General features: G+C 36.4%; 3 long non-coding RNA genes and 1 pseudogene across 31 annotated transcripts; 2 read left to right on the top strand and 2 right to left on the bottom strand.

Annotated features, from left to right (window-relative positions):
• The first annotated feature begins 82,796 nt into the window (after nt 1-82,796).
• Nucleotides 82,797-229,116, top strand: LOC102156547. Of its 29 annotated transcripts, none has more exons than XR_005363173.1 (11): nt 82,797-82,928; nt 83,481-83,596; nt 85,973-86,102; nt 87,211-87,260; nt 102,889-102,997; nt 104,529-104,574; nt 113,922-114,040; nt 117,199-117,268; nt 127,425-127,518; nt 134,514-134,661; nt 148,867-149,092. It is a non-coding gene; the product is annotated as an uncharacterized LOC102156547 (long non-coding RNA). The 29 variants fall into 29 exon arrangements; XR_005363177.1 differs by lacking the exon at nt 104,529-104,574 and adding an exon at nt 90,328-90,489; XR_005363198.1 differs by lacking the exon at nt 87,211-87,260 and having other exon boundaries at nt 85,973-86,076.
• Nucleotides 202,606-235,164, bottom strand: LOC111097009. Its single transcript, XR_005363201.1, has 4 exons — nt 234,148-235,164; nt 225,488-225,621; nt 224,228-224,307; nt 202,606-203,058 (listed from the first exon to the last, which is right to left on the bottom strand). It is a non-coding gene; the product is annotated as an uncharacterized LOC111097009 (long non-coding RNA).
• Nucleotides 235,165-241,011: 5,847 nt separating this feature from the next.
• Nucleotides 241,012-259,817, bottom strand: LOC111097008. The gene is made up of 3 exons (XR_005363200.1): nt 259,786-259,817; nt 254,418-254,526; nt 241,012-242,319 (listed from the first exon to the last, which is right to left on the bottom strand). It is a non-coding gene; the product is annotated as an uncharacterized LOC111097008 (long non-coding RNA).
• LOC100688509 lies at nt 256,772-257,775 on the top strand (annotated as a pseudogene).
• Nucleotides 259,818-288,358: the final 28,541 nt, after the last annotated feature.

The raw sequence follows: 288,358 nt of genomic DNA, 5'->3' as shown, positions 1-288,358 counted from the left end.
GGCAGGCGCTAAACCGCTGCGCCACCCAGGGATCCCGGTACATAGATTTTAAAACAGGATACCTGCTCTTGCAAAGTTCACACTCTAGTAAGAGATATATTAATAAGTAATTATAATATCATGTGATTAATTTATCATAGGAATTAAAAACAAGTTTTGCAAAAGAGCCAAGGCAGGTTTGCAAGCACACACAATGAGACTTATTAATTCTTCCTTTTATTAAATCTCCAAATATCTCTGCTTATAAACAACTTCAATTACTCCTAAGAAAATAGGAAAACATAAGTTAAAAAGTGAAAGCTCAGTGGCCAAGACAAATAAAGGACAAAAATGAAATATCTCAATTGTAGAGTTAGAGGAGTCTAATTTCAAAACAATATAAAAGTACTGAAACGTTAACAGGGATTTTTTTCAAACATCAGGGGAAGTTGTTCTCAAAACTGAATATTTTGCATGACTATTTCATTTGAAGCAGAAGGGCACTAATGAAATTGCCTTTTCAGAAAGTCATAAATAAAAGCAAAATACCCCTATATCCTTAGGTATCAATTTTTCACCTCAATCATCTCTGTTTTGCTAGAAAACTAGCATTGCCCTATAGTGCTTCCCATTCTCCAGTAATCTTGATTTTGCATAATATGACTTCAGAAACAACTGTCAAAAGTACAACTGATTTGATTACATCTAGATTTCTAAGTCCAACTAAGCAAGAATTTTATAGAAAAGGTACATTTTATAAAGCTTCAATGTTTTCTTCTATTTTTGTTTTTACTAATAATATGAAAAATATTGACTATGGGAAAGAAATAATAGACTGTATTTGGCTTTCAGATGTAGGTGCTCTTTGTTACAATTTTAGATCCTAATACATGAATCCCAAAATCCTCTTGTCAGTTCATGAAAATATTTGATCAGACAATTGAGCCTGAGCAATAAAATGGCTTACGTATTTTAACAGCAGTTTATATCCCAATATCCTGCTCAATTTTATAGTTTTATATGTTTTAAAAAAATAGTATCTTGAGTACGAATATATTTTGTTACTTTAACCTCAAAAAATAATAATTTTAACTTAAATTGATTGGTTGCCATTTCAAAAATTATGTTGTATTTGCAAAACATATATTTTGCCTGAGTATGTGTCCTAGAGTAAATTTGATTATTTAATGTTATCTGATATTCATCCAGGGGAAAAAAAATGGTTAGAGAATTTGATTCTCTAACTACAAATTCTTTTACTAACTACAAATTCTTTTACTGAACCTTTAGAAAGACCAAAGAGGATTTATAACTTGGGCCTGATAAGAATGATTTGCCAATTATCCCAGCCAATCTTCTGAGTACCTGGATTGATATGCAGGTCTTGAGGAATCTAGCAAGGCTACAAGCTAGACTATTGAAGTTGTCCTAAATTTCTTTTATCTGGAAGATTCAATTAGGTTTATGACAAATCCATTAAATGCAGGAAATAAACTCCATTCTGAGACTGTCAAAAAAGGAACAGAGGATAAGCTAGTTCAGGGAGCCTTGGGCATGCCTGACACTAGTCTGATTTCATTGTCAGGTGACGGTCCCAGGAGTTGTATGGACTCAACCACTGATTGACAGCTCATTGGTAGATGGATCTTGCCGTGTGGGAATAGTAGAATACTGGAGCTCCAGGGATGATAGGTAGAACTCTAACATCAATTCACTACTTATTTTACATAGTTATGTGTATTTTCAACTCTACAAACTAAGGATTACCTAGTAGCTTCCTTTATACTGCACAGAGACTATGTGTGCTATTAACTTTCATGACAGACAATAGGACTTGCTCTGTATTTGCCTTAAAGACACTTGATGTCAACTAATTCATGATTTAAAAGCTTTTGACATTCAATTTTTAATAAATATTTTCCCATGAAACTAATGTTTTGATATATTTCATGTTGTTTTTAAAAATTCTATTTAGTAGCCCGTGCAACTTTATCTTTGGTAAATAAACCATCTTATATCCAGAACTAATTTTTGAAGTACTAAAAACAGCTCAAACTTTACCTTTCCAAAGACACACCCCCACACACACACCATTCTGTTGTCTGTTGTCAAGAAGTCCCAAGAGTTCAAAATAAGAATCTTCAAATATTCACTGAAACTGGCCAAAGAGTACTTTTTCCCTTTATATTGTTTATGTATTCATAGCTGTATAGAAAATTTATGCCAAAAAATCAAAGTAGTTTTATACTTTATTACATCTCTTTCTAGTATCTTATGAATTGGTAGAACTACTTTCCAGTAAAGAATTATGTTGAAAACATAGTCTTAAAGCTTAGATTTTTCAGGAAGTACTCTCCTCCACCCCAACCCCCTCTCATAACCCAAGCAGAGAGGAGATTCCTAGTAATTTTTAGTACATTTCACTGCTGGGATCTTAGTCCCACTCTCTCTTCAGCCCCAGGCCTTGTGTCCTGTCCCCACACAATAATTTCTCCAGTCCTCCCCACCAGAGCAGCATAGCCCTAGCTCATGCATTCTGCTCTGGGTTTCATTTCCCTCTTCATTTCTGACAGCTTAGGATTTTTCTCTCTTTCTTGCATGCCCAGCTATGAATTTTAGGACATTTTTTAGAATATTTTATTCAGCATTTCTAGGCCACAAATTTGGAAGATCTTTGCATTATTTTTGTTATCTTGATTTCAAACAAGAAAAGCCCTTGATATTTTACCATGTTTGTACATCACTTCCACAATCAAAAAAATGATGTTTTAAAAGGAACATGCTTCAATGTATTGCCTAATAGTTTCCCATTTAAACTTGAACTTAAAAAAAAAAAAAAACTTGAACTTAGCTTTTTTTGAAAAAACAGAAAAGCCAAATATTTCATTATTTAATATTAAAAAGCATCGATATTTTTCAAACCTACATAATAACCCAGAAACAATGTAAAAATCCAAAAAAAAAAAAAACACATTTATCAATGGACTGATTTCTCAGTTCTAATAGTCCATCTAACTCCCTGATGCTATAATTCTGATTCTACTGCTAAGGTCACATAGCTCTCACTTGTCCTACCAAACCTCTTCCCATTCTTGGGGATTTGTTTCTCAAGTGAAGATCTTGGCTCTGGCAAATTTCAACACTGGTCCCTCTGGCCTTCTCCCCTAAATTCCCATATCTCACTGCATAGTCTAATTCCTATGGCCATGAGCTTGGTAAGAGTCCAAGATATGCTTCCGGATTATGGTCTCTATGATTAGGTCATACATCTGCCATCAGATGTCCCAGATACAATGCTCCACCCCAATCTCTGTGTCCACTGATGGCTCTTTTTAACCTACTCATGCTGGACTGTTATTTCTTTTTTTCTCTCCAAAGTTTTATTTAAATTCCAGCTACTTAACACTTAGTGTAATATTGGTTTCAGGCATACAATGTATTGATTCATCACTTACATACAACACCCAATGTTTATCATAACAAGTGCCCTCCTTAATACCCATCACACATTTAGTCCATCTCCCACCCACCTACTTCCATTAACCCTACTTGTTCAATATCATTAAGAGCATCTTTATGATTCACTTTCCACTCTTTTTTCCTCTTCCCCTATGTTAATGTTTTGTTTCCTAAATTTCACATAGTCATGCTCGGATCAGCAGCACATATACTAAATTCCACATAGGAGTGAAATAATATGGTATGCGACTTTCTCTGACTTATTTTGCTTAGCATAACACACTCTAGCTCCATCCACATAGTTGCTAATAGCAACAATTCCTTCTTTTTGATGGCTGAGTAATATTACTACATATCTCCTATATATACCATCTTATTTATTTATTTATTTATTTATTTATTTATTTTTGTGCATTTTTTATTGGAGTTCAATTTGCTAACATATAGCATAACACCCAGTGCTCATCCTGTCAACTGCCCCCCTCCAGGCCCTTCACCCAGTTACCCCAATCCCCTGCCCACCTCCCTTTCCACTACCCCTTGTTTGTTTCCCAGAGTTAGGAATTTCTCAAGTTCTGTCACCCTCACTGATATTTCCCACTCATTTTCTCTCCTTTCCCCTTTATTCCCTTTCACTATTTTTTATATTCCCCAAATGAATGAGAACATATAATGTTTGTCCTTCTCTGATTGACTTCCTTCACTCAGCATAATACCCTCCAATTCCACCCACTTTGAAGCAAATGGTGGGTATTTGTCGTTTCTAATGGCTGAGTTCATTTCCCTCTTCATTGTATACATAAACCACATCTTCTTTATCCACTCATCTTTTGATGTACAATGAGCCTCCTTCCACAGTTTGGCTATTGTGGACACTGCTGCTATAAACATTGGGGTGCAGGTGTCCCAGCGTCCCATTGCATCTGTATCTTTGGGGTAAATCCCCAGCAGTGCAATTGCTGGGTCCTGGGCAGTTCTATTTTTAACTCTTTGAGGAACCTCCACATAGTTTTCCAGAGTGGCTGCACCAGTTCACATTCCCACCAACATTGCAAGAGGGTTCCCCTTTCTCCACATCCTCTCCAACATTTGTTGTTTCCTGCCTTGTTAATTTTTCCCATTCTCACTGGTGTGAGGTGGTATCTTATTGTGGTTTTGATTTGTATTTCCCTGATGACAAGGGATGCGGAGCATTTTCTCATATGCTTGTTGGCCATGTCTATGTCTTCCTCTGTGAGATTTCTGTTCATGTCTTTTGCCCATTTCATGATTGGATTGTTTGTTTCTTTGCAGGTGAGTTTAATAAGTTCTTATATATCCTGGATACTAGCCCTTTATCTGATATGTCATTTGCAAATATCTTCTCCCATTCTGTAGGTTGTCTTTTAGTTTTGTTGACTGTATCCTTTGCTGTGCAGAAGCTTCTTATCTTGATGAAGTCCCCATAGTTCATTTTTGCTTTTGTCTCTTTTGCCTTCGTGGATGTATCTTGCAAGAAGTTATTGTGGCCGAGTTCAAAAAGGGTGTTGCCTGTGTTCTCCTCTAGGATTTTGATGGAATCTTGTCTCACATTTAGATCTTTCATCCATTTTGAGTTTATCTTTGTGTATGGTGAAAGAGAGTGGTCTAGTTTCATTCTTCTGCATGTGGATGTCCAATTTTCCCAGCACCATTTATTGAAGAGACTGTCTTTCTTCCAGTGGATAGTCTTTCCTCCTTTGTCGAATATTAGTTGACCATAAAGTTGAGGGTCCACTTCTGGATTCTCTATTCTGTTCCATTGATCTGTGTGTCTGTTTTTTGTGCCAGTACCACACTGCCTTGATGACCACAGCTTTGTAATACAACCTGAAATCTGGCATTGTGATGCCCCCAGATATGGTTTTCTTTTTTAAAATTCCCCTGGCTATTTGGGGTCTTTTCTGATTCCATAAAAATCTTAAGATGATTTGTTCCAACTCTCTGAAGAAAGTCCATGGTATTTTGATAGGGATTGCATTGAATGTGTGAATTGCCCTGGTTAATATAGACATTTTCACAATGTTAGTTCTTCCAATCCATGACCATGGGATATTTTTCCATCTCTTTGTGTCTTCCTCAATTTCTTTCAGAAGTGTTCTGTAGTTTTTAGGGTATAGATCCTTTACCTCTTTGGTTAGGTTTATTCCTAGGTATCTTATGCTTTTGAGTACAACTGTAAATGGGATTGACTCCTTAATTTCTCTTTTTTCAGTCTCATTGTTAGTGTATGGAAATGCCACTGATTTCTGGGCATTGATTTTGTATCCTGCCACACTGCTGAATTGCTCTATGAGTTCTAGCAATCTTGGGGTGGAGTCTTTTGGGTTTTCTTTGTACAGTATCATGTCCTCTGAGAAGAGGGAGAGTTTGACTTCTTCTTTGCCAATTTGAATGCCTTTTATTTCTTTTTGTTGCCTGATTGCTGAGGCTGGGACTTCTAATACTATGTTGAATAGCAGTGGTGAGAGTGGACATCCCTGTCTTGTTCCTGATCTTAGGGGAAAGGCTCCCAATGTTTCCCCACTGAGAATGATATTTGCTGTGGGCTTTCGTAGATGGCTTTTAAGATGCTGAGGAATGTTCCCTCTATCCCTACACTCTGAAGAGTTTTGATCAGGAATGGATGCTGTATTTTGTCAAATGCTTTCTCTGCATCTATTGAGAGGATCATTAGGTCCTTGTTATTTCTCTTGTTGATATGATCTATCATGTTGATTGCTTTAGGAGTGTTGAACCAGCCTTGCATCCCAGGGATAAATCCTACTTGGTCTTGGTGAGTAATCTTAATGTACTGTGGATCCTATTGGCTAGTATCTTGTTGAGAATTTTTGCATCCATGTTCATCAGGGATACTGGTCTATAATTCTCCTTTTCGGTGGGGTCTTTGTCTGGTTTTGGAATTAAGGTGATGCTGGCCTCATATAATGAGTTTGGAAGTATTCCATCCCTTTCTATTTCATAACAGCTTTAGTAGAATAGTAGTGTTATTAGTAGAATAGAATCTTTAGTAGAATAGAATTTTTCTTCTTTAAACATTCGATAGAATTCCCCTGGGAAGCCATCTGGCCCTGGACTTTTGTGTCTTGGGAGGTTTTTAATGACTGCTTCCATTTCCTCCCTAGTTATTGGCCTGTTCAGGTTTTCTATTTCTTCCTGTTCCAGTTTTGGTAGTTTGTGGTTTTCTAGAAATGTGTCCATTTCTTCTAGATTGCCTAATTTATTGGCGTATAGCTGCTCATAATATGTTTTTTAAATCGTTTGTATTTCCTTGGTATTGGTTTGATCTCTCCTTTTTCATTCGTGATTTTATTAATTTGAGTCTTTTCTGTTTTGTTTATAATAAGGCTGGCTAATGGTTTATCTATCTTTATTAATTCTTTCAGAGAATCAAAACCTGGTTTTGTTGATCTGTTCTACAGTTCTTCTGGTCTCTCTTTCATTGAGTTCTGCTCGAATCTTTATTAACTCTTTTCTTCTGCTTGGTGTAGGTTTTATTCACTGTTCTTTCTCCAGTTCCTTTAAGTGCAAGGTTAGCTTGTGTATTTGGGTTTTTTCCAGTTTTTTGAGGGATGCTTGTATTGGGGTGTATTTCCCTCTCAGGACTGCTTTTGCTGTATCCCAAAGATTTTGAACGGTTGTATCTTCATTCTCATTAGTTTCCATGAATCTTTTTAATTCTTCCTTAATTTCCTGGTTGACCCTTTCATCTTTTAGCAAGATGGTCTTTAACCTCCACATGTTTGAATTTCTTCCAAATTTCTTCTTGTGATTGAGTTCTAGTTTCAAAGCATTATGGTCTGAAAATATGCAAGGGACAATCCCAGTCTTTTGGTATGAGTTAAGACCTGATTTGTGACCCAGTATGTGGTCTATTCTGGAGAAGGCTCCATGTGCACTTGAGAAGAATGTGTATTCAGTTGCGTTCAGATGTAAAGTTCTGTAAATATCTGTGAAATCCATCTTGTCCTGTGTATCATTTAAAGCTCTTGTTTCTTTGGAGATGTTGGTGCTTAGAAGATGTCATTTGTAGAAAGCACCGTATTGATGTCTCCCACTATAAGTGTATTATTATCTAAGTATGTCTTAACTTTGGTTATTAATTGATTGATATACTTGGCAGCTCCCACATTCGGGGCATAAATATTCATGATTGTTAGGTTCTCTTGTTGGATAGATCCTTTAAGTATGATATAGTGTCCTTCTTCATCTCTCACTACGGTCTTTGGGATAAACTTTAATTTATCTGATATGAGGATTGCTACCCTGCTTTCTTTTGAGGACCATTTGATTGGTAAATGGTTCTCCAACTTTTTATTTTCAGGCTGTTGGTGTCCTTATGTCTAAAATGAGTCTCTTGTAGACAGCAAAGAGATGGGTCTTGCTTTTTTATCCAGTCTGAAACCCTGCGTCTTTTGATGGGATCATTTAGACCATTCACGTTCAGAGTTACTATTAAAAGATATGAATTTAGTGTCATCATAATACCTATTCAGTCCCTGTTTTTGTGGATCATTTCTTTGGACTTCCTCTTTCTTTTACAGAGTCCCCCTTAATATTTCTTGCAGAGCTGGTTTGGTGGTCACATATTCTTTCAGTTTCTGCCTATTTTGGAAGCTCTTTATCTCTCCTATTCTGAATGAGAGCCTTGCTGGATAAAGTATTCTTGGCTGCAGGTTCTTCTCATTTAGAACTCTGAATATATCCTGCCAGCCCTTTCTGGCCTGCCACGTCTCTATGGAGAGGTCTGCTGTTAATCTAATATTCTCCCCGCCCCCCCATAAGTTAGGGATCTCTTGTCTCTCGCTGCTTTAAGGATTTTCTCTTTATCTTTGGAATTTGCAAGTTTCACCATTAAATGTCAAGGTATTGAACAGTTTTTATTTATTTTAGGGGGAGGAATCTCTCTCTCTCTGGATCTGAATGCCTGTTTCCCTCCCCAAGTTAGGGAAATTCTCAGCTATGATTTTTTCAAATACACTTTCTTCTCCTCTGTCCCTTTCGGTGTCCTCTGGAACCCCAATTAAATGTAGATTTTTCCTTCTGAGGCTGCCATTTATTTCCCTAACCTTTCCTCATGGTCTTTTAATTGTTTTTCTCTTTTTTCCTCAGCTTCCTTCCTTGCCATAACTTGTCTTCTATGTCACTCACTCTTTCTTCTATCTCATTAACCCTCATTGTTAGGATCTCCAGTTTGGATTGCATCTCATTTAATTGATTTTTAATTTCAGCCTGATTAGATCTAAATTCTGCAGTCATGAAGTCTTTTGAATCCTTTATGCTTTGTTCCAGAGCCACCGTAGCTTTATAATTGTGCTTCTGAATTGGCTTTCTGACATCAAATTGTAATCCAAATTCTGTAACTCTGTGGGAGAGAGGACTGTTTCTGATTCTTTCTTTTTTGGTGAATTCTTCTTTCTAGTAATTTCGCTCAGTGCAGAGTGGCTAAAAATGAGTTGTACTGGAAAAAGGAAGAAAAAAAGAAAAAAGAAACAAACCAACAAACAAAAAAACAAGGCAGGGTATCCTCTTCTGGGGGAGAGGTCTGCTGTGCTGATTCTCAGGTGTGTGGACCTGGGGACCTGCCCCGCCCCCTGCCAGGTGCACGGCTCAGTGGGAACTGTTTACCCCATGAGGCCTCTTCTCTCTGGTGGCCCTGCTCCATCTCAGGCATAGGGTTACACCAAGAGGAACAGCCCCACTGGCAGCGGCCAGCTCTCTAGGACTGGAGTCAGCTCCCGCAGTAACTACCACAGCTCACAGTCTGCACTGGCCTGGATGCTCCCAGGGTTGGAGGGTACTGATCTGTAGAGCTTGGGGGCGCCTGGCAGCAGAAGTGTCCTCGCTGTCCTGTACCCTCCCCGCCTCCACTTGTCCTGGGGGGAGCGCAGAATCCTGGGCTGTGTCCCCGAGCACCCTGGGATCTGGAGCCTGCACCACTGGAATCGCGTTCCCGGGGCCCGCAGCCCCCTCCATGGGGAGCTGCCACCTGAGCTGCTCCCAAGGCCCCGCTGGGCTCCCGCTCCAGCCCTTTACCAGGCTCGGCCTGCGGTGTGGGTGCACTCCTCCCGGGGTGCACTTTCTCTGTTAGTGACCCCGGGAACCTGGAGGCTCCATTGCCCCTCCTGGGATCCTGCCCGAGTTCCCTACCAGTGCCTTTCCCTCCGGGAAGAATCCGGTGCAGATTTTTAAAGTTCCTGCTTCTCTGGGACTGGACTTTCCTGTCCTGGAGGCTTTTGCCGCCTGGCCTTAGCCCAGATCCTCGCCAGGGTCCCCTCCCCCACTGGATTCTTTTTTATTTTATTTTATTTTTTTCCATCTTCCTACCTTGTTAGAAGCGCAAACTCTTCTCTCTGTAGTGTTCCGGCGGTTCTCTCTTTAAATCTCTGGCTGAATTCTTAGGTTTTCAGGATGATTTGAAAGTTATCTAGGTAAATTCATGGGGACAGGTGACTTGGGGACCCTACCTTGCGCCATCTTGCCCCACTCCCTCTATGCCACCTCTTCTTTATCCATTCACCATCAGTGGACATTCAGGCTCTCTCCATAGTTTGGCTCTTGTTGATAATGCTGCTATAAACATCAGGGTGCATGTATCCCTTTGATTCTAAAGTTTTGTATCCTTTGGGTAAATTCCTAGTAATGCAATTGCTGGATTATAGAGGAGTTCTATTTTCAACTTTTTGAGGAACCTCCATAATGTTATTTCTGAAGTGATTCTTAGGTATAGGCTATCAAGGTCTCATCCCTAGAGAGTCTGGCATGCCTCACATAGAAGACCAGCCTATATACATAGACTATTTGGTCTGTCTCAGCTGATGAGTTACACAGCCCAAGCAATGACATCTACTTCCTCAAGCAAACATCATCATATCACATCATGCAAGGCACAACTTCTGAATCTGAAATAAACTGACATTTCAAAGCTGGCATGGCTCTACAAATACATTTCATAATAAAGCAAAAGGACACTGCAAAAGGGAAAGGCAATTTTCTCTAACCAAAGGGAAGAATTCCATCTCACTGATACAACTGCTGATGTCTTAAACTATTAACACAAAGAAAAATGAGAGAATGATGATTTTGATCAAGACTCTGCCCTTTGCTGGCCATAAAATATCAAAATTTAACTTCACAGAGTCTCAGTTTCATTACCTACCTAAGATTCAGCTGGGAAAATTGTTAAATAAGATAATGCATGTGAAAATATATATATAAAAGTTAATGTATCAAATTAAAGTATGATATCATTGACACAATTATTACTAGACCTCTTGGTCAGGGAAGAAAATTGATGAAAGATATGCAATATTTGCTTCAAGAATTTAAAAAGTTTACAAGAGTCAACAAAGAATAATCTTACCTCTTTAATTATGGACAGAAAAATTCTATGTATTTTTTAAAATTAGATAAAATAGGAAAGAGTTCATAAACCAGAGATTTTTGTATCTAATGTTCACCCAAAATCAGATTAACTTTAGCCCAAAATGTACATTTCTTCTCTATATATTTTCAAACTATCCTCAGCATAAGGTGTGAAATGTTGGATGGTTAAAATGGGTGATACTCTACGATTAGTTCACATTGTAGAATGAATGATTGGATGAAGTCTTATAGATGATTTGACCCACCGACCCAAATTAACCTTAAAATCTTTCCGCAGTTTCAAAGGGGTCTTTAGTCTGAACTTGAGCATAGTAAGAGGAAACTCATCCCTGTGACAAAGCCAGTCCATGTATTCATTAGTTTGAAATGGATTGCATCATCCCAAAACTTCTACCATAAAAAATTAATCTAATGGAGGGGAGGGAATGGGGAAACAATTGGATAACAAAACAAGTAATAACATACACTTTTAAACTATACACAAATGTTCATGAAAACAACCCATCTAAGTGTTGCAGAAGCTCAGGAAAGTGATATCATGATGGGATTACATAAACAATGAATATCTTCATTTGAAGACTCAAAGTGCTACAAATGTGTTACTTTAAAGCAGAACTGAATGTACAGGAAATTTAAAAAAAAACAATTTTCATTGAATCAAAAAATTAGCAGTTTAAAGACAAAACAAATCTAAGCCTATTGGTTTGTTTCCCCATGTCTCCTTGTCTCCAAGATAAATATCCTATAATTTCAAATATTCTCTTCGTGGTATGGTTTTGATTTCTTATACTATTTCGGTCATTATTCTTTGAATTCTTTGAAGACAATCCAAATTATCTCTGTCATTTAAAGTGTGGTGCTCAACAACAAAACAAAAACAGTTCAAAAGTGGTGTAACTAGTAACCTTTGTATTTTCAATCCTAGGTGGCAACATACTTTTGTTCATGAAGTCCAGGGTTGTATTATTGCTATTTGTGACTACATATTCCTAACTCATGTTGAGCTTTCTGATAATTAAAACTCCTTAATCTTTTTCATATATACATACAGCACCTGTTCATTTGAGTTTGGGGATATGTACACAGGTCCTTAAACATATTCTTCATAATCCTTTACTTTGACAAATGTCCTGTCTTAAAATAACATGGATACTAGGATTGAAGGAGTGGGGGGGGGGGGGGGGGGGGAGGTATGTGTTGCTATCTGCCATCAGTCAAGATCCTGTCATACAATATCTATTTTCTATCACCTAGCTTATTCCATTAGCAAGTTTGAGGATTTAGATTCCTATATCCATATCCAACTAGTTAACAACAATTGTTAACATTTTGAGCTTTAACCATGTTTCAGTAGCTTGATAACTGCTTTACATCATCTATCAACTTAATCTTCACAAGCACCCAGTGAGGCAGATACTATTATTATTGCCATTTTAAAGATGAAGAAACTGTGGCTTATTCAGTTACTTTCCCAAGGTCATACTCCAAAAGTAGCAGAGACAGGATGTGAGTTTAGTCTAAGCCCTAATCATTGTTAACTATATTATACCACAGTGCCTCTGTCATTAAAAAATGAATATAATAGACTCAAGGACAGAATCCTAAGACATGCCTTTATGAAAACTGCCTAGTGACACTGATGCACTAAATAATCCTCTCTGGAGCTAGTCTTTCAAATATTCACCTAGTATCATTAGCACTTAGCTAATCATTTGCCATCTCTACACGAAGATATCTTGTAAGACTTGACCAATGTCTTACTTTAGCCCAAATATACTATTTTGTGCATTCCTCTGATTTACTAATCTAATAACACCCTCAAAGAAGAGAGTTGGATTAATTTAATAAGATTTCTTCTTAATAAACATACTTGCCTCTAGAGATCATGGCTTCCTCTGCCAGCTATTCACCAACTGTTTCTTTAAGTATATATTCTAAAATCTCACCTACGATCATTTACTTGCTCAGACTACAGTTTATAGGAAATTTCTTGTCCCTTAAGAAGCCTTGCAATGAAAAATTTTGAAGAGAGCAGAAAACCTTACCAGTCTGTTTCAAATTTGTTGTGCTTTATAGCACAAGGTGACTGGAAGTGTAGCTAATCTTCTGTCAGCAGTACATAAAATATGTGTTTTGAAGTAATAAAAAGATGGCAATGAAAACTATAAAGTTCATGTTTGTAAAATAAAGTAATGAAAAGTAAATTATTCCTCCATCTGAAGTAAATTCATGTAATTCTTTTCTATAAAACCTATGCTTGAAAGTAAGTGCTTATGGCACACTCAAGCTATTGATTTCTGCAAGTTGATAATTTCTACTAGTGGTATACAATTCCGAGATGGCTGGTAAAACATCTGTCAGCCTGTGTCATGTTCCAGAAAGTCAGTCAGTGGGTCAATAAAATTTGTGAGTGTCTTTAGTGTGGAGACCATTCTAGAAGAAGCAGTAGGGAAATCTAAAGTAAAGAAATGTATAAATTGATTAAGGGACCAATGAATCTCAATGACAGTTCTCTGGATAAGAAAATAGAAAGTACAATTTAGAGCAATTTAATGTTCCTCTTGGAACAGACACCAACTTTTCCCAAAATCACAAGTTAGCTTAAATCTATATAGTCTCACTTACATTTTTCCTGGTAATGGAAAAACATGTTTTAAAAGATGTCATATTTTACTGTAGTGATATATCCCATACTTTTTGGGTTTTAAGCTCTTTCTGCAGGTATAAGGATGTTTACTGAATTACTGAGGGAGTGGCAAGATGTCTGCAAAATCACCCTTTGTGTCATTCTAGCAGAGAAGAGAGTGTGGGAGGTATACCCAGGGGAATACACCAGGCACTCATCTCAAAAGCCAACATAGAAAGATTAAGGAAGGCCACTCTTAAGTAAAAGTTTGGTAGCAGGATTCTGAGAGCCCAAGGGATCATAATCATATTTGAAGGTAACTCTCAGCAAACACAGAAACAAAGATTAAGAACATCATGGGCTGGTATAAAACAAAAAATATGAAATTAACAGTATCTGGACAAAGGAGGAAAGAAATCCAGATCTTAATAAGACTGGTCATTTCCTAAGCCATATCTGGATAAGTGGTCTGAATCAGATTGTTCTGAATGCAATAGATTAGTCTCTGAACAGCCTTGAGAAGGAAAAACTTGATGTGAGTAATCAAAACCTTATTGGTAAAGTTATTTCAACACAGCTTTTAGTTTTCTTCATTTAAAAAAAATCTTCCAGATATAACATAAGATATGAATCAGGCAGCTACTAAATGATATCACTATTAATACTCTGGGTCCTAACATAATGTTGCTGGCTTAAGGTTACTTTTTTTTCTCACTGTGGGAATTACAGGCCCCAAAACAAGATAAGATCATTGAAATATCAAGAGTATTTTAACTCTTGCACCCCATATGCTTATTACATAGAACCTTGATAATATCTAATTGATTAATCAGCAGATAATCATATATTTTCATATTCTAACTCTGTTTTATCGGACCATTTCAAGATCTCCCAGAATGTACTCAAATGCACTTGATCCTAGACCAAGAACTATGGATACAGAATCTCCAACAATAGAGCCTAGGAATCTAAGTTTGAAACTCTCTGTTGTCAGACTAGGCTCTGCTATTTACTTGCCCTGTGACCTTGGGCAAGTCTCATTACTTCTCTAAGCCTCAGCTCCCTCAGTCACACAGCAGTGTGTAGAGTAGTGCCTCCCCCTAAGGTTGCTGGGAAGATTGCATGAGATCATGCTCAAAAAGCACACAGCATGATGCCTGAATCTCCTTAATGCAAAGGAAATGAGAGAGTTATAATTAGCAAATGCCACATGGAATTAATGGCAAAAGACAGATCACTTCAATTCTCCCCCCTCCTCCACAAATAATCACTAATAACAATCATTAACAGTTACACATTTTTATTAAATATTAACCATGTGCTAAACAGAGTCCAGAATAGTAACATTACATATGCCACATATTCACAATAAACTCAGCATTGGACCTATTGTACAGAAGAAAGCCTCTCAAGTCTTCATAGTTAGAGAATGTCAGAGCTGTTCTTTTCACCCAGACATGAGGTTCAAAGCCAATGGCCTGCCTCTGAATCCCAAAGATGTGTTTGTATCCCAAACATTTCCTATGTAATAAATATCCTATGTATTTAAAATAAAGAACATTTTCCTTCTGAAGCAGAAAAAGATTTCCTTACAACTCTCAAAAGGGTAAGATTTTTGAGTGTGTGACAACCAATATTAAAATTTTGATTATTTTTTCACACTCTTATTTAAAGTCCATGAGAACATCCTGAATAAGAAGTTCACTGGCAAGGCTGTCTTGATTAAGATCTCATAGATAGATCTTACCCTCAAATTTGTTGTGCTTTAGAGCATGAAGCAACTGGGAGTGTAGCTAATTTTGTGTCAGCAGTACGTAAATGTGTGTTTTGAAGTAATAAAAAGATGGCAAAAACACTTTCTCCAGATAAAAATACTTGTTAACAACTGAAATTCATTATCTGAGAATTTTCCTCTCTGGCTATTTTTACAAACAAGATCATTTTAGGACAATAAGTAGGTCAATAGTATTTATTGAGCACCTATTAAATGGATATGTCTGGAAGGGCATACTTGTTCAGTACTTTGTAATTAGATTGCAGTCCTGGTGATCCAGAAAAAAAGGAAAAGGAAGCTTTCCCACCCAAAAACTTTTGTTTTCTTCTTCTTTTTTTTTAATTTAAATTTTAGGTAGTTAACATATAGTGCAATATTGGTTTCTGGAGTAGAATTAGGGGATTCCTTGCTTACATACAACCCCAGTGCTCATCATAACAAGTGCCCTCCTTAATAACCATCATCCATCTATCCCAACCCCTACCCACTTTCCACCATTAACACTCAGTTTGTTCTCTATTGTTAAGAGCCTGTTATGATTTTCTTCCCTCTCTATTTTTACATCCTTCATCTGTTTTGTTTCTTAAGTTCCACATAGGTGTGAAATCATATATTTATCTTTTTCTGACTTATTTCACTTAGCATAATACACACTAATTTCCACCCATGTTGTTGTGGCAAGATTCCATTATTCTTTATGGCTGAGTAATATTCCATTGTATACATATAACATCTCTTCTTTATCCATTCATCAGTAGATGGACATTTGGACTCTCTCCATAGTTTGGCTAAGTTGATAATGCTACTATAAATATCAGGTGCACATATCCCTTCAAAACTGTATTTATATATCCTTTGGGTAAATACCTAGGAATACAATTACTGGACATTAAGGTAGTTCTATTTTTAACATTCTGAGGAACCTTCATACTGTTCTCCAGACTGGCTGCACCAGTTTGCATTCCCACCAATAGTGTCAGAGGGTTCCCCTTTCTCTGCATTTGTCAACACCTATTGTTGCCTGTGTTAATTTTAGCAGTATCTTATTGTGATTTTGATTTGTATTTCCCTGATGATGAGTGATGTTAAGCATCATTTCATGTGTCTGTTAGCCATATGGTGTCTTTTTCGGAAAAGTGTCTTCATGTCTTCTGCCAATTTCTTAATTGGGTTGTTTGTTTTTTGAGTGTTGAGTTTGTAAGTTCTTTGTAGATTTGGGTTACTAAACCTTTATCAGATATGTTGCTTACAAATATCTTCTCCCATTCCTTTTAGTTTTGCTGATTGCTTCCTTTGCTGTGCAGAATCTTTTATCTTGGTGAAGTTCTAATGGTTCATTTTTGCTTTTGTTTCCCTTGCCTCCAGAGACATGTCTAGCAAGAAGATGCTATGGCTGAGGTCAAAGAGTCGCTACCTGGATTCTCCTCTAGGATTTTGATGGATTCCTGCCTCACATGTAGGTCTTTCATCCACTTTGAATTTATTTTTGTGTATGATGTAAGAAAGTAGTCCAGTTTCATTCTTCTGCATGTTGCTCTCCAGTTTTCCCAACACCATTTGTTGAATGACTATCTTCTTTCCATTGGATATTCTTTCCTGCTTAATTAGTGGAAGATTAGTGGATCATGTAATTGCGAGTTAATTTCTGGGTTCTCTACTCCGTTCCATTGATCTATGTGTCAGTTTTTGTGCCAGTACTATACTGTCCCAATGCCTACAGTTTTGTAATATAGCTTGAAATCTGAAATTGTAATCCTCCAGTTTTGTTTTTCTTTTTCATAATTGCTTTGGCTATTCAAGGTCTTTTGTGGTTCCATACAAATTTTAGCATTGTTTGTTCTAGTTCTCTGAAAAATGCTGGTGGTATTTTGATGGAGATTGCATTAAATGGGTAAAATGCTTTGGTAGTATAGACATTTTAAGAAAGTTTGTTCTTTTAATCCATGAGCATGGAATGCTTATCCATTTCTTTGTGTCCTCTTCAATTTCTTTCATAAGTGTTCTTGAGATTTCAGAGTACAGATCTCTTATCTCTTTAGTTAGATTTATTCCTAGGTATCTTATTGTTTTGGGTGTAATTGCAAATGGGATTGTTTCCTTGATTTCTTTTTCTACTGCTTTATTATTGGTGTATATAACAGATTTCTGCACATAGACTTTATATCCTACAACTTTGCTGAATTCATGTATGGATTCCAGTAATTATTTGGTGGAGTGTTTGGGGGTTTTCTATATAGAGTTATGTCATCTGCAAATAGTGAAAGTAAGGTAATGCTGGCTTCATAGAATGAGTTTGGAAGTTTTCTTTCCATTTCTATTTTTTGGAACAGTTTAAGAAGAATAGCTATCAACTCTTCTTTAAATGTCGATAGAACTCCCCTGGGAAGCCATCTGGCCCTGCATTTTTGTTTGCTGATAGTTTTTTGATCACTGATTCAATTTCTTTGTTGGTTATGGGTCTGTCCAAATTTTCCATTTCTTCCTGTTTCAGTCTTAGGAGTTTTAAGGTTCTAGGAATTTGTCCATTTCTTCCAGGTTACCCAATTTGTGGGCATATAATTTTTCATGGTATTCTCTTATAATTGTTTTCCTGTGGTGTTGTGATTTCTCCTCTATCAGTTGTGATTTTATTTATTTGGCTCCTTTCTTGTTTCTTTTTGATAAGTCTGGCTAGGGGTCTATCAATTTTATTAATTCTTTCGAAGAACCAGCTCTTAGTTTCATTAATGTGTTCTATTTTTTGCTTGTTTATTTCTATATCATTTACTTCTGCTCTAATCTTTATTATTTCACTCTTGCTGGCTTTAGGATTATTTGTTATTCCTTTTCTAGCTCTTCTAGGTGCAAGGTTAGGTTGTATATTTGAGATTATTTCTCAAATATTGATTGATTGATTGATTGATTGATTGATGATAGACACACACACAGAGAGAGAGAGAGGCAGAGACACAGGAGGAGGGAGAAGCAGACTCCATGCCAGGAGCCCAACGGGACTCGATCTCAGGACTCTGGGATCGTGCCCTGGGCCAAAGGCAGGCGCCAAACTGCTGAGCCACCCAGGGATCCCGGTTTCTTGTTGCTTGAGATAGGCCTGCACTGCAATATACTTCCCTCTTTAGGACTGCTTTTTCTACATCCCAAAGGTTTTAGACTGTTGTGTTTTCATTTTCATTTGCTTTCATGTGTTTTATTATTCTTTAATTTCCTGCTTAACTCATTCATTCTTTAGTAGGATGTTCCTTAACCTCCATGTATTTGAGGTCTTTCCAAATTCTTCCTTGTGGTTGACTTCCAGTTTCATAACATTGTGGTCTGAAAATCTTGATCATCTTGTACTTGTTGAGGGATGATTTCCGACCCAGTATGTGATCTATTCTGGAAAATGTTTTATGTGCACTTGAAAAGAATGTGTATTCTGTTGCTTTAGGATGAAATGTTCTGACTATATCTGTTTAGTCTATCTGGTCCAGTGTGTCATTAAAAGCCATTGTTTTCTTGTTGATTTTCTGCTTGGAGGATATGTCTATTGCTGTAAGTGGGGTTTTAAAGTCCCCTACTATAATTGTACTATCATCAATGAGTTTATGTTTGTTATTAATTGATTTATATATTTGGGGTCTCCCAAGTTGGGGTATAAATATTTACAATTGTTAGATCTTCTTGATAGATCTCATTATGATATAATTCCCTTCTTCATCTTTTGTTACAGTCATTGTTTTAAAATCTTAGTTTGTCTACTATAAGTATGGCTACTCTGGTTTTCTTTTGATGTCAATTAGCATGACATATGGTTCTCCATTCCTTCACTTTCAATCTGCAGCTGTCTTTAGGTCTAAAGTGAGTCTCCTGTAGGAAGCATATAGACAGATCTTGTTTTTTTTAATCCATTCTGATATCCTATGTCTTTTGATTAATGCATTTAATCTATTTACATTCAGAGTGATTGAGAGTTATGAATTTAGTGCCATTGTGTTACTTGTAGAGTTGGTGTTTCTGGTGATGTTCTTTGGTCCTTTCTAGTTTTTGTTGCTTTGGTCTTTACTCAGAATCCCTCTTAAAATCTCTTGCAGTGCTAATTTAGTGGTCATGAATTGATTGAGTTTTTGTTTGTCCTTCTATTCTGCAACCACTTTCTAGCCTTGCTATATAAAGAATTCCTGGCTGCATATTTTTCCCATTCATCATGTTGAACATTTTCTTCCTCTCCTTTCTGGTCTACCAAGTCTCTGTGGACAGATCTGCTGTGAACCTGATCTGTCTTCTCTTATAGGTTAAGGACCCCAGTTTCCATCTGAATCCTGCATTGATCCTGCCCATGTCTGAGCCTTTTTATCTCAGGGACATGACCCAGTTTCAAACCAAATTTCTGGGATGAGATACCCATAGTAGGGACCCGCACTGTTACTCTGGGGAGGGTGTCAGCAACTCTCCAGGCTCATCCCAGGAAAGCAGTCACATGACCATCATGGCATAGTTTGCAGTTTATAGCAGAAAGCCAGCACAAAGACCCACTCACTGTTCCTTGCCGGTTTCCCAGCTCCTGTGCCTGGGAGCAGCACTGCACCTTGGTATCACCCATTTCTCTGTGACCCAGGGGATCCTCAGACCACCTTCTTACCCCTAGGATTCTTAGCCTCTTTGCCACCTGAGCACCTCTAATCCAGGCACACCCCCCAAAGTAGCAAATTTAAACATTCAGATTTTGCACTCTGAGGTTTCTGATACTTTATGGTGGCCTCCATAAGCAGGCTCCCTCCCTGCCACCTCATCCACAGCTATGTCACTCAAGTGAACTTCAGCGCCTCCTACTTTCCAAAAAGTGATCACTTTTCTACTTGCAGACTTACAGTTTTTATTCTCACAGAACTCTGGATTGATTTCTTGGGTGTTCAGAATAATTTGATAACTATCTAGCTGTGTTCAAGGGACAAGGCAAGTTCTGGGTCCTCCTACTTCTCTGCCATCTTAATTCCTCCTCTTCAACTTAACATTTCTTGATATAACTTTATATTGAGTCCAATAGTCTATATTTTTGTGATTTGTTGACATTTTCTCCCTTTTCATCCAAGAGGTAGTAAGAAATTCCCACTTCACAATTTTCTGGTGTTTTGTAGCATTTAGGCTCAGTCAATACCTTTTTTATTACTACTTTTAATAAGCTTTTTAAAATTTATTTTTGCTTTAAGATTCAAGATATCTGAAAAACAATACAGAGAAATGCCTTTGCTGGGCAAATGGAGGCTACTAATCTAAACAAGTGACTTCATATGTCAGTCTTCTCTAAGATAAGGTGAATCATTTCCTGTCATTTCAGATTTGAATCACCTCTATATGCATTTAAAAGGTTCTAGATATTTTACCCAGCTTCTAATCCTTTTTTGGTCATAAAAATTCTGGTTGAATAATTCTGTGGGTAAAGTGAAGTTCCACATTGTTTTTTCCATTAGCTTCACTGGTTCCAAAAAAATACTGAATACTTAATAGGGTTGGAATTAGCTAGAATGTATGAAATGACTTCAAGGACATTACTCAGCGATGGGCCTCCAGGTGGGAATATCAGTAGGCAGCATAACTTTGCAGGGACATAAGTTGACTGAAGATGGCACAGAAAAATTCAGAATGAAAGTTGATACCACTTCCCTTTGCTACATCTCCTTTATCCAGCTTTCGTCACTGGGCACAATGCAGTAGTCAGAACCTTTTCTCAATGAAGACACAGCTTAAAAACAGGGCTGAGAGTGCTGCCTGATAGACCTGCTGTTCTGGAAGCCTGAGGTTTCCTTTTTAGCTTTCAATTTCTTTCATATCCGATAGGAACACTGAAGCAACATTCTTTTTTTTTTTTTTTTTTTTTTTTTTCTGAAGCAACATTCTAATGAGAGCTGTAGCACCTAAGAGTAGTGGTTTAAAAGAAAAAGAAAAAGAAAAAAAAGGAGCTTGCATTTCAACTCCTGACCTGACAAATCTCATTTGCAAAACAAGTGAAACTAAGAGGACACAGAGAGCCTCACGGGTCAGAGACAGCATTCCACTGTGACATTATTCTAGTTTACAGCCTGACAGTCCATGAAAGGCTTAACAAGTCAACAAACTAACCCTTAGTAATCAGTTAATGTTCTGAAGGTACTTCTGCTAATGAGGCTTGCTGTGAAAAACACAAGGTATTTTACTAACTCAAATTTTAATTATTCATGCTATAAATATTCATTGAGGCACCCTAAACAGTATGAGAGAGTGAACTGTGTGAAGCACTGCAGGGCAAGACAACCTCATAGTGAAAGATAGTCATAAACCTGGCCTCACAGAACTTCCAGTTTTATATGAAAGACAAATAATCACTACAAGTTACAAGAATAATATATGAGTTTTATTATAGGGAAGTAAGAACATATTAGAAGGATCTAATTTTTGTCTTAGGATCAGGGAAAGCTCCCCCAAGGGTATGAATGAGCTAATCCCTGTGGGATAAGTAGAGATTACCCAATGTGTCAGATATTCTTATGCACAATTTCAGATTCTCTCAATCTTACCCAGCTCTTATTTCAGCTACCATAGAGTTGACCAGCTTTTGGCAATCTCTGACCAATTTCATGTAGTCGCAACCCAAACTGCTTCACCTCAACCCTGAATGTCTCAACTCCCACACCAGGGCTTCCTTGCTGATCCCTCAGAATTTACTCTGTGACTATATACGTGCAGCCTGAAGTGCAGGGGATTTAACAGCACATAAGGTGAAACTTTGACCAGTGAAAAAGGAAGGATCATGGATAAAGCCTTCCCTATTCCCCAAACTAATGGACTATCCAGGGAGAATTAGGCTTCTCTGAGTGCTGTCTAGTCTTAGCACTACTTAGCAACAAATTCGCTGAAGAGAAATGGAGAGAAACTTTATTTCACTTCTTTGTTTGGCTCTCCCTCCTTCCTTCTCTGTTTTACCCTGGTCCTCCCTCACTTCTGTTCCCTGGGAGGAGGCTCTCTAGTAAAAGTGTAGCTCAAGAGTCTGTTTTAGACTCATTTTCAGGGGAACTTAGGCAAAAAAAAAAAAAAAAATCCCTGATAGAGGAATTACATTCTAGACAGGGAACTACAAGCATAAAACCCAGAGTTCTAAGAGCCTCTAATTAAAAATTGTTGGAACAAAGAGTAGGGGATGAAAAAGGTGAATAAGGAACTGAGGAGCCAGATAAAGGAAGAGTTGTTATGTTGGTTTAAAGATGATAGGCATACACTATCCAATATGGTACTACTCTTTAGTGGCTATTGAGTACTTGAAATTTTGGTTAGTCCAATCTGACATGAGTTGCATGTGTAAAATACACACTGGATTTTAAAGACTTAGCATAATTTTTTAATATCTTAATTTTTGAAAAATTACAATTTTTATCAAAGTGGTAACAGATTTTATTTAATCCATTATATCTAAAATATTAAAATTTTATGTGGATTTTGGGGTTTGTTTTTGTTTTGATGTTTTTTTTAAATGTAGCCACTATGAACTTTAAGTTACATATATGGCTCTCATTTCTACTGGACAGTGCTGGTTTCAACTTTATCTTAGGGACAATGGGATACCACAGATAGTATTAAGCAGGGTAGTAACATAATGAGATTTGTCTTTGTGGAATATTACTCTGGCTGTAGCACAGGGAATGGATTTGGGAAAAATCTAGATTCAGAAACTAGTGAGAAGAATGCAAAGTAATTCAGAAGAGGGAGGGAGGGAAGAAGAGAGAGAGGGAAGGAAGGAAAGAAAGATGGAAGGAAAGAAAATAAATTTTGTTCTGAATTTGATGTGGTGGCAGTGAGATTAAATTGATTCAGGAAACAGATTTAACAGGGCTTGATGAAAGACTGGATACAGAGGTAAAAGAAATGTCAAGGATTTCACTGTGGGTTTGTGCAATTGGATTGATGGTATGACATTTATAGAATTATGGAATGGTGAAAGAGAGAAAAGCTAGGAATGAGTTCATATTTGGAAATTTATTTTGAGATGACTAGGGGACACCAAATGAAGATGTTCAGTAAGCAGATTATACATGTCTGGAGGGAGCTCCAAAGACTATCCTAAACTAGAGATCTCATCTTGGGAATTATTTATATTGTAATTGAAACCATGGGAGTAGATAGATTATAGGGGATGGGGGGAGACATGCCACTTTCTCATAAGAACTGAAACCTGACTGACCGTGAAGATAATATTTTTCCTTTGTAGTGACTCCAAGGGGAGGCTGTTTATTCTCATACATCTCTTATTCCTTGAGGTCCAACAGTGATTCAGAATCATCCATGTGCCTTATAGTCACTTCTAGATGAATACTTTTATTAAAATTTCTGCTCCTTTGAAACTCACATTTTTTTTTTTATTATAACATGCTCCAGCCTTCCTCTTTGCTGTCATCTAACTCACCCCCTAGACCTTCTCCTCACTTACTGAAGAGTATTCATTTAGGCCTTATCTAGCAATCTTCACTTCCATCCCAACTCTTATCCTGGAAGATTTTAAAGGACAGCACCATGATCACTTGGTTTCTTGACCACCTCATCTTTAATGGCATCTCAGCAGCTCATTCTCATAAATTAACCATGAATCTGGTTATCACCTGCAAAATCATGAATTCAAGTATTTTACTTTCCAACTATAGTTTTTTACATTTCTCTTTGCACAGCTACCTCTCCCCTTGCTCATATTAGTACTTCTTTCTTGATCTGCTTACTTCATTTTTCACTCCTTCCTTATCTTGCTTAAATGCCATCATTTCAATACCCTAGCCTCAACTTCTTATTCTTTCCTCAAACCTGTCTAGTGAAACTCCACACCTGCATGAACCTAAATATGTGTCTCTTCCTCCCTGCCCCCAGAGACCTGTGTACTACTGGCAAAAACCACTGAACTGATGACAAGGCAGACTGATGGCCTTTAATAGGACTACCTTCCTTAGGTAACATTTTCCCCATTGTCCTAGAGATATTTCAACTCTCTCCAGTGTCTCAAAATCCCAAGTTTCTCTACGTCTTTCAGATGATCTCTTGTTCTTCCTCACAGAGAAAATACAGCCATATAGACACTCTGTCAACTTCACATCATAAAACAAAATCCAAGAGCATTCACACACAGTGACCTGGAGAGGGAGAGGATCTGTTCCTCCCAGAAAGGACCCACCACCGACCCTGCTCCGGCAAATTATATATCCTTGCTCCTCCAACCTTTTTCAGAACTTATAAATACTTGCTTTGATATTTTCTATCTGCCATGTGTATCTCTCTAATGAACCCATTAGGAGCCTTTAAGCATCCTTAAGCTCCTTGTATCTAAAAACAAAACAAAAACCTTCCTATTAATTCTCAAATAATCATCTTAAATTTCTTCATTTTTAATTTGAAAAAGCATCTTAACTGTTCAGAGCTCCTGTATCCATGTCTTCTATTAATTTTTAACCCACAATCTGGCTTATGTCCTGAATACTCTAAAACCGAGTATGAACACTTGCTGCCCTCCACATGGGTATGTTATTTTCAAACTTGAGATCCTTTGATCTGATTGCTTTTGACATTATGTTCATTTTAATCATATTGTGCTTTTCACTAAATGTATGACTAATTTTTTATCACCTCTTTAATTTTTACTTATTTAATGATTAGCAGGCAGTACAGGGTTATCCATGTCCAAAGGAAACAAGGTTAAATGCATTTTTCCCAGTGATGCAATTTCCCCCACCAGTCTCCTGTACTTCATCTCCAGGTGAAACCCTGAATGATGTCAGCCAATTAAAGAGATGCCAGTTAAATTAAAAACCACTGAGCTGAGTAACTTGGAAGAACCAGAAAATAAATCCATCTTTCCCAGAATAGTAGTAACCCTCCTAGCCTATGGGCAAATCAAGCCTTTATTTTCTCTGGTTTCAACAGCTCTTTATGATGACAGTTATCTTTTACTAGTCTTTAATTTGCCAGCCATTTAACATTAACCCATGACCTAAGAGAAAGAAGCAGTAGGAAATTTTCCTAAGTAGAAGATCTCCCCGGAAAAAAAAACCCTTTGTTAAATAGCTCTAAAATTCTCATTGTTAAGTTGAAGTATAATAGAGTCACTTTTTCTAGATTTCCTTTGTCAACAGCCCTCTACAGTGTAATACCATATGCTATGAATTGATCTCTCATTCTGCTCTAATGAACTGCCCTACTGAAGACACTAATCCATCTTAAAATACTACCGCCATTCCTCTTTGGTGACTCTTAAATTAAGGTTATGTTGAGAATCAAATAAGTTCTGTGGGTTTTTTTTTCTTTTTAATAAATGCAAGCATTTTTTTTAAGTTTTTGTTTTGTTTTGTTATCTCTACATCCAATGTGTGGCTCAAACTCACTACCCCAAAATCAAGAGTTGCATGCTTTTCTGACTGAGCCAGCCAGGCACCCTTCCTAAGGAACTTTCTAAACTGTTCATAAGTAGTCCCCACATCTAAATATTTTATTTCATTGAGTCTTGAAGTCTGAGTTATATGTATTCTGCACAGCTTCCCAAGGGATTTTGTTATAAATGCTAGAAATTTTCATTTGAATGCTTCAGGTATGCAAGGTACAGTGAAAAATCTTTATATATATTGTCTTATTTATTCTTCACAGAAACTTTGTGGCTGATGATGTTGATTTATTATGCAAGATGCATTTTCCACCCTTCTTTTCAAGCAAAGCTCATTTTGTACAGGTATTCACCCACCTCCAGAGCCATCTAGTAGGGTTCTTACTAATCTTACTGATAGTATGGGATTTCCTTTCCCTAAATAGTGATTGAGGCTATAAACCGATGGGAGATGTAGTTCTAATCCATGGGGGTGAGAGAAAATCAGCTAAGAGTCTTGAGGTGAATGGGTCTCCACCCTTAAGAAAGAAACAAATATGGGTGGTTTATTCTTTGTTGGGAGGTTATCATGTCTACCTATAATTCCTATAACAGCTATAGCTATAGTGAGGTAAAGAGAAAAGCTTGCCTAAAGGCAAAACTGACAAAAATAAGGATGGCAGAATGGGAAAAAAAATGTGTTATTAACTAGGTTTTTAGTTTCAAGCAACATAAACCAATGAACCAACTCTGGCTGATTTAAAGACCAAGATAATTTGCCAAAATCATTCAGAGTCTGGAAAATTAGGCTCAAAGCTATACAACTAGCAACAAAATGCCACATCCTACAGCACAACTGGTGCAGTTAATAAACTGCTGTTGCTGTCACCAAGAACCTCTTGCAGTTACCACCACTGCCAGCCTGAGCCCTCCCTTTGCAACTGCTACCATCTGCTTCTGTTACTGATTCTAAAGAATGGCATAGTGCATCTACTTGGCAAAGTCTAGGGTTTGGGCCTGAAGCCCAGCAAAAGAAATGTTTAGAAGGAAAGTAACTGTAACTTTCACTTTGATATGACGAGGTAGGTTCTGCCTCCATTAAGAACACATAAGGTGCTACATTCCTCAAAACACAGCAAAGAGGTTCAGATGCTAGGAAGCTAAAAAAGATTGCCTGCTACAAGTGAAAGAAGCTGGCTCCTACTAGATGTTTTTAAATTACAACAGAAGAGGTCATTATACCATTCTATTCTTATGTACATTCAAAAGTTTGTAAAAATGGAAATACATAAATCCGTGGAAACTAACCAACTGTTGATCCTATTATCTTATGTGTTGGATTCTCATCACTGCTATACCAAATTACCACAAATTTAGTCATTTAGAACAACACAAACTTATTATCTTATAGTTCTGGAGGTCAGAAGTTCTAAAATCAAGGTGTCAGCATTCCTTCTGCAGCCTCTAGGGAAGAATCCATTTCCAGTTTGTAGAGACTGCCTTGTATTCTCTGGCTCATATTCCAATTCCTGCCATGGCATGGCTCTGTCCTTCAATCCCACTGTCATATCTTCTTCTTAAATGCCAACCTTCCTGATGCCCTGTTCTGAGAACTTTGTGATTACATTGGGCCCACATGGATAATTCAGGCTAATCTTACCGTCTCAAGATTATTAACCTAATCACATCTGCAAAGTCTCTTTTACTATATAACAAATTCACAGATTCTGAAGATTAGTACTGGACATCTTTAGGGTCCATTATTCAGCCTACTGTATGTGGTAATACTACTTACTGTATCATTCTTACCTAAATCAACATCTCATTTGAGAATCTGGATCCTCTAACAGTCCTGCTTTTTCAATTTCACTTGGTCCCATAACATTACCAGTTAAGAACAGACAACACACTCAAATTGGAAAATTTGAGCAAAGTTTAACAAAGGGACTGTTTATGAAGGTATGTCAAGGGGTAGATAACTATAAGACTGAACATAATGCCCAAAGGACTAGTACAGCAAGTTGTTGCTGACTCTTAGACTCAAAGGTGATCAGTTATCAGATCCAGAGCAAAGACACGCAATGGGAGAGCTATTGGCAGGAGGTATCCTGATGGTGAGTGATGTCACTAGTGCCTTAATCTAATTAGCCAAGGGAAAGACTTTGGGGCCCTTAGCCCCCCAGGAGACCTAGATACTAGAAAACATCACAGACTTAGGTTCTCTTTCTCATTGGCCATTTGTCTTATTTAGTGTTGACTTTTGGATCTTCCTCTCTTAGGTGACCTGAGGTGTGACCAGAGGGGTGTCAGCAGCCTAATACCACATTTCATCTTTCTAAGTTCCACATCATTCTACCTTATCTTCTATGGGAAAAACACTAATGAAATCCTTAAAAGAGACAGAGAGTACAACAGGTAGATAGTAGGTCTTGTAGTTTGAATATAGTGAATGTGTATTACATAATATTATTCAAAACCCATCACTGATAACCTCATTCTGGCTTATCGAGAAATTGAAGAAATTTGGAGCAAGAAGAAAGCAAATACATCATGCTGTCAATGCACTAGTTTAGACCTAGATAACCAGTGACCAAGAGTGCACAGTTATTTGGTGCAGGACCATGCTTCCTAACCCTCTGCCCTTCCCATTATACTGAAACAAGGTCAGCCTTGTCTTACCCCTGTGAACACCTTTGTATTTTATCACTGGGTTACACTGAAGGCCAAGAAAGATATTGAATATAAGGCCCTGAGAAAAATCACTGACAAATACAGCTCTTGACAAATATAGAAAACAAGCAGCAGACCACATTTTACTTACTACAAATCCATGAACATCACTCAAGAGTGATCTTCCATGTTTATTACTGAATTCCTCAACTGCTGTTTGACATTTTATTTGCACCTTACTGAACTACTCTCAAGAGACATGCAGGATGCAGTTTCAGCCCTCTTGAATTGTTCTTTTAAAACACTGAATATCTTTTGTTCAAAAGCCTTATTGATTAAATACAAGAACACTTTTAGAAGTGATTTCTAAACCCCTTTCCCCCTAGAATGGCTTCTTCAAGTGAAATATTAAGCAAATCAAGATAAAGAGCTCTAGATTGAAGTAACAGAGCTGTAGCTAAACATTGCCTTTCTCCAGCGCATCATGTTCTGACCACTGACTCAGAGTCAGATTTTCAAGTATAGACTTATTTGCTTTCCAGAAATCTCCCATCGTAAGCTGTGAACACCTTAAAATTTAAAAAGCAAATTATAATCACATGGCTTTGTTTAGACTACTTTGCTATTTGCTTATTGCTGCCTTTCTAATTTGTTTATTGAATCAATATGAGCTAGGAGCAAACAGACTTTTCTCTAGGTAAAAATAAACTACTTTTGTGGTATAATAAAGAAGCTAAGCATGACTTGTTTTCCTCAATGCAGTCTATAATTTGCTCAGATTAATGAGGGAACACTTAGAAATTGATTATAAAAAACACATAATTAGCAACATGTGAAAAAGGACATCAATTTATTCACAATATATAACAATATGTTCTTCTAAATAAATAATCTGAATACATTATATCATGGAATAAATATATTTAATAAATAAGTAATTTCTTAAACTATAAAACAGAAAACATCACAATTACATACAATAAGAAGATGCACAAACCTGACATAACTAAAATGGTTTCACAATTTGTTAATCTCCTGTATTTTTGATAGGTGTGTTGAATCTCAACACTTATTTTTCTTCCCTCTTTCAGAATTTTGAGGGGAACATAGAGGGCCTTTATTCCTACTTCCTCATATATATATATGCTCCTACATTCACTCTATGGTTACAGAAATACAAATTATTTTTTTACAAAGAAGGAAGAGCTTTCATTTAACAAATATTTATTTTGTAAAATATCGTTAGCCAGACATTAATAGTCCTGAAGATTAAAAAACTAATAAGACATGATTCCTGCTCTACTATTACAAAAACTCAATTAAAGAGATCAGGTTATGAAGGCACTTCAGCAACAGCTTTGGGTATAGATGGACTTAAACCCACATATCTTAAGTTGGGAAATTATAAAAGATCTTCCCTTATTTCCATAACATTCCTATTAGATTTACTTCATAAGAGACCTATATATCATACATATAGATTCTACTAATGTTAAGAATTTTTCTTCCTCTAGGGAATATCAAGGAAATTTTTTTCATTAATCCTCATAACTAGTATGTGAATTAGTTTCACATTTGGAAGTAAACAAATGGAGTAAAAACACCTAAGGGATCTAAACTCACACAGCTAATAGCATAGCTAGGTCTCCAAAGAAATGTTATGAGTCCCATGGTGCCCATGCATCTCACCAACACACTGGTTCAAAATAGGCCTGCATGTGGACTTCCAGAGGAGCCATGGAAGTCCGTCAAGAAGTCTTAAATTTAAAACTAGGTGATGTTTACTTTATGGTTTAGACTTCCTACGTTTACTCTGTTCTTGAGATATGAATAAGCAGATTTCTTTTCAATGGTCTATTTAAGAGGCTTTCATGATATACAAATTCTGGTAGTTTCAGGACAGTTATAAGATATGACTTTCCAGAAAGTGTTTTGATTTTGGTTTTAAAGAAAGCCATTTACTTTAATGGGAGTTTTATGGGAGACTAGACCTTTCTGTAGCATGTATTTGTTAAGTCTAGTGCCTAGAACACCGGTATTCACTGAATGAGTAGATAAAACTCCAAATAATGATTCAAAGATGGAGAAACAAAGGTAATTACAAAAAGAAGGAGAGTAGTTAAATGAATATAAACTACTAGATGTTTACTGAGGCAGATGATAATCTAGCAATCCATAAACTTCCTGTATGCGTAGAGCAAATCAAACATTTTTGCACTGCAGAAAATAAAATTGTCAATCCAAAATAAGTAGCTATTGATAAAAATATATGCTTCTTGAATGGCATCAAGTTATGATAGTTCTGGAGATAAAAATATACATTTAAAATAGGGCTCCTTGAAGAAATAGTTGAAACCAGGGCAGGGGCAAGGAAAAATAAAAAATGAGCCTAGAGAACCTTGTGATACTTGAACATAAAGAAATGATTAAAGGCGAGGGAGGGGATGGAGGGAGTGAGAAAACCTCAGAAGGCTATGAGAGCTGATCTGAAAGATCACAATGGCTGAAGTTGGAAAAATTTGAGCAAAACCTTAAATAATGATAATACTGAATTTTTTTTATGATGGCCAATTTAATAATGAGATATCAATACATTTGTCAAATTCTAAGCACATGTTACACCTCTCTGATGATAGATAATAACTGACAGTTGTGGAAATTTAATTTCTCTGGAAATCAAAGGTTCTGCGTTCAAATTTTGAACACATACTAGCTCTGTGTGACTGTGGGCCAACAGCATGTTTCTAAGTTTCTTCACAAAATTGCAATAATTATACAAACTGTATATTCCTCTCAAGGTTGTTTTGAGAAATAAATGATAAAATGATATCTGAAGTTACTTGGCAAAACTAAAAACATCTTTTGGTATGGAATTCTTAGAGAGAGTGATATTGTATAGCACATGTGATATGTAACAATTAGGAAATATTACACTATGCTTTAGGATCAAATCCATGTATTTTATTTAGCTTCATTAATAAAATTTGTGCATTTTTATAAAGTGAAAAGTATCTGCCAATAAAAAATGGTGAAAAAATCCCATGGAATTTGAAATAGACAGTTCTAGAATTTACATTTTTTTCCTTATCAGTAATTTAATAGCTAAGCTTGCATTTTCTTATATGTGAAATATGAGGGGGAGGAGCAACTGAAACTCATGATGGATAGCGTTAAAATGCATAAAGTAGCAGAACTTCTAGCCCATTGGATGGATTCAACAGATTTCAGTTATTATTATTTGCCTAGTGAATAAAATTTGATAATACTGAATTCTAACCCAAAGAATGAGTAGTCACAAGTCCAAATTGATATAAATGAATAAATAAATGGACAACTATCACTTAACTATTCCAATTAATAAATGTAGAAGAAACAAGAATTAAAAACCCACCATTACAATACCACAGAAAAAACTGCTGCAGGCAAGATCCACTGATGAATGCTGAAATTAGATGGTGAAAGATTAAGGAGAAGCATGATATTTGCATAGCCTTAAAGTATCTCACTACAAATACTTATCAAAAAGTAAAATATACTAACTTTATAGTGGAGAAACCTAGTAGACACCACCTTAATCAAGTGATCAAGGTTAACTCCCCAATAATAAGACATATAAATATCATGTATCCCCTGATATGATGCCCTGATAAGGGCATTTTATTTTTGTGCCATTCTTCCCAATATCCATAACCTCCACCTAACCAGAGAATACATCTGAGAAATCCAATTGAGGCATACCCTACAAAGGACCCAACCAGTATTCTTCTAAAGTGCCAAGGTTATGAAAAAATAAGGAAAGACAGAAACTGTCACAGATCAAAAGCAACGAAAAGGTTATGACAACTAAATGCAATATAGGATCCTGGACAATACTGACACAGAATAAATACATAAGTGGAAAAACAGGAAATCCAAATATAGCCTATAATTTACTTAGTAGTATATCAATTTGTTATTTTGATTAACATACCATGGTTATATTCAACATTAATATTAGGAGAAACTTGTCAAAGGGCAAGTGGAAAATCTGTTTTATCTGTGAAACTGTTAAGTCTAGAATTGTTCAAAATAAAAAGTTCTAAAAAAAATAATGGCATGAAGGACCTAATTTAGATAGAATGGTTAAAGAAGGAAAGACCTCCCCTAGAAAATTATATTTACACAGACATGAAGCATGAGAAAGTATGACCTTCTCTAAGCTAAACTACCCATAATGGAATATTTCTTTTGTAATCCCAAAAAAATAATTTGTATTCATATTTGACATTAACATTTTAAGTTTCAGAGAATTATTCCAATAATTGTATTAAGACTTGTAGTGACAATTTGATTAGAAATAATACATTTAGAAAGCTAAAATTATTATGTGTGTGAAGAAGATAAATGCTTAAGAAATGTAAAAACTTTGGGAACTGTTTTCTTAGCTATATATTCAATCATATATTTGAAAACCATGTATTACTTTATCTTAAACTCTGGTAAGAAGTAGCAGGCATATCACAGTAATTTCAAAACTTAGGAAATACAAGAAAAGGAGACAAACTCCTCTCTACTGTTCTCTTATCACAGCCTATTCCAAGTCATTTCCTCATTATTCTCTTGGTTCTTTCCATAATACTATCTTTAAAAAACAAACAAACAAACAAACATTTTTTTCCTAGTACAATAGGACAAACAAATTCAGACAGCTATTGATTAGAAAGCACATGCTATAGTCAGATTATCTAGGGATAAAGGTTGATAACAGTGGAAGTGATTTGGAAGATAAACCAGTCCAGTGGTTCTTAACCCCATGGATCTAACACTTCATTTTATATCAACTATTTAGTAATGGCCCCTTTATTATCTTGAAATGGAAATTCAAAAATAATATAACCAACCTACATAGTTTTAAATGGGTGAGTATTATTCCATACTGTAATGAAATTGAGAATGACAAGGAAATTTAAAATGAATTATGCATTCCAAAGTGTAGATGCTTGAGTACAACTGTACTAGGAAACCCAGCAAAAGTAGTCAGATGCAAACTCTGCATTAATCACTGGGACTGCCACTGCTACAAATGCAAACTGACATAACAATTATCAGCAACTCAGACTCCATGAGGAGTATTCTGTAGGAACATCATTTCCTTGATGTCATGAACAACTCTCTGAAAATCCCAAAAAAAACAAATGAAAATTCTATCCCAATATACACATAATGAATCCAGTAAAACATAACACCTGTTAGCTTTTGTATTTATATTTCTTAAAACCAAACAAAAAATAATTCGTTATAAATATACAATAATTTTATAGGCTCAGGAAATTATAAACAGGTTTTATTTACCTATATGAACGTAATGAGACATTGTGAAGTCATACTGGATACAGGACAATTTTTTGTTGTGCAGGATCCCTTTATGCATTTCAGAATATTAGGTATTTTGGTTTTCCATACAATAAATGTGAGATGAGTTCCCTCAATCATTCTGACAATTAACAACATCCCCACGGATTTCCAAAATATCCCTAGGACATTAAAACCACTGATACAGACCAGCATTCATTTAACACACAAGGAAATAGAGGCTTAGAGCTTGTACTTTCTCATTATTACAAAGCTAAAGCTCAAACTAATGCTGGAATGACATAAGTCTCTTCTTACTGTGCTGTGCTGCATCTCTTCTACTCATTTGGTTCTTGGTATTCAAAATATGCAAATTAGAACTTCCCATGCTCTATCAACACTAAATAACAAAACTGCTGCCTCTCTTGAAAACACTGGTTACCTTCTCCTTTGAGATCTTTTAGCTGCAAGAGCCAAGGCATCTTTTCTAGCATTCCCTGTGAATCAGGCCCACTCTCCTATTCTTTCCTTCCTATACATCAACCCCATGCCAAGCCTGCTAAAATACTCAGGGATCCTCAACTCAACCCAGGAAGAAGTTAGGATTATTTTATATCAAATATCTTTAAACACTGTATGTGGCCTTTTCTCTACTACAAGACAAACAGGTCAAGAACTCAGGGTTTCTGATAGCATTCCCTGAGCCCTGTGGTCTTGCACTCCTTCATTCAACACAATGCAGTTTAGGAAAGTTAAAAAGAGGAGGATGTAGGAGGAGCTGTGCAGATTTCCTCATAGCTAATAATGCAAGTTGAAATATCACTTCTGCCACTAATTTGAATTTGGTTTTAATGTTCAACTATCTCAAGCACTCTGTACACACTGCATTTTTGATAATTGGTAAGACCATAATGAATGAAGTAATTAGTTCTCCAACTAACCTCATATTGATAGAAATATTTCCCAAAGAACAGGCTTTTGTTATACCAAACCTTTTAAAAATGGACTATTGCTGGACAAGAAAAGCTATTATGCATATCAGTTTCTTTCTACCACTTTTTGGTATTAAGTCACAGTCCTTTATGCATAAAGGAATAGATTCTAGGAAAATGGTTTTAATGTTAGCGTTTATTAGCATTCTTTGTATTCTAGCATTCTGTCAATGCTAATAACGCTAAACAACCTGTCAAAATGAAAAGGGCCTTCATCCCAAATGATTCTGTAGACTACTCAGATAAATTAGAAACAAATCCTATTCCACACAAGATAATTAAAAATATCTAATCTAAGGTTCATGAGGTTATTTCTGAAATAATGTCTCATGTGAAATGTGATATGTTACCCAGAAATATTTTTGCTATATTTAAAACCCATCAAAGTTATAACTTGTTAGGGATTCCAGTTAAATGACTCTTAAAATTGGAATTCACTTTTTGTTAAGAATATTCAGTGAAAATATTCAAAAAGGTATTTTGTTCAAAGAATGAATGCTCCAGAAGGTATTACAGAGTAAGAAATGAGAAAATTAATTCCCTTTGAAATATAGACTTTGAACAAAACAATGAACAGAAGATCAGATTCTAGCTTTTGGGCTATCTGTATTTGTACATTTACTAATCTGAAAATTAGGAGAAAATGCTTTTTAAATATTTATTTTTATTTATTATATCTATATCAATATCTATATCGATATCTATACCTATATGAGAGAGAGAGAGAGAGAGAGAGAGCACCCGCACGCACAAGCAGGGGGTGGAGAAGAAGCAGCAAACTCCCCGCTGACCAAAAGCCTGATATGGAACTGGACCTAGGACTCTGGGATTATGACCTGAGCCAAATGCAGACGCTTAACTGACTAAGCCACCCATGTGCCCTGAGAAAATGCTTTTTACACATAATACATTCTTTTTTCCTTCATTTTTTTGTAAGCATCCACTCTACACATAAATATACACATACACACACAGACACCCCCAAAACAAGCTTAGTATGAGCCAGATCCATTTCTTTATCTCTAAAACAAAGATTCATTACATGATTTTCCTACTGGATAGAAGTATCATCTAGGAATTTAAGAAAGCTACACTTGGCTACATTCAGCTCTATTCCAGAATTAGGTGAGCAAGGCACAGCAATCTGAGCTCCACCTCCACTAAGGACTTGAGCTTTCTTCTGTATTCTCATCTACATCCACCACAGCAGTAGCCCTCCAGTCATCAACTGGGATTCGTTTTATAGCCTCTGAATGCAAGCTTCTTCTACCATGCCTCCCTCCCAAGGAACTGGAAAGACAAATGAGACAGATCTCCTGCCCACATGAAATCCTAACAGCATAGGGCAGACTTCCATCTGTTTAGTGGAGTTTATTATTTAATTAGTATGGGGGGCTTTGAGGAAAAATAAGTAGGGTTAGCAAAACAACAATAACTTTCAGCTAACAGAAACTTATATCCTTGTTTATGTCCAGCTTTTACTCTTTAATATATTTTTTCAAACTGACATGTAAATCAGCCAAATTTTATTATAATCATCTGAAATGAATGTTTTCTTATGGTTTACCATGAACACATTATGATGCCACCGCTACAACTGTTTATCTGATATCACCTTGGGTGAAACCCCAGAAACAGCTTTCATCCTATAGTCCAGCCTATCCGTGTTGCTCAACAGAAGGAATGTCTACCTTTCCTCTACTGAAACTATCTCACCATCCCAATGTGCTTGCCACCCAGTGTGTCTTTGCACTACTGATGAACTCCAGGAAGCATCATAATATGATGCTCTCGTCCAAAGGTTGATCTGTTACCTAATACTTGATTCTCTAAAGCATCATTTGGCAGAGTTCTTTACATACCATGCTTGCAGATATTCTGCTAATGAAACTCACCCTCATGTAAAATATCAGAATTAGAAAGCCCAACCACTAATTTTATTAGTTATGAATACAAAATTGTGCTGAGGCGCATACAGACTATGAAATTCCCAACTCAGCTGATTAGAAAGATGTTATCCTTTAAAACAAGAAAAAGAAATACCCATAAAGCCGCACTTAGAACAGAAAGCATAATTGGCTTGCTAACTAGAAAATAGATGTCACTTAAAAAAAAAAAAAAAGAAAGAAAATAGATGTCACTGTAATCAGGAAAATACATGGTTTTTTTTTAAGACAAATAAAGTATAACATGTATTTCCTGAAAAGTGATTTTTTTTCAAACTATACTGCTGAACTGTATTCTGTTGTTATATAAGCCTTTGTATATCAACTCTGTGTCAAGTAACTATAACAATGCAAATCAGTTAATGAAGCTTCAAAAAAATCGATCTGGGAATATCATAGGGAAAAAACTGTTTTTCATCTACTTAAGCAACTCAGTAACTGTATCTTGATTACCAAGTCAATGTTAGTACAGTATTTCCCCCAGAATCTGATTAGCCTGGAGGTCTTTAGGTAAACACATGAAACTTTTCATTGTTGCGATCAAAATTTTATAGAGGAGCTAATAACAGAAATTTCAACTCTGCGTTTTAATGAAAAAGATGCCCTAGTTTACCAAAATAAAACACAAATTAGAAGAAAGAGATGCCAATCTGATGTCTTTTGGTGAAAACCAGCAGGTTGCAATAGTAGTACTTCACATACCTACTGTTCTACAGATTTAAGGTGAGAAATCATGGCAACATATTCTTCTAAAGTTTGTGTGTTTGGTTGGTTGCTTTTTTGACCTGCCCACCTCATCACTCTAAGGTAAGAGATCATGTAGTCATAGCCACTTTTAATCTTTGGTTTGTGTATTTTCTGTTTTATAACATTCCCATCACATACTCTAAGTCTTTACGTCTTTGGTTCTCTAAATTCTGCCAGTGTTCCTTTCCTAGGAGTTGAGGAATTAAAGACAATAGCCAATAATAGGTTTGAGCAGTTTCCCATAAGACACTCATTTAAAAAAAAAAAAAAGTTTCATAGGTTCTTAAAAATCTCAGGAATGAAATGAAATTTAAGCTTATTCAACCCAGGCACTCTAATAATCCTCACTAAGCAGTTAACCTCAAAACATCTGCAGTGGCATAGCTCATGACTTTTTAATCACAGCCCATCCAATTTTCAGCTGATTCTGACTACCAAAGCAAAATTTGATTCCCAAATCTCCTACCCAGTGAACTTAACACTACACTTGAGAACTCCCCCTAAAGGGGTAGGGGAGGTCAGCCTTTTCTTTCTCATCAGGTTTGAATTTTAAGTATTCAAAGACAGCAAATATTATGTATATTTAATCTTATCATTATGCTAAGTGTCCATTTCCTTTAGTTTTTTCTGTTATGATTTCAAGTGCCTACATCTGAACACCCACTTCTTTGGGGACCAAGAGAGACTTAGAGTCTGGACTGGACCAGGGGATGGTAACAACCCTAAATGGCTATATGTAGGACAGCTCTAAGCCAAATCCTTTCAGGAGAACTAAGAAGCTAAGTCTGTGATAACCAATATCAATGACAACTCTCAAATCACAGGAGGATTAATAAGAACAGGCAAACATAAGAATAGATTGGAGATACCCAAGAGGAGGATGTGGAATGCATTCACGTGTTGGTGGTTCATCTTTATCAAGCAGTTGTGTGGGCATGTGAAGGACTACATCAAAACCTGCACACAACAATAAAAGGTACACATCCCGGGGCATGCTCATAAGGTAATAAAAGTCCCTTTCACTGTCAATGGCCTAATATCATAAGGGTAACAAATATATAACTGTTTAGACTGCAAGAAGATATAAAGCATGATAGCACATGAACACAATATTAATCATTTAAATGGCTTATTAAGTTATAATTTATCTTCTGAGACAATGTAAAAATTGCAAAATTTTAAACAAAAACTTAGAATAAACTAGAACACACTCCATAGAGAAAAGCAGCTCTCCCTCAGACTGTGCCATTAGCAACTTTGTAATAGCCCAAACTGGAAACAACCCAGAAGGCCATAAACAGGAATGGATCAACCAACTGGTAAAACTGTACAATATAATACTACACAGGAGGGGGAAAATAAACTAATGTGGCTGAATCTCAAAAATGTGTCTAGTTAAAAAAAAAAAAGAAGAGTATATACTGTATGATTCTAATTATAGGAAATTGCAGAAAAGGCAGAATTCTAGTATGAAAAGGTGGATCACTTGTTGTCAAGTTCAGGGTTAGGAAGGTGTGAATTAACGTCACCAGGGCATGAGGGGACTTTTGGGGGTGACAGAAGTATTCTATATATTGATTATGATGGAGGTCATAAGTGAGTCTATGTGTCAAAATTCACTGAACTGTACACTTAAAATAAGTGCATTTTATCATCTAAATTGTATATCATTAAAATTGATTTTTTAAAAAAAGCTATCAGAAAACCAGCTAGATAACTCTTAAACTCCTTGCCCATTCAGGGTATAAAAGGCCAAGGGTGAAGATAGCTCTATCTATCAAAAAAAGTAGTAAAAAACGTTGAATGCTGTGAACCCTAATCATCCTTAAAAAAAAAAATCTAGGGAAGTTATGTCTTTCCTTGCCTTATATCTGGTGAAAAAGCTTCAAAAGGACTACTCAGAAAACCTAATAACTGCTTTTTCAGAATGGAAGAGAAATGGACTTGATGTCAGACTCACACTTGAGAAATCTAAGGCCGAAAACTTTTGATGGCAGAGCAAAGGTAAGGTAGCAAATTAGTGATTTATCCTACCTAAAATGCCATTAGGACAAACTATTCTGTGGCATTTTCTGGGAGCTAAGAGAGCACTAGAGTGGGGACATTTTAGGTCTTGTCTAAGAGAGTAGACCAAAAAGATAAAGGGTCCTCAGCAGAAATGCAGCTAGATGTGAAGGGTTGAATTCTCAGGAGCTGAAGAAGTGGTTCAGAGACAAGATGCACCTTCCCTTGTCAAGGTTACCCTAGATAAGAGGTCTCCACAAAATGGAGAGTCTCTAAAGAACTTTAAGTCCCACAGCAGAGATCATCATACTTAAACACACACCAAGTTCAGAGAGCATGAGGGCAGTTTTTGTAGTACCAGTGAAGGGAAAATGTTACTGCCCTTCTTTCTTACATCATCATTCACCCTCCATTCCACTCCAATCCCAGAGGAATCCAAAATCATGGTTAATAGGCAGAGAGGGAACAGTAAAACACAAAGACATAAAAAAAGAAAAGAAGCTGTCCAGACAGTCCCTTAATAACTACATGCCTCCAACAAATAGAAAGTTTGAGCTCAGGGGCATTTCTGACTGTAAGTCAAGTGTGCACTTTTGACAACTGTATAGAATTAGGTAATTAATTTCTGAACCAGTACTATTCATGTTAGATATGAATAACCAGAAAAGTTGAGCACCTTCCTGACTTCCTTAAGAGTTGCAGGAAAATAAATATTCCCACCAAGTGAAATTCAAAAGAGAAAGGAAGACAAAAGTAAAATTGGTACTATAGGGGCACATCTGGGTGGCCCAGCCGATTGATAATCCAACTTAGTCTCCTACAGAGACTAAGCACTAAGTCTCTCTCTTCTCACTGAAGTATTCTGTCAAATTAGTTTAACCTGACCATCTCTACACTCAAAGTCAAAGGCTTTTTGTCTTCTGCACACAATATTCAGTAATTAGTTGTTGAATAAAGCATTAAGTGAATAAGTATAATCAAACATACCTATTTCTAATGCCACCATTGATATAAGGTTTTATAGTTCTTTTTACTTACTACTAAATTTGAGTATAGGATTAGATAAAACATCATATTTGCCATTCATTAAGCATCAATTCTCTATGGTTGTCATTTAAAAAAAAAGTCTATCCTCATTTTGCTAAGCAAAAAGAAATGAACAGAAATAGAAATGCAGATTTATTCACTTATCATTTATCAAATACTCAACTTTATACTGATCTGTCAGGGCTCAATTCTGTCTATCCAACACACAGTGGCTTAGGCCCAAAGTGAAGATATCGACTTAAATGACTGAAAAGGCCCTGACAAAATAGCTTTGAGTTATGGTTCATTAAAACCACCAGGACCAAGTTACTCTTTCCCTTTTGCCAAATTTTGTTTCTTTTGGCATAGATCCATCCTCAGAGGCCTCTTCTCTTATAGCAGAAACATGGCTACAAAGTGTCCTGTGATACATCCTTTCAAGTTAAAGTCTAGAGGCAAGATAGAGCCTACTTCCTTGGTACCATTTGTTTTTAAAGTCCCAGAATTTAGTGCCTTTGGATAAAGGGTTAATAAAATAATTTCCCTCACCACATGAGATTCTGACAATTGGTCAGATATCTAGCTCTCCTAGCCAATTGATGACAGTCAAGGGTCGACTATTTTGTTAGGCGTTTCTACAATAAAAGTGATCCTTGATTACTTAGAGGAACTCTAAATCAACAAAATAGCTGATGAGATTGCCATGCTTTGGGCTTCCCTGAGTTTAGTGACTCTTATAACTGGTACTTCCTTTGCAGAGACCCTGGAAGCTAAGCTTATGCATTCATTCCAAAGATACTGGCTTGTATAGGGCATTACTTCATCACTTGTACAGTGTAAATCTTGTTTTCTTGCACCTGAGCCATACTGCTATTCTAGACTGCTGCAAGTACTCTTGCAGAGAAAGAATGTCTACTGCCACAGGCAAGCTGTGCTTCCTTTCCTATAACCTTCTGAGTAGTCTAGTAGTTAGGGGTGACATAAGCAAGTGAGTTTAAATGTTTAGCTCAAAAGACCCTGATAGGTATTACAGTGCCCATCTCTGAAACAATAACTGTAACAAGGGGAATAGAAATGACTGATTGGAATAACCTCAGATTACATGTTCCAACCCTGGAACAAAGAGATGTTGAGCTTCTTCATCCAATGTACAGGGGCTGCAAGTGAAGTAGGACTGGTTCCCCTGAAGCCCAGATTTCTTTACCAAAAGAAGAATGAAATGCCCAGCAACCAACCCAGTAAATATTTGCTATGTAATTGACTCCTTCCTCCATACCATATCAAAGCCCATGGGATTCAAATTCTTGCTTCAACCAAATGACCAATAAGTACATGTCAGGAACCTATGATTCAAGTAATCAAAAAAAAGTTGCATGTTTAAAATAGCAAATGCTAAAAATCTACAATAAGCCATTGTTGTACCTCTTTTAAATGATAATCTACAACTGAATTTTGGCCTACTATTAATAGGGGGTCCCAAAGGATTCAGCAATTATCAAAATCCCCTGATGTCTTTGTTAGATATTTTTTTACTGTTTTCCTTCCAAATTGTTTAAAGTGAAAAAATTGAAATTAATTCCCATCCAAGAGACAGTTAAACACAGTTAAAAGCACAAACTCTAAATGAAGAATATACAGGCTTGAAGCCTGCTCCCTCTAACTTGCTGATTTTGTGCAAAGTTTAGTTCAATCTATGTTTCTCCTAGGACACCTGGGTGGTTCGGCGGTTGGGCATCTGCCTTCATCTCAGGGCGTGATCTCGGGATTCGGGACTGAGTCCTACATTGGGCTGCCAGGGGCCTGCTTCTCCCTCTGCCTGTGTCTCTACCTGACTCTCTTCTCTCTCTTTCTGTGTCTCTCATGAATATATAAAATATTTTTTTAAAAATCTATGTTTCTCAGTTTGTCAATTTGGAAAATGGAGAGGATATCCACCTCAATGGGTAATTTTGAGGAGTAAATAAGTAAAAATATATGTAAAACACAATGACACCTAACACGAAGAAGAAGCAAGTATTACTCAATATTATTATCCTCATCCCTGAATTTTGATATATGTAATCCACATCTCAACAGGACATTTTTTTCCTACTTTAAGAGAATGACTACATGTAATAAAAAAAAATTGTGACTTTGGGAGAAATAGGCACCAGGAAAGAAAGCTTTATTTAATCATATTTAAAAAGATGGTTAACTTGTAACACCAGATATACAGATATATGAATCTAGAGAAAGTCAGTTACTTGTACAAATATTCTATGCTCTGAAATTTAAGGACTTGGTCAGAGGGAGGGTCTCAGGTATCTATCCCTGATAAATAGGTGAGGGATTCAGAAAAACTGGGTCTGCAGATCTGGCCCAGGTCCAATAATGAACCTGAGTTACACAGGATAGGTTCCATGTCATTTCAGGTAACACTACAGACTTGTTCTATATGCTAGGCAGTGTCCTTGAAATGCTCACAGCCTAGTGTGAGAGAAAGACTCAAAAATTAATGTATGCAATGCAATGTACTAAGTGCTATGTGGGAGCATGCATTGGGTGTTCTTTCCGCAGAGGAAGGAGTTAAAACCTGAGATGCCTTTTAGATTAAATTCACTCCATTCCACTTCAGTAGTTTCTCTGTGCCTGTCTGTAAGAACACATAATGGTGAAATACCAGCCCTTCCCACTTTTCAGACAGGCCCATGTGAGCATCAGTGAGTTAATATACATTAAATCATTGAGCTTTTCTGAAATAAGTTACTGTAGAAAAACCCAAGAGACTTCACTGAGATGATCACAGCTTCCTGCAATCTGCTTTTATCTTTATCAAAGGAAACTATTTGAGCACAAACATGGCACTGCCATTATTTCAGAAGCATAAAGAAGGTGAATACCACCCAAATACATAATAGCCCACAAAATGAGAACCTACAATCTATTCTGATAAAAGAGAGACTTTCTAACTTTTTTTTCCTAATGCCAACACGAAGACAAAAGAATTGCCTCTGAAGAATTCTGTAAGATCTTCATGTTTTGGAAATGGGAGGAAAATAGGTAATAGGGACAGGAATACAAAAGAATTTTAGAACTGGAAGTGAATTTTAAAGATTATCAAATCCACCCTCTTCATTTCAAGAATACCAACAGAGATTAAGCAGCTCACCTAAATTAATGGAAGAGCCAGGAATAGCAATCAAGTCTAAAACTCTTCCGTACTATGGCAAGAAACACCCACAATTATTTTAAGATCTCTCATTATATTGGTAGTCCTGTAGTTTCAGTGGCTCAGATTCATAGCAAGTAAAATAACTCTGTTTTCAAGGCTAGGAATCTACCATTTTTAATGTGGCTTCTGTTAAAAAAATATTCTAAATTTCAAGAATGTTTACTAACAAAACCTCTTTAACACACTCTCTTTTTAAGTTTCATTTGTTGTGTGTTAATCATACAGATTTTCTTATGTTCCTTCTGGCTAGTAACTTCTTTATTTTTTTGCCCCAGTTTGACACAGTGTCTATCTTATTACCTTTTACTTTTTTGCTCATTATCCTCAATGTAAATACTGGAAGCCTATTAAATAGTGTCAGCACAAATTCGACATTAAGAACTGTCCTGAGGGAGAGTCGTCATTAAAAATGTCAACATGCTATTCATTGTACAATTCCAGATCTACTTTCTAAAACCCATTATACTCTAGAATTTCACCGACTGACATAAAACTTGACTCTTTTTCTCTTAGAAACAAAAGCACCTATGTTTTCTAAGTTACATGATGGTTCACCCCACTAAAAATGCTGAAGGATTTAACTGTTAGAGATGTACAGCTTGAAATGCATCATAAACTAAAACCATCAGAGTATTCACTGCCATATTTTCTTCACCTGCTTCAATGGCAAAAGCTTTTGACATTCGGCAATGTGTTTAGCTGTCTAACGGAAAACAAAAAAATGAAAAACAGAAAAATTCACAAGTCACCTTGCAAAGTTACTTCCCTGAACTTGGACTGAAATTCAGTGAAGGTAACCACAATATAGATCAAATATGTTATTTGGAGGCTATATTTAATTTACCTTCGAGAAAGGATTAATTGTTTTCACTTTAGTAACTTCAAATACTTTTGGTCCATTACCCAGACAGAAAAGTGCTTCTTATATTTACTGCTAGCATTATAATAAATATTTTATTGTGCCCATTATCTGAGGCCTATTCCAGTTTTCATTGCTGTGGTGCTTACCATCTCTCCAAAATATTTTACAAGAAGTCTGAACTAAAAAAAAAAAAAAAAAAAAAAAAGTCTGAACTAGAGAGGTGGACTGAAGCTGGTGAAATTGGAAACCATCGTTTTTAATGCTTTCATCAAAAAAGGTCATTCCATTTTCTCCACATTTGTTTGAAAGTTTGGCACCAGAAACAGAGAAAGCAAGTAGTAGATAATCCAGAGCTGTAAAGTATCAGCAGAAGAATAACTGAAGTTGGGAAGCCTGGGTGGCTCAGCGGTTTAGCGCTGCCTTCAGCCCAGGGCATGATCCTGGAGACCCAAGATCAAGTCCCACGTCGGGCTCCCTGCATGGAGCCTGCTTCTCCCTCTGCCTGTGTCTCTGCCTCTCTCTCTCTCTAAAAAATAAATAAAATCTTAAAAAAAAAAAAAAAAGAATAACTGAAGCAATAGGGGCAAAGGCATTTGGGGACACTGGGTAGAGAGAGTAGCTGGGGTGTAGCCAAGAAGGAAAGGTGGTAAAATGCCAGGAAGGAAAACTAAGTGAGGAAAATGTGAGGTGATTGAAGGGTGGCAAAGCCTGATAAAATTTCAGAATATTTAGTCCCAGTAAGGAAGAGAAGTGGAGAAATTTTGGTCAGAGTTCGACATTTCAGAGTTTTAAGGTCTTAAAGAAAGAGCACTTCCAGAGGAAGGTAAAGTGGAGAGTTGTAAGAAAGGGGAAGTGACTCAAAAAGGTCAAAGGTCACAGAACTGTGACGCCATGTGTAAGATGATTCCTACTAGAAGCATTCTCATGGATCTCCCACATTTCTGCATATGTAGTGAACTGTGTACTAACTAGTTTTTATTCTGGATTATCTTTTTGAGAACCTTTAGAATATGAACAACCATGGAAGACAGAGATAGTATCTCCCTCTGGAGTAGAGGGCAAGCTTGGTAACTGCCCATATTAACAGATTCAGGCACCTTAAAGCTCAGAGTTTCTTCCTAAATGCAACCTATGGCATATTCAGGCATCATCTGGTTCTCTTTACTATGTAAATTGGGGAAAATACTGATATTCTGGCTATTACTATTACTGTAATAAACAGTCCTTATTTCTGACTCAGTGGTGTCATGTCTTCTACCAGCAACCATGAAACTGTGCTATGTTAACTTGCTAGCTCGCAAGTGGCATAGTATCTCAAACTCTTCCATTCTTGATAGTTTGACAATGAGGATGGAGTGCTGACAAACACAATTTTTGCAAGACGAAAGATGAGGGCACTTAACAAAATATGAGGGAAATCTATGGGAATTGGTAGCAAGCATGTTCATCAAATTGCATGCTCTGTGGGACAGTCTTTCAATACATTGCTTATGAAGAGGGAGAAATCTGAAAGTAGGTTCAAAGACAGCTGCCTGAATGGTGTCTTGAGTGTTGATGATTCTCCTTTGGGTAGGAGGACTTCCTTGCCAATCAATCAGCAATAGTTCGGGGGCACCTGAGTGGCTCAGGTCATTAAGCAACTGACTCTTCCTTTCAGTCCAGGTCATGATCTCAGGGTCCTGGTATTGAGCCCCATGACATGCTCCTCGCTCAGCAGGGAGTCTGCCTCAGGATTCTCTCTCTCTCTCTCCCCCTCTGCCCCTCTCCCAACTCATTCTCACATGATCTCTCTCTCTCTCTCTCTCCCCCCCACACTCTCTAAAATAAATAAATAAATTTAAAAATCAGCCTTAGTTCTGCCCCCCTGTAACAGCTAGTTTCAAAATTTATACTGGTTCCTTACAAATCCTGAATCTCTTAGGGGCAGTAAGAGTGTTGAAAAGATAATTTGGAACAACAGGAACTTGGTGCTTCACTCTTCTTATGTGCCCCAGAGACACATGGAGAGTTCTCTTACAACAATCTCCACTTATTTCCATACTACATTGGCTTCTGTCCCATTACTACACCACTCTGTCGATCACTAGTGGCTGAAACCAAATCCATTCAGTTTAATATAACATTTAATTAAGTCTACTATCAATAGAACTTTAAGCAATATCAATCTTGACCATGGCTCCCCCTCAGGGTCCCAGACTCAGTTAGCTTTAAAAAAGAAGAAAAAAAGAAAAGAAAAGATCTGATAAAACACCAGAATCTGCCTTAGGTAGCTTCCTCCTTAAACCTCTGTCTGCATTGACCTTTCTGCTTGCCCCAAGGCACTAATCCATGTACAGCAGATGTACTCCTACTTACCCAGACTCACCTTTGCCCATAGGAAAAGGTCAAGGGTAATTTTATCCTCTAAAACTACCAAGACTTGTGAGTTCAAGTTGGCCTGAATGCCTTCCAGGGATGTGGTGGTACCATTGGTATCAGCCGAAGGGATCAGAGATACATTTTTTTCTTTATTTCAAGTTTTTATCTAAATTCTAGTTAGTTAACATATATGGTAAAATTGGTTTTGGGTACAGAACTTAGTGATTCAGGGGATCAGGAATAAATTTTTTATCAGCTTTATTAACTGGATAACTCAAGTTACAGAGGAAATTTCCCACAACATGGACATAAACAGTTAAGGCAGTTATTCCTCCACAAAGCTCCCCAGAGTAACTAAGTGTACTTTCATTTAAGAGAGACTTCTATGGGGGCGCCTGGGTGGCTCAGTTGTTGAGCGTCTCCCTCTGGCTCAGAGCATAGTCCTGGAGTCCCAGGATGGAATCCCAGGATCAAGCTCCCTGTGAAGAGCCTGCTTCTCCCTCTGCCTGTGTCTCTGTCTCTCTCTGTGTCTCTTATGAATAAATAAATAAAATCTTTAAAAAAATAAACAAAAATAAAAGAGAGACTTCTACAGTTGTCTGAGGGCTACATACATGATCCACAAGTGTTTCTTTAAACACACCTGAGAAGCAGGCCAGTATTTGCTTGTGGAGGAAAGCACCATTATTAATTAATTTTACTTATTCTAGAACATCACAGTGTAATCAAAGAATATGTACTCCTTTGTGCAAAGGTTCTTTCACTCAACATGTTTTTGAGATTCATCCATATATCATGTATAAGTATAGCTCGTTACTTTTTATGGATAATTAGTATTCCATTATAGGATTATATTTCGGTTTATCTAATCTCTTTTCATGGACACTTAGGCTTTTTCCAGTTTCTGGCCATTATAAACACCAATATGTTCATAGTAGCTTTAAAGTCTTTTTGTGAAAGTAAGTTTTGATTTCTCCTGGGTAACCTACGAGTAGAATTTCCAGGTCATAGGTAGATATCTATATTTTTTTGAAAGAAATCATCAGACCTTTTCCCAAAGTACTTATATCATTTGTCTCCTACGAATAGTGGTAAGAGAATTTGGGTACTCCACACATCTTTACCAACATTTGGTATTGTCAGTCTTTCTATTTTGTAGCCATTCTGGTAATTGTGTAACAATACCTCATTAATATTTGTGCTTATCATAAAGCTTGTTTCTTTCAATCTTCACTAGAATGTTTAGTGAATGTAGATAACAATAGCAAAACTAATGGTAAAAAAGTACTGCTCAAATACATAAGCCCTTCCTCCAAACACCATAATCACACAGGGTATTCAGAGAAGCAAGGTGAGATAAACATCTGGAATCTGGGCAGAATAATGCTCACATCCCAATTTTATGAGTTGGTAACTTGGAGATCTCTTAATATATAAAAACTCCGATTCTCAGTTTTCTGATAAAGTCACAGGGGAAAAATTCATCTAAAAACTATGTAAAACAATAAATAAAGAATTATAGTTAATACATATTATAGTATGAGGCAGGAGCCCACTAGCTGTGACCTTGCAAATTTTACTTCACTTTTCAAAGAAGGTTTATCATTTACAAAATTGGAAAATAAGCTCATTCATAGAATTATGTTTGGCATGGTGTCAAGAATATAATAGTATCCAACATTTCTAGAAAACTTACTATGTACTAGGTTAGTAATTATACATGGATCATTTCATTCAAACCTCACCACAAGTTCCATAAGCTTATGAGTCAGGTACATTATTGTCTCCATTTTGAAAGGGCTTTGAAAGACTTTGTAACTTGTCTCAGCTTTAAAGTAGCCAGACTCTGGAGACTGAATGTATTGCCTCCACAAAAAAAGAAAAATAAATAAACAAAAGTAAACTTTGTTCATTATTATACTGCCAGTTGCTATCTCCATTACCCTTTTTTTTTTTTTTCTCTAATACTTCTAAAAAGCTAAAAAGAGTTTTGAATTCAAAGACTGGCTCTTTGGAAAAAATCTAATTGTATCTATATAAATTATATATAATTTTAATTTTCTATATATATATCTATATATATCATCCTTATGTATGAAAAAGATTATCCTTTCTGAAAACGAGGTTGTAAATTGTTTTCCACGGCCCCTTAGTAACCAATAGCACATATTTTTGAGATAATGGACTCAAATAATATCAATCCTTGTGTTAAATGTCTAACAACAGTACCTTTACCCTAATAGCTCTGCCAAACACAAAGAAAAAAAAAACACTGTCAGTAAGATGGATAGTTGAAACAAAAAGTGCACATTGCTGAGAGGTTGACATAACTTGGCTGGTGGGCATTATGGCAACTTGGGAATCACTGTAATTTCATGAACTGCAAATGGGACAGTTTGGGGCCAGAAGGCCCTGGAGCTACTCCATCCTTAACTGAGCTCCTCAGCCTTCCTTTTGGAAATTCATATAAACAGACCATCAGTTCCTTTCCCGTGCCCATTATAACTGGATGAGAATGTCATTTTTACCAGAAGGTACCATCCACCATGTGCACTCATCTATGGAATTTCTCATTATATACCATAAAATTGATCACCAAACAGCACCTAAGAAAGTGAAACAAGGGGGGAACTGTACAATCCATTACAGTGCAAAGTCACCTAATCCCTCAAAAAAGAATTGCCAGTTCACTGCTTGTTCTGTAATCCATCAGCAAGGTCTGCAAACTATTTAAGCTCAGTCATGCACAAATGATTACAGAAAGAGCTATACACAAAATAGGATTTCATATTAAAAAGGCTATTGGGAAGTTATGTCCCAGCTATCTTCCTGCTTTTTGATGAGGAAAACACTCACATGAAACATCAGTCAACAGCTTGAGCCAAATGAAAGAAAACATGAAATAACCATTTATAAATGAATGAATCCAAGTGGTTGGAGATGAACAAGTAACTTATTTAAAGTTCCAAGGTCTTTACATATGAGAGTCTGATCATGCTGTGAGCAATGATATGAAAGGATTCACCAAGTGTATATTATCATAGAAATGAAGATGTCACTCCAAGGCTAACCCCATTTGGATTTATTGACAATAGTCTTTAATATCCAAGGCTAAAGCACTTGAATGCTTTAATTGAGTTAGACCCCTGAAAGCAAAAAAGCACGTGATGAAATACTGAATAGGGGAAACTAATAAAATGAGAAAAGGAGAGCAGCTGCTAACAAATTGTGATCTTTGCCTTGTCTTTTGGGGAAAAAAAAAATCATACTACTCAACATCAGAAACATCTCTCACTGAACTGAAGCAGGAGTTTGGAAAACATTCACTCATCTATGAGTGGAGTTTCAAGTCAAGGCATATATGGAAAGACACTTGGGAAATATCTTCCAACTCAGCCTCCCTGGCATGAATCACAGGTGGTATCCTCTAGGATGCCTTGCCTTCAAAGGTTCAACAGACTCATGCTCTAAGGTGTACAGATAACACCTGCTTTGTTTCATTCACAATGTTCCTTCTATTTCCCATCAAACTCCTTTTTTTTTTTTTTTTTTTTTTTTTTATGATAGTCAGAGAGAGGGGCGGGGGCAGAGACACAGGCAGAGGGAGAAGCAGGCTCCATGCACAGGGAGCCCGACGTGGCATTCGATCCCGGGTCTCCAGGATCGCGCCCTGGGCCAAAGGCAGGCGCTAAACCGCTGCGCCACCCAGGGATCCCTCCCATCAAACTCTTAACACACTTCTCCCAGAAGCCTCTGCCAGTGGTCCAGGTCAGTGCTGCCATAGTTCAGATGGTCCAAACTATATCAAAGGAATGAAAAAGTAGTACCTTCTAATGTTGAAACAAAGTGTCAGTGTCTGGGATTAAGTGTAAAAGTCATTTTTAAAAATATATTCTGACACAGATCTACATATATGCTGAGCAACTACCAGTTGTTTATCAATGAAACATTTTCTTAAGTTTCATTGTAGGAATTCTTGTATTGCTCAGAAGCTTTAGGCAACTCTACATGCTACTCCCAGTTTATTAGGCTCTCTGCATTTTTCCTTTTTAATGGGAAGATCAGATAAGAATTTAAGTTATTACAGGATAAGTAGAATACGTTTCATTAGCTGAAAGACCATTCAGGCTACAAATGATGCCACTTGACTCTGGATTCGGGTTTGGATTCTGCTATCTGTAGGAGTTTGGACAAGTTACCTAAACTTTCTGTGCCTCAGTTCCTCACCTAAAGTAAAAACACCAACTTCGCTCTTCTTCATAAAGCAGGACAGTGGTTGGCACATAGAATTCACTCAATAAATCTTAGCTACTATTATTATCACTGTTAGTAGTGTTACTTGGGAAAGAAGGGAAGAAATTTTCAAGAAAATCAGATATGCCACCCAAAAAAATTCTTAAAGAGACATGAGAAAAATAGGCCAAAAGGTTTTTGAGGCCATTTCTTGTCCTTCAAGACAGAAGAATACAATTTTCAGGTTTCTGCTCTATTACAAAACTTTAATGTGTAATACAATCACCCCATGATCTTGTTAAAAATGCAGGTTCTGATTTAGTTAGTAGGTCTGGGTGGGGCCTGAGATGCTGTATATCTAATGAGCTCCTTGGTGATGCCAATACAGCTGGTCTACATTTAGAGTAACAAGGTAGAACAAGGCAAGCTCTCTTCTCTCTCCTTTGCACACCATCATACAACTGTCTTGATCCATTCAAGCTGCTATCACAAAATGCCAGTCAGTGGCTTATAAGCAAGAAGAGTGTATTTCTCACAATTCTGAAGTCTAAAAGTCCATGGTCAGGGCACCAGCATGGTCTGGTGAGAGCCCTCGTCCAGGATACCAACTTCTCCTTATATCCTCACATGACAAAAAGGGTGATGGAGTTTTGTGGAGTCTTTTATAAAATAAGCACTGCTCTCAGTAATGAAGCCTCCACCCTCATTACTTAACCACCTCCCAAAGGCCCCACCACCTAAAACCATCACTTTTGGGAGTAGGATTTCAACATATGACTTTGGAGGAGAGAAGGGAAGGTGGAGGGGGGGGAGAGTAGGGGGGCATAAACTTTCAAACCATACATAGCAATTACCCATCATATATATGACAATGACAAAGCTATCTCATCTGTGCCTCAGTTTCCCCAACTATAAACTAAGACCGTAATAGTACCTAACTCTTAGAGCTATAAGGATTAAGTCAGTTTATCAGTTAATATCAAGTGCACAATACCCTTCCTAATAGTAAGTGCTAAATGTGTTAAGTAATTTTTTTAATTGTGATAGTTTTTAGTAAATAACACACACTTAGTAAAGTTTATGGAACACAACCCTACACCAGTTAATATCTTACTCATTGCAAACACTATAGTTTTCCACCCAAAGACTTTTCTTTTAGCTTTTCCAGTATCTTAGCAACTTACTTTCTAGTATTTTGCTTTAGCTTCCAGATTTCCAAGTCAAAATGCTTTTGAATTTAAAACCTCGGCTCATACAGTCTCATTAGGACAAAGATTTCGGTAAACAGAAGACAGAGAAATCATCCACTATTCCAGGTTCCTAATAATACTGAATATAGTCATGGGCTTTAACTGTGTTCATGACCAAACATTTAAGAGTTCAAGGTAGAGGGGAACCAGGGTGACCGAGTCGGTTAAGTGTCTGCTTTCAGCTCAGGTCATGGAGCCCCATGTTCAGCTCTCTGCTCAGTGGGAGCCTGCTTTCTGCTTCTGCTTCTCTCTCTCCCTCTCCCCATGCTTGTGTGCATGCTTGCTTTATCAAATAAACAACTTCTTTAAAAAGTTCAAAGTAGAATGAGTCATTTTATAAATGTACAGGACTTCTTCAAAGGTTCTGGTGTATCATCAGGAAAGTCTCCATAGTGGAGCTCCACAGAGAGAGTTATCAAGTTAATCAAATGTGATTGTTTATTTTTCTCTTCCCAAAGCTCATGAAAGATTATTGCTCTTCAACATGTCACTGTATAGTTACCTCCATTTTTAGGCAGAAACCTTTGGGGATTCTAGAGAACACAGTAAAGACAATACCATTCTGCTTTGCCTACATTTATGAGACTGTACTAATATGTATGCTGTATACTCACCCCTATGCAAAATTCTGGAAGACTCTGTATACCTATAAAAGCTGAACATCTTGGCTACATTAAGGGAAGAAAGTCTCCCATTAAGAAGTTTCACAATCCTCTTCATGTTTTAATCCTACAATCTCATCTACCACAAAACCCACACTATGACAAAAGGGACACTATCATGATAATAGCAAAAAGCCATCCTCTTCTCCCATGCCATTTAGGCTTTGGAAGACCAGTTTGCCTTCTTGCTCTGAGTATTTTGTAGCATATATCACTCTTGCATGAATAAAGAACAGTGTCTGGGTTGAGGAAAGCTTTGACATCTTGAATACAATATTATTTCTCCCATTTCTGCCAAAAAGACAACATGTCAGAATATGAGAAAGATAAAGATTAAATATTCTAAAACAGCAGAAAACAGTTTCTCTCTTCTTAGCCCTATTTAACATGGAAATAAAGGATGAGAAAGAATAGTCTAATCTGTAAAAACAAAAAACAAAATTCTACTCCAGGCATATTTGACTTCAGACACCTTGATATTTAAGAAATCAGCTCTGGGGGCGCCTGAGTGGTACAGTCAATTAAGCATCTGACTCTTCATTTTGGCTTAGGTCATGATGTCAGGGCTAAGGTTGAACCCCTCAATGGGCTCCTCACTTAGAGTGGAGTCTACTTGGGATTCTCTTTCCGTCTCCCTCTCTTCCTCCCCCTGCTCTTTTGCACATGTGCTCTCTCAAATAAATCTTAAAAAAAAAAAAAAAAAATCAGACAGTCAACTAAATTTAGTATTTTTAAATAAGCTGACTTAAGCCCCACTATATAGTAACCCAGTTTTTGTTCAACTGTTAGAAGTTCTTACTTTTTCTTATGTGCTTTCAGTTTCCTTTATATTGAAACCAACAAAATTACTCTAAGAAATTAAAGCTTCTTTATTTTGTGTGTTTTGCTCAGGGATAAATGAATCTCAAGTACATAGAGCACTGCCTGGCTATAACAAAAAATGAATCCCATTTCTGTGTGTGGAAGTAATTGATGGGCTTATAAATATTCAAGAGTCTGAAGATAAAGCACATGGCATATTATGAACACAGAGATGCAACAGTATTCTAACTTGGGCAAAATTGTCCTACAAGTGGCTCCAGGACACATAGGTGCAGGTGATTTCTTACTGGTAAGAGGTATTACATTCAATGGCTCACCTCACCTTTCCTCCTAAGATGCTGGTTAATATCATGTCATAGCATAAGAGTTCTGGAATCACAAGAGGTTTGAGTTCTGGCTTTACCACTCACTAACTATGCAATCTTAAGCAAAATAATTACTCTTTGAGACCCAATTTTCTTATTTGCGGTATAGAGATAATGGTAGTTCCTATCGTATAGGATTATCAATGAGGATTATACAAGATGATACAGACAGAACTTTTAGTGCCTACACATACAAACACTGAATATACATTTGTTATAACTAATATTAGCTCCTCAGGAGCTAGATTAGATGGACCCAAATATTTAATGAGGGTCTTTCTATATTTGGACATAAAAATAGGGAAAAGAAAAAGATAGCATCTTCTGAGGTATCATTGAATTATAATTACCTTTTAAATAAGGTTGCTTTTTTTTCAACATGCACAACTAAACATAACAAAATAGAACCCATAAACTCAACTATTCCCTGGTGAGAAGCATAAAGATTTTACAGGTGAAGGGCACCTGAGTGGGGCACCTGAGTGGCTCAGTGGTTGAGCATCTGCCTTTGGCTCAGGTCGTGATCCTGGGGTTCTGGGATTGAGTTCTGCATCACGCTCCCTATAGAGAGCCTGCTTCTCCGTCTGCCTATGTCTCTGCCTCTCTCTCATGAAAAAAAAAATTATCTTAAAAAAAAAAAAAAAAGACTTTACAGGTGAAATTTTTCCACATGTAAAATAACAGTCATTTTAGACACAGTACAGTCAATACAACATCGGTTACACAACACTGACAACTTTGAATCGTCTCACAAAATTTGTGTCTATGTGGATTATTAACTGTATCATCTTCAGGGTTTTCTACTTGGCATATTTCACAGTCTTATTTCTAGGAGGTTCCCTGTCATACCTTGTCTTTAACTTAAATTCAAAAATCGACTGCAACCATTTTTGTTATTTCAGTATTTCATCCTACATTCTTTATTCAGGCCTATCAAGATATCAAATATGGAAACAAATTTTGATATAATTATCTTTAAACAGGAATGATTCTTGGGATAGTGTCTGCTAGTTTACTAACCTAAATAAAGCCTGAACCGTACCTCTGCATGGCTAACCCTCTTCAGCTTTTTTCTAAGCTCCCTCACAAACTTCCCAGTGGACACAGTAAATCTGTGCTCCCCCAGGAAGGACCACTACTGCTACTACTACTTGTCTGGAGGCATTTTCATTTACCAGGAACAACAAAGACCTTGAGGGCAATGCCTCATTTTTGTTGAAAGAGAATACGTTATTTGGCTAAGGGCTACATTGTCAGTAAATACTGAAGCTGGAATTTGAAAGTAGATTGAACGATTCAAAGACCATACTTTTAACCAGCATTATATTAAGACAATATTCCAAAATTTTGACTCAAAAAGTCAAATTCAGAGGAAGCTTATGGATACTCCCTTTAAAAACACATTGAAACAAACACATACATATGAATACATACTGTGTGTTTCATTTAATTTTAGGGATGTCTATCTGAATTCCTTTTGTAACTTTTCAATGAAAAAGTGGCAGTATCTAAATTTACTCTAGATATATTCCAGTTGTCCATGTAGAAAACAAATGACACCTGGCTGTGGAACTTAAGATAAAATTGTTATGTGAGAAATACCTGACTTGAAGGCATGAAGTACAAGAATAAAGCCTTATCAATAAGATTACTTCAGCAAAGCCAAGGTCAAATAAGAGAAACCACCATGTTAGCCCTTGGAAAGTATAGCTTCATTACCTAAGTCCAAAGAGTTGTTTTCCAACTATGACTCCAGAACTGGACATCTAGAAGATAATTTCAAACAAAAATTTTCTCATTCTCCTTGGGGAAGAAAATGAAACTGGAAAAATTCTCCTGTATACCTTTTTCAATGACTAAATCTACATATCTCCAAGAAACTCTCCATCCCAAAACATTGATTCTCAGGGTGGTAAGAGAGGTACATACTCAACCCTAGGCTGACACTCATTTTGTTTATGGAGAAACCAATACTCAAAGGTTCAAGCCCAAGGTCACAACTATATTTCAAAGAAGTCCAATGTTCCTCCCACGTTTCATATTTTCTCAGTGGCTCACAGCTTTAACAGTTGCTTATACCAAAGCTGTTACAATTCCAGAAAGTATTTAGAAGGGCCACCAGAACAGGTGCGTTTAATCTTTTTGCCTCTCATGCCTAAATTCACCTCGTTTTCCATTCTCTAAGTTATTTTCTATTAGCTTAATTTACTGAAAGGTGATTTGGGACAAAGAGATAATTAAATCACCTTCTTTCAACCTGGATTAGTTTAATCATGAGCCATAGAGCCTCATTCTCACAAAAACAAAATCCTGAAAGTCAGTGAACATCTAGATAATTTAAAAATAATTATATACTTAAAGTATATAAAGTTGATTATCTGACTCCTGACCATCAATAATGAGCAAGCTATTAGATTATGCATATGCCAACATTTCTTTTTCTAACCTGAAGTTCTGTTTAACTATTTCCATTGATTAATATTATTTCATCAGTGGGATATTTAAAAACCTAGCCATTATCTACAGAGAAAGCAGGAAAGAGGAAGGAAGCAGTCAAATGGAAACTAAATACAAGAGTGATTTCTCATGCAGGCAAAGTATTCTAATGTACTAACAGAACTAAGAGCAGTAACCATTGGCTAAATAAACAATTAGACTTAAAATCTAACTCGCAGGACAGGTAAAAATTTTCCTCAAATTTTGACAGATCTTGGCTTACAGGGGTTTCTAATCCGTATTTATCAGCTCCACAAATAACACTATTTATTATGATCATTACTTATGTATATAGATAGATTAAAAATTCATAGTCCTATATTTTCATCAACATTTGCAAAATAATGTTGTTCGTGAAACTGTATTGTGCCTGAGGCAACGTGGGTCACACCATTCCTGACTACCACCGAATGTCAGCTGTTCACCTACCTGAAACTGGTTTCTAGATAGTCTTTATCACATTGTTTAAAGCTTCAGTTTTTCCAAACTACCTCAGCTGATCCTCATTCCTCCTAATTTTAGGCCTTCCACTTTCTCCACTTCATCCTGCTCCTTCTAATCTATCTTACCTTTTGCTCAAATCTTTCATTGGCTTCCTATTCCCCAGTTAACTCTTGACATACATGTGGTAGTTCTAATAATTAGTTTTTTCAAAAGTATTGTGGTATGGGTACTCCCTTTGTATTTCAAATACTGCCAGAGGTCTTTGTGAGAAAAAGGAACCTATCCATGTTCCATGAAAATTATATGGATATGAGGGAGAGTTAATAAAATTTTGCAAGTTTAGATGCACTTAATTTGGGGGCAATTGCACATGGTGACTTTGACATAAGATGTATATAGAATAGATTCTACTGGCCTCAAATGAAATTGAGATTGGGGCCAGATGTATACAACCAAGTCTTTTGCCAGTTACATCAGTTTACCTGGAGAGTGATGAGAAACATACCTCTAGAACTGGTAGTTTACCTCTGACCCTGGGCACCAAAAATACATTGTTAACATCTCATAAGGGATTAATTCTTCTGCAATGCCCAAACCTCACTCTTATATGCTGCCACCATATCAAGGGTATTGTGGGAATGTTATCTTTAGTTTATATATTCCATGCCTGAGTCTACTTTGTTCAAGGTGAACTTTTGAAAGGGGGTTGCACAAGTTCATACAGAATGACACTGCACATTTCTACTCCACCCCATCACTTGGGCATCCTTTTTTTTTTTTTTTTTAAGATTTTATTTATTCATGAGAGACACACACACAGAGAGAGGCAGAGTCACAGGCAGAGAGAGAAGCAGGCTCCTTGCAGGGAGCCCATTGTAGGACTCAACCCCAACACTCCAGGATCACGCCCTGCACTGAAGGCAGATGCTTAACTGCTGAGCCACTCAGGTGTCCCTCACTTGGCCATCCTTATCTACACTTCAGCCATGCTGTGAAATATGCCAAAAACATGAGTCCAGTTCAAAAGACAAATGGACCCAGACATGTTTCTTGCTGAATGCCTATCATACCACCACAAACAGGATTACAAGATTCACTTCACATTTATTGCTGATTGGATGAGATGACACTCTTTGGAATGCCAGAACCTTCCGAAAATGTAGAGAGCCAGAAAGCAGTGTCACCTGGCTGAAAGAACTATGAGAAACTCCCCCAGGTAAGAATTCAGAGAAGCTGGAACTTCAGACTAGAGCTTAGCACTCCAAAGCAGAGGAATTTCCTTGCCAGAAAAGGCTGATTATAAAGCTAGAGTAATTACCAAAAGTGAAAAAATAGAAATTTTGGGGGCACCTGGGTGGTTTAGTTGGTTAAGCATCTGCTTTTGGCTCAAGTCATGGTCTCAGGATCGAGCCCCATATCAGGCTCCCAGTTCTGGCAGGTGTCTGCTTCTCTCTCTGCCCCTTACCCTGCTTGTGCTCTTGTTCTCCCTCTCTTGCTGTCTTGCTCCCAAATAAAATATTTAAAAACAGAAATTCTTACCATCGCAGGTGAAAACAAAGCTAGAAATTCTGAAAATATACAGAATAAAATGAGGAAGTATGAAACAAAATCAGAAAATTTACAGTAAAAACCTGTTGCCCTAGGGCAGTGAATTGGGCCTTCAACTGTCTGTAAGGGTAAGAGCATCAGACCTCAAAAGATCTGGAACTTCAACCTGTGAGTGGTGACCTCAAGAGGACTAGTAAGAAACATTACTCTTCTAGAAAAGATGGAGGTATAAAACACAACCAACATAGGGATGGGTACGAAGCTTGGCAGTGAAGAGCCTTAAATGAGTTAAGTGCTCATGGGGGCCAATTGACACAAGGCAGCACATCCAGGCAAAAGAAGGCACAAATAGGATAATGAGAATAGAAAATGGGAAGTGAAGGTCACAAGCTGATCTGCATATGCCCTAATGCATCTGAAGTTGCATGAACATAAAAATTTCTATTCTTTCACGGGATTCCAATTCTAAGTGATTCCATCCACCCAATTATGATTACATACCACATGCTGAAGATTCCCAAAATCTACATGTCAAGCCTGTTTTATGTTTTCTAATTTGTTTATTCAACTGTTATCCAACATCTCCAGCCATATCAGTCATTTCTCTCTGTCATATCAAACTTAGTATTTCTGCAACTAATCTCAACACTTTCACATTGCCCATGTCTAAATGCTCCTTAATATTAGTTTGGGTCCTCCAAGAAGCAGATGCCACATAAGGATTGGAGATGTAACAGCCTATTGGAGACACCTGTGAAGAAGGGCTAGGTCTGGAGTAGGCAGGGAGACCCTTTAGACCACAGTGTAGTTCTGACATGTGAAAGGAGGGACTGGAGAAAGAATTGAACAGAAAAAAGCCTCATTCTGCAGTGTAGTGCTCATAGTCTTAGCCAGACAAATGGCAATTCTTTGAGCAAAAATTACTGGTAGAAGAGTCCCACACTAGACATGAATGGCCCAGTAACAATCCTACCATAGTGACAAGGGATTAGATGCTAGGGGTTTAGGAATCACTTGCTGCAGCCAATCCAAAGGTGTTATGGTTGAAGCTATCAGTCACTACAAACCCTGTAACAAGTTCTCTCACTCCTTATTTTCTCTCTTAGCACATGCTCCTGCCATCCTTCTAATTTAATAACACTAGGAACCAGTAATCATCTCCTCTCCTACCTCCTAAATTCATTAAATTTGCTTTTAAGCATTTTCCAAATCCATCTTCTCTTCTCCATCACCCACTCCAATTGTCCCTGCTCAAATTCTCATCCTCTACTGCCTGCACTACTGCAACAAATTCTAATTCCTTTACTCATTTTATGTCCCCTCAAATCCACCCAATACATAGGTCTGCCAGATAAATCTATATACTTAAAAAACATAATCCTTCTATAGCTCCCCATTTCCAAGAAAAACAAATATTCATGCACACTTTTACCAGGATATATAAGATCCCCACAGTACAGGATTTCTACCTTCACTCCAGCATGGTCTCCAGTCTTCATGATCCAGAGACATTAAATGTTTTGTACCTCCATGTCTTTGCTCTAATTTTTCCTTCTGCCTAGTATTCCTCTCATTTGGCTCACTTCTAAGAACGTTAGCTCTTCAAGATTCAGCTCAAGTATAACTTAATCTAATAAACTTTCCTTGACCACACTGGGTTATATGCATACTTTCTAGGCTCACATAGAAACCATGCATTTTCTACATTACATTATAAATATTTGCATCTCAAGCCTCCAAAAGACCAAGTTTCTAAAGGTCACTCACTCACTTTGAAACAAAAGCTTCCAGGTTTCTTATTCATCCATATGTTTCCCACACTTAACTATATATATATATCTATACATCTATATCTACATATATATATAATATATTATATATATATTTAAATAAGAGAAATAGAAGGAAAGTAAAGCCCCCAAAAACTATTGAAATATTCAATATTTCCAAATTTCTCTGTCATATCAAACCAAATCTGTTGAGTACTATAAATTTTTATCTCCTTTAATTATTTCAACACCTCTATAAAGTTAGATGCTATATTTCCACTAGAAAATTGAAGCTCAGTGAGGTCAAATAAGGTTCTGAGATTTAACCCAGTCATTTGATTCCAAGGGCTCTTTGCTATTTGCCCCCTTCATAGTCCAATTTAATTCCAATGACTAAATTCAAGAGTATAGTCAATTCCATGGTATAGTCAAGTCTAATTACACTCAAAGACACTATGTACCATACTGGGAAAAGTAAGGGCTTTAGAATTAATCAGATTTGGATTTGCTACTTACTAGCTATGAATATTGGAAAAAAACTATATAGACTTCATAATATTCAGTTGTCTGGGTTATACTTTCAAGGTTGTTTTCTTATAGTATGGATTTTGAAAAAGGGATCTTCTTAGAAATTTGGTATTTGGAGGTTTCAGAAATACTGCAAAATGGAAGAATCCTATTGAGTGCATTTGATTCACATAATAAATTAATTATTCCAACCGGGTTATCTACATATTTCTTGAGAGTATAAGGCTTGGAAAACATCTTGGTTCTTGGTGCCCTCTTACGTCTTACAGCAGCCTGTTGCACAGTGAAAATGTACAGTCTTTTAGCAATTCACGAAGATGGCTAATGAAATCAGAATCCTTGCTGCCCCGTTTGTTCATTACTCTATTCATTGGTTCTGTTGGACAAAGAATTTGAAGCCAACTTATACCTCATTTTAATCCAAATCTTGAAACCTCCAAAATATTAACAGATATTCTAAAGCAATTTAAAAATCAATTTGATGGCAAGTCTACAGTGAAAGAGCAGGCCAGACATGCCCAATTATTCAGTGACTGTTCAACAGTGGAGAAGTAGGCTGAGGATACAGACAATTTGTACAGGTGCAGGAGTATTTGTAATGCTCTATTCTGTGGCAGTGGCAGAAATAAAGTGAAGATCTTGATCTTTCTGTGAACATTTCTATCTTAATCTTTTCTGTCCTTTGGTTAAGTAAAAATAAATTATTTACATCTTTTTTAAAGCTTCAGAAGAAAGATAAGTAAAGATTCCTTGAGGATGGTTCATTTACTGTGGTTTTCCTGTTTATAAGATTTGGAAGATTATTTATCCTGAACCCTTACTGGAAGCACTAAACACAAAATTACCCTAAAAGTTTGTGCCTATTTATATATTTAAAAAATTGTCCTTTTAAATATTTCATGTAAAAAATGTTAACTATTTGCTAAAGTGCTTGAGATGTGGTGATAGAGTGTTCTCTGTGTCTCATTATGGACCCATTTGTGCTATACAGAAAGGTTGTCTTTGGTAAAGAATGGTCGAAATGACAGGACTAAAGTGCTGCTAATGATGAAGAGTGGAGCAATTTTATTTATGTATTTTGGTCAGTATCAATTGTTTTAGCTTGACTTGCTACCTTGCAACTGAGTATTACATATTATTTCTAAGTAGAACATTTTGTTCAAGAGAAAAGCCTGTCTTATAATTGAAGTTGATAGATATTCCTGAATGCTAAAAGGATTCCAGAATTGACTGCCCAGTGGGCATCAAAAGCTTGAGAACTAGCCATCTGTTCATTGATTAAATCACTTTCCTGCCATAGGTTGATTTATGGACACTGATGTCCAGCTATCCTACAGAGCTATATCTGAATCAGGTGACCATACTCTAATTGGCCCTGAACAAATGCTATATTTCTGATCAGCTCATTCATCTCATTAGTTTCAGATTAAAGTGGTTTTCAGACTGAGGAATCACGCTGCCAATAAATGTCACAGTAGCTTGACAAGAGAAAAATTTAATTTGCTGGAATGTATTTCCCTTATTAATATAAAAGAGAGTTACACTTTCAAGATAAATTATTTTCTTATAAGATATCTTTCAGTGAAAATTTGGGACAGTAGTGCATTTCCCAAGAAAACAATCACAGGCCAATAGATGTAAGCAAGGACAACAAGATAGTTACCACTAAATGAAATCTGTATTTATGTGACCTAATTATGGAAGTCATTTAGAGTAATAAAACACTCTACTGATCATCATCACTAGTTTACTAAGCACCAGGATTACAGGTATATTTTTCTGCTGAAAACATCAATTTTTTTTAAAAAACATCAATTTTAAAATTCCACAGTGACAATTTAAAAAATATGGCCCTCTTATGATAGAGTTATGTAAAGTCAAAAACACAATTTATTGAAGCACATAAGTCCAAGATACCTCAACATAAGCAAGACTTTCAAATCATTCACTGAGACAAAATTATCTACTTCTATAAATCAGCTTTATTATATTTAGGCAGTAGCATAATATTTTAGTACTTCTAAGAGGATATTTTATGCAAATAAGAATTGACATTTTTAATTAAACCAAAATTAAAGTAGCATTTGGGCCTAAAATAATAAGCATATTTTGGTGGTTTTTAAAATCTGTTGTCTTTTTATGTTATGGATGGCCAACATTTGCAAATGTATGCTTTCTGGGTACTCAATAAAAAAAGGCTGATTTCAATTTGTTATATATTATGTTCCTTTTAAGAGTGATAGTCACTGAGTCATTGTCATAAATTCAGATGATCATAAATTTCTTCCAGGAATTCTATTTCTTCTATACTGTGGTTTACTTGGAAACTATTTTATAATACATTACTAATCAATATATCCCATTGTATAAAGAATTAACTACAGAACCCCAATTCCCAAGATCTAATTATTAAGTGCATAAAACAAATTTACCAATAAATATACTTGGAAAGCTGCTTGAGAAAAGTACTTTTAATACCGTAAAAAGGACTTAAATTACTATGGGGCACAGAGAAGTATAATGTGGCCTGTGTATAGACTTCTGTGAGTCCATTTGAGATGTACATAGTTTTTACAACTGCTTTCAAAGTGTTATCTGCAACAAGGATCCCTTTTAATCTAAGAGAAATGTAAAATCAGACAACAGCAATATTCTTACACCATGTACAATGCAAACAGCATGTACAGACAGAGGTGCTATGCACAGCACATTCTATTAGTTTGGTGAATATGAAGTCAGAAATTTGAGTAAGCATTCTTAGCCAAACAATTGCCAAGGGCAAAAATGCCATTCCATCTATTATGCCCCCTCTTTCCTTGGCTTTGGGGATACCTAACTCTGATTTGCTTTTTATCTAATTCAAGCTCACCTGAAAGGTATAACAACAAAATCCACCTATATAAAGCACTATGTTAGCCTCCTAGGAAAACTCAAAGAAATATCAAATGTAAAGGTGCCTGGGTAGCTCAGTAGATTGAGATGCTGACTCTTGATTTTGGCTCATGATCTCAGGATCCTGGGATCAAGCTCCACCTTGGTGTCAGGCTCCTTGCTCAGTGGGGAATCTGCTTCAGGATTATCTCTACCTCTGCCCCTTCCCCCACTCTTTCTCAAATAAATAAATAATCTTTAAAAATAATAATAAAAGAAATATCCATTGTAGTCCCTGAATTCATAATAGAGACAACTTTAGACAAGTTGTCTAAAGTTTTAAAGTTCAGACAACTTTAAAAACAATTGCTCTATGTCCTTCGTTTATTTCAGTGGTTCTCAACCACGGATGATTTTGTTTCCCCCTTGGGGTACATTAGGCAATGCCTGGAGACATTTTTGATTGTCACAACTGGGAGAGTGCTACTTGCATCCAATGAGAGACCAGGAATGCTGACAAACACCCTATAATGCACAAGAGAGCCCCCACAAAGAAGTATCAAATCAAAAATATCTAGTGCCATGGCTGAGAAATCCAATTCATTCATTCAAGAAATATGACCCAAAGAACCAAACTCTATGCCAGACAGGGCTAGGATCTAAGAACTAAGAAATGAAGGACTCAGCCTATGTCCTTCAGAATTATCATTCCAAGCAAGGTCAATGAGCCAAACCTAAAACAACAGTACAATGTGAGAACTGGGCTAGAGTTAACTACAAGGGAATATATGTAAAACAGTAGAAGTAACACCTATGCTGCCAGGAGGCAGGAAGGAGGCTTCCATAAAAAGAGGGCATTCTCCACCACCATCAGCTGCTGTCAGTGGCTGATAGTGGCTAGACTCAAATATTCTGGGTTCAAATTCAGACTTCATCACACAAACTAGCTGTATCTTTGGATAAGTTACAGAATCCTGCTATGCCTCAGTTTTCTTATCCATAAAATCCAAAAAAATAGTACTTATATCAAAATGGGAATTGAATGAGTTACTTACTATACATAAAGAACTTAGAACAATGCCCAATATATAGTGGGTACTTAATACTTTATCATGGTTGTGGTTATTTTTGTTGAAGTTTAGAAGTCAGTCAAGTACAGAAGGTAACTCCAGGCAAAGAGAATATTGGGTGCACAATCAAAGGAAACAATGACATACCATTTTTGGAAAACTATGCAAAGTTCACTACTGCCAGGCATAATGATTAAGTTGGGGCTTACCTAAGTACTGAAGATGGAGAGGTAGGCAAGTGTAGTGAACTAGAGGCAAAAACTCCAGTTTTTGTCCCTTCCTATATCCATACACTTTGCTATATGAATTTGTAGTTCCTTCCACTGGAAATCTATTCCTCTACTTCTTGTATCTGGGCTAACTTTATAACTTACCTTGGCCAAAGTAAGCCAAGAGAAATAGCACCTGGGACCAAGCCTAGGATGCAAAAAGACTGTGAATTTCTACTCCTTCTTCTGGAATTTTGCTCAACAGCCAAAAAAAAGTTTAAAAAAATAGCTCTAGCAAAATAGCTCTAGCTAGCTTTCCAGGTAAGCAAACTCATAGTCTAAGCACTCACACCACCCAAGAGCCACCCACTGGATGCCTGTCACCTAACCACAGATGCATGACATCTAGGTAAAGTAAGCTAAGTCTGAGCAAGTTCAGCAAAACACCTCCACTGACCTGTAGACTAGTAGAGAATACATACTTGTTGTTTTAAGTCACTGAATTTTGGGGTTGTATTTGCCACATTCTTATAGCAACAGATAAATGAAATATCCAGACACAGAAATATCTAGATTATAGGATATTGTTAGATGCCACGGCATGGAGTTTGAATTTTTATTTTGAAGTCAATGAGGAATTACTGACTGACAGAAGGAGACATTTAGTTTAAAGAAAAACTATTCTGGCAGCAATGTGACAGAGGGATCAGAGTAGGGCACACCTGGAGTTGCAACTGGAGATAAAAAGGGTTTGATGTAAGAGTTGACATTGCTTAGTCATTGCTAAATCATAGAATTAAGGGCTATGAAGAAGCTTAGTATTTAATGGAAAAAGTAGATTTTAAAAATTATGATCTATTAAATGTATTACTAGTATCCCCCCCAAAAAAAAATTCTAGAAAGCTATTACATTCTCTAAGACCATTTCATGCCCAATTAACCTTGCTTTCATTTTGATAGGATAACTAAAACGGTAAAAGAGTTGATAACATAGACCTAATATATTTTAATTCTAGAAGTCAGATGGGCTATCTTTTGGAGATGGTATGGAAACACTTCTTCAGTGAATGGGATGATAACTTCTAACTTCCATTTCAACTTTCCTTTTCTAGGGTTCTATTGGGAAGAAGTAAAGTATTTGGAACTGCAGTGGACTTATTTGTTTATCATAGCTTACCATCACGGCTGCCATCAAATTTAGAAGATAACCTTTGGTCTCTGGAACAAGCAGGACATGAATTTACATGAAACCAATGTAAAGCTTTATGTATCTCCATATAGAACAACTCTAAGATTTACAGATAAAATATCATTGACCACAGTTTACAGGAAAGTCAGATTATGTGATTCCCAAGGTTCTTAGTGAACAAATCAGAAAAGAAAACAGAACTAAGGTCTTCAGTGATTTTTCTCCCCATAAATACCCATGCCTACTTCTTGCTCCAATACTCTATACTTGGCCATGAGATTCTTTTAGTTTTAGAAAATAGCCACTTAGCCTTTACCTAAATTGTAATGAATGTTTTGTGAGCTCTTTCTATTCTTCAGACAGGTCTTTTTCCATTCCATCTCTATTTTACTGTGCTACCCAGGCCACTTCTCACTTTAATCTTAGATTTTCTCCCTTCTGTTTATAAGTTTCTTCTGCCACTCATTCTTGCTCAAAATGGGAATCTCCTCCTTTCCTATCAAATCCCCAAACCTAGCATTCAAAGTCAGTTTTTACATGGAACACAAACCTTAGCCATCTGAATACCTTTAAAATTTCAGTATGCAATCAGAAATAATTTCTCCACACATTTGGTCTGTTTCAATGCTTCCAAAATGACTACAATAAATCTGTGAATCATGTCTAGAACATTTTTTTTTTCCAGATCATGATTTCTCTTATTGCTTTCAAAGTCTTGGATAATTTACCACCCATCCCCTTCAAAGTACCTGTATCTCTCACGGTAGCAAGCAATACAGTTGATACAAGCAATACAGCACTCATTTTTTTCCCATGAGGAATGGGTTCCCTTTATGTAGCTCCTCATGGATTAATCTTTTTTAAAGGGTGGAGGTCTTTTAATTTCTTTCTCAAAAGGAATAAAAATTTTAAAATTCAGATTTCACTGTCCTCAAAGTGTTCACCACTGTGAATTATTATTCTCATTTTATAGCCTACAGAGTAGTTAAAAATAAAATATAATTTTTGCAAGACCCAGAAATAGTCCTTAAGTTAGAATTATAGTAATCAACCTTATTCACAATTACTTGAGATCATGAAAAAGATAGGGATCTATAATATAAAGAAGATAGCTTAGTGCCTGCCTTTTTTCTTAAGTTTAATTTTTGTTATGAAAGTAACAAATATTCTACATTCACAATACAGAGAAAAGGTAGGAAGGAGAATAAAGATCAAAAAGGCTAATGAAGGAATAACAAGATGGCAGCAGAGTCAGAGGACACTAGGCTTGTGTCTTCCCACAAATACATATTTGATAGATAACAATCAAATCATCCTTAAATGCCCTAGAAATAAAATTGGAGACTGACATTACAAACTCCACAACTAAAGAGAGAGAAAAGGCCATATTAAGGAAGGTAGGAATTGTAGAGACATACTTTAGGGAAGAAATGGATCATGGGTACTGCAGAAGCAAGGGAGCTGTGGTCATGGAAAAGGGAGAGACAGAGACAGAGAGAGAAAGAGAAGCACATTGAGAGGTTTCCCCAAAGTCATTTGTTTGGAAAACAAGAGGGGCTGAATTTCATTAATTCTTGCAACCAGCAGAGTTTCAAGCCTGGTGTTTTAAAGGTCAGTGGACTTGGCTGGAATGGAGCCTAGAGGGCACTTCCTGGCTCCAGGAAAGACAACAAGCAAACAACCCTGGGGAAGACAACATGGAAACAGCAATTAAAGAATGCCTGGAAAACTGTGTGGAGGTTCCTCAAAGAGTTAAAAAGACCTGCCCTACGACCCAGCAATTGCACTGCTGGGGATTTACCCCAAAGATGCAGATGCAATGAAACGCCGGGACACCTGCACCCCGATGTTTCTAGCAGCAATGTCCACAAAGCCAAACTGTGGAAGGAGCCTCGGTGTCCATCAAAAGATGAATGGATAAAGAAGATGTGGTTTATGTATACAATGGAATATTACTCAGCCATTAGAAATGACAAATACCTAACATTTGCTTCAACGTGGATGGAACTGGAGGGTATTATGCTGAGTAAAATAAGTCAATCGGAGAAGGACAAACATTACATGGTCTCATTCATTTGGGGAATATAAATAATAGTGAAAGGGAATAGAAGGGAAGGGAGAAGAAATGGGTAGGAAATATCAGAAAGGGAGACAGAACATGAAGACTCCTAACTCTAGGAAACGAACTAGGGGTGGTGGGAGGGGAGAAGGGCGGGGGGTGGGGGTGAATGGGTGACGGGCACTGAGGGGGGCACTTGACAGGATAAGCACTGGGTGTTATTCTGTAAGTTGGCAAATTGAACACCAATAAAAAATAAATTTATTATTAAAAAAAAAAAAAAAAAAGAATGCCTGGGACACACAATGGAAGATCCCTGGGAGGCAAAACAGGATAAAAACTGGCTTCATGGAATAATTTTGAATGTTCCCTCTATTCCATTATTGTAAGATTTTGATAAAGATGGTCATTGGTTTTTTTTGTTTGTTTTTTGTTTTTTGTTTTTTTTTGTCTGTTTGTTTTTGTTGTTGTTGTTTTAATGGTAGAATTCACCAATGAAACCATATGGTCTTGGGTTTTTCTGTGCTGGGCAGTTTTTGATTCCTAATTCAAATTTCATTCTTATTGGTCTAAGAATATTTCCTACTTCTTGGATTCAATATCCATGAGTCAATCTTGATAATTTTCCTAATCTACCTGATTTTTTAATAGATGATTGTTTATGGTAATCTGTCATCATACTATGGATTTCTGTGCTTATCTGCTGTATTATTTTCTCTCCCATTTCTCATTGTGCTTTTTGAGTCTTTTTTTCTTAATGTGGTTAAAACATTGCCAATTTTATTTTTGGAAAAATAGGTCATTACTTCCAATGTTATTTTATTATGTATTCTGGTCTCTATTTCTGATTTTTCTTTTGTTATATCTTTACTAAATTTCAGCTAATCATTTTTTCTTTTTCTAGTTCCTTATGCTGTAATGTTAAGAAAAAAGTTCAGGGATGCCTGGGTGGCTGAGCTGTTGAGCGCCTGCCTTTGGCCCTGCGTGTGATCCTGGCATCCCATCGGACTCCCTACATGGAACCTGCTTCTCCCTCTGCTTATGTCTCTGCCTCTCTCTCTGTGTCTCCCATGAAAATAAATAAAATATTTTTTTTTAAAGTTCAAATAAACAACTTAATACAAGCATTCATGTCACAAATTCTACTCTAACATTAGCTTTTGCTGTATTCCACAGATTTGGAATATTGTTTTCTTTTTGTTTTGAGACATATTTTGATTTCCCTTTTGATTTCTAATTTGGCCCACTGCTTATACAGTAGTGTGTTTAATATTTACATATTTAATATATAATATTTACATTGTAGATTTTCCAGCTTTTTTATTGTTGTCTTTAGTTTTGTACCATTGTGGCTGGAAAATCTACTTGGTAGCATTTCAGTCTTCTTAAATTTGCAATATTTGTTATGTCTCTTTTTATGTATTTGTGAACTAACCAGGGATTCTTCCATGTATACTTGAACAAAATGTGTATTCTATTTCTCTTGGAATATATTTATATATGTCTTTTAGAAAACTATGTATTCTGAAGTATGAGTCAACTAAAAAAAAAAATGTTCTTGTTAAAAAACTACTTTAGGGATGCCTGGGTGGCTCAGTGAGTTAAGTGTCTGCCTTTGGGTCAGGTCATGATCTTGGGGTCCTAGGATTGAGCCCCATATCGGGCTTCCTATTCAGCAGAGTCTGAGAGTCAGAGTCTCCCTCTTCCTCTACCTTCTCCCCCCTGCCCCTCCACTCTTGTTCTCTCAAAATCTAAAAGATAAACAATTTAAACTGAAGTTACTTGTTTAAAATAAAACATCAGAGGGGAGGTTGGTAGGGGGATAGGGAAAAAGGTGAAGGGGATTAAAACTACACTCATAATGAGCACTGAGTAATGAAATATAGAATTGTTTGATTACTATATGTACACCTGAAACCAATGTAACACTGGGTTTACTGGAATTAAAGTAAAAACTTAATTTAAAAAATGGCTAATGACAACTACTAACATATTACTACTACAGTTGATCCTAGGATTTAGGGGTGCCAATCCCTGTGCCAAAAATCTGGATACAACTTTTGACTCCCCAAAAAACTTAAATACTCCTAGCCTACTGTGAACCAGAAGCCTTATTGATAACAGTTAACCCACATTTTGTATGTTTATTATATTCTGTATTCTTACAATAAAGCAACCTAGAGAAAAAACATGAAGAAAATTGTTAAAGAAAATACATTAACAGTATTGTTAAAAAAAAAAATCTATTTGTAGGTGGTATACCTGGCTATCCCCCAGATCTAGCTCTTTCTTCAACTGTGTGGAGATACAGCAGACCCAGGGATACCCCTTCCTCTAGCCTCCAGTCACCCTCCAACCTCTTTTCTAGTCACAACTCTAGGAACCATCTTCCAGTCATCCTTTGTCTCTGGGACCAGCCAGCACCACTTTTTCAGCTCAGCTTCTTATTGCCAAATTAACCATGAGTTCCCAAATTAGTTAGAATTATTCTAGCTAGGTGGAGGCTGTTAACCACCTAGTCACAACTTGCATCTATGGGCCTCCTACACCTACCTCTCTGGCTTCTATTTCAACTGCAATGATGTGGCTCTTAAGGACACAGGCCACTTCTTCCAAGACTTGGCCAAGGAGTGGCTGAGGGTACCAGGCATCTATAAGATACAAAAACAATGCTGTGGCCATGCCCTCTTCCAGGGCTTACAGCTATCCCAAGATGAATGGTGGAAAACTGTGGACCCCATGGAAGCCACCATGGTCCTGGAGAAGAACCTAAACCAGGCCCTCTTTTGATTTGTATACCCTGGGTTTGCCCATAAAGACCCCCATCTCTGATTTTCTCAGTAATGACTTCTTGGGTAAGGAGGTAAAATTTAACAAGAAGGCAACTACCTGAGTAACCTCCCCAGGCTAACTGACCACCTCCCTCCCTCTGCCAGGCTAGCTGACCAGGACCCCACCACCCCCACCCCCACTCCCGGCTAGCTAACCACAATGTGACTTCCCCAGCACCCCCAACCCTCCTTCCACCCAGGTTGGGCTGAACAAGTATCTCTTCGAAAGGCATATCCTCAAGCACAACTAGGTGCCTCCAGAGCCCAGCAATCACTAAGGGGCTCCCTCTAGCATCCCCCTGGTGCCAGGGCTTCTCTGCCTGAGTGCCTACAGCTGCTAGGAAGTTGTTGTTGTTGTTGTTGTTAACTACCTTGGAGCCCTTTCCCAAATGGAAACAATAAAGCTTTCTTTTTTGGGGGTGGGGTGGGGAAGGTATGTGTAGGTGAACCTGTGCAGTTCAAATCTGTGGATCAACTGTAATCATTTTTCTATCAATACATTTGCATAATTGATTGTACTTTATATCTAGAACCTTTTACTAGAACCTTTTACTAAGAATTATAGAATAAGTATTACACCATTTTGAGTATGACTTTATTATAATATGATATTTACAGTGTTCTAGATTTTATACTAAGGGATTCACAAAGTGGTCATTTTGATCATATCCACATTTTAAGGTAATCATCCTAATTTTTAAAAATGTAAGGTAATTGTCCTAATTTTATAAGTAGAGAAACTGGCATCCTGCTGTTTTTAAAATATTTTGTAGAAGTATTAATTAGTGTGCTTACTAGAAATACAAATTAACATACCTCTAGTCAGAGCTTCTGAATCAAAATCTCAAAATATACAAATTCAGTCAGCACCCCAAGTGATTTTTCTGCTCTACTGAAAAGTGAGCACTATTGCCTCTTTGTAATACTGCTAGATTTGCCTCATCTGGCTATAACCAATAACATATTTACATCATTCATTTTCTGAGTCACTTACATTGAACCATGCATAGGGGTATTAGAGCAAGTCTAATGCAGGATTAGGTTAGGGAGATCTTCTAAAGGCAGCCATGGGGGAGAAAATGAATTCATTTACTGCTTCCACCTGAGGTATTTATAAGGCAGTGAAACCCTACAGCATTCTTCCTATTATAGCCTCTATTATAATGTCTTTTTTTTTTAAGATTTTATTAATTTATTCATGAGAGACACAGAGAGAGGCAGAGACACAGGCAGAGGGAGAAACAGGCTCCATACAGGGAGCCTGATATGGAACTCAATCCCGGGACTCCGGGATCATGCCCTGAGCCAAAGGCAGATGCTCAACTGCTGAGACACCCAGGCATCCCTATTATAATGCCTTTTATCTCAGCTTCCAAAACAATTTCAAGTTCAGTTGGCTTCCACCTAAGTGCTTTAATTTTTTCTTGTTGGTACAGCTGCCTGTTTTATTTTCATCTTCAGACTTCTCACCAGTCTTTTCACTCACATCTGAATTTCTCAGAAAAGAGGTTATTTCTTTTAGAGATTTAGTAGTTCATGTTTCTGTCCATGACAACATGTTCCTTCTGGAGGTCACCCAGACATACCCCATACTCCAGTATATGCTACACTGTCCATATATTGTACAGGTGGAGTCTGTATGTCTGAAATTGATTCTATTTTGTAATACATACCGTCTGAAAGGAGATGGCACACTTAGTTTAGCACACAAAGTAAGTTAGAGGTTTTAATAGATCAAATTCAGACTAATGCCCAATAAATCTCATGATAAGATTGAGGCACTGATTTCAGCTCAGTTTGGAGGTTATTGCCGATTTAATTTACCAAAACACAGCAGGCTTTATTTCAACTCTTTACACTTCCCTTTTTTCTGTTAGGTTAAGCATGTAATTTCTAAGGACACAACCGAAGGTTTATGATACAGTGCATCAACACTGACAATCAAAGTAATTTATTTTCTGAACCCTCAAATGGGTATAAAAGTCCATTATCTATCTGTACTATCAAGAAGCCTGAGGACAACATGATTCTCATTTCTTGGTATGGATGTATGGATTTATTAACAGTTATAAGATATCCTCACAGTCTTGTAACTCAAATATTTTGCTGTAGTATTAATAGGTCTCACTTAGATTTCACCTAAGATATAATGAGCGTTTCCAACATGGAAGATAAATTTGTTTTATTCATCTACTTTTTGGCTGAGAAAGATTTTCTTCCATTATGTTTTTAATCCATGCTTCTATCATATTATTCCTAAAACAGGAATATTATTTAATTCTAGAAAGATTTTTTCTCTGCCATACATATATATCATATTTTAGCTGTACTATAGCTGACAAATATACTTGCAAAAACACTGCTCCTTTTATACCTCTAATGTTAAAATTTAGAAGTGCTATAATACAAGCATTACAATTTCAAAATAGTTATCAAGTAATTGAGAAGCTTGGACTTGGAAGCAAGTCTACTAGGAGTTCATTTAAGTAATGCTAGATAAATATAAGATTTACTATTACTTTTCAGTATGTTAAAGTTTCTAAATTAAATGGCTTAATGGCCACTTGTTTATCAAACACAACAATTTGACATTTTCATCAAAATCTGTAATTTATGATCTAGCTAAGTTTGATAAAATAATTTATTCTATAATACATAGTTATCAATTCAAAAGGAGGTAATTTACTATAAGGTGAATTTTTAATTCCTGCTGAGAAAATCTAAGTAATAAATACCCTTACAAATATTGTCAGACTTGATATATATAGTTATGAGCTTGGCAGTAAAACAAATTAGCAGTCTCTCAGTTCACATCTGCTAACAAGGAGTTTATAGTTCTCAATTTATTTTGCTTTCAAAAAGGAATAACTTATGAGAGACTATATTTACATCCCTATAATTCTTACTTGTGATCATTTTCTCTGGCACATAGAGTTATGTAATAGAATGTAGTTCTTTCGAGCTAAAGACAAAACTAGACAACCAATTCAGTATCCAAAGAGTAATTTAAGGTCCTAAATTTTTACTAGAATAAAACAAATATTCTTCACAACAAATAGGAAAAGTGATGATAATAAGCTTAAGTTGACGTTTTGTAATAGTCTGTCCTAGGTAAGCTAAGGCAGCATTTTTGGAACTTCAATTTGCAAAAAAAAATAAACACACCTAGTTTTGTGAGGCATTAATGGCAATGCTAAATAACAGAATAAGATAACCACAGCATACTTTACAGTGGTAAAATATTTAGAGAACACTATATGCTATATCCCACACTCAGAATATTAGATTACTAGGGCTCTGAAAGTACTGTAATACTAAATAAAACTTATTGAACTCAATATTTTCTAAACTCATAAGTAGAGCTACTTGTTTTGTCACATATTCAGTAATAACCTGAGTAAAGTTATTCCATGAAGCAATCTTTTAAAAAATCTGACTTAGGGGTGCCTGTATGACTCAGTTGGTTAAGTATCTGCTTTCGGCTTGGGTCATAATCCCAGGATCCTGGGATCAAGTCCTGCATCAGGCTCCCTGCTCAGCAGAGTCTGCTTCTCCCTCTTCCTGCCACTCTGCTTACTTGTGCACATGCTCCCTCTATCAAATAAATAACTTTAAAATAAATTTTAAAAATATGACCTAAAGGTTACACTAGTTGGCACACTCAAACTGGACAATTGAGGAGAGTGAGTTTAACAAAGGGACTAATTACAAAGGTGTGGATAAGATTAAGGAAATAAGAGATGCTGAATTTTCCAGGGTCTAGCAATATCATAGGACCATTACCACCCATAGGCCTGAAGGGACACAGGGAAGGAGCAGAGACTAGAACCTAGGGCAGGTTGCTATCATGTGGAGCTGTGGCCTTTGGTAGAAGGATCTAACCAATACAATATGACATAGCAAAAGGGAAGCTAGGGGAATAGATACCCTTTTCTCTTTCTGTGATCACCTATCCTTAGTCCCCTTGGCCAAACTCAACCAAAGCCAGAGAGTAAGAGACCACATTAATTCTGTCTATAAAGTTCAACTTCCTAAGACACAGAGCAGGATATAAAAGGATAAATAACAGATCTGGATGGGCAAATATCCAGCACAATAATACTATATCTGAGATCTATTTAGCATATTTTTCCTCCTAAATATAATATATTAGTTTATTTTTTTCCCAAAGATTATGTTGTTGAAATATTTGCCTATCAATATTTACCAGTCTTCTACTACAACAGTAAACAAAGACAAGCTCCCAAAGGAGCTGACAGCCAAGAAGGCATGAGAGAAACTATGTAAACTGAAATGCAATTTGATTAGGGCTATGATGTATGATTAAATTGCTGTAAGTTTACAGGGGGAAAAAAGTAACTAACTCTGGTTAAGAAAGCCAAAAAGTCACTAGAGAGGAAGTGATATTTGTTTGAACAGAGTCATGAAGCATGAATAGAAGATTTTCCAGGCAGGGTGGCTGGGAAAGTCAGGGAATGCATTTCTAATGGAAGGGACAATAGCAGGGATTTGTGAAAAGGAAGGAATATTTTGTGCAGGGCTTGGTAAGAGGTTCTGAATTGTTGATTATGCAGGGCATACTATGGAGCTGTGGTTTGTAAAAATAGAAGGACTGATTAGGTGCTCGTCATAATTCTAGGACTCTGGGATTTGTTCTATACTTAAGAATTGTTTTCAGTGTCATTATAAGTAAGAAATTAGAGATTGGTAACCATAAGGGCTACAGATGGGGTGATAATGGCTCTGAACCCCAATTCAATTCTATATATACTTATTCCATCCTTCTGAGGCTATGATACTACTTTGATACTATAAAGAACAACTTTTTTGTTTTTGACTATGATTGCAACATGATCAATTCAATGTAATTTTAGTATGTGCTATCTGAAATTGTGGTTGTTCCAACAGTGTAAGAGAACCTACTAGAAAAGAACAGCCCAAATAGTTGTTAGCAGGCTCACTTTCTGATAAATATCACTGTGGTTGTGCTAGATAATAACTGGCAAGAGCAAACTATACAAATTTTGCCTATATGGTTCACATAAGTCCTGAGTGCCAATTTTCATAGAAACTTAAATTAATCCTTCCTCCACTGCCTTGTCCAATTAACTGTTCTCCAATTAACTTCAAAACAAAATAAGATTTCCAATAAAAGACTTCAGGGCACAACCTAACTTTGGGTGGCATTTACAAATTACTTCCCCTTCCCTGCTTGATTATGATCAGATCAAACCGTAAATGAACCATTCTGAATTATTGAATGTAATGAACCAAAGAAATAGAAATGTGCCTGTGGGGATAAAAGTTCATTCTCCTGAGGTCTTTCTATATTACTGTCCTGTGTGATGTTTCTCAGATCAATACCTAAAAGAAAATCTGAAAAAATAGTAGCAAATGCTTTAGTTCTTTGTCTGAAATATGTTTTTTTTCCTTAGGCTCCTGTTCATCTCTGTCTTGGCCATCAAACAGACTGAAATGCTTTTTGATAATCAATATTAAGAAATGTATACGAGGAGTATCTGGGTGGCTCAATGGTTGAGCATCAGCCTTCAGCTCAGGTTAGGATCTCCAGGTCTTGGGATCAAGTCCCTCATCTGGCTCCCTGCAGGGAGCCTGCTTCTCCCTCTGCCTATTTCTCTCTCTTTCTCTGTCTCTGTCTCTGTCTCTCTCTCTCTCTCTGTGTCTGTCTCTCATGAGTAAATAAATAAAATCTTAAAAAAAAAAAGAGAGAGAAAGAAATGTATACCAGAGCACCTTTGACACTTAAAGGTTATTTGCGTTATAGCTTTGTTTGCTTAGAAGAGATGATTTTTGCCTAAAAAGCCCTTTTCCAATCCCCATTTCTACCTCGATTCCCCATAGTAAAATCATTTTCTTCATTCTTGGTTTAGGTATTACCTATTCTCCTAGCCCTGTCACCCTCTCCCAACCTGTGTATCTTTGTATTTACCTCAGAGCACTTAACATATCAATACAACAATTATTTACCCATATTTCTCACTCCCTTCCAAGACTGTGACTCCTTAATCTCAGGAACTATTTCTAATATAGCTCGGTAATCCCAGAAAGCAGTAAATGAGTATATGATAAATTGAAGGGACCTTTATCATAAATAGCAACTATTGAAATAATAAGCAACTTATTTTTCTAGTCCTAATCATACTGCCAAATTCTTACCCCAAGAAATCAATCAAGAGTAGCACCACTGAAAGAGAACTAGAGTATGAAGCTGAGTTGCCCTAAATCATAATGTTTCATATTGGAATAAATTTCACCTCAACTCAAAACAAGTATCTACATATTGGACCCCAAATTCTCCTCCAGATAGACTTTTAGCTTGCCATCCATTTCAACTGTGGTTCTCATTTTGGCTGCCACATCTCCTTGAACCTTAGAAGTACCTGTACAACCCTAAAGCTCAAAGATCTTTACTTATTTTTAAAACTTAGAACTACCAGTTGGAAGTAAACCAGCTATAGTAAAAACATCTGGACAAAATACAGAAAGGCAATTACCTAAAAACTAAAAGGCCGTAAACAGACTGGAAAAAGATAGTCAAAACTTGAAGTGACCAATAGCTTCCTGGAGTTCTGCCCCCTTCCTAGCTTCACCTGTTACAGATTGAATTGTGTCCCTCCAAAAAATATGTTGGGACCCTAACCTCTAGTACTTAAATGTGACCTTATTTGGATATAGTGTCCTTCCAGGGATAATCAAGTTATAATGGGGTCATTAGGGTGGTCCCTAATCCAATAGGCCAATATCCTCATAAAAGGAGAAAATTTGATCACAGAGACATGCACACAGGAAGAATGCCATGTGAAGATTGGAATTTTACTGCCACAACCAAGGAGCTACCAGAGGCTAGGAGAGAGACCTAGAACAGATCCCTCCCTAGTGCCAGGAGGAGTATGGCCCTGACAACACCTTGATCTCAGAGGTCTAGCCTTCAGACAAATTTCTATTGTTTAGATCACTCACTTTATGGCAATTTGTTATGGCAGCCCTACAAACTAATATACCATCTTTTCTCTCCTGGCTTTGACCTGAGGATGGCCTCAGTTATGGAACTGTTCAGTGAGCACAGACAATAAAAATCCCAAAGAGAATTCTGTCTTCCTGGACAAGGAAAAGTGAATCCTAGAAGCCAAAGAGTATGTGTGAGTGGTGGGAGAGGATCCTGTGAAGTAGACAGATGGAGATGGGAATGCTCTAATTCTATGATCCAGCACAAGTTCTAGGCTCACCCCTGCAGTTACATGCACAATACAAACCCAGAGGACAGCAAAGGTTATAAGAGCTGAATAATACAAAACATGATCCACTTGCTAAAATTAGCCATGAGTGGCATGCATTGAATTTAATCAAAGCAACATAGTAAGGGCTCTGAAAATAAAGCTGATACTGGAAATCAAACCCACAGAAAGGGAGATAAAATGAATGCTCTAAACTTACTCTGATTGTAGGTTGATTACCTCAAAATTTAAGATGGTTGAGGTAGGGAGGTAGGATTCAACATTATCTGGAGGACCAAGTAACACATGATGTGACATTCAAAACATAATAAAAAGTGGGATCCCTGGGTGGCGCAGCAGTTTAGCGCCTGCCTTTGGCCCAGGGCACGATCCTGGAGACCCGGGATCGAATCACACGTCGGGCTCCCGGTGCATGGAGCCTGCTTCTCCCTCTGCCTATGTTTCTGCCTCTCTCTCTCTCTCTCTCTCTCTCTCTCTCTCTGTATGACTATCATAAATAAATAAAAGTTAAAAAAATAAAAAAAATAAAAAATAACATAATAAAAAGTTACTCAATACATAAATATAACACAACAATTTGATCAACCCTTATTGGAAAAGACAATCAACTAATTACAATCCCAAAATGACCTAGATGTTGAAATCTTCAATCCAATACTTTAAAAGCAGCCATAACTGTGTTTATGAAATGTTACCAGGGAGAAATTTAGAACTTGATAAATGCATGAAAAGTAATGGAAATGCTAAACATTTGGACAATATTCTTCTTTTCTTAAGCTCTTTAAAAGATGAATTTTTGATGAAAACAAAATAAACATTTTCTGGTGGTTTCTCAATGTATATAGCTATAATATGTGTGACAACTCTAAAATACAGGGAGAAGGATAAAGGGACCTATGTGATAACAAGCTTCTATGTTTTATTTAAATAAAATATTAATTCTGTATAGACTTTAAAAGGTTAGTTGTGTGTTTTTGTTTCCTAGTATAACTGATTAAAAATATGGAGCAATATAGCCAAAAGCATATAAATTAAAATGCTATACTGGAAATATGGAAATAATCCAAAAGGAGGGGAGAAAGGAAGAACAGGAGAATCTGAGAGGGAAGAAATATTAAAATGATGCTTCTAAAGTCCAGCCATATCAATAATTACATTAAATGGAAATGGTCTAAACATTCTAATTAAAAGATAGTGTTGGATGGATTAAAAACATTATATCCACTCCACAAAAAACTCACTTCAAATATGACATTAATAGACTAAAAGTAAAAGAAGGGAAATTGCTACACTAACAGATAAAACCTGGAATGATTATAGCAATAAAAATAGAGTTCAAAATAAAGGAATAAAAAGACTAGATGAAAAAAAGTCCATTCATAAAGATATGATAGGATAAAACAAAAGACATAATTAGCTTAAATGTGTATTACCTTAAAAATGGGCTTCAAGATACATTTATAAAAAATGGATAGAAAAAAAATGGATAGAAGTGACTGAAGAAATAAATTCATAAATACATGTAGAGAATCCAACAATTCTCTCAATAATGAATATAGCAAAAAGAAAAAAGGATATAGGAGATTTTAGCAATGCTATTCACTAACTTTGCTATAATTAACATTAACATTTTATAGAATGCTTCACCAAACAAGAGCTGAATATATATTTTTTCCAAGGGCACAAGAAACATTCATCAAGATAGATTATATAGCATAGGCTATAAAAACAAATCTTAACAAATTTGAAGAATTAAAATCCTAGAAAAGGATGTTCTGTAATATAATTAATTATTAATCTGAAAATCTTCAAAATAACACAACATTTAATAAAATCCAAACAAAAATCTCAGGTAAATTTTTTTTCTTTTTTTTTTTTTAGAAATTGACAAATCAAAAACTTACATAAAAAGGCAAAAACATTAGAATAGCCTAAAACCTCTGTAAGAGAACAAAGTTAGAGAATACATACTAATTCAATTCAAAATAACACAAGTCAAGAGAAAGTCTCAATTAAAAGCTATTTTGAACTAAATGAAAGTATGACATACTAAAATTCATGGGATATAGCCAAATCAGTGCTTAGAAGAATATTTATAACATAAATTTTTAATTTAAAAACTTACTGTAGGGATGCTTGGGTGGCTCAGTGGTTGAGCATCTGTTTTTGGCTCAGGGCGTGATCCCAGAGTCTGGAATCAAATTCCGCATCCGGCTCTCCATGAGGAGCCTGCTTCTCCCTCTGCCTCTCTCTCTTTCTCTCTCTCTTTCTCTGTCTCTCATGAATAAATAAATGATTAAAAAATGAAAACTTATTGTAAAGCTACAATAATCAACACTGTCATATTGGCAAAAAGATAGAAGTTTCAGTGTAACAGAATAGTATAGATATTCACCCACAAAAGGAAGAAAAATTGAATTATAACAGAAGCACAGAGTAATTCAATAGGAAAAATAACCTTTTCCAAAAACAGAGTGAGAATAAGTCTATAAATGCAAAAACCAAAAAAACGAAAACTTAAACCCATCCCTCATATCACATACAAAACAACTCGAAATGCATCATAAACCAAAATTTAAAACTGACAACTATGAAACTTCCAGAAAAACATAGCAGAAATTCTTTGTGATCTCATATTAGGTAAAGTGTTTTTAAATACATTAAAATGATTCATAAAATAAAAGATAAATTTAACTTCATCAAAACCACAAGGTTTGCTCTATCTAAGACACTATCAAGAGAATGAACAGATAAGCCATGAAAGTGGGAGAAAATATTTGCAAATCACATCTGACAAAAGATGTAGAATGTAAGAACCTTCTAAACTCAATTACAAACAAAAAACTGGGCAAAATATTTGAATAGATACTTCCATCAAAAAAATACAGATGGCAAATAAGTACATGAAAGAAGCTCAACATCATTAGTCATTAAGTAAATGCAAATTAAAACAAGATAAGACTACATACCGACTAGAAAGCTGAAAATTAAAACAACAGCAACAAAATGTTGGTGAGAATGCAGAGTAACTAGAATACTCCTACATTTCCAGTGAAAATGAAGTGGTACATTCACTTTAGAAAACAGTTTGTCAATTTCCTATAAAGTTAAAATATAGTTATATATAACTTAATGACATGGTGATCACACTTCCAGGTATTTATCCAGGAGAAATTAAAACAGTAGTCACATCAAAACTTGCATGCAGAAGTGCATCACAAATTTTTAGAACTTCATGTTTTCCTGATGCCTCAACATCCCCCAAAAGGGCTTGTGAGTACTCTACCCAGGCAACCAGGTACACCAAGATGATAAGGCTGGTCCTTGCTGTTATAAGTTCCCCTTCTTGCCCTCCCCTGGCTATGACCTAGTGGCATTCAGGTGTACCAATGAATTCTCTCATACCTTTGCTGGAAACCTCACCCTGACCCCTAAATAAAGGCACTTGCCCCCAGGTCCTCAACTCTCTCAGGTCCCTACTTGCTTGGCTGAACCCATTCCCTAGAAGTTCCTCCTGTATAACCCCCTGTCTCTCTCTCCTAGGGCCTAGAAGTATAATAAGTCTTTCAATTGGTGAATGTAAATAGCAAAGACGAAAATTGACACAACACCATAGATAAATCTGAAGTATACTAAGCGAGAGAAGCCAGAATCAAAAAAACTTATGCTCTACAATTTCATTTATAGGACATTCTAGACAAGGTAAAACTACACAGACAGAACATATCCCTGCTACTGGGAGCTGAGTTAGGAGGAAGTTTTGACTAAATTGGAGCAGCATGAGGAAATAATTTGGGGTAACAAGACTCCTGTATCTTGATGGTAGTTGTTAAGGACTCAGTCTATTTATTATAATTCGTAGAACTATACACCAAAAAGAATTAAGTTTATTGTGTGTTTAGTTTAAAAAATATAAATTTTAAAAAGTATTTTAAAGTTCAGATTTCCAGAGTTTTCTGTTGCTCTTAGAAATTGAGAAAAGTATGAAACTATTAGGATACCAACAATTGATTTCTATAAATATTTATGACCTAAGAGGACAAAAATATATTAAGACCCTTAAAAAGGTTTTTATATATTACATTTTAATAGCAAGTAGTCTTTTGTGTGTATGTGTGTGTGTGTTTCTACTGTGTGTGTGTTTCTATTGTTCTACCCTAACTTAACACCATTTGGTAAGATAAGTGGAAAATTCTAGACCTCCAAAACTCTTGTGTTCTTATCCAAAGACAATAACATAAAAAGGAACTACTGAGATATTATGATCTGTAAAAATATTTATGTTTGATCCCTGAAATGACAAAAATATAATTCTTATATATATATATATATATAGTCCCTGTCCACAGCTCCTGGTTCACAGCTCCCAAAACCATTGGAATTTCCTGTGATAAGAGCAGTTACTGAGGTGACCTTTGGACCCCACTCAAAGGCAGAAACCGGTTGCCAGGAGAACACACAATGGGTTTACAGGGTTGGAACTTTCAGCCCTAGCCCCACCCCTAGAGAGGAGAGATGTCTTGGACTTGATCCATCATGAGTGTGTATGGAAGCCTCCATAAAAAAACAAAAGGAGGGGGTTCAGAGGGTTCCAGGTCGGTGCTCAGAGAGGTGCTGGGAGAGTGGTATGCCTAGAAAGGGCATGGAAGCTCCATATCCTTTCCCCATATCTTGCCTCATGTATTCCTTCATCTGGCTGTTGATTCTTATCTTACTATGTCCTTTAATAATCTGGTAAAGCAAAGTGTTTCCCCCAATTCTGTGAGCTGTTCTAGCAAATTAATCAAATCTGAGGAAGAGAATGTTGGAACCTCCAGTTTGTAACCAGTTGGTCAAAAGCACATGTAACAACCTGTGGCTTGCAATTTCTGAGGCTGGAGGTAGAGGGAAGTCTTGTAGGACTGAGCACTTAGCCTGCAATCTAATGCTATCTCCTGATAGTGTCAGAATGTAGTTGAACTATCAGACCCCCAGCTGGTGTTTGAGAATTATTTTGTGTTGAGGAGGGAAACCCTACCCACATTCAGGCTGGAATTAGGAGGAAGAATTTATAGAAGTCCTACTTCATTTCTGAAAGTTCTTTCTGCTTATCCCCATTCATTCAAAAGAATTTCCCAACTGTTAACTTTCTCTTTTCTCCTAATTAGTAATGTTTTAGCAAAAGCACTAAAAAGAGGAATGATGAGTTCTAATTACTTTAGGAAAGAGTCCATTTTCTCTCTTCTACCCTCCTTGACATGAGAAGGACAAAGTAGACAAACAGGTATGTAGACTCCTTATACAAACAAAAACAAACTTATCTTAAGTCTTATTTTAAAGGTTAAAGGAAAACAACCAATGTTAATTTAAGGTATTAAGTTGTTTGCATTCAACTAAATAGGTTAGGTAAATAGTTGCAAAGTGTTTTTTGTTTTTTTTTTTAAGATTTTTAAAATTTATTTATTCATGAGAGACACAGAGAGAGAAAGAGAGGCAGAGACACAGGCAGAGGGAGAAGCAGGCTCCATGCAGGGAGCCTGACTTGGAAACTTGATCCCAGGTCTCCAGGATCAGGCCCTGGGCTGAAGGTGGTGCTAAACTGCTGAGCCACCCATGCTGCCCACTAAGTGTTTACTACAATAATTGTTTACTATTATGTATTATAATGATCTTATTTGAATAAAAGTATCTCTATTGAGATAGCAAAATTAGGATAATAAATTCAGTTGTGATTCTGGCTCTGATGTTTCCTGGGTCTCTGGTACTTTGATATTGATCTGAAGAGCCTTAAATGTGTTGAGTGAATGTAAATAAGAGAATCACTTGCACTACCTGGGAGTTGAAATAAAAAAGTGTGTTCTATCACATACAGATGAAAAGAAGTTAGCAAATATCTATTTGTTCATGCAGCAATAAGAATACTGTTATATGCAGAGCTTACAGTTTTTGACTTACTATAAAATTTCTCCATAATGGTAATAGTCCACATAATTCAACAGAAAATAGTCTATATGGTTGATATTTATTAAAAACTTTTTCCATCATTTGTATACAATGATAGTGGTTGATATATAAAATGAGGCTACTCGTACTCAGTAAAACCCTGACATATAGCTATAAATGGTGTCCAACAACAAAAACAAAAAAACCTTAAAAGATAGGCCTCCATCATCATCATCACAAAGTTAATGAAATGAGAGACTTATATAAATCCATCTGTTCTGGCTGCAGTTTGGTACCTCTGATAATTTTCTGTTACAATTTAAGTATTAAAGGGGCTTCAAAGATGGAAACAGGGATTCCAAGAATATGGTAGTTTAGGGACCAAGGGAGTAAAGAGTGAATTACAACCTGAGCCAAAAAGAATGGGCCCAGAGAATACTAGGAGATGAACATAGGACCTTAACTTTTTTGCTACTTTTGAGGAAGAGGATTGCTGAATGCCTGAAGTCTCCCCACAGGATTTTATCCTCCTGTCCATGTTTCCCCAACAACCTCCCCACTTCCCACAACCTCCACATAACTTTAGCCTACTGCCTTTGCTGAGATTAGGAGCTAGACAAAGGATTGGTGCCAACTGCCGCCAACTGTTGGTGATACTCAAATTCACATCATTACTGTTTTTCACATATTGCTCTAGTTGGAAGACTAAAAGAATGCAAGTTTTTGGAGACACAAATCTGATAATACATAATGCATAGAAGCTATTGTGGAGGTCTTAGACTTCCATGTAAGAATGCCAAATTTTAATCTAAGGAAAATCTACTGTGCTGTACTAAGCCCTAGAGAGTTCAAAATCTAGCAGAAGAAAAGATCCTCAAATAAGTACATATATATTTTATTGAATTACAATTGTGACAGTGCTAAAACAGGGTGTAATGCTTGGTTTTCATCCCCTGTCACAAAGTGGATCTTTCTCATGTACAGTCAATCTAAACCTATAAAGCACAAGCAAGGAGGAGAAAATCCTATGGCTTCAGATATTTTCCAACACCTGGCTTATAAAAGCATAAATGTCCCATGGGTTCAATAGTAGGTATTTGAACACTCCTTCAAGGCTTACTTTTATTTGAGAGCAGATTGCTGCTGTTGAGCGACTAGAGTAGGCATATGAAAACAAACTCTCTAGCTCTTATGGACTCCTTCTAAGCTTATTCTTGGAAATGCTTCTCTGCCCCATATAAAATAAAAATGCAGTCTTCTGTTCCAAATAACTTTAGAAATATTGTATTACTCCAATCCTGTTAAGTTTGCTATGATCTAGTTTGAGAGTTCATCTAACCCCTAGACTCAAAAGTAGAAAGACCTGCTCCTAAAAAAGAAAGAAAGAAAGAAAGAAAGAAAGAAAGAAAGAAAGAAAGAAAGAAAGAAAGAAAGAAAGAAAGAAAAAGAAAAAGAAAAAGTCTGACAGCTGGGACTTCATTCGAGTTTCTGAAAGTGTGCCTGAAGCACATGAGCCCTGATACATCGCAGAATATCAATACAGCCATTAAATCCAAGAGCTAAAAATTCCACATAGCAACACAGAAAAGGAATCTTCCTAGAGAATATAAGCTCCACAAATACAGGGCTTTGCTAAATTGCTCCCTGAGTTTTGCAAATAAGGCTCTCCGAACTCCAGAACTTTTTATCATCAGTGACTATCTGTCTTTTCCTTCAGGCATACCAACACACTGAGACAGTGTTACAGTCGACACATCTGTTCAACCAAGGCAAAAGCAGCAATTCAGAGACATACCTAACTAAAGGAAACTGCATTTTTATGTAATTACTCATGATTTTGTAATGGTGTAAGTTTTAATGATATCCATCTTATAGATTTATATTGCTACATGGGGTGTCATTTTGAATTATTGCTAGATTAATAAAACTGCAAGACCAGGTTTGAGTGGAAGGTTTATGAAAAGTGTTTATGACAGGATCAGTCAGGCTTCAGGCAGGATTAAACTTAAACCTTTTACGGTTTGGGATTGAATTGCTTAATGAACCAATCAGCATTTTATTTTCTGCCTTCAGCCATACATTTTTAAAAATGATTCTCAACCATTAATCATCAGTTTAGACTCCCACCAGTACTAAATGTAAACATGTGTGAATCCTAACCCCTCATGAAGGGAAAAAGATCTCAACCTTGTGTCTCAAAGGAAAAAGATCTGAGAAAAATATCAGCCTAACTCTTCGAACATGTTCATGAGATTAGAAGTATCATTTTCTCTATGACAAACTTTTAGGACCAAAAATTCAAGTTTGGTCATGAGAATGTTCATATCCACAAAGATAAAATTTGAGTTGTTGCTAATTGCTCTCTTTAAGACAGATCAAAAGCAATTAGCAGGATATTCCCTAACTGACACTTTTAGAAGTTCATTAACTCTTTCTGGCAACTGAAGTGTCCAAATGGTAGCATGGAAGAATATTTTTATTGCAAGTATTGGAGGACCTAACAAAAAAATAGTTCTTTTAAAAATAGCATATCAAGGAACTTATTAACCTCTAGAACCCAGAAGAGAGGGGGAGTAAGAATAGTTTTTAAAGATCTTTTAAAGAATAATACATGGGATATGAGAGAACTATAATATAACTTCTGATTGTCTGGATTTGAATAAACAATAGGATAAATAATGTTCTTTATTTTTTTAAATAATGTTCTTTAAAATGAGTCCTCTGCCTACAGTCACAACAAAATTGTCTTATGTGAAAATGTTTAGCCTATACCATGGTTGACCAAAGCACTCCTTAAATATTTTAAATGCAATATATAGGAAGTCCTAATTCTCAAAAATTAAAATTTTAGAAATACAAAAACAATATCTTGTAATCAATGGGATGTTCTATTTGTAGAGCATTTTGGTTTTATAAGTGACCTTACTATACCCTATCATTTTATCTTCACAAAAGGTGAAAGAATTGAATCTCAAGATCAAGTGACATCCAATGGCCCAAAGATAGTAAGTGGCAGAACTAAGATCTGAGTATATTATCTTTGGACTATAAAATCTAGGGGTGAGAGGGTATACTATACTCAATATCCCTTACTATAAAGGGCTTACAGATTTGTTACTGGAAAAGTTATGCTAAGCTTCAGTTGCTAAGTCAGTGAATATGCTCTATCTATGTGGATCTTTAGGTATTGCAATAATGCTGGTCTTGAGATTCAAAACAATAAAATTCAGATTCTATTACTACAATTTACTACTATGGGCAACTCATTTTGCCTTTCTAAAGTTCTGTTTCTGTAAATATAAGAAAGATCCATAAAATGTGCTATGAAACTAATGAGTAACTGTTAAAGATGCTAGAAAAGTGCTAGAAATATTAAACCTACATTATTTGTATCTAGTTCAATCCACCTCTTCAAAAGCATATAATACCACACTTTGTTTACAACTAGTACATAAATGCTTCCAGGCATGCCAGTTTCCACACAAAAGCACCTAAGCTATTTAATTCAGTGAAAAAAAAACTACATTTTGAAATATGGTGGAATTCAATTACCATTTTTCTTTTTAAATTATCAGTATAAATGTCAGTAACATACATTCTAGGAACAAAGAATTTTCTCACTCTTTAAAATATAGTAAGAGGATCCCTGGGTGGCGCAGCAGTTTGGCGCCTGCCTTTGGCCCAGGGCACGATCCTGGAGACCCAGGATCGAATCCCACATCGGGCTCCGGGTACATGGAGCCTGCTTCTCCCTCTGCCTGTGTCTCTGCCTCTCTCTCTCTGTGTGACTATCATAAATAAAAAAATAAAATAAAATAAAATAAAATAAAATAAAATAAAATAAAATAAAATAAAATAAAAAATAAATAAAAAATAAAATAAAATAAAATATAGTAAGAGATTGAAGAGAAAGTCTGGGACATTCAGAAACTTTAACAAGTTTCTCTATGGGGACATTTGTTAAAGCCCCCTCCTCCAAAAAGAAAACCAAACTATGAATTCAAGTTACAAAAACATGAGAACAAAACTTGAATTCAAGAATATTGAATTCAAGAAAGTGGAGGAACAAAAAAAAAAGTTGTAATATCCATAGTGGAAGAAAATATTTAAGGGTTTATGTTTTATCCAGGAATTGCTGAACCACAATCATTCTCTCATTTGAACCTCAAAGAATTCCTGTAGGAGTATGATTAAAGTATCTATTTCACAGATGATGTTTCCAGAGCTAAAATGTTTTGTTTACGGCACACAGCTCAGAAGGGCAGAGTTGATATCTAACCCATTTCTATCCACCATACACTAGAAGATGTGGTTTCCTTCCCTTGCTGTCCCCATCACTCTCCCTCCAGTCTTCTATTTTTTTCTCCTATCCCAGGTTCTTTTGGTATTCTGATTTTGCACACCATCCTTTTCTTCTGAAGAAATTGTCTTATTACTCTATTCTAGTACATATTCCCATTATATGCAAAATGTATATACCTAATATACCCTTATTATATGCTAATATGTGTACCCAGTATACACATATACATCTAATATATATATATATATTATATATATATATATATCTCCAGTATCATCAACATTTTTCATACTTCTTTGCTTCATAAAAGATGAGCAGAGTGATAAATAAAAACAAGATCATCCTTGCCTCTAAATGAATATTTTCATTCCACTATGATTTGAGGGAAGAATATATAGTGACTCAACTACTCAATTCATTAAAGAATGACAAGTCCCATTCATTAAGCTATACTGTAAGCCAGAAACAGGTCCAATCCACTTGCAGGGAAAATTCACAGATACCTATTACCCACACTTGCATTCAGTTCCTCTTCCTTACCTGAAGACCTTTGACTCTGCTTGAAGCCTCTCCTCAACATCTAGACCTTATTTTAAATGCTACAACCTCAGAAAGGTCTTCCCTGACCTTGGCATTTAAAGAATTTCCCCAATTGTTTTCAACCAGAACAATGTTTATTCTCATTGTAACCTTTCAGTTTGTGATTGCTTCAAATATTTACCTCTTACACTTATTATTGCCCTATAAGAAGATAAGGACCAAATTTTTCAAAATGTTGTACAACTGACCTCTATCTATGTCCAAAATAGTTCCAACACTCCATATTGAACATCTTTTCTATTCATCATTTTCTCCCCTCTCCTCTTTCCCTCTACTCCCTGGTTACAACCAATCTGCATTCTATCTCTATGGATCTATACATTCTAGATATTTTATTTAATAGAATCATACAATATGTGACTTTTCTTATCTAGCTACTTTCACTTAACATTATGTGTTGGAAGTTCATCAACATTGTAGCACACTTCAGCACTTTCTTCATTTTATGGTTAAATATTCCAATATATGTATGTACCACATGTTTACCCATTCAACCATTGAGGGACATTTGTGTCATTTGACTATCATGAAGGGTTATTTTTAAGTATGTTAGAGTCACATATTGAAGTATTTCCAGATTTAGTGATAGGATATCTGGATTTTGCTTTAAAACACCTCAGCCAAAAAATAAATAAGATATAAGATGGATATAAGATTGGAAATGAGTACAGAGGGGTTAATTATACAATTCTTTCTATTTTTATATGGGATTAAACAACTCCATAATTAAAAGTTTTTTAAAGATTTAAAAATAGGGCAGCCCCAGTGGCTCAGCGGTTTAGCACCGCCTTCAGCCCAGGGTGTGATCCTGGAGACCCAATCGAGTTCCGAGTTCCTCGTCGGGTTCCCTGCATGGAGCCTGCTGCTTCTCCCTTTGCCTGTGTCTCTACCTCTCTCTCTCTCTCTCCCTGTCTCTCACGAATAAATAAATAAAATCTAAAAAAAAAAAAAAAAAACTATAAAAAAGATTGAAAATAGAATATCTGAAGTACTCATTTTTATGATTTATATTCTAGTATGCCTCTCATCCTCATTCCCTTCAAAAAATGTCATATGCAGAATGAATGCCACAGCTGGCTAGTGAAAGACAATAGTTTAGAAAGTTTATAAAATACTGACTAGAGTCTGTTGGAGAATAGAATTAAGAGCTAATTTTCCTCTCCACCCAGAAAATCTCTCCAGAAAAGTAGAAGAGAAAGAAAAATTTTTGTTGGGATATAACAACGAGGAGCAGGCAAGAAATAGCATACTTTCAAAACAGTCACTTGATTTCAAACCTCTCTGCACTAACTCATCACTCCATGAACCCTCTCATCAAACTACAACAGAATGTAAGACACTGAATTAAAATAGCTCCTTTCCACATCAGCTTCATAAGGAATGTCTAATATTCAAACCAACAAAGGTTTTACTTTTAGAAGATTTACTCCATGTTTCCATAATGCTTACAGGAATAAAGGCTGCCCAAATATAGGAAATCAGCTACTGGGGCCCAGAAATTAAGCACCAGAAGTTAATTCCAGAGAAATCTTTGAACAGCACACACTATAGAAAGTTCCAGTTCTTCAAATTCTTAGTGCTAAGAAAACAGCAGAGAAAACTTCATAACATTGGATTTGGCAATGATTAATCTTGAGTGCAACACCCAAAAGCACAAGAAACAAAATAGATAAATTAGACTTTATCAAAATTAATTTTTTGTGCTTCAAATGGACACTATCAAGGGAGTGGAAAGGCAACCACTCCTTTGATTAACACATGAAAAGATGCTTAACATTGCTAATCATTAGGGCACTGAAAAATCAAATCAAATAACATACATTAAAATGGCTATTGTCAAAAAAGAAAACAAGTGTTGGTGAGAATGTAGAGAAATTAGAACCCTCTGCTTTGTTGGTGGGAACATAAAACAGTAAAGCCACTGTGAAAAATAGTACTGAGGTTCCTCAAAAAGTAAACAAACAAACCTAGAATTACCATATAATCCATCAATTTCATTCTGGGAATATATCTTAAAGAATTAAAGTAAGGTCTCAGACGTATTTGTATACTAGTGTTCATAGAAACATTATTCACAAAAACCAAGAAGTGGAAACAACCCCATGTCCATCAACAGATGGATAAAGAAAACATGATATATACATACAATGGAATATTATTTGGTCTTAAAAATGAAGTTGACATCTGCTAAAACATGAACCTTGAAGATGCTATGCTAAGTAAAACAGCTAGATACAAAAGGACAAATATTGTAGGATACTACTTTACGAGGTTATAGAAGAGTCAAAATCATAGAGACAAAGTAGAATAGTGGTTACCAGAGGCTGGAAAGAGAGGGAAATGGGGAGTTACTGTTTAATGGGTACAGACTTGGGATGCCTGGGTGGCTCAGTGGTGGAGTGTCTGCCTTCAGCTCAGGTTGTGATCCTGGGGTCCTGGGATAGAGTTCTGCATCAAGCTCCCCATAGGGAGCCTGCATCTCCCTCTGCCTAGGTCTCTGCCTCTCTCTCATGAATAAATAACTAAAATCTTGTTTAAAAATGGATACAGAGTTTTAGTTTAGGATGACAAAAGTGTTCTAGAGATAAATAGTTGTGATGGCTGCACAATGTGAACGTACTGAATCTGATAAGAGGTTAATATCCAAAATATATTAAAAACTCCTACAACTTAACAAAAAAGTCTAATTAAAGAAGTAGACAGAGGATCTGAATAGACATTTTTCCAAAGACATACACAGATAGACAATAGGTACATGAAAAGATGTTCAACATCACTAATCAGGAAAATGCAAATCAAAACTACAGTGAGATATCACCTTACACCTATTATGATAGCTATTATCAAAAAGACAAGAACTAATGTGTTGGCAAGGATGTTGAGAAAGGGGGAAATGCTCATGCACTGTTGGTTGGAATGTAAATTGGTACAGTCACAGTAGAAAACCATATGGAAGTTTCTCAAAAAAGAAAAACTAGAACAACTAATTGATCCAGCAATTCTACTGCTCAGGTTTTAGCTGAAGAAAATAAAACTGCTAAAAAGAAAAGATATATGAAAAGATATATTCACCCCTATGTTCACTGCAGCATTATTCACAACAGCCAAGATGTGCAATCTAAGTGTCCACTGATGAAGATGTCACACACACACACACACACACACACACACACACACACACATTAGCCATTAAAAAATAAAAAATAAAAACTTCACCATTCCTAACAACATGGATGGATCTTGAGGATATTATGCTAAATGAAATAAGTCAGAGAAAGGCTAATACTATAGGGTCTTCACTTATGTCAAATATAACAAGACCAAAACTCATAGATACAGAAAACAGAATATTGTTTGCCAGGGGTTAAGGGAGTTTTTTTTTTTTGGGGGGGGGGGGTTGATGAAATGAGTGAGGAGGAATCGAGAGGTACAAACTTCCAGTTATAAAATAAGTCATAGGGATATAATGTACAGCATGGTGACTACAATCAGTATTGTATTGCATACTTCAAAGTTGCTAAGAGTAAATCATAAAAGCTCTCATTGAAAGAAAAAATTTTTGTAACTACATATGATAAAAGATAATAATTAGACTTATTGTGGTAATAATCATTTCCCAATGTATACAAATGTCAAATCATCATGTTACAACATTAATTTCAGGTGTACATGTCAATTATACTTCAATAAAACTGGTTAAAATGGTAAATATCATATTTTGCCACATTAAATTTTTTTAAGTTATTAGCACTAGATCTTAGTAGCCCACATTAGATACCCAAATTTCATTCCCATTCATGCTCAGGGCCAACAAAAGCGGTAGCAAGCTAACCTCTTAGATTCATGTGGCTTAAATACAGGCTCTTAATGATTACTGGACACCACTCAGTCTTATATTGGCTCTGGATTAGGTTATTAGGTTAGTTTTTGCTCTGGCTTTACATTTCAGAGGCCCAATCTATCACTTCACCCTGGGTAGATGAACAAACAAGGAATGAGAATTCTAAAAGTATACCATCTCTGTTGGGTAAAGATGAAATCATTGTAAATTCAACAGTTCAAAAAATGTAATCAAAGAGGACAATTCTTAGACCTCAAAAGCACTATCTCTCTGGAGGCATGTCAACTAAGAAATCAAGGAAAACTAGTAAGATATAAAAATGGACTTCATTCCTACTATCATAGCAGGAACTACAGTATCATGAAAAAGGAAAGGTTAAGAAAGAGGTGGGTTGATAAAACTAGAGGAAGAAAGATTCTTAGAATAAAGGAAAGGTGTGCCTTGGTGGCTCAGTCAGTTAAGTGTCTGCTTATGGCTTAGGTCATGATCCAGGGTTCTGGGATCAAGCCCTGCATTGGACTCCCTGCTTAGCTGGGAGCCTCCTTCTTCCCTCCCTCTGCCTCTTTCTTCTGCATGTGTTCACTCTCTTTCAAATAAATAAATAAATAAATTAATTAATTAATTAATTTAAAAAATCTATCTTGAAAATAGAATAAAGGAGTCTAGACACATGCTAAAGGAAAAGTAATATAGACCAGAATAAGCAGATGTAAAACATAAAAAAAAGATCCACCAGCCCATCTTGAGAGAGGCTATCAGTTGTTTCCAGATCAGAGATGGTATGTATCTAGGGCCCAAAGACATTTATCAAAGGGTGAGAAGTAGAAGGTCAGCAAACAGATTAGTCACATAAGGCTCCAAGTTTCTGAGAGCTACAAGAATAAATTACATAAAATATAAACTAATTTAAAAGAAGAACACTGAAAGGATCAGTATACAATTTAAGAACCACAAGATATGTTTTCAGATAACAGGAGCTTCTTGGAGAATGTACATGAGCTCAGGAATTTAGAAGTCTAAATTCTATTTGGACAGCCAAATAGAATAAAAGATTAAGTTAAAGTATGACTTAGATGTTGATCTGATGGGAGACCATCTTTTGATGTGATTGTCCAACTCAGGATAGTGAGGTTTGTTCCAATAATAGATGCTTTTGGCCAACACACAACCCTTTAATTTCATCTTTTACTATGAGAGACCCCAGAAATAAAATCTAATGTTTTTAAAAGACAGAGGAAGATGGCAACAAAAGAAGAGGACCTGGCTTTTCCAACACACACAAAAAAAGGCGGAGACTAAGAAAAAATGCCAACATGGAAGAATTCATCCCAAATGAAAAAATAAGATAATGTCATGGTCATGCTCAGAGATCTAAGCAAAATAGATATAAGTAATACTCCTGATAGAGAATTTAAAGGAACAATCATAAAGATACTCACTGGGCTTGAGAAAAGAATAGAAAACATCAGTGAGACCCTTATCACCAGAGGAAAAAGTTAAAGAATCCATCAGAGATGAAGATGTAATAAATAAGATTGGAAACAGGCTTGATGCAATGAGCAGCAGGCTGGAAGAAGCAGAGGAATGACTTAGTGACCAGAAGATAAAATAACATAAAATAATGAAGCTAAACAAAAGAGAGAAAGAATTCCCCAACACAAGAATTGACTTTGGGAACTCAGTGACTCCATCAAACATAATAACATCCGTATTACAGAAGTCCTAGAAGAAGAGAGAGAAAAGGGGGAAGAAAATTTATTTCAAAAAGTAATAGCTGAAAATTTCCCTAATCTGGGAAAGAAGACAGACATCCAGATCCAGGAGGCATAGGGAACTCCCATCAAAATCAACAAAAACAGCCCAACATCAAGACATCCTAAATTTACAAAGCATAGTGATAAAGAAAAATCTTCAAAGTGGCAAGACGAAAGTCCTTAACTTATAAGGGAAAACTCATAAGAATAGCTGGAGATTTCTCAACAGAATCTTGTTAAGCCAGAAAAAAAGTGGCATGATATATTCAATGTGCTGAATGGGAAAAATCTGCAACCAAGAATACTCCATCCAGCAAGGCTATCATTCAGAATAGGAAGAGATAGAGTTTTCCAGATAAAAACTAAAGGAGTTCATGTCCACTAAACCAGACCTGAAAGAAATATTTAAGAGGACTCATTGAGCACTAAGGTGAGACCAAAAGTGACAAAGACAACAAAGAATCAGAGAAAATCTCCAGAAATAAAACATTGCCATAAAAATGGCAATAAATATATATATCAATAAGTACTTTGAATGTAAATGGACTAAGCATTCTAATCAAAACACTTAGGGTATCAGAATGGATTAAAAAACAAGGCCCATCTAAATGCTGCCTACAAGAGAATCATTTTAGATCTAAAGACAGCAGTAGATTGAAAGTGAAAGGATAAAGGAACATTTATTATGTAAATGGATGTCAAAAGAAAGCCAGAGTATCAATACTTAGACAAACTAGATTTTAAAGCAAAGACTGTAACAAGAACCAAAGAAAGGTGCTACATAATAATAAAGAGGGCAATCCAAAAAGAAGGTATAAATATTGGAAATATTTACAATTAAAATATTACAATTACAACACGAAAGCACCCAAATGTATAAAACAATAACAAAGGAACTAATTGATAATAATACAAGAATAGTAGGGGCTTAACACCCTGTTTACATAAATGGACAGATCATCTACACAGAAAGTAAACAAGGAAATAAGGACTTTGAATGACACACTGGACTAAATGGACTTAACAGATATATTCAGAGCACTCCATCCTAAAACAGCAAAACACACATTCCTTCAAGTGCACATGGAATATTCTCCAGAATAGATCATATATTAGGCCACAAAATAAGTCTTAACAACTACAAAAAGACTGAAGTCCTACCATGTACCTTTTTTGACCACAACGCTATGAAACTAGAAGTCAGCCATAAGAAAAAATCTGGAAAGACCACAAATATATGGATGTTAAATAACATGCTACTAAACAATGAATTAGTCAACCAGGAAATCAAGGAAGAAATGAAAAAAGTACATGGAGACAAATGAAAATGGAATTGTTTGCAACCTTTGAGATGCAGCAAAAGTGATCCTAACAGGCAATACATACCATACAGGCTTACCTCAAGAAGCAAGAAAAGTATCAAATGGTCTAACCTCACACCTAAAGGAGCTAGAAAAACAACAAGCAAAGCCAAAAACCAGCAGAAAGAAGAAAACAATAAAGATTAAATTTAAAGCAGAAATAAATGATACAGAAACAAACAGAACAGATTACCAGGACCTGGTTCTTTGAAAAAATTATTGATAAATATATACCCAGACTTATAAAAAAGAAAAAAAAAGGACCTAAATAAACAAAATCACAGGGGTGCCTGGGTAGGTTTTGTTGGTTGAGCATCTGACTCTGTTTTGGCTCAGGTCGTGATCTCATGGATTGTGAGATCACATTCTCTCACTCTCAAATAAGTAAATCTCTAAAAAAAATAAAAATCACAAATGAGAGAGGAGAAATAGCAACCAATACTACAGAAATTCAAACATTGAGAGTATTATGAAAAACTATATGCCAACATATTAGACAATCTGGAAGAAGTGGATAAATTCCTACAAACAATACAAACTACCAAAACTGAAACACGTAGAAATAGAAAACTTAAACAGGCCAAATTACCAGCAAAGAAATTGAATCAGTAATCAAAAGTCTCCCAAAAATCTAGGACAGACAGGTTCACACATAAATTCTATCAAATATTTAAAGAGGTTAAATACCTATTCTTCTCAAACTATTCAAAAAAAAAAAAACAGAAAAGGAAGGGAAATTTCCAAAATTTAAAATTAGCAATAAAGTTTCAAATAGGAGATGAGAAGTGACAAAAACAGACCCCTCTGGCCCCATAGCCACACCACACACCAAATGTAAAAGCCAGTTAGAAATAATTCCCTGGATGGATATTGTTTTCCCTCATTTGAGTTTAAGTTCATAGATCCTGGATTCTTAAAAACTGGAACTGACACCTAATGCAGGGAAAAAAAAAAATTTCTCCCTGCCTACCTTCTATTCCTTATATTCCAAGTGAGTTTAGTAGTAAAATAGGTTGAACTATGTGAGAAGCTAGCTAGAATTTTTGAAGCTAGGTATTTTGTTTTCTGTGTATTTTGTTTTTTTATTTTATGGGAGAAGAAGAGCACCATCATATAAGTGGGTAGCTTCTGACTCATCCCTATCATGAACTAGGGCCCCAAAATCCCTATGCATGGGTTAAGGAATAGTGGATAAATTATGGGCAAAAGGGCATACTAACATAAGCCAAGAAACAATAGAAGAAAGAAGGTGTGGGCCTCTGAACCTCCTATCATCACATATTGAGACATGTTGGCATCTGGGCCCAGGTTCTACATCCCAGTGAAGGGACTGCTCTTTCCTTGCCCAGAAATTCTTGTCAATGGAACACAGAGGCTGCTTGGTACCAAGCAGTCTGAATTTGTAGGGCCAGCTACATACAGGAGTTCACTGGGAATACCTACTACTTGGCAGATAGAGTCCCTGGGCCCTATATCAATCTCACCTGTCAGAGAAGAAACAATATAGTTTCATGGGAAGCAAAGTTGGGTGTAAGCTTTCTTATGAGAAGAAGAGGGCCCAGTCCCAGATAACTAGTGTTTCCAAGCAATTCTGCTCATTGAGCCACATAGATGAGGTAATCTTGTGATTCCACTGAATCTCTGATCTCTTTAGAAGTGACACATGAGACAGAATGATTCCTCTTCTGAGGCTCTGAAAAAGCTACACCAAATCAAGATGGTTTGGTGTATAGCTGCTAAGATACCCCTTCTCATCTTCCCATGCAAACCCCTCAGCTAGGACTGATCAACTAAGAAATTGGAAAGCATCAATCTTTAATTTCTTTGGAATTCTAATCCACATCAGCAAGAAAAGTTGACTTTCCATTTTAAATTTAGCTTTCTCATACTTCAATTTGCAATTTTGCTGGCATATTATAGAATAACTCCCTTGTCCATTTCTTTCTAAATGTCTGAGCAAGCCTTAGACAGTGCTAGCACTTAGCCATTGATTAAAACATTTTGATTAAAATTATTTTCATGTGCATTAGAGAATCCAAATTTTTTTTTAGAATTAACTGAAAAAATTATAGTCAGTTGTCCCACTTTTTAAACTCAAAGGAGAATTTTGAACACTAATGGCTAAATACAGACATAAGCTCTGTATTTATGAGATCTTCAGCCCCCATTACAGTAAGAGACTTGCTAGTTAGATCCTAACCAGAAATAGTTCATCATGTGCCAATTAGGCTGGAAAGATAGTAGTGTAGGCTAGAAGAGAAAGAAAGATTAGTAAAATATTTTGGCTGCCAGAATGCAGCTAGATTTCTCTAGCATCAAAATGTTCATGATTTCTAAATCGGCACTAGATAAAAATAAATTATCTATGAATTGTCTAATAGTCCTGACTGAATTTCAAAGTCAAATATAAGATTATCCACAATTTCCCTTTCCTTATTTAAAATATGTAACACTCCTTAAAAATACATCTGATTAAATCATGTAAGAAACACACGTAAACACACCAAATGTGTTTGTGTGTGTATGTGCCTACGTTAATTAGAAGATTAGAGATACCAATGTTTTCACAAATATGGGGGGGAAATAAGAACTGTGCTATAACCATAAAAATGTGTTAGGTTAAAAAAATATTAATCCTTTTAAAAAATATACAAGGTTTATACTTAGCTATGATTATTCACATTTAAGTATTCATTTTAAGTTCAGTGTGATTATTGTAATAAATACATTTTATTTCTTGCAGTTTAACTAGAAAAATTAAGACTAAGGTCTTATAAAATTAAATTGATAGAATACTACATTCTCATTACTAGGAAATGCCAGTACTCTGTTAGACTTTCTTATAAAAAGAAAAAGTATTTGTTTTTCATTTTTAAGTAACAATATGAAGAACAAAGAGATAATCTAACACATTTTCACTAAGAAGTTTTGGTAAAAGCCTCAAATTGTCAGAGACTATTACCACAAATGGGGCCTGGCATTTCAAAGAAAGAAAGGATTTAATTTGATTTCGAAAGATAAATTGAAATAGAAACCATGGAGATGGAAATCTTGTAATCTTACTGAAACAGAGGAAGGTTCTTCATAGTAATTATTTTCATTTTTAATGTACTGCATTTTGAAAAGAAAGCATTATCTGTATACCTAACAAGTGAGAGAAGGGGAATCAGCATGCAGGTTTGAAAAATGTTGCAGAAGTTCACTTAAGCTATTTCGAAAACTGGAAGATATGTTTTCTTTGAGGTCCCTAAAAATGTAATTCTAAAGAGTAGGTTTAAATTAAAAATGCCAGGTTTATAACAGACCTAATTCCTCCAAAATTTTCTTCCTTTCTCCTTTAGTGACACTTGTGGGACATTTTTCTTTAAGACCAACCAACTCCACTGGGATGCTACAATCACAGTCAAAAGCCAGGGGCAGCCTGGGTGGCTGAGCAGTTTAGTGCAGCATTCAGTCCAGGGCCTGATCCTGGAGACCCAGGATAGAGTCCCATGTCCGGCTCCCTGCATGGAGCCTGCTTCTCCCTCTGCCTATGTCTCTGCCTCTCTATCTCTTCTCATGAATAAACAAATAAAATCTTAAAAAAAAAAAAAAAAAAAAAAAAAGCCAGGGTTACGCTCTGGTGTGACTGCTCCTCTAACTTGAAGGTGAGGCACATTAAGTGAAACTTTCCCCCAAACCTTCAGCAAGTCCATTTTGGAAGAGGTCTAGAGAGAAAAATCAAAGAAATCATTGTCCAAAAGAAACATGAGGAGGAAAATACAAATAGGGTATTAGTTTGGGAAAAGGATAAATTCATTTGTGAGTCTAACATCAAAAGATTAAAAAATGAATTCATTACTTTCAGATTCCCAAAATACCAACTTTTGAGATGCACCTAAAAGGGAGCCAACCACCACTCTTATGCCCTAAGCACAGGAAAGCAATTGGAGTTGAAAAATTGTAGTCATTACTTTTCAACTGTTTTAAAATAATACAACTGTCTTTAGACATTAAATATTCAAGTCACCATCTTTAAATTTTTCCTTCTTCTACCCACTTGAAAATTATGATGTAGCTAGAAACAGATAGAACATCCCAATATTAATAAGAGACAATGAGCAAGTCATTTAAAAGGGAAAGGACGTGGTTATATCAAAGTCATACCCTGTGCTATACTCTATCATGTCTTAAAATTAGAGAACCAAATAATATCTAGATTTCATAGTGGTTAGTGAGTTTGAAACGGTTAAACAGTAAGACATAACAAGTACAACAGCATCCAGGAGATGACACAGGCACATGAGCGAGGAACACAGTCACAGAAGAGGCATGTAGAAGCATACAAGAGAGGAAAGGATAAATAGTAAGGATACCAAGAAGTTGATGAGCATAACATCAAGACAAATAGGGAACATCCCATAGCACCATAGAGTATGATCCATATTCTATGTCCACAGTGTAAAAGATGAAGTAGGGAGCAGGCTTTAATAGCTACAATTTGATGAATGAATGCCTACTGCATGCCAGACATTATCCTAAGCATTTTATATACATTTCATTTGATCCTCAAAACTACTCTGCAACCCAGACATTAGTAGCTCATTTTATAAAGAGACTGAAATTTGAACTTCTTAAGGAATTTCTATCAAATAGTGCTAGCACCAGGGCACCTGGGTGGCTCAGTGGTTGAGCATCTGCTTTTGGCTCAAGTGGTGATCCCAGGGTCCTGGGATTGAGTCTTGTATCAGGCTCCCCACAAGGAGCCTGCTTCTCCCTCTGCCTATGTCTCTGCCTCTCTCTCATGTGTCTCTCATGAATAAAATCTTTAAAAAAATTAGTGCTACCACCATGTGATTCTGACTTCACTGGATTTTCCCAGGATATCATGTCCTTTTTTTTTTTTTAAGATTTATTTTTATTTATTTTTTTTAAAGATTTTATTTATTTATTCATGATAGACAGAGAGAGAGAGAGATTATTCATGATAGACACAGAGAGAGAGAGAGGGAGAGAGAGAGAGAGAGAGAGAGAGAGAGAGAGAGAAGCAGAGACACAGGCAGAGGGAGAAGCAGGTTCTATGCAGGGAGCCCAACGTGGGACTCAATCCCAGGACTCCAGGATCACACCCTGGGCCAAAGGCAGGCGCTTAAACCGCTGAGCCACCCAGGCTGCCTGGATTTATTTATTTTTAGAGGAGCAAGAGACAGTGTGTACAAGCAGGGGGAAGGGCAGAAGGAGAGGAAAGAGAATCTCAAGAAGACTCCCCACTGAGCCTACGGCCCAGTGTAAGGCTTGACCCCATGACCATAAGATCATGACTTGAGCCACAATCAAAATCAGAGGCTTAAGCAGGGGAGCCACCAGTGCCCCAGGATATTATGCTACTTTTTAAAGGCTAGCACTATGGTAGCATTTTGCCATGTGTAGTTATACTACATGTTAGATTTCCACAGTTTAAGATTCACTAAGTATATTTCTCCTGTTGAATAAGTCGGGTACCATTGCAAAATGAAAATCTGTTTTGAGAATTTTTAAAAATTATTGTTTCCAAGCAAAGAAAAATCCCTCCTAAGAAGTATTTTAGAAGCATAACATGGAGAGAATAAATTTTTCTACTCTTTTTAATAGGGCTTAAAGAAGCCTGAAGTAGCTTTCCTGTTGCTTCTCTTTCCTCTACCCTCCACAACACTTTTAGTGGCCAAAATAAGAAATAAGACATCAGGGAATAGAAAAGATGCCTATTTTTCATTATAGTTATTCAGAAATTTTTCCAAACAAAACATAGTAAATAATCCACATCGAGAAAACAAGCATTTCCTATTATTTAGTAGAAAAAAACTTAAAAACAAGTTTCTCACCAAAATTTTTTAAAAAGTTAAATTGGTTTATTTACTTGATTTATTGACAAACAAGGACTCTTTCAGTTAGGTTAATGGCAAACAGTTTTGTTAGGCTTATAATTCTGTTCATAATAGGTAAAATTACAGAGTCCATAATATGGTCAAATCATTTTCTCAAAAATGTAGTAATGGCAAAAGTGTATTGAAATTAATAGATCCCAATCCTTTCTTAATGCATGTAACAAACAAGATACCATTACATAAATTGATAAGTTATATTTGGAAAACCATCCAGAAATTGAGAAAAATGAATAGTCATAATGACTGAATAACAAATACTTTTGTCAGTTGAGGTTTTCTCCATCCCTCTCAATTCTTGGCTTTCAAAAACACAAAACAAAACAAAAACTGACACAAACCTAATAAGTTGTTGGCCAATTGCCAATTTAGAAATAACCTTTAATGATAGATCATGGCGTGATTTTTTTATATAACTTGTAAGTAGGTCATTTGATTCTCTGAATTCCTATGTCAGCTAAAGTCCAATCAAAAAGCAGAAATAAAATTAGATATTTCAAGCATTGGTTTCATTTTTGTTAAAGCTATTAGAGGAAAGGAACTTGATGCAGCTTTCTGCAGTTATGTCTGAGTTACTACAACCTCCAGAGTAGATTTACCAAAGGAAGAGGTAGATTTGCCTAAACCTAGAGGCTCAGAAAAGGGGTCTCATTGGACTAGTGCATAGACCTCTAGGGAAGAGGGGTTATTCTGCAACCATAGTATCTCTTAGGAGGAGTAGGGCACAGCAGGGTTGGTTTTGGAGTACCACAAACACACACATACACACAGACACACACAAAACAAAACTAGAAGATCAACAACCAGTTAGGATGTCACTGATAAGTACAGAAAACTCAGGAATACCCTTTCTCTCCCTCTTCCTTCCTTCTAGTATCCCCCTAGAACCCAGCTGGCAGAGGGGTCTGGGGAATGCACTATTCTGAATCCCCACCTCTGCACCCTACAGAAAAAGAGGAGAGTGAGTTTAAGAATAAGAAACAGTAAGTAAACAGCACTTGTTGTTATAAGAAAACTCTATAACAAAGCTATTCTACTTTATATGAAGGTCTTCATTTGTCATACCTATAGAAATGGAAATTAGTATTCTTTATTCTATAAGTAATATTCATTTACAGGTATAAGAGAAATTAACTCATTAAGATGCATTTCCAATAAAATTCTGAATTATTATTATCTCCCAAGTTGGTCATTTATATTTACACTGCTTTGATCAATTGTGAATTTGATGATAATCAAGAAGAAAATTTAGCATTTAGAACCCTGTTGCCACTGGAAATTTAATTTCACTTGTATATGCTTTCATAATTTTCTGCAAACAAAATATAATCAATGAAAGACTTCTCTAAGTATAAATCTACATTACCTTAGGAAAAAAATGGAACAAATGGAATGGAATACAAGTTCAAAAAAGGAAAAGAAATGATGTAAAACTTTTGACTACTGAAGTGAATACAATCATTCATGTATTTCTAAATTACAGCTTAACAATGTTATATCTAAATTTCTTGGATAAATTTAAAAACATTTATTGGAGGGACACCTGGCCGGCTCAGTCAGTTAAGTGTCTGCCTTCAGTTCAGGACATGATCTTGAGGTCCTGGGATCAAGTCCAAATTGCGCTCTCTTTTTAATGGGGAGTCTGCTTCTCCCTCTGCCTCTGACCCTCACTCCCAATAGTGCCCTCGTGTGCTCTATTTCAAATAAAAAAAAAATCTTTAAAAAAAAAACATTTATTGTATACATGTAACTTTTATTTGAATTGGCAACATTTATAATATCCTGAAAACTTGTATGTGGCTACCTAAATTTATTTTTTAATTTTAGATATGTCTAAAAACATGTGAGAGGGGCCCCTGGGTGGCTCAGTGGTTGAGCATCTGCCTTTGGTTCAGGGCATGATCCTGGGGTCCTGGAATCAAGTCCTGAATCAGGCTGCCCACAGGGAACCTGCTTCTCCTTCTACCTGTGACTCTGCCTCTCTCTCTAGTTCTCATGAATAAATAAATAAAATTTTTAAAAATGAATAAAGAAAATAAAAACATGTGAGAGCATAGTTTTTGTTTTTGTTTTTTAATTTTCTTTAGAGATAAGCAAGCAAAATGTTCAAAGACCCCAGAAGTAAATAGTGTGTGTTTTTTTTAAAGATCATGACCAGGATCATGAACTGAGCCAAAGGTAGATGATTAACTACTGAGCCACCCAGGAGCCCCAGTAAATAGTGTTTATATGATTATTCCCTGGTAGTGTGCTCCTCTTTACATTTTCCAACTTCACATCCCTCATCTCCCATTCTTCCCTATAGACCTTTTTTCCCTTTCTACTCTAATTTCTATTCTCTTTTTGATTAAAAAAAAAAAAAAAGTCTCCTTTTGCCTATCTTCCTCACTTTGCCTACCCACTCAATGTAGTAAGGGAAATTTGTCATCTTATCAGTCGAGAAATATCACCAACTTTCTAGGAGTCTCTTCTCACATCAAAGCTTTTGACCTTACTGATGTGTTATAATTCCAGGAGAAGGTCTCAAGATGAGAAATTAAAATGCTTAAACATAAGTACTGTAAGTATATGAATATCAATATCCTTGTAAGACAAGACCTTTTAAACAGCTCCTTAAAAAAAAGACAATGAAATTTAATCCTTCAAGAATAGATTAGTTACTATAATAATCAGAAGAACAAATTGGTTCTATTAAATAACTTGGCAGTTAATTAGCTTCAGTATCTGTCTAATTCCACTCACCAAAACCTGCCAAATGAGAACTGTCTGAAGAAGGTGAAAAGTTGCAGGATTTCCAGAACCGCCTCAACCAAGAAGCAACAGTGGGTAAATGTCATTTATAGTAAAACTTTTAAGTATCAGTCTTTCAACTCTCATTTTTGTCCAGATGATCTATTCAATGGAATTTCAAATGTAATTATGTTGTAGCAGCTAAATGTTTATCATTAATATCAATTCAACTGTAAATTTTCTAAACTATTTATTTGCTGAGACAAATAAATTTACTCAAAACTATGTACCAGAATATAAGCATTTACATCTTAAATTTTCTTTAACAAAAAAGTAAGACTATACTACTACTTTACATGACAGTTCTTTTTCTGCAGATAGTTGCACCTTGAAGCAGGGTAACATATCACATTACATCTTGCATACAGAGTGTCAAGCTCAAAAATTCATTTTGTGGCAGCACAATAGGTAATTTCTCAATCAGATCTTCTCACCACATCCAAATAGGGAGGTTAGAAATAACCATCAGATGTTTTAATGCTGAGACTATACAATCTTCACCAGAAGGTAAAAGGTAAAATGGTCTAGGGGTCTATAATTCATTTCATTATAATTACATTTCATTGCCTGTGGCTTCTCCAATAATTAAAAGCACAGTGTCAGTATTAAACAAGAGCTGTGAAAAAAATGTCAGGTACCTCAAAGAAACATCAAATTATAGTAGGAAATTATGTCAAAAGTTAGCTCCCTGAGTGAATACCAGAATATCTGCAGGAATATATGCACTTGTAAAAGTTTATAAAATGAAATCATCTGTGCTGAGATTTTCAAATTTTGTCCACTTTAGGTCAAATGGGTATATAAAAAAATATTTCATCATGCACCTCTCCAGTGGTTAGCATTTTAATATTTGTTGAATGAATAATCAATAGCACAAAAATGTCATGACTGGAGTGAGATTGGTATGCTCTCAGAAGCAAAATACTTCTAAGTATTTAGGATTGAATCTCTTTTCAAGTTAATCCCAGGAACTTGTTTTTATGAGATCATATTTTGTTCACATTACTTTACTCGTTAAACTTCAGTTAATGGAGACACGAATTTTAGGAATTCCAAAGCAGAGATAACCAATAATCTTTTCTTAGTGGAAGCAAAAAATTGGTAAACAGGAATATTCTCACAAGAGATTCACTAGACTGAGGAAATGCTAGACACTTGAAACCCAAAAATTAAGGTATCCCCCACAATAAAATGTTTAACAGCTAAACAATGAATCACTTGCTTCCCCCTACACACCCCAAAAAAGTCAAATGTCATCTCACCAAATATCCTGCAAGCAATACATTCTTTTCCCTATCCATTCTTCATATTCTCTTCCCTGTAACTCATTAGAAAGAAATTAAGCATGAGCTGTTTGGCTTTGTATCTCGTTGAATAGTAAAGAACTAATGTGTAGATTCTGCTTAGACAATTGATTTTTTTTCATCTGAGCTTTTTGTAAACAACTCACTAAACATGTTCCACATTGAAGTTAGTTGGTTTAAACTCATTTTAACCAGTGTTATCTGGTGTTATGGTAGACAAACTCTCAGATCAGTGGTTAAGTTTTTAATAATTATCTTTTACTTAAAACTGTTGCATTTGCCGACTTAAGTTGTACACAAAACAAGTAGGTTTAGGCTTTAACCAGGTTTCCAACAGGCAATGCAAGGATTATATTAAATGCTCTCTTGGTTCTAAGCACCTTAAATAGCCTGTGTTCTCTATGTACTAGATGTACCATTTCAGATTATGCATTTAAAAAAATTAGTATTGCCCATCTGTCTCTGAAGGTTGAAGTATATGCTATGCTATGCAAATCCTCCCATTCTCAACCAAGACACTTATTTATCCAGCTACTGAAAGTTTCATCTGTTTATTGTTCACACTCACAGTTGAGTCTTTCCTTCTGAAGTACCCTCCTCCAAATGGTGCTTCCTTGGCTTCTGGAAAGATGGCAAAGTAGGATTCTAAGCTCATCTCACTTAATGGACATACTTAGATAACAGTCACATCAGTGCAACTAACCCTGAAAACAACTTGAGGAGTAACAGAACAGTTATTTCTAGAGTAGAGGCCAAATAAAAAAGGATGGTAGTTATGGGAACCACAGTTCCCGTTAGATTAACCACAAAAAAAAAAGAAGGACATCACAAGTACAGAGAAGGTAGAGGAGCAGCTCTCACACCAGGAACCCCAGACACTGGGACCTGGGCTGGGAAGACAAGTCCTCAAACATGTGTCTTTGAAAATGACTGGGGCTTAACTTTGCAAGTTTTTACAATCAGCGAGGCTTGAACTATGGGAAAGCTGAAGGACAATAAGAAACAGAGTCCCCATCCTTAAAGATAACAATCTCATTGAGATACAGCATAGAAGCAGCAGTTTGAAAAGCACCTAGGTTGTAAAGAACTTTTATTTACTAATTTCAGGATGTGCACTAGAGGGGCAGGGATAATTAGACTTCTTTCTCCAAGAACAAAAGATTTGGTAGTGCCATCTTCCCCACCCCCAACCCAAATAGCCAGACTCTTATGGGAACCAGTACAAATACCCTTCACCAATCTTGTTAATACTGTGTACCCTTCCGCCCCCTTGTGGATCTGTTCCATCCAACCCATCCTACTCTGCACAAGTACCCCTAAAGTAATGCCTGCTACATCACATCCAGCAAGCAACCCCTGACAGGGACCAGCACAACTCCAAAGTGACTCCTGCCCCAAGGAGAGGAACTACACACATCAGTTCCACTGCTGCCCCAGAAATGGGCTGGAGGCAGACATCTGATCTGACTGACAGCCCCACCCACCAATAAAAAGCCACTCAAGGGACAAGACAGGAGGAACACCCTGAAGGTCAGTACTATGCAGCCCCAACAGACTTGGGACAGGCATCTGGTTTAACTGCAACTGTACCCACCAACAAAAACCCCTGAGGAAACAACATAGGAAGAGTGTCCTGTAGTTCCAGTGACCATAGCCCCAGAAAAAAGGCTAAACACAGGCATCTGCTTGAACAACTGACACTGACCAACTATAAACCTATAGTGGCCCCAGGCTTGCCCCTTAACAGCACAGTGACCAAACCCTGCCCACAACAGGCAAAGTGGGCAATTGCAACCAACTAGACTGAAGGCAAACACAGCTCAGTGACAACAGTAAGGCACACACAACCCATATAGCGGACACCCCTGAAGAACCTGGTTCTAATGAATAGAGAACATTGTACTACAGGGCATAATCACAGAACCTCTTCTTCATAAGGCCATTGCTTTTAAGATCAGGAGATGTAGATGATTTTCCTAATACCTAGAAACAGAGTTAGACAAAGTGAGAAGACATAGGAATATGTCCCAAATGAGGAAACAGGACAACACCACAGCAAAAGAGCTAAATGAAAAAAAATAAACAATATGCCTGATAATTCAAAGCAATGGTCATAAAGATGAACTTGGGAAAGTGGTGGAAGATCCATGTGAGAACTTCAAGAGATAGAATATATAAAAAGGAACCAAAGATAAAGAATCATTGAAATTAAAAGTACACTAGAGGGAATCAATAGCATATTAGAAGAGGGAGAAGAATGGATTAGTGATCTGGAAGACAAGGTAATGGAAAGCACCTGAGCTGAACAGCAAAAAAATAAAAATGAGAATAGGCTAAGGGAATTCTGTAACATCAAGTGTAATAACATTCACATTATAGAGATCCCAGAAGGAGAAGAGAGAAAAGGGGGGAACAGAAAATGAATTTGAAGAAATAATAGCTGAAAAATTCCAAAATTTGGGGAAGGAAACAAATGCAGACCCAGGAGACATAGAGAAAACCATCCCCCCAAAAAATTCAACCCACAAAGGTTCATACAAAAACACATAAATGGCAAAAAGTTAGTAATAAAGAAAATTTTAAAAGCAAGAGAATACAAACAAGGGAAACCCCAATAAAGCTATCAGCTGATTTTTCAGCAGAAACGTTCCAGGCCAGAAGAGAGGGTATGATATATTCATAGTGCTATAAAGAAAAAACCCTACAACCAAAAATACTCTACCTCAGCAAGGTTATCATTCAGAATAGAAGGTGAGATAAAAAGCTTCTCAGAAAAACAAAAGTTAAAAGTTCATAATTACTAAATCAGCCTTACAGGAAAGGTTAAAGGGCATTATTTGAGTGGGGAAAAAAAGCCATAATCAAGAAAAGAAAATTAGGAAAGGAAAAAATTTCACAGATAAATACAAACCGAATAAAATTAATTATTTATAAAACCAGTATGGAGGTTAAAGCACAAAATTTATAAAAATCAATTATATCTATAAAGACCAACCAAGGGATGGACAAAATAAAAGTATGACATTATATGCATAAAACTTTGGGGTGAGGGAGTAAAAATATTGTGCTTTTAGAACAGGTTCAAACTTAAGCAACCAACTTAATATAGAATGTTATATGCATAAGATGTTATCTTTTAACCTAATGGGTAACCACAAATCAAAAACCAGTAACAAGGGCACCTGGGTGGTTCAGCAGTTGAGTGTCTACCTTTAGCTCAAGGCATGATCCTGGGGTCCCAGGATGGAGTCCTGCATCAGGCTTCCTGCATGGAGCCTGCTTCTCCCTCTGCCTACGTCTCTGGCTCTCTCTCTCTCTCTCTCTCTCTCTCTCTCTGTCTCTTAAATGGATAAATAAAATCTTAAAAAAAAAAAAAGGTAACAGACATGAAATAAAGGGAAAGGAATCCAGGTATATCATTAAAGAAAGCCATCAAACCACAAAGGGAGAGAGCAAGAGAAGGAACAGAAATACTATAGAAACAATCATAAAACAACTAACAAATAGCAATAAGTACATCCCTATCACTAGAACTTTGAATGTAAATGGACTAAATGTTCCACTCAAAAGATGTAGGGTAATAACAGAATGGATTAAAATAAGTAAATAAGTAAATACATAAATAAATAAATATAACTCCTCATTATGCTGTCTATAGGAGATTCACTACAGACCTAAACACATATGCTGAATGAAAGTGAAGGGTAAGAAAAACCAAAATTTTTCATACAAATGGAAGTGAAAAGAGAGCTAGGATAACAATGCTTATATTGGACAAAGACTATCATCAGACACAAAGAAAAACACTACATAATGATAAAAGGAACAATGCAACAAGAGGATATAACAACTATAAATATTTACACTTTTAATATGGAAGCTCCAAAATAGAACTATTAACAAAGAAGTTGCCAGTAATAGAACAGTAGGGATTTTATATGCCCCATTTTCATCAATGATACCTATTCAAACAGAAAATCAACAGAGATTGTAGTTTTGAATGACACATTGGACCTGATGCATCTAAAATATACTCAGAGTATTCAGTCAAAAAAGAGCAGAATGTACATTCTTTAGATGCACATGGAACATTCTTCATAATAGATCACATATTAGGCCACAAGTCTCAAACTCAAAGATTGAAATCACGTCATGTATCCTTTCTCACCACAATAGTATAAAACTAGAAATCAATCACAAGAAAAAAAAATCTAGAAATAACAAATAGAAGCTAAATAACATGCTATGGAACAATGGGTCAGCCAAGACATCAAAAGAAATATAAAAAATACATGGAAACAAATCAATATGAAAAGACAATGATTCAAAATGTTTTAGATCTTCTAAGAGGGAAGATTATAGCAATACAGGCCTACCTCAAGAACCAAGAAAAAAATCTCAAACAACCCAACCTTACATCTAAAAGAGCTAGAAAAAACTAAATAGAAGGAAAATGTTTAGAGCAGAAATAAATGAAATAGAGAATAGAGCAATCAATGAAACCAGAAGTAGGTTTTCTTTAACAAAACAAGATTAATAAACCTTTAGTCAACTCATCAAAAAAAAGATAAGCAGACTTAAAATCAGAAATGAAGGAGAAATAACAACTGACACTATAGAAATACAAAGTATTATAAAAGAATATAATGAAAACTTATATGCCAACAGACTGGACAACCTAGAAAAAATGGATAAATTCATAGGAACATATAACCTACCAAAACTGAAGCAGGAATAGAAAATTTGAACAGACCAACTAGCAATGAAATTGAATTGTTATTTCAAAAAACACCCAACAAAGTCCAGGACCAGAAGGCTTCACAGGTGAATTTAACCAAACATTTAAAGAAGTGTTAATACTTATCCTTCTCCAACTATTCCAAGAAACAGAAAGGGAGTAAGACTTTCGAATTCATTGTGTAAGGCTAGCATTATTCTAGTACCAAAACCTGATAAAGACACTCAAAAAAAAAAAAAAAAAAAAAAAAAAAGAAGAAGAAGAAGAACTACTACAGGCCAATATCTAATGAACATAGACGAAATCCTCAACAAAATATTAGCAAACTGAGTCCAACAATACATTTACAAAATAATTCGCCACAAAACAAGTGGGGTTTTCTCCATAGATGCAAAGGGGTTCAATATTCATAAGTAAATGTGATATATCAGATTAACAAAGTAAAAACCATATGACCATTTCAACAGATGCTGTAAAAGCATTCAACAAAGTATAACGTCTATTCATGATGAAAACTCTCAACATACTAGGTTAAGCAGGAAGATACTTCAACATAATAAAGGTCACAGCTAACATCACACTCAAAGGGGAAAAACAGAGCTTTCCTCTCTAGAATAAGGAGTAACACAAGGATGCCCACACTCACCATTTTTATTCAACATAATACTGGAAGTCCTAGCCAGAGTAACCAGACAAGAGTAAGCATGCAAACTGGTAAGGAAGAAGTGAAACTTGCTATTTACAGATAACATGATAGTAAAGATATAGAAAACCCTGAAGTTTCCACCAAAAAATTACTAGAACTGATAAATAAATTCAGTAAGGCTACAGGATACAAAATCAATGGACAGAAATCCGTTGCCTTTCTATACACTAATAATGAAGCAACAGGAAGATAAATCAAGGAAAAAATCCTACCTAGAACTGCTCCTCAAATAATAAAATACCTAGGAATAAACTTAACCAAGGAAGTGAGAGATCTATACTCTTAAAACTAGAAAAGACTAATGAAAGAAATTGAAGATGACATAAACGAATGGAAGGGTATTCCATGCTTATAAACCAATATTGTTAAACTGTCCATACTACACAAGCCAATCTACAGATTTAATGTAATCCCTATCTAAATACCAGCACCATTTTCCACAGAACTAGAACAAACTGTCCTAAAATTTGTATGAAACCACAAAGACCCTGACTAGCCAAAGCAATCAGGGAAGGGGGAGGGAAGCTGGAGGTATCACAATCCCAGATTTCAAGATATACTACAAAGCTGTAGTAATCGAAACAATATGGTACTGGCACAAAAATACACACAAAGATCAGTAGAACAGAGAGTCCAGAGATAAACCTATGTTTTTATTGCCACTTAATCTACAGCAAAAGGAGGCAAAATATACAATGGAAAAAAAAATGGTCTCTTCAACAAATGGTGTTGAGAAAACTGGACAACTTTCTTATATGAAACACAAAAATAAACTCAAAATGGATTAAATACCTAAATGTGAGACCCAAAACCATAAAATTCCTAGAAGAAAACAGGAAATAATCTCTTTGACATTAGCTGTGGAAACATTTTTCTATATGCGTCTCCTCTGACAAGGGGAACAAAAGCAAAATTAAACTATTGGGAAACTACACCAAAATAAAATGCTTTTGTGGAGCAAAGGAAACCATTAACAAAACAAAAAGGTAATCTACTGAATGTGAGAAGGAATTTGCAAATAATAACCAAGATATAGGAAAAACTTATACAACTCAACACCAAAAACAAAAACAAGAAAACCCAAAATAATCCAATTTAAAAATGGGCAGAAGACATGAACAGACATTTTTTTCCAAAGATATCACAGATGGCCAACACATGAAAAGATGCTCAATATTACTAATTATCAGATAAATACAAACCAAAACCACAATGATAGGTCACCTGATACTTGTCAGAATGGTTAAAATAAAAAAACACAAGAAATCCCAAGTGTTGGTAAGGATGTAGAGAAAAAAAGAAACCCTGATGCACTTGGCGAGAATGCAAATAGATGCAGCTGCTGTGGGAAACAGTATGGAGGTTTCGCCCAAAATTGATAGAACTGCCATATGATATAGCAATTCCACAACTATTTACCCAAAGAAAACAAAAACCCCTATGTTTATCATCACATTATTTACAATAGCCAAGATATGGAAGCAACCCAAATGCCCATCAATAGATGAATGGATAAAGATATTTTTACATAACACACACAAACTATTCCTCAGCCATAAAAAAAAAAATTGAAATTTTGCCATTTGCAGCAACGTTAATCAACCTAGAGGGTATAATGCTAAATGAAATAGGTCAGACAAAGACAAATACCAGAATTTCACTCATATGTGAAATTTAATAAACAGGAAAAAAAAAGAAAGAAAGAAAAGACAAAAGCAGACTCTTAAATACAGAAAACTGGTAGCTGCCAGAGGGGAGGTGGGGTGGAGTGGATGGGTGAAATAAAGGAGATTAGGAGTACATTTATCTTGATGAATACTGAGAAGTGTATGGAATGTTGCATTACATTAAACACATGTAACACTGCATGTTACTTATATTTGAATTAAAAAAAGAAAAAGAAAAAAGGTGCTTCCTTGTCTAAGGTCCTGTCCCTCTCCCTGAGACAAATTTGCATCCACAGCCACACCAAGCAATTGCTATTTACTCAGTCTCTGTTATTACAAGATCCTATTATCCCCACTACTATCAAGGAGCCCAGTCCTTTAACAGCAGTTCTGGACCACAGAAAAGAGAGCTTCTCAGTGATGCTGAACAGAGTGTCTTCTGAGCCTCTTGCAGAAACATAGTGAGCTGGTGGGTTTTTTTTTTTTTGTTTTTTTTTTTACTTTATGTAGTATATCCACCCTAGCATGCTCACTTCTCTGAGCCTTTTCTATCACCTACCATGATGATTCTAGGGTTTCTAGTCTGGTCCACTGATAAATTAGGCCATATAACCACCTTAGACCAATGAACCCACTTTATGGAAAAGAAGGGCATATGTCCCCCCAAAATCTGCTAATCCTATCATACATTATACCACCCAGGAGCTGCTGGCTTGATAAAACAATGAAAGAGCCTTTGGAAGGAGTATCTTAGGTACCATCTTGGAGAAAATACCCTATGACACATGGACCCATCATCCAGGATGCAAGTATACCATCAAGTTAATGACCATTATTTTGCTGCTATGTTGCCAACTCTTGGAAAATAGTCAATAGAACAAGGGAGAGAAGCAGAAATTACCCCACTTATCATCATTCCTAGGGACATATTTGGGAAAATCCATGCTTCTTGTGCTACAACTCTAGGATCTGTGGACCTATAGTTCCTACTTCCACCAGGGCATAGGACAAGAGTTCCATCAAGTTTTTAGCTATATCTGCCGTCCAGTCTTTGTGGTTTCTTGTGTCAGAGGACCAACAGGCGAGGAAAGGAGTCAGCATCCTGGTAGTGGTACTTTATTCTGACCATCCAGGCTACAGTTACCAGAAGCAGAGATGAACATGCTTCACATTCAGAGGATGCACTAGATATCTGCTACTATTCCCTTGCCCGATACAGTAAATGGGTAAGCAAGGGAGGTACTTGCAGAAAAGCACATCCAGGGACAGTCTGGGTTATTCTACCATGTAAGCCAACTGATCAGTAGGGGTGTTAAGTAAGGATATAAAGAATCTAGAATAAATAGTAGAAAAAGATGATTTGAGGTGTTTTGTTAGGATAGTCCTGACACCAGATGCAGTACCTGGGGCTAGAGTACATCTCCATATTTCCTTTTGTAAATTTCCCCCACTAAAAAAAAAGACCAAGTAGAATTCTGGAACAGTTAATCTCAGGTGAAACAAACTTATTATACAGATCAAGTAGATTTGAGCATTACATTGTGATGGACACTATGGTACACCATCAAGATACTCCCTTCAGGACCCAGGAACTCATTTCCCCAGCTGCTAGTAATGCTTCCCACTGAAGACTCACTGCAGAGTCCTTCTCTAGGGACTTAAAATTATTTATAGAAACTGCTTCATCCAAGATTATCCATACCCAAGGACAGCCCACATTGAATGTCAAGTGGGTTTAGGGATACAGAATCTGGCCCCCTTGCCTCATTTCAGACCAACATTAAAAGAGCATTCAATGCTCCCCTGTGATTGGCTGAAGCCTTTGCTACAATTATTTGAAACTGCATCATTGTTCAATTTCTTTCCCTGCTCAGTTCTGGCTTCTTCATTCTCACAGGACCTGTTGCTAAGAGAACTCCACAGCAAACTGTACATTAATCCCACCGTCTGTTTCTTGTGCAACACAGCAAAGGCAATAATACTGTGATGACCATGGTGCCATACAGTTTGTATTTTACAGTTTACAGAGCATTTGTTACTTGATCACATGCACATCACAATTCCAGGGGACAGGGTGGGTAGATACTATTCTCACTTTGTAAATGATAAAACTGAGTTTCAAGGGATTTAATATCCCAAGCAGGCAAGAAATATTTTTTCTTATTTATATTCCATCTCATTTCAGAAAAATATCAAAGTGGCCCAGATTAATGGAAGGAGAGTTAGGAATAAAAATGCAAGTATTCTGATTTATGCTTTAGCGCACTAAAAAAATAATAATTTATATGACAGAATTGACTAGTTATTTTATTTATCTGGTTAAGTCATTCACTCCAAATGAATAATTACATAATAACCAAAGTTGATTAGAATTATTAATCCTTTTTTTTTTTTTTAAGGAGCAGGTAAATTGAAGTGAACTAGCACTGTACTAAGTTTTGGAGTCTTCTAAAGTGATCTTCCCACATTGCTCTGGAAAGCATTAGCCACTCTTAAAAATACAAATCACCCTGGAACACAACATGAAGCTGTACATAAGTGAAGCCAGACAATCATGATCCATCTGGACAATGTCTGCCTATCTCTGGGGTGCTCCTGCCCCAATGTTGGCCAGAGTGAATTCCCTGTATATCTATGCAGTATTTTAAGTCAGACCATTTTAAGCTAAAAATCTAATGTAGAGAAAACCTCTTTAGTCTTTATGTAATTAAATGAATAGACACAGTCAAGTCTAATTTACATAGATGCCATCTTTAAGAGAGAACATTCTGGACTTCTGTCATCATCTGAAACTGTCTTTTTTGCTTGACAAGCATACGGAAGGCATGCCTTGGGAGTGCTACCTCTCTCATTATTCGGCTTAGAAGGCTGTATTCCCTCCAATGACCTTGATATAGCAAAATGTTATACAGAACTACTCTCCTAGAATGCCTTCAGAACTCAGAGAATATTTTTTTAAGTCCTATCACTTTTTTTATTTAAACTTTTGTAATGAATCTCTATCTTGTAAATAGGGATTTAGGATTTAGTTTTAAAAACACACAAAACTATTTTGAGTCAAGCCCATTGAATAAGGCAAAGGTACTAATATAATCTGACAAGAAGGTCTTGTGAGGGAGTTCTTAAAGTTGCTAATCCCATGCGAAGCAAAGGAACAGAAGTCACCTGGTAAAGAAGTCCTCAGAAAGGAAAACTATCCTCTTAATGGAAAGGGACCTCTACTACTTCACTTAATTCTATGTTCAAGAGAAAGCTCATTTCTTCCACCACTCCCTGAATCCCCAGTGGTATTCCCTAGATTAGGAGAAAGGAAGTAATAGCTATTTAGTCCCCTCACTCAGAAATATAAATAAGGAGCAGTCATTCAATAAGATTTCTAATTACTCTTTTATAAGGAATTTGTAAGGATTTTGAAAATTTTTGGAACATTTGTTACTTCTCTTTATTATTTTCATTATTCCTGGCCTGCTTTTTTAAAGCATAGGGAACAGAAAAAGAAGAAAGGGAAGAAGGGTTTCTGGAAAGAGAGAAACCTGGGCATTAGATGATGAGCTAACAGGTTTAGTCCAAGAGCCTGGTACAATGAACACAAGGAGGTAGGGGTAGGGCATAGGGAGGAATGAAGGAAGAGAGAGATGGAAGCAGTCAGTCATTATTCATATTCTCCCAGCCTAGAGATTGTGCAGGACAGCTTATCCTTTGAGCATACAATTTCCTCATCCAATCAAGATATTTGTGGACAAAGTGTGTATCTACTAATTCACACTAATCTATACCCAGTAAGCATGCTCTGCAAATACTATGTACTAGATAAGTATCTGTGTGACTTAAAATGTAACCCTAGAAATGTATATTTACAGTCTTAAAACTATCATCACCTACGTAGCTAATGTAAAATGTTACTCTTTTTTTTTCAGTCTTTAGCTCATCTGTTATATGATAGCATGAAACTCTTATCAAACTTTTGTTCTTTTTTCAGTGCTATAGCAAATCACTCAGTAGATGAGCTAGGGAGTCAACTGAGCATTTGCTTGTAACAGATCCTAAAGGTAACTCAGTCATACCAATCTAACTTCAAAAATTATATATAACTTCTGTTGCATAGAGTATCTAGATCAGTTGTGCATTAGAGATTAGGTAGGGAACAGATGTCCTGTTCACCAGGGGTTAATTAAACAAGGCAATAGTTCCCACCTGCACTGAAGTATAACTGGGCTTATAGATGCTAAATTAACTGCTTCACATATTTCTAACCTGCTATGTCAGAACAAGTGGGAAAAGATATAAGCATGTCTATATACCTCTTCTCTGAGACAATTCTGTCTATATTTCTATTATAAAGTACTAAATATCTCCCCTTTAGTAATCTATTTTAAAACAAATGGAGGGAATTCCCAGGTGGCTCAGAGGTTTAGCGCCTGCCTTTGGCTCAGAGCGTGATCCTGGAGTCCTAGCATCAAGTCCCACATCAGGCTCCCTGCACGGAGCCTGCTTCTCCCTCTCTCTCTCTCTCTCTCTCTCAAATAAATAAATAAATAAATAAATAAATAAATAAAATCTTTAAAAAAATTGAAACTAATAGATGGTTCTCACCATCCAAACCTAAGGGCCAAAAATAGTTACTAGATTTTGAATTATTACATCTTGAAATAAAGCTCTAGGGAAAGTAATTCATTCACCTAAATAAATTGATCATGTACCTTTTATTTTGCCAATTTTGGTAGTTTATAGCCAAATTCCCCTTACAAGATTCCAGAAGGATAAAAAAAAAAACAAAAAAACAAAAAACCACCCTCAGCAAGCAATGAAAGTATTAACTTACAACTTCCAGTGAATATGGTGAAACCTTAATATTCTATTATTAAACAGTATCAGAACCAAATGGAGGTATATAAATAGTTTAAAAGTATCTCAAACATCAATATTTTGTCAAAATCCCTAAATCTCTAGAATATAAAACATTTTTCAATTCACAGAAAAATATGTAGCACTAGAAATTTAACTCTTAAGTTCTTTTCAAGAAAGTTTATTGAAATCAGATTTTAGATAGTCACAGTTTGAATTCTCTGGGATTTAGAAGATAACTGAAACCTATTCATTAAAAACAAACTGTTCTAACTCTATTGCATCCCAAAGATTCAAGTTTACCAAATCACATTTACATTTAATGTAATGTAATGAAGTTTCATTTAATGTTGGCTTACTTATCCTCTAAGTGCTGTCATCTAGCTGATGCAGTTAGTGTGCACAGTAACGAGAATACCATACTTCAGATATATCATTCACAAGTAGTTCCCTTTCCTGGTCTTTGAGGTGGATATTTATCATTTTGGGGACAGGAGACACACACTCCTATCTGTATTGAATTTTCAAGTGGTTATAATATGGATAGAATACAGTATCCTACTTCTAACCATGGGAATTTAAGGGAGGAGTTCATATTTATCCCTGGGATCCAGGATACAAACATGGAAAATAGAATCAGCCAATTGAATTATCTGATATTCATCCCCAAGGCTTTAGATATTAGCGAAGGAATGTGAAGATACAGGACAAGTCAGAAATAAGTCAAGTGGAGCTGGCAATAGCTAAAGACAAGTGGGGCCTAGCCACAGAGGTCCATCAGCAGTGGACATACTCCCAAGTGTAGCATGTAACAAGACTGTTCTAGTGGCATGATATGACCCAGATTTGGCTTCTCCTGTCAATAGTCATTGCTTATTTTCTGAGTCAGGTGCTCTACCTTTCTTTAAAGTCCATGAGCTATCTAACATATTTTTAATAGGTATCCTTTCAGCCTTAAGTTATCCAGCCAACTTCTGTTACTGGGAACCAAGAGTCCTTGTTGACATAGTCTTGGGGGCAGCCCGGGTAGCTCAGCAGTTTAGCACCACCTTCGGCCCAGGGCATGATCCTGGAGACCTGAGATCAAGTCCCATGTCAGGCTCCCTGTATGAAGCCTGCTTCTCCCTCTGCCTGTATCTCTTCCTCTCTCTCTCTGTGTGTCTCTCATGAATAAATAAATAAAATCTTAAAAAAAAAAGACATAGTCTTAGAAAATGATTTTTTTTAAAAATGCTTTCATATGGTCTTTCTTGGACATTGGAATACTATGAAAGCAATCCTCACTCATCTTCATTTGGCCATGTGGGAATGACAAGCTCTGCCCCCTTGGACATGGTAGCATAAATTTTGAGTCTGGATTTCCTATTTTAAGTACTGAAATATTCTTCATTTTGTTTGTTGCTGTTTTCTAAATGTGTTTTTTATATCTTGTGTTAGAGACCCAGATTTCTTCCAATGTTTCCTACTTAATAGAAAGATACTTAAAATTGTTCTTTTTCTTCTCTAGAAATTGTGTTTCTTTGATAGTAATGAAGTTTTTACGCTGTTTCATTACTGCCTGGTTTCATTTTTCCCATGAGTATTACAACAGATTTCTGCTCAGTTGATCCTGATGATCTTTACTGCAATTCATTAATATAATGGCCACTAAAATAGCACTTCCTAAATCATATTTCATTGAAGTTTCCATAAATAAATGTAATAAATACTGAGTCAACAAAAAAATTAAACACGTTGATCTCTGCAACCCTTCTCAGAGCCTTTAAAATACCCCAATGCTTTGTGAATTTCTAAGGGAACAATACAACATAGATCATTTCCTAAGGTCTGCTTTAGGGATCTTTTTTGCCCAGAGAGACTTCTAGTATGGTTTCTCAGAGCATGCTTTAGAAATGCTGCACTGGAGAGACCTTTCTAGAATGCATATAAGATCTTATGTCCTTCCTAGTTAGAATTCTTCAATGATAGATTGCTGACCTCTGCTACAGTAGATGATGAACTAAGTATAGTCCATGGGTCAAATCCATCCTTGCAATCTGTTCTTGCATAGTTTGCAAGCGAAGAATGGTTTTCCCCCCAATATTAGGAAAAATATTTTATGATGTGTAGAAATTACATAAAATTCAAGTTTCCATGTTCATAAATAGTTTTTTGTTTTTGTTTTTTTTTAGATTTTTTATTTATTCAAGAGAGACACAGAGAGAAAGAGAGGCAGAACCACAGGCAAGAGAGAGAAGCAGGCTCCATGCAGGGAGCCTGATGCAGGACTTGATCCTGGGACTCCAGGATCACACCCTGGGCTGAAGACAGGCGCTAAACAGCTGAGCCACCCAGGGATCACCATAAATACAGTTTTATTAGAATACAACCATGCTTATTCATATATTGTCTCTGGCTGCTTTCATGACACAGAGATTTATGTCCCACAGAGTCTGAAGTATTTACTACCTGACTTACTGGAGGTAAAAATATGCTAATCCCCGTACTATAGGATCAAGTCTAAATCCCTTACTAAGCAAAAGACCCTTTCAAATCTAGCCCATGCCTACCTATCCAGACTAATCTCCCATACTCTACCACTTGTGTTTGAACTCAAGAGAACAACTTCAAATTCACTATCTTGTTTTCAAATGATTACATAGAGTGCTCTCTTTTCCCAAACACCTCTTGCCCCTCACCAAGTCACTGACATATTTCCATCCCTCAAAGTATACCAGTTTCAGATTGTGTCCTCCTACGTATGGGAATTGCCTTAATACTCATCACTACCTGTCCCTCTGATTATCATGCACTATTGTTTATCACATTGATTTTTGAATATTTAAATTAGTACCTTTTCCTCACTGAGTTGTAAGTTCCTTGAAGACATTCACCTTTGTTTCCCCCGTACCTAACAAATGATAGATGTAGAAATTATGTGTCAAAGGAAAGCGGGGAGGAGAAAGAAGGGAAAGAAGGAGGAAAGGGAAATACAAGAGGAATAAGGAGGGAGAAAAAAGAATTTTTTGCTACCACAAAAATGTTTAATTAGAGTTTAGTTCTCCAAAGTTAGTGATTAGAAAATGCAAAGAGGGCTACTTAAGTACAAAGGCTATTAAAAGTATTAAATATAGATTACTTAAAAATCTGTTGACAATGTACACATTTCCATGAAACATATTGAGGACCACATTTTTTTCTCCCTAAAAAATTAATAAAAGTCATAACATGTAATTTTCAAAAACTCATTTGCCTCCAATCTTAAGATCTAAAGAAGCTTTCTTCTGGGTTAACATTTAATCTGTCCCATTTATTAGTTTAGATTGTATGTAATCCTTACTTTATAGAGCTTTTAATATAGAAATTGCAATAGATTTAACCAGTTTAGCAAATTTGCAAAATGTTTTATTTTAAAAACAGATATTGGGTACTCAAAGAACAAAATTTGGGAAGTTTTTTCCTGTAACAAAAACTATTCCATTTCAAAAGATTTCTCATAGTTTGCCAACCTCAAAGCACTAGACTTTGGCTTTTTTCAAAGAAACCACTTCCCCAGATGTTTGAAGATTCTTGCATACACATTTGTGCTTTCAGAGATAAATTTATTGACTACATTTACTGGAAAAAAACAGGCCTTTCACAAAGGGAATGCAAATTTCATGCTGAAAAAATTTTACATTTCTTCTTCTAAGGAATTCTAGTATTAATTCTTTAAGTTATTGATTAAAGTGGTCAAACGTTTTAAGTTTCCAAATAGCCCTTACCTAAAAGATCATTTAGAAACAGCAGAAATGTAAACATTAGGTGAAGAATAGCAATGCCTCAAATTATGCATAGGTAGGAAGAAACTATTCAGCATTTCTGCATGACTCTTCATGGCCCACCTACTTGGTATGTATTAATCCCAGAGGCATTTTAAGACTCAAAAGCTCTTAGCTCAGTGGCAGCCTCTTTGTAATGTATTTTTCAGACCTTGAGAATGAGTAGAAATACTTGCATGCAGGTCAGAGAATAACCTAGTAATAATATACTTAATAGGGGGGAAAAAGACATTTACACATCTGGCATTTTCTCAACATATTTTCTAAACAGAAGTCTTAAATATAGTATCTCAGTTAAAAATCAGATAGTTGGAAATCCCAAGTTTATTTACAAACCAAAATGTCATTTTACTAATAATGGAAGATACTAAAATGTCAAAATATTTCTTCCCACATCTTTATTAAACCTTCCTCACACTAGGAAGACCACTGGAAGTTTGCACGAGGAGGCACAAAAAAGGAAGCAAAGCAAAAAAAACATATAACTTCTTCTGAGAATTACATATGTATATATAATTATTATATGTATTTACCAAATAAAAACCTTTGATAAACTAGTTTGTTATTAACTCAAACTCCTTAGCCTTTTCTCATATCATTTAGGCTTCTCATACTCAAGCTTATGGTAATAAAAGTCTATAAGACAGAATTTTCAAAGTGGTGTGGTACAGACCAACTCTTAGAGGATGCTTAATAAAGTAGGTACAGGGAGTGTAGAGTGGGTATAGGTATGTCCCTCTTTCCAGATTGGACATCTGTCCATGCTTGAGTTGAATCTTTGTCATTCTTGTTGCACATCTAGATTCCACAGCTCCTAAGAATGATAAACCACTTTTCTTTGTGGTTGTGACCAATACTATGCTTGCTGTTCCATTCATTTGTTCAATAGATGTATCTGAATCCTTTCAATAAATACTAGGCTGAATCATTTCTAAGACATGCCAGTTTTATTCCGCACAAAAGATACTTATCCAGAACCTTTAAAGAATAAGCAGATGTATCCATATTTACAACCATGTACAAGAAAGAAAGAAAAAAGCAGTTCTAGTAAATTTCTAAGAAATAGCTAATCACTTTTCTTCTACCAGTCTCCAGTTAGGCTGACAAAATAGAAAACATGGTCCACCCCACTTTTTAAAGTACTTCTTCATTAGTAGTGATGGCATGGGCAACAGAGCATGTACAGTTAGATGCCAGTGGAATAATAAAAAATAATGAATCATCGCTGGAACTTTGCAAAGAAACATATTTTGCAATTAAATCTCTTTTGTTGAAGAAGAACAAAACATCAGGACAAAGTTGTTCTGCTTTAGGATATATGCAAAATAGTCTTCTGTAATATAAAACCAGAACACAAATAATACATTACAAAGGAGGTATGTAAAAGACAAAATTACTTTGTATTCATATACTAATAGTTCATTTAGTTAATAAATATTAATTGGGTACTATCCTGTGCAGGCACTGTTCAAGGGAGTACAACAATTATTCTGTAATTCCTTTCCTTAAGGAGTCACAATCTAGAAAAAATGTGGTACAGAGTTATGAATAAACATCATTAATAATAAGAAAAGGAAAGGAGTATCAGAGAATAAAGGTAAAAATGGAAGAAAAGTCTAAGTAATGCCCTGTAATGCAAACGTGACAAATCTCAAGGCTTACGAATTGAATTCGAGAGGCAGAGGGAGACAGATTCTTCCCTCTTACTATTCTGTCACTTTCTCAAATTTGTTTAATCCTCTATAGAAAGCCTAGACAAATTTAATCCATCTACACTTGCTGTAGACAGACAATATGATTTCTAGCAGTATATTCAAATATAATAAAAAATTCACCTACAAGGAAAACCAACAGTTTGTCATAAAAAGATTTTACTTTTACTTGAAAAAAATTTCAGTAAAATGAACTCACTGAGAACTCTCAATCACCAAGATGGTTTGATTAACAAGCTTAAATTCACATATTGTACACTCGCTCTAACTTTTGAAAAGAAGTTCCTGTTGAAACAAGATATTTGCAAATGACATATCTGATAAAGAGTTAGCATTGAAAATATAGAGAGAATAGATACAACACTCAAAAAGTAATCCAATTAAAAATGGGCAGAATACATAAACAGACATTCTTCCAAAGACAACATACAGATAGCCAACAGACACATGAAACGATGCCCAACATCACTTATAAGGGAAATGCAAACCAAAATCACAATGACCTCACATGTGTCAGAATGGCTAAAATCAAAACATAAGAAACAATAAGTGTTGGCAAAGATTTGGAGAAAAAAGAATCCTCTTGCACTGTTGGTGGGAATGCAAACTGGTGCCACCACTATGGAAAACAGTATGGTGGGCAGCCCCAGTGGCTCAGCAGTTTAGCGCTACCTTCAGCCTGGGGTGTGATCCTGGGGACCCAGGATCGAGTCCCACATCAGGCTCCCTGCAGGGGGCCTGCTTCGCCCTCTGCCTGTGTCTCTGCCTCTCTCTCTCTCTGTGTGTGTGTCTGTCATGAATAAATAAAATCTTTAAAAAACAAAAAAAAGAAAACAGTATGGAGGTTCCTCGATGTAAGTGATGAATTGCTGAATTCTCCAGGAATCAATATCACATTGTATGTTAACTAACAAAATCTAAACTAAAAAAAAAATTAAAAATAGAACTACCCTAAGATCCAGTAATCACATTGCTGGATATTTACCCAAATAATACAAAAACACTAATTTGAAAGGCTATATGCATCCCTATGTTTACTATAGCATTATTTACAAAAGGCAAATTATGGAAGCAACCTGAGTGTCCATTGATAGATGGATGTATAGACAGACAGGTAGATAGATATATATAGGTATATACACACATACATACAATGGAGCATTATTCAGCCATAAAGAATGAAATCTTGCCATTTGCAATGACATGGGTAGAGCTAGAAAGTATGATGCTAAGTGAAATAACTCAGAGAAAGACAAATGCCATATGATTTCACCCATATGTGGAATTTAAGAAACAAAACAAACAAGCAAAGGGGGAAAAAAGAGACAAACCAAGAAGCAGACTCTTAACTGTAGAGAACAAACTGATGTTACCAGAGGGGAGGTTGGGGGGAGCGGATATGTGAAATAAATGATACGGATTAAAGAGTACACTTGTTAATACCACCTCACACCTGTCAGAATAGCTAAAATTAACAGCACAGGAAACAACAGATGTTGGCAAGGATGTTGAGAAAGAGGAACCCTCTAACCCTGCTGGTGAGAATGCAAACTGGTGCAACCACTCTGGAAAATAGTGTGGAACCTCCTCAAAAAGTTACAAATACAACCACCCTATGACCCAGCAATTGCACTACTAGTTATTTACCCAAAGGATACAAGACTACAGATTTGAAGGGGTATATGCACACCCAGTATTTACAGCAGCATTATCAACAATAGTCAAACTACAGAAAAAGCCCAAATGTTCACTGACTGATGAATGGATAAAGATGCGGTATTTATGTGTGTGTGAGTGCCATCAAAACAAATGAAACCTTGCCATTTGCAATAATGAGGATGGAGGTAGAGAGAATTATGCTAAGTGAAATAAGTCAGTCAGAGAAAGACAAATACCATATGATTCTACTCATATGTGCAATTTAAGAAACAAAATCGATGGACATAGGAAAAGAGAAAAAAAGAGAAAAGCAAATCATAAGGAACTTAATGATAGACAGCAAACAGGTTGATGGGGGGAGGTTGTAGGGGATGGGCTAAATGAGTGAGGAGTATTAAGGAGGACACTTATTGTGATGAGCACTGAGTGTTGTATAGAAGTATCACTAAATTCTACTCCCAAAACCAATATTATACTATATGTTAACTAACTAGAATTTAAATAAAAATTTGAGAAAAATACATTTTATAGAGAAAATAAGCACACTTACCATGATTCTGGAGTAATATATAGAATTGTGGAATCACTATATTGCACACCTGAAACTAATAAGCACTATGCTATTTATACTGGAATTAGAATAAAAAACTTAAAAAATAAGTTCCTGTTCAGCATATAGTTAAATGTAATCATCAACTGAGGCCTAATAATGCACAAAGAAGCTGTTTTCAGGCTAGGACAGACATACCTGATTTAGATTTAAATTCTTTGTGAGGCTTGTTTCCAACATCAACTTATCTTAACCAGAATTCATTCTATCTTTCAAGGAACTATAGAAGATGCTTCTACCTAAATCCCTACACCCAAAGAATCAACTTATCACACCATGTATTTATGGCATATTGATAGTGCCATACAATTGTGACTTATCTTTCAAAAGCTTATTTCTTTAAAATATGGTTTATCTCCATAGAGACTTCCAAAGTCATTAAAGCATTCCTCAACAGTCAGGACAGAATTAAGCTACAAAATATCTAGGACTGTGTGTACTTCACAGAAAATACTATTCTATTTCTGGCTAGAAACCTCTGCCACAGGGAGAATTGGGCTGAGCAAAGCATTTGAGCCACAAGCAGAGGTCTATTAGCTTGTTTGTTGAGTGGGAAGGAAAGTTTCTCTAGTGGGTGTCATCTTCAAATTCACCAGATTCAAATGCTCATTTGCAAACATTTGGAATTTGGAATCTAAAGTCTCTCTCCCTATAGTACTGCCTTTTGACTAAGAGTAAAATCAATCACTGGAAAGAGTACCTACATAATAGAGCAGCACTCTATGCAATGCTTCAATCATTCAATAGCTCCCTGCTGGAGATGTGGGAATCCAAAGATGCCCAATTAGTGCCCTTTTCCCTGAGTTCTGAACCAGTTGAAAAATAAGGGATGTATAAGGCAAACAGGAGTCCAAAATACTATCCCTGTCATAGGTGAAGGCAGAACTGGAAGATACAGCTTAATGTGAGAACTGACCAGGCCTGAAAACCCTCTGCACTCCAAATTCAGCCCTAGAGAGACTACCCATAGGAAAGTTTGAGTCTGTAGAGAAAAATATTTGCACAAGTCACCATTTTCTCTCTTCCAATGTGAAGAGGAGTTTTTAAAAAAAATTCCTTTCATTTAGGCCTATTGATAGGTTCACTTGGGCAATTGATAAATTTGAATCAATGCAGTTTCCTGTCAGCCAGAAAATTAAATCAACCATGACTAGAAAGAGCAAAGAGTTGAGTAAAAGACATGGCATGTTTAGGGAAAACTCCTCCACAGAGAGACCAGAAAAGTAAAATAGTACCTTACATAATTCACAATAATCAATACACTCTGGGTTTACATCTTGCAAGGTGGATCCCTTGATTCTACAATACTACCTACACAGGCTTTACTAGAGAAACTTAGAAAGGTCAAAAAAAAAAAAAGAGAGAGAGAGAGAGAGAGAGAAGACCCCAGTCTCTCATCCTACCATCATCCCTCAGAAAAGTGAGCAAGAATCAGGATGTTCTGCTGCACATGCAGAATGCATTCATGTTCCAGGGGAAGGATTCACACACCCCACCCCACCATCTGTTTTTTGGGGGGAGGAAATATAGTTAACAATGTTCCATTAATTTCAGATGCAATTTATCTCCCTTCTTCTAGAGCAAATATTAAAACAATCTTCTGAAGTATCATCTATTTAACAAGAGTTGCCTGAGGAAAGTAGGCTGCCCACCCCTGGAGACCCTATCTTCAGGTATAGACCCTATTGACAAAAGGTAACCAACGGGCCCATTAGCTATTAAGTTTAGGTGTATCCCCTCCTGCTGGGTGATGGAAGAATCTGGCTCATTGTCCAAATTGCCCAAAGTGAATTCACAAGGTCATTAAGAATTCCACTGTCTATTGAGGATACCTGGGTGGCTCAGAGGTTGAGCATCTGCCTTTGTTCAGGGTGTGATCCCAGGATCCTTGGATGAGTCCCTCATCAGGTTCCCTGCAGGAAGCCTGCTTCTCTCTCTGGCTGTGTCACTCATGAGTAAATAAATAAAATCCAAAAAAAAAAAAAAAATCCGCTGGTTGTATCACAATTTCCCTTATTTAAGGAGTATATGTAAAAGATATAAAGTTATCAAGTTTTCCTCCAATAATTTCCAGATGTTCTGGAATAGAGGCAATTTAATGTGAATGTTTAAAATATACTTGATGGAACAGCATTTAATAGGAAGTTACTCCTTTAACAATGACAGAACAGAAGGCATTATCTTTCCTATCAGTAGAAACTGGTTTCTGAGGAGTTTTTCACAAGAAGTTTCTTCAGGTATGTAGAACAGTTCAACAACAATGAATTGAAAGAGTCAACTCAGTTGTAACTGAATCAGTTGATAACTTACTGAGGAAAAATGAAATAGTATGAAAGTACTGAAAGGCAAGGAAAGCTTGAAATGGGGAGATCTTGACCCTTTCAAGACAATCTGATCCTTCAATGAAAAGATAAAAAGTTAGCACCTCTTCAAATAAATTAAGTTCTCATAGGTGGTCTAAAAGAGATGTGTTACAAAAACAATACATAGATGCTAGAAGAGAAATTTCCCATCACTGAATGGTGGACACTCACTGACTAACAATGAATTCTCATTATTACTGCTCAGTGAAAATAGGTTTTAATAGCATAATAACCTCTTCAATTAATTCTGCAATCATTTATCGCAGCGTAACAGCTGTCAAAGCAGGTTAACAGTTTAGTAAAATGCAATACTCATTCATTCACTTTCACACAATAGCGAGCTGCTTACACTCTTATATAATCATAGTAACGCCATTCATACATCCTTCACTGATATCCATTCAATTATGCAAACCAGAAAACCACAGAGCAGGGTGGCTCAGAAAGGCCAGTTCCACAGAGAGAAATTAAAAAGCAACTTTTGTTATCACTCTACTACTCCTTGTTTTTAACTTACCCATTTTTTTTCTTCTTTTCATCCTACTTTTATTGCCATCCATTTTCCTCCGCTTTGTTTTCTTCTCCCTCTTACCTATTCATTATTACCAGTCAAGGATTCCAGAAGTATTGCCTGTGTAATATGGTGGATTAGTAAAAAAAAAAAAAAAAAAAAAAAAAAAAAAAAAAGGCTGATAGTGTCAACACTTCCATCATTGTAACAGGTAAGAAGGCATATTGAGGAGGGAATACATGGAACCTTCCCCCAACGGGAAGATATGGAAAAGAAGCCTCAGATGGGTGGCAGAAGACACTGGGTACAGTGATGGGACTCTCCACTTTTTAGCACAGCTAAAAAGAATGGGGAAAATCAGCAAAACTTAGCAGGCTAGTGATGCATAAAATAGCCCCAGCCCTAATGCAGGTCAAGCAAAATTTGTTTAGTGGTCTTCCCTTGCTTAAAGAAAACAAAAGGGCAGCCCGGTGGCTCAGAGGTTTAGCGCCACCTTCAGCCCAGGTGTGATCCTGGAGACCCGGGATCAAGTCCCACATCAGGGTCCCTGCATGGAGCCTGCTTCTCCCTCTGCCTGTGTCTCTGCCTCTCTCTCTCTCACTGTGTGCCTATCATAAATAAATAAAAATTTTAAAAATAAAAAAAATTTTAAAAACATGAATAATGTAATAATTCTTAAGGAATTATAAATAAAGTTTATATTTCTCATTTCAAAGATAGTCATTAGTACTAAAGACATTGCTAAGTACTTTCTTGGGTCATTAGTATTATATGGTCAATCATCTCTGGCCTGATGTTTAACTCATGACAATTAAAAACATCATATAGTTTCTAACCATAAATGTTACCAGTTCATACCAGAAGATAAAATTAGGAGCCTATACAATGCCCATAGTAGGATTTTATGGCATTACAAGTGTTGATACCAACAGCCTGAATTCAGTAGTGTCCAAACATGGAATGGTTGCATTATCTTTAAAAACCACCCTTTTGAGGCAGCCTGGGTGGCTCAGCGGTTTGGGCCCACCTTCAGTATAGGGCGTGATCCTGGGGACCCAGGATGGAGTCCCACATCAGGCTCCCTGCATGGAGCCTGCTTCTGTCTCTGTCTTCTCTCTGTGTGTCTCTCATGAATAAATAAATCTTAAAAAAAAACAAAAAAACAAAACAAAAAAAAAACCACCCTTTTGAATCTCCTTTTCCTACCTCTTAACAAAAATCTGAGCCAGAGTCTCCAAGTTTCAAACTTGCCCAATTTTAAGACTTCAATGAACACTCCTCTCTCCTAACTAAGGCTGCTTATACTTTCTCCTTCCCTTTTCTAGTTCTAGCTTTTGCTTAGTTGAAGCAGAAAGTAGAGCTTGGAGATAAATGCCTAAAACATTGTTACCTACCCCAGGCAACTGCAGTTTACTCTCAGCAGAAAACATACTCTGTGGTAGGCACTGAACCACTTGCTTTATTAACGGGAGAGAGCACAGGTGAAATCTATTGGTGTCTCTGAGGCTACCTCCCCACTGCATAGCCTTCTGATGTGAAACATCGGCTCTGACTCACGGCTTTCAAACTCTGCCTCAAATGCCATCAACCGCAATCAGGTACAGTGGTTCCTTTGCATCAGCAGCCCCATGTAAAATTCCACCTCCTTGTGCCTTAAACAATGCATGCACAAGCTCTCTTCCTTGCAGTTGCTCTCACTGCAGTTTGCCTCACCATTTACATAACTGTGAAGGAGATCTGCAAAGCTGCCATAGGACCAGACATCTAGCCAGGATTGAGATACCAATGCCATCCTCTTCCAGGCACCCTCAATTCCTGTGAGGCATTTTCTTTACCACCACTTTCTCAGTTTGTGATGGGATTGCTATCAGGAGTGAAAAGCAGAGTATCAGTATTATCAGTATCAGTGATTAGAATCAGAATCAGTATCATATCAGAAAAGTAGTATTATCAGGCTTAGTACTCCTTGCCTGATCAAGAACTCAAAAACACATTGAATATCCTTGAAGCCCAAAACTTTTGCTGATACCCACTGAGGGTGATGGTCAGAGTAGCAGAGCTAATTCAGCTGTCTCTTTTCATGGGATTTGTTTTCCCTTTTTATTGAGGTATAATTAGCATATAACATTATATTAGTTTCAGGTATAAACATAATAATTCAACGCTTGTATATATTCTGAAATGATCACCACAGGCTAGTTAACATTCATCACCATACAGTTAAAATCACTTTTTTCTTGGGGCTCCTAGGTGGTTCAGCTGGCTAAGTGGTCGACTCTTGATTTCAGCTCAGGTCACCATCTCAGGGTCCTGGGAATCTAGTGCCCCACCCATTTGGTTGGGCTCTGTGTTCAGTGGGGAGTCTGCCTCAGGATTCTCTCTCTCCTATCATCCCTAGCCCTGCTTGCTCCTGCTCCCTCTCTAAAATAAATAAATAAATCTTTAAAAAATTTTCTTGTGATAAGAACTTTTAAGATCTACTCTAAGCAACTTTCAAATTTGCGATGTAGTATTATTAACTATAGTCACTGTGCTGTACATTACATCCCGATGACATTTATTTTAAAACCAGAAGTTTGTACCTTTTGACCTCCTTCATCTATTTTATGTGATTTCATGTAATTTAAAATTATTTTTTTGTATCTTTAAATTTTTTTTTTTTTTTAGTCTATGCTATCTCTTAATACAATACAAAGGACAGATCTCAGGTCTCTGTGTAGAATATAGAAGCATTCATTTGTTTTCCATTGTGGAGTTTCACCAAAAATTCCAAAACAGGAAAAGTCTTATTCACCCTCCTGTTACACACTGTTAACCAAAATTTGAGGAAGATAAAAAATTTTTTCAAGCGGCACTAATCCCAGAATTACTATTTTCCTTTATAAAACCAGAGAGATTTATAAAACAATTTCACTGCTACACTGAAAGAGACATTTCTAGAGGCCATTTGCAGTTAGGAGTCAGTTCGGTGAAGAGCTATACCTTCATCTTTTCCATTTTGTTCAAGTCTTTGTAAAAGCAAATGAAAATGATTATGTGACTATAGAATCAGCCTCTTCTTTGGGAGGAAAAACATGAAACCAAACTAGTAACTCTTCTTTGAGAAATCTTTGTATTCATAGATCTGCAATAGTGTTGTCTGGCTCTCGATTTGTATTCTTATTTCAGCAACCTCTCTTTTCACCTCTTTCTGTTCCTTAATCATCTTATCTTTGAGCCCTGCTTCCAATTAATTCCTATTTTCAGTAAGTTTCTCTACATTGTAAATCAACAGGAATGTGCTATCTGGGCAACATTTTCTTTTAGACTGGGTCCTTTCTGCGTTTTGTATATTAGTTTCCTTCTCTCTTTCCTCTTGTTATATATGTAGAGATTTTTGTATGTTTGTTTTTGGTTGTTTGCCATAGTTAAAACCCTTTTTTTGTTGTTTGTTTTATTTTGATTTTGCTTAATGTGAGAAGCTCTTTCCAGATCAGATTTGCTCTAACATTATGTGTGTGAAAACTGTCCTGATTTCTCTTCTACCAAATCTGGGATAGTATATTTTGCAGGCACCATCCACTTCTCTACTGCCTAAAATCATGGAACTAGAGGAGGAGTTGTCTTGACCAGGACCAAGTGCAATCCCTGCTGGGAGACTGCAGGCTCTGATCACACTGATATCTAGTACCAGGGCTCAGTTCACCTACCCAAGGGTTTCTCCCTTTCCTGAGGTTCAGGCTTGTTACTCCAACTCAGCACAACTCTCTCAATGGAAAGACCTACAGCTATCCCTGCCTCTGTAGATATACTAAAATGCTGTGTAAGGGCTTCTACTTTCAAGGATTTTTTTCTGCACTTCCCCTGGAGAGATCTTGAGAGTAACTATTTCAGATATGCCACCCCTAATACAGAACTTCTTTCCTGGTTTCAAACTTCTGGCCCTTCTCTATCGACAGTTGCAAAATCTTGACCTCCATTATACTTCATTCTCACCCTAGATTCCAGGACCAATTTTAGGAGAGTGGAGAAAGTAAAAGGATTCAAAAATACATTAAAAGCCTCTGCCAAGTGCTTTGTACATTAGCTAATTTGATTTTCACAATACTCCTTTTCTTTGTACTGAGAAAATGGGAAATTTAAGAAAGTTTTATAATTTGCCAGAATGAGAGAGAGGGAGAAATAGAATTTTATCCTTGGCCTAACCAACTTCAAAACCATGTTCTATTATACCCAATGGCATACTGATAAATGTTTAACAATGAATCAGAGGGTGGGGCAGGAGGTAGGGGGCCTGATTTGTGACATTTGCAATTCCATGGTGTAAATACTCCCACTATGATCAACCACAGGCTAATTGTAACATAGACAAGACTGGCTGTAATATCATATTAACATCTATCTATTTTTAGCAATGAAATAATGTTGATTATGAGCCAGTTCATTTTATACACTAGCCTGACAGATTATCAGTATGTAATGTATACCAAAATACCAAGAAAAAGTTTGAGATGTGAAAACTTATACAGTAGGTTTTTTTTAATGTTTAATCATAAAGGATTATAATATTCCAACAGGTTCTACTCCAATCATTCATAAATAACATTAATAAATAACAATGCTTACAGGGCTCCTCTCTGAACCCTCTTTATGAAATGACAAACATGCTTGCTTGCAAACAATGAACACAATCTCTAAAAAAAAGCATATTCATAAGACAATAGTTTGGACTGTCATAAACACATACATAAGTATAACTCACATTCCATAATAAAGATCTGATACCAAGATCCAAATGTATTATGGAATTGAGGCCTGAACAACATCCCTCCTAAAAGCCCTAGACATCTTTCCTCCATTGCATATTGTCATGATACCCCAAGTTAGTGGCACCATTAAGCACCCCAGATAGTACCAGCTCATGAATGTCACCCCATAGTCACTCCACAACCATACTCACAAGTGCAGGAAGTTGTCAGCAGACTCAGACTCCACCAGTTACCTGCTGCTGGCTCAGGAAGTCAATGACAAGGAATAGAAACTCCCCCATCTTTAATAATATTACCATAAAAGTTCAGTATAGCAACACTTGTGTAATTTCCCATGATGGTCCCTCTATGAAATTTGACCTGTGACTTGGTTATTTAGATACAAACGCTTAATGCTTTGTCTGATCCCTTGCTGCTGTCTAATCCTTTGCTGCTCCTCCTTCCTTTTCTACCTTTTGGTCATTTTATTGACATCATTTGCATTTTCCACAGCAGGTAGGAGAAGAAAATACATGTAGTAAAATGTTAGCAAATACATTCAACAAAATATAAGGCAAATATTTCTACTGAGAAAATTAAAATAATTGGCTAACATAAGATTTGTGATTGGATTAATAATTTGAATATTCTAAGGAATCTCTCTCTTGAAAACCTGAATAAAAAGGACTAACTATACATATTGCATATTTTCAAAAGTGTAAGTCTCTAAATAAAAAGAAATCTAAGCATGGACATTGCATAGCTATTGTCATAAAAAAATTCAATCTTATACTCAACGATTCTAATTCTCTAAAAACGTGCACCATGGAAGTAGGTATAATGATTTCATTTGACTATAAATACGATATATAAATTTTGAATACCCAGAACTTCAGATTTCTATAATTTTTCAGAGAGATCACTATAAAAATGTAAAATCAGGATAAGAAGAACCAGTCTAGTTTTTATTTCCTCTTGAAAAACAAACAAAAGTCTTAAGGCAGACACAGAAAATAACTAAGAGAAATTACCTTGGACACATCTCCTTCCTCTCTCTTCACTCACAGCTTACTTAAAATGCAAACCAACTTGCCACAGTCCTGACCTACTCGCTCCAATTTCTGAATGTCAAACACTTAGAGCAATTGTTGGCTGTCAGAGTATGAAGTCTGTGGAAGCAGAGAAACTGGACATTTGGCATTTCAGCATTCTGAAGTAAGTGATTTAATTATTTAATTAGCAGAAGAGAAAAGCATTTACACAAAGATCCAGGCATATACTCTGTCATCAAAAATGTCTCTGAAATGGTAAAACACATATTAGAGAACTGGGAAAAGGGATATTATTGTATAAAACAGTATGAGTGTAAATTAACTCTTACATGTCAATTATAAACAGAAACCTAAAGTATAAAATGATTTCATTGTTAAGATCCACAAAACTGCTATTTGCCACAGAATACTTTTTATATATTTCTTACGAAGCTATTGAAAGTTTATATTTTATATTGCTCCAAACTAAAAAGCAATCTGTTTGATCTTGTTTTTAATATTTATGTAATTAAAATGCGTCTATTTCTCTCATTACTTTTCAAACACTCATTAAACGACTTCTTTTATCATTTATCACTACCATACAGTTCTTCACAGTCTTCAATACAAAAACAATGGCAAATTCAAATATTAATTGGGGAAAATGTCCACTTACATTTTTCCTTGAATATCATTTCATCTGGTCTTATTTCAATTTAAAAAAATGACCTGAACAATACCTATCAATAGCATTGTATGATTGGTCAGCATTTCCCAAATTTCCTTGGAAGCCCAGATCTAAGGATATCTTATTCAGTAAATTTTTTTTTTATTTCTGCCTTTTTAGTGTACTTTTTATTTCAGTATGTCAAATGTTCAAGAAAATACATGAATCAAAAATATATTGTACAATGACCTTTCACAAACTGAAACCAATACCCAGATCAAAATATCATTAGCATCCAGAAGCTTCTTTGAACCCCTTCCAGAGTAACCACTGTTCTGAAATCTAACAGCATAGATTAGTTTGCAGGTTTAAAAACTTTATCATCCAGCGGCGGGTCAAGATGACGGAGGAGTAGGGTCCCTAAGTCACCTGTCCCCTACAACTTACCTAGATAACTTTCAAATCATCCTGAAAACCTATTAATTCGGCCTGAGATTTAAAGAGAGAACAGCTGGAACACTACAGAGAGAAGAGTTTGAGCTTCTAACAAGGTAGGAAGATGGGGGAAAAAAATAATAATAAATTAAGAGTCAAGTGGGGGAGAGGCTCCTGTGAGGAGCCAAGACTAAAGTGTGGCAGCGAGAGACTTGGGGACAGGAAAGCCCAGTCCCGGAGAAGCAAGAACCTTAAAAATCCGCACCGGATCCTTCCTGGAGGGAAAGGTACTCGCAGGGAACTTGGGCAGGATCCCAGGAGGGGCAGTGGAGCCTCCAGGTTCCCGGGGTCACTAACAAAGAAAGTGCACCCACACCGCAGGCCAAGCTGGGTAAAGGGCTGGAGCAAGCCCAGTGGGGCCTCGGGGAGAAGCTCAGGTGGCGGCTCCGGGCAGAGGGGGCTGCATGGCCCCAGGATCATGATTCCAGTGGCGCAGGCCCCGGATCCCAGGGTGCTGGGGACACAGCACAGGATCCTGCGCTCGCCCCAGGACAGGTGGAGGCGGGGAGGGCACAGGACAGCGAGGACGCTCCTGCAACCGGGTGCCCCTGAGCTGTGCAGATCAACGCCCCTCCAGCCCCAGAGCATCCAGGCCAGTGTGGATTGGGAGACTGCAGTAGTTACTGAGGGAGCTAACTCCAAGGCTGAGAGCTGGCCGCTGGCCAGTGTGATTGTTCTTTCTGGTGTCACCATATGCCTGGGATGGAGCCGGGCCACGAGGGAACAGAGCTCTCACAAAGTAAACAGCTCCCACTGAGCCGTGCATTTGGCAGGGGGCGGGAAGCTCCCCCAGGTGCTCACACCTGAGAATCAGCACAGCAGGACCCTCCCCAGAAGACCAGCTGGAAGGACAGAAAAGCAAGTTCTTCACTGCCCAGCACTGGAGAGCTCCAGGGGAAATTGATGGATTTTGAGCATATAGAAACAGAAGATACCCCCCTTGTTTTTCTTTGTTTGTTTTTTCTTTTTTTTTTCTTCCTTTTTCCAGTACAACTCGTTTTTAGCCACTCTGCACTGAGCGAAATTGCTAGAAAGAACTCCCCAAAAAAGAAAGAATCAGAAACAGTACTCTCTCCCACAAAGTTACAGAATTTGGATTACAATTTGATGTCAGAAAGCCAATTCAGAAGCACAATTATAAAGCTACCGGTGGCTCTGGAAAAAAAGCATAAAGGATTCAAGAGACTTCATGACTGCAAAATTTAGATCTAATCTGGCCGAAATTAAAAATCAATGAGATGCAATCCAAACTGGAGGTCCTAACAATGAGGGTTAATGAGGTATAAGAAAGAGTGAGTGACATAGAAGACAAGTTGATGGCAAGGAAGGAAGCTGAGGAAAAAAGAGAAAAACAATTAAAAGACCATGAGGAAAGGTTAAGAGAAATAAATGACAGCCTCAGAAGGAAAAATCTACATTTAATTGGGGTTCCAGAGGGCGCCAAAAGGAACAGAGGACCAGAAAGTGTATTTGAACAAATCATACCTGAGAACTTCCCTAACTTGGGGAGGAAAACAGACATTCAGATCCAGGAGATAGAGAGATTCCCCCTAAAGTCAATAAAAACTGTTCAACACCTCAACATTTAATGGTGAAACGTGCAAATTCCAAAGATAAAAAGAAAATCCTTAAAGCAGCAAGAGACAAGAGATCCCTAACATATATGGGGAGAAATATTAGATTAACAGCAGACTTCCCCACAGAGACCTGGCAGGCCAAAAAGGGCTGGCAGGATATAGTCAGGGTCCTAAATGAGAAGAGCCTACAGCCAAGAATACTTTATCCAGCAAGGCTCTCATTCAGAATAGAAGGAGAGATAAAGAGCTTCCAAAATAGGCAGAAACTGAAAGAATATATGACCACCAAACCAGCTCTGCAAGAAATATTAAGGGGAACTCTGTAAAAGAAAGAGAAAGTCCAAAGAAATGATCCACAAAAACAGGGACTGAATAGGTATTATGATGACACTAAATTCATATCTTTCAATAGTAACTCTGAACATGGTCTAAATGATCCCATCAAAAGACACAGAGTTTCAGACTGGATAAAAAAGCAGGACCCATCTATTTGCTGTCTACAAGAGACTCATTTTAGACATAAGGACACCTACAGCCTGAAAATAAAAGGTTGGAGAACCATTTACTAATCAAATGGTCCTCAAAAAAAAGCAGGGTAGCAATCCTCATATCAGATAAATTAAAGTTTATCCCAAAGACTGTAGTGAGAGATGAAGAAGGACACTATATCATACTTAAAGGATCTATCCAACAAGAGGACCTAACAATCATGAATATTTATGCCCCTAATGTGGGAGCTGCCAAGTATATCAATCAATTCATAACCAAAGTTATGGCATACTTAGATAGTAATACACTTATACTGGGAGACTTCAATACGGTGCTTTCTACAAATGACACATATTCTAAACACATCTCCAAAGAAATAAGAACTTTAAATGATACACGGGACAAGATGGATTTCACAGATATTTACAGAACTTTACATCCAAACGCAACTGAATACACATTCTTCTCAAGTGCACATGGAACTTTCTCCAGCATAGATCACATACTGGGTCACAAATCAGGTCTTAACTGATACCAAAAGATTGGGATTGTCCCCTGCATATTTTCAGACCATAATACTTTGAAACTAGAACTCAATCACAAGAAGAAATTTGGAAAAAATTCAAACACGTGGAGGTTAAAGACCATCCTGCTAAAAGATGAAAGGGTCAACCAGGAAATTAGAGAAGAATTTAAAAAGGTTCATGGAAACTAATGAGAATGAAGATACAACCGTTCAAAATCTTTGGGATACAGCAAAAGCAGTCCTGAGAGGGAAATACATCCCAATACAAGCATCCCTCAAAAAACTGAAAAAAACTCAAATACACAAGTTAACCTTGCACCTAAAGGAACTGGAGAAAGAACAGCAAATAAAACCTACACCAAACACGAGAAGAAAGTTAATAAAGATTCGGGCAGAACTCAATGAAAGAGAGACCAGAAGAAGTGTAGAACAGATCAACAAAACCAGCTGTTGGTTCTTTGAAAGAATTAGTAAGATAGATAAACCATTAGCCAGCCTTATTACAAACAAAAAAGACTCTAATAAAATCACGAATGAAAAAGGAGAGATCACAAAGAATACCAAGGAAATACAAATCATTTTAAGTACCTATTATGAACAGCTATATGCCAATAAATTAGGCAATCTAGAAGAAATGGACACATTTCTGGAAAACCACAAACTACCAAAACTGGAACAGGAAGAAATAGAAAACCTGAACAGGCCAATAACCAGGGAGGAGGGGGAGGGGCAAGATGGCGGAAGAGTAGGGTCCCCAAATCACCTGTCTCCACCAAATTACCTAGAAAACCTTCAAATTATCCTGAAAATCTATCAATTCGGCCTGAGATTTAAAGAGAGACCAGCTGGAATGCAACAGTGAGAAGAGTTCGCGCTTCTATCCAGGTAGGAAGACGGGGAAAAAGAAATAAAGAAACAAAGGCCTCCAAGGGGGAGGGGCCCGCGAGGAGCCGGGCTGAGGCCGGGGCGAGTGTCCCCAGGACAGGAGAGCCCCGTCCCGGAGGAGCAGGAGCTGCACCGACCTTCCCGGGGGAAAGGGGCTCGCGGGGAGTTGGAGCAGGACCCAGGAGGGCGGGGATGCCCTCGGGCTCCCGGGGACAGTAACAGACACCTGCGCCCCGGGAGAGTGCGCCGAGCTCCCTAAGGGCTGCAGCGCACGGCGGGACCCGGAGCAGCTCGGAGGGGCTCGGGGGCGGCTCCGCGGAGGGGGCTGCGGGGCGGGAGCAGCTCGGGGGGGGGGGCTCGGGCAGAGGAAGAGGCTCCGCGGAGGGGCCTGCGCGGTTCCAGGAGCAGCTCGGTGGGCTCGGGCGGCAGCTCCGCGGAGGGGGCTGCGCGGCCCGGGAGCGCGAATCCACCAGCGCAGGCTCCGGAGCACAGGGCGCCGGGACACAGCCCAGGATCCCGCCTCCCCCGGGACAGGCAGAGGCCGGGAGGGCCCAGGACAGCGAGGACGCTCCTGCCCCAGCTGAGCAGATCAGCGGCCCCGCCCCGGAGCCTCCAGGCCCTGCAGACGGAGAGCTCCGGAGTTCCTGCCGGAGCTGAATCCAGGTTTCCAGAGCTGCCCCGCCACTGGGGCTGTTCCTCCTGCGGCCTCACGGGGTAAACAACCCCCACTGAGCCCTGCACCAGGCAGGGGCACAGCAGCTCCCCCAAGTGCTAACACCTGAAAATCAGCACAGCAGGCCCCTCCCCCAGAACACCAGCTAGACGGACAACCTCCAGGAGAAGCCAAGGGACTTAAAGTACACAGAATCAGAAGATACTTCCCCGTGGTTCTTTTTTGTTGTTGTTGTTTGTTTTGTTTTGTTTTGTTTTGCTTTTTGATTTCTGTTTCCTTCTCCCACCCGCTTTTTTCCTTTTATTTTTCTCTTTTTCTTCTCTTTTTTCTTTCTTTTTTTCTTCCTTTTTTCTTTTTTCTTTTTCTCTTTTCTTTCCTTCTTTCTCTTCTCTCTTTTTCTCCTTTTCCCAGTACAACTTTTTTGGCCACTCTGCACTGACCAAAATGACTAGAAGGAAAACCTCACCTCAAAAGAAAGAATCAGAAACAGTCCTCTCTCACCACAGATTTACAAAATCTGGATTACAATTCAATGTCAGAAAGCCAATTCAGAAGCGCTATTATACAGCTACTGGTGGCTCTAGAAAAAAGTATAAAGGACTCAAGAGACTTCATGACTGCAGAATTTAGAGCTAATCAGGCAGAAATTAAAAATCAATTGAATGAGATGCAATCCAAACTAGAAGTCCTAATGATGACGGTTAACGAGGTGGAAGAACGAGTGAGTGACATAGAAGACAAGTTGATAGCAAAGAGGGAAACTGAGGAAAAAAGAGACAAACAATTAAAAGACCATGAAGATAGATTAAGGGAAATAAACGACAGCCTGAGGAAGAAAAACCTACGTTTAATGGGGGTTCCCGAGGGCGCCGAAAGGGACAGAGGGCCAGAATATGTATTTGAACAAATTCTAGCTGAAAACTTTCCTAATCTGGGAAGGGAAACAGGCATTCACATCCAGGAAATAGAGAGATCCCCCCCAAAATCAATAAAAACCGTTCAACACCTCGACATTTAATAGTGAAGCTTGCAAATTCCAAAGATAAAGAGAAGATCCTTAAAGCAGCAAGAGACAAGAAATCCCTGACTTTTATGGGGAGGAGTATTAGGGTAACAGCAGACCTCTCCACAGAGACCTGGCAGGCCAGAAAGGGCTGGCAGGATATATTCAGGGTCCTAAATGAGAAGAACATGCAACCAAGAATACTTTATCCAGGAAGGCTCTCATTCAAAATGGAAGGAGAGATAAAGAGCTTCCAAGACAGGCAGCAACTAAAAGAATATGTGACCTCCAAACCAGCTCTGCAAGAAATTTTAAGGGGGGCTCTTAAAATTCCCCTTTAAGAAGAAGTTCAGTGGAACAGTCCACAAAAACAAGGACTGAATAGATATCATGATGACACTAAACTCATATCTCTCAATAGTAACTCTGAATGTGAGCGGGCTTAATGACCCCATCAAAAGGCGCAGGGCTTCAGACTGGATAAAAAAGCAGGACCCATCTATTTGCTGTCTACAAGAGACTCATTTTAGACAGAAGAACACCTACAGCCTGAAAATAAAAGGTTGGAGAACCATTTACCATTCGAATGGTCCTCAAAAGAAAGCAGGGGTAGCCATCCTTATATCAGATAAACTAAAATTTACCCCAAAGACTGTAGTGAGAGATGAACAGGGACACTATATCATACTTAAAGGATCTATTCAACAAGAGGACTTAACAATCCTCAATATATATGCCCCGAATGTGGGAGCTGCCAAATATATAAATCAATTATTAACCAAAGTGAAGAAATACTTAGATAATAATACACTTATACTTGGTGACTTCAATCTAGCTCTTTCTATACTTGATAGGTCTTCTAAGCACAACATCTCAATAGAAACGAGAGCTTTAAATGATACACTGGACCAGATGGATTTCACAGATATCTACAGAACTTTACATCCAAACTCAACTGAATACACATTCTTCTCAAGCGCACATAGAACTTTCTCCAGAATAGACCACATATTGGGTCACAAATCGGGTCTGAACCGATACCAAAAGATTGGGATTGTCCCCTGCATATTCTCAGACCATAATGCCTTGAAATTAGAACTAAATCACAACAAGAAGTTTGGAAGGACCTCAAACACGTGGAGGTTAAGGACCATCCTGCTAAAAGATAAAAGGGTCAACCAGGAAATTAAGGAAGAATTAAAAAGATTCATGGAAACGAATGAGAATGAAGATACAACCGTTCAAAATTTTTGGGATGCAGCAAAAGCAGTCCTAAGGGGGAAATACATCGCAATACAAGCATCCATTCAAAAACTGGAAAGAACTCAAATACAAAAGCTAACCTTACACATAAAGGAGCTAGAGAAAAAACAGCAAATAGATCCTACACCCAAGAGAAGAAGGGAGTTAATAAAGATTCGAGCAGAACTCAACGAAATCGAGACCAGAAGAACTGTGGAACAGATCAACAGAACCAGGAGTTGGTTCTTTGAAAGAATTAATAAGATAGATAAACCATTAGCCAGCCTTATTAAAAAGAAGAGAGAGAAGACTCAAATTAATAAAATCATGAATGAGAAAGGAGAGATCACTACCAACACCAAGGAAATACAAACGATTTTAAAAACATATTATGAACAGCTATATGCCAATAAATTAGGCAATCTAGAAGAAATGGACGCATTCCTAGAAAGCCACAAACTACCAAAACTGGAACAGGAAGAAATAGAAAACCTGAACAGGCCAATAACCAGGGAGGAAATTGAAGCAGTCATCAAAAACCTCCCAAGACACAAGAGTCCAGGGCCAGATGGCCTCCCAGGGGAATTTTATCAAACTTTTAAAGAAGAAACCATACCTATTCTCCTAAAGCTGTTTGGAAAGATAGAAAGAGATGGAGTACTTCCAAATTCGTTCTATGAGGCCAGCATCACCTTAATTCCAAAACCAGACAAAGACCCCACCAAAAAGGAGAATTACAGACCAATATCCCTGATGAACATGGATGCAAAAATTCTCAACAAGATACTGGCCAATAGGATCCAATAGTACATTAAGAAAATTATTCACCATGACCAAGTAGGATTTATCCCTGGGACACAAGGCTGGTTCAACACCCGTAAAACAATCAATGTGATTCATCATATCAGCAAGAGAAAAACCAAGAACCATATGATCCTCTCATTGGATGCAGAGAAAGCATTTGACAAAATACATCATCCATTCCTGATCAAAACTCTTCAGAGCGTAGGGATAGAGGGAACATCCCTCGACATCTTAAAAGCCATCTATGAAAAGCCCACAGCAAATATCATTCTCAATGGGGAAGCACTGGGAACCTTTCCCCTAAGATCAGGAACAAGACAGGGATGTCCACTCTCACCACTGCTGTTCAACATAGTACTGGAAGTCCTAGCCTCAGCAATCAGACAACAAAAAGACATTAAAGGCATTCAAATTGGCAAAGAAGAAGTCAAACTCTCCCTCTTCGCCGATGACATGATACTCTACATAGAAAACCCAAAAGTCTCCACCCCAAGATTGCTAGAACTCATACAGCAATTCGGTAGCGTGGCAGGATGCAAAATCAATGCCCAGAAGTCAGTGGCATTTCTATACACTAACAATGAGACTGAAGAAAGAGAAATTAAGGAGTCAATCCCATTTACAATTGCACCCAAAAGCATAAGATACCTAGGAATAAACTAACCAAAGATGTAAAGGATCTATACCCTCAAAATTATAGAACACTTCTGAAAGAAATTGAGGAAGACACAAAGAGATGGAAAAATATTCCATGCTCATGGATTGGCAGAATTAATATTGTGAAAATGTCAATGTTACCCAGGGCAATATACACGTTTAATGCAATCCCTATCAAAATACCATGGACTTTCCTCAGAGAGTTAGAACAAATTATTTTAAGATTTGTGTGGAATCAGAAAAGACCCCGAATAGCCAGGGGAATTTTAAAAAAAAGAAAACCATATCTGGGGGCATCACAATGCCAGATTTCAGGTTGTACTACAAAGCTGTGGTCATCAAGACAGTGTGGTACTGGCACAAAAACAGACACATAGATCAGTGGAACAGAATAGAGAATCCAGAAGTGGACCCTGAACTTTATGGGCAACTAATATTCGATAAAGGAGGAAAGACTATCCATTGGAAGAAAGACAGTCTCTTCAATAAATGATGCTGGGAAAATTAGACATCCACATGCAGAAGAATGAAACTAGACCACTCTCTTTCACCATACACAAAGATAAACTCAAAATGGATGAAAGATCTAAATGTGAGACAAGATTCCATCAAAATCCTAGAGCAGAACACAGGCAACACCCTTTTTGAACTCGGCCATAGTAACTTCTTGCAAGATACATCCACGAAGGCAAAAGAGACAAAAGCAAAAATGAACTATTGGGACTTCATCAAGATAAGAAGCTTTTGCACAGCAAAGGATACAGTCAACAAAACTCAAAGACAACCTGCAGAATGGGAGAAGATATTTGCAAATGACATATCAGATAAAGGGCTAGTTTCCAAGATCTATAAAGAACTTATTAAATTCAACACCAAAGAAACAAACAATCCAATCATGAAATGGGCAAAAGACATGAACAGAAATCTCACAGAGGAAGACATAGACATAGCCAACATGCATATGAGAAAATGCTCTGCATCACTTGCCATCAGGGAAATACAAATCAAAACCACAATGAGATACCACCTCACACCAGTGAGAATGGGACAAATTAACAAGGCAGGAAACAACAAATGTTGGAGAGGATGCGGAGAAAAGGGAACCCTCATACACTGTTGGTGGGAATGTGAACTGGTGCAGCCACTCTGGAAAACTGTGTGGAGGTTCCTCAAACAGTTAAAAATATACCTGCCCTACGACCCAGCAATTGCACTGTTGGGGATTTACCCCAAAGATACAAATGCAGTGAAACACCGGGACACCTGCACCCCGATGTTTATAGCAGCAATGGCCATGATAGCCAAACTGTGGAAGGAGCCTCGGTGTCCAACGAAAGATGAATGGATAAAGAAGATGTGGTTTATGTATACAATGGAATATTACTCAGCTATTAGAAATGACAAATACCCACCATTTGCTTCAACGTGGATGGAACTGGAGGGTATTATGCTGAGTGAAGTAAGTCAATCGGAGAAGGACAAACATTATATGTTCTCATTCATTTGGGGAATATAAATAATAGTGAAAGGGAATATAAGGGAAGGGAGAAGAAATGTGTGGGAAATATCAGAAAGGGAGACAGAACGTAAAGACTGCTAACTCTGGGAAACGAACTAGGGGTGGTAGAAGGGGAGGAGGGCGGGGGGTGGGAGTGAATGGGTGACGGGCACTGGGGGTTATTCTGTATGTTAGTAAATTGAACACCAATAAAAATAAATTAAAAAAAAAAAAAACCAGGGAGGAAATTGAAGCAGTCATCAGAAACTTCCCAAGACACAAAAGTCCAGGGCCAGATGGCTTCCCTGGGGAATTCTATCAAACGTTTAAAGAAGAAACCATACCTATTCTACTAAAGCTGTTTGGAAAGATAGAAAGAGATGGAGTACTTCCAGATTCGTTCTATGAGGCCAACTTCACCTTAATTCCAAAACCAGACAAAGACCCCACCAAATTAGAGAATTATAGACCAATATCCCTGATGAATTTGGATGCACAAATTCTCAACAAGATACTAGCCAATCGGATCCAACAATACATTAAGAAAATTATTCACCATGACCAAGTAGGATTTATTCCCGGGACACAAGGCTGGTTCAACACTCGTAAAACAATCAATGTGATTCATCATATCAGCAAGAGAAAAACCAAGAACCATATGATCCTCTCATTAGATGCAGAGAAAGCATTTGACAAAATACAGCATCCATTCCTGATCAAAACTCTTCAGAGTGTATGGATAGAGGGAACATTCCTCAGCATCTTAAAAGCCATCTATGAAAAGCCCACATTAAATATTCTCAGTGGGGAAACACTGGGAGCCTTTCCCCTAAGATCAGGAACACAACAGGGATGCCCACTCTCACCACTGCTATTCAACATAGTATTACAAGTCCCAGCCTCAGCAATCAGGCAACGGAAAGAAATAAAAGGCATTCAAATGGGCAAAGAACTCTCCTTCTTCACAGATGACATGATTCTGTACATAGAAAACCCAGAAGACACTACCTCAAGATTGCTAGAACTCATAGAGCAATTTGGCAGTGTGACGGATACAAAATCAATGCCCAGAAATCAGTGGCATTTCTATGCACTAACAATGAGACTGAAGAAAGAGATATTAAGGAGTCATTCACATTTATAGTTGTACCCAAAAGAATAAGACACCTCGGAATAAATCTAACCAAAGAGTTTGTAAAGGATCTATACCCTAAAAACTACAGAATACTTCTGAAAGAAATGAGCAAGACACAAAGAGATGGAAAAATATCCCATGGTCATGGATTGGAAGAACTAACATTGTGAAAATGTCTATATTACCCAGGGCAATTCACACATTCAATGCTATCCCTATCAAAATACCATGGACTTTCTTCAGAGAGTTGGAATAAATAATCTTAAGATTTGTGTGAAATCAGAAAAGACCCTGAACAGCTAGGGGAATATTAAAAAAGAAAATCAGAGCCAGGGGCATCACAATGCCAGATTTCAGGTTGTACTACAAAGCTGTGGTCATCAAGACAGTGTGGTACTGGCACAAAAACAGACACATAGATCAATACAACAGAATACAGAATCCTGAAATGGGCCCTCAACTCTATGGTCAACCTATATTCAACAAAGCAGGAAAGACTATCAACTGGAAAAAGGACAGTCTCTTCAATAAATGGTGCTGGGAAAATTGGACATCCACATGCAGAAGAATGAACCTGGACCATTCTCTTACTCCATACACAAAGATAAATTCAAAATGGGTGAAAGGTATAAATGTGAGACAAGAATCCATCAAGATCCTGGAAGATAACACAGGCAACACCCTTTTTGAACTTGGCCACAGCAACTTCTTGCAAGATACATCTATTAAAGCAAGGGAAACAAAAGCAAAAATGAATGATTGGGACTTCATCAAGATAAAAAGTTTCTGCACAGCAAAAGAAACAGTCAACAAAACTAAAACACAACCTACAGAATGGGAAAAGATATTTGCAAAATGACCTATCAGATAAAGGGCTAGTATCGAAGATCTATAAAGAACTTATTAAACTGAACAGCAAAGAAACAAACAATCCAATCATGAAATGGGCAAAAGACATGAACAGAAATTTCACCAAAGAAGATATAGACATGGCCAGGAAGCACATGTGAAAATGCTCCGCAGCACTTGCCATCAGGGAAATACAAATCAAAACCACAATGAGATACCACCTCACACCAGTGAGAATGGGGAAAATTAACAAGGCAGGAAACAAGTGTTGGAGAGGATGTGGAGAAAGGGGAACCCTCTTGTACTGTTGGTGGGAATGTGAACTGGTACAGCTACTCTGGAAAACTGTGTGGATGTTCCTCAAAGAGTTAAAAATAGAACTACCCTATGACCCAGTAATTGCACTGCTGGGAATTTATCCCAAAGATACAGATGCAATGAAACGCCAGGACACCTGCACCCCGATGTTTCTAGCAGCAATGTCCACAATAGCCAAACTGTGGAAGGAGCCTCGGTGTCCATCAAAAGATGAATGGATAAAGAAGATGTGGTCTATGTATACAATGGAATATTACTCAGGCATTAGAAACAACAAATACCCATGATTTGCTTCGACGTGGATGGAACTGGACGGTATTATGCTGAGTGAAATAAGTCAATCGGAGAAGAACAAACATTATATGGTCTCATTCATTTGGGGAATATAAAAAATAGTGAAAGGGAATAAAGGGGAAAGGAGAGAAAATGAGTGGGAAATATCAGTGAGGGTGACAGAACATGAGAGACACCTAACTGGGAAATGAACAAGGGGTAGTAGAAGGGGAGGTGGGCAGGGGGTTGGGGTGACTGGGTGACGGGCACTGAGGGGGGCATTTGACGGGATGAGCACTGGGTGTTATGCTATATGTTGGCAAATTGAACACCAATAAAAAAATAAATAAAATAAAATAAAATAAAATCACAACTTAAAAAAAATGAAAAAGAAACTTTATCATCTAGTATGTACTCTTCCGTGTCTGCCTATTATCTCAAAATTATATTTATGAGATTTATTCATGTTATTCCATATTTATAGTTTGTTTATTCTCATTGCTATATCATAGCCCATTGTGTGAATTTATCATACTTCATTCATTCTACTATTTATAAACATTTGAGATGTTCCCAGTTTAGGGGTCCTTAGAAATAATGCTGCTATGAACATTCTATAGTACATATCTTTTGGTGAACATATATGTGAATTTTTGTTGGTATATAATCTAGGGGTGGAAATGCTGGGTCAGAGGATAAGCATATATTCAGCTTTAGTAATTTCTGCAACCAGTTTTCCCAAGCAGTCATACTAATTTTACACTTCCACCAACAGTAAATGAGTGTTGCAACCACTCTATATCCTTGACACACTTGGCATTTTCTGTTTTTATTTTAGCCATTCCTTTGTAATCATACTGTGGTTTTAATTTGTACTTTCCTGATGACTAATAAATTTGAGTACATTCTCATCTCCTGTGGCCATTTAAATATCCTCCCTTCTGACATGACTGTTCAAATCTTTTGTCCATTTTTTCTATTTGATTCTGGCTTTTTGATAGGGATTTGTAGTGGTTTTATACATATTTTATATACTAGTCTTTTGTCTGGTATATATAGTACAAATATCTTGTCCTAGTCTCTAGCTTGCCTCTTTAATTTCTTAATGGTGTCCTTTCATGAACAGTCTTTATTTTAAATGTGGACATTTTTCCCCATTCTTTTTCCTTTATGTGTCCTGTTAAGAAAACTTTTCCTTCATGTCATGAAGATAATCTCCTACCTTTTCCCCAAAAAGCCAAATTGTTTTATCTTTCATATGTATATGTGAAGTAAGGTTCATTTTTTTCTTCCTACAGATATCTAACTGACCCAGTAACTTTTAATGAAAAGATCATACTTTGCCCACTTCACTGCAGTGTCATCTTTGTTACAGACTACAATGAAGGTCTATTACAGGACTCTCTTCTATTCCACCGGTCTATTTGCCTGTTCTTATGTCAAAAACACACTGGCTTAATCAATTAGTTCTGCGAAATCTTAATAGGAAGAGGTTCCTATTAAAATGACTATTACAAAAAGTTACACGGTTTTTGCTGCTTTTGTTTTTCATTTACTATTTGAATTATCAGAAATCTTACTTAATACACTAATGTGTGTTATAATTATCTAATAGGTAGATGTATAATATGGTGTTTCCCAAACTTTAACTATGAATTTTTTTTTTCTACAGATGTCTTATAGGACTAGTGTTCTACATAGCACTTTGGGAAATAAATAGATCTGTTTTCAGGTGGTAAAAGCTGACCTTCAGGCCAACTCCAAATGGTTGATGAAAACTTACAGCCCCCAGCATGAGATAAGGTTTTTAATTTTCTTCACAACATGCATGAGGTCAATTACATTAAGCTCCACACATCCAGGTGCTTAAAAGAAGACAGATAGCTATATTTTGGAATGCAATGGGCAAAATAAAAAATCCTCTTTCACACTTTCCCTTGCACTCCTAGGTCTTACAGATTTTTAGTGACTCATCCTTGATTCAGAATGAGAAGGTACAATAAAATGAATTCTTTTAATATAAATTTTAGCCACCTGGGCTTCCTGGGTGTCCACAGTTATTCATTCACTTGAGGCATACTAAAGCAAACTCAGAAAAACTTAACACAGTAGCATCACCTGCCTGGCTTCCCATGGAGCTCTAATCTTTGAAGCTCTATTTCTTGTTATTGGAGATGGCAAAGAGTTCCAGAGATGGGAAGAGTTATTATCTATAAATCATGTGACCCTATACTTCAAGCTTGTTTTATTTAAACTCTAGTCAAAAAGAAATAAAAAATAAAAACTCTAGTCAAGGCTTGGAGAACCTTCATCACCTAACATTAAGCCTATCCTTTCCTCACCCTACCATCATCCAATGTCTGATTAGCAGGGGACCCTTAGACACATTTTTCTGTCACAAGATAATCAAAGTCATAAGGATGTCATGATTAGAGTTCTAAAATTTCTCAGTTTTTACTTACATCTTAGTACTTCATTTGTAAAAAGAAACCAGGGCTATTCTGTCTATATTTAGCTACTATAACAACTCACTAGAAAATTAAATGTATGTATTTTACTCTAAGAAAAATAGTATTTTGGCAAATAGAGTGCCTCAATCAGCTGCATGTACTAAATACACCAAATGTGCTGGTTAAAGTGAGATTTATGGATATTATAAGTGTACCTGTAAATACATTAATAAGGTCCTTTTATAACACTCATATCCAATACCTTAATAGGCATCATACCACTCCTACTGGGGCCAGGATCTTTTAAAGACTAATCCTACCTGAGTAAGTAAGGGATTTGGCAAAGCATGGGGGGAAAAACCCGTCAACAGACCTGAGTTCAAATATTTATCCTACACTGAAAGTCTGTGTGACTCTAAGTTATTTAGACTTTTTGAACTCCACTTTCCTTGTTTACAAAGTAATATAGTAATATCTACCCATAAAGTTCTATTATATAAGATATATATGTGAAGCACTTAACACATTACCTGTCATATAGAAAATGTTCATTAAACATCCATCCTCTTTCCTCAACCCCTACACCAACACCAGGCACTTAATGATGTTACCCAAAGGATCATCACATTTTAACATTTATGTCAGGTTGACCACCTTCACCTTGGAAATTCTGCGCACCTCTAAACTTTTCAATACTTCAAAATAACCTGAATTTCTAAGAATACAAATACGGCACCATAGGTTCACCAGATAGATTGAAAATGACTTCATGTATTTCATGTTACAAATTCATGTATCTACATGATAAAAGCAAAATACTAGGCTGACATTTCAGTGCCACCATATTAGTGCTACCAGCATTTATCCAAGCAAGATTCCACCATGCACCTATAATAAACTCTACTCCAACATCAAAGTAGGAATTTTAGGCTTTCCTTAGACTACTTAAGTTTTTATCATTTTATTTTCTTTAGCCAAAGGCAGACATAGCTGAATTACTTCATACTAGAAAACAGAATCATTAGACACTTCCAAAGTGGAAAGCAGTTAAAGGTGTCAGTTCTCAAGCTTCATTATAATTAATACAAATAAGAATCTTACCAGAAATATTTCAAGTTTATGGCTAGAACTCTTCTTAACTGTAAAAATCCAAAATCAAGTTTAAGGTTAAAATTGTTAACTGTTAAAGTCCAAAATGTAGGGGCATAGACATTGCTCAAAAATAATATCATCTAAGGATCAGAATCCAGCAGAAATTGACAACTGAATTTCTTCCATTACTATACAAGTAAGATGTCCCACAACTCTTTTGCTAAGTATTTAAAATTTGTGCTGATCACAATTTCTTAGGGGCCTTCTTTCTCACAACATCTTATGACATTCTTAATTGTGTCATTATGTAGACTATGCTGGAGTCATGTTCAAATATTATTTCTACATGTTTGTCTAATACCTAAGAGAACAATACTAAATGTAAAAACCCTGAACTATATGCCCCTAAAAATCCCAGATTATACTATTGCCTATATTAGAAGCACCAATATTATAAAAGAAGGGATTGGGAGAAAAATCTTCTGATCCACATCTTCAGACTGATAAAATAGAAAAATTAACATATTTTTCAAATCAGCTTGCATTTAAACTAAAGATAGACAGGTAGAAAATACCAAATGCTAGGCTGTCCTTTTAATATCTAAAGTGGAATGAAAGACTTTTGAAAGGGTGCTATGGCAGCAAATGGTTGCCTTTATCTTATCCCAGACCTTCTGTTATCTAGTTTCCCATCCTTTGTTGCAAATTGTTGACTCTTGGATATAGTAACTCCTTAAATGGATCTCAGTTTTCTTCCCATCCAATATCCATAATACTAAACTCAGTTTATGGAGCAACCTCACTGCTACTAATCATTACCATCACCTCTAGTATTTTACCTCTTAAAATCCCTGTTTCCTATTTTTCTGTTACCAGCTTAGTGCTGAAAAACTGACAGCTTTTTTGCCTCTCCAACAATACCAGTAGGAAAAGTGCTTAAGGAATTCAAGCTATTCATAAATCATCATTATCAGGAGTGGCCTACCATTAAAGACAGTACCCATGAGCAAATCCCAGCATTCAAATATATTACTCTTACTGCATGTGTAATGAGTCTAAGAATTATAACTATGAGATTTACAGCATTGGCTATAAACTACATCTGGAACCCAAAATGATTCGGGTTATAAAAAACATTGTGAACACTTCTCATTATATTCCACTTCCCCAGTAAAATGAATAAGAAAGTTTGTCTTAAAAACTATATTGATTAGCAATAATCAAAGCCCCAAAATAATGCATATGTCCACCAATAAGAGACTAGTTAAGAGACCATGATAAGTTTATACAATGGAACACTATATAGTCTTAAAAAGGAATGAGAAAAATCCTTACATATGTCTATGAAATGACTGCAAGATACATAATTAAGTGAAAAAAAGAAAGATGCAGAAGAATGTTTGTAGCATGTTATCTTTTGTGTAAGAAGTGAAGGGAGAGGGAATACAAATATAAATGCTTACTTTTCTCTGACTTACTTCACTCAGCATAATACCCTCCAGTTCCATCCACGTTGAAGCAAATGGTGGGTATTTGTCATTTCTAATAGCTGAGTAATATTCCATTGTATACATAAACCACATCTTCTTTATCCACTCATCAGTCGGAGAAGGACAAACATTATATGTTCTCATTCATGTGGGGAATATAAATAATAGTGAAAGGGAATATAAGGGAAGGGAGAAGAAATGTGTGGGAAATATCAAAAAGGGAGACATAACGTAAAGACTGCTAACTCTGGGAAACGAACTAGGGGTGGTAGAAGGGGAGGGGGGTGGGAGTGATTGGGTGACGGGCACTGGGGGTTATTCTGTATGTTGGTAAATTGAACACCAATAAATAAATAAATAAATAAATAAATAAATAAATAAATGCTTACTTTTCAATATTAAAAAATAAAAGGATAATCAAAAACCTTAAAAATATGTATACCTCTGGAGGGAGAAAAAGAATAGGAAAAAAAGCTTGTCTTCTGTTAGGTATTTTGTTCATAGTTTTGATTTTGGAACCACATCATATTTTACACAATTAACAAAATTTTAAAGATTCAGGTTCCAGTTGAGATAGAATAAACATACTTCATCCTTTTACTTCCACTGAATACATACTATACTTTTATACATTCTATAAAACCTGAACAGAATGCATGAGTACCTATTTGAAGACTTCATAAATAACAGCAGGTGTTACCAAAAATCAAAATATCACTAAATCAGTGGTGAGTTTATCATTTTCCCCTTTGATATCCCTCCATTTGAACTTACCACAGCCAGAAACCCAAAAGTAAGCACTAGGATCCAGACAGACAGAAAAAAGCCAACCAGCTTTTGTTTGAGGGTCAGAAAAGGGTACTCTTGACACTTATGGGAAATGTGGAAATTCCCTCAGTTTTTTTTTCCCTTTTCTCCTCCTCTAGCACCTTATTCATGAGGTAATCCTGTAGCAGGGAATCAGCAACAACTAGGGAAACTCATTGCCACAAGAACCCACAGGGCTAAGAAGGCAATACCTCCTCTCAGATATTGCTGCCTTTCTAAAAGAACAGGGCTATACCTGATGGTTTCTCCCTCCCTCCCCCCTCCCTCTCCCTCTCCCTCTCCCTCTCCCTCTCCCTCTCTCTCTCTCTCTCTCTCTCTCTCTCTCTCTATATATATATATATATATATATATATATATATATATATATATATATATCTTACCTCTGCTTGGACCAGGACGCTAACTCAATCACAGAAGTGAGCAACAGAACACAACAAAGTAGGGTAACTAGAGCTCTAATTCAGACCCAAGACCAAAGGGGGAAATCTAGAAATCAGAAACTTCTTGGGGGAGAGTAAAGATGCATGGGTCTAATTCCAATTAGCATACCAGTGATGCTGGGAAGGAAACTAACAGATATACAAATGCCCAGATTATAGACTGACTGCTGGATGACACATACCAAGGCAGATCTAGAAAGCATTATAAAGACTTTGAAAACTGAACTGACATTGGAATTATCATCCATAAAAGTCATGCTGGAACTTGCAGCCTAAACCTAACCAGGTCTGTTGCCTGTAAAACAAAAATATTAACATTCTCCATAAAATTTAAACAAGACACACTCTCATAATATAATGTCAAAATATTTAGGATGCAATCTAAAATTACTCAGCATATTAAGACCTACAAAAATTTCAAGTCACATAGAGAAAGGTCATCAACAGATACCAACATCCACACTATTAACATAGATTCTAGAATTATCTGGCAAATCTTAAAGTAGCTATTTTAAAAGTACATTGGGACAAGCAAATGCAAACATTCCTTGCAATGTATGTTAAAATAAAAAGTCTCAGCAAAGAAATAGAATATATAAAGAAGAACCAAATGGAAATGTAAAAAACCACATGGAAATTTTAGAACTTTAAAATATAATAACCATAATAAGGAATTCATTAACGGGACTCAGTACCAGATGATATTAAAGAACTGCTAACAGGGAACAGGACTGCTGATTGGCTCATTCAGTTGAGCATCCCACTCTTGACAACTCAGGTCTTGATCTCAGGGTCGAGAGTTCAAGTGTCATGTTGGACTCCATGCTGGATGTGGAAACTATTTAAAAGGAAGGAAAAAGAAATAAAGAAAGAAGAAAGAAAGAAAAAGAAAAAGAAAAGAAAAGAAAAGAAAAGAAAAGAAAAGAAAAGAAAAGAAAGAAAAGAAAAGAGAAAAGAAAAGAAAAGAAAAGGAAAAGAAAGAAAAGAAAGAAAGAAAGAAAGAAAGAAAGAAAGAAGAAAGAAAGAAAGAAGAAAGAAAGAAAGAAAGAAAGAAGAAAGAAGAAAGAAAGAAAGAAAGAAAGAAAGAAAGAAAGAAAGAAAGAAAAGAGAGAAAGGCTAACGGAAGCTTTCCAGGTGGAGAGGAAATAATATAACACAAAAATGTGGACCCTCAGGAATGAAGAAAAAGCAACCAAAATGGTAAACATCCAGGTAAATATAAAAGATCATTTTTATTCTATTAAGCACCTTAAAATATGTTGATAGTTGAAAGCGAAATCTATAACATTGTTTAATGTTTGTAGATATATAACACATTGGTAACAGAAAGGGGCAAAGGTAAAGGGATCTATAAAGTCGTAAAGCTTCTACATTCCAAATGAAGTGGTAAAATACTGATTTCAAGTAGACTGTAAAAATTAAGTATTTTTAAGCCCTAGAGAGACTACTAAAAACACTATACAGATAGTCAAAGTCACATTAGATAAATTAAAATATAATACTAAAAATAATGTTAAGTAACTTAATTTTAACTTAATATTAGTTTACTCATAATTTATTTTTCTTTACAAAATATTTCTATTTCAAAAAAAAATATTTCTATTTCCTAGCTTTGTCCATTAAAAAGGCCTTAAAATAATGACAATCCAATGGCAATGAAAACCTTCAGTGTCAAAAAATAAATAATAAAGAAAAAGAGAGAAAAGAAAAGAAAAGAAAGAAAAAGAAAGAAAGAAAGAAAAGAAAGAAAGAAAGAAAGAAAGAAAGAAAGAAGGAAAGAAAGAAAGAAAGAAAGAAAGAAAGAAAGAAAGAAAGAAAGAAAGAAAGAAAGAAAGAAAGAAAAAGAAAACCTTCAGTGTCCATATTTTGGTTTCTAAATATCATTACCCACTAAAGAAGCCAGAAGTTTGGAGAAATAGTTGATTTCAAGTGTGGAAAAGGAAATGTCAAATTAAGCCTATAATATCTTGCTTATACCTGAAAGTAAAGAGACTATGAAAAATAACTGGGTCATATTAAAAGAATACAGGCAATCATTCTCACTGGCCAAAGATGGAACAATTTGAGCAGCCAAAAGAGAATAATGACTCCAGCACCTTGAAGCATATCAAACATTTTATATATTTTATCTATTTATAAATAATATATTATATTTGTTTATATATTTATACATAATAAATGAGTTCATAGTGATATACACAATAGATAAGATATCCTATAATGAATAAAACTTAATTGGTCATCTTTAAATGTTGCTAGGGCATCAACTTATTATGCTGATAATTGATAAATCAGTGGAAACAATCTGTCATTATCCTGCCTTCCCACATGGATCATATTTCAGGATGATCAAATGGTTATTAGGAAACAACCTTCTTTATAGAAGAATCAGAACTAATAATTGCAAGAGAAATGGTAGTATTGAATTCAATCTCTATTGAGATCATGGATTCTAGGAATAATCAATTGTCACTAAAACCATCAGGTGAAAGGTATTTGGGGAATTTTAATGGAGGGATCAGGCTGACATCACCTGAACCTATGTATCAATCTTATTAAAAGCAACAGCAGTATTTATGTACCTCCTCGTGTGGTACAGTAAGAATACAGCATTTTTTTAAAGGACCTTAATTTAATCAAACATTGGCATATAATCTAATTTCCAGGAAATTCAGGAAATACAGAAATAGTAACATGTGAAAGATACCAGAAGAAATAATCAGCCAAACCGAAAACTTGAGAAATTCTATTGAACAAATGATCTGGTATGCTCAACAAGTAAATGGAAGGAAGAAAACAAAGAAAACTATTATAAAGTGAAAGGAAAATAAAAAGGAGAAGAAAGAGATATAACAAATAAATGTGAGGTCTTGATTCCAACAAAATGCAAAAAGATATTTTTGAGACAATAAGGAAAAATAAAACATAAACTTGGTATTCATCAATATTGAGAAATAATTGTTCAATATGTTGGATATGTTAACATTACCGTGGTTATATTTTTTAAAAAGTCATCATGTATTATAGAAACACAACTATTTACGTGTGAAATTATTTGATGCCTGGGGTTTTCAACAAAATCCTCCAGAAGTATCCAGGCACTACTTATGCATTAAATTACATTACAAAGTAAGTAAAATTTGAAAATCTATATTGATATATTGATTTAATATCACCACCCAAGAAAAAGAACTGTGATAAATAAGTATCTAATGGTAACTCCACATTCCATAACAAATTTCAACTGGCTACAAATAGTTCTGTACTAATTGTGTGTAATACATGGCCTACCAGATGCCATGTCTGAATTTTTAAGTTCATGGAATTTGCAAATAAAAACAATCTGAACTACCACACTGCACCCCATCCTTTCTTTGTATATGGTCAGGCTGAAAAGATGGTATACACCACTGGAGATAGTCTTGTTTGTGCTAGTAGGGCACACCATTTACTGATCTTCCCATTATTCACCACATTACTCTTTGTGGTCAGCAGAGTTCAGTAGTGCTGAACTGCCAAGAGGGGCTTAAATTTTCCCCACACGAGGTTCAGAGAGCATATGGATCATAGTGTGAGAGCAGAGTGTGTCACTAACTGATTAAGTCAATCTTCTCTCTACAGCAAATTGACCACCACTGAACCAGTAAGACCTTTTTCTCATAGCATCATAGCCAACACATTTCAGGCCAATATATCAAGATAGCCACAAAATAAAGAAAGCAATCCCTACCTATGGGTGACTATAACTAAGGATATGGTCTCCTACTGTTTCAAAGCCACTAGAATAAAAATCCACACTATTTGCTGTGTTGAATACAATGTGGTTGAAGGCTTGCTCATTTCTTGTCTGTTTTTATTCTTCTAACCAGTACAACTATCTGCTTTCTGTGTATATCTCATGAAAATTGGCAGGTGAATGATCAAAACAATCGAAGGAAGGGCCTTTATGTATCTGAAGAGGCTATCTCACAAGTTAATAAAGTAATTCTCAAGTTGTCACACACTTTTTCTGTGATAGGCTTGTATGCCTTTCTTTAAGCTCCATATACTAAGGCCTGAAATAATAATGTAATTGAAGCTTGGTTTTGTTCCCAAAATCATTTACAAAATCATTAAGAGCTGGAGCCTACTCACAGCAAAGCAATTTACAATAATATTAACTACCTCCACTTGAAAAAATCATTATTGTTTAATTACTGATCCTTTACTCTGCATTGATCAAATCTAAAGCCACAGTTTGAGGAACTGAGAATCAATTGGATGTTATTGGATATTCTAATACAAATAATATTTCAAAATATATCTGCCCCCAATTCATAGAGAATACCTTCGGTACATAGTGATCTTATGAGGCAGAAATCCAATTTTTCCTTTCTACAACAGTTTTAAAATGCTTATTTTAGTAAGGTTAGTAGTTTTGACAAGGTTTATATTCCCTGAACAAAGGAAGACCTAGTTCTTCATAAACATTTCTTGGTTTGTTGATTTAGATTTGTTATATTCACTCCAAAATCCACCTTACCATCCCACCAAACAGTTCTGTGAGTTTAAGAACACTTGGCCAGGCAAACATATGTGATTATTTTCATGTGAAAACAATTATGGAAGCAGTAGTTAGAAACCAACTTACATGAGTTCTTTCCAACCCTATGATTCTACATCTTATTAATGCCTGTACAAGTAGCTTTGGTTACTTATTCAGTCCATGAAAGAAACTAAAAAACAGCCATTAGACATATCCATCTTTCCAGCTCCTCAGTTTCCAATCTCTTAACTGAATATGAATCCAGTGAAAAATGTGTTGGTTTTTCTAGAATACTAATCTTAATGATACAAATTCCTTTACAAGAGCTGGCATCACTGATAGACACAGATTTTACTGCAGGATAACCAGGCATGGTCTCTGTTTTCTTTTCTCTCCCTTTCTCATGCCATTTTTTACTATCCTCCAATTCAAAGAACAAATACCTTATTCATCTTGTAATCATGAATAAAAAAACAACAGCAATACCTACAGTTGCAAAAATAAAATAGACATTGCTTTTAGATGTCATACGATGAAGAACTGAAAATATAATTACATGTCAAATATAAACCAAAGTATCACTCTGCAACTGTTTATGATTTCTCTTTTCTTTTTTCTTTTTTTGCTTTTACCTGTCTCTGTCCATGTTTAATTCTCCTGTCTCTTCCATTTTCTTTCCCTGAATTTTATCTCCTTTTGGTATATGGGGTCTCTCCTTTAACTAGTCATTTATAACAGGGAATGTGTTATTTTTCCTCCCTGAAATTTTTCCTATCCTGTATTCCCTGTTTCATGTTGTTTTAAGCATGTCATTCAAGAGTCTTGATAGTCTATACTACCTTTCTCTTACAAAATGCCCAGATCCAGTTACTGAGTCCTGTTTATTCTGCCTCCTAAATAATGGAAATATCCTCTTGAAATATCCTCTCCATCTCCATTGTGCATTATTCATCAACTCTTGTCTAGACAATTGCAATATCCTCTCTCCATTTATATTTCTATCTCCATTCTATTGAGTAACAAGTACATTTTAATCCATACATGCCCCTACAATAAGTTATTTCTCTAAAACTCATAAGATCAAGTCTCTGCCATGTTTTAAGTCTTCCAGTGATTCTAAATTGTTGAAGTTTTTCAGCATGGAACACAGTATTTATATTTGGTTTATGCCTACCCTTCAATCTACATTCCATACCATTACTTTCAACCCTTCCTCTCCACCCTCCCCAAACAGAAGCATACCTCTGCACTCCAGAAATCTTCATATCTCCATCTCTGTGTGCATATGCATATCTCCTTCTGTGTTTTAATGTTATCACTGTGCTTCACATACCTTGCTGTTACATCATTTATCACAATGAATTATAGTTATGCATTAATATGTATCTGCTAAACTGGATTCCTTGAAGATGAGGACTGTAATTGGAAATCTTTATTTTTATATAAGACAATGAGCACTATGTTTTTCACATTGTAGATATCTGATAGATATTTGTTGAATGCCCTCAAAATAAAGAGCTACTCTAAACATTTTGTTACTTGTTAAGTTCATCATATAATGGAACTTTCAACTTGAATCTAGGGTGTGCCCACTGTAGGAATTCAGACTTTCGTTGTTCAGATGGGTTTGAGAGAAGCCTATTTGCAAGCTAACTAGGAGTCTTCTGGGAAACAACTCAAGTTATACCACCAACGAGTTTAAGACCTATCTGGAAATTCCTTGTAAACTTGAAGGGATGATTTGACAAGGATTTGTTTGTAGGGGACCAGAAGTGTCTCCTGGGAGGGGACAAATTGAAAGGAAGGCTGACTCTAAATGCCAGAGGGAAGTAGTAAATGTGGGTTCACTGTAGTGCACTCTGCCCCATGAAAGTCCTTAGACACATTCTAGAAACAGACACCAAACAAAAACTTAAAAAGTGAATTCACTAAAACTCCAGCAAATCAAAAAGGCACAAGCCATACTGCTTTAAGACCCTCTGAGAAAGCATAAGACAAAGGAGAGACAGAACACATGTCCTCCACTTTTCCTCTGAACTGAGGGTCAGCTTTGTCATGGTCAAGACAAACCATCATACTCATCAGAGCCACTGGGGACTGCCAAGCAGTACCCTAGTTTATGCTACAGGACACGACTGCCTGACCACTACCATGGCATCATAGTATCTACCAAGCTACCAAGAAGTAGTAGCACCTGGCAAAGGCATGTGCCTGATGGAATAGTGGTGGACACTGGCAGAAAACACAGTTTCAGCAGGACCCTGTGAGTGTTGACTTATACCACCATTTATAAGACATGTCCAGGGAATTCCCAAATGGGAAGGAAGGATATTGAAAACTTTTTTTTTAAGACACTTATCCAGGTACATTAAAGCAAAGCAAAGTAAAAAATACTTAAATATAATTATTAAACATTAAAAATAATGTAGGCAGAATAATCATTGTTTTAATATATTTGTAATCTTTTCAGCTCCATCTGTTTCTAATCCCAGGTCAATGAAATTTTTTTTGGAAAAATACATGCCTTCAAAAAGGTTCTATTACCATTTTGTTACATAAAATTGTTTATAATCATCTTAAAATTGCATTTTGTGATTAGTACATTTGAAATTGATGAGACCTAAAACTGACTCTTTCTGTAGATAATATTTCATTTTTTAAAGAAGATTTATTTATTTATTCCCCAGAGACATACACAGAGAGAGAGAGAGAGAGAGAGAGAGGCAGAGACATAGGCAGAGGGAGAAGCAGGCTCTTTGCAGGAGCCTGATGTGGGACTCGATCCTGGATCCCAGGATCACTACCTGAGCCAAGGCAGCTGCCCAACCACTGAGCCACCCAGGCATCCTTGTAGATAATATTTTAATTGATAAGATACTTTCTAGGCATATGCTGAGGTATCTAGAAAAGTCAGATAAAAACAACTCTTCTAGATAGAAAATATTCTTGATTCTAACTTTATGGTTAATAGTTCAGTGTTTAAATGTTTCACCCAATTATTTCTATTGTCTATTTCCCTCCATTCATTTTCTTTCTCCTAAAAATATTTTACAAAAAAAAAGCATTTGTTTTTTTGCACATTTCATCAGATATGTGGCAAACTGTCTTCTCCCTTTTATTTCATTCTAATAAAGGATACAAATTTATCCAATTAAAAATCATCGCTCCATCAAAATATTCTTCACATAAGATCATCCAAAGTGCAATTATAGGATTTCAGAATGAAATCATGTATACTATTTGAGCTCTGATTTAGTTTGTTCAGTTTCTTCCTTGCTTATAGGATAAATATTGGAGTCTTCTATTTGGAGGGAAAAAAACAAAACAAAACAACTGTATAGGCCTGGAGGGAACAGACTGATATATCAAATGGCTGGCACCATCAGATATATTTCCCATTGTTATCCCAAAAGGAAAATAGCCACTCTTGTCCACGTGCATTTTGTTTTATCAGCTCTTGATGCTGTCCTTGAAAGAGGCGGGGTTAGTTACCTTGAGTCTGGAAAGGGTTAGGATAGGAGAGATAAGTTATCACTGGTTATGCTCTCAGAAGTAAATATGTATTTAGGTAAGAATATTGTTCGCTGTAAGTGGGCCTCACACACTCTAAGAAACCAAGGCAGAGAGTGGGCATAAAAAGGAGGTGTTCACCAAATCTATACATGAATATCTACTTGTAAATATTAACAATACTTCATGAAGATTCTGGGAAAGATGCCTGAGTAGGAGGATCCTAAGATCACCACTTGCATGGATACCAGCAGACACACCCACCACCCAGAAAACAACAGACTCTCTACAGCTAAATGTAGACAAGAGGCCATATCAAAGAGGGTACGAAGGGTAGAGACATAGTCTGGAGCTAAACAGACCCATTAGACTGTCTACAGGAGGGAGGAATGCCACTGGCATAGAGAGGGGAGAGAAACAGACCTAAGCATCCCAGGCATGAAAAACTAGCATGAAAACCAGAGGGGCATAATTTTCCAAGTTCTTACAATCAGTGAGGCTTAACACCCAGAACTTTATTTTCTTACTTTTTTTATTTTTTTTATTGTAGTTAACATCCAGTGATGATGTATTTATAAATGAGGCTATGCTATATACATTTAACTTATATTTTTATTTCTTACATAATGTTATATAGTGAGACTGATGCCATTATGTAATTTAAAAAACAAGGTGAAAACTTTATTCATTTTTAATGATGGCAGGAATAGGGGGGATCCCTGGGTGGCGCAGCGGTTTGGCGCCTGCCTTTGGCCCAGGGCGCGATCCTGGAGACCCGGGATCGAATCTCACATCGGGTTCCTGGTGCGTGGAGCCTGCTTCTCCCTCTGCCTATGTCTCTGCCTCTCTCTCTCTCTCTCTCTCTCTCTGTGACTATCATAAATAAATAAAAATTTAAAAAAATGATGGCAGGAATAAAACTTATTCATAAATTATATGCACATATTGTGATTACTGATCAAACCTTGATTACTTTTTTCAACCTCAGTAGATAATTTGGAAGGGAGGATAATGGGTTGAAGTGGAAGGGTGGCAGCGCTGGCAGGTGATGCCTAAGGAGATCAAGACCAGCCCAGTTAGGTGTGGATGGCTCGTTGGATTAAACATCAAACATTGTGCGTTACAGACCAGATGCTACCAATTACTAACTACAAATTGGGTAAATCAATCAATCAACAACAAAAATGTAAATAGTTGCATGCTAATGCATCATTCATCTATATCAGATTTTGAATTATTAATTCCCTAATAATGAGTATGTCAGTTGATTTCAGTTTGTAACATTTTTTTAAAATATGAACATTGCTGTATATAAATAAGGCCCCAAAGTGCATTCCTGACCACTTATTCCTGAGAGACCATTAATTTCTGCTGTCCTTCCTGTTTGTTCAGCCCTTTGATCTAGAACACCCAGAACTTTAAAAATCAAAGAGCTCAGCTCTGGAAGAGCTAGAGGGCAATAAAAAACTTCATCTCTGCCCTTAAAGAGACAGCACAACAAACAATCCCTCAGAGATAAAGCATACGATCAGCAGTTTGGAAAATACCTGAGGAATAATGTAAGGGGATTTTTTCCCCCTAATCTCAGAGCATGTACTGGAGGGGCAAGGATTGTTAAGAGACTTCTCCAGGAATAAAATAGCTGGCAGACATCATTTCCCTATCCCAACTGCCAGGCTAGACACATGGACACCTGTGGGAACCAGTGCAGTGCCAACACTGCATGACTAACCTGCTAACAGATGCTCTACCTCTAAGTTCTGCTGTGGACCTGCCCTCTAACATGTTCATGGCCCATCCAAAGTGGTTTCATAAGCCTGGTAGGGTGCAAGCACCAAAACAGGAACCAGCACCACTCCAAAGTTACCCCTACTCCCAGGTGTGGGGCAGATAACCACACACACCAGTTCTATTGAAGCCCCAGAAGTAGAATTGGGGAAGATAGTTGGTCTGACTGCAACCCAACCAATTAATGAAAGTTTCTCAGGTGACAACACAAGGAAAGCACCCAGCAATTAGTTTGGTGCTACCACATCTCTGGCAAATGCCAATCAGACTCAACTCAATCCCAAGGAGGCCCCCAACTGGCCCATTAACAACAAGGGAACACACTCACCCCAACAAGCAGAGAGAGCCATTGCAGATGACTGCACTGAAAACAAAAGTGGGGATCCCTGGGTGGCGCAGCGGTTTGGTGCCTGCCTTTGGCCCAGGGCGCGATCCTGGAGACTTGGGATCGAATCCCACGTTGGGCTCCCGGTGCATGGAGCCTGCTTCTCCCTCTGCTTGTGTCTCTGCCTCTCTCTCTCTCTCTCTCTATCTCTGTATGTGTGTGACTATCATAAATAAATAATAAAAAAATTAAAAAAAATAAATAAATAAAAGTGGTTCAGCCACAACAGCAGAATGCATGCAACACATATAGGAGACATCCTTGAATTGCCAGGTGCTAGTGAATAGGAACAGTACACTGAACAACATGACAAGACCTCTTCTTCATGAGACCACTACTATCAAGAGCAGGAGACCTATCTGACTTTCCTAACACATAAAAACAGACACAGAGAATCAGACAAAATGAAGACACAGAAGACTATGTCCAAATGAAAGAACAGGACAAAATCATGGCAGGAGAGCTAAATAAAAGGAAGATAATATGCCTTATAAAGAATATAAATTAATGGCCATAAAGATACTACCTAGAATTGAGGAAAGAGTAGAAGATGTCAGTGAGACTCTCAACAAAGAGATAGAAAACATAAATGAGTCAATCAGAGATGAAGTCAATAACTGAAATTAAAAATACAGTAGATGGAATAAATAGTAGACTAAAATAAGCAGAAGAATGGATCACCAACGAGAACAGGGTAATGAAAAGCAATCAAGCTGAACAAGTGAGGAAAAAAATACAAAATTAAAATAGACTTAAGGAACTCAGCAACACCATCAAGCATAACACCCATTAGGATTCAAGAAGAGAAGAGAAAGAAGGAAGAAACTTATTTGAAGAAATAATAGCTGAAAACTTCCCAAATCTAGGGAAGTGAACAGAAATCCAGATCCAAGAGGCACACAGAACCTCCCAGAAAAAAAAAAAAAAAAAAAAACAAGGAAGTTCATACCAAGGCAAATAGTAATGAAAATGGCAAAAAAAAAAAAAAAGTAGTGATAAAGAGAGAATTTTAAAAGCAACAAGAAAGCAGGAATAAAAGTAGAAAGCAGAAAAGCAGTAAAATTCAGTGTATCTATAAAATCAGTCAATGTGGGGCACCTGGATGGTTCAGTCAGTTAAGCATCCAATTTTTTATTTCAATTCAGGTCATGATCTCGGGGTTGTGGGACTGAACCCTGCATTGAGCTCCCCACTTGGTGTTGCTGCTTAAAATTCTCTCTGCATCCCCTCCTCTGTGTCATAAATAAATAAATAAATAAATAAATAAATTTTTTTAAGAAATCAAAGGATCCACAGAATAAAAGGATGTAAAGCATGACCATATATGTGAAACATGATGGGGAGAGGAGTAAAGAATGGGTTTAAACGTAAGCAACCATCGCCTTAATATAGACTGCTATCTGCAGATGTTATACACAACCATCAAATCAAAAACCAGTAATAGATAAAGCAAAAATTAAGGAGAAAGAAATCCAAGTACATCATTAAAGAAAGCCAACAATCCAATAGAGAAGAAAGCAAGAGAAGAACAGAGAAGAACTATGAAAAAACCATAAAACAAGTAACAAAATGGCAATATCTACAAATCTATTAATAATTACTTTGAATTTAAATGGATTAAATGCTCCAATTAAAAGACATAGGGTAACAGAATGGGTAAAAAAGCAATATTCATCTATGTGTCACCTATAAGACACTAATTGTAGACCAAAAGACACATGCAGGTAGAAAGTGACATGATGAAAAGGCATTTATCATGCAAATGAAGATGAAAAGAAAGCTGAGGTAGCATTACTTCTATCAAATAAAATGGACTTTAAAACAAAGGCAATAACAAGCAACAAAAAAGGACACTATATCATCATAAAGGGAACAATCCAATAAAAAGATATAACAATTGTAAATATTTTTGCACCCAAGATGGGAACACCGAAATAAATAAAACAGCTAATAATAAATAAATAAATAAATAAATAAATAAATAAATAAATAAAACAGCTAATAACAAAATAAAGGAAGTAACTGACAGAAATGAAATAATAATAGATTTTAACATCCCACTTACATCAATGGAGAGATCATCTAGACAGAAAATCAATAAGGAAACAGTGGCTTTGAGTGACACTTCAGCCCTGATGGGTCTAACAAATATACCTAGAACATTTTATCCTAAAACAGCAGAACAGACATAATTTTCGAGTGCACGTGGAACATTCTCCACAAGAGATCACATATTACACCACAAAACAAGTCTCAACAAATTAAAATAGATTGATGTCATACCTATATCTTTTCCAACTGCAACACTATGAAACTAGAAATCAATCAACTGTAAGAAAAAATCTAGAAAGAACACAAATAAGGTTAAATAATTCACTACTAAACAATGAATGGCTCAATCAAGAAATCAAAGAGGAAGAGCACGTGGAGGCAAATGAAAATGAGAACACAATGGTCCAAAATCTTTCGATGCAATAAAAGCTATTCTAAGAGGGCAGTGTATGGTTAATACAGGCCTATATCAAGAAGAAAAAAAATCCAATTATTTCTTTCACCTAAAGAAGCTATAAAAGGAAGAACAAACAAAATCCAAAACTAGTACAAAGAAGGAAATAATAAAGATTAGAGCAGAAATAAACAAAATAGAAACTGAAAAAACAAAAAAAAACAAACCAAAACAAAACAAAAAACAAACATACAAAACAAAACAAAAAAAAAGAGAGAACAGATCAAAAAAACCAGGAGCTGGTTCTTTGAAAGAATCAACAAAATTAATATATCTTTAGCCAGACCCATAATAAAAAAAAAAGACATGACTCAAACAAAATCAGAAATGAAAGAGGAGAAACAACTGACACCACAGAAATACTAAGGATTATAAGGAAATTATGAAAAATTGTATATGCCAACAAATTGGACAATTTAGAAAAAATGGAAAAATTCCTAGAAACATATAAACTTCTAAAACTGAACAAGGAAGAAATAGAAAATTTGAACAAACCAATTACTAGCAATGAATAGAATCAGCAAAACAAACAAACAAACAAAACACCTCCCAGCAAACAAAAGTCCAGGACCAGACTGCATGACAGGTGAATTCTACCAAGCATTTGGGGGAAGGGAGGTGGATTTTCTTTTTTTTTTTTTTATTTTTTTTCAAACATTTAAAAAAGAGTTAATACCTATTCTTTGCAAACTATTCAAAACAATAGAAGAGGAAGGAAAGCTTCCAAATCCATCCTATGAGGCTAGCATTATCCTGATACCAAAACCAGATAAAGACATGACAAAAAAAAAAAAGAGCTACAGGCTAATGTCACGGATGAGCATAGATACAAAAATCTAGGACTTCAAGTATGATGTTGAATCAAAATGATGAGAGTGGACATTCTTGTCTTATTCCTGACTATAGAGGAAAATTCTCAATTTTTACTCATTGAAGATTGTATTTGAAATGATCATATGGTTCTTATCTTTTCTTGTTGATGTGATGTATCACGTTGATGACTTGTGAATATTTCAATAGATGCAGTAAAAGCATTTGACAAAGTACAACATCTATTCTTAACAAAATCCCTCAACAAAGTAGGAATAGATAGAACATATGTCAACATAATAAAGTCCACATATGAAAAACCCACAGCTAACATAATCTAGCTACAGCAATCAGACAAGAAAAAAGGAATAAAAAGCATCTAAATTGGTAAGGAAATAAAATTTTCACTATTTGCAGATAGCATGATAGGATGTATAGAAAACTCTAAGGACTCTGCAAAAAGGAAGAAGAAGAAAAAAAACAAAACAAAACCTGAGAAAAAAGAACTGCTAAATAAATTCAATAGAGTCACAGGATACAAAATTAATATACAGAAATCCATTGTATTTTTAGATACCAATAATGAAGCAGCAGAAAGAGAAATTAAGAAAACAATTCCATTTACAATTGCACCAAAAATAATAAAAAACCTAGGAATAGAAGGAGGTATTAACCAAGGAGGAGAAGGACCAGTACTCTGAAAACTATAAAACACTGATGAAAGAGATTGAAGACAACACCAACAAATGGGAAGATATTCCATGCTCATGGATTGAAAGAACAAATATTGTTAAGAATGTCCATAATACCCAAAGCAATCTACAGATTTAATGCAATCTCTATCAAAATACTAACAGCATTTTAAGAGAACTAAAACGAAAAATCCTAAAATTTGTATGGAACCACAAAAAAACAAACAAACAACAACAACAACAAAAAATAGCCAAAGGGAAAACAAAAAAAAAGGAGAACAAAACTGGAAATATCACAATTCTAGATTTTAAGATATACTAAAAGCTGTAGTATTCAAAACAATATGGGACTAGCACAAAAACACACACATAGAACAGAATAGAATAGAGAGGCCAGGAATAAACCCACAATCGTCTGGTCAATCAATTTTCAATAAATAAGCCAAGAATATACAATGGAAAAAAGACAATCTCTTCAACAAATGGAGTTGGGATAACTGGACAGCTATATGCAAAAGAATGAAACCAGACAACTTTCTTACACCATACATAAAAACAAACTCGAAATGGATTAAGGACCTATTCTGTGAGATCTGAAACCATAAAAGTCATAGAAGAGAGCACAGGTGGTAATTTCTCTGACATCAGCCAAAGCAATATTTTTTAGGTATGTTTCCTCCGGCGAGGGAAACAAAAGCAAAAATAAACTATTTGGGAGCAGATCAAAATAAAAAGCTTCTGCACAACAAAGGAAACAATCAACAAAACTAAAAGATAACATACTGAATGGAAGACATTTGCAAATGGCATATTCTATAAAGGGTTAATATCCAAAATATATATAGAACCTATACAACTCAACATCCCAAAAACAAACGAATTGAAAGATGGGCAGAAGACATAAACAGACATTTTCCAAAGAAGACATACAGATGGCCGGCAGACACACAAAAAGATGCTCAATAGCATTCATCATCGGGGAAATGCAAATCAAAACTACAATAAGATATCACCTCACACCTGTCAGAATGGTTAAAATCAAAACCACAAGAAACAACAAGTGTTGGTGAGGATATGAAGAAAAAGGAACCTTCATGCACTATTGGTAGGAATGCAAATTAGTGCAGCCACTGAGGAAATCAGCATGGAAGTTCCTCAAAAAATTAACTATAGAATTACTATATGATCTAGCAATTCCACTACTGGGTATTTACCCAGAGAAAATGAAAACACTAATTGAAAAAAATATATGTACCCTTACATTTATTGCAGCATTATTTACAATAGCCATGATATAGAACTAACCCAAGAGTCTAGCAATAGATGAGTGGATAAAGAAGAGATGGTATATGTTTTAATAAGATATTTATTTTTACCTAAGTTTTCACATTGCAAATTTGTTCCATTGTTATTCGGGGGTTTTTTATTTTGGTCTTTGAGGTTTTCTTTCTGTTTTTGTTTTGGATTTATAAAACACCACATATAATGTAAAGTGATTTTTTTTTTACTCATAACCATTGTCACCAATTTTAAAGGTAACATGCAGAAAACAATAAAACATGATGAAGTTTTCAGTAAAAATGCTAAGATTTTGGCAATTCTGGGAAATTGTTTTTTTTTGGGGGGGGGGGGGAAATTGTTTATTCCTCTTCATGCGGTATATAGAATAGGGAAATGGAAAGAATGTTCCACTAGAGAACTTACTGATAATTTTTATACCACATTTTAAAAATTCCATGTGGTTGTTGTCTCTATTAATGTATAGTTAAACAGCTCCAGTTTGAAGACAAACCTTTTTATTTCTTAGAAAATAAATTCTTTGGAGTATCATCAAAGCACTAGTTTTCTTATTGCAGGTGCAAAATGTTTACCTTGGATATACTACTAACTGAGGTAAAATAATTATATTGAAGTTAAGAAGTACTGTTTTTATTTTATTTTTTTAAAAGACTTTATTTATTCATGAGAGACACAGGGAGACGGAGGCAGAGACACAGGGAAAGGGAGAAGCAGGCTCCATGCAAGGAGCCTGATGTGGGACTCAATCCCAGGACTCCAGGATCACGCCCTGGGCCAAAGGCAGGTGCTAAACCACTGAGCCATTCGGGCTTCCCGGAAGTACTTTTTTAAAAGAGGTTTTTCTGGGGGAGCCTGGTTGGCTCAGTCAGTTAAGTGTCTGACTCCCGATTTCAGCTCAGGTCATGATCTCATAGTCCTGAGATCGAGTCCTACATCAAGCTGCATGCTCAGCATGCAGTCTACTTGAAATTCTCTCTCTCTCTCTCCTGCCCTCCCTCTCCCACTTACTCTATCTCTTTCAAAATAAATAGATAAAATTTTGAAAAAAAAAAAAAGAGGCTTTCTTCTCTTTTAAAAGTAATTTAAACAGGAATTGTATAACAATGAACACCAAAGCACTGTTTTAAATACTTTCCACATATTATCCCAATTAATTCTGGTGTAACTCTTATAAGTAAATAACTTTTCCAAACCCCATTTCACAGAAGAAGAATTAGTAGTACAGAAAAATAAATGGCTTACCTAAAGTCACACAGCTAGGAAAGGGGAAACCAGAACTGAAACTCAGGCATCCCATACTTTTAACTGGCACACAACACTGACCCCACTACCTTACCATGTTCCAGGGCAGAGTCCAATCCTTTCATCTATTGTTAATCTTTAATAAGAGCCTAGAATTTTTTATATCATGACTGATATAAAAGTTGAATTAGTTCAGTAATATTAAATTCAAAATAAAATATATTATACAAGTAAATTGAAACTTGAAAAATATTAAATCATAGCTAAGAGAGATCATTTGTTCTCAATTTTCCCAACAGCTGAACAAGTAATAGATCTCCTTAACTCAGAAAAGAAATGAAACTTTTCATCATTTTTTCAAAGTCATAATAGAAACTCACAAGAAACTCTAATTTCTTTGTACTCACAATCAAAACCTGAGATTTATTAAGAGCAAATTTAGAGATATTCATAACTTTTTAGGTTGGTTTGAAACCCAAGCAGCTGCCAACCCTTCAAACTGTAATTAAGCTCTTGGAAATAAAACAAGCCTCATGTTTGTTAAAAGTCTTCAATGTCTACCAGTGCTGGGCTATCAGTACAGGCCAAAGAGCCCAGGATTCAACAAGAGAAGATAAAGGACTGAATCCCATCTCTGTTTATGCCACATCACTTCTCTGGAGCTCAGTACCATAGTTATAGAATATGCACCAACATAGCCTCTTTTTACCTGGCTAAATTATAATGAAGAACACATGAGATACTCACATAGAAGAGCTTTATAAAATGTAACCAGAACAGCCAATGCTGCTAAAGGTAACTGTGACTACTATTATTGCTAGGTACTTCTCCTTCAACTGGTCTCAAAATTGTAACCTAAGATGTCCAAAAAATAATTTCTATGGTTGTGTTCATTTCCTATCATTGTAACATATTGCCACAAACAGTGGTACAAAACAACACAAATCTATAATCTTGCAGTTCTGAAGGTAAAATGTTTGAAATGGGTTTTATTGGTCTAAAATCAAGGCATCATCAGGGTTGTGCTCCTTTCTAGATATTCTAAAGAAGAATCCAATTTCTTGCTTTCAAACTTCTAAAAGCCACCTGCATTTTTTGGCTGGTGAACCCCCTTTATATTTATAGCCAGCAATGGCTGTTGGAGTCTCTCACATAGCATTCACTCTGTTAATGATTATTCTGCTCCTACCTACATATTTAAGGACCTCTAGGAGAACAATGGACCCACCTGAATAATCCAGAATAATCTCCTTATTTTAAGGTCAGCTGATTAGCAAACTTAATTCAATCTTTGATCTTAATTACCTTCTGCCATTTAATTTAACATAGTCATAGATTCTGTGATTTAGGATGACTGAAAAGACATTAGTCTGCCTGTCAAATTATGATACCCAATTTTAATCTTCAATGGATAATTTGTGGTTTCATTTTGAATTAAATATATCTAAATATCACCCCATAAAAATGAAATAAATTTCATGAATGATTAGTCATTAAAATTTTCTTCATTAATTTTCTTCCTTTGACAAAAAGAAGGTAATATGTATTTCTACTATTTTCTGTAAACTAAATTACATCAGCCTATTTCAATAAAATGGTCTAATAAAGGTTAATATGTTGGTGTATATTCTATAATAAATGAGAATATGTTTAGAAGGAAATTGTTAGACAAATGTCAATAGTTTTTCCTTTGTCCTAAGAGTCAGCATAGTATATATTAAAATATAAGTAAAAATCATTTCCTTAAAATCTCTTTGCTTTGCTTAGCATTTGACATGATTTTAAATCTTTTTAAAAGGCTAAATAAAATAGATTTACTTTTAAAACAGAGAATTTATTTTCAACATTCCAAGTAAAAAGGCTGTGAATTTCATATCTTGCAAAGCTAATATAATTTTCATCAGTTGAAGCATAGTTCAATTTCTAAACCTTGAAAATAAATGAAATGATAAATAAATGAAACACCAAATCAATCTGCTTGGTCATGGGAATTCATCAGAATTCAGTTTTATTCTTTGACATTAACCTTTATTGATTTGGCTATTTTAACAAATCAGTTCCTTTTCTCATACATTCAGTTTTATGCTTCACTATTTCTGAGATTAAATTTCTATAAAGTCATAATATCAGATTTTTCTTAATATTTGCTCTATGGGAAAAATCTATATTATAACCATCTTAGCCTTAAAATTATTCTTTTAGGAAATCTTTGGAAAGACCTTTTGGAAAACCTAAACCTCTAATTCACCTATTTAAACATGCCCTTAAAAATATTAAATTTCTTGATTGGTGAAAGTTTGGGCAAAGATTTATCACATAAAATATATACTCTTTATTTACATAAAAACACTTCCCTAGTTTAGAAGATTGACTATTCTCAAAGTATTTATTAATTTAGATTAGCAGTGAGAAAATGAACAAACTAAAGAATGCAGAAATAACTGAGCCAAATTCTTATTTTATATACAAAACATGAAAAAGATTTCAAGACTTTGTTTTATGGGTTTTCTGCCATTAGAACTCAGTTTTATAATCTCTTTAAAAATTAAAAACTGAGTGTTTCTAAGTCTTTTATTTTTGATATCCTCAAGATTAATGATTATTTATACAGACAGCCTTGTAAAACTAAAAAATGTTCCATCAGATTAACAGCCATTGTGTTAATAGTTACCATTATCCTTTATTTTAATGAATGGTAATAAAATGTAGATTTAGAAATATTATATCACAGTTGAGAGTAAAGTTAACAGCTGTACCTTTTTTAAAAAATAAAGAATTCAGTTGTGTCAGTAAAAAAATCCAACACTACTATTCATAGCATATTAGAAAACCTTAATGGTCATGAGATATAATGACTAATATATGTTCTCTATCTTTAAGTATATTCTATGTCTGCAGTTGAGAACTAGTTACATGATATTTACAATTTTTCAAGATTCAGCCAATTCATGATTTTAAAAAATTATCTTACCTTTTCTTGATTGTCTCATGAACACCACAGACCACGTTATATTCATTCCTTCCACAAGAACTCTTTGCCACTTAAATAGAAAATATTTTTTTTAATTACAGTTGACCCTTGAACAATACAGGGTTTAGGAGTGCTGATCCCCTGAGTAGTCAAAAATCCACATATAACTTTGACTTCCGCAGAAACTTAACTACTAATAACCTACTATTAACTAGAAGCCTCATACCAATAGCATAAACATTTGATTAACACATATTTTCTATGTTATACATATTATATAATGTATCCTTACAACAAAGTAAGCTAGAGAAAAGAAAATAATACTAAGAAAATCATAGGAAAATTCATTCACAGAACTATACTGTAAAAAATCCATGTATAATTGGACCTACCCAAACAAACCCTTTTGCTTAAGAACCAACTGTATTTAAGGCAAGATTCACATATAATATTCTCACTTGATCTACTAAGTATTTAAATATTCAATAGTATGTTCTTCCTCTAATCACTTATAGTAACTATCAACAGCACAGCATAGGGAAGGATTCTGAGAAAGAATCCAAGCTTTATAGATAAGTATTTTATACTTATCACCACTTTTAATGGCCACAGGAGCACAACTGGTAGCATGCCTGCTACAAGTTTGCTCTTTCTGCTACAAAATCAATACCCAAGTATAAAATATGTTATCTTGACCCTAATGGTAAAGGAGCATGAAATACTTGGCTAAATGATAACACTAATATAAATATTTCATTTGAAAGTAAGTTAAATTCCCCTATCCTTATCCTATAATTGACAAAATAATTCGATACACATTTGTCCACAAATAAATTTATTTCATCAAATGTTTGAGTGAAAATAATATACAAGGCAAGATGCTAGTACTATATAGAGTACAAGAGAGAGGAGACAATCTTGTGCTCCAGTAAACCAACATTTTTTGTGTATTCTGAAGATATGACAGACAATGCTTTATGAATGTTACATGAATGAACTCAAATGGGCAAACATACAAGCAACCATGTAAGACAGAAACTGAAAATTCTATCACTGAAAAAGAAAATTATTACAGGAGTTTGGAGTCAGTGATTTAGAGTATCATGGAATAAAGTATTTAGAGTAGTTATAATAAATAAATTCAAGACAGAATGGTACTGGCATAAAAACAGACAACAGGGGGATCCCTGGGTGGCTCAGTGGTTTAGCGCCTGCCTTTGGCACAGGGTGCGATCCTGGAGTCCCAAGATCAAGTACCACGTCGGGCTTCCTGCGTGGAGCCTGCTTCTCCCTCTGCCTGTGTCTCTGCCTCTCTCTCTCTCTGTTTATCATAAATAAATTTTAAAAATCTTAAAAAAAACAGACAATAGAGATCAATGCAACAGAATAGAGAACTCAGAAATGGACCCAGAACTATATGGTTCAATAATCTTCAACAAAACATGAAAGAATATCCAATGGAAAAAAGGCAATCTCTTCATAAATGGTGTTGGGAAAATGGGACAACCACACGCAGAAGAATGAAACTGAACCACTTTCTTACACCATACACAAAAATAAACTCAAAATGGATGAAAGGCCTACATGTGAGACAGGAATCCATCAAAATCCTAGAGAAGAACACAGGCAGCAACCTCTGGGACCTCAGTCACAGCAATTTCTTGCTAGGCATGTCTCCAAAGGCAAGGGAAACAAAATAAAAAATTAGCTATTATAACTTCATCAAGATAAAAGGTTTTGCACAGCAAAGGAAACAATGAACAAAATTAAAAGGCAGCCTATGGAATGGGAGAAGACAATCACAAATGACCAACAGACAGAGGGCTAGTATCCAAAATCTATAAAGAATTTATCAAACTCAATACTCCAAAAAACAAAAAACCCAGGCAAGAAATGGGCAGAGGACATGAACAGACATTTCTCCAAAGAAGACATACAAATGTCCAACAGACACATGAAAAAATGCTCAACATCACTTGACATCAGGGAAATACCAATCAAAACCACAATGAGATATCACTCCACACTGGTCAGAATGGCTAAAATTAACAATTTAGGAAACAACAGATGCTAGAGAAGATGCATAGAAAGGGGGAGCCTTTTAAACTGTTGGTAGTGCAAACTGGTGCAGCCACTCTGGAGAACAGTATGAGAGTTCCTCAAAAAGTTAAAAATAGAACTATCCTACAACCCAGCAATTGCACTACTAGGTATTTATTCAAAGGATACAAACATAGTGATTCAAAAGGGCACATATACCCCAAGGTTTATTGAAGAAATGTCCACAATAGCCAAAATGAAAGAGCCCAGATGTCCATTAACAGATGGATGGATAATGAAATATTACTCAGACATCAAAAAGAATGAAATCTTGCCATTTGCAATAACATGAATGGAATTAAATGGTATTATGGCTAAGCAAAATAAGTCAATCAGAAAAAGACATGATTTCACTAGTATGTAGAATTTAAAAAACAAAACAGATGAACATAGGGGAAAGGAAGAAAAAATAAAATAAGATGAAAATAGAGAGGGCAGCAAACCATAAGAGATGCTGAACTCTAGGAAACAAACTGAGGGTTGCTAGAGGGGAGGTGAATGGGAGGATGAGGTAGGTAACTGGATGATGGGTATTAAGGAGGGCATTTGATGTAATGAGCACTGGGTGTTATATGCAACTGATGAATCACTAAATTCTACCCCTGAAACTAATAATACAGTATATGTTAACTAAATTGAATTTAAATAAAGAATTTTTTTAAAAAATGAACTCATGTAACATGGGAATGGAAGTATGAGAGGGTATGATATGGAAAACTAAATCCTGAGGAGACACATGGCAATAATATCATGAATTGGAACATGGAGGAAAGACTAAGTAGAGAGAAGCAGTCAGCATTTCCTAAGCATGTGGATTTAGGAAGGGCAGCAGGCCCAGTCTGATGTTAGATATGTCTAACTGTACATCTTAAAGAAGGTTAGTAGAGGGAGGAGGAGTTTCTGGAAGAGAGCATAGGGCACAGTGGCTTTTACCTTTGCTGAGAAGACCTTGAAGGACCAGAGCTGAATGGAGCCGAGTATCCAGTTCCTTGAGGCAAATTTCCAGATCCAAACCTAATGATACTTCTTAGCTGAATGCAAAGAGTGAACTATGGGTCTCCAAGAGACAGAAAGATGATGAGCAAGAGCACATATTCTTATGGCCAGAGGACCAAAGGCAGCTGGCACCTATAATGTTCTACTGAAGGAGAAACTAGCTCTAACCAACATGCAAATATGGGAATAATAAATATGTAAATGATTATGAATGTTAATGAAGTATTGTTCATTGGAATTTAGATTCCCAGAAATGGTTTCTTCATAAGAAATAACAAGTGTTGGCAAAGATGTGGAAAAAAGGGAACCCTTCTGCTCTACAGGAATGTAAATTGATACAGCCATTATTGAAAACAGTATAGGCATTCTTCAAAAAATTACCATATAACCAAGCAATTCCATTTCTGAGTATCTACCCAAATAAATTCAAAAACATATATGCAACCCAATGGTTACTGCAGCATTATTTACAGTAGCCAAGATGTAAAATCAACCAGTGTCGATTCATGATTGGATAAAGATGTGGTATATATGTACAAGTGGAATATTATTCAGCCACAAAAAAAGAATAAAACCCTGTCATTTGCAATGACATAGTCAAGCTAAAGAGTATTATGCTAAGCAAAATAAGTCAGGCAGAGAAAGACCAATACCATAGGATTTCTCTCATGTGCAGAATTTAAACCCTTCCTGAACCAAACCCACTGTTGGTGCCTGACTAAAAATGACAGCTCTGAACCTGGTCTAAAATAATATACTTGTTATAAACAATCATAATCCACCATCATCACAAACCTCAGAAAAGCCAGGCAATGATATCTCCCTGCAGTATCTAATTTGGTAAGAATTATAGTCAGTTCTAGACATTACATTTGAATAGGACATTGGAAAAACAAAAGTTATCCAGAGAATAGCCAGAATGGTGAAAAGCCAAGAAACAATGTGTCAAAAGACAAACAGCATTTCTTTGCAGATAGAGAATTTATGGGGAACATAATAGTTATCTTCTTATATTTGAAGGATTATCATGTGGAAGAACAAAAGTAGCAATTCTCTTCTGTTTCAGAGAGCATAAAAAGATTAAATCACATTTTAGTTCCATGTAAGACACAATGTTAAAATAACATTTCTATCCAGCCATAAAAGGGCCTTACATAAAAACAAAGTTTTGCAAAGTACTGATCAAGTTAGTTTAGTTTTGTGCCGTGGCAACCAAGAACCTCCAAATTTCAGTTACATACACACAAAAATGTATTTCTTATTTACACTACCTATTCAACACCAGGGGCCCTGATTACTGTAGTACTCAGAGTCCCCAGATAACAGAGGTTCTACCATCCTACAAAATTGCCATCAGAACAGAAGTCTCCAACAGTCATCATGGCAAGAAAACAGCTTGAATCTCAAATTGGCTCTTAAATGTTCCTGCCTGGCAGTGATTCAAAGCAAGTCTATGACTATGTCTCATTTCAAAGAAATGGGGGAATATAAAACCCCCAAGTGCCTAAAAGGAGAAGGATATCAGAAGTTTCAGTGAGCACCTATAGCAATGATCATAGCTCTCAGTAGGATTTAGTCAGAGATTAAATCACTGCTAGAAATTTTATAGAAAACATTAGATCTCTAAGCTCCTTTAGACTCTAGGATTCTGGATTCTAAATTTATCAGGCTGTTCCTCCATTAGGATCAAGGATTTTGTTTCCCAGTGTCAAACAAATAACTCTAGAAGTCAAAATTCCCCTAAAATAGGAAAATTATTATGCTCAATATTTATACTGAGCTAAGCTTACAAAGACTTGATTTGGAAGGACTAAATATTGACAGGTCAACAGCTCTAACTCTGATAAGTTTACTGTTTTGGTTTTTTTTCAAATATTACTGCATATATTTACCTTTGACTTCTACATCAGAATTGCTGATTTTCAGTAAAGCCTGAAAAGAATGACAATTGATAACTGTTTTTCATGTACTACAGAATTTACTTACAAGGTTTTGAGCTGCTTTCCTATCTTCCTCAGTGAAAGGGTAAGCTTAGCTTAATAGGTGGCCTTAAATGTGGTCAGCTCTAGTTTGGTGGTGTGTGTCTTTGACTGTGTAAGAGCCACTTTGTACAGGTTATATGTATTTACAAACTACCCAGTTCATTTTCCTGAAGATATAGCTTACACTGGGAGCAACTACCCAGCTCATTTTTGCTCATTTTAAAGCTACCGTGTATTCAATTTTTCTTTGACTTATGGATCAGATAAAGAGAGCTATACATTTTCAGTATCTTGGCTCTGAAAATGTAGCTCCGGCACAGGCCTGAGACATTGCTTAGTTCATTCCCTTATTTTATAAACAAAAAATTAATAATTAAAATTTATTGAGAGTTTACCAAGTTCTAGGCACTGAAGTAATGATCTTATATGTATTATCTCAGTTAACCTTCACAATAGCCCAATGGGATGGAACACTATTATTATCCCCATTTTACAGATGAGTAAACTAACATTAAGTATAGATCCACTGTTAGTAGTTAGGAAAGGGTGATTTTTTTGTTTGTTTGTTTGTTTTCACTAAAACTCCTGCCTGGCCATCCTCCCAGGGACTTTTCACTATTGGATATGGGGGTTGGGAATTTACAGGTATGACTTCAGATGTTCAGGCAGTATCTAGAATTTCCCACCACTTCACAAATTCTATATGCTGATTACATAGAAATTCCCTCCCTTACAGTGTGGATGGGTACACACACATAGCCATGCCCTCATAGTACTTAAGACATCCACTGCTACTTGCACACCAGAAACACCATCCATATCCCTGGAAAACAAACTCAATCTTATTTGGAAATAACAATGTGAAACATTTTCCCTTTATCAGATGGGTCAATATAGAAAAAAATTTGATACATCCTAGTGTTGGCAAGGACATGGATAAATAAGCACATGCCCTCATTCACTGTTAAGTATCATGTTAATTTAGCTCAGGCTATTTGACTTTGAATCTTCCTCTACTGCTCAATAGTTTTTACATATCAATTTGAGAAAAGGTAACAAGACAATAACGAAGTCCAGGGGAAAAATTACATGATCCAATGTATTAAATAAGAAATTGAAGACTGGAGATAGCCTAAACAATACCTAATCCGGGGAAATGATAGGAATTTTTTTCTTTTTACTAGAATGCAACTTTTTTTTTTTTTACTTTTACCTAATTGTTTCTATTTTTTTAATTTAAATTCAATTTGCCAACATAAGTATAATACCCAGTGCTCATCCCATTAATGCCTTTCTTAGTGCCGGTCATCCAGTTACCCCATCCCCCCTCTCACCTCCCCTTCTGCAACCCTTTGTTTGTTTCCCAGAGTTAGCAGTCTCTCTGGGTTTGTCTTTCTATATAATTTTTCCCACTCAATTCCCCTCCTTTCCCTTATAACCCCTTTCACTATTTCTTATATTCCATATATGAGTGAAACCATAAAAATGATAGGAAATTAAAATTAGTATTGAACCTTGGACCCCAGACTCCCTTACTGAGAAGTTTATGGAATGACTTTTAGAGTCATGTCTGAAATATTTTCCCTGATTCTGATTAAAACCTTTAAACTAATAATGCTTATCTCTGGATGAAAGGGATTGTGTGATTTTTTACATTTTTCTTGATGCTTTTCAATATTGCTTAATTTTCCATTCCAGTGACAATATACTTTATAAAATCAATAAGGAAATTTAGGAAAATGCAACCAGTTTGTTGAATAAACTAAACTGGATAGGGAAAAGGTAAAAAGGAACTTTGTGCTTTCTGTGGATCTCATTTAAGGAGCTGTTACACGACTTGCACAGTTGGACTGTCCTCCCATTGCCAGGGGCCTACCACTGGAGCCCATCTTTGTCAACAAAGGTTTCTTTTTTTTTTAAGATTTTATTCATTTATTCATGAGAGACACAGAAAGAGAGAGGCAGAGACACAGGCAAAGGGAGAAGCAGGCTCCCTGCCGGGAGCCTGATGGGAGACTCAATCCCAGAACTCCAAGATCTTGCCCTGGGTGAGAAGGCACATGATTGCTTAGCCACCCAGGGATCCCTATATCAACACAGGTTTCTACCCAATCATTCAGCTTCCCCCCCTCAAATGCAACCCACAAAGTTCCAGCCTCTGTTCTATACAGACACCCGTGTCAGAACTCTCTCCAGAGATTCTGCATCAAATCCCCTCCATGGCCCATGTGAGAGCCTCTCTCCACCCAGCCCCCACCAGAACTACCATCTACTGTGGAAAGCTGGAAGAGTTCTCCATTCTCAGCCTTGGTGCTGAAGTAGAAGGAAACAGGGCACAGGAAAATGTGCTCTCTACGTTCTAAACCAGAGTTCTGAACTAATTCTTCAGAAGATATTAATAGTAAGAGGCTCTGTATCACTGAAGGATGGATGTGCCATGGGTTAAAGGCTTTGGCAGGGAGGACTGGAGACATAACCTTTATTCATTCTGCCATTTCTATGGGAAAATGTGTGGCGTTCAAAACAACTGACCTACAAATGATCTTTAGGAACATAACTCACCTGGAAACTGGGGACTGCTTTTACAACCATCCCCAGCCTGTCAGGTCAAATAGATTACAGCCAAGACAGCAGCATTGATTTACAGTCTTGGCCCTGTTGCTGAACCACTTTCTAAATCACATTTTTTATTCTTAAAATGAGAGGCATAATGTGTCTGTTCTGACTACAAGGTTGTTGAGATAATAAGCACAGCTATTTCTGAGCAAATATGTCACAAAATTGACAATACTTGTGTGTTTACTATTATTCCATATCATATATCACGGAATGCACAACACATGTAACCAGTTATAGGGAAATAGTTTCTGAGATTAATTGGACCACCCCAAAAGTATCATGATAAGCTTCTTTTTTTGCCATTTGCTAGTTTTTTTCTTAGCAAAAAAATCTCTTTGTTGCTCTTAACCTATATAGTATTTTTAGAATCTTAGCATTACCCAAAGCCTAAGTTTAGGTGTATTAATTGAGTGCATGACAATACATGTGTACATGTACACATTTTGAGAAGGTCTTAGAATTTGTCATTTCTCACAGTTCTCACAGTTCCAAAGGCTGGGAAGCCCAAGATCAAAGTGCTGGTAGAACCAATGTCTGGTGAAAGTCCACTTCCTGATTCATAGTTGGCTATCTTTTCAATAGGACCTTACAGGGTGGAAGGCCTAGGGAGTTCTCTGGGTCTCTTTTATAAAAACACCAATCCTGTTCATAAGAACTCCACCATCCTGACCTAAGCACTTCCAAAAGGCCGTACTTCCTGATTGCATCACATCAGCATTAGGATTTTAACACGTGAATGGTAGTGGCGGCCGGGAGACAGACATTCAGACTATAGCAAAAAGATAATCCTAAAGCTTGCTATTTTGTTGCCCTATGGGCCACTTATCAATTTTACATCTAACCAAGGTAATTTATTCCAACTTTTTTTTTACTTCTTAATGTCTTCTCTGAGGGATTATATACAGCCTTGCTCCTCAAATGTTCTTGGAATGAGTTTTCCCCTCATATTGGTTCTCATTTAATAATAAATTGGATAAAATCTCTGACAGGTATTGACTCATATTTGTAAGAGCCGTGTTTTTATCTTATTGAAGATTGTATTTTTATAAAAGTAAGAAGCAAAAAAGTAGATTCGTCTTGAGAGCCTTATGAGCTTCAGGAAAAATAAACACTGAACATTTGCAACTGTCCTTGAGTTTCCACACAGTAATTACTGTCTTTGTGTCATAGAAGAATACAACAGGTGTCCTACCCTCAAACATATCCCATTTAATTGCCATTGATTGGTTTATTCTTATGTTCCAAATGCTCTCTTCAAACAGCACCTGGCACATAGTAGGTATTCAGTAAATATTTGTTGAATAAAAGAACCAGTAATGTCTAACTCTTATAACAATTTGCAAGGCAGATACTATTATTCTAATTTTACAAATAAGAAAACTGATGCACAGAAAGGATAATTGGTTTGCCTATAGCCACAGTGAGTAAGTGGTAGAGCAAGGATTCAGATCCACATGTCTGGCTCCAAAACCTGCTCTCTTTACACTGTGCCAGACAGAAATACAAACCCCAACATTTCCATTTTCAATAAAAACCAACAGGGAGTCTCAGAATGTCAAAACAAACAAAAAATACTACTTAAATATGAGGCATTAAAATTACAGATCTTGAAACTAGGAGATCTCAGGCTTCCTGACTCTTGTACTTTCTCACAACCTCTCACCTTCACCTGGCTTTGGCCCACAATGACCTTCAAACTGAGGTATGGACACAAAGACTTTCCAGAGTGGTAAGTAGGCTCAGATACCTTCAGAGTAAAAACGTCTAGTTCTAAACCTCCACAAACTTATTCCTAAAGCTGACCTGACTGCAAATTGCTATCTGGCAATTATTCCTCCCTTTCTCACCTTTTTTCCACTTTACAAAAGAAAGATACACTCTCCCCTATTCTAATGGTATATTTGGTGTATGGTACCAGGGTATAAAAATAAAAATCAAAAATAGGAACAAAGCTAGAGTGTACTTTCCCTCGTAAAGTAAAGCCAAAGAAAGCTTCAAAAAGAAATATCCAGGGCAACCTGGGTGGCTCAGTGGTTTAGCGCCGCCTTCAGCCCAGGATGTGATCCTGGAGACCTGGGATGGAGTCCCATGTTAGGCTCTCTGCATGGAGCCTGCTTCTCCCTCTGCCTGTGTCTCTGCCTTTTTCTCTCTGTCTCTCATGGATAAAGAAATAGAATCTTTAAATAAATAAATAAATATGTCATAATAAAAAAATTCAAAACGATGTAGTTTAACAAAAAGAAATATTTAGGAGCACTTTGTTTCATTCAGGAGACATATTCAAGACAATTATCTATTCATCCGTGTCTTGTTTTATCCACCTCTCTACCTATCAATCAATCATCCGTCAATCAATTAACCTATCTTAGATATGGAGGTGAGAAAATTGTTAGGCAGATTTATGACTGGATGAATTTTAAAATAAAATTATATATTTTCTGATGAAAAGTAACCGTGATTGGCTGATTAGTTTAACAATGATGCCTGATTATCTGAAGGACATGTTCTATAAACTGAATGAGCTAAATCTATAGCTCCAAGATTTGAATAAAAATACATTTAATGTATGTATATTATATAAAATAAGCCATAAAACACATCCTTTGCAACTACTTATTTTTATGATTTTTAAGCCTATGGTAAATGTTTTTAGATTTCAACTGTAAAATATACAAGAGGTATAGCCAGTGTTTCAAAATTCTTTTGAGAACATGAGAACAGAAAGGTTTAGAGAAAAGTGCCTAGTCCCCCCTTCAGCTACTTGCTTATACATGTCTCACCTACCTTGTCCTGTTGCATTTCACTGCCAGCCAGCTAGAAATATCTACCCTATCTTCTATCTCCTTGCCTAAGCTCAGGTCTTAAGCACTGCTGGAGAGAAAAAAAAAATTAAACCCTTCTTTGTGCTACCATAGTTTTGTGGCATTCAACTTGGACTGAATCCTCCATGCTGCTTGGCAATTTGTGTGTGTGTGTGTGTGTGTGTGTGTGTGTATTTTAGCTTTCTTCTATTGCACACAGCTACCATACAAACATTTTTCAAGCTCTTCAAACTGCAAATCCTCCCACCATCCCATCCCCCAACTAGTGTACTTTCTTTGGCTAAATTCAGACCCACCCTCATCTCTGTACAGTTGTTCTTGGGACTCTATCCTCTCTTGCCTCCTCGGGGATCTTTTTTCTTTCAATTATCCAACCCTATTCCCACCCTCTTACTCCATTTTCAAATTCTTCTCATCTGAATTTGAACACGTACCTGTCTCACTCCTTAAAAGAAGCAAACAAACACAACAGAAAATAAAAACCACATATGCCTTTCCCAGATCCCTTACCTATCTGACACCATATTGTTCTACTCTCCTCACACTCACTTCCCTGAAGTAGCTCTCCTTCTCCACAGGCTTGCCACCTACATACTTCTCTTGATTCTTAATGAAGAATCTGCCCTCACCATTCCAAGGAGGCTGCTCCCTCCAAGGTACTGACAACTAACTACCTTATTATTAAATCCTGTCTTCAACTCATGACAGAATGGCCTCTACTGAGCATTTCCTTCTCAAAACATTTTCTTTCCTTAGATTACTTAACACCACACCCTCTTGATATACCTCTTACCCATGTCTTCAGTCATTCTCAGTCTCCCTGGCCAATTCCTCTTCTTCTGTCATTTATTAAAAACCACTGTCCCTATGGATCACACTATAAGACTCTTTATGTTCATCCTGAGCAAACAGATCAGTTTCCATGGTTTCCATTTCCACCTTTAGGCTGATAATGCTCAAACCTGCATCTTTCATTCAGATCTCTTTCCTTAGCTTTAGCCTTATGTATTTAACTACCTCCTAGACAGTTTCAATTATCTACATGTACCTAAAACTTAACATGCCTGAAACTGAACCTATATTTCTACCTCATCCTGATCCTCCTTCTTCAGTAAATGGTACCATGTAGTCCATTAAGATTCCTTAAGACTCCATTAATACTCGTGGGAGTCACCTAGGACTAACACCTTGGTCTTTTGTGTACTTCATGTCCAATGAATCACCAAGATCTGGACATTCTTTCTCATAATGATCTCTTTAACCAGCCCATAGTCTCCAATACCCACAGCCACATCTCTGCTTCAAGTTATGATTATCTCTTACTAGGCTCTTGCAACCAGCCTTGAATCTTCTCCACCTGTTTCTCACCCTACAAAAAGTGGGTGTTCTAAAATACAGATCTGGTTATATAGTTTCTTTCCTTAAAAGCTTTCAATGACTATTCAGCATTCTTGCATCTTATTACTTTTCCTATTTTAATTAATCTTTAAGGATAAATTCTAAACCCTTTGGCATGACTTTCAAGGACCTTCTGAACCTGGCCTTTGCTCACCGTGACAGCTTCAGCTCTCCCCACTCTCTCCTCCAAAGTGCTTCTAAAGCACTTATAGTTCCAAAATCTATCATGCTTGCCTGCTTGAGTACTCCTATCTTCTAGCTCTCTTACATTTAAATTAAGGTTTCAGCTCAAATGCTTCTCCTTCTAGAAAAATTTTCCTTAAATCTCAAATCTGGGTCTATATCTTATCTTATATGTTTCTGGGACACATTGTTCTAAGTATATTATAGCACTTACTCTATATTGATTTGTAACTGCATATATGTCTATAACCCCAAGAGCAGAGAGACAAATGTATAAGGCTAGGGTACAACCATTGCCTGGCACATAGCAGGCATTCAACATGTGTTTACTTACTGAATGAATGCATAAAATTACCAAAACTTGAGGAATGGCTTACAAACCTGTTTAGTGAATAAATGCTAAGTTTTCAAGATCCTGTGAAACTACCAACCAGAGAGAAAACACACAAGCTTGATGGAAAAAAAAATGTTATGGCCAATCTCTTCAGCAAAAGGTATCAAAACCTATGTCCTTACCTATATCCAAATAAACTTATCTCAAACCTAAAGGAGTCAAAAGAAACTAAAATTTCCACTTTTACTAATTCATTCAACAATGAATGGTCACCTAACCCTGTCCTCATGAAGCTTCAGTCCAACATTTGCTCCATGAAATCTGTTGAATCTTGGACAAAAGCTAGGCTATCTTCAGCTTTTCAAATTTTGTTATTTGAGCCATCTAGGAGCAACTGTTTTTATACTAGTAGCAATATTTTTTAAATAGCATTTTTTTCCTTATATGTCAGAAAACCCAAGTTGAAAATAAAATTACATTTCTTAAAACTTCCATGCTCCCGATCTTTTTCTCCTTTTCAGCTGTGCCAGAGGCATGAACTTTTATATCCCCAGCTCCAGTTAGGAAGATGATTTATTAAACACACTTAAATGAAAGATGACTTGGTGTGGATACACATGGATTCACAGTCCATGCCCTGAGGCAGTTTTAGTACCAACTTTCTAACTAATTCAGAAAGGAAAAACTTCTCTCATTATTTCAAGATAAATGACTGAACCTTCTAGCTCTTGTCGGTCTGCAACAAAAGTATCAAAACTAAAAATGGAGATTCTGTTGTTCACATTTTCCTCTAGACTTCACAATGTTTGCCATATGAACCAGGTGCAAATTACCAAATAATGGTACCTTTTGGCACTTTTAGGTAAAGCCTCCAATATCCATTGTATCAAACTCTTTCCTTTCTTTACAGTGATCTCTGTACAATATCATAACTCAGAAGTTATGTTGGAGAAATTATTTTCAATTTTTTCCTTTGGTTCAAAAAATCTACTTAAATCAAATTAAAAAGTCCTGATAAAAAGACAAATATTTCAATTTCACTTAGGAAAAGCCCTCGGCCCATTCTTGTGCACAGAGAACAGAAAGTGACCCAAAGAGTTGTCTCAGTTTAGTGACAGAATTTGCACACATGTATTTCATATCCTTAAATTGACCCTAAGAGGTTAGCCTGAAGAGTCAGCAATGTTAAAATGGGGTCTTAAAGGAAACGTATTCATATAACTGAATAAAAGGAAGATGTCATTCTTTCATCATTGCTATGAATAGAGAAGCTATTTTTCAATGATAGGCATCCTTTACAATGAAAAATAATTTGTACTGAATTCAGAAACTGTAGTGCTTTGTTTGACTTCATTGATTGTATAAAGGACCTGTTTATTTGAAACAGGTGGAGCTCAATGAATTGAAATAGTCCAATATCTTTCCTATGGTGAAAAGTAAATTTAAATTGCAAAAAAATTACTTCCTTTCCAAAAATTCCCAAGATTTTTGCTCCTGATCATGGTTCAAAATTCCATGTAGGTTTGGTCTTCATTGTTTCAGAGAAGTCATAAATGGAAAAGTTATCCTTATGTTAAGAAATAACAGCATCCCAAATACCAAGATACACATTGGTTAGGCCTGTGACACTTGTGTCCTTTATGTCTAAGAGATAAGATGGTTAGTCCTGTGACACTTGTGTCCTTTATGTCTAAGAGAAATTAGGTAAGAATTAACAAGTGTATATAAGTAACAAATTTATCACCTATACAAATGCCTTATATGCTGGAAATTAGAGAACTTTTTCCTCAGAAAGATGGTGCTAGGATTAAATACCTAGCTTATACATAACAAGACAAAAATAGGATGAACATATGTTTTTTAATTTAAATTCAATTTGTGAACATATAGCATAATATCCAGTGCTCATCACATCATGTGCCCTCCTTAAGGCCTGTCATTCAGTTACCCTATTCCCCAACCCACCTCCCCTTCAGCAACCCTGTTTGTTTCCCAGAGTTAAGAGTCTCTTATGGTTTGTCTCCATCTCTAATTTTTCTCCATTCTATTTCCCCTCCTTCCATTATGGTCCCTTAAACTATTTCTTATATTCCACATATGAGTGAAACAATATGATATTTGTCGTTCTCCAATTGACTTATTTACTTAATATAACATTGCTCCATTTCCATCCATATCAATGTAAATGGTATATATTCATCCTTTCTGATGGCTGAGTAATAATCCATTTTATATCACATCTTCTTTATCCATTCATCTGTCAAAGGACATCATGGCTCCTTCCACAGCTTGGTTATTGTGGACATTGCTGTGTCCACAGCAGGTGGGTGCAGGTGTCTCATCATTTCACTATATCTGTATCTTTGGGGTAAATAAACAGTAGTACAATTGCTGGGTCATAGTGTATAGTTCTATTTTTAACTTCTTGAGGAACACTGAGGTGCAGGTGTCTCATCTTTCACTACATCTGTATCTTTGGGGTAAATACCCAGAAGTTCAATTGCTGGGTCATAGCACAGTTCTATTTTTAACTTCTTGAGGAACCTCCATACTGTTTTCCAGAGCAGTTATATCTACTTGCATTCCCATCAACAGTGTAAGAGTGTTCCCTTTCTCCACATTCTCACCAACATTTGTTATTTCCTGTCTTATTAATCTTAGCCATTCTTACTGGAGTAAATGGTATCTCTTTGTTGTTTTGATTTGTATTTTCCTAATGGCAAGTGATATGGAGCATTTTTTCATATGTCATTTGTTGGCCATTTGTACGTCTTCTTTGGAGAAATGTCTGTTCATGTCTTCTTCAAGCCCATTTCTTAACTGGATTGTTTGTTTTTTGGGTGCTGAGTTTGATAAAGAATGAACATGCTTTAAAACATAAAAAGAGGGAGGCCTGGGTGGCTCAGTGGTTAAGCATCTGCCTTGGGCTCAGGGCATGATCCTGGAGTTCCCAGGATCAAGTCCACATTGGGCTCCCTACATGGAGCCTGCTTCTCCCTCTGCCTATGTTTCCACCTCTGTGTGTGTGTGTGTCTCCTATGAATAAATAAATTTTAAAAATAAATAAAATAAATAAAACAGAAAGATTGTGGCAGCAGTGCAGTTCTATAGGTTCATATCAAAACTAAAATGAGCAAAGAATGTATATGAATCATTTGTACAATTCACTTATAAACCACAAAAATTGTGAAAAAGTAGTGAATAAAAATAAAATTATTAATAACTTAAATGTTTTCAGAGTGGTTCTGGCTTGTATACTCCTTTTTATTCTCCAGTGGCATGAAAATACTTAAATGTTAGAAAAAGGACAGAGGAAGAAAACAGATCCACTGTAAATAATTCAAATAAAGGCAGAAAAAGGTGGTCAGCAATCTTTACATATTTTTTTCAAAGTTACTTAGATAGCAAAGCAATTTAATTGTGGTTTCAATGTACTTTAAATTCAAAAAGGTAAGACATATATATTTTTTATATAATCATTCAGAGGCAGCAGCAACCAGGCAGCCAGAGACAAATGTGGAAACCACAGGAGAGAACAAGAAGAACAGGACAACCTCCTCCAACTGATAGAAAGTGACTCAGCTGGAAGAGACATTGCAAACATCAAGAGATAGAGAGGTAGGTATTCATGGTAGGCATAATAATGGCAAAGGGAAAATAAGGTTGCAGGAGAAATTGAGGTCGTTCATCAGCTGACTTCAAGATAGGAGACTGTCGTAAATTATCTAGGTGGCCCCAATGTCATCTAAAGGGTCCTTGAAAGTTAAAGAGGGACATAGAAGAGGAATTGTTTTGGAATGATTCAATATGAAGAAAGCTTGCCCATAATTACTGGCTTTGAGGATGGAGTAACGGGACCAGGAACCAAGGAATTGCAGATGGCTTCTAGAAGCTGGAAAAGGCAAGAAAATGAATTTTCCCCCAAGAACTTCCAGAAAGGAATGGAGCTCTGGTGACATCTTGATTTTTTGTTCAGTGAGAACTGTTTCAGACTTCTGACTACCAAACTACAAAATAATAAATTTGTGTTGCTTTGTGCCATTAAATTTTTTGTAATTTCTTAGGGCAGCAAGAGAAAAACTAATACATAGTACTTCACAGTAAAGACTATGGTGGAAAGGATTCCCAAGAGGTCAAGAGGGATAAATTCAAAATGCCATAGTAGAAAATAAAAGAGGAAGAAAAGTTTTAAAAAATAGCAGAAAGAGGACAAAAACAAAAGAATTTATGAATCTCAGCAAAACTACTTTCACCTGCAATAGATATAACAACAAAGGAAGGACAGACTACAGTAAAGAAGTAGAAGATATTATACAATGTCCTTCACATGGCAAGCTTCAACAAATACTTGATACATTGCTTTTGTAAAAATAGGAAAGCAAAGTAAGTAAGAAGTGAAACTGAAGGGGCCCCTGGGTGGCTCAGTTGGTCAAGCATCTAACTTATGATTTTGGGGCCAGGTCATGATCTCAGGAGTATTAAACCAAGCCCCATATCAGGCTCTGTGCTGGGCATGAAGCCTGCTTAAGAGTCTCTCTCAGCCCCTCCCACCCTTATCCACTTCCCCCCAAAAAAGTGAAACTAGAAATGGATAACACAAAGAAAATAATTTTTTTTAAAAAACACTATCTAGAGCATTTTTTTAAAAGAGCATTGTTTTTTTATGGGGTCTGGACTTTATCAGGTGAAAACTGGCCAGAGAAACATCAAAAGCATGAGTAAATCCCAACCATGACATCCAAAGTAGCATGTAATTGCACAGTATTTGAAAAAAAGATATTATTTATTCCACACCTTATGAAAATGACCTTAATGAGAAACCACAGTTTTAAATATCAGATGACTGAACTTAGGTTTTCTTGTACTAGTCTCTTCAGAGTCACGTATCATCATGTGACATAAAGAAAAATCTTACAGGATTTGCTATGGTTTTCAAGTTTTTATTTAAATTCCAATTAGGTAACATACAGTGTCATATTAGTTTCAGTTGTACAATATAGTGATTCAACACTTCCATACATCACCCAGTGCTCATCACAAGTGCTCTACTTAATCCCCTCACCTATTTAACCTATCCCCCAACCCACCCCTCCTCTGGTTAACCATCAGTTTTGTTCTCTATAGTTAAGAGTTTGTTGATTGGGTTTGCCTCCCTCTCTTATTTTCCCCCTTTGCTCATTTGTTTTGTTTCTTAGTCCACATATGAGTGAAATCATATGGTATTTGTCTTTCTCTGACATATTTTGATAAGCATAATACTCTCTAGCTCCATCCATGTCACTACAAATGGCAAGATTTCATTCCTTTTTATGGCTGAGTAATATTTCATTGTGTGTGTGTCTCTGTGTGTGTGTACTACTTCTTTATTCATACATACATCAGTTGATGGACACATGGGCTGTCACCATAATTTGGCTATTATAGATAATGCTGCTATAAACATCGAGGTGCATGTATCCCTTCCAATCTGTATTTTTATATCCTTTGGGTAACTATTTAATAGTGCAATTGCTGGATCGTAGGGTAGTTCTATTTTTTAACTTTTTGAGGAACCTCCATATTGTTTTTTAGAGGGGTTGCACCAGTTTGCATTCACACCAATAGTGCAAGAGGGTGTGATTAGTATATTGATGAGAAAATATAAACAACCTTTGGAGATGTGACTTTTCTTCAGTTAAATAAGGACGATTAGCCTCTCTTAATGCTGTGTTCAATGATAAGACCTAGCCTAAGATATTTTATGATTTCAAAAAGTCAGTCAATTAATGTTTGAAGAATTCTAAGCCACTATTTCTCACATCAAATAATTTAGCTGTTAACTAAAGGTAAACAAGAAATTCCACAGAAAATATTAAGAGAGATGTTGGCAAGTTAATGATGCTATTAAAAAGTAAAGTTCAAACTGTAATATGTGGAGTTATTTTAGAATTGACTATCCCAGCTCCAGTCATGATGGTAACTTTTAAGGATAATCAAGTAAACAAAGGTATATTCCTATTGATTCTGTTTTACATAAGTGTAGAAAAGTCTTTGAAAGTAATGCCAAAAGCACATATTGATTTTTTTAAACATATGTTTGTTAAAAGATTAAGCCATCAGGAAGATAATTTATATCTAGTTCTTTGGTTATTTAACATTTCTTTCTCAAAATAGAAACAAAAAGAAAATAGCTTCTGTTTCTGCATTATTTCTGAGGTAACAGTGAGGTTTTAAGAAGACGTCTAATAAGGTGTGACTTGAAAAAGAACAATCCATAGGATCACAATGATAGATTAATGCTGGGAGATAAAGAATTCCTCTGTACCAGCAAAACTCGAGCATCTCAGAGAAGAAGGGGCCCCTAGAAACCCCTCGATCATGTTCTAATGACCAGCAAGAAATCCTGCCACCATTTGCTGACAGGTTGTCATCCAGACTACAGTTGAACATCTGCAGTGAAGTAGAGCTCACCAACTCCCAAGCACCTACTATTTCACTATTTGTCCCAAATTTAACTTCTACCCATATTCTCAGTTCTGTTTTCTAGATACCAAACCCATGTCTAATCCTGCTTTCCATATCACATCTTCAAATACTAGACGCCAACTATCAAATTCCCCTACTGAGTCATCTGTTCCTTTTTAAAGTCAAGATGTACAGGGCAAGGGTATGTGTACAAGTCTACTATGTTGGACCTTCCTACGTAATCTGATGATTAGTTAGTACAATAACTTGTTGATGCACACATCAAATGTGTGCTGAGTGCCTACAAGCTTCCTGACAAGAAAGAAAGACAAGTTCCCTGTCCTCATGAGGCCTAAATTGGCATAAGTTGGACAACAAACAAATAAACAGGTAAACAAATAAAATAAAAAGATAATGAAGAGTAAAAACCTACTCATTAGAGAGAGAATTTTTAAGATAAGAGGAGGATGAAAATGAGCTAGATATGCAAGGAGCCAGGGAAGAGAACTTGAGGAAGGTAAGTGTAAAGACATGGAGGTAAAAAAAAAAAAAAAAAAACTTGCTTTCTTCCAATATTCCAGGTCAGTCCATCTAAAACATCAGTATGAAAGAAGCTGAAGTAGCAGAAACTGACATAGGAGAAGCAGACAGACCCACACCATAGCATGGAGTATGGACTCTATTCTATGTAAAATAGGACTCTATTCTATGTACAATTTTTTTTGAACACCAATAAAAAATAAATTTATTATAAAAAACACTTTTGAATAAATAACAACAAAAAGAATCACCAAATTACAAAGTCATTGCAACAAATACACCTAAAGAAACACAGCGGAACACTCCCAATGAAAAATGACCAAAGTGAAAAGAAATAAACCACACAACTCTAATTAAAACAATTATAAAAATAAAGAAAAAAATTAAAATGACTTTCCAGGGAGGTGAAGCAGGACGCTAGTGCCGGGCGGCCAGAGGTGGCCAGAGATCCACACCCTCGAGCCATAATCGTGAGCGATTGTACGAGGGCCACGAAGGGGTCGGCCAGAGACCCCCGGAAATGTAAGAATTGTAAGCAGGAAAGATAAATAATTCATTTGCTATTTAAAATACCATGCTGGTTGCCTTGTGGAAAATGGATGAGGGGAGGGCTAAAGCAAAAACAGAAAGATGATTTAGGAGGTTCTTGAAGTGAAAAATGATGGAGACTTAGCTAAACATAGCAGTAACAGAGATTGAAAGGTGTGAAGAGATCTGTAGCATGTGACTGGAGAAAGTACAGATAGGAGCTTTTGATGGTGGATGTGGATGGTGAATAAAGCATGACTCCAGGTTTCTAGTTGGAGTGACTCTGGACAGCAGATGAGAAGAGGAGCCAACCAGGAAGAGGTTTCAAGTACGCAAATGGATATGTAGATCTGGAGCTCAGAGAGATCTAGCTGACGATGTAAAATATGGGAGTTATCAACACATAGATGGTATTTAAAATCACAGAAATAATAAGATAACCTAGAGCACCTGGGTGGCTCAGTCAGTTAAGTGTCAGACTCTTGGTTTCAGCTCAGGTTGTGATCTCAAGGTTGTGAGATGGAGCCTGCATTAGGCTTCCTGCTCAGCGGGGAATCTGATTCTCTCCCTCTTCCTCTGCCCCTCCCCCACTTGCTCAGTCTCTCTCTCTCTCTCCCTCTCTCAAATAAATAAATAAATCTTAAAAAAAAAAAGAAATAAGATAAACTAGAGAGAAAGTTTAGAGAAAGGAATGTGAGAGCTCAAAACTTACTCTTGAAGAACTGCAACACTTACAGTTAAGGACAAAGTACAAAGGAAGCCAGTAAGGAAAAAGGAGAGCCAGGAGGGTGTTTGAAAAAGGAAGAAGGGGCCAACTGTGTTAATGGTGTTAAAGAAGTGGAACAAGATGAGAGCAAAGTGTCCATCAGCATCAGGGAGATGGCTGGTGACCTTGATAAAAGCAGTATCTGTAGAATAGTAGAACTAGCAGCAGGTGAAGTGGTTTTAGGAGTGGATAAAAGGTGAGAACGTGAAGTGAGGGATGTAAAATACTTGCATGCAGAAATGGAGAAAAGAAAGGGGATAGCGGCTAGAAGGGATGTGAGATGTGAGGCCAGGAAAGGGTTTTCTTCCTTTTTTTTTTTTTTTTTTTTTTTTTTTGCTTGTTTGTTTCCTTAAGATGGACACGTACATGCCATAAAAACTAAAATTCAGTGATTAAAGCACACTTGACATGCTCCTGCTCTAGGCCAATGGTTTTCAAACCACTTTCAACAGAAGGCTGGATTTCTGGGACAGTGCCTTCCTTATGTCTGCTCCAAGAAGCAAGGCAGTCCTCCCTCCCTAACAATAAAAGTAATGCAAATTTAATTCATTTTATATCTGGGGATTTAGAATAAGATGTCATTTGAAAAATCACTGATCTAAGGAGAGCATAGGGCAGCCAAAATATTTACCATTTTGGCCTATTAATAACAGAATACCTGATGAATCTGTAGATGGTATATACTCTTAATTATGTCACAAAATAGTTCTTCAGGCAAAACATGATGATAAATTGTAGCTGTAGCAAAGTCTCAGGATGCTAAACAAGTTTGTCATTGTTTCACAGTCTCTTAGCAATGATAAATTAAGTAGCTTCTTTTTACTAAACTCTTTAGGAACTTCAGAATACTCAAACCTTGATTTTCAATAATTTTAATTAATATATCCCACAGTCAATAGGTTTAATAAACTTGAGACATCTCAAACCTGTTTTAATAAAATTGACTTACAAAATAGAAAAAAAATTTCATATAAATATTGACAACTGTGCAGACTAATTCTCTATGTACTCAGTAAATATAACTTTTTCATAAAGAGATTTCCTGAGTTATAGATATGCAAAGTAAGACGTGAGCAATAACGGTGTTTATTTTTTTAACCACTTGAGAAAAGCAATGAGTAGGATTAATAGGGAAAATGGATAGATTTGTGAGAAATTTGTTGCTAAATTAGTGAAAAAAAGTTATTTTTCCAAAGGATATTTACAATGTTTATGACCTTCAGTAAACTATTATGAATTCATTGTGCTGATTACTAAATATTTGCACCAATTTGATATTATACCACTCTGGCTCCCTTTCTCTACAACAGGATTTCTCAACTTTAGCACTAACATTTTGGGCTGAATTAATTTTGTTGTGGAGGACTGTCTTCTATATTGAGAGAGTTTAACAGAAACCCTGGCCTATATCCACTAGATGCTAATAGCATTCCCTACCCTAAAGTCACAGCAACCAAATATGTCTCCAGACTGCCAAATATCCCTTTAAGGTCAAAATCACTCCCTCCCACTTGAGATTTTGCTCTACAAGATAATGTGATTTCTTATCCTGGAGTTAAGCCCCTATTTTCATAATTCTCAGGAAGCCACTTGGGCTCCAACTGAACAAAATAAAGGTATTGTGACATTCAGAACCAAATGTTCATGTAACTGTAATAGAGGGAAGCAAATATATCTCAAATGTGACTACATAGCATGACAAGTGGCTCAAAAACCCAAGCAGAAAAGTACAAAATCTAAAACAGGTTGATGCCTTATAACTAAAGCTTCATCATAAAAGATCCAGTTATTGACCTTCATATGAGGAAAATGGTAAATAACACTTTTTGGAGTGCTGCTCTAAGTCCTTCCATTAAAATCAGCAGTGTGGCAAAGCTACATGAAAAACCTTGTCAAGACATTAAAGGCAGGCAGATCATGTTTGGCTGTATTCATTTTATATGTTGTTGTGCATTATGTTACCAGTTTTTAAATGAAATGCCAGTGAGAAAAATACTAAAAGGGAAATGTTTAAAGATGGAGCTAAGCTGCCACCTAGAGAATATAGAAATGGCAGCATCTTAGCCTTCTACTGATGAACAATATTGTCCTATGAACTAAAAACAGATCAAATTTAAAATTTCAAAAGCGATATGAAATTCTAATGTCACACTCTTTTAAGTTAGCTAATTATTCATAAAATATTGAACTTAATTTTCTTTGTTGTACTTTTAAACATATCAAAGAGATAATCTTTTAAAAGTTCAAAATAATTCTGAAGTGGTCATTGCTGAACAATAGCGGGGTGCCTACACAGAAAATACTATACTGTTAATGCTGCAATAAAGGCTTGATCAAAATTTAAGTGTTTTTTTAAATTTCCAAGTAGAAAACTTAGTATTGAAATGATTTGGAAGAATAATGAATGAGATCAAGTGATAGACTTTTCAGTGTTTATCACCTTTCCTAACAATCATTGTTTCAAATGAAGCCAATTAGTGAAACAATTATGGTAACTAATATCCAATAGAATCATTAACTGGAGGGAAGGGAGTGCTACTTAGGCAACCTAACAGAAGTGAAATATAAAATATAAGAGAGGAAAAAGCCTGGTGGGAATAAGGCAGCTAAAAATAACCTGACTCTGAGCTAAAGCATAAAGCTGAGCTACAATTTCTGGGAAAATATGAGTCTCCTTTTCTAAATGTAATAGTATAATTGAATACTCATTAGGTTCTCCAGACCATAAACCACCGCCTGGTTAAGGTAGCCATTTGGGAAGCTGCATGAACTCTTTTGGGCCATGAGGGTCCCATTTAGTAAATTACTACTTCAATGTACTGAATGATACCCTTGTGGCCTGGTAGTGGATTCCAAAAGAGCTTAATTTACACACTGGGAGAATCTGGTGCTCATTAGAAATGAGAAGTATATCTGCTCACATATCTGCAGAGAAGAGAAAAATACTATACTCATCTGAAAAGGGGGTATTGAAAGGTGGCCTGGAGATGAAAGTATCAAATTATCATGCAATGGCATACCCACATGACCTAGTCTATAACTGCTTACTACTTATGATGAGATTTTTTCTCCCTTTACAATTTGAGTTTCTGTTTCATCTCATATTAAATTCCCTACGTCATTGCTTTTGCAGTTTTGAGAGAAGAATCCTACTTTCAGCCTTCCCCGATGGTTTTACAGCGTCTTGGGTACTTTCAGAGATGCTTGTCTAATGGTCCACCACACCTGCATCCACCCATATAAGACAGTTAATAAAATCCAATTGTTTAGGGCTGAATTTACTCAAGCTATTTTTTGTCCTACAACATGAACTAATACTATGTTTTATTGAGATTTTTCACTTTTGAACTTGCTACTGTATCACAGCCTGGAAAAACATCTCAAGGTTTCTTTTTTCTGAAAATTATGTTTAGATATCTATGGGATTTGAATCATGTATATGAATTGCATCCTGCATCATTTTACCTAAAACTGAGCATTTACACAAGTAATCATTTTTATGATTAAATTCTTGCTTGTTCCCACATCAGATCAGTAAAGTGATATTTTACATATATATCTCTTAAAACACAGGCTTCTAATGATGACTCATACGTACTGAATAGCTTGGATGCAATTATAAATCTCAAATGATAGCTATTTATATCACAAAATTGTGGCATCTGCCTTAAAGTTATGTATTTGCCTATTTTTAGGTGATGTGAAATAGAACCACCTTTTATATGATAAATATATCTAATTTCTCCAATGTGCCTTTTGAATGAAAAAATAGGACATTTGTCATAACGGACATAGTCATAATGGGCCCAAAAACATCTTTGTCAATGAATTTCTAAGAATTTTGGAAGAATGGAACAATAATATATAAGAAATATATAGTCAAAAAATTCTGAGGATCATTTCAGAAATGGTAACACCTCTTTATGTCAATATTCTCATTAAAAAGGCAACACTATAATTACTACAAATTACTAGATTTAAAAGCACAGTCCTGAAACTCACAGAGAATAAAAGCATTTGGAGGCTTGCCAATCTAGTGAAAGAGATCCACTCCAATTTCTCAGTTACTCAAGCTGGAGAAAATAATTCCTAACCGGTGAGCATCTACACAGAATATGTTTTTAGGCACTACACAGAATATGTTTTTTATTCATTTAAGAGTCAGAAAAATCCCCTTCTCAGCATTAAATGAGATGCCCCTTTTTGGCAGATGAGTTTATGTCCTAGCTGTTATGTGAGTAGAGTCAGGAGTAGGAGTAGTAAAAAAGTCTTAGATGGAAGGGATAGCTTGTTCCAGCAGAGAGTGTGTTCAAAGACCCAGAGTAGTGAGGGAGTATTTTAACGAAGCCTAATGTTGTTGGAACAGAAGGCAAAGCAGATCTTGAAAGGCTTTAAGGTTATCTTAACATCTTAAGGTTTGGGGCCATTAACCTAAAGGCAAATAGAAGGGATGGAAGAGTTTTAGGCATGAGAGAAAAATGATCAAATGTGACATCCAAAGGATTTTGGCTTCGGAGACAGAGTAGTAAGACTCATGGCAAGGAAGTGATTACTCTAAGCCAGTAAAAGGATGATGATGGCCTAAATCAGGATGACAGTAGTGGCAATAAAAGGAAATGGATGTATTTGAGAGATATTTAAAAGTTATGCATGAGATTTTGTTACAGATTAGTATAGAAAATTAAAGACAAGGGTAATGGATAAATCCCAAGGCTCTAACTTAAAAAACTAGATAATCCTAAAGACTCAGGAAAGAATGCAATGGGGGCAAATCTATAGGAGGAGGGAGAAGATGGAATGATGATTTCAGTTATAAGCATGCTGATGTTGAAGTTCCTGATAAAACGTATTCAAGTGGAAATATCCTGAGGGATTTGGATATATAGGTATAAACTCAGGCAAGAAATACACTTAAGGGTAAATCAGCATATAAATGGTTATTGAAGCCGTGAAAGTAAATGAGATTCCCTGAAATTCTGTGTGATTAAGAACATGAAAGAGCCCCAAAGAACATTGAAACTTAAGGGTCAAGAGGAGAAAGATCCAATAAAGACAATGGTAAATGAGGAGGCATATTGCTAGATTGTTGTCCCAGAAGCCAAAAGAAGACAGTGTTTCAGAAAGCAGGATTTGATTAACAAAGCAAAATGTCACCCCAGATGAACAAAATTATGACTGATGTTTTCCCACTGCATTTAATAACACAGAAACCTTTGTTAAATCTAATTTAAGTATATTTGGAGATTCAGAGACTGGAATGCATTGTTATGAATTCAGCAGTAAAGACAAGGTGAGAATACAGGGACAAAAATTACGGATAACATCTTTTAAGAATTTTGGGTGTGAAGGGAGGAGCAATGTATCATGACAGCTAAAAAATAATACACATGTAAAGCAAGGAGTTTGGGAATTGATTGATAGTATTTCATATGGGTGTATAATCTCGGGCATCATCTGTGAATGACAAGATCTTATAGACAGTCAAGGACAAAGAATACAGTAGAAAGAGGTTGTGTGAAGGTTACTTTTTTCTTTTTTCAAGATTTTATTTATTTATTTATTTATTTATTTATTTATTTATTTATTTAAGAGAGAGAGAGAGCAGAGCAAGAGAGAAAGAGCATGAGTGGGGGTAAGGGGTTGAGGGAGAGGAATGAGCAGACTCCGCACGGAGCAAGGAGCCCAATGCAGGGCTCAATTCCAAGACTCTGAGATCATGAACTGAGCTGAAGGCAGACATTTAACTGACTGAGCCACCCAGCCACCCCATTTTTTTAAAGTAGGCTCCACACTCAGTTTGGACCCCAAAGTGGGGCTTAAACTCACAACCCTGATATCAAGACCTGGGCCACGGGGTGACTTCTATTTTCTCTGTAGAGCAGAAAAAAATCAATGTTATTTTCTAAGAGGAAATAGGGAGAGTTAGGTGGAGAGATGAGAAAAGGGCGGGGGGAGGAGTTGAAATAATCATTGCGGAAAGAAAGAAATTTTAAGAGCCCGACAAGTTGCAAGATTTTCCCATGTGGCCAATAGACCTAGTACACAAGTAAAAATGATAATTGGATTCATCCAGATTTGTGATTTTGCCAGGTCAACAGAAAGACAACAGAAAAGAGGAATTGATGTGGTTATGAGAATAGAATCATTAACTATTAAAGGCAAACAGAATACGGACAGGGATAGAGAAAAGAGGGGCTGGGAAAAATAGAAAACAAGGAAGTGAAGGGTTTCAAGGAAGCCTAATGATACCTGACACGAGTTCTCCACTGTTCGGCTGCATCAATGCTACTCCCAATGCAAAATTTTCCTGGAGATTTACCAAGTATGATGAGGGGGAAGAGGTTATTTCCGGTTGAAGGATGTCTGGATAGGCCTACTGAGGAGGTGAACACAAGCTGCCTTAAATGAGTTACAGATGCAAGCTTCAGATAGATTTAATAGCACAGAGAGAGTCTATATGGAGCAAGTTGAAGAACAGAAAATAGTCTTTCTCATATGACAGGGATTTAAGTTTAATGGAGATAGGAGAAGTCCAGAAAGAGGTGAAGAATACTAATAGAGGAATAGTATAGTAAGGGAAAAAATGAAAATACACCTTGTATTTATGTTTTAGGGAGCTTTGGATTTTACTCTGTGTGCTAAAGAGCTATTAAAGACTTTTGACAAGCAGAATGACATGATCATTGCAACCTGTACTTTTGCATCATAATATTTGTAAAGATGGTAGAGAGTGTTTGAACTGTTTAACTAATGGACAGATTAGATGAATTCCTAGAATTTCTCTAAAATTAAATTTAGTACATGAGCTACTACTTTACCTTTAGAAATTAACATTCTTGATAATGAAAAACATTAAAGTCTCCATAAACAAATGTAATTGTTTAAACAATTCACAAAGCAATAAACAGCAATAAACAATTCACAAAGCAGAAATGTAAGTGGGTGACAAATTTAAAAAAAATGCTCAATGGAAAAAGCTAAAGCACAAGATTTTTCAGGAACCAATGATGTTCACCATTGCCAATGACTTGATAAGATGGATCTCATTAGTACTCATTAATGTACATTGGTATTATAATCTTTGCAGAGAGCAATTTAACAAGAGATATCAAGAACAATTTTGAAATATTTACTCCTTTTAACCAATATTTCTACTTCTAAAAGTAAAATCTAAGAAAATTATCAAAATACACTTAAATATTTATGCATTAAAATATTATTACTTACAAAAATTTAATATAAATCCAATCTCGGTTCAAGAGTTCTGTTCCTTAAGCTTTTCTTGCGTTTTCCAGGCAAAGTTATGGATTCTCTTCTTTACTTTCCAGGCAAAGTTATGGATTCTCCTTCTTTGCTAGGACACGATACTGTCCTACCTATGGTCTATTTTCAATATCCTTACACTTTCTTTTTATATTTTCTATGGTTTCCTCCGTCTGATTTTCTAATTTACCATTTCATTTTTCTTCAAATTTATCTTGCCATTTATCTCATTATTTATTTCAGTTATATTTTTTATACTTACATTTCCACTTGGTATCTCTTATTGGTTTCTTGTTCTTGCTTCATGTTCCTACTATGTCATCCCAGGTCTCCTGGAGGGTCTTTGGCATGGTTATTTCACATTTTTGGATCATTTGTTTCAATAAATCTGCTTTCAGTGTTAAAAAAAATACAACTCCCTTATTAGGGAGTGCTAAATAAGTTATAATAAATCTTATGATGAAATATAATTGGGCTTTTATAAGTGATGTTTACAGAGAGCATTTAAAGATGTAAAAAATGTCCATAATATAAAGTGAATAAAAACAGTGCAATATGTAAGAAATATAGACAGTATAACTTCAACTATGCAAAGTATGTGTGTGTGCACTCAAAAATATTAGAAGAAAATGTACTAGTCTTAACATCTCTTATATCTAGATTTAGGGCTTAAAGATCATTGTTATTTATTTTATGTTTTCTATGCATTATAGATTACTAATGACAAGAATTAAATCTATAATTAGAAAATATTTATGTTAAATTAATATTTATATTGTAAAAATGAACAGCCTTAGTATGAAAACAGCAACATTTATTTTGGCTAACAAAGAATTTTATTTCTACAAAACCCATGTAAATGTATCTCCAAAAGAAAATAGTATAACAAATCTCTCATTATTTCAGCTTTATTTTTTATTTTTTTTAAGATTTTTATTTATTTATTCACGAGAGACCTAGAGAGATAGAAAGGCAAAGACATAGGCAGAGGGAGAAGTAGACTCCATGCAGGGAGCCCAAAGAGGGACTTGGATTCTGGGACACCAGGATCACACCCTTTGCTAAAGGCAGATGCTTAACCACTGAGCCACCGAGATGTCCTGATTATTTCAGTTTTAGAAGTGAAGAGGGTAGAAGTGTGAGTAGACGTTTCTTCTCAGTGTCTCAAGAGTGCCATATGTATATAACATATATATAGGGGTCTTCCAACAACAAATGATTATGAATGATGACTCCATTTTCTCCCTGAATTTTCCGTGACCGATAAGAGCATTTCCCAACAGCATACACTCTTGAAGCAATGTTCCCTTTTCTCCTGATTTCTCCAAATCTGAGGTCACTCTTCGTCATGACGAGAAACTGCTCAAACTGTAACTATATCCCAGAGAGGAGATATATCTGAACCTCCAGTTCAAATAGGTCTTTGCCACCGGACATTAGGCAATGTCTAGGCCAAAAGACTGATCAGAATACCACAGGGCCATTTCTGCTGATAAAAAAATGAGAGAGGAGGTTCTCATTCTACAGACTGAAAGGGTCGTAAGACTATATAAACTTTATTAGGGAAAGTGGGCTGAATGTTTTCCTTGTTTTATAATTCTCCTTCATTGGAATGCTAGTGTTCAAACACACAAAATTCAATAGGTAAAAATAGAGGAAAAACTCCAGCCTTTTTGTCCAAACTTTGATTCCTTAAATCAAGTTTGGTAGATAAGAAAGAGCAATATTCAAAATTGTTCTGATGGAGGATACTTAGTGATTCTTCTTACTTTGACTTGTAAGCAAGTTTGTAAATTGTCTTTCTAGAAACAAATAGGCAGAGATATGAACTTGTTAGCAAAGAAAATGTGATTAAACATTCTTATCTACTGAAGTGCCTGTATCCCCTAATTTTATTTCAGAAAAGCAATCAATTTTACAATCATATTTTGCTTCTACTCTCCTCCAGAAGTTTATATATGCTCTCAATTTATATTATTATTTTATTATTCTTGATATGAAAGGATGATAATATTATCTCAGCTTTCATGGCATGCCCACCAGGGAAGCAGCCAGGTGAGGGGCACCCGGAGGGCACAGTACCCTTCTTTTTTCTCCTAACAGTACAGACCACAAGGCAGGATTGGCTTTCACACTGGCTCCCCTTGCAGGCATGGGCCTTCCTGCCATCCCCAGGGCAGAGGCCTCCTAGGTACTTCCCTAAGTCAGGAGCTCCTGCAGCTGCTGGCAACCAGGACTGTTTTCCTGCCAGGGAGTGGGGAGTAGAGCAGAAGAGCTTGGCACCCCTGTGGGAATAATTTTCCTCTCTCCCTCTCCTGCACAGCCTAGAGACCTTCTCAGGCTCCCCTCTCAATGGACACTTGCTATGCGCCATTGTCTATATATGCTGTCAATTTATACTATTATTTTATTATTCTTGACATGAAAGGATGACAATATTATGGTTCTCTTTTTAATAATTCATAAATGTCTCATGATATATTTCAGGACCCTTCCATCTTCTTTCTCAACATTTGCTTTGAGTGTAATAGTTAAATATCTCTTTATATGTTTCACTTTCTTCCATCTCCCTATTTATTTTAAAGTTCACCCAGAAAATCCTGCCAGCAATTGTCTCATGCCTCTGATAATTCACTTGCTTAAACAGAAACCCTATAAGCAAACAATAGTTGTTTTCATTCTGCACAACAAATCAAGTAGTATTCACTGAATTCATTTGTAACTTCCAGCCACAGACACTAACTAGATGAACATCCATTAATATGATTTTCATATGTCACCCAAATATCTTTCATTATCACATGAGGTGTGACTTGAAAAAAATTAGGCATATTTATTTGTATGTGTGGTTTCTGAAATTAAAGGCATAGTAGATATGGCTAATTCTACTTCTAACACAATATTGTATCAAAGCAACAGGAAATTCCCTGCTGCAAAGATTTCACCAGGAAGTTACAGGCCAAATAAAATCAGAGTTAAAACAATCACATACTGCCAAATCAAATATCATTGGAGAACTGAGACTTAGAGGCAGAAATTGAGAGAAAGTAACACTACATTTCCAATGAAATCTCCAAGAAATTTTTGTAACCTGGAGAAAGGCATAGCCAAATGAAAAGGAATGAGAAAAAATTACAGTGGAATGGAGTAAAGAAAGAAAAGACACAGGTCAATAAAAATAAATCATTTTACATCAGCTTTTGGTTCTCCTAACCCTAAAAATACTAGAAAATTTTGAATTTTTCCTATTTGGCAAATATGATCAGGTGCCAGCATTTAGGTTTCTTCAGAATCTCAGAGTATGGAATATTTCTACACTTTATCATGATGTTAAATCTAATATGTGTGTCTTTTACTTCTATTTTTCCCATCCATGTCTTAAATATACATTCATATTATTTAATGTAGAGATATATGTATGCATACATATATGTGATATATATGTGTGTGTATGTGTGTGTGTGTTTGTATTGGGGATATGTAACCATGTGTGTGGGGAGGGGGCTGGGGACATCCCCAACACATAGGAGAAAGTGTCACTTTCCCAGCATATTGACTCTATGGAAGGATCAGTCTTTATAATGACCATCCAGGAATATGTGGAGACAAAGCAGACCAAAAGCACTCTGAAGCGGCCCTAGGCCCAACCAGCCAAGCTGACATCACATTGTGCATCATAATTCCATATCAGAAGACTCAGACAAAGCGAAGAATCTAATGATGCCAGAGTTAACTCTGAAAGATACAGTCACAGAAAATACAATGCATGTTAACACTGTGTATTCAAATCTGACATGAGGGACTACATAGATAATAAATGCCCAGGTAAAGAGAACAGGAAAATTATCCCAGAGGGGATGTTTAGAGGACTCAGCATTCATTTAGAAAAATATATGAGAACCTACTATGTGACAGGCAATAATCTGGGCATATGCAGCAGTGAATAAAGTTGACAAAATTCCCCAATGTTCTAAACTATACATCAGTATAGGAGACAGATAATAAACAAGATAAATACAGAGTAATAACAGCTTAGGAGAAAATAAAACCAGGAATAATCGATGTAGCAGATAGCCCCCAAAGATGACCACCAACAATTCCTCCTCTTCCTGTATTCACTCTCTTCTCCTTAAAAGATTGGGTCTATATTCTCCCTCTTTGAATCAGAACTGGCCTCATGACTAGCTTTAATGAATAGAAGAGGCAGAAACACCAGCTCCAGGCCTAGCCCTTATAAAACCTTGATAATTCTGTGTGGGCTCTGTTGGAATACAGCTGCTATGATGTAGGGAAGTTCAGACTATCCTTCTGGAGAAAGAGGCCACATGCATAGACTCTGGATGATGACACCAAGATGTAGATGGTGATGAGGGAGGAGAACCAAGATGCACCTTTACAGTACCACACTGTCTTGATGACCACAGCTTTGTAGTACAACCTGAAATCTGGCATTGTGATGCCCCCAGATATGGTTTTCTTTTTTAAAATTCCCCTGGCTATTCGGGGTCTTTTCTGATTCCACACAAATCTTAAAATAATTTGTTCTAACTCTCTGAAGAAAGTCCATGGTATTTTGATAGGGATTGCATTAAACGTGTATATTGCCCTGGGTAACATTGACATTTTCACAATATTAATTCTGCCAATCCATGAGCATGGAATATTTTTCCATCTCTTTGTGTCTTCCTCAATTTCTTTCAGAAGTGTTCTATAGTTTTGAGGGTATAGATCCTTTACATCTTTGGTTAGGTTTATTCCTAGGTATCTTATGCTTTTGGGTGCAATTGTAAATGGGATTGACTCCTTAATTTCTCTTTCTTCAGTCTCATTGTTAGTGTATAGAAATGCTACTGACTTCTGGGCATTGATTTTGTATCCTGCCATGCTACCGAATTGCTGTATGAGTTCCAGCAATCTTGGGGTGGAGACTTTTGGGTTTTCTATGTAGAGTATCATGTCATCGGCGAAGAGGGAGAGTGTGGTATTGGCACAAAAACAGACACATAGATCAGTGGAACAGAATAGAGAATCCAGAAGTGGACCCTGAACTTTATGGGCAACTAATATTCGATAAAGGAGGAAAGACTATCCATTGGAAGAAAGACAGTCTCTTCAATAAATGGTGCTGGGAAAATTGGACATCCACATGCAGAAGAATGAAACTAGACCACTCTCTTTCACCATACACAAAGATAAACTCAAAATGGATGAAAGATCTAAATGTGAGACAAGATTCCATCAAAATCCTAGAGAAGAACACAGGCAACACCCTTTTTGAACTCGGCCATAGTAACTTCTTGCAAGATACATCCACGAAGGCTAAAGAAACAAAAGCAAAAATGAACTATTGGGACTTCATCAAGATAAGAAGCTTTTGCACAGCAAAGGATACAGTCAACAAAACTCAAAGACAACCTACAGAAGGGGAGAAGATATTTGCAAATGACGTATCGGATAAAGGGCTAGTTTCCAAGATCTATAAAGAACTTATCAAACTCAACACCAAAGAAACAAACAATCCAATCATGAAATGGGCAAATGACATGAAGAGAAATCTCACAGAGGAAGACATAGACATGGCCAACATGCACATGAGAAAATGCTCTGCATCACTTGCCATCAGGGAAATACAAATCAAAACCACAATGAGATACCACCTCACACCAGTGAGAATGGGGAAAATTAACAAGACAGGAAACAACCTATGTTGGAGAGGATGCGGAGAAAAGGGAACCCTCATACACTGTTGGTGGGAATGTGAACTGGTGCAGCCACTCTGGAAAACTGTGTGGAGGTTCCTCAAAGAGTTAAAAATAGACCTGCCCTACGACCCAGCAATTGCACTGTTGGGGATTTACCCCAAAGATACAAATGCAATGAAACGCCGGGACACCTGCACCCCGATGTTTATAGCAGCAATGGCCACGATAGCCAAACTGTGGAAGGAGCCTCGGTGTCCATCGAAAGATGAGTGGATAAAGATGTGGTTTATGTATACAATGGAATATTACTCAGCTATTAGAAATGACAAATACCCACCATTTGCTTCAACGTGGATGGAACTGGAGGGTATTATGCTGAGTGAAGTAAGCCAGTCGGAGAAGGACAAACATTATATGTTCTCATTCATTTGGGGAATATAAATAATAGTGAAAGGGAATATAAGGGAAGGGGGAAGAAATGTGTGGGAAATACCAGAAAGGGAGACAGAACGTAAAGACTGCTAACTCTGGGAAACGAACTAGGGGTGGTAGAAGGGGAGGAGGGCGGGGGGTGGGAGTGAATGAGTGACGGGCACTGGGGGTTATTCTGTATGTTAGTAAATTGAACACCAATAAAAAATAAATTTAAAAAAATAAAAAATAAAAAATAAAAAAATTTAAAAAAAGATGCACCTTTACAGCACTACATACAGACACATTTGAGAAAAAATTATAAATAATGAATTACTGTTGACATAACTCAATAAATTTGGGGGTGTTTCTAATATATATGCAGTTTTAGGGAAAAGGTAACTGAAATGTCTAGGAAGAGAAAGTAAAAAAGGAAACTGGCAATTATCAAGATGAAGAACTACAATTTAACAGTAAGATCCTCTATACCTGTTCTGAGAGAAGAGCAAGGAAATCTTTAAATTATATAAGAAGAGAAAGCCTGAAGGTAAGCATACTAAATCCTACTGACCACTGGAAAGGAAGACATATGCTACATTTCTTTTTTTTTTCTTTTATAGATTTATTTATTTAGTTGAGGGAGAGAGAGCATGCGCTTGAGTGTGGGGAGGAGGGTAAAGGGAAAGGGAGACAGAGAATCTCAAGCAGATGCCATACTGAGTGCAGAGCACATCATGGGGGCTCAATCTCATGATACTGAGATCAGAACTGAGCTGAAACCAAGAGTCGGATACTTAAACAACTGGGCCACCCAGGCACCCCACATATGCTGCATTTTTAACCTTGGAGCTGAGAGGCAAAGAATGATCTTGATTCAGTTACAAGTAGCTTTAACTAAATATAGCTAGGGAGCCACAATTCTAGGAATGGTACCTGAGTAATTGTCATGCCTAGACCTAATCTCAATGATATCATCCTAAACCTCAAGCCCAAACTGGAGGCCTCAATGGAATGAGACTCTGAGGAGTCTTCAGGGTGGTCAGTAAATTTTGCAGGTGTGAGGGATATGAAGCACTTGGGGCTAGAGAGCACAGTGGGGTAGACCATTAGTTGATAGCCTCCAAGTTGACAGTTGACAGACCAATGTCCAGCTAACTTATTTCTCCAAGAAACCATACCTCCAGGTGTTCACACCCTATGTAATCTCCTACAGTGATGCTGGCCTTGGCTATGTGAATGATTTGGGCCAATAGGATATTTGCAAGTATGATGTAAGCTGAAGTTGGTAAGTCCATCACCTTGGGGCCTATCCTCTTGGAACACTCCTACTTTGGAGCTACCTTCCATGATTTAAGCAAGACCTGACTATTCTGTTGGAGCAGAGAACTACATGGAAAGACGCTGGAAGATGAGTCATCCTGTAGAGAGGAGAACTGAGATATACCAGCAGAGCTTTCAGCTGAATGTAATTGCTCCCAGGTAGGAAAGAAACATCTATCTACCTGCAGAATTACCTTAAATAATAAATAATTGCTGTTTAAACCACTAAATTTTAGGGTAATCTTTTAAGAAACAATAAATAGACATCTGAAATAAGGGATAAGAAGTAAGAAGATTTCATTGAGAAGATCTAGAGGTGAGAAAGAAGCCTCTAAGATAGAGATAGATAATTGAAAGGAGCATTCCAGGCAGAGGAAACAGCAAGTGCAAAGGCCCTGACGTGGAAGTAGGCCTGGCTTATTTGAGGAACTACAAGGAGGCTTGTATATGTGGAGCAGAGTGAATAAAAAGAACATTAAGAAATAAAGTCCGAAATAGTAACAGGGGTCAGATCAGCCTGGGCTTTGAAGGTCATTGTAAACACTGACTTTTATCCAGAGGTTGATGAAAAGTTATTGGAGATTTTTATGCATTTTTAAATTCATTCACTAATTATCTATATAGCCTGATGGTGGGTAGTTTCCTAGTGCTGGCTATGCAATAATGAATGAGGCCTGCGGTGGGTGGGCAGGGGTAGATGGGCAGAGCTACAGGGGATGTTGAGAGGATGAAAGAAGAGGAGCAGAATCACAAAACAACTGGACCAAGGAAAGATGGCTTCAGTTGGCTCAGGCCAACCTGAAGGATAGAGACTCTTTTAGACAAGACCCCTCTTTATTTTCTTCAAAGTCTCTCTTCAAGATAATTTGCTACAGCTTTACATTAAAGCACATTATACCTGCAAAAGAAACCTCATTTCTCTTTTAATGCAATTAAATTTCCTAAAAGCTTTTTCCAAATAAATCATGGCGTTTCATCAGCCATGCACAAAAGATCCTGCCAGGCTCCAGTATTCTGTGCTCTAAGTGTGTGTCAATACATTTATAGAAAAACACTCTGTTAAATTTTAAAAGAATCTCTTCGAAAAGACACTGTGTACTTCCCAAAAGGTACTTTACGAATATAGTACTTTACAGATTGCAGTGAGGTTTCAGAGCAATTGACTCACCCCTGCATCATATTCTTACAACCAAACTAAATGACAAAGTAACAAGCAAAGAAGGCATAGAACTAACATTATTATAGCTTTAAATAAAAGTTCATGAAGCAATTTTCCTTAAGTGTGGTGCCATACACATCAAAGTATATTTGGTAGCATAGATGATGACAGAGTAATAAGAGAACTTTGTCAGGCTTTGACATGAGTAGTTTCTGGAAAAAAGTGTGAAGATCTGGTAGGGGGTGGGATAAATTGTATTCCTCCAGCTGGTCAACCTATCAGTTAACAGTGAATCTGGATGGTCTCCCAGTTCAGGTCTGACTGTATTTAGAGTAACAGTTTCATAGAACTTCTCATCAAACATACCGAAACAGAAGTGTTCTCTTCAACAAAATAAAATCCCTCTACTTATCTTATTTTCCCATGGGTTTAATTTTTTTTAATTTTATTTATTTATGATAGTCACACACAGAGAGAGAGAGAGAGGCAGAGACACAGGCAGAGGGAGAAGCAGGCTCCATGCACCGGGAGCCCGACGTGGGATTCGATCTCGGGTCTCCAGGATTGCGCCCTGGGCCAAAAGCAGGCGCCAAACCGCTGCGCCACCCAGGGATCCCTCCCATGGGTTTATAAAAATGAAAAATCCCAAAAATAAGTTGCTGCTTTAGAACTGACCTATGTCCAGCTAACTCATTTCTCACAGTAATGCAATGAAATGGTCTTTTTTTGCTTTATGTCTCTTAACTTCTAATTAATGACAGGATTTCAATTTCCAGATAGCTGATATTTAATGACTTCATCAAGCATTTGTTCTCTGCCAGCAGCTCCTATTTTTTGGACTTAAAAGTCAGAAGCTTTCATCTAAGAAATAGATAAGAAAAAAGTTAAAAAAAAAAAACTAGCATTGTTGTTCTGGATCTTTTAAAATCTTCTATAAGGTGTTTTAGTTTCCATTTTAAATCATTCGATCTCAAAGACCTAGCCTAGCTTCTCTTGAAATATGATTCTATTTTAAGACACATCACAAAATTTCTTGTGTTCTATACCACTATTATAGTCTCTGCACCATTTCTGGCTCTACACTTTAATCTCTTCCACAATCTAAAACAATAATTTCCATAGATTCCAATCAGTCACTTATGTATTTGACTCTCTTCAAGGGTTTTGGCCAATGTTTCTCTAGGTTCACCTGAATCGGAATCATTTGGTGTTAAAATTCAGGTCCCACAGCTCCACCTCAAACTTACTGATTTGCAATGTCTAAGTGGCCCACAATTTTTGACAAACATACCAATTGACTCAGATGTACCAGAGGTTTGAGGGTACTACACAAGGCCAATGGTCCTTAAGCCTTATGAGACTCTAATAAAATACTTGCAAACCTTTAGCCTAACATGCACAGGGGGAACCATATTTTGTGCATTCTCTCAGGAAATTGACAGGAGCCCTAAAGCCTATCAATGGACCCTTTCCTCAGAGTATCTAGATCCTGAGACCAGAGCCCCTTCTCTCATAATTTTCTCTGTGAGGCTTCTAAGGAAATCGGTGCAGGGAAAATGGAATACCCATTGTACTCTGTTCTGTTAAGGAGAGCCATTGACAATTTCTGTCTTTTATCTCAACCTCAAAATGAAGTGTATTTCTTCTCATCCAATTCACCCAAGTATTGTGAAGCTGAAATTGCTTTAAAAGCATTAGAAGAAAAGTACTATATAAATGCAAATAATAGGAAATTTGATTAAAAAAAAAGAATAGTCATATCCAAGTGCACAACAGCTGCCCTATCAAAAATGAGCAGTTTGAGGTTTCACTGATACTGTCATTCAATAGACATCAGAGAATAAAGACTATGAAGTGGTTTTCCAGAAGTCTTCATGAATTGCAGGCATATTTTTCTCATGCTATCAAAGTAATATGCCACATAGAGAACTAAAAGACATGAGGAACCATAAATCCTATAGGCTTGCTACTACCACCCCAAAAGGACAAAAGGATAAAGGAGCCCTATCACTGATGGCGAAATGCTCTACAACTTCCAGTTCAACTCCCACAAGGAAACTCAGGGAGCTCTGAAGAGAATATTCAGATCACCACTCTCTCCCTGTGCCAAAAACCATTTTTAACACTTAGCACAAACATCTTTCCATTATATAAATCATCTGTCCACATTATAAAGTCTGGCATTTACCATTTTAACTGCTCAGGTTGTCATGTCTACCATGGCCCCTGATCCATCAAGTTGGTTTTTGAAACCAGGGCAACAGTGCTGGTACTCAACCTAAGGGGATTCTGATGGTAGGCTAAGTCAATATAAAAAATAAAAACAGGAGGATATATTTTTTTCTAGATGCTCTGCTGTTTAGATGATATATCTGCAACTATTCTCAGACCTCCTCTGAAACTATCCCTGAAACTGCTTACAATTTAGCCAGTAACTGCCCACAGCACTCCTTCTTTAGTGCTACAAATTAGAGGAGCACTTGGATAAAATATTTCCCTTAGCCAATGAGTGAGTGGCCAACAACATTTTGTAATGCATAGTTCTAATTATAAATAAGATATTAACAGAACCTTGCGAGAGTAATCAAGGACGGAAAAATAACCTTACCTTCAGAACAGCAACCTCTGCATAGCTCTTTTGCCTGAGCTCCAGAGCCCACATGTTAAGACTCTTAAGAATTATACATGACAGAAAAGGAAAGAGTGTCAGTTATCATGACTAAGGAAACTGAAGCCTTATTTCACTTGATATGCATATTTGTGTTCTTTTAGGTCAAAGTATTAATTCTCCTCTTATTTGAAGAGACAGACAGTTGGGATTGCTTATTTACTTTTCAGCAAATCCATAAAGAGAAACAATCCATATTTCTGGACTTAAATAGAAGAAATTGATCAAATACAAAGGGAAGGCCTGATCTAGTACCTACCAGAAGGGAGATGGGAGACAGAAGAGAGTTCATGCTTTTGAACAGAGGGTATGTATGCTATAAACTCAAGGAAATGCATTATTTTACTTTCTTCCCACAGCTCCTCTGCAGGAGGCAGCACAAAACCAAACAGAACAGTCTATATAGCCTAAGATCAGGTCTCAGTTCTAAATGTCTCTTTATATATGTAGTTAGTGGACCTTAAGCAAAGAGAAATTTGATGATTAAAAACAGAGATCATCTTGTATCCACAGCATCTCTTTCTGCCACTTTAGGAAAAACTTCCAAATATTCTAGCACATATCAAAACCAAAACTCTCATAACCACAGCAGGAAATACTATATAAAGAAGAAAGCTAAAGATTCTTACTTGAACAACTTTTCTTTCTCTTCAGATCAAAAACTTTGAGCCTATAGAGCTTTCATGCTCTATCGTTCAATGAAAGGATTCACAGAGCTAAATAGTTCTAATTTTTCAGTCATATGGAATAGAGCTATTGTAGATAAGACTAGAAATCTTATAAAAAAATCTCTATCCTATTGGTTACATCAATAGAATTCTTCCATCATAATATCAATGAAAAAATACATCTGCATATGACATTTGGAATAAATGTTAGATCCTTCCCTGAAATTGCTTATTACCTTACCTTTTTAAAACCTAATACATTCCTGCCACAGACTGAGTGTACTATTTTATGATGAGGACAGAAAAGTCCCACTCGTGATAGGACTACTGTATCACTCTTTCATGTTCAGAAATGTTACTAGTGTTGTCCATGCATGTAAATGGGTTTTGAAAAAATGAACAGCAGTTTCTTCTCCACTTGATACATGTAAAATCCATTTTTCATCAACATTTTTTTGAAGAACCTACCACTGATTGCAGCTCTGCTTTTCTCATCACAGTCTGATGGATGTTTTTGCTCAAAATAAGCCGCCCTTCACTGATTGCTGCAGGCTGCGTGGTCTGTCAATTGTGAAAATACAGCATTCCCCAGCTAGACCACATTGCTTCTTGTAATCAAAGAGTCAGATACAAACATTCATTCCAATGATTCCGCGACCCTGATCTCTATTTGCTTTAATGCAGTGTTCATTTTCACTGTGAGGTATCCTCAGAACAAAAATCCCACAGGTTAGAAATCGAGTCACTCACCCCAGTTAAGTTAAAATCTTCCCCTCAGTAAGAGAGTAAGACTCTCGTTTTTCCTAAAATATGTGCAAAAGAAGGGTAAGTTTTCTTTTAAAATACAACTAGGTGGAAGCTGCCATTTTTATGAGGATATAGAGAAGTACAGAGTGTGGTAACTACAAACTAAAGATTTGCATCCCTGACAACAACTCTAATTGTTATGAGTTTAATAACTGTCGATCAAAAGAATGTCAGTTAAAAGCATGGTTGCAAAAACTCAGAAATGAACCCAAAACAAGATGGCCAATTAATCTTTGACCAAGAAGGAAAGAATATCCTGTGGGAAAAAAGATAGTCTCTTCAACAAATGGTGTTGGGAAAACTGGACAGCAATGCGAAAACAAATGAAACTGGACCACTTTTTTACATCATACCCCAAAAATAAATTCAAAATGGATTAAAGACCTAGGGGTGCCTTGGTGGCTCAGTTGGTTAAGTATCCAACTCTTGGTTTTGACTCAGGTCATAATCTCAGGGTTGTGGGATGGAGCCCCACCTCACCTCAGGCTCTGTACTCAGCAGGGAGTCTGCTTGAGATTCTCTCTCTCTTCCTCTGCCCTTCCCCCTGCTCACTCACTCACTCTCTCTAAAATAAATAAATAAATCTTTTTAAAAAATGAATTAAAGACCTAAATGTGAGACCTGAACCCATAAAAATCCTAGAGGAGAACACAGGCAGCAGCCTCTTTGACCTCAGCCACAGCAACTCCTTTCTAGATATGTCTCTGGTGGTAAGGGAAACAAAAGTGAAAATAAACTATTGGGACTTCATCAAATATCTGATGGTTACCAGAGGGGAGGTGGGTAGAGGGATGGGTTAAATAGGGATAAGGACTAAGAAGTACACTTGTGATGAGCACCAGGTGATGTGTGAAGTGTTGAATCACTGTATCATACATCTGAAACTAATATGACACTGTATGTTAACTAACTGGAATTTGTTTATTATTTATTTATTTAAGACTTATTTATTTTAGAGAGAGAGAACAGGAGGGAGAGGTAGAGTCTCAAGCAGACTCATGCTAAGTGCAGAGCCCAACTCAGGGCTCAATCTCACAATCCTGAGATCATGACCTGCGCTGAAATCAGGAGTTGGATGCTTAACTGACTGAGCCACTCAGGCATCCCAACTAACTATAATTTAAATAAAAACTTTTTAAAAAGCACGTTTGTGAATCTCACACAAAAATACAGGGAATGAATCTGTTAAACAGAAAGACCCTGAGCTACTTCTTATGTACTGCTGCTAGAAGGAAGATGTGGAGTTTAATGGTGTTATTCAAAAAATAACCACATTATATTCAAATTTATGTGCAATGAAGACTGATTTTAAAGCTCCTATTCCAAGTAGGAAATTACTTCTTCTGCCAAAAGGAGTTAGCATTTACATCAACTAGGACTAGGTTCAGCTATATAACAGAAAAAAGGAATGGCTCAAATTCTTAAAAGAGAGAAGAAAGTTGAGACTTCTAAGTCTCTTATGCATAAGAAGTCTGGAGGTAAGCAACTCAGAGCAGGAATGATGGCTACAGCATCATCTCATACTCAAGTTCTCATCATTCTTCCCCCATCTTGGAGCATGATTTTCATTCTCAAAACCATCATATGGTCCAGGTGGCTGCTACAGCTACAGCCATTACATCCACATTCCAGACAGTAGGACAAAAGATACAAGGAAGAAAATCTCACTGCCTCTTTGAAGAGAGATTTCCAGGCAGTTCCACACAACGCTGCTACTTACATTTCATTGGTGATAATTTTACCTAATTGTACTGGAAATGGAGATAAATAGTTATATTTGAGGCCACAAAGAGTCTGGCTAAAACCTGAGGCTCTCTTACTAAGGAAGAAGGAAGAATGAACATAATAGAAAACCAGTGATACTTGCTTCAGCACTCACCCTTCACCAGCATCTCTGCTGTTAGAGATATCAAATGACCTTGGGCAAGTCACTTAAATCTCTCTGTTCTTCAATTTCTTCAGCTCTAAAATATCTAACTTATATATTTTTTTGAAACTTAAATAAGATTATATGTGTAAAAGGCCTAGGGCATATAGGTCCTAAGCAAACATTAGCCCCTTCCACATATCAACAGGAGAAGGTTCAAAGGAGCTAGACTGGACTCAAACTGGCAAATTTCTTGGAGCCTATAATTGGAACCACTGTCCCCTCCATCAGGGACAAACAGCGTTAGTTCTCCTGGCACTTGATGTTCCTTTTCTTTCCTATACTATGCCCTATATCCAGCCAGTGCCACAGAAGCCTAAGCAGATAACTGGGCCCACAGAAGCTGTGGCAACTGGAAGACTCTTTGTATAGAAAGAACTGGATAAATGAAAAAAAGGGAAAACATAAAGGAACCCCCTCCCCCCAGGAAAAATGGAGGAAATAAATTTTCCACTAAGATTCTAGTTTTTTGGCAAAGACAGCAAACCATTCAGATTTCTAGCAGTTTATACTGTCTGGTCAAAAGAAAGTCCTTCTAGATTACTCACCTTTGATTTATTCCTCAAGTCATTGGTCTCGAAGAACCCATTAACAGACTGGAAATGACAGGATAACCCATCACCACTATGGACCAACACTACAAATCCTCCTGATAATTTCATCCATTTCATGGGGAAGCTAGAGGGTTACTGATAAATTGCCTGCTACCATAGGCCACGTTCTCTCCAAGCATATACTGAGATGGAGTTTGGGGTGCAAGATGTTTGTGAGGGATAACCCCTGTGAATGGAAGGAGTAGAACCATGATTGGGCAGAAGGTCAGTTAAATTGTAACAGCTGGCAGGGAGCTCTGGAGCAAGAGCTGTCTAACAGAATGTCCCCCATCAGGCAGCTATGGCTTGATCTTTATTACCACCATCACTACCACCCCCACATCTCATGAAATCATTAGTGGTGAGCTGTTCTGGAATGGTAGGACCTCTTCAGATTGTCTACTTCTGCATGGCTGGGCAGCAAGAACTTCCTTGAAGAGGAACAAGGCAGCATAAGTCTAACCCATCTGCCATAGAAACCAATGTCCAGCATAAAAGATTTCAGTGTTTTCCTCGCTCTGCTGTTCATACATTGATTACTTATCACAAATGGAGTTGACAAAAAATCACTGTATTTCACTCCTCAACTCACACATCACAGAGTGTATGTTTAATTGATAGCAGGTTTGAAATGCTATATAAACAATTCAATTAAGATTAGGAAGATTGAAAAGTCAGGCTTACTCTATCAGCCTTCTTGGTGTTAAGATCAATGCATATAAATAAGGATTTTTCAATTTAAAAAAAGATTTGAATGCATTTCATAATCAATAGAAAGAACAGGAAAGATAAGGACTGTGGAGGAAACTGATGTTTTAGCAGATTTCCAATATTTTCTAAATCTTGCTGTACCAGGAAGCAAACTGTTTTAGTACTTATTTTCCAATTTTCAGTTCTACTGAGATGCAATGGATGCTTTCATTTTCTAGTTAAAATGTTCAGTGGTAAGCTAAATTTCCTCAACTCTCAGGGTAATCTTGCAATTGCTGTGTGTGTCCTTCCATGGGGATTCCCTCTAAGAAATGCCAGACACCCTTTATTTCACAAAATTACCAAACTCTCAAAGAAGCAAAACACACCAAAAGAATTTTGCTGCACTGGAATCAAAATCACTCCTTGCTTAACAAATAAAACCTAGTTTGTCATATTAAGTACAACTCCATAACAGTCTAAAATACAGACTAGTTCCCTCTGTAATAAATCATTTTGAATTTTTTTTTTATTTTGGTGGGGCATGGTGGGAACTGTTCAAGAAACTGGAGTAGTAACAGAGCAGATTACCAAAACACTATGCATTTCACATTAACATAGTTTGATTAACTACCAGTTTTGATCTTAGCCTTCCTATGGAGCTAAGGTTCTCACAATAACTAATAAAAATGTTTCTTGACCAGGGAAGTTTACTAGGGAATGTACGAGAAGGAGGAGCTAAGAAGGGAATACAAAAGATGTACAAGAACATTCAGCTCTGTGAAGCTAAGTGTTTAATGAAGAAAGGACCAAAGCTGAGAAAGAGTTTTTGAAAGGACACCAAACCAAGAGAAGTAACTCTAGATCAAGGGATAACAAACCATAGCCCATTAGCCAAATCCAACTCATCATTTGTTTTTGCAAATAAAGCATTATTGCAACACAGCTATATCTACTTGTTTACATATTGTCTGTGGCTGCTTTCGCACTACAACAGATAACAGGATTCAAGAGTTACAACAGATTATTGATCAACAGAGCCAAGAATATTTACTAACTGTTCCTTTACAGAAAGGGCTGCTGACCCCTACTCTGGATTGTTACAAATGCTGAGTCACAGAGGGAATTAGGGCAATAACTATGATACAGTCTTAAATGGAGAAGTAAGCTTCTTTGGGCAAAGAGAGAGCTAAGGCAGGGTCTTCAGGACAATCAATGATCTCTTTTAATGCCTATATGCCAAACCATGCAAACTGTGTTTACCTGCAAGTAACAATCTTCTGTGGTAATCTCTTAACATATTTTTAGTGACTCTCCTACCTCTCCTTTCCCCCAGCTTTCTCTCCTTATGCCTCCTCTTTTCTAATTCACACTCTCCTGGGCATTTTCATAAACTTTTTCAGCACCAAGTAACTTCTGTAGGCTGATGACTCCCAACTCCACATCTCCTAAACCTGAGATGTATACACCCACTACCTTTGGAACAGCTCTACTCATCAAATGCAATACACATAAAAACTCACCCCATCTTTCCCCCTAAATAATTCTAGTGATGAATTCTGACTGCTTTAGTTAGATTCCTTGCTCCACTCTTATTATCTCTGTAGCCCTGGGCGAGTTACTTAAATTGTCTAATACTTAATTTCCTCATATGTAAAGCTGGGATAATAATAGTACTTACTACAGAGTATGGGTAGGATTAAATGAGATGGTGTATGTAAAGGTCTTAGAAGAATGCCTTATACAAAGAAATGGCTCAATGACTATTTTAATGTTTAATATTTTATTTAATGTTTTATTTTTATTTCCAATATTAATAACTAGCACTTCCATTAAATGTTACCCTTTACCTTGGCTCTCCCCCTGAAATTCTGGCTTCTGTATACACCCACATAGCATACTTGCTCCTAATAGATCAAGGATTCAGCATATTGTTTTGTAATTGCTTATTTATATGCTCTCATGCAAGTCAATAAGCAACTTGGTGACAAGCTATGTCTGATTTTACCCTTACTACTGAAGGGATATCACAGAGCAGACATAGTGGGCAGGTGGAGAGGTTAGTGAGAGGGTACTAGGTGAGACCTAAAGAGGAACTTTTAAACTAAGTCACTGAGAGTGAGGATGCAAGGGGATAAAAGGATTTCAGAAAAGTTTAGAAGATTCAACAGAACTTGTCAATGATTGGATATCAGCAATGAAAGAAAATCTCCCATTTTACCTCCTACCAGCCACAAGTTTATCTATTCTTCAAGTAAGAATATTTTCAACAGAGCAAAGTCTGCTTTCTTGAGCTAGGACTCATAGTAAGAATGAGAATTAGATGTGATTTCAGAAAAAAAAAAAAAAAAAAAGATGTGATTTCAGATTTCCTCTCTGCCCAGCTTTAATGTATTAGTCTTCACCTAGTCTCCTCATCATTTTTCTTATCCATCAACCAGAATAGCACAATAGATGAGAGCAGAGGCTCTGAAATCAGGCAACGCAGGACTTGTGTTTCAGCTCCTCCCTGATAACTGGGGACCATAGGCAAGTAACCCAACCCCTCCAAATCTCAGTGTCTTGAATTTTTTTAATGAAAAATTTGTAATCTATTTATCTATTTACTTATTTATTTTTATTTTTACTTTTAATTCCATTACAATTAACACACAATGTTATATTAGCTTCAGGTGTACAATATGAGGATTCAACAATTCTATACATCACTCAGTGCTCATCATAAGTACTCTTAATCGCTTTCAACAATTTCACTAATTGCCTCCCCTCCCCCCATCACCTTCCCTCTGGCAGCTACCAATTTGTTCTCTACAGTTGAGAGTCTGGTTTTTTTGTTTGTCTTCTTTCTTTGTTCATTTGTTTTGTTTCTTAAACTCTCCATATGAGTAAAATCAGTTTTCTCATCTTTAAAATGAGAGTGATGATTCTATCCACCTTGCTGGTTCATATGAAAATTAAATAGACAATGCATGTAGAGCTTTGGGCACAGCACTCAGCAAATAGTAAATGTTCTATATTCACTTTATTTTATAAAATAAACATAGTGACATAGTGAATCTTTAACTTGAAGACCCATAAATATAAGAAACTCTTAAGACAGAGCTACAATTTTTGTTTCATACATCATAAAATATAATTATACCTCCAGTTTGGAATTTTCTTAAAAAAATAGATATTGAATACCACATGAAGTCAAAGGATAAAATCCTAACCACTAATGACTATTAGAAGATATCACTAGGAACTGGAGTAGATAAAAAAAAAGTCAATCAACTGAAATCATTTGACCTCCCTAATTTTTTTCATAATAATAAGAATTTGTACTTTTGCTCAAGAATAAATGATGAATTGCCAATCTAACCTTTATCATATAATTGCTCACACAAATTTCTTTACATAAGTTATGAATTTATCACCAAACCTTTTAGAACTCAAGATTCTTATTCACTATAGAAAAAGAAAAGACAAAAGATATGTTTAATAATTCCATCCTGCTAACAAATGGAAAGTAAATGTTTTGAGCAGCATATTTTAGTATTATAGCTAACTTAGAAATGACTGGTTTACAGAATTTAGTATTTATTTTTGCTTAGGGACACTATAAAATCCAAATGGCTTATCAAACTCTTCATTGGAAAGCTGTTCTATTTACAAAAGTTGACTACTGTGACAATGACAGTTCATTCTTAATTTTTCATATTAGTCAAGTCACATCATTATCAGTATGCTTTTAAAAAGTTAAGAATGACTTTTAAAATAAAAGCAACCAAAACCTAAGGGCAAGTTCTCCTAATTCTTCTCCCCCTCCAGGACAGGTACTATACTTCCAGGGTTCAGATATCCATTAAATCTCAACCTAAAAGGGTTTGAAAAGATAGAGGCAAGTTTTATGAGAAAAATTAGGTAGAATCAGAAGAAAGGTAGGTGAAAGGAAATTCATTCCAGTTGGGCTTTTGACCCTCTTGTAGCTTCAATTGAATCACTTCTTTCTATACCACTCTTTCCTTATTTCTGAAGTAATAATTGTCATCTCATTATCTTGAAAGTTTGATTTAAGAACTAAATTCTAGGAATTTCTCTTGGCCTCATTTTGCCATTTGAAAAATGATGGAATTGTATCAGACACTTCTAAGCTTGCTTTAGCTTTCAAATGCTATGACTCCAATAGGTCATAGGTTATTTTCATTACACTTAAAGACAACTTATCCAGAAGACCCCCGGTCTAGTACACCTATGTTATACATATAGATAAACACTTAACTATTAACACAAACAGAATATTAAGATGTACTTCTTTAGGTCCCTAAGGAGACAGAATATCAGACTGAGAAATTTTGATAGAAAGTCAGGAAATGGAAAGGCCAGGAATATAGAGACCTATCTAGAGAGAGGAGAGCCATGTAGAGGGCAGGCTAAGGGGTCAAGGTTAAGAACACTTCCTTCATTATGTATGTTCATGGGAAATTTTCTTGGAAAGTAGGAGTGGAGATGGCCAGTTCAAGAAGAGGGGACACTCCAAAAGAGAAATTTGTGAAACATTAAAGACTATTTTATCATGTTGAGTTATTTTGTCTCAAGATCTCATCATCTCCATGAAGATTTTTTTTTTTTGAGAGAAAGAGAGAGCACATGCAAGTGGGGGGAGAGGTGGAGGAAGACAGAGAATCCTAAGCAGGCTCCATGCTAGGCAGGGCTCAATCTCACTACCCCAAGATCATGACCTGAGCCAAAATCAAGAGTCAGATGCTTAATCAACTGAGCCACTCAGGCGCCCTGATGATGATGATGGGTTTTATAAGAGAATGTCCTCAAAAATAACACTTGATTGAAAAAAAAAAACTTGTAATCGTATAGGAGAAATTTTACCATATGAACAAACCTATTATGAAGCTTAAAGTTGCTATAAAAAATACTCTTATAGTGAGGACTTGTTCTGAGGAAGATTATGGTAGATAGAGAAAAAAAATCATCATGGCACTCTCCACTTCCCCTGCTACATTTGTCTCCTATCCACATCTCACCCTTCCCTTGGTTTTCTTCTACCATCCCCACTTCTCAGTCCTGAATTCCTCAGGCAGATCATCATATACACCCTCCCAGCCATGGACTGAGCCTGGAAATACTGCACTTTCCTTTAGAACACCTTCTAGAAATGTGGTGCAGTAGGATGAGCATGGGCTTTGAAGTTGGGCCACATGAATTCTGGCCCCCTATAAACATGGGAAAATAACATCTATGTCAGCCAAGTGCTGACATCTAAAATCGCTGTGTAGTTTAGAAGTGGTAATATATTTAAAGCACCTACCACGGTCTCTAGATTATAGTGCATGCAAGGTAAGTGAATCTTTTCTCCCTATTTCCAGAATGAGGATTTCTTCAGTGTGGTAGCATCATGGTTGAAAATCATCTGATAAACTAATTCCCAATGGATGTTAATAATTAGTGGGAGTTTAATGATACTACTTCCTTAATCATACAATGAAAGAAAATGCTTGGAGACATCATACTTTAAAAACAATTTCTGGTGGGGTAGCAGGTAAGTAGAAAAGTTGAATTTTTAGGTGTCCTGTTGCATAGGTAAGATGTTTTCTGGAAAACTTTGCATGGTAACTCTTTTGCTAGTGTTTTAGAAAACCAATTTCGCAATTTTGCCCATGAGAAACTTGAAATGTTTTCAGCTAAGAAATAAAGATTTCTGATCTAACAGAACAAAAAGTAAGGGAAGTCAAAGAAAGTTGCTTCAGAGGCAATTCTAAAGCACTAGGATTTCCTGACAACTTAGAAAGATCTGTTTTATTCTTATGTAGAAGAGATAGTATAGGAGAAAACCTGTTACTTGTCTTTGTGGGAAATGAAAAGTGAAACTGAGACCCACAAAACCACCTGATTGTAGGGTACCAAGAATAAGATTTGATGGCACTGGTGATTTTGTAACACCCTCCTTGCTGTGAGTATATGATGACTCACAAGAGAAAAATGATATTTATGGAAAAGTAAAAATAGAAAAGGTGAATCGTGACCCAAAGGAAACTTCATCAATACCATACACTCATTTATATGAATGAAGTCATTCTTCTAAAAGTTTAAGTTAGTCATAATTAATCTATGACTATAGGATCTTTATGTAAGTCTCCAGTGAAATGAGAGTTAGTATAAATACCCATAAAATTTGAGCATATTTTTAAAACCCACAATTTTGGCCTAAATCACTCAAATAAGACACCAGTGGCTGAGCTCCTTCTGTGGGGGAAGTGCACTAACTACCATCATAGAGTAGAAGCTGACATTATCCCTGGAGTTTCCTTAAGATTTCTGAACATCTGATTACTGATAGTCTACAACTCACAAATTATATAAACCTTTTGAGAATTGAGAGTTAAAGCTTTCTTTTCATTTCCATTATATTAGAGAATAATAGCATTGTCTCTCAAAGAAATTAGAGGCCCATGGCTAATATTTACTGTGGACAGTCTTACTCAGAGTAATCCTCAGCAAATGTCAATTGTATGCATAGTCGACTAATCAGAGACAACGGGAGCCCTGAAAGGAAATTATGACCCAATGGAGACTTCAGTTTATATGCCTTTCCCAGAGTAAAACACTCAGCGATCTCTCTAAGACTAGAATCTGTTTTCTGACTTTCAGGCAGAGCTCTTGCCTTGTTTCATACTTCTACCCTAGGAAGCAGGGTGCAGTGTGAATATTTTTACCTCCAGATTAGATCTGGCACTTCCCAGCAATGTGTTCATGGAAAAAAGACTCAACCCCTTCGACATTCTAATTTCCTCATCTGTGAAATGAAAATATTACATGCAGTTCATATAATGGCTGTGAAGCTTAAGTGTATACACATAAAACTTTTCCAAGGTTATAGCGCATCAGACAATTTCAACATTTCAATGGCTTTCAAAGACAAATATTTATTTCTTGCTCTCTTCACTAAGCTGGGACTCTGTGTTATTTTGGAACCCAGTACTTAGTTCAGGGACAGAACTAAGAGGGCAACTGGACGTCCATAAAGCCTCCTAAAACCTCAGCTCACTTAATGCTTTCGATTTTATTCATATTCTAAAGAGCAAAACAAGTCACATAACCAAACCCAAAATTAATAAGAAAATCCACCTATCAAGAAGCAGCAAATAGAAAAGATAAACCAATTACCAGAGCATAAAAAACATCAAATAGGATCAGTGTGTCCTAAATATTGATTCTATCCCTTACTACCTCTCTAAGTCTAGATTCCCAGGTACACAGATTATAGGTGTTTATTAATTAATTATTGATCCATAAAATGGTTGGTGAATAATTTTCATCATACTGGTAGTATAAATAATTACATAGGTTTTAGCCTGGAAATGTAAACAACTTTCTTTTAGATGCTTGAGTCACATATTTTAATCACATAGATTTTAAACTGAATTTTTTTTAAAGTTTCGTGTCAAATGTTTTCTAACCCTTGAAGGACTGTGTGCTGTCCAATGCTGATTCTCAATATATAAGTTTTAGTAAAAGATTGAAAGCACTATCAACTCCAGTAATGACTTCTCAACTATATTAAGATGTGCTTCAATAACTAAGTTAAAGTCTCTGAAATAACAACTGTCATGACTTAGATGGGTGCCAGGAAATATTGCTGTATCAACCTACATGTATAGATAATGTAGATTGAAATAATTTTAGGGGTAGTTTTGTAGTGGTCACAATTGTGAAAAGTCTCAAAAAAACTTCAAAAAGAAAGGATATTTCATAATATATTTATTATCACCCAATATTACTTTTTACCACCAGCATCTAGCGTTAGAACTTCTAGGACTACCAGAAAAAATGAAGAAACTATGATTAAGAAATAGGCGTTTCTACTTTCATCCAAAATTGCCATTTGTATGAAGGTGACTTTGAATAAATTATATTCATCTTTGTTCAGAATCCTTGACTGTTTATCACAATGAAATATTAAGTTGTATACTCACAAAATGCCTAGATAAGAAGGATATTCTCTTGGGCTGATTTCAGTGATGAATTTGGAGTTAGTGTCTCTCTGGGAGAGTCTATATTGCATAGGACAGCTTCATTTATAATAAAATGCTTCAGTATTAAAGTGACCCTGAAACAATAGAAGATGGACATGCATAAATGTCTGTTTGGAATGAATTTATTTATGTGTCATTCATCAAAAGGGATTAGTTATTCTCTAGATTAGTACTATGCCACCATTACTGCCTTGTATGGATAAGACTTTCACAATAATTTTCCATTTTCATCTATCTTTTGAATTAAATTAAATTAATTTTAGTGTACAAGAGAAGAAAAACTTTCCCAGAAGAATCAGTTTTGTCCTAAGCACTGTTCTTCAAAACCACACCTCCAGATCCCAGGGCTTTATGCATTCACTCTCCTTTATTATCAGGAGCACAATGATTTAAAGCATAAGAAACATCATAGGGGAGAATCCTTAGGCAGGATGCATTACAGAATTTATTTAAAGAAACACAATGTTTAGAAGAATTTATAGGAACGGGCTTAAAGCAAGAAAACAGGCAACCAAAATATTTGTATGATTTTCAGCAAGTCAATATAAATCTCTTGCCCAGCCCTCCAAAATTTCTCTCACATGGTTTTTGTCACTTAAACTTCCTTCTACACAACAGAGCAATGCAACACATAGTATTAATGCTTAAAGTGTGTATAAACTTGAGAATGATAGCACATTATATTCCCAACAGATATACAAGTAATTAAAACCAAATCTTTTCCTGAAAGTATGTTTTTAACTGAGGAAAAGAGCAAGCAAGTTCTGCACATATAAATAAGAAAAACAGGAAGGGAATCCATGCAATGGAGAAAGGAGTACAGAAAAAGCAAGCTTGGTGCATCATATTTTCTCTAGAGTTGCAAAGAGTGGCTAACTTCCATTGCATGATCCAACCTCTGATCATGCTACTGTGACCAGCTGTAGCCCAAATCAAACTTAATACCATTTTGGTGGAAAGAGGATTTAAGTTCTAGGTATAAATACTGGAACCCAAGTATCAGGAAATATCACTTGCAGAGCTGTTCTGAAAAAAGGGATGATATAGACAGGACATGACAACAACTTAATGCAAGGACTAAAGTAGGTCCACCAATGATAATGAGGCACATTTGGTTTCAGTAAAAGAAAAAACTTCCTAAAAATTGGAACTGCCCAAAACGAAGAAGGCAGCCTTTTGAAGTGATGAACTCCTTGGTACTCATATGTTCAGTTAAGGGTAATATGAATAGGATGACTGATTAAGAGATGTGGAAGGAGTTTGTACCAACTAAAACTAAATTTGATGCTAAGCACTTCTAATTTCTGAGACTACTAGGAAAGAGAGTTTATCAGACATTAGTATAATAACTTAGAAAATAAAGGGCTTTTTTGGAGAATGACTATAAAAATGACAAAAAGTAAATGTTACAAATAAATCTAGAGGCCAGAAAAGGCATGAACATGACTGGCAAGACATGACTGGCAGTGGTAAGGAAGAGCAGGTAAACAGGATACATGGGAATAAAATTTTTAAAAAGAGTCCTATGATCAAATATATTTGAAAATAATGAGTTAAACACTATTAAACAGATTTCCATTGAACCATAGCTGTTCATCATCATTTTAAGTTTCCAAGGGAGGGAAACAATATGCAGTGTCTCCATTAAATCAGTTTTTTACAGAAATCTTTAGGAGCCAATACTTTTAAGAATATATAATAAAAAATAAATACTGAACTTAGTATTAAGAAATACTGGACTTAGTGATGGTGAGTCCAAGTTTGGACTTAGAACACCGGCTTGTACTCAAAGCCTAGTCACAATGAACCTAGTTAATTCACAGATCAGAAACAAGAATCCCAAGCCAATTTGGGGAGGAAGAACAGTAAAGTGAATCTCAAAATTTTTCCTAATATTTTAAAACCCATTTTAGCACATGACTTAACTAGGAAATTATTTTGCCCTGTAGTAAAAGCCCTATGCTGCACCAGATTCTGTATTCTAAACTGCCGGTCATGAAAATAGAATTTGGATAGATATTTCATAAGTAAACTAAAGAACACGAGCTGGAAATACTTCAGAGGGCCCAGTTTCACTGTTTAAAGAAAATATTCATCATAGCTATCATGTATCAAATATGACCAAGTGCCTGATAATGTAATCATCACCACAATTCCCACTTTAAAGGTGAGGAAATTAGAGATCAGACAAAATAAATAACACTTCAAAGATCTCTTTGTTAGTAAGCTATAGAGACAGGACTCAAGGTCTGCCTAACTCCAGAGTCTATACACTCTTAAATGGTGGATGGTGCTGCTATTCAGTGATTCAGGAAGCATTAAGGACTAGCAATTCAGAGCAGACAAGAGAATAACAATCTTACATATGGACTTGTTACTATATATATATATACACATACACTGTATGACTGGACAGTGCATAAAATCCCTTTCTCTTCCTATTATACTCAAAACCCATGACATACATTATAAGGCTCTGGATTACAAGTACCTAAGTGATCTAGTCCCTACCTACCTCACCAATTTTATCACTTGGCACTCTCTCTCTCTCTCTCACTCGCAATGCTCCAGCCACAATAGTTCTGACATTCTCTACATGGCACTATGCTCTTCCTTACCTTGGGGACTTTGCACTCACTGTTCTCAGCACCTGGAACAGTTTCTACCCTACACCCCTTCACATCTCCCTCCAGCCTCAGCTTAAATGTCACTTGTTCAAAGAGTACATCTTTTTCCACTGCATCTACAATAGCTAACCCTCTCCTCTCTTCCCATACACCCTATTATCACAGTAGTATACTGCTTTGATTATGCTAACTACAGAATGCAATCTTTATTTACTTATTTTCCTCCTGCTTCACCAAATAGTGATCTCCCTGAGGACAGGAGGTCTCTCTTGTTTACCCAGACTAGTTGAAGGCTTGGTTCCAGTGATTACTCAGTAAATATCAGTCGGGTAAAATGAATGCCCTATTGGCATTATTCATTGAAGTCTGAAGAAGAAAAATCTAAAATTATTTATATACTTGGGAGTATATATGGGCTTAAATGATGGTATGTAAAGTATGTGATGGTATATGGATGGGTTTATCCATGGAGAGTATATTGTATAATGATAAGACAAAAGAGACTAAGCTAAAACCTTGACATGGTAACCATCATCCACGATGGTCAACAATGATTCTTATTTCCTAGTTATCTAGCCCTTGGGTGGTTCCCTCCCAAAATGAATAGAACTGACCTGTGTAATTGATAAGATATCATACAAGTGTTAGAGTTTGAGTTGCAAGTCTAGGCCGTCAATGACATTGCTCCTCCTTGCTCTCCCAGAGAATCAAATGTTTTCTCATAAGGATGCTGAAGTAGCTCTATGGAGAAATCAGGACCTGACTGGCATAGTAAGAAACTGATCTCTCCTAATAGCCAGCACCAACTTGCAGCACTAGAGTGAATCAGTGGAAGCAAATCCTTCAGCTGCAGTCAAACTTTCAGATGACTGCAGCACTGGCTGACATCTTGTCTACAATCTCATGAGAGACCTAAGTCAGAAACATCCAACTAAGCCACTCCTAAATGTCTGATCCATAAAAATTGAATGACAATAAATATCTATTGTTGTTTTAAACACCAAGTCTTGGGATAATTTGTGACACAGCAATAGATAACTAATACACTCAAGGAAATAACAATATATTATTTCTTTAGAGATTTTATTTATTTATTTATTTATTTATTTATTTATTTATTTGAGAGAGAGCAATAGAAGGAATGAACACTGGGGAGAGGCAGAGTGAGAGGGAGAAGCAGACTCTCCGCTGAGCAGGGAGCCTGACACAGGGCTTGATCCCAGAACCCTGAGATCATGACCTGAGCCGAAGGCAGAAATTTAACCAACTAAGCCAACCAGGCACCCCAACAACAATACATTGTTAATTAAGATGTGTCCAATAAGAGAATACTACAATTTATGAATTTTATAAAATGCCATGCCATAGTTCATCTCTTCAGGCATTTCCTTAGAATAAATTTTTCATCAAACATATCCTAGCTTGCATCCTTAAATAAAAAATCAGACAATGTAGATGGACAAAGGAAGTACAATATATTTATAACAACCTTTTAATGTAGGGCATTTAGAACTAAGAAACTTATGAAATTAGGAAAAGCATCTTATGCAACTCCATGACCAAAATTTTACCTTTCAAAAACTGATTAGTCTGGATTGCTTCTCAGGAAAAAAGGAATGAAAATATTTGTTGGGGGTCTACTAAGTGTTAGGCTCTAAATTATAAGCTTTACCATTTATTATATCTTCTGAAAACCCTATGAAGCAAATATTATTGGCCCTATTTTCACTTGCCCATCAGAGCTTCCTCATCTCAGCTTCTGGGTCCTTTTATCTTTGTGGTTTTAAATTTAGGTTGGATAACTGTCATTAATTGGAGAACATGAGAGTTTAACATCAGGTTAAACTACTTTCAACCCTTCCTAGGAATGAAATACTTGCTATAAAGTGAAGAATATTCCAATAATGAAGGGAAGAGCAATAAACATTTGGATTTTTAAATGGAGCAGCTAAAGTTTTAGAATCATAAGTAATATATTAGACCTGAAGGACTTGAATGTTTATCTCATATTACAGACGAGGAAATAGGACTCATTAGTACAGAATAATCTGTCAAATGGCCAATAGTGAACCAGTAGCTCAAGCAGAACTAAAAACAGCAAAGCGGCCTCCATTGAAGTTACAATAGTGCTTGGCACTTAGTAGATGGTCAGTAGATTACATTAGGCTGTGATGCATCATCCTAGAACAATTACAGTTCCACCAATATTTAGTGAAAACTGAGAGCTTTTTCAGAAATCTGGTATGTCCACTTTCTTCTTCTGTAAGCCAATATAGTATCAAAAGTTGAGATTTCAAGTAGTACCTAACTTTTGCTGTACTAAAGAAGGGACCTGGGAATGTTGTCATTTTCTTAGAGCAGGAAAAAAATCGCCTCAAAATTTAGGTGCCTTAAAAACACCAATAGTCATTTTTGTTTTTGTTTTTGAATTTGTAACTTGGGCAGAGATCAACAGAAATGGCTAATCTGTGCTCCATACAGCAGCATCAATGGCAGCTCAGCTGAAGACCAGATGATCCATTTTCAAAATGGTTCATTCATGGCTGATATGTTGAAGCTGGCTATAATCTAGAAGTTCAGCTACAGCTGTGCACTGAATGCTGCATGATGCTTCTATCTGGATGCTTTCCTTTCCTCGGGGTATGGTGTCTGGGTTCCAAGATCAAGCATCCCAAAAGACAGAAAGGGGAAGCTGCCACTTCTTAAAACCTAGGCCAAAGACCGTACAGAGTGACTTTCACTATTCTACTGGTTAAGAAATCAGAGTCCTGGCTCCAGAAAAGATGAAGATGTCACCTCTTAATGGAGTTGTATCAGAAAATTGGTTGTCCATGTTTTAAAACCATTATAGAGGGTATTTTTTACTGTAAATGTAAATTGATTTCATTTTGCTGACATGACAAATAATTCAGCATTACTGGAGATGAGTCATAAATATCAAAGTTATACTCTATTCAATGGTATTAATCCCTTTATAATATACTAATCAATCGAGGCAGTCAATAGACCTACTAGTAATGCTCAGTCTTTGCCTCCATTTACTCTTCCACATAAAGAGGATAATAATAAACTTTCATGGGAAATGGAAAGGCTTATTTATAGCTAGAAAGGCAGAGTTACTTATAATTTGCCTTAATAGATGTTTGGTTTTTATAAAGATTTATTTATTTATTTGAGAGAGGGCATGTGCACATGGTGGGGACTTATGCGAGTGCACACGGGAGTCTTTTTTTCCTAACAAAAGATCTTTTTTTTTGTATATTTTTTCTATTGGAGTTCAATTTGCAACATATAGCATAACACCCAGTGCTCATCCCGTCAAGTGCCCCCCTCAGTGCCCATCACCCAGTCACCCCATCCCCCCACCCACCTCCCTTTCCACTACCCCTTCTTTCGTTCCCCAGAGTTAGGAGTCTCTCATGTTCTGTCTCCCTCACTAATATTTCCCACTCATTTTCTTTCCTTTCCCCTTTATTCCCTTTCACTATTTTTTATATTCCCCAAATGAATATAAAATGTTTGTCCTTCTCCGATTGACTTACTTCACTCAGCATAATATCCTCCAGTTCCATCTACGTTGAAGCAAATAGTGGGTATTTGTCATTTCTAATGGCTGAGTAATATTCCATTGTATATATAGACCACATCTTCTTTATCCATTTATCTGTCTATGGACACTGAGGCTCCTTCCACAGTTTGAAATACAAATCAAAACCACAAGGAGATACCACCTCACACCAGTGAGAATGGGGAAAATTAACAAGACAGGAAACAACAAATGTTGGAGAGGATGCAGAGAAAGGGGAACCCTCTTGCACTGTTGGTGGGAATGTGAACTGGTGCAGCCACTCTGGAAAACTGTGTGGAGGTTCCTCAAAGACTTAAAAATAGACCTGCCCTACAACCCAGCAATTGCACTGCTGGGGATTTACCCCAAAGATACAGATGCAATGAAATGGCAGGACACCTGCACCCCAATGTTTATAGAAGCAATGTTCACATGGGAGTCTTATACAGACTCCACACTGAGCATGAAGCCCAATGTGGGGCTCAATCTCAGAAACCTGAGATCAGGACCCTGAGATCACAATGTGAGCCAGGTGCTTAACCAACTGTGCCACTCAGGTGCCCCAGTAAAGTCTTGTTCAGAGTGAGTAATCTATATGATGTCTTACACATGTGAAAGGTATAATTATTATGTGCTTAAATAATTTTGCAAGATGAGGCCTTTGCAGATTCCTGGATAACTGTCTATACCTGAAGTGGAGAAGCCTCCAATTAATTAATTTTGCAAACTCTATTTTTGAAAATGATAGTTATATGGGTTTTGAATGTTTACAAAAGAAGCAATACTTAATGTATACCATAGGATTTCAGAACTTCTTTGCAAATACATCATGTTTTCACAATAAATGTTTAAGTCAATATATAACATATTCAGTCAGTTCTCCCAGCAACAGTCCTATTCAGGAATTAAACTGTATCTAAGGGCAGAGTTTTTCTAATAATATTTAGGAATAGCAGAACTGAATTGCCTTTCTTGTTATACCAAGCAGGAAATTTTCAATTTTAACTAAGGCGGTGTGGGTGAAGATCTGAAAACTAGTTCTTCTTGTGAGGAGCAGCTAATAAGCACCTTATTTAGACCACAGGCACAGTAACCAATTGGGATTTTTCCCACAGGGTCCTTGGACTTAAATTAAATGACCTTCTATTAGGCAATTGAGACCACAGAGAGCAGTACCTTCCTAGGTTAGCCACTTACAGAAAGATTTGTTAAATAAGATGATATTTGTCCTAGCTAAAAATGGGGTCTACAGCTGAGAGGTTGGTTTTTCAGGGACTAGGAGAAAAAAAAGCTCTATTACCCAGTTAAGCATTATTACTGTGAGAAGATAAAGTGTGTATAAAACAAGAGTCACATGCAGCCAGCCAGGGGGGCCTCTTTATTTGTATATGTGTATTTTAGGTTCACACAGAGATTTTATTTATTTTTTTTAAGATTTTATTTATTTATTCATGACACAGAGAGAGAGAGACAGAGAAAGGCAGAGACACAGCAGAGGGAGAAGCAGGCTCCATGCAGGGAGCCTGATGTGGAACCGGAAGTCCAGGATCACTCCCTGGGCTGAAGGCAGGCGCTAAACTGCTGAGCCACCCAGGGATCCCCTCACACAGTGGTTTTAAAGGCAATATTAGTCTAAACATGATGTACTTCATTCATTTATGCTTGTTACACATACCTCCTTCAGAATTTTAAATTTCTGATCCAGAGAATTACCTGGATTAATATAAATTCATTTTCAAGGATTTACCAAAAAATACATTTACATTTGGTGTAAACCTTTTTTAAGCCAGCTAAAAGATGATACCATATGCCCTAAATCAGAATCTGCATGAAGCAGAATCCAAATAGCTGATGAATACAGTCACCAGAAGTATGGCCTTTCCCATGCCATAAGACAAAAAGGCTCCACACTGGACCTTTCCTTAACACACTAACACTTTCTGTCTTGTTTCTTGTCATCCTTTACTCACTATGGTTTAGGAGATGTTGGTGAAATGCTGAGAGTGGCCCTTAAATGGAAAGCAAAAACTTGAAACCCAAAAATAATTCTAGACTCCAAATCATAAATACATTTGCAAAAATATTTTGGGTAAATTCGGGCAAGAAAAAGAAACTGGGGAGAGCACAGTCCTAACACAGAAAGCAGATAACCATTCTAATAACAAGACTGACACAAATGATCTCACTTACCCAGAAAATTTCAAAAAAAAATTGTCCTGTGCTTCACACACCCCTGCTATTTGATTATGATTACCTGCTCAGTACAATTGGCCAAAATAGAAAGCCACACTCATGGTTTGAGTCACTGATGTTATACAAAACATTTCTCTTCATTTGCTAATGTCAAAATATTCTGTCACTCATTAAAATATAAATTAAGAGCAAATTTTTCACCATGCCCTTACCAAGATTTAGAGAATCACAGCAGTTGTGAAGGAATTTAGAAACATGCATTGACTGTAGATTTCTCCAAAATCCATCCATAAAACAGTGAAGGGTTCTCTTTTCAGTAAATTCCCCCTGAAAACCACATACTGTGCTCACTGAAGCAAGAAGTAAAAAAGAAATGATTGAGCAATATTAAAGGTGGGAAGTCAGACCCTTTTCTCTATAGTATTTTAATGCTGAAATAAAAAGCACTGGGTAACCCTTGGCTCCTCCAGCTGGGATGCCAGTGTGTAGCCCCTCTTCGTGCTGCCAGGTAAAGAGTCACTGGAGAGCCCACTTTCTCTCCACACTAACACAAATTTAAAAGCAAAACTTCCTACTAGACTTTCCAATCTCATATTTTCTGATGATGTGATCTGCTCATCCACTAAAAAGGTTAAAGAAGCAGATTTTCAGACTTGGACTGACATTGCTGCTGTCTCAATACATTTAAAATTGGATGGGAGGGCCTGTTTTCAACAGAATGTTATTTTGCTATAATCCAACAATAATCAAATATTTTAAAAGTCTAGGCTGGACTTTTTGAAATAAAGAATGGTGTTGCAAAATATTACAGTAATTTTACTGTAATTGCTGGACTTACAGTAAGATTTCTGCAAATCCCCCCTCCCCAGGCATTCTGAGTGTTCCCACACTTTCAGCATTAAGAGTATATAAAATGTTTACAAATAAGCACTTGACAATCACCCACTGTATGTATTAAACATAACCAGTATCCACAGTAAAGAGAATGTTGCCTTACACTTTGTGTTAAAAATTCTTCTAATTAAAATAATATTGCCCCCAGTCCTGTCTGCCTCCTTCTCCCTCCATTACTACCAAAAAGGACCTATGGTCAACTACATCCCTCAAATTTTATATATTTTATATTTAGGGGATTTATCCAACTTGTTGACAACATATATATTTGAATACATGCCAAATATATCTAGCATAACATTTTTTCTTTTTTAAAAATGTTTTATTTATTTATTCATGAGAGACACAGAGAGAGAGAGAGAGAGAGAGAGGCAGAGACACAGGCAGAGGGAGAAGCAGACTCCCTGCAGGGAGCCTGATGTGGGACTCGATCCCGGGACTCCAAGATTATCCCCTGGGCCGAAGGCAGGTGCTAAACCGCTGAGCCACCCAGGGATCCCCCATTTTTTTCTTACCTATATTTTGTTCCTATATTAAACAAATTATCTCCCCCAAGCATAATTAAAAACTGTCACCTATAGAGGAGACTTCCATAAGATGGCAGCTAGGAAGATCCTGAATTCAGCTCCTCTCACAGACATACCAAATTACATTACATATTGATTATTTCCCTCAGAAAAAGATCTTAAAACTAGATGAACTATCTTCCACAATAAAGGATTTTTTAAAAACCCACATCAAAACAGGTAGGCAGAAACATGATCTCCCCAAAACCTCATCCCTGGCATGTTGACACAATAGGGAGGGATCTCATTCGTCTGGTGTTTCTCCTGGAGGAGCAAGGGGTTAGTGCTCCACACCAGGCACCCAAACCCTAGGATCTGCACCAGGGAAAATGAGCCTCCCAAAACATCTGGCTTAGAAAGCCAATGACGTAGACTTCCAAGTGACCCAACATGCTACAAGAAAACTAAGAGCTTCCTTTTAAAGGGCTCATGGACAGTCTCACTTGCCCAGACACCCAGCTAAAAAACCAGCATTCAAAATGTGCCTAGACTATATCTGAAGGCAATTTATTTGCTAATCTAAAAACATCTGCCAAAGGAGCAAGGGACAGTTGAAACTCTCCCCAGAGACAGAGGCAATGGTGGATGCCATTTTCTTACTTCCACCTACCTGCTAGCACAGGTGGGTAAACTTAAATATAGCACCTTCCTGCCACCTTGCTAAGATTGGCAGAATGAGCTGTCATGGCACTGTCCCACTGCCTTGCTGAAGCTACATTGCAGGGAGTTATAGCACTCCCTCACTCCCTGTATGGGGTTGACAAGTAGGCGTTCTGCTACTCCCAGACTAAAGCTAGCACACACACACAGACAAGGCACTGTCCTGCTGCATTACTAAAACCCACCATGAGTGAAGGCAAAACTACCCCATTGCCTTCCTAAAACTAGTGAGTGTGCCCCTCCCCCAGCACTGCCCACGTACCCACAATCCACACAGAGGATGCCCCTTGACCCCTCCAGCCCTGGTGTCCAAGGAAGCTGGCATTCCTGGGCTCCTCGGGAATTTACAATTAGAAAAAATAGTTCTTCACAGGCCACCATCCCAAGTGCATTGCATAAAGAGCAGATTGAAATATAATCTCAGTCTTTCTGTGAAAATGGCCTATTTATTTAGCCTGGAGCTTCAACCTGAAGGACAAGCTTCAGGTTTCCCACATACATAAAGGCTAACAAGGTACTCCATAAAGGCAAGGAAGGGAGACCCCATCCTTACACATTCCCTTGGCCTCATAGCAGGATAACAAGATCTCACAGAAAGGACTTCATATACTCGTGCCCGGAATTTTGCAATGATAGCCCAGGAGACACCTCCAGTCCTCCATGTCTAGAGGCCAACAAGGGATTGGATTATAGCCCCACGGGACTATATATTTATATACTTTAAAAGCTGCTACCAGAGGGTCTGGCTTCTAATCAGCCTGAAACTAGATGCTAAATGAGATCCTTCCCCTTGGATCCCTGACAGGTCTTGGCATACCCTCAACAACAGGAACATATCAAGAATAAGTCAGAAGGTTCAGCCAATCAAAAAGATTTGATTGACCAAGGCTAAGTTGGATAAAAAGTATCATCACCTACGCAAGTACACTCCTTCAAGAATGAGAGAAGTAGCTATTTGCCTAATCCACAGAAACACAGAAATTCAAGCAAAATGAGGAAACGGGAAAATATGTTCCAAGTGGAAGAACAAGACAAACTCTCAGGAAAATACCTTAATGATACAAATCAAAAGAGAAATGAAAAATACTAAGGGACAAATAAACATGACACACCAAAATCTATAGGAAAGTGGTTCCAAGAGGGAAGTTCACAGCAATACAGGCCCACCTCAGGAAACAAGCAAAATCTCAAACAATTTAACTTTATAACCAATGAAAACCGAAAAGGAAAAAAAATGGAAGTATAAAATTAGTAAGGAAGAAAATAATAAAGATCATGGCATAAATAAATGAAATAGAGTATAAAAAGAAAATAGAAAAGGTCAATGAAACTAAAAGCAGGTTCCTTAAAAAGATAAAATTATCAAACCTTTAGCTAAACATACCAAGACAAAGAGAGGGCTCAAATAAATAAAATCAAAAATAAAATAGAAGTTATAACTAATACAACAGAATTAGAAAGGATTGTAAGAGACTACTATGCTCAATTATATACCAGTAAATTAGGCAACCTAAAAGAAATAGATAAATTCCTGGAAACTTATAATCTCCCAAGACTTAATTATAAAAAAATAGAAAATCTGAATAGATTGATCACTAGTAAAGAGATTGAATCAGAAATCAAAAACTTCCCAACAAATGAAAGTGTAGGACTAAATGATTGCACTGGTGAATTCTATCAAGGATTCAAAGATTTAGTATCTATCCATCTCAAACTCTTCCAACAAAATGAAGAGAAATAATGCTTCCAAACTCATTTTTTGAGGCCAGCATTACCCTGATAGCAAAACCAGACAATGACACCACAAAAAAAAGAAAATTGCAGGTCAATAATCCTGATGAACATGGATGTAAAAATATTAAATGGAATATTAGCAAACTAAAGTCAACAATACATTGAAAAGATCATACACCATCATTAAGCAGGATTTATTCCAGAGAAACGGATTGTTTAACATCTGCAAATCAATCATGGTGATATATCACACTAACAAAATGAAATATAAAAATCATACGATCATCTCAATAGAAAAAACATTTGACAATATTCGACTTATGTTTACAATAAAAACTCTCAACGAAGTGGATATTGAGGCAACATACCTCAACATAATAAAGCCCTTATATGACAAACTCCCAGCTGACATCATACTCAATGGTGGGATGCTGAAAGCTTTTCTGCTAAGATCAGGAACAAGACAAAGATGCCCACTCTCCCCACTTTTACTTAACATAAAATTGGGAGTTGTACCCACAGCAACTTGGAAAGAAAAAGAAATAATAGGCAAACAAATTGAAAACGGAAGAATATTGTCACTATTCATATATGATATAATAATATATAGAGAGAGAACGTTAAAGATCCTGCCAAAAAAACTATTAGAGATTATAAATGAAAAAATTAAAAAAATAAATTATAAATGAATTCAATAAAGTTTCTGGATACAAAATTAATATAAAAAATCTGTTGTATTTCTATACACTAAAAATAAAAAATATTGAGAAATCAAGAAAATCCCATTTAAAATCACATCAAAAGAATTAAATAACTAGGAATAAATTTAACTGAGGTGAAATACCTGTACACTAAAAGCTATAAGACTACCAATGAAAGAAAGTGAAGAAGACACAAATAAATGGAAAGACATTCTGTGCTCATGGACTGTTAAGTATTAATATTGTTAAAATGTCCATACTATCCAAAGCAATCTATAGATTTAATGCAATCCCTATCAAAATTCCGGTGGTATTTTTCACAAAACTAGAGCAAATAATTCTAACATTTATATAGAACAACAAAAGACCCTGAAGCTAAAACAATCTGGAGAAAGAAATCTGGAGGTATCATACTCTTTGATTTCAAACTATACTATAAAGCTATAGTAATTAAACAGTGTGGTACTGGCATAAAAACAGACACATAGATCAATGAAACAGAATAGAGAGCTCAGAAATAAACCACATATATGATCAATCACTTTACAACAAAAGAGGTAAGTATATACAGTGGGGAAAGGGTAGTCTCTTCAATAAATGGTGTTGGGGAAACTGAACAGCCACATACAAAAAAAAAAAGAAGAAAAGAAAAAGAAGAAAGGAAGGAAGGAGGAGATGAAGGAAGGAAGGAAATGAAAGGAAGGGGAAGGAAGGAAGAAAGGAGAAGACAGAAAGAAAGAAAGAAGAAAGAAACCGAATACATAAGCAATCAGCCCTCCCACTTACTTCAACGTCCTCTCCTTCCTCCTGCCATCTTCCTTCCTCCTTCCTTCCTGCCTCCTTCCTTCCTTCCTCCCTTCTCTTCTTCCCTCCTCCCTTCCTTCTCCTCCTCCCTCCGCCCTCCCTCCTCTCCCTCCCCCCCTCTCCCCCCCCCCCTCCCTCCCTCCTCCCTCCCTCCCCTCCCTCCCTCCCGCCCTCGCTCGCCCCGCTCCTCCTCCCTCCCGCCCTCTCCATCCATCCCCTGACAGAATGAAAGAAAGAAAGAAAGAAAGAAAGAAAGAAAGAAAGAAAGAAAGAAAGAAAGAAACTGGACCACCATCTCACACCATATACAAAAATTAATTCAAAATGGATTAAAGACTTTAATATAAGACCTGAAACCATAATACTCTTAGAAAAAAACCTAGTTGGTAAGTTCCTTGACATCAATCTTAGCAAAGCTTTCTTGATCTGACTCCAAAGGCAAGGGGAAACAAAAGCAAAAATAAACTGGACTATATCAAACTCAAAAGCTTCTGCACACACAACAACAAAAATCAATAAAACAAAAAAGCAACCAAATGAATGAGAAAATATATTTACAAATCAATCTCTGATAAGAGATTAATATCTAAAATATATAAAGAACTCATTTCAGTAACAACAAAGTCCAATTAAAAGTACACAGAAGGGGCATCTGGTGGCTCAGTTGGTTAAGTGATGACTCTTGATTTTGGCTCAGTTCACGACCTCAGGGTTGTGAGATTGAGCCCCATATCAGACTCCACACTCAGCCAGAAGCATGCTTGAGATTTTTCTCTCCCTCTGCCCCTCCCTGCTCTCTCTCTCTCTTAATTAATTAATTAATTAATTAATTTTTTTTTAAATGGGCAAATCTGAGTAGACCTTTCTCCTGCCAAAGAAGATATAGAGATGGCCAACATACAAATGAAAAAGATTTGCAATATCACTAATCATCAGGGACACAGAAATCAAAACCACACTGAGATATCACCTCACACCAGTCAGAATGGCTAGTATAAAAAAACCAAGAAAAAAAAAGTGGTGAGGATGTAGGAAAAATGGAACCTTCATGCACTGTTGATGGTAATATAAATTGGTGCAGCCACTATAGAAAACGATAAGGAAATTCCTCAAAAAATTAAAAATAGAAATACCACATGATCAGAAATTCCACTACTGAGTATCTATCTATCTGAAGAAAACAAAAACATTAATTGGAAAAGATATATGCACCCATATATTCATTGCAGCATTATTTATAATAGCCAAGATACATAAACAACTTGAGTGTCCATCAGTGGATGAATGGATAAAGAACTGAGAGACAGATGATAGATAGATAGATGATAGATAGATAGATGATAGATAGATATCTAGATAGATAGACAGATAGATAATAGATAGATGATGATGATGATGAAGATGATAGATAGATAGATAGATAGATAGATAGATAGATAGATAGATGATAGATAGATAGATCAAACATACCCATACACACACGCGCATGCTCACACACACACACACACATACACTAGAATACTACTCAACCTTAAAAAAGAATGGAATCATGCCATTTGTGACCACACCAATTAACTGCAAGGGTAATGTGATAAGTGAAATAAGTCAGACAAAGAAAGACAAATACTGCATGATTTTACTTATATATTGTATCTAAAAAAAAAATCAAAACCCATACTCATAGATAGAAGAAATGAGTGATTGCCAGAGGAGTGGGTAAGTTTGTTATTTTAATCAGGAAAAAAATCTGAAAAAAGAAAAAAGAAAGCTATCATCCATTATATGTTATACAGATACCTGTACACACTTTCTTTCAGGTATCCTTATACAAAGGCTTTTTTAATCACAACACAAGTTATTTTTAAACTGTCTTGTTCCTCAGGCAAAGAGAATGATTCTTTAGAAATGTAATGCACATAATACTCACAAAGAGTGGGAAGATATAATTTAAAATAAGAATCTTTCTTCACCACTTTCAGTGGAATTTTCAGAGTTCAAGAGCTGGAGTTGCCATTGAATAATAGAGAGGCATCTGAGGGTATATACAAGAAAAGTAAGATAAGATGGACAGTTTTGTTCCTATGGACCTTGAATACCATTCCAAGCAACTCTTAGAACTGTCTGCCTGGGTCAGACATGCTGCCATGGTCAGGATGCTCTAAAATCCTCACAGGCTTTCCTTTTCTTTCCTTCCTTTCAATCTGAGAATATGTCTCCTTTCATTTACTGTTATAGTATCTTCTGCTATTGAACTATTTCTTACAGCATGTTCTTTCTTTGTTCAACTGAGTTCCTTTTAATATCTGAAAAAAGTGGTAGCCTCATTTTATTTATTATATGAAGACAGACTGGGGATTCAGACTTCCTGAATTAGAGTCCCAGTTCTAAAACTGATTAATTGTATGACCTTCAGCAAGTCAACCTAACTCTCTGTGCCTCAGTTTCTTCATAATGGGAATAATAAGAGAACTTAACTAGAAGTGGTTAGTTAAGTGGTTAGTTGAAATTGAAAAGACTCCATTTTAAAAGTTAGGCAAGCACTTAATAAGATACATTGCACTTAGTAAATGCTCAATAAGTATTTACAAATTTTTTGGACTGATGTTATCTTCTTAGTTATATCACTCATACATCCTTTCTAAACTATCCTTTAAATTTATGCCAACTTTTCTTTAATTTTTATCATCATTCAGTTTACCTGCATTGCTTTAGTAACTTAATTACTTAAAATCTTGTCACTTGTAGCTGCAGCTCAAAACTGTAGCTCTCATATTTGCAACAAGAAGAAAGCTGGACAGACAGAAAATTAATGACTTTTTATGAACTCATCAGAAAACTTAATCCATAGGACAGCTGATTTGAAATCTGGAGAGATGTGGAATGGCCATGTAAAAATAAGGAGGGTTTAGTAGACATAGGGACCCTCGGAGCAACCAATCCTTCTGCAGAAGTACTTTATGACAGTAAATGCTTCAAATATAGTTTTCTCCTTTCCTGTGCAAGCTCTGTTCTCTTCTCCATGGCACTGGAAGAAAGGAAAGAAGGGAATCGTTAAGAAGATGCTGGATGACGGCAGCAGAACCAATGAAGTTTTGCTCCCTCCAAAGCAGACCTAACACTTGAACTCAGTCATCTAGAATTTGGAAGATATTTTCATGGCAAAACAGCAAATGGAAGAACCAAAGACAAATATGAAAAGTTATCAAAAACTTGTACCATCTCTTGCTTCATCCCATTCCTTAGGCATCAAGACCTCATGTGACACTTCCGTAATCCAAACTGCCACCCCATCCATACCTGCTTTCTCAAAGTGCCCCTTTCTCCATCCTTCTCCTCTCCAACCGTAACTACCAAAATTTCCCTGCCTTGGCATCTTCTGATGTAAATGAAAGGAATAACTATTTTCTATTTTTAAAACATATTTTTATAAATTATTGATAGAATTAAGGCTCCTCATTTAGCGAAAGATCTAGTTCTCTATGACCAACTATGAAACTAGTAGTGTTCTCCCAAGATATACTTGTACTTTCTTAACCAAAAGGATTGTAGCATTCTAAACTTCACCAACAGTGTATAAAAATACCCATTTCCCCACTCTTTTCAGCATCTTTCCTTTTTTCCTTTTTATTTATCTGAGAGAGAAAGGGAGAGAGAGAAAGCATGCAGGAAGGGGGGCAGAGAGTAGGGAGAGGGAAAGAGGGAAAATGACAAGCAGACTCCACACTGGGCACAGAGCCTGACACAGGGCTCAATTCTCACTACCCTGAGATCAAAACCTGAGCCAAAACCAAGAGTTGGACACTTAACCGACTGAGTCATCCAGGCACCCACGTCAGTGTCTTTTCTTATGTTCATTTGGCTGTGTGGATATGTGCCTGTATAGACTTTCTTTTTTTCTTAATAGTTTATGAGATATCTCTGTATAATAGTTACATAAATTCTTTGTATACTTCTATGTGATGCAAATATTTTCCCCAAAATGTCATTTGATTTGTATACTTTTTATGTTAATTTTACCACAATTTTAAACATATACATAATCAAACACTGATTTTTTTTTTCACTATGGATTCTTATTGCTCTAGCTTGCCTTAGAAAGTCTATGATATGGGGCACCTGAGTGGCTCAGTTGGTTGGGCACCGGACTCTTGGTTTCAGCTCAGGTCATGATCTCAGGGTCATGGGATGGAGCCCCACACCAGGCTCCACTCTCAAGCAGAGAGTCTGCTTGAGATTCTCTCTCTCTCCCTCCCCCTCTGCCCTACCGCCCTCCTCCCACTCATGGTCTCTCTCTCTGAATAAATAAATGGATAAAATCTTTTTTAAAAAAAGGAAATACAGTCCAGGATATGCTCAAGTGTCTTTGATCAGTAACATCCGTCATCTACATGGAGAGAAGCTATGTTTTGACAGAAGAAAACAGTCTATAATTGAGATTATACACAGGAAACTGTCCTGTATAAAGTTTACACCAAAATAATGAAGTAATTACTACTAATAAACCAACAACCCTGAACTTATACAACAACCAAATAAAGAATAAATCCATCAATAACATAATCACTGGGCACCTGGGTGGCTCAGTGATTGAGCATCTACCTTTGGCTCAGGTCATGATACTGGGGTCCTGGGATTGAGTTTCACATAGGGCCTGCTTCTCCCTCTGCGTATGTCTCTGCCTCTCTCTCTGTATCTCTTCTGAATAAGTAAATAAATAAGTCTTTAAAAAAATAGCATAGTCACTAATAGTATATACTTAACATATATGTGAATTAAAGAGCTAGAAGGAAGTTGAGATAGAATATCATTTTACAGATAAGGAAACTGAGAAACAAAAAAGTTATAATGTTCTATCCATGAGCATGGTGCACAAAATATGGAACTAAAGTAAGATCATATGCTCTAAGAACTAGATTATATAGTCCTCCAGAAGATAAGAGATTCAAAATATAAAAGAAAAACTGGAACAGTTTCTGATGGATCATAAGATCCAGATTAAATATGATAAAAATATACATTCAAATTTAATATTTTAGTAAAATTCATGACACTAAGGTAGAGATAGCAGAAAAACATTAAAATAAAAAGACAAAATCATAAATAAAATAACATAGCATGTGCCAATCTAGAAGTTTTTGGTACACTTGTGCAATTCACAAATATCTCTGGCTTTTTCTCTATCTGGCATATGGTAGGATTGTAATTCCTTCCCCACACTGACATCATATGTGACCCAGAACTTCCTCTGATGAATGAAATGTGAAGAGAAGTGCTATCTGTGAAGATTTATTAACCACTGCAGGATCACGAAGTTCTTCCTTCCCCTCTGCCACAGTGACAGACAATACTCTAAACAGTGGCTACTCCATTAGCCTCAATCCAGGACAGAGAACAAATCCTCCAGAAGAACTACAGTGAACAAGTATTATAAGCAAGACATTCTGTTGTTTTAAGAAATTGATATTTGGGGATTGCTTGTTACTACAGCAAAATACAAAGTAATTTATTGATAAATATTTTTTGAGCGCATTCTTTGTGCCAGGCACTATGCTAGGTGGTAAGATATAATAACATTCAGGAATTAGTTCCTGACCTTAAGCATTTACAATTCATCAGGTGGGGGAGAAAAGTAGTAAAATGTGTAACTATAACATAGTATAATAAAATGTTGTAGTTGGTTATTTGAAGGGGCACATGTACCCCCATGTTTATAGCACCATTATTAACAATAGCCAAATCATGGAAAGAGCCCAATTGTCCATCAACTGATAAATGGATATTGAGGATGTGGTATATACATACAATGGAATATTACTCAGTCATGAAAAAGAATGAAGTCTTAGGGCACCTGGGTGACTCAGCTAGATAAGCATTTGACTCTTCATTTTGACACAGGTCATAATTTCAGGGTCCTGGGATCAAGCCCTGATCTTCAGGCTCCCAGATCAGCAAGGAGTTTGCTTGTCTCCCTTTCCTTCTGCCCCTCCTCCTGTTCTCTTTGTCTTTCTCTCTTATATAAATAATCCTTAAAGAAAAAAAGAATGAAATCTTGCCATTTGCAATGATGTGGATGGAGCTAGCGTCTATTATGCTAAGCCAAATAAGTCAGTCAGAGAAAGACAAATGCCATATGATTTCACTCCTATGTGCAATTTAAGATACAAAGTATATGAGTATAGGGGAAGGGGGAGAAATGAGAAAGAGAGAGAGGGAGGCAAACCATAAGAGACTCTTAAATATGGAGAACAAACAGGGTTGCTGGAGGAGAACTGGGTGGGAAGATGGGCTAAATGGATGATGGGTTTTAAGGAAGACACTTGTAATGAGCACTGGATGTTATATGTAAGTGATGAATCACTAAATTCTACTCCCGAAACCAATATTCTTTTTGGCTCCTGAAATCAATATTACACTACATGTTAACCATCCAGAATTTAAATAAAAACTCAAAATAAAACAATAAAAATAAAAATAAAGTTTGCATTGCACAATATTTTTTTTTTGAAAAGTGCTGTAGGCAGGACAAGTACTAAGTGCAAAATATGGACATAAGGGCATGCCTCCTTAAGGAAGTTACTTCTAAGTTGAGAAATAAAGGACAAATGGAAATTCTTTTTTTCAAAATAATTACTTCTCCAAATTCAGCCAAAGTATATGGAAAATGTAATGCTGTTTTAGAAAAATAGAATCATATACATATATATATATATATATATATATATATATATATATATATGATGTTTCCAATAAGGAAACAACATGTATTCTTCAACTGGCCAAAATTCAAGAGGCATTGCTGAGAATTGCCAAAGTGTACTAGTTTACTAGGACTGCCATAACAAAATACACAGACTGGATGGTTTAAACAACAGAAATGTATTTCCTCACAGTTACAGAGCATAGAAGCCCAAGATCAAGGTATAAGCAGGGTTAACTTATTCTGAGGGCCTCTCCTTGGTTGTATGTAGATGGCCATCTTCTCCCTGTGTCTTCACATGGATATCCCGCTGTATGCACTTGTGTCCTAATTTTCTCTTCTTATAAGACACTAGTCATATTAGATTAGGGCCCACCCTAATGACCTCATTTAAACTTAATTGCCTCTTAAGGAGTCTATCTTCAAATATAACCATATTCTACAGTACACGGAGTTAAGACTTCAATATATGAACTTGAAAAGGGAACACAATTTAGCCCATGACTCCAAGGTTTGGTGTTTTTAGTCAGTTATGGCTGCTATAATAAAATATTATAGACAGAGTGGCTTAAATAACAAACATTTATTTCTCACAGTTCTGAAGGCTGGAAGTCCAAAATCAGGGTCCATGGTCAGGTTCTGGTGAGACCCCACTTCCTGGCTTATCCATAGTCTCCTTCTTCCTATATCCTCACATGGCTGAGAAATTATCTCTCTGGTCCTCTTCTTATAAAGGCACTAATCTCATTCTCAAGTGCTCAATCCTCATGACCTAATTATCTTCCAAAGGCCCTATCTCCAAATACCACCATATTGGGAATTAGGGCTCTAACACATTAATTTGGGGGAAACATAAACATTCAGTCCACAGAGTCAGTAACTAACTGAATGATGGATGCTAAAGAAGAAAAGTAGTGCATAATCACATCAAAGTTGATTCTGGGCAGTTAGAAACATTACCTAATAAGTTAGGAAGAAGTTACCTATTTTCAACCTACAAAACCTCAGTTGAGAGTAGGACGTTTAACTGGAGATATCCTGAAGGCAAACAGAGAAGGTGCAAAGTCTAGGCCAAAAATAATCCTAAATGCAGAGGCCATTTATTTGAGAACGAATAAAAATTATAAATGTTGGTTAACATCCCAAGGGAAGAAAACTAGTATTAGACCCTTAGAATATAGTCTGTATAGTTCTTGAACTGCAAACAAGTACCATAATTAAGACGAACCCAAATCAACTTGTGATAAACAATTAGCTTAGATACTAACCAGTATCTAAGAGTAAGTCTGCAATGAAAAGAAATGAGCAATACTAAAAAAGCAAAAGGTCAGTTAGAAACCAGAGAGGTGATTATTTTACAATAAATATAAATTTCAAAGCTCAAGTCTCACATGAAATTGATAACTAAATTGAGCTTATCCTTAAAATAAGTTCAATAAAGAAAATATTTCCCTGAACATGAGAATCTTATCCATAGTTTAGAAGCAGCGTAACAAGTAGATATCCATAAAGTGTTGATGAATAATAACTCTGAGGAAAAGCATTAGATGGTTTGACATCACTTATTAATAAAGCCTTTCAAGTGCTACATATAGCTATTATTTATTGTCTATTTTCCTGAATTTCCCTGTAACTAGGGGGAAACTTGATCTTTAAAGTAGTAATAAATCTGAAATGAGTGCTATATCATTCTTCTTCAGGTAGGAATCCATTAAAAAAATCATAATGGGTTATTCACATTCTACTTATTTTAAGATCTTACAGTGATTAAATTGAAAGGCAAATTATAATTAATTTTTTTTAATTTAAAGATTTTATTTATTTATTCATGAGAGACACAGAGAGGTAGAGACACAGGCAGAGGGAGAAGCAGGCTCCATGCAGGGATCCCCACGTGGGACTTGATCCCAGGTCTCCAGGATCACACCCTGGGCTGAAGGTGGCGCTAAACTGCTGAGCCACCTCATGGTAGTGAGATCCAGCCCCACGTTGTCAGGCTCCACCCTTAGCAGAGTTGGCTTGAGAGTCTCACTCTCCTTTTCTCAGCCCCTCTCACTCATGTTCTCTCCCTCTCTCTAAAATAAATATAAATCTTTTTTTTAATTAAATGAGTAAATGAAATAAAAGCTACCACACAGAATTACACTGAAGACTAAGTAAGATATTTTAAAGTATTTTGAAAACTTTTCATTTTAATGACATGAGATGTAAATGATTGATGGATCAAAATTATTAGCAAACTGAACATCATCAAGGATATGTCAAGAATATTGGCAAGAATATTGGCTGACATTCCAATGCCACACAGAATTCAGAGCGAGGTACACGAAATGTGACTGAAATTTTGAAAACTCTAATAATCAAATTCTGTAATTGATTATGTTCTTGGATACAGAAAAGCTAAGATTCTGGAAATACCATCTTCTAAAATCACCTGGAAAAAGCAACTTACAACCATAGCTAAGATTTTCAAAACTTTACTTTGTAAATTATAATTTATGGGCAAAAAAAAAAATTGGGAAGTTTTTTAAGTGAATGCTTGTTTGAAAACTGTCACAGATTTCAATTTTGTCATCTTGGCTTGTAGTTAGTGAAGCTTTTGGAGTAGATTTGGCATACTGGCAAAAGCATAAGTGTCAAAAATTTTAGTATTTTCTGAATATTTTTAAAGTCATTTCATATCTCTATTTCCTTTCCATGTCACAAGATCATTCTAAAACCTTGTAAAGGTCCAATATGGAAATCAGCACCTGGATAAAAAATTAAAATTGGAGGAAAAATTTAAAGAAAATAAGTAAATTAACACATGAGTAAAAAATAAAAATAGGAAAATAAAAGTTAAAACCAAATTGATAGACCAGACTTCTTGAAATTTTAAGCACTGAATGAGACTCATGGAAGCCTGAGAAAATGGAAGATAATTTCTTCCAACAGTCACAGTATTTGTTTTGGAGTAGTGATTCATTTATAAAACTAGCTTTTACTATTAGGCAGATATTGATGAGAAAGTACTCAAACATTGATAATAAAACCAAAATTGTGAATTGGGTCATCCAAATAGATATTTTAGAAATTTCTATTCAACCAATTAACTCAATGAATTGTCTCAGACTTTCTTTGGCTACTAACATCTAATGCAGTGGTTCTCAAATTTTAATATGCTTATGAATCACCCAGGAATCTTTTTAAAATATAAATTCTGATCAATAGGTCTAAGGTGATGCCTGAAATTCTGCATTTCTAGTAACCTCCTAGGTTATGGTAATACTGCTAGTCTGCACAGACATACTTTTAAAGGAAAAATCAAGATACAATCCCACCAAAAAAAAGTTATTTATTGATCAATGTTAAAGTTTTGCAGTGATAAATATGTGTGTTTAATCATCTGTTCTCTCAAAAGTATCCAAGCAAGGATATTCTTCTATCTTTAAGGTATAAAATTCTCAGCCTTAATCGAGGTTCTGTTAAGCAACTGAATAGATACAGAGCTAATGTCAAGAAGATTGTTGTCCTGCCTCCAGCGCCCAAGTACAGGCAAAGTTGGATGGCACTCACTAAACCTGGAATACAAATTAGGCTCCTATCAGCATCTTCACTGTCTATGCTCCTGGCATCTAGAACATATTGATCTTCCTTCAGTCAACAGCAGAGTGTCTTCCTGTCAGACACTGACTATCCATCTCAATGGGGAATTATCTGTCCAGTGGTTCTTGTCCAAAGCCTAGTGGAAACTACTGATATTCTACAGGGAAAATCTAAGTAGATTTTGAGTATTATTTTAGCAATGTAACCCTCTGTCAAATAAAATGCTGCATTCAACTCTAATATATAAAGTAGCTTTTTATGTGTATAAAGTTAGTTTGGTTCAAATTTATATAAAACTAATTTGTCCTGTCGAATCCCAAAGATTTTAAATTGGTAGTTATACTTGTTAGTTGTAGCTACACTGGCCTCAGGATTCAATTTGTTTTTGCATTTTGTTTTGGTTACACAATATTGAAACAATCTTAAATCACATAGGAAATTAATCTCAAATCATAGTTTGTAATAGCTCACTCTACACTGTCAGAATTCTCTTCACTAAAACAGAGATGGCAGGAAAATTTTTATAGCACTTGTTTTTTAACAGTCTTTAAAACATTTTTCAAAATATTTAAGCCAAATTCAAGTCAAACATTTGTAGAGCCCCTCCTCTGGCCTACCATGTAGAGAAACCAGTTAGAAACACTGATCTAAGAAATATTTCCTCCTCCTGGTGGTTAAAAAGCTTGTATTATCCTGCATTAAGACAGTTCATCAGAAAGCTATCCACCAAAGGCATATTATGAATTTAAAAAGATATAATATGCCCAGAAGTCAGTGGCATTTCTATACACTAACAATGAGACTGAAGAAAGAGAAATTAAGGAGTCAATCCCATTTACAATTGCACCCAAAAGCATAAGATACCTAGGAATAAACCTCACCAAAGATGTAAAGGATCTATACCCTCAAAACTATAGAACACTTCTGAAAGAAATTGAGGAAGACACAAAGAGATGGAAAAATATTCCATGCTCATGGATTGGCAGAATTAATATTGTGAAAATGTCAATGTTATCCAGGGCAATATACACGTTTAATGCAATCCCTATCAAAATACCATGGACTTTCTTCAGAGAGTTAGAACAAATTATTTTAAGATTTGTGTGGAATCAGAAAAGACCCCGAATAGCCAGGGGAATTTTCAAAAAGAAAACCATATCTGGGGGCATCACAATGCCAGATTTCAGGTTGTACTACAAAGCTGTGGTCATCAAGACAGTGTGGTACTGGCACAAAAACAGACACATAGATCAGTGGAACAGAATAGAGAATCCAGAAGTGGACCCTGAACTTTATGGGCAACTAATATTCGATAAAGGAGGAAAGACTATCCATTGGAAGAAAGACAGTCTCTTCAATAAATGGTGCTGGGAAAATTGGACATCCACATGCAGAAGAATGAAACTAGACCACTCTCTTTCACCATACACAAAGATAAACTCAAAATGGATGAAAGATCTAAATGTGAGACAAGATTCCATCAAAATCCTAGAGAAGAACACAGGCAACACCCTTTTTGAACTCGGCCATAGTAACTTCTTGCAAGATACATCCACGAAGGCAAAAGAAACAAAAGCAAAAATGAACTATTGGGACTTCATCAAGATAAGAAGCTTTTGCACAGCAAAGGATACAGTCAACAAAACTCAAAGACAACCTGCAGAATGGGAGAAGATATTTGCAAATGACATATCAGATAAAGGGCTAGTTTCCAAGATCTATAAAGAACTTATTAAACTCAACACCAAAGAAACAAACAATCCAATCATGAAATGGGCAAAAGACATGAACAGAAATCTCACAGAGGAAGACATAGACATGGCCAACATGCATATGAGAAAATGCTCTGCATCACTTGCCATCAGGGAAATACAAATCAAAACTACAATGAGATACCACCTCACACCAGTGAGAATGGGGAAAATTAACAAGGCAGGAAACAACAAATGTTGGAGAGGATGCGGAGAAAAGGGAACCCTCTTACACTGTTGGTGGGAATGTGAACTGGTGCAGCCACTCTGGAAAACTGTGTGGAGGTTCCTCAAACAGTTAAAAATATACCTGCCCTACGACCCAGCAATTGCACTGTTGGGGATTTACCCCAAAGATACAAATGCAATGAAACGCCGGGACACCTGCACCCCGATGTTTCTAGCAGCAATGGCCACGATAGCCAAACTGTGGAAGGAGCCTCGGTGTCCAACGAAAGATGAATGGATAAAGAAGATGTGGTTTATGTATACAATGGAATATTACTCAGCTATTAGAAATGACAAATACCCACCATTTGCTTCAACGTGGATGGAACTGGAGGGTATTATGCTGAGTGAAGTAAGTCAGTCGGAGAAGGACAAACATTATATGTTCTCATTCATTTGGGGAATATAAATAATAGTGAAAGGGAAAATAAGGGAAGGGAGAAGAAATGTGTGGGAAATATCAGAAAGGGAGACAGAACGTAAAGACTGCTAACTCTGGGAAACGAACTAGGGGTGGTAGAAGGGGAGGAGGGCAGGGGGTGGGAGTGAATGGGTGACGGGCACTGGGTGTTATTCTGTATGTTAGTAAATTGAACACCAATTAAAAAAAAAAGATATAATAAATTCTTTATACAAAATTCATTTCCATAAAATTTATATTAAAGATATAGTTTTGATATAGACATTTTCTATACAGACATTTCAACAACTATTTAAAAATCCTTAATAAACTCTTCTCAGAGTTCAGGATCACAAAAAGTATATCTTTCCTTAAAACTGGTATATTTTGGGGCCCCTGTGTGGCTTAGTTGGTTAAGCATCTGTCTTCGACTCAAGTTATGATTCCAGGGTCAAAAGATCGAGTCCCACATCAGGTTCCCTGCTCAGTGAGAGGTCTGCTTCTCTCTCTGCCTGCCACTTCCCCTGCTTGTTCTCTCTCTCTGTCAAATAATAAATAAAATCTTTATTTAAAAAAAACTCTTTATATCTCTTTTCCACACTAGTAAGAAAATATATTAACACAGTTACTTTAGCTTTTTAAAGTCTTGAATGTCTTAAGTAAAACTTATTTTCCTTTAGCTCTCTTATACTATGTTGTCTTTTATTATTTCTTACTTATTGCATCTGGATATATGTATGCATGATATGCTTCAATAGCCCAAATGTCAAGTAGGGTTTGTGCTTCATTAGGAAATAGGTTAAACTGAGGCTTCACAGAAACCCTAAATCAAGTGATTCAAATAAGATAGAAATACCTCTTATGTAATATTTGCTCGTAACCCTTTAACCAGAATATATAATGAGAGGTCATTCTCAGCCATACGAAGACTGGAAAATGTAGTTTCTATTTGGGTAGTCCAATTGTAGCTAAAACAGAGAGCTCTGTTTCTAAATAGAGCAAAGAGAGAATAACTACTGGAAGTCAATTAGCAATCCCTACCATTAGGTTATATTTTTTCTCCCAATTCCCTAACTGTCCCCCCAAATTACATTTACAGCTGGTTTTACTAAACAATTTGAATCCAGGATATTGTGTTGTTCTTATGTCAGTTTAATAGACACCTCAGTTCCACTGATCTATGTGTCTGTTTTTGTGCCAGTACCACACTGTCTTGATGACCACAGCTTTGTAGTACAACCTGAAATCTGGCATTGTGATGCCCCCAGATATGGTTTTCTTTTTTAAAATTCCCCTGGCTATTCGGGGTCTTTTGCACTGTTGGGGATTTACCCCAAAGATACAAATGCAATGAAACGCCGGGACACCTGCACCCCGATGTTTCTAGCAGCAATGGCCACGATAGCCAAACTGTGGAAGGAGCCTCGGTGTCCAACGAAAGATGAATGGATAAAGAAGATGTGGTTTATGTATACAATGGAATATTACTCAGCTATTAGAAATGACAAATACCCACCATTTGCTTCAACGTGGATGGAACTGGAGGGTATTATGCTGAGTGAAGTAAGTCAGTCGGAGAAGGACAAACATTATATGTTCTCATTCATTTGGGGAATATAAATAATAGTGAAAGGGAAAATAAGGGAAGGGAGAAGAAATGTGTGGGAAATATCAGAAAGGGAGACAGAACATAAAGACTGCTAACTCTGGGAAACAAACTAGGGGTGGTAGAAGGGGAGGAGGGCGGGGGGTGGGAGTGAATGGGTGACGGGCACTGGGTGTTATTCTGTGTTAGTAAATTGAACACCAATAAAAAAAAAAAATCTTAAAAAAAAAAAAAAGAAAAAAAAAATAGACACCTCAGTAAGTAAAAATAAGTTTTTTTCTAATTTGGGGAGTTTTTATTTCTAACACCATTATAAACTCAAGCTTTTCACATATTTGATGTGTTTCAAGTAAACTACAATCATTGTTCTTTTTGAGGCTGAAATTTAATGCTCATATTAACATAACTTTGACCAGTAGGAATCCCTTCAGCCTGGCTCTTGGGTCTTTCTTTTAACAATTGTGGTAAAATATATATAACATAAAATTTACCATTTTAATCATTTTTATTTTTAAAAATTATTTTAAAGATTCTATTTATTTGAGAGAGAGAAAGTGAGAGCATGAGCAGAGGGGGGAGGGGCAGTGGGAGAAGCAGATTCCCCACTGAACAGGGAGCTTGACATGGGTCTGTACCAGGACTCTGGGATCATGACCTGAGCCAAAGGCAGACACTTAACTAATTGAGCCACTCAGGTACTCCTAATCATTTTTAAGTGTACAATTAAGTGGCATTAAGTGCATTCATACTGATGTACAACCTTCACCACTATCCATTTCTAGAACTTTATGTCCTTTTAAGACAATCTCATTATTCCTTAAAAGGTTCCTTGCTTTCTTATATGTCCAAGGCTCACCTGTTACCATCTTTGCCCCAGTCTTCAAACCAGCCATTTCTCCAAGAAGGCCGGATTTCTTTTAATAATAAATAGTATTAGATCCTACATTCAAATTGTCATAATAATTCTGAAACAAATAAAAAAAACTTCAGAAGGATAAAACTGTAAACATTTATTGCTGACCCATTGAGTCAGCTAGGGGAAGGTAAGATGGCTCTGACAATCTCAGCCCAGCATTCTTATATGCTAAGAAATGGATAGTTGCCTGGTGATTTAGGATTGTTTTGTCTTGGACAACTGGGGTGACTTGATTCTTTCTACCTATCTTCCCAATGCTAGCCTGAGCATTATTTTATGAATACAGCACAAGAGCAAGCAAATCCAATTGCACAACTGCTTTTCTTATTGTAGTAAAATATATGTAACATAAAATTCACCATATCAAAGTGTACAATTTAATGAAATTCAGTAATATCACAATGTTGGACAATTATTACCACTTCAAGTTCCAGATCATTTCCATTATACCTCCCTTCCCCAAAAAATAAACCTCATACACATTAAGCAGTCATTTCCCATTTCTCCTCCTCCTCCGTCCCTGGCAATCACTAACCTGCTTTCTGTCTAATTTTGTATATTCTGGATAGTTCATATAAATGAAACTATGCAACATGTGGTCTTCTGTAACTGGCCTCTTTTACTTAGCATAATGTTTTCAAGTTTCATCCACGTTGTAGCATGTACCATTATTTAAGGCTGAATAATGTTCTATTTTATGGATATATCACATTTTGTTTATCCATTAATCAGTTGAAGGATATTTGGATTGTTTCCTCCTTTTGGCTCTTGTAAACATAGCTTTTGCTATGAACATTTGTATACAGGCTTTTGTTTCTCCACCTGCTTTCAATTCCGTTAGGTATATAACTAAAAGTGGAATTGCTGGGTCATATGGTAAATTCTATTTTTAACTTTTTATGGAACTGTCAAACTGTTTTCCATAGCAGATGCACCATTTTACATTTGCACTAGTAATACATGAGGGTTCCAATTTTTCCTATCTTCACCAACAGTTGTTATGTGGTATGAAGTAGTATCCTATTGTGCTTTTGATTTGTATTTTCCCTAATGACTAATGATGTTGAGCATCTTCTCATATGCTAGTGGTCATTTGTGTATTATCCTTGGAGAATGTGTATCTAAAATTTGTCCATTTTTTAATTGAGTTTTGTCTTTTGTTAAGTTGTTTTTTTTCTTTTGTTAAGTTATAAGAGTTCTTTATACGTTCTAGATCAAAAGTCCCTTATCAGATATATGATTTGCAAATATTTTCTCCCATCCTGCCTTTGCACTCTCTTGATAGTGCCCTTTGATGCATAAAAATTTTTAACTTGATAAAGCCTAATATACTTTTCTTCTGCTGCTTGTGCTTTTGCTGGCATATCTAAGAAACCATTGTCCTCCCCCCACCCCCACCTAAAAAATTATAAATAATAGATCTGATGAGGGACTTGTATCTAGAATACACTAAAATTTCACTTGCTGTTCTTTCATCCAGAGATGGAGTCTATTTCCATCACCTTGACTGACTCCATTGACTTGCTTCAACCAATAGAAACCTGGAATTCAATAGATACCACCTGGACAGAGAGGCCACATGGTAAGTGTCACAGTCATCCAAACAACAGTCAATACTGAGGTCCCAGACATGTGACAGAGGCCTTCTTGGACCTTGCAGGCTAGACCATCTGCCAAGTAAACAAACCCATAGGGGGAATCCTGATCGATATCACATGGAACAAACATCCAGCCATCCCAGAAGTAAAAAAGTCATTGTTGTTTTAGGTCAACTATTGTAAAGGAAATATAAGCAAATCCTACCAGTAAGAAGGTAATGTGAGAGGAGAGTACCACCCACTTGGATGTTGACAGAAGTTCTAGAAAAAGAAAGCCATATGAGATTCCTAAAAAAATGTCAAACATACTTTGATGTTTTGACTTTCTTGAGTCCTACATGCAAAAGAGAGGAAAAAATACACGGAAAAATTTCTCTCATAATAACCTATTGGCTCAGTTAGTTTGGCAACTCAAAATAACTTTTAAAAAAGTAACTATAAATAAAAAAGTAACTACGAACTTCTTTCAAAATATAAAGGACATTTTAAAAATAAAATTTAATTTGAAATGAATTGAAAATACAATCAATTATGAAATCCACAGATGCAAGAGATTAAAATGGATGTGAAAAGTTGTGTTTATCAAAGTCTCTTTAAAAAAAATAAAAAATAAAAATAAGTCTTTCTTTAAGAGACTGCCACAAGGCAGATAATGATAAAAGAAATAGAAATATTCGTTTTCTGCCCCTGGACGCCGCCGAGTAAGCATCGTTAAAGTCTCCCCTCCCACCGCCGCCATGTCTAAGTCAGAGTCTCCCAAAGAGCCCGAGCAGCTGCGGACGCTCTTCATCGGAGGTTTGAGCTTCGAAACGACCGATGAGAGTCTGAGGAGCCATTTTGAGCAATGGGGGACGCTTACGGACTGTGTGGTAATGAGAGGCCCCAACACCAAGCGCTCCAGAGGCTTTGGGTTCGTCACGAACGCCACCGTGGAGGAGGTGGACGCGGCCAGGAACGCCCGGCCGCACAAGGTGGACGGAAGAGTCGTGGAACCAACGAGGGCTGCCTCCCGAGAAGATTCTCAAAGACCCGGTGCCCACTTAACTGTGAAAAAGATTTTTGTCGGTGGCATTAAAGAAGACACTGAAGAACATCATCTAAGAGATTATTTTGAACAGTATGGGAAAATCGAAGTGATTGAGATCATGACTGACCGAGGCAGTGGCAAAAAGAGAGGTTTCGCTTTTGTGACCTTTGATGACCACGACTCTGTAGACAAGATTGTCATTCAAAAATCCCATCCTGTGAATGGCCACAACTGGGAAGTAAGGAAAGCCCTATCGAAGCAAGAGATGGCTAGTGCTTCGTCCAGCCAAAGAGGCCGAAGTGGTTCTGGAAACTTTGGTGGTGGTCGTGGAGGTGGTTTTGGTGGGAATGACAACTTTGGTCGTGGAGGGAACTTCAGTGGTCGAGGTGGCTTCGGTGGCAGTCGAGGTGGTGGTGGATGCGGTGGCAGTGGGGATGGCTAGAACGGATTTGGTAATGACGGAAGCAACTTTGGAGGTGGCGGAAGCTATAACGATTTTGGCAATTACAACAATCAATCCTCAAATTTTGGACCCATGAAAGGAGGAAATTTTGGAGGCAGAAGCTCTGGCCCCTATGGTGGTGGAGGCCAATACTTTGCCAAACCACGAAACCAAGGTGGCTATGGCGGTTCCAGCAGCAGCAGCAGCTATGACAGTGGCAGAAGGTTTTAATTACTGCCAGGAAACAAAGCTTAGCAGGAGAGGAGAGCCAGAGAAGTGACAGGGAAGCTACAGGTTACAACAGATTTGTGAACTCAGCCAAGCACAGTGGTGGCAGGGCCTAGCTGCTACAAAGAAGACATGTTTTAGACAATACTCATGTGTATGGGCAAAAAACTCGAGGACTGTATTTGTGACTAATTGTACAACAGGTTATTTTAGTTTCTGTTCTGTGGAAAGTGTAAAGCATTCCAACAAAGGGTTTTAATGTAGATTTTTTTTTTGCACCCATGCTGTTGATTGCTAAATGTAATAGTCTGATCATGACGCTGAAAAAAAAAAAAAAAAGAAATAGAAATATTCAACATAGTTTTCAGGAAGAGGATTATTTAAAACTATTGATATTAAACTTTAAGGCTCTAAAATACCAAGTTATTTTGACTTATGTGGCTCAAGCTAAAAGCATGAGTGCCTCTAAAGAATGTCAAAAATTATAGCTTGGAAGTCTTTTTCCTAAAAAAGAAAAAAAAAATGAACCATTATAAGGTTTCCCAACAGAATTTTATGTGAAAATTAATGTCACTTCAAAATCATTTCTCTGCATGACTGAAAAAGCTGTTCTTCGTGTTAATATTCCTCAAAGCATTGTTTTAAATGCTATTTGGCTATGCTAAGAAAGACAATTAATATTAAGCCATAGTAAAGTGCTATGTTCCAATGTACAGATCTGTTACTTACAAAGTGTCAGAAAAAAGAGAAAAAAAGCTATGGAGATCTAATGAAAAACTGCAGTGCTTAATAGTAATGGGATTTTTCAAAATGTTATTGGTAAGCCCAGAAGCTGAAAGGTCCCTATAGAGGCTTTTATTTAGTTCTTAAATTACTTTTAAACTCTAGGTTTAAGAAGAAATAAAATTAAACCCCTAACTTTCAAATCTTTCATAAAGTATCAGTGAATATCTTCATATAGCATCCCTCAAGGATTCCCTATTCCATAGACTGTATTTTCAAAAAGTCAGGTAAACAATAAGCACATTCTTTAAAACAGCTTAAAAGAAAGCAAGTGTGTGCTAGTATTTCCTGGCATGGAGTTTACTGTTAATTTATGTACTAGAAACTACCTCACAGACCATAAAAGAATCCCAAGAGGTTAGTAAATGCCTCAGTATTAACCTATTATTATCGGATCTCTTTTGTAACAACTCTTTCCAAATCAAAAGAAAAACACTAAGCTAAAAAAGCATTAAAACTATTTAATATAGTGTCAGTTTTTTCAACAGCTTTGTCAGCAGTTAAATATAATTAGAGTCACTTTTAATATAAAACATTATTGAAAAGAGTTATGAAATGCCCAGCCTTTTCAAGCATGGCATTGCTTTTTAAATAATTAATTTAATAAATTTATAGCACTTTATATTAACATTAATAAAATTAACTTGTTAATTTAGCATGCTATTTACTGACAAAAAAGTGAACGTCAAAGCTTTAATATTTCAGTAATAATTTAGTATGAATATGCTACATCTTCAAAAGCTGTAAAATACTTCAGTGGCATTGATTTGAGAAAATTAATTTACAAGTATCTTTGTAAATATGTGTTTTTGAGTAAAAAGAAAATAAAATATCCTATAATTTTTAAATAAAAAATATTCAACTATATAAGAACTCTTAGAATTGCCAGAAAATTTGAATACACTGAAGCAGCATGCAATATTCAAACTATACAACCTTTGTTCACTACTCACTATGCCAACACATCCATTCTTTTCTATCCAATATAAGGTATTAGCAATTCTAAAAAATAGATCTTCACTATAGGAATTTCTTAAAGGGATAAATGTCAGGAAGAACAAAAATCCCTGAGGGAGGGTCTGAGATACAAGAAGAGAAGAACAAACAAATTGGAAAATACTAGGTAATTTTAAATGCACACTGTGTAAAGTAACTTTGAAGGCACAAATTGAGATACTCTACAAGATAGGATATAATTTTGAAGAGGTTATCAGAACTCTATATACTTACAGTAATAATTTTTACATTAAAAGATCAGGCTAAAATGCAAGACAACAATGACATTATTTGGAAGGTGAGTGCTCAAAATTAATAGGTTCTAAAGTCTATATCATTTGGAAGAAAGTTTTAGACATTAACTTTAAAATTTGTTGGGTGTGTATGACAAAATTACAAAGGTAACCTTAAATTAATAGATGTAGAATATACAAGTTACATACTAATTGAAGGAGAAAACAAAAAATAAAATTAAATTTTATCACCTTGTGTTTTTTGATTGGAGCATTTAGTCCATTTGATCTATCATTAATGATAGATATGCACTTATTGCCATTTTGTTATGTGTTCTGTGGTTGTTTTTGAAGTTCTCTGCTCCTTTCTTCTCTTGCTCTCTTCATTCATGGTTTGCTAGCTTTCTTCAGTGATATGCTTGGATCCTTGCTTTTTATTTTTTGTGTATCTATTACTGGTTTTTGATTTCTGGTTACTATTAGGTTTATATACAACATCTTATGCATGTAGCGATCCATATTAAGTTGACAGTCACTCAGTTTGAACCCAGTCTTTACTCCTCTCCCTCTACCATGTTTAGGCATAGAGTGTCATACATTGTATCTTTTTATTTTGTGAATCCTTTGAGTGATTTTTATAGATATACTTAATTTTGCTGCTTTTGTGCTTCATACTTTTCTTACTCCTACTTATTGTCATTCTTTTCCACTCAAAGAGACCCCCTTAACATTTCTTATAGGGCTGGTTTAGTCATGAATTCCTTTAACTTTTGTTTTCTGGGAAACTCTCCCTATCCTCATATTCTGAATGATAGCCATGCTGAGTAGAGTATCCTTGGCTGCAGTTCTTTTTTTCTTTCAGTATTTTGAATATATCATACCACACTCCTCTGGCCTAGTAAATTTCTACTGAAAAATCAGCTGATATCTTGTAGGGGTTTCTATTGATAGCTATATAGGGTTTCTCTTATCTGTTTTCTATTCTCTTGCTGCTTTTAAAATTCTCTATCACTACCTTTTGTCATTTTAAGTTCTATTTGTCTTTGTGTGAATTTTGTTAGGGAGTTCTCTGTGCTTCCTGGATCTGGACTTCTATTTCTATCATCAGATATAGGAAGTTTTTAGCTAATATTTCTTCAAATAGATCTTCTGCCCCTTTTCTCCCTCTTCTTCTAGAATCTCTATAATGTGAATGTTATTACAATTGGTGTCACTGAGTTCCCTTAGACTACTTTTTCTTTTTTTCTGTCTCCTGTTCCACTGATATCTTTCTTTATTCTGTTCTCCAGGTCACTGATGCACTCTTCTGCTTCCTCTAGCTTACTGTTGATTCCATCAAGCATATTTTTAATTTCAGTTATTGAGTTCTTCATCTCTGATTGGTTCATTTTTTTATGTTTTCTATCTCTAAGGGTTCTACTGAAGTCCTCCATTCTTTGTTCAAGTCCAGTGAGTATCTTTATGATTACTTTAAATTCTCTATCAGTTATATTACTTATATCTGTTTCACTTAAGTCTCTTGCTGTGGTTTTGTCATTTTCTTTCATTTAGGACATTGTCCTGTCTCATTTTGTCTCTCTGCATCTGTTTCTATGTGTTAGAAAAGTCAACCATATCTCCTGCTCTTGAAAGTAGTGTCCTTATGAAGAAGAGGTCCTGTTGTGCCTTGCTGTGCAATGTCCCCTGTTCACCAGAACCTGGCATTTCAGGGGTGTCTCCTATGTGGGTTGCATGTACCCTACTACTGTAGTTGAGCCATGTTTGCCTTTAATCTAGTCATCTGCAATAGCTCTCTTTGCCTGTTGTGGACAGGGTTTGGTCCCTGTGTTGTTAATGGGCCAGTCTGGAGCCTCCCTGGGCTTGAGCTGAATCAACGTCAGCAAAGATACAGTTGCAGGAACTTGCAGGGTGCATTCCCTCTGCTGTCCCTTGAGAAGATTTTATTGGTGGGCAGGGCTTGCAGTCACACCAGATGTCTGATGCCAGCCCACTGCTGATGCCACCACGGTTTACTGGTGTGTGTGGTTATCTTCCCCTCTCCCCAGGGCAGGAGTCACTCTGGATTTATGCTGACCCTATCAGAGCTGCTAGCACTTTGGATGAATTCAGGCCAAGGACATATTACATGGAGCATGTCTAGAGGAGAACATGGGGGAGGGTCAAGGGGGTAGCTGTTAAAAAGCTGGGTCAAGAGTATTCATGTTTTGCTGCTTCTAGCAGGTACCAATGTATCTAGGCTGGGTGGCCAGGAGGGGAAATGGCACTCACTAGCTCTTTTGTTTTTGGAGAAGTCCCCCAAAGATTCCTGCCCTTCAGCACATACTCAGATCTGTAAATAAATCTCCTTCCAGTATACCCCCGGACGTTTTTCAAATTGTTGCTTCTATGCTATATCTCTGCAGGCTGTTTGTTGTGCTGTCTCTTTGGGGTGAGGTCTCTTCCCTCCTGGCTCCCAGAGCTAAGCCCACTGATGAAAGTTCCAGGTATTAAGTTCCACTGATTGTTAGGCCAAAGTCAAACAATTTTTTCAAAGCTAAATTTTATGGGGGTTCATCTTCCCCATGTGGGTCTGCAGTGCCTAGGGTACCTGGGTGTGAAGGTCTTGGTCCTCTCCCCTCTCTGTGCATGCAGTGTCCCTCTCACCCACTTAGAGTCCTGTGGGTCCATTTGGCACACAACTTCATCTCTGCCCTTCCTACCCTCTTCAATGAGGCTTCTTCTCTACATTTAGCTGTGAAGAATCTGCTCTTCCAATCTTCAAGTCATTTTCTGGGTCATCTGCACAGATGTGGATATTATCTAGTTGTGGGATGAGGTCAGTTTAAGATCCTCCTACTCTGCCATCTTCCCTCCAAATCCTTTATTTTTTTAATTTAAAAAATATATATCTACACTCTAACAGTGACCCAAAATAAAAATCTGAGAGCTGAAGAAGGTTTCCAGCTTTTAAACAGGTTTCATTTTTAAAGTGGGTTAAGCTCAGAATATAATCACAAAGACTTTCTTTCGAGTTATTTCAGGATTCACATAAGACTGCTTTGTGGAAATATGCATTCAAAATATTTATGTTGATAGGTACATGTGCCATTCAATTTTTCCAAAACAATTGAAATCTAAAATTTCACCAAAACTAGGGCATATCTTCAATGTTTTCTTCCATAGCATTTTGAACACAGAAAGCACTCAGTAAATACAGACCACATACACTATATTGGTAAATTAAGTCCCAAGTCATCACTTTCCTCTAGTTCATTTGAAAAATGAACATATAGTATTCCATGAGCCCTTTAAGCAATCTCTGTTTGTGAAACTCAGAGAAATAACACCTGACTGTGTATTCTGAGAAGAACTGGCACATTAGCTAAGAATGGTGCTGCATAAACATTTTCCCATGGTGTTTTTGGTAGCACATGAGCTTACTCATCTGCCTCTAGTGCATTCCTGAAAAATAAAATTTAAAAGTCACCAACTTAAAGTGTCGTATTGTCTTATAGTTTGATCATTAAAATGCTAAGAATGAAGAAATCTTAGTTTTCTGTGCTTTTTACTATGTAAATTGAAGCTAACAACAATCATTTATAGGCAGCTGTTGCCTTTAATATTTCTACTTATCCATGCTGAGATTTTTAAAACCTATCCACTTTTCAGAACTGCTTTCTCATTAAATGTCAACCTTACTGACTAGTAAGTAATAATAACTCTTCTCCCCTACCTGGGAATTGTGGAGGAGGAGAGGAAACCTCAACAGATTTCAAATGAACTATTAAAATAGCTTCTTGTTGTGAAGTACCCCCCTTTTTTTAGAGGCACATGAAAAAGTTAGAATAAATGCATTTTCTGTTATCTATTGCTTGGCAGACATGTCATTTCAATATTATTTCTCATCTTGCTTCACAACCTACACAACATCCACTACTTAGTGAAAGCTCTGTGGTTAGATCATCTTTATAGGAGATAGAAAACGTCATGATCCTTTGATAGATTAAAAATAAGATACAATTCAAAAAATGGCATAAAAGCAAGGGAAGATGGTAGTAATAATATTGTTATACTATTTGAATTAAAGGATAATGATGTTTATAATCTTAGATAATCCATATGCATTCTTTTTATTTCTTCTTGTCTTGTTGAGGCAACAGTAACTATTTCAACACTATGTGACTTTATGCTACTTTTTCCCTGTATTTTCACTATATGAACAAAAAGAGGACTGGAGAGCTGGTTTGATAGCCAAAACGTCCTTGTCCCCAACATAACATCTTTCATCAGTCAGATTCCTCCATCAATCAGTGAACAAAACTGACATTTAAATGTCATAAATTTTTATAAACTTATCATCTATTCTGTTTGGCATGGTAACTGCTCATAGAATTTTATGGAATGACATCTAATAATATAGAACATTAGTAGTTTCCCCTAATACGTATGAGTGTGTGAGATACATATGACACAATTCCTGCTTCCCATGGACTGAGGATGTAGGGGACAGCTGAAATGGAGAGGGAACAATGAGACAAGATGGCAGCCTAAATGAGTAAAATCAACTCTCTCAAAACTTTCACAAAGAAAATGATGCTTAGGCTATGAATTGAAAGATGAGAAAGACTTCATGAAGCAGAAGGGGTCCCGTCAGAGAGAACTGCATGGTGAGAATGCATAGAACATAATGGTACACCATTTTGGGAAAATATTTGGCAGTCTCTTGTATAGTTAAAGCATATACTCTGTCTACAATCCAGCAGCAATTCTCCCCCTAGGGGGAGACACAAGGAATACAAAAAGTTGGGCCCATAAAAAAATTCTTGAATAAGAGTGTTTATGGCCATTCTATTCATAATAGACAAAAACTGGAAATATTCCAATGCCATCATATATGAATAAGACAAACTTACGGAGCAATATTCATATAATGGAAACTACTCCACATAAAGAATAAGCTGCTGATTCACTCAACACATATGAATATCAAAAACATTATGTTGAACTAAAGAGGCCAGACAAAAAAGAGTATATGATTTCACTTATATGAAGTTCAAATACAGGCAAAACTAACCAATAGTGATGTATCAGAACAATAGTTTCTACAAGAGGATAGGGTAATTGACAAAAAGAGGGCACAAAGGGACCTTTCTGCTCTGATAGCAATGTGTTCTATTTTGATTGAGGTGGTGTTACACAGGTACTTATACTTATCAAAACTTACCAATTTATAAACTTAGGTTCACTATATTTTACTGTATATAAATTTTTTCTTGATAGAAATAATGAGCAAAAAATTAATGAGGCAATATTAAAACAAATAAAGAGGCATAAGGGCTGAAACCACAAAGTACAGACAACAAGTAGTTTAGCAGTGATGGAGCACAGTGCTTCAGCAAAGAAGCAACAGATAAACCTGGAAAGGTGAGGAGTGTGAAACTGGATTGAAACGGTTTCCATGTTTCTGACCAAAGAAAATTGGAAACTAGGTTAAAAGATAAATCCTGGAAGCTAAATATTGACTAACTAGTCAGAGACCTCCAGACATTTTACAGTTGTCTATGTTTCTTTATCTAAGAGGAATGAAATCCTGAGCCTCAAAGCCAGTCCTTTACATTCTAAAGGACTATAAAAACTAAAGAGTAAAGGTTTCTCTCTCCCTCAAGAGATGATGGGGCAGCGTGTATCCTATATAAACTCACAGATTCATAACTTCAGGATTCCTCTCCTGCGGTATACACTCTCCCATTCCCTGCAGTATACACTCTCCCATTCCCCCAAAATACAGGATAACATCTGGCTCTCACTGTATCACTTATGAGTTACTGGGTGTGGAGAATGAGTGAAGTCATTGCTGTAAGGAATAATAATTCTTATCTCTGCCCCCAAAACTTCATGTTTGCATTTAAGATAAGTATACATAAAATTTTAAAAACTTATCAAACAGGAACCAGATCATGAGAGCTTCGTATGACATACAACAAGTATCATCCATATTTATCCTGTTGCCACCAGGAAGGCAGATTTAGAAGTGTTTTAAACACAGAGCAAGATCACAGCTGAGTACAGAAAGATCACCTTGGAAGCACTATGGACAATAAACCCAAGATGATCAAGACTGAAGGCAGTAAAATGATTTAGAGGAAGATGCAATGTTCCTGGTCAGACATTGAGATAAACATTAGTAATAGGGAATTAGCAGAGGGAATAGACATGAGGAATATCATGTAGGTAGGAATGAAAGGATTTATATTCCTATATTTCCACACAGTTTCTGGTGGATCTTTGCAAAAACACCAGAGATATCAACTTCTTGCATTTCCCTGAACTACATTATTCCTCTGTACTTGCTAGTTTGTCATGCCCTTCCACTTATCCACCTTGTATTCATCTTCTACTTGTATTCATCTTCTACTGAGAAGATTCCTGAAACCCTTTTTTTTATTTTTAATTTATTTTTTATTGGTGTTCAATTTACCAACATACAGAATAACCCCCAGTGCCCATCACCCATTCACTCCCACCCCCCGCCCTCCTCCCCTTCCACCAGCCCTAGTTCGTTTCCCAGAGTTAGGAGTCTTTATATTCTGTCTCCCTTTCTGATATTTCCCACACATTTCTTCTCCCTTCCCTTATATTCCCTTTCACTATTATTTATATTCCCCTAAATGAATGAGAACATATAAAGTTTGTCCTTCTCCGATTGACTTACTTCACTCAGCATAATAATAATACCCTCCAGTTCCATCCACGTCCTGAAACGCTTAATCCAAAAAGTAAACTAGGATCCTGATGTTGACACTCACATGGCTAAGATATTACATTACTTAGCAATGCCCCCACTTTATCTTTAGATTGTGACTGTATTTTTATACCTAGCTTCCTCCCTAGGCTATAATTTCATGAATAGATCACATCTTCCTCAACATTTTAACTCCAACACAGAGCAGGTGCTGGCACAAAGTAAAAACTCAATAAATATTTGTTACTAAATTAATAAGCATTGCTCTAAGTCACACTTATAGATCAAGAACCAGAACATGTTCCATTTCCCAGAATTCCTACAGGACTGCAAGGATATTCTGTCCTCAATAAATTCAAACAAATCATTTGAACTTCTCTACTCCTCATTTTTAGTGTAATAAAATATAAACCTTACAAAACTTTAACAAAAATGAAATAAGGAATGAACCTTAAACATGAGCTTTTCAAGACATGTGGCTGTGCACCCTTGGAAGGACCTAATTTTGGTGCCTGGAAACTAAATATCCCTAATAGAGGAGAGAGTTGGGAAGATGGCACAGTAGGAGCTCACCCACAATTGCAGCTAGATGTCACTAATATCTGTGTAAATAAACCAGAGAGCAACCCAAAGACTGGAAGAAAAAATTCCATAATTAAATATATAGAAGAAGCCACATCTGAGAGGGTAGGAAGGACAGAATCATGAGCCTCTTGGCTATAGGTGTGAAGAGGGAAGAAAAATGGTCCCTTGTACTAGGGAAGGGATGGAGAAGATGAATCCCCATAACATTTGGCCTTGAAAACCAGAGGAATTGAATTGCATTAGTTTGTATAACCAACAGGACTTGGAACCTGGAGCTTTAAAAGTCAGCTGACTCAGCTCTCGGGCTAGCCAGAGGGCAAATGATACCTGGGTTGCCACCGTTAAGAGACAACAGCTTATGGAGAAGCAACACAGATTGCAAGTCTGCACAACTCCTGAGTTAGAGCAGGGAGGTCTACTTAAACTGATTTCAGAGCATGTTTAAGAACCTCTCTGAGAACAAAGGAGCTGGCAGGTGCCATTTTCCTCCTCTGCCCTCCACATAAACACAGGGCCACCTGCAGGACGTGGCACTGCACAGACACTTGCTACCTAATATCCTGACAGTACACCCTGCCCACAAGTTCTCCTAAGGACTTGTCCACTCCAAGCCTGCTCCCCATCACCCTGGGCTCAGTACAAATTTTGTCAATGCCACCACCTTGTCCCTGAGTTCCCTTTGAGGGCATGCCCCCTCACAGGCAACCTGCCTAAGTCCCACCAATACCACAATGAGCAAGCACAGCCTACAATGGCAGAGAGTCAGTGCAGATGACTCAACTGGAAGGAAAAGTGAATCAGACACAACATCAGGGTACAAGGAACACACATCCGACACTCCCCTGAAATGCCAGGCTCTGGTAAACAGGGGACACTGCACTGCAGAGCATTACACTATCTCTTCTTCATAAAGCCACTACTTTCAAAAGAAGGTATAGCTGACCTTTCTGAAAAACAGAAACAGATATAGAGGCAGGCAAAGTGAGGGGGCAGAAGAATATATCCCAAATGAAAAAACAGAACAAAAATTAGAGCTGGAGATCTAAACAAAACAGAAATACATAATATGCCTGATAGAAAATTTAATGATCATAAAGATACTGGACTTGAGGGGAGCCTGGGTAGATCAGTTGGTTAATCATCTGACTCTTGATTTTGGCTCAGATCATGATCTCAGGATCATGAGATTGAGTCCCCACACTGAGCTCCATGCTGGGCATGGAGCCTGCTTTAGGATTCTCCCTTTCCCTCTGCTATTCCCCCCTTCTCTTTCTCTCTCTCTCTCTCTCTCTCTCTCTCTCTCTCTCTCTCCTCTCCTCTAAAAAAATTTAAAAATAACAATAAAGATTCTCACTGGATTTGAGAAAAACAGTAGAAGGATATCAATGAAACCCTTAACAAAGAGATAAAAAATGACATATCAGAGTTGAAGAACTCAATAAACGAAATTAAAAATACAATAAATGAAATAAATACCAGGCTACAGGAAGCAGGGGAAAGCTACCATTGACCTGGAAGATAGAGTAATGGAAAGCAATCAAGCTGAACAAATGAGACACAAACAAATATTGCATAATGAGAACAGACTTAGAGAATTCAGTAACACTATTAAGCATAATAACATTAACATTATAGGGATCTCAAAAAAGGGGAGACGGAAAATGTATTTGAAGAAATAATAGCTGAAAACTTCCCAAATATGGGATGGGAAACAAGAAATCCAGATTCAGGAGGCACAGAGATCCCAAAAAAATTTCCATTCAAGGAGGTCTACACCAAGACACATAAAAATTACAATGGCCAAAAAACTGATAAAGAATCTTAAAGTGGGCAGCCCGGGTGGCTCAGAGGTTTAGCGCAGCCTTCAGCCCAGGGCCTGATCCTGGAGACCTGGGATCGAGTCCCACGTTGGGTTCCCTGCATGGAGCCTACTTCTCCCTCTGCTGTGTCTCTGCCTCTGTGTGTGTGTGTGTGTGTGTGTGTGTGTGTGTCGCATGAATAAATAAAATCTTTAAAAAAAAAAAGAATCTTCAAGTTTGCAAGAGAAAAGACAGCTACATATGAAAGAAATCTCATAACACTATCAGCTGATATTCCAGCAGAAACCTTTGGGGACAGAAGAGAGTGCAAGATATACTCACAGCACTGAAAAGGAAAAATCTGCAGCCAAGAAAACTCTGTCTAGCAAGGCTACCATTCAGAATAGAAAGAGAAATAAGGAGTTTTCCAGACAAACAAAAGGTAAAAATTTTAATAACCACTAAACCAGCCCTACAAGAAATGTTAAGAGGGACTCTGTGAGTGGAAAATAAAAACCGTAAGAATAAGGAAAATAGGAAATACAAAAGAAAAAAATCATAAATCTATAAAAATCAATAAAGAGAAAGAAAATAAAAGGATATGAAATCCAATACCAAATATCTGAAATGTGGAGGGGAGAAGAGTAAAATTAAGAAACCATCAACATATTATAGATGCAGAAGGTGCTATATGTAAAGCAAATGATAATCACAAGTTCAAGAACAGTGACAGATATGCAAAAAATAAAGAGTAAGGAATTTAAGTGTTTAACTAAAGAAAGCCAACTAAGCAGGAGAGAAGGAAACAACAGAAGAAAGGAACAGAGAGGAAATACAAAAACAACCACAACACATGTAACAAAATGACAAAGAATAGGTACATAATCAATAATTTCTTTTAATGTAAATGGACTAAGTGCTATAATCAAAAACACAGGGTGACAGAATGGATAAAAACAGAAGACTTACCTATATGCTGCTTAAAAGAGGCTCATTTTAGACCTAAAGACACATGCAGATTGAAAGTGAGAGGATGAAGAAATACCTATCATGCAAATGGAAGTAGATAGAAAGCTGAGGTAGCAATATTTATATCAAACAAAATAGACTTTAAAACAAAAGCTGTAATAAGGGACAAAGAAAGGATACTATACATTCATAAAGGGTACAATCCAATAAGAAGATACAACAATTCTAAATATTTATGCACTCAACATGGGAGCACCCCAAAACATAAAGCATTTAATAAGAAACATAAAGGAACTAATCAATATTACACAAATAGCAGGGATGTAACACCCCAGTTACATCAATGAACAAATCATCTAAACAGAAAATCAACAAGGAAACAAGATCTTTGAATGACACACTGGAACAGATGGACTGAACAAATATATTCAGAACATTCCACCCTAAACAGCAGAATACACATTCTTTTCAAGTGCACATGGAACATTCTCCAGAATAGATCACATATTGGGCCACAAAACAAGTCTCAACAAATTCAAAAAGACTGAAGTCATGCCATGAATCTTTTTCAACCATAATGCTATGAAACTAGAAATAAACCACAAGAAAAAACCTGAAAAGAACACAAAAAGACAGGTTAAATAATATGCTACTAAAAAATAGTGGGATAATCATGAAATCAAAGAGGAAATCAAAAAATACATGGAGACAAGTGAAAATGAAAACACAGTGGTCCAAAATCTTTGGGACACAGCAAAAGTGGTTGGTTCTAAGAAGAAAGTATACTGCAATGCAGACATACCTAGAGAACCAAGAAAAATACCAAATAAACAACCTAACCACATCTAAAAGAACTAGATAAAGAAAAACAAACAAAATCCAAGCCCTGTAGAAGGAAGAAATAATAAAGTTTAGAGTAAAAATAACTGACATAGAAACTAAAAAACAATGGAACAGATCAGTGAAACCAAGAGCTGGTTGTTCTAAAAGATCAAAATAACTATAGCCAGTTTCATTTAAAAACAAAAAAAAGACTCAAATAAATAAAATCAGAAATGAAAGGGAAGAGATAATACCCAACACCACAGATACACAAAATATTGTAAGAGCATATTATGAAAAATTATATGCAAACAACCTGGACAACCATGAAGAAATAGATAAATAGAAATATATAACCTCCCGAACCTGAATCAGGAAAAAATAGAAAATTGGAACAGACCAATTACCAACAATGAAATTGAATCAGTAATCAAAAAATTTGAGCAAACAAAAGTCAAGGCCCATATGAGTTCACAGGTGAATTCTACCAAACATTTAAAGAAAAGTTAATATCTATTTTTCTCAAACTATTCCAAAAAATAGAGGAAAAAACACTTCCTAATTCATTCTATGAAACTAGCATTATTCTGATAGCAGAATCAGATAAAGACTCCACTAAAAAAGAGAACTACAGGACACTATCTGTGACGTACATAGATGCAAAAATCCTCAACAAATTATTAGCAAATGGAATCCAACAATACATTTCTTTAAAAATTCACCAGAGTCAAATGGGATTTTATCTATAGGATGCAAAGATGCTTCAGTATTCACAAATGAATGTGACACATCATGTCAACAAAAGAAGAGACAGACACCATATGATCATTTCAATAGATGCAAAAAGAGCATTTGATAAAGTACAACAACCATTCATGATAAAAACCCTCAACAAAGTAGGTTTAGAGGGAATATGCCTCACCATAATTAAGGCCACCGGTGTGATAAACCACACCTAACATCATCTTTAATGGCAAAAAACTGAGAGCTTTTCTCCTAAGGTCAGGAACAAGACAAGGATGTACACTCTCACTACTGTTATTTAACATAGTATTGGAAGTCCTAGCCACAATAATCAGACAACAAAAAGAAATAAAAGGCAACCAAATCAGTAAGGAAGAAGTAAAACCTTCACTATTTGAAGATGAAATGATTCTTATATAAAAAATCTGAAAGACTCCACCAAAAAACTTCTAGAAATGATAAATGAATGCAGAAAAGTTGCAACATACAAAAACAATGTTAGAATTATGTTGCATTTCCATACACCAACGATGAAGTAGCAAAAAGAGAAATTAAGAAAACAATCCCATTTGCAAGTGCAGAAAGAATAATAAGATACCTAGGAACAAACCTAACCAAAAAGGTTAAAGACCTATACTCCGAAAACTGTAAAATACTGATGAAAGAAATAGAAGACCACAAAAAGAAATAGAAAGACATTCCATCCTCATAGTTTATTAGAACATATATTGTTAAAATGTCTATACTACCCAAAGCAATCTACACATTTAATGCAATCTCTATCAAAATACCAACAAATTTTTCACAGAGCTAGAACAAACAATCCTAAAATTTGTATGAAACCCCAAAAGACCTCAAATAGCCAAAGCAATTTTGAAAAAGAAAAGCAAGCTGGAGGTATCACAATTCCATATTTCAAGTTATATTACAAAGATGTAGTCATCAAAACAATATAGTACTGGCACAAAAGCAGACACATAGATCAATGAAACAAAATAGAAAATCCAGAAATAAACCCACAACTACATGGTCAATTAATCTCTGAATATCCAGTGGGAAAAAAAAAAAAGCTCTTCAACAAATGATGCTGGGAAAACTGGACAGCAACATGCAAAAGAATGAAACTTTCATGAGCCATTTTCTTACACCATACTCAAAAATAAATTCACAATGGATTAAAACCCAAATGTGAAACCTGAAACTAAAAATCCTAGAGGAGAACAAAGGCAGTAACTTCTTTGACATCAGCAGTAACAACATTTTTCTAGATATGTCTCTTGAGGCAAGGGAAACAAAAGCAAAAATAAACTAATGGGATTCCATCAAAATAAAAAGCTTCTACACTGTGAAGGAAACAATCAATAAAACTAAAAGACAATCTACTGAATGGGAGAAGATATTTGCAAATGATATATCTGATAGAGGGTTAATATATCCAAATTATAGAGAGAACTTACACAACTTAATGCCCACAAAAATCAAATTATCCAATTTAAAAAATGGACAGAAGACATGAGCAAACATTTCTCCAAAGAACACATCCAATCTACAGACACATGAAAAGATATTAATCATCACTTACCATGAGGAAATTCAAATCAAAACTACACTGAGGTATCACCTCACACCTGTCAGAATGGGTAAAATCAAAAACAAGAAACAACAGGTGATAGGGCACCTGGGTGGATCAGTCAGTTAAGCATCTGACTCTTCATTTGGGCTCAGGTCATGATCTCAGGGTCATGAGATTGAGCCCTGCATTGGGGTCTACACTGGGCATGGAGCCTGCTTAAGATTCTCCCTTTCCCTCTGCTCCTCAGCTCTCATTCTCTCACTAGAAACAAATGACAGGTATTGGAGAGGATGTGGAGAAACAGGAATTCTTGTGCACTACTGGTGAAAGTGCAAACTGGTATAACTACTGTGGAGAACAGTATGAAGATTCCTCAAAAAGTTAAAAATGGAACCACTCTATGATCTAGTAATTGCACTACTGGTGTACTTAGCGAAAGAATATGAAAACACTAATCAAAGGGATACATGCACCCCATGTTTATTGCAGTAGTATTTACAATAGCAAAAATATGGAAGAAGCCCAAATGTTCATTGACTGATGAATGGATAAAGAAGATGTGATATACATATTACATATTTAGTGTCTATAATATGTGAATATATATAACACATATAAAATCTATAACACATGAATATATATCATATCTATATATATGAATTCATATATATATATGAATATTATTCAGCTATAAAAAAAGAAATCCTGCCATATGCAACAACATGGATGGATCTAGAGGGTATAATGCAAGGAAAATATGTCAGAGAAAGACAAATACCATATGATTTCACTCATATGTGGAATTTAAGAAACAAAACACATGAGTAAAGGAAAAAAATAATGACAGAAAGAAGCCAAGAAAAAAGACTCTTAACTATAGAGAACAAACTGCTGGTTACCAGAGGGAGGTGGGTGGGTGAAATAGGTTATGAGGATTAAAGAGTACACTTATCATGATGAGCACTGAGTAATGTATACTAATTGTTGAATCACTATATTGTATACCTGAAACTAATATAACAGTGTATGCTAACTATACTAGAATTTGTTATAATTAATAATAAAAAAGAGAGGAGAGTTATCAATAACATAGCTGTGGGACACCCCCAGACTGAAAGACTGATTGTCAGACTGGCCTCTTCCTCTGCAACCACTGATGACTGCCACTGAGATAGAAGAAACATACATGATGGTGTCCCAGCAGTCTGGATTCCTCCCTGGAGTACCTTTAGTACATAGCATTAGACATCTTAGTTCTAACCTTTCACAGAACTCATTGTATGTTAAAAGGAGTAATATCCATGTGAAGTGGACCTAGTTCCCAGGAAACAAAGGAAAACCTTGTAACATCAGTTACAAGGGTCTACTAATTCCATATTAGAAAAGACTTTTGCTTTTGACTTGGCATAGTACTCTTTAGGGAAGGAGGGCATCTCCCTAGGAACCAAGGTGGTTAGGACATAGGAAAAGAATGCATCTTCTTCATTAGATAACTCTTCCTCTGAGGACCCATTTTGTGACCTTCCACTCAATGTGTTGACTCAAATTATAATGATAAACTTGTGGTCTAAATATTAAATTTTTGTTTTAAACTGAAAAAAAAAGATTCCTAGTAAAAAGGTACCATTATCACCTTGATGCCAGGAAATGGGTGTTTGATTTTTACTGTGCCTTTGCTTTGGCATGGTGACATTAAATGAGATAGCATAGGTAAAAATACAATAATATACACATATACAGTATACAAACAATAAGTACAAGTTTTATCTTTTCCTCTCCATCCACATTTTTTATACTTCATTACCCTGCCCTCATTTTTATTTACAGGTGAACCTATGAAAACTGATGAAATTTTCACAGCCTCATTCAAAATCACAAATATGGTCTATTGCCTCAAATTAATGGACACTGAAATTCATGATACAATTAAAATGTGCTCACACTGCATAAGAAATAAAACCATGGCAGGGAAGAAAAAATGTTTCTTCCTCTTCTCTGGAAAATAGAAATATATAAAATATACATTTAGTGCACATCTAGCCACTCTAATGATTTCGGTAAACAAGGAAAAAGATAAAAACTGTATGACAAGAATATACAAAATGAATAGTTCATTATTCTAAATGAGGGAATGGGAAACTATGTAGACTTTATTACCAACATCCAATTCCAAAAATTAAGGACATTACCACTAGCACTATTAGAAGATAGAAATATTGAGCATCTACCATTAGCACTATTAGAAGATAGAAATATTGACCTTCATTAGTACTAAAAGCAGTGCCTAAAATTAGAATTATTCAGAGAGTGGCATTGCATTCCAAAGGTGTCAAGTGTAACTTAAAACAAGCTTCAAGTCTAGACTATAAATATGAGAGAAGCCACTGATGTACACTGCTGCTTTCTTCAACTCCATAATAAGAATTTTATCAAAGCTCATATCAAACTAATATTGAGGCCAGCAAACTAGGACTTGTAAGGTGAGACTAGACTACATATTGGAACTTCAGTTTCACTTCGTTCAGAATAAAGGATATCTCAAGAAAGCTTGTCCCTAGAACAGAAAAATGCCTGAGAAAATGGACTGCAGCAATGGAGGCAAGAGAACACATTGATAGGTTAATGTCAAAAGACCATACAATCTAGAAATGATGTCCCGTGAGTTCATATCCTCCAACTCACATAGAGTCACTCAGCTCTCAGGATCTAACACTTACTGAGTATCTACTCTGTGCCAGCACCTTTATTAGAAAATTCCACTTCTCTTAGTTCACTTCAATTTCTTGTCAAACCAAAAATTCCTTATGATCTCCATGTTACAGATAAAGCATTTGAGAACCAGAGAATTATAAGGACCCAAAGTCATATGGTAAAGATATATTAGAGCTAGGATTTAACTCTAATCTTATACCTCCATGAACAATATTATATTCACAGTACCACAGCACCATCACTTCAAAATGTCAGAATATTCAAAGAGCCTTCCCCAAGGGGATGGGAGAAAGGATGTGGACAGAGGGTGAGGAGCAGAGCCAGTAGTGACAGGGAGGGAAATGGGGGGAAGGCGTGCTTCTGGGGTGTTGATTATATTCTCTGACTGAACCTGTGTGCTGGTTATAGGACTGTGTTCACTTTGTACAAATTCATCAAACTACATATGCATGGTATGTACAATTTTCTGTATGCAGGTTATACTTAAAGAAAAAGCTTATAGGGGAACCTGGGTGGCTCAGTGATTGAGCATCTGCTTTCAGCTCAGGGCATGATCCTGGGGTCCTTGGATCAAGTCCCGCATCAGGCTCCCCGTAGGGAGCCTGCTTCTCCCTCTGCCTATGTCTCTGCTTCTCTCTGTGTGTCTCTCGTGAATAAATAAAATCTTTTTAAAATAAATAAATAAGGAAAGAAGATTAGTGAAAACTTATATATATTATGATACCACTGAGGTAAAGTTAAAAAGAAGCAAATGAAATAACATATGTTTAGGGATTCATACATATCTGGTAGAACTGTGAAAAATACCAAGCAATGACAAATGCAAAATTCAGGACAGTGGTGATTTCTGGAGGGAGACAGGATGATGAGGGAGGATATGCCAACAGAACAGAAATTTTTAATAGTATTAGTGATGTTCTATTTCCTAACTTTGTGAATTCATGAGTGTTTGTACAGTTATACTTCATAACTTACATACATGTTATACATAATCTTTTATATATTAAATAATTCATACATTTGTAAAGAGATGTGTATTTTTCTCAGAAAATGTTGGAGATAAAACAGTAAGTACGAAATCTTAAAGTCACCAATAGATTTTTATTCCGATCTTTAACTGACTTAATACCAGGGTTTGTTCCCTATGGAGAAGAAACAGGATCATGATCTTGTAGAGGAAGTTGCCACCCAAGAAGAACAGATGAGGCATTTTAGTCCTTCTGTTTGTTGTTCTCCCAAATCTCCAACATGCAATGGGAAGTTATAATGGAAGAATGCTGGGGTTGCTACTGACCTATGTGAGAACTACACAGGATGATACACTCCCCACCCTCCAACCCAGGAACACAGTTGGTTGTGTGCATAAGGCCCCTTTATTGGAAGAAAAAGTATTTCTTCCTCCCAACACAGCCCAAACCAAAGCACCTGGTTTGGTGACCAATGGGCAGATCAGATTTCATTCCTCAGTCTAGTCCTCTAATAAACATTGGTACAATACACAGCTGAAGCCAAAAGTGACTCAAGTAAACATAACAGAAAATTCTTATTCAGACAAGATAATGTAACTCAACTCTTCTCTGGAAGAAATCATTTATTGACTTATTCCATTAATATTTATTGAGCATCTGTCTTACACCAAGTGCTGCTCAAGATGTTGAGGATTTCAAAGTGAATACAACAAACCCCTGTCCTCATAGAGCTTGCATCTTAGTGGAAGAGACCAACTATAAATCCATAAACAATAAAAAATTAAATAATTTCTGATAGTATGCAGAAAACATTTATCTTCTAGTATATTTTCACATTTGACCTCAGCTCATGAAACTACAAATTTTTCCGTATGATTTTTCTGCCATTTGGTTTAAAAAATACTGAGCCTCATATTTTACTGTAATAAAAGTAATTTCTTTAAAAGCTCCCACTTTCTGTAGGCAGCACATATACTAAAAGTTCCTACTTTCTATGAAAAAAAGAATCCAGAGAGGCCGGATGGATGGTGTGATGGTCTTCTTGGTATGTCAGTCTGACTAGGCTACAGTCTCCAGGTATTCAACAAAACACTAATCTAGGTGTTTCTGCCAAAGCATTTTATAGATGTGATTAAAGTCCATAAGCAGTTGGCTTTAAGTGAGGCAGATTATTTCAAATAATCTGAGTGGGCCTGCTGAATCAGTTTAGAGACCTTCAAAGTAGAGCTGAGTCTTCCCTAAAGAAGAATCAATTTTACTTAAGGACAGTAGCCTCAGTCCCTGCCCTTCTTGACAGCCTGCCCTATGAATTTCAGAGTTGGCTACACAGCTAAAACATTGCACAAGCCAATTCCTTGTGATAAATCTTTTTGATGTATAGCACCTACTGGTCTACATCTCTGACCAAGACAGATTGATTTAGGATGCATTATTTTGAACTCTCATTATAAAAGATCCTGGATCTAAACATAGCCTTGGTTGTATGCTTCCTCAATAAATAAAATATGGTTTGGGGGTTGATGAGATGGAAGGTGATTCACATTTATTGAGAGCCTACCAGAACCCAGTATTTCCACATGTATTGACGCTACTCATTTGACCAACTCCATGCAAGGTTATTTTTTTTAATTTTTATTTATTCATAAGAAACAGAGAGAGAGAGAGAGAGAGAGGCAGAGACACAGGCAGAGGGAGAAGCAGGCTCCATGCAGGGAGCCTGACGTGGGACTCGATCCTGGGTCTCCAGGATCAGGCCCTGGGCCAAAGACGGCGCTAAACTGCTGAGCCACCCAGGCTGCCCCATGCAAGATTATCTTTAGTATCTCCACTATACTTAAAATGGGACTAAAACCAACAGAAATCATGTCATTTGCATAAGGTTACCCAATTCACAGGCAATCAAAGCAAGATTCCAATGTGGATCCATATAAGACCAATGGCAAAGTCTACCACGTTGCTCCCCTAGGAAGATAAACATCTTATAATCTTGTCAGCTTATACTATAAAGTCTGTAACTAGAACACTACTACGGCACTGGGAAGTAAAGGGTAAATCAGCAAATAATCCAATCTAGTTAAAGGATTGGAAAAAATCTAGAGGATAATCAAATTTTTCCTCAGGCATCGACAGAAACATATAAAACTCAATTTTTATAACAGACTATTGAATTTCTCAGAGGGCTGCTGAAAAAGATGCCTAAGTGACCCAAAGGGTTCATTTAAGTATCTCCATTATAGGATTTGGGCTTCAATTTAAAGGGGAAAAAAGTGATTCACATTAAACCAAACAAATCAGGATCTGAAATGTAGCCGTATGCCAATCTGCCACTTAATGGCTTATCCAGAAATACTTCACAGTTACCGTTCTATCCTCAGAGTCTCTTCCTTTAAGAAATTCACCTTGATTATTCTGTGTCTTTAAAGTGCTGAAATTGAACAGTCAAAATCCCAGTTCTATTTAAGTTTGCATCCCTTGGATCCCAGGGCAACCTGTTACTTAAATATAACATATGAATTTCACTGTATTTCAAATGATTTGGGTGACATTTCCTTGACATTCACAATATGTCTATAAATTAGAAGTGCTATAGTTTTAACACAAAATGAATAAAATGATCAAAAGAATCCTCCAGTTGCTGCCTACCCCTGGAGGAGAGGGAAGCTAACTGGGTTGCTATTCTCTTGCATACCTCAAGGTATACGCAGAAGCATGGAGAGAGCACTGATAAATTGCCTTTTCTCATTATACGTTGGTTTACTTTTATGTTTTATAATTCATGTAATTACTCACTGTCTTCTATCGAAGTATATTATAGAAAACCTTGATTAATCTATTGAAACCCTCAAATTACTGTAATTTCGTACCCAGAAATTATTTTCTAAATGTTAAGGCTATAAAGAAGCAAACGACAACATAACAACCTGTGGGGTTTTTTTCTTCTTTTATTTATTTACTTGAAGCACACAATCTCTTATAATAGAACATACAAACCAATCCAAAAATATTCATACATAAAAGACCAAGCAGCACCAAATTTACAGAGAATAGCTCTTTCCAAGTTCTGGGGACTGAGGATTAAGCTCTCCAAGGAAAATGCCCATCTTCTCCTGCTATGAACCCAAACATTATATGCAAAAACCCTAACCTCCATGTGATGGTGTTAGAAGATTTGGTCTTTGGGAAGTAATTAGGTTTAAACAAGGTCATGAGGGTAGAGCATCATGATGGTATTAGTATCTTAATAGAAAGAAAAGGCTAGAACCCTCTCTTTCCCTCTACCATGTGAGGACAGAGCAAGAAAGAGGCAAATCAAGAAAAGAATCTTACCAGACCATGCTGACACCATAATCTTGGATTCCCACCCTCTATTTTGAGAAATAAATTTCTGTTATTAAATCCAGCCAGTCTACGGTATTCTGTTACAGCAGCGCAAACTGACTAAGACATCTCCAACTGCACAGGTGTTAGAAGTGCACTCTGGCCTACCCATGAATAAGAAGAGTAAAGGATGGTAATAATCACAACTAACATGGGCCTGGCACTGTGGGGATATGAAGAGCAACCCTAATGAGGCAGGTATGAAAGGTCAGTTAAGTGGCGACTCTTGATTTTGGCTCAGGTCATGATCTCAGGGTTGTGATTCTGAGCCCCTCATCAGGCTCCACGTGCTTAATATTCTCTCTTTCCCTCTTCCTCTCCCTCTGCCCCCCACCCCCACGCCGGCTCACACTCTCTTTCTCAAAAAATTTTTTTAATTTAAAAAATAATAATAAACAGATTAATCACCAGATCTAGAATAGGAAATAGCCAGCAACCAACTACAATCTCTCTCCTGTGCACAGACCTCAAGGAAAATATCAAGAAAACAACTACCTCTCCCCCTTCAACAGGAATAGAATATGAATACACAATCAAACTCAGCTTTTTACACCAAGAGGGAAACCACTAAATTAATACAATATGGCAACAAAAATTCAAATAAAAGGGGTATTCTATTTAGCCATCTAAATAACTAAAGAATTTAGTTACCCAGAACACTTGATTCCATAAGCATTGTAGTGAATCAAGGTTTTAACCAAATTCACTTAGTTCTTGGATGTTAAGTATGACAATTGCAGTATTTGCCTTGGGAGCTGACACGCAGGGCCATCTATGGATTCCTTATACCTTTATGAATCATGTCACAATGTTATCCTGTCATTTTCACTTTGAGATTTTTATCTACTACTTTAAGTTAAGAAGTAAAGACCTGAAATGTGTGTTTTTAAAATACATCCAGGACAACACTTCTATTTTGGAACTCTTCACTGGTTAAATAAAAAAACCCTCTAACAGCTGCTAGATAGGAGAGGAATACCAATCATTTCAGAAGCTGAGAAATATATGATGAGCTACTATTTCAGTTCTTGAAAAATAAGCCCATTCAAAGCTAGCTAAGACAGTGATACCCCAAATGAAATGCTAAACCTATGCTGCATTTCTTTCATTGGCAAATATGAATGTATAAAGTGCCTCAGAGGATGCAATTTTCCTTGAATGTTACTAGGGAGAACCTTCATTTTTGAGGGAAAGATTTCTTCTTGCTTATATAGTACCTATAGTCTCATTTTGGTGCAATGCTTTCTCAAGTTCTCTAGAATGAATATAAAGTTGTACCTCTCCAAGCTCTTTTGTACAATGTACATGCCAGAGAAATCAGATCCAGTGTTGAAATTCATCATGTACAGTCTATGAAATAAGGGCTGTGCAACCATATCAGCACATGTTACAAGATGTATTTCCACTTTTTTTCATGTCCTTCTGAGTTTATTTGACAGAATTTCAGAAGGGAAAATGTGTTTGCCAGAGGGCATGTTGTTTTTTGCTTCTTGGAGTCAGCAAAGATGCTGAAAGATTTTTAACTTTCTTTGCCATTATTTAAACATCATCTTCACATCTAGCCACACTCTGCATTCAGCAGCAGTGGGCATTCTTTCCTAAACTGGAATACCATTCCTTTGTCTCAAGTGTTTCTCAAGGCACTTCTAGACAGGTTTAGACATTTCAAAGTCACAGCTAGTTTTAAAACATCCTTATATAACACCCAAAATAGAAGCAAAAAAAAAAAAAAAAGCTGTTTTTTTTTAAACTAGTTCATTAGCCACCACAGCAGGTTCTTGAATTCTCTTAAATATCAACTTTCTTCTATTATTTTTAAAAGTATAATTCTGAAACCCTTCAGCACCCTCAAGCTACAAATATTTTTTTTCTTGCTTTCAGGAGACGGTTAAAATCATAATCCTTTGAAGGCTTTGCTTCCTCGCCTCCTATTCAATCCTCAACCCTCTGTTACCTTATTCTTTTACCATTCCAATAAAGCTATTTTTGTTCTTCTCTTGGTCTATGATGGCCTAACCCAGTGTCATTTTCAAGCTTTATCACTCAAGCAGCATTATATACTGTTAACCAGTATCTTCTTGGAACTATCCACTCCTTTTTCCCCCTGATGCCATGGATCCAGGATAGTTGGAGGCAACGATACAAAGAAAGACTCCAACTCTCACTAAATTTTAATCTGGGGGACAGAGAGACTGAAACTAGAACTCGGACTCAGACTGGACTCGGACCCTGAGGCTTTGTCTCCTCTAGTTTTTATTAAGTGAGATAACGGATCGTCTATAGGAATGATTAACTTTGGGAAGCAGAGAAAAATATGTTTACTTCAAAGGGTAAAAGAAGAGGCTATTGACTAAAGGAGGGGGGAGGAGCAGCAGAGGAGCTATATCTAGAGTACAATGTGGTCAAGAGTCAATGTGCAGACTCTGGACCTCACGCATCCCCAGTGTGCCAAGGACTATGAGATTTAGTTCTCAGGCTCCACAGCTGGTTCCCCACACCCTCTCCTTAATTGATAGGAGTCCCTGGGCTGATCTTTGCTTTTCTCCTCTGATGTGAAATACTTGTCCTGAGCAATCTTATATTCACATTCAAATCTCCAAAAACTTCTATACATTAATGATTCTAAAATCTATTACCTCCAAACTGGATCTCTCCCTTGAGCTTCATGCTTACTTTACCAACTGCTTCATGATCATTTCTACCCAGATGTTTCACAGAATCTCAAATTCCAGGTGTCCAAAACTGAATCCACCCTTTCCCTTCCCAAAAGCTGGCTCTTCTCTTTTGTTTAATAAAACAGTGATTCACAAAATCAGAAAGCTGAGATTAATCCTCTACTGCTCCTCTACCTCAGTCCCAGGTCTTCATCATTTCTCATCAAAAGATGTTAACTTTCTAACTGGTCACCCAGAATCCAACATCACCCATTGCCTTCATCATCCATTCTCCATCTTTTTGGATTCAAATCCCTCAAAGGCCCCCATAGTCTGCAGGTTGAAGTCCAAACTCCAGAGTAGAGCATTCAAGTCTTTTTGGGATTTGTGCCACTGTCTAACTTTAAAAGTTCTGTCTGCATTCGCATAACCATTTAGGTCAACACATGTCATCACAAATGGCAAGATCTCATCCTTTTTATGTCTGCATAATATTCGTCTTTGTGTGTGTGTGTGTGCATGTGCGTGTATACCACACTTCTCTATCCATTCATCGATCGATGGACACTTGGGCTGCTACTTTAATTTCAGTATTGTAAATAATGCTGCAATAAACACAGGGGTGCATAGATCTTCTTAAATACTGTGGGTTTTTTTCCTTTGGGTAAATACCCAGTAGTGGAATTATTGAATCATATGGTATTTCTATTTTTAATTTTTTGGGGAACCCCCATACTATTTCTCACAGTGGTGGTATCAATTTAACACTTGTACCAACAGTGTACAAGGGTTCTTTTTTCAAATAAGTCAGATGGAAAAAGATAAATACTATATGATTTAACTTATATGTGGAATCTATAAAGCAAAACAAATAAATAAGCAAACAAAAAGTAGAATCAGACCTATAAATACAGAGAACATACTGATGGTTTCCAGAGGGAACAGGGTCAGTGCATGGGCAAAATGTTTAAAGGGGAGTGGGAGAGACAGGCCTCAAGTTATAGCATGATTAAGTCATAGGCATAAAAGGCACAGCATACAGAATAAAGTTAATGGTATTGTAATAATGTTGTATGTTAACAGATGGTAGACCATACTTGTGGTGAGCATAGCATGATGTATATAGTTGTTGAATCACTATGTTGTACACCTAAAACTAATGTAACATTATATGTCAACTATACCTAAATAAAATTAAATTTTAATTAATTAAATTTTATATCTGCAACACACCCTGGTCTCCTGGCTGCTACAGAACTTTCTTCCTTTTCTTATATGTTCTCTTCAGTCTATAATGTTTCTTCCTATTACCCTGGAAGACTAATTTATTGTTCAATCATCTACTCAAATGCAACCATCTTTGAGAAGCTTTTTCTATGCTATCTAGGAAAAGGAAAGTGTTGCCTCTCTTGTGCTTTCTCAGCATCTTGTTTATTCCTCTATTGTAGCATTAATCACATTGTTGTAACTGCTCTTATAGTGGAAGGCAGGAATGATGGTTTACTCTTCTTTATATCCCCAAAGCTGAGAACCATACCTCTCACATAATAAGAACTTAATAGATATCTTGAGAATAGAATGATGCAAGGGTCATATAATTCTCTACCTTTCAGAAAATATGCTTGGTTTACATCTGAAATTTCCATTTTAATCGTAAGTGGAGATAAAGCCTGGTGCTCTTGACTTTACTGATTTTCCTCACATTCACTATATTGGTTTTTTAGGCATATATTCGAGGCATGAGAAATTCTAAAAAAAATCCAGTGTCACTTACATTCACCTAATCACAAATCATTTGCCCAAGGACACTGTCAAAGTTGAATCTTAGAGATACCAGGGAACAGCTAAAGTTGAGAGATTCTTCCTTCCTACATGTTGAACAGATGATATTACAATGTTAGTGTATTAGATTCTGCTGCTGCCAGAGAGGTCTGTCTGCTTCTGTCAGAATTTCCCTGACAGAAGGCCACTCTTGTGGAAATTTCCTAAAGTGTATATTTGTTTTTCAATATAGCCCACACAGGGTTGACCTCCATGAAAATCACTGACTCTTCCAATATGTCAAATAAGTTTCTTATACCCTTTCTATCTAATCAATTATCAAGAGGTTCTAAGCATCTCTCAATGACATAATACCCCCAAAATATCCAGCCTATCACCCAGAAAATCAAACTTACCACTCTACCACAAGAGTGAAGCTTCTATCATCTTGACAGGTTTAATCAATCTGCATTAATACCATAAGAGTAAGAATTTTCACATATTTGCCTCTCCTCTCCAGAGTAGCACAGTAACAGGTACAAGTAGCTTCTCAGTATAAAAATGGTTTGAAATGAATGAGTTTTGAAGTTCCATTTCATAATACTGTAAGTGCATTTGTAATACATTCCCACCTACCCCCACCCAAAATACTCTCACAAAGTTACATTCTGACTTTGTTTTCCACATGCACCTGTTTATTTGGTTGGGTTGCTTGTTGTTAAGTGAGTTTTCCTACCAGGCATAATCAAGAGGAAGGGTTAGCATTTTGAACTCAGCCACTGTAACTTCTTGCAAGAAACATCCACGAAGGCAAAAGAAACAAAAGCAAAAATGAACTATTGGGACTTCATCAAGATAAGAAGCTTTTGCACAGCAAAGGATACACTCAACAAAACTCAAAGACAACCTGCAGAATGGGAGAAGATATTTGCAAATGACGTATCAGATAAAGGGCTAGTTTCCAAGATCTATAAAGAACTTATTAAACTCAACACCCAAGAAACAAACAATCCAATCATGAAATGGGCAAAAAACATGAACAGAAATTTCAAGAGGAAGACATAGACACGGCCAACACGTACATGAGAAAATGCTCTGCATCACTTGCCATCAGGGAAATACAAATCAAAACCACAATGAGATACCACCTCACACCAGTGAGAATGGGGAAAATTAACAAGGCAGAAAACTACAAATGTTGGAGAGGATGCGGAGAAAAGGGAACCCTCTTACACTGTTGGTGGGAATGAGAACTGGTGCAGCCACTCTGGAAAACTGTGTGGAGGTTCCTCAAAGAGTTAAAAATAGACCTGCCCTACGACCCAGCAATTGCACTGCTGGGGATTTACCCCAAAGATGCAGATGCAATGACACGCCGGGACACCTGCACCCCGATGTTTATAGCAGCAATGGCCACAATAGCCAAACTGTGGAAGGAGCCTCGGTGTCCATCGAAAGATGAATGGATAAAGAAGATGTGGTTTATGTATACAATGGAATATTACTCAGCCATTAGAAATGACAAATACCCACCATTTGCTTCAACGTGGATGGAACTGGAGGGTATTGTGCTGAGTGAAATGAGTCAATCAGAGAACAAACATTATATGTTCTCATTCATTTGGGGAATATAAATAATAGTGAAAGGGAATAGAAGGGAAGGGAGAAGAAATGGGTAGGAAATATCAGAAAGGGAGACAGAACATAAAGACTCCTAACTCTGGGAAACGAACTAGGGCTGGTGGAAGGGAAGGAGGGCGGGGGGTGGGAGTGAATGGGTGACTGGCACTGAGGGGGGCACTTGACGGGATGAGCACTGGGTATTAGTCTGTATTTTGGCAAATTGAACACCAATAAAAAATAAATTTATTATTTAAAAAAAAAGAGGAAGGGTTAGGCTATTTTTTTTCCCCAGAAAAGAAGTCTAAACCATGTAGTTTAAACTGGAGTGACCCTACCTAAGACTAAACTGAAGGTGACTCTGACACCTAGCAATATACAATCTGAATCTTTGTCTTTTCAAATACTGTATCCTAAATTTCTGGCTTTTATTTGGGCTTAACAAAATATTATATTTGTCAGTCAGTATAAATATATTTTAGATAATTTTTATATTAATGTTTCATGTTTAATGCATTTTTGCTTGGTTTCTGTATACATTATATATTCTATGACAATTTCTCATACATTTGGACTATAGTAGTTATGAAATAATTCCTATTTTGCTGTGAGGTTGCAACTCTTCAGTGAAAATGCAAAAATAAAAATACCAAAAGCCAGAATATTAAAAACCCAGAAAGGATCTACAGTCCTAAAGCCAGAATTCATTCTAATTGAACAGAGAGAAACTTAATGCCCATTACAGACAGGAAGCAGGGAACTGGCTAATGAATGTGATTGTGCTTACTACAGACTTCACACTCTCTAATGAACAATTATCTCTTACAGGTCATGCTAGACAAGAACTCCCTTTGCCTTCCAGTGTAACTCCTCCACAGAAGAGTACATTTATTTTTCTGCCCTTAACCTTTTAAGCCAAATGGATATTAAACCATTTTAATACTTGCTCTGAAATCAGGCACATTATGTTGCAACAAAACATCTGGGCATTAGTTGGTGTCCTCGAAGATTATTCTAATTCTTTTCTCCTTTCTTTATATCTATTACTTGCTAATGAGTGCACAAAAGAATTTCCTCCTTTAAAATGGCATTCTGAGATTATATATACGGACCCAGTTAAACAGGTATGTAAGAACTGCAAACTTCAAATCTTCATTAAGGGAGAAAAAAGGAGAGAGATAGTATAGGAGGTATGGTTTTAGCTGTTTTAAAAAGGAGAAAAAATAAAGGAAAATATGAAATTTTAACATTTATTAAATATGATTAGAAACTGTATTTTTTCTGGGGGGGTTCCATATATTCGGAATACCTTATAACTTAATATTGGCCAAACAATTATTTATCTTCAGCTAGACAAGTCAAATTGAAATAGTAATAAGATTTAGAATTCCTCACTCTCTAAATGTCCACTTGTTCTTGCTTTATCAATCCTCATCCTTAATTAAACTTTACCTTTTTTTCCTAATCCTGCTTCCAAACTTCCCAGTTACTGTACAAAGCCATGGTCTGTTGGCTGCCTTACAAATTCACTCCAACCAACCTAAGATAGACACTGGTACTTAACAATTTGTTTACCCCTCTACTTTAATCTACTATTATCATATTACCCACTTGGACTATCTCAAGTCCTTTCTACTTTGCTCAGACCTCAATATTCAGCACATTTCCTGAAAGATCTTTGCAAAACTTGACCTTTCCTAAGCTTCTAAGCTTCCAGAGGGCTTTGTAAGTACCTTCCATTCATATCTTCTGTTGCTGTCACATTTTTTCCAAGAATTCTAGATGTAGTACCATTTTTTTGCTTTGTTCTATTGGTGTTTTTGAATAGACTAATTTATTTTTTTAAGTTTTTATTTTAATTCCAATTAGCTAACATAGTGCTATATTAGTTACAGATATATAATAGTGATTCAACATTTCATACGTCACCCAGTGCTCATCACAACAAATGTACTCCTTAATCCCCATGACCTATTTAACTGAACCTCTCACCTACCTCCCCTCTGGTAACCATCAGTTTGTTCTCTACAATTGTCTGTTTCTTGGTTTCTTTCTCTTATTTTCCCCTTTGTTCATTTGTTTTGTCTACAAATTAAATTCTACATGAGATAATCATATGATATTTCCCTTTCTCTGACTTATTTTGCTTAGCATAATACACTCTAACTCCATCCATGATGTCACGAATGGCAGGATTTCTTTCTTTTTTAGAGCTGAGTAATATTCCATCACATATATTTTTACTGCATCTTCTTTATCCATTCATCT

Source organism: Canis lupus, chromosome 8 (assembly GCF_011100685.1).
Source record: "Canis lupus familiaris isolate Mischka breed German Shepherd chromosome 8, alternate assembly UU_Cfam_GSD_1.0, whole genome shotgun sequence".
Classification (NCBI taxonomy): Eukaryota; Metazoa; Chordata; class Mammalia; order Carnivora; family Canidae; genus Canis; species Canis lupus.
This window is presented reverse-complemented; position numbering and strand designations above follow the sequence as displayed.